General features: G+C 42.9%; 1 protein-coding gene across 1 annotated transcript; it reads left to right on the top strand.

Annotated features, from left to right (window-relative positions):
• Positions 1–53,208: 53,208 nt before the first annotated feature.
• On the top strand, positions 53,209–235,569 carry LOC124606414 (vesicular glutamate transporter 2-like). Its single transcript, XM_047138395.1, has 9 exons — positions 53,209–53,268; positions 155,463–155,723; positions 162,826–162,937; positions 167,898–168,112; positions 176,467–176,619; positions 189,045–189,177; positions 218,536–218,774; positions 227,133–227,253; positions 235,349–235,569. The coding sequence occupies exons 1-9, from the start codon at positions 53,209–53,211 to the stop codon at positions 235,567–235,569; spliced, it is 1,515 nt and encodes a 504-aa protein (XP_046994351.1).
• Positions 235,570–246,585: the final 11,016 nt, after the last annotated feature.

Genomic DNA, 246,585 nt, shown 5'->3' with positions numbered 1-246,585 from the left:
CCTTACTGACGAGAGCAAGCAGCAGACTGTTAAGGTGAGTTGGGCTGGCATTTGTCTGTCAATTATAGTAGCCGATATAATTCGTCGTGGGGATACTTGCCCCACAGGTCTTATAGCTGAAAATAAGACAGGTTTAACTTTTATCTTTTTTCACAAGTGGTCATTCATTCGAAATAATACTAAGTCAGGAAAAATTACGTATTCAAATAGTAATAGAATGAATGCAATCCAGAAAAATCAGTGACGGTAGCCAACAACAAAAATGTATGGATAAATTAAATCACTCATGTAAACCAATCACAGCAACAGACTTGTGAATGGTGGTCTTACATGCGAGCAAATAGTGGAAATAAATGGATCGCTTAATTAACATATGAAATATAACCAGTGCACATATAACTTGCACAGATGCGAACATATGCTGGCAGGTACCCTTAAACAACAATTTATTTAACTGACGCCCAATTGCGAAGTCTCGAAGTACCTCAGCGTCGCTAAACATTAAAAGCCCAGAAAAAGACAGTTTAATACCTGGCAATAGTATCCTTCATCCACAACGAAATAGAGTCCATCACTAAAAGCAGCAGAAGTAATTCCGTATTCCAGGCAGCTGCTCAGTGTTAACACTCGTGAAATGTTTAATTATCTGTTCACAGCTAAATGCTTTCTCCGAACACTGAAGCAACAACATAGAATTGTAAGCCCTGAACTGATGTCGAAAGACAATCACTAATAAATTGTTAAAGTCTGAAAGATTCGTGGCCAGTGTGCAGCCAAAAAACATTACACTTTTGCCACTTCGACGAGTAAATAGCCTCAATTACCCTTGCATAGCACAAAGCTCCCACATAAACGCCGTAATTTAAGAAATGGAACACCATTCAGATTTACAATAATTTAGACCTACGACCAGCATGTTGAAAGGATCTCACAGATCGTTCTAATTCTACTGGTTTAGTATTAAAGAATAAAAATACATGCTAAATATGCTATTGACTCACTGAGAGTACCAAAACTTGGTCAGAATAAGATTTCTTTAACGATTAACAATATTATTACGAATGAGGTTAATAAACCTGTCCCCAATTCTATAAAGGAGAAGAGAGTCGTTGAAAGTATCAATTCTAAGCTTTCTGAAAGCGACGCCATAGTAACTGAGGCGCACAAAGGGGAACAATTGTGATCGTTGCAAAAGATGTCTATATTGCCAAAATTATAAAATTCTTTGAGGACAATAATATTAAGAAAATCGATAAGGATTTAACGTCCGTAGCTCAGAAGAAATTGCTTGATCAGTCAAAAAGCTGCAGTGATATAATATTACCAAGGGAGGTACAGAGGCTAAAGGTTATGAGCCCCCTGGCACCCACACTTAGCGCACAAATAAAGGTACACAAAGAAGGCTATCCGATACGCCCGTTGGTGGATGGTAGGAGTAGACCTTTCTGTAAAGTAGCTGGAAAATACCTACGGTTTCTTAAAACTCATTGTAAATTCTATAACCAATTTTCCATTAACAATAGTTATGAACTTTTCAATAAAATTAGAAATACACCAATAACTTATGAAATGAAATTTGTTTCTCTTGATGTCGTCAACTTATACACAAATATAGGTATTGATAAAACTGTGCAGGTCATTCAGCGTAATTTGATGGAACAAAACAAGCTTTCTATGAGGGAAGTAGATGAGTTCATTGGGTCACTTACCATAATTTCGAAATTTAACTACTTTAAATTAAATGGGGACACTTATTCCCAATAAGACGGTCTCAGTATGGGAAGCCCAATATCTGAAATGCTCGCAGACATCTTTATCAATTATCTAGAAAACAGATTCTTTTCTGAAAATCCTTCGTTGGCAGACAAAATTGTATACTAATTTAGGTACATAGATGACACACTGCCGCTAATACAGAGTAACGATGATGTCATCAACACTATAGTAGCAAAATTTAGTAACTTGCATCAAACAATTAAATTTACATGTGAGACTGTACATGTATTACTTTTCTAGATCTATCAATTCGGAATGAAAATGGCAGACACACATTTGGCACCTTTCGCAAAGAGACTTCTACTGATGGCATTGTGGATTTCACTTCAAACCACCCAGTTCAACATAAAAAGTCATTTTTCAGTTTTGCTATCAATCGGATGTTCAAAATTACGTTGTCGGAAGACGAATACGATGATGAAATGGCAACAATAAGGCACATTGCAAAAGTGAATAACTATCCACATGACTTTGTAGGGGCTATATATACTATATATAAGAACATCGCTAATAAATACAAAAACGCTTTACAATAATATATCTTCTAAAGAAAACACTAAGTTTGTTAGTTTACCTTACTATGGAAAAATGAGTACAAGGATAGCAGGGTTAAATCTGACTTTGGCACAGAAATGGGTAAATTATAGTGCCACAAAAGTCTTTGGTCACCTACCAAACAGCATCAAAAGCCTGTCAGATAGCCAACTAACTTTTAAAAATAAATTAAAAGAATTTCTAGATGACAATTCCTTCTAACAATTGGCTGAATTTTTAGATATAAATTAAGCGACAAAAATAAAAAAACAACAACTTAAACATTACTGTAATGCAATATTTTGTGTAATGTAATATCTTGTACAGACATCTTCTATTAATCTGACATGTTCCACAACATTACAAAGTGTCGTATTCATGATCTATGGAACAAGTATTAATCTAATCTAATCTAATCCAATCTAATCAACTATCTTTAGAAAGTACAATGTGACAGTGTCTTTTGGAACCAAAAGTAACTTAGGATGTATTTTGCAACGCACTATAGGTGGAAAGAGAATATTTCATGCTTCTGGAGTTTATAAAGTTTATTGGTCGGACTCTAAGGCCTGTTATGTTGGCCAAAAGGAAGGAGGCTGGAAATTAGGTTTGAGGAACACGTTGCGTTGGGCAGAAAAGATACCACGGAGCAATCGAGTACGACTGTTCTTTTACATACAACGAAAACAAAAGTTGCCGAGTTTTACATCTAATGTGAGGTTTCTGCACAAATGCGAGAAGGGCTGGCGACCTCTTGCCATCACAAGAATGTCAACAGCAAGCTGATTAACGATCAGGTCGTTATAAAATTCCACTGTTCTGGGAATTGTTTGAAAACTTATTGCTAGCAAACAGTATTAGATTTGACCCAGGTGAAACGAAGTAGCTCCTGCCGTCTTGCCAACGTGTAGCAGCCATTAGCATAATACTGTACTAGTATGATGGTTATAACATTGAACCTACAGAACTTTCTCCATCGCACGTTAGTTTAGATGCATGTACATTGTTCATAACATCATTTCACTGTATTGCTTTTATTGTATTTATATTTAAAATCTGTTTGAAGTGACAGAGACCAGTACTCTCTACATCTGTAAGTCACACCAACTAACTATCTTACTGACATTTGGCGTCATCTACGAACTATTCAGTAAAAAAGAGGACCAACGTACCCGTCACGATGTTTAAATAAAGAGAAAAATAATAAAAAGATAAAAACATTTAAATCAGATCAATTCTAATAGTTGCATATAGCATGTATCTCCTTGTGTCTTGTAAACAAATTACAAAAAAAGGTTTTACCCATCTGACGTTACATATGTGTTTAAAGAATAAAAAACAACTGACTCACAAGGAGTGAACCTGGAAATTTTCTTACATTTTCTCTGTTTACTAGCAAATGTGGAAATAAGTCGGACAGCAATGTAAAGAATTTTAGTTATGTTTTATTTTATGTAATCCCCATGCAAATTTGAAGTTTTTTTACTTTCCTTTGAGTGATCTATAATACGTAGTTCATATGAAGGGCACCACACAGCCTACCTTCTTTACACAGTAGTATTCAGTGAACTGTGGCTGACGCCCGAACAACAGGGAACTGCCATGCATTGAGACTAGAAAGTTCTTTTTTCTTTATTGTCATTTTGATACCTTACAAACAAGGCAGGGCGGCAGCGGCCTATTTATGCCGCCCTTCGGCCATAGAAAAGACATACCGTACAACAGGAATACAGAAAAACAAACATACATGGAGGGCAAAAACGGGAGACAAACATAATAAAATAAACGAAGTCGTTCACTGACGCACTGCTCGGAAAAAAAACCTTCAACACTGCACACAACGGAGAATACAAAATGTCACACGTGAATGGGGGAGCTCGGACCCGGAGAAACTGATCGACTGACAGGACGATAAACACAAGCACGGCGGCGACGATCTCTGGTGCACGAAGGCGCACTGTTACACACAAAAAATCTGTGACCAGCCAGTGGGAAGAGGTGAGGGTAGGAGGGAGAAGGGGAGGGGGTTGATGCCAGTGAGAGGAGAATGGAGGGGAAGGGGAGAGGGTAAGGGGGGGTGTGGAAACCCGAGGAGTGGGGGAGGGGAGGGAGGGAGGAAGAGAAGGGAAAGAGGGTGCCCTGGAGGAATAACATAGGGGGAGGAAGGGGAGGACCAAAGTTGGTAGGAGGGGTAGATTGGGGGGGGGATGAGGGCATCATCAGGGTGGGGGAGTTGGCGGAAGCCACCTTGGGCAAGGATATGGAGTGTGGAGAGATGGAGAGTGGGCGGGATGTGGGAGAACAGGCGTGGCAGCGGATGGGGATGGGAAAGGATGGGAGAGACAAGCAGGTGAGGGGGATCAAGTTTGCAGGAGGTGTAAAGGATCTGTATCCATTCGAGGAAAAGGAGGAGGTGTGGGAACGGAATTAAGCCATAGACGATCCGCGTGGGGGAGGGGAGGCGGATTTGATAGGCGAGGCGAAGCACATAGTGTTCCAAGATTTGAAGGGATTTGTAGAAGGTAGGAAGGGCGGCGATCCAGGAGGGATGGGCATAACAGAGGAGACTAGAAAGTAGTGGTATGTAATCTAATGTGTAAGCCATATAAGTTATGCTATGCGTTGTAACTTTTTATAAGATCGCCTGACCATGTACTTCTCGTATTTTTTCGCATTGATAACGGCTAGGCACTAGCACTCTATAATTTATAAATCATATCACAGTAGCTGAGTACATCCACGTTCCTAATGGAAGGTAACCTGATACAAATGTTTTGCACGTATAGCATCTGATGGAAAGCATCTGGACACCGTTATATCACGAGGAACTGACCGCTATATGGCACACGAGGTGGACTCGCCAGAACGGAAGAAGAGGGGCAGTAGTGTATTGTCACTAGGGAAGCGGTAACAGCAGAGTGGCTCGGTCAGGGAAGTTCCAACGTGCAGTAGTCACTGGATGTCACCTAAGGAACAAGTCCATCACGACATTTCAACCCTTCCAAAGCAGCTCAAGACGACTGATAGTGATATAACATCGAAATGGGAACGTGGTTGTACAGCCACAGAGCTCATATATTGACGGATATGGTTTGTCGAGCAATGCTAATGGTGGCTGCAAAAAATCGCATCACATCAGCGGAAGGAATCACTCGTGAGTTCCAGTGCTACCACCAGTACAGCTAGAACAATGTGCGTAGCGAGTTAAAAACAATGGGTTACAATAGTCGGGCAGCTCCTCAAGAGCCACACATTTTTGTAGACAATGCTACGAAACCCTTGTGAAGGTATAAAGAGAGAAGCTGACCGATGTGGCCGAGCGGTTCTAGGCGCTACAGTCTAGAACCGCGCGACATCTACGGTCGCAGGTTCGAATCCTGCCTCGGGCATGGGTGTGTGTGATGTCCTTAGGTCAGTTAGGTTTAAGTAGTTCTACGTTCTACGGGACTGATGACCTCAGAAGTTAAGTCCCATAATGCTCAGAGCCATTTGAACCATTTTTTAAAGAGAGAAGACATTGGGCAGTGGCTGACTGGAAACGTTACCTGTCATCATATGTAGCGGCAATGCTGAAGTAACGAGGAGGTGGTATTATAATATAGTGGTGTTTTTCGTTCTTAGGGTGTTGTCCCCTCATTGAGCTCAAGAAAATGCTAAAGGCGGAAGGATATGAACGCATTTTACAGCGTTAAGTGCTGTGTACAGTAGCGGAGCAGCTCGGAGACAATGACTGCATCAGCATGACACCGCACCCTGTCATAAAGCAGAATCTATGAGGCATTGGTTTGTGGGCAGGAACAGCCCTGAAACATACTGGCCTGTCCAGCGTCATGAGCTGAACCCTGTGGAACATTGAGTATCACTTCATTCTCTGGTGCCGTCTCTTGAGGAAGATTGGTGTGCCATTGCTCCATAGACATTAACACAGCTTATTGAAAGTGTCGCCAGGAGAGCTCAGGCCGTCATGAAAGTGTATGGTGCACACATCCCACATTAATGTCCACTAATTGGTGAACGTGCTCATCTCTTGACATGCAAGAAACATCAATAAATAATAGTAAAAAAAATTAACATCGATTCCTTATATTGAGTGTATTTATGCGCTCTTCTCAACAGCCCTCTCAATATTTACATACCACATTTAAATGAAGAACATCTTTCCTTAATGACCAAATGAATAATTACTCGATTAAGAGAAAAGAATGGATCAGGGCTACATTATGCTATATTAATAAATCATCAGACGATCAATTCCAATTACAAAATGATCTAGAGAGAATTTCTGTATGGTGCGAAAAGTGGCAATTGGCACTAAACAAAGAAAAGTGCGAGGTCATCCACATGTGTACTAAAAGAAATCCGATAAATTTTGGGTATACGAGAAATCGCACAAATCTATGGCCTGTCAATTCGACTAAATACCTAGGAATTACAATTACGAGCAACTTATATTGGAAAGACCACATAGATAATATTTTGGGGAAGGCGAAACAAAGACTGCGCTTTGTTGGCAAAACACTTAGAAGATGCGACAAACCCACTAAAGAGACAGCCTACATTACACTTGTCCGCCCTCTGCAGGAATATTGCTGCGCGGTGTGGGATCCTTACCAGGTAGGATTGACGGAGGACATCGAGAAAGTGCAAAGATGGGAAGCCCGTTTCGTGTTATCGCGCAATAGGGGTGAGAGGGTCACTGATACGGTACGCGAGTTGTGGTGGCAGTCACTGAAACAAAGGCGAGGCAGGATTCGAACCTGCGACCGCAGCGGTCGCACGGCTCCAAACTGTAGCGCACTGCCACTCCGGCCGGAAGAAGTAGTATGAAAATGGTTCGATGAACCCTCTGCCAGGCACTTAAGTGTGAACTGCAGAGTAACTATGTATATGTTATTTGTTTATGTAAAGGATTTGGCGTTCTGGCACACTGGAATAAGCAGCTGTTATTACAACAAGCTATTGTACGAGTACTAATTGTGCTTGTGATCGTGATACTTGGTTAGTGTTGACAACTGACTTCTTCAACTATGGTCTGACGCCTCATATGTGATCGTGGCCGCATGCAGCTGCATTCTAATAAATTTTATTTGTATAAGGGGCGATCAGTTCCGGTTCGGAAGTCGTACAATCCGGAATCGGCATGCCAATCGGGCAATATCGCCGTAAGCACAGCTTCGTCCGACAGGAATCATCGACCCTTCAGGGCCTTGTTCGAGATACCGAAGGAGTGATAGTTGCATGAGGAGAGATCAGGACTACAGGGCGGGTGCTCCAGTGTCTTTCACTTGAGTTGGCGTAACATTTGCGATATGGGGACGTGCACTATCATGAAGCAGAAGCACTTCCTGTCGCGTACCATTCCACAAAGGTGGTTTTCGGCAGACATGCTGACTCATGCACATTCTTCATTCTCCGCTGGGTGTCTAACGGCGCTTGTCCTTCGGCAGCCGAGAAAAGAATAACAGTACGTTGGTCCTGTTTGGGCGCATTTAGTAATAACGTCGTTATAGTTCACATTTACGCATTTACCCCACGCACGTCGGAAAAACACGAATGTCACAGTGACCTTTTGCTAGCATATCACTGGTTATAAACCCGCATCGGAGTCGGGCTACGTTGCATATACGCTGCAGCAACTCGTTCAGACGGGAACTTTTTCATCGTCCCTTAGACTTTGTGAAAGTTTTGATTTATGCAAAGTGTGTGAATTTCTAAATTTTCGTAGTACAACTGTCGCCTGAGCCGCAGTAAGCGTTTAGGTGTACCTGTGATTGCTGTAGGATTACTCTAAATTGTGGAACTAGATTTCTGATACCCACCAGTGTGGCTTCGCGCAAATTATGGCTGCAATGTGGGTAAAATAACCTTTCCCGAAGCAGCTAGCAAAATCCAGTGATCGACTGGTCTGTCACTGCTGGCCAAGAAGCTCGCTCCTGCCTGCCTTCCCAGGCGACGTCGGTCACTGCCACAATCCTTTGTTTAAAACTCTCGGTCGCTGACGGCCAACAGTGGATTTCACATCATAGTAGTCCTGTGGACATAATGGAGGCTATTTGTTATGGCGGGCAGATTTTCGCGCTTGTATTGATCCTCAAGGACTCCAAAAGTGTGGTGCAGAAACTGTAGCATCTGGGATTTGATAAACAGACTAACAGATATGTCTTGGACGTCTTGGAGGCCATAATAGACGCGCACTGACGTCCACTTACTTTGGATAAAAGGGCATCATGGGATTCTCCATAATTAAATTGCTGACCGCCTCACTAAGAGGAGCGCTAGAGATCTCAACTCGGCAGTCAGTTTGAACTGTGAATGGCACGCCTTTATAATGCGGCTATCTGGCTGTCCAGAACTAAACGTCTCTTTTCGGCCATGGTTCACGTCGTTGAAGCTTCGTACGCGTAGACATCATGTGACCTCTCTCATCTGCACCAGGCTGGGACACAGGTGTTATCCCGCCCACCTACACCGATTGCAAATCATCTCTTCTGAGCACTGTGATCAGCACACAGTGGCGGTGGCGAAAAACCACATCATATTGGCGGGTACCAAGTACTCGGCAGCACAGGCGGTCCTATGTAAGAAATTGGTTGTGGCGGGATACTCCGTCCCTACAAGTGTAACTGCTTTACTTCACTAGTACAATATCTACAGTGTGAATCATCAAAAACCTGTACAGCAAACATTGCGAAAATGCAAAGTGCTGTTGATGTGCGCTTTTCACCGAACCGATTGATAGCTGGGGATTCGCATTGTTAGCCAATAAAAAGACTGTAATAATATTTAGAAAGTGTATCTTGTGTGTAAAAATATACTTCGTTATATGAACACTGCCTGCTGACATTAACAAACCAAAAGAGGGGCAAATTAGAATGTCAGTGGTGATTGCTGCAGGATTCTAGTGCGATTCGTTTACAAGATACCGTATTATGAGAAGTTCCGTCACCGACACTTTATACAATACCTGTTGTAGGACGCACTAGAGAACAATACAAGTGCATACACTTGTTATATGGATTCTGACCGGTGACGACACAGCTGACCATGACAGGTAGTGTTCAAAATGACCGCCAGCAGCTGCAATGCACTTTTCCAGCCTGGTACGGAACCACTGCTGCACACGTGCTAGTATTTCAGCGGAGAAGTGCGAGCGGGGTGCAGTAACACGCCGTTGTCTATCATCGGGTGTAGCTGGTATGCCCTTGTAGACAGCATCTTACAGCTTTCACCACAGAAAAATGTCTACAGGCCTCAGATCCGGGGCAGCCAAGATACAGGGCCTCTGCGTCCAGTCCGATATGGAAAAAATTCGTGAAGACATTCTGTGGAGTATGGGCTGAACAGCTATCTTATTGCTTCCACAGGTGCCTTATAGTCTGCAGAGGAACGTCTTCTAGCATCCGTGGAGGTTAGTGTATTGGCAGACTGCGATGGGCTGTGCGCGTTCAGTGTTCCGTCTATGAAAAACGGGCCTACGAGCTGATTGTCCCACACCACATGTTTACACTCCATACACGCAGACGTTTCACCTGACGAAGCCAACGGGGACTGTCAATAGACCTACAGTGCATGTATCGGCTATTCAGCCGGCCGTGATTGGTACATGTGGCTTCATCATTAAACAAGATACATGATACACCTGGAGTATCCTGCCTCAAAGCCCATGTACAGAAGTTAAAGCGATTCTCATAATCGTTTCCACGCAGCTCATGATAGAGAGAAATGTGATAGAGATGGAACTTATGTCGATGAGAAACGCATGGGACGCTTGCCTGATCGCTCCACTTTCTCGTGCAATTGCGCGTAAGCCAACGTGCGGATCAACTGCAGCAGCAGCAAGAACATTAATTTCCGTTTATTTTGTCGGGATTTGTTTTCTTCTGTAGCGTTGTCTATGTGTTACAATACCACTTTCAGGTGACTGCTTGCAGAAGTTGATAAATAACGGCTGAGATGGTTGACGTATATTTGCATGTCTTGCTGCATACACCTTATAAGAACGAGCTGCATTCTTCCTACACTCTCTATACACCATGAACATGTCGGCTATTTCTGCATTGGTAAATCCCATCGCCCACTCACTGCCTATTGCTTGGACTGTCACACACTAATTTACTAGCAAGTCGCATTACACTCAAGGAACACACAAGCGATCTATAAGCAAACATAACAACTCCGTACCTAGCAATAACGAAGACTGAATGGCACAGACAAGAGTCGGTGTGGAAATTTTTCAAAACACGATATTTCGTAAATGACCCCCTCTAGACTCCTGCAAGAAACACCACTGTTATTCTAATTTCCCTACTTTAGGATTGTTAGTATCAATAGGCATTGTTCCATTTTGAAAAAGAAGTATTTTTTCACAAAAAATACAGTAAGTATTATTGCAATCTGTTTATTAGCTAAAAATGCGAGCCAGCAATATTTGGGGTGTAAGCTGTAGGTGATTCACCTTGTATAAGTATTATTTGCTCGCTGTTTAAAACACGCTGGTATTTAGCTTTGATTGGCTGGTTGGTTGATTTTTTTTTTTTTTGGGGGGGGGGGGGGGGGGGGACCAAACTGCGAGCTTATCAATCTCATCGGATTAGGGAAGGATGGGCAAGGAAATCGGCCGTGCCCTTTCAAAGGAACCATCCCGTCATTTGACTGAATCGATTTAGGGACGGGTTTGGACCGTTGTCCTCCCGAATGCGAGTCTAGTGTAGCACACTAGAGAACCACTGGGCCACCTCGCTCGGTAACCAGGTTTGCCCCTCAAGTTGTGTCGATCTTGTCCTCCCATGGAACCAGCCCTGTTCGAAAACTGAGACGACTGTTTGTGTTTTTGCTTTCCATTAAGAACTTACCTTTGAAAACGACGCCGTTGTCCACCTTTCAACCTCATGTTCATGTAGATGTCATTCTCCTATGGAACCAACCCATTTCGAAATCTGGGTCATAATTTTGTGTTTTTAATTTATATTACGAACTTATCTTTGTACTTCAGGCTTTTATCATTGTTCTGTTGTGAAAATCGCACTAATATTAACGTGGCACTATTACAGCCACTGAGGGTTATATTTTACATTAAGAATTTAATGTTTGCGCGTCTAATTCTTTCTATTCTTCTACTGTGAAAATTTCAATTATGTTAACGTGACAGTTTTGTAATTACTGTTGGCTGTATGGTCTTTGCTGCCCAAAGGCAAATAAATAAAATCACAGCAGTCAAAATTAAACGTACCCTATACATAAATTAAAAGCACCCTATACATATCTTCCCAGATTTGCTATATGTGTCAACAAGAATTAATCAGCTTTAGTGATTTCACGACAACAGGGCGCTGAAATAGATTTTGTGACGATGGACTGGTCGTCGTGATCTTGTTTCACAGTGAACCCGTAAATAAGAAACGATTTACACTTCCTCATGCGTAAACCGCAAGCCACTTGTCAGCGCTTATTAGAGAGTACATTGTGCCATTGCTACACTGACGGAAATATTAAATGTTACACAATCAACACCTTGCCTGAACGCTCGTCGTCTGCTGGTCACTGGTCAAGGTAGAAAAGGCAAAGTGTTTTGCGGCGGAAAATTAGACGCCATTGTTTCAGATGTGAAAATTTTAGGAGTGATAGACTCTGGACTTCAGTTCAGGACTTAAAAGCTTTGCTGTTGTTTCGGTGTTCGGTGACAGCGCTTAGCTGCAGTTACTGTCACTGTACGTGTGGAGATCGTAACAGATGGTGCCCAGAGTAAGTGCACATGCAGCTTACTATGGCCTTAAGGGGCTTGAAAAAGGCCGAATCACTGCACTGGACATAGCAGCATCATGCTGACGGATCACTCAGACCTTGAGCTGTACTGCAATGGCTGAGAACGAGTGATGACCAGATGGGCCCAGGACAGTATCATGACAAGAAAAGTAGGCACGGGTCCTTACAGAGGAACTACAGCACACGGAGATTATAGGATCGTCCGAAGGAAATTTAACTAATAGACGAATTAAAACAGCTCTATTGCAGATGCAAGTTAAGGACTGAGTTTAGGCACGGACCTTCGGGTACAGAGTACTGGAAAGTGAGTTGAGAGGTCGGGTTGCCGCATATCTTTTACCACTGGTCGCTTACCAGAGGCAACAAAGAGCAATGTCTGGAGCCTTCACTGGCCTCCCCGGGCGGATTGCACCACCAAGTGACGTTGACAATAGACGTCAGTTCCGAATGAAACATGAAAGCTTAATCATTTCATATCCGTTATGTGATAAATATCTCCATGAAGTTAGAGAAATATCAGACGGGTGCTTCTTGCTGCAACGTCCTCCTTTTACTATTCCCTTCTTAAATCAACGAGGAACGTCTAATAAGTAATGCAATACATTTTTTTCCTGAAATCAGGTTGGTTTTATTCAGTATTCCAATACATCATCTTATTTCCCAAAATGGTTCAAATGGCTCTGAGCACTATGGGACTTAACATCTGAGGTCATCAGTCCCCTAGACTTACAATTACTTAAACCTAACAAACCTAAGGACATCACACACATCCATGCCCGAGGCAGGATTCGAATCTGCGACCATGGCGATCGAGCGTTTCCAGACTAAAGCGCCTAGAACCGCTCGGCCACAACAGCCGGCCTTATTTCCCACTCTGTTTGTTACAAAACCGCATTTCTCAACATAATCTCCGTTCATTTCGACAGCCGTACATCATCTTACTGGGAGGGCCTGTATGCCTGCATGGTACCACTCTACTGGTCGACATGGGAGCCAACGTCTTGCTGCATTAATAACCTTCCCATCATCCACGTAGTCTACTGCTTCCCGCGGAGTGCATCCTTCATTGGGCAAAAACATGAAAGTGGGGAGTTGCGAGATCTAGGCTGTAGTGAATTTGAGGAAGAACAGTCCAATGAAGTTTTGTTAGCTCGTCTCGGGCGAACAGACTTGTGTGAGGCCTTGTTCATGGAGAAGAAGTTGGTTTGCATATTTCTGGCAACAACAACGCTGAAATCGGTCTTCAGTTTCTTGAGGGTACCACTTTACCTTCAGAGTTGATCGTTACATCATGCTGGATAAGGGTACGGCTTTGACATTTCTCTTCAGAGGAGGTATGGTCTGGGGCCACTGCATGGATTGTGGTTTTGTTTCCGATTCGAACTGATGAACCAATTTTCATCTCCTGTAACGATGTTCGATAAAAAAAATTTACACGATCAGCCTCGCACCCACGCAAGAAACTCCACACAGATGGTCTTTCGTTGCTCTTCATGGTCTTTTCTTAGGCGTTGAGGAACACAGCGGGCACACAACTTTGAGAGTGTCAACACTATCGACAGAGACGTCCAGTTGGGCAGTGAGGTGTTTGGTTGTGATCCGTCCATCACCTCGAATGAGAGTATCCACACGTTCCAACATTGCAGGAGTCAGAGCTGTGTGTGGCGGCCGGCAAGCGGGAAATGGGACAAGTAGCGCGACCTTGTTGTGCTGATGACAGACGCCTCCAACGACTCACCGTGCTTTTGTTCACTACCAGGTCTCCATGAACATTCTGCAACCGCCTGTGAATATCTGCGAAGCTCTGGTTTTCTGCCAAAAGAAACTTAACGAAAGCTCCCTACTTGGAACGCACCTCTGCTACAGTCGCTATTTTGAAGCCTGCTTATAATGCCGTCACATACCGGAACTTCATAAAACTGTAGGTGCTGAAGCGGGAATATTCCACGGTGTGCCGAAACTGGCCGAGAAAATATTGTGTTGCATTACTTATTGAATGCTCCTCGTAGCTAAGGATAAGTGTTGCCTGTATGCCTTTGAACGTAGTAATCTCTCTTATCTTCTGTTTACGCTACTTGGTCGAGATGCAAGTAGCATGCAGTGGAAACGCTGTGTAAACTGTCACAAATGCTGCTTCCAGAAATTTTCTGAATAACATTTCGCGGAATAACGTCTTCTTCGCTCCAAGGATTTTCATTTAAGGTATCGGAACCCATCCGAAACACTCTTTTAACTGAACAGACCAGTGAAAATGTAGACAGGCGCCTCGAAATTGATTCGATGTCTTCCTGCAATGCAAATCGGAGGATATGGAAGACTCGAGCAGTATCCAAGAACGGTTCTCTGTGCGTGCGCTCGTTTACAGGTGCGTTACATTTTCCCAGAATTATCCCAATAAATTGAAGTCAGTCATTCCTCTTCCTTACAATAAACCCTACATGATTTTTTCATGCCATGTCGTTTGGCAACGGCACAATACATATTCAATCGCCGCGATTAAGCATCACACCATGTATTTGAACATTACTGCAAAGTTTATCCTATCTATCACCATTTAATATACATCTTCATTTGTAGCAAGCTGCCGTACAACACACTCAATAAAAATTTTGTCAAAGCCACCCTAAATCCCCATTCACTCAACCACGTCATTTTCTGCTTCTCGTCTCCAGTCGATACTTGCATGGACGTTTTTTCTAGGTCTGTTGTACATGTTAAATTTCGAAGCAAATTACAAAGATTTTTGATCGCATTGCGTAACTGTACAAGCTCTTACAATCATCGTAGATATCATTTTTAACAGCACCGCATACAAAACGTTCTATTTTTATGTAGCGTTGACAGGGTTACGACGTTCCTCGAAGCTTTGTAATTTTTCGTTATCTGTGTTTGTCTGTGTAACAGTGTCTTACTGTTGTCAGAGTTCAAGCCTTCTGGCAAAGAGGAAAGAGGGAATTTACCGTGTAATAAACAGTAAGTAAAATGAGTCATTGGAAATATTTACACAACGCTCATATCGTGCTACACGTCTTTGATTGTAACAGCGCGAGAAATTGCAGAACGCAACGGGACTTTGAAGAGCAACATTCCTGTATCTTCCTTCGCACAGACAAAACGAATTGCAATGCAAAGACGTACTGGAAGCCAAGGAAACAATAAGAACACTCTCCTGTTATTCTATCGTTACAGTTCCAACTCACTCTACAAGTACAGAATATCCCAAACTTCCAGCATCAAAAGTATACAGATCAGAAACTTCGTGCTCTGAGACTATAAAATAATGGTCGTAATGAATAGTTGTTTATTGATACAAACAACTAACGGCTTATACCAATAGTATAAGCTCGTAGGAAGTGTTCAGTTTCAAAGGATAAGTAGCACAATAAAACAGCCTGCTAGGACGCTTCTTCAGATTATATTTGGGTTTCTAACAAGTACGACATCTCTTTATGTATCTTTTAGATTCCGTGGGACCATGCGAGCCAGAGCTACTTGTTCAAGGAACGGTTCGGTACATACACTGATGGAAAAGACACCGCAATACCAAGAAGGAGTTGTGTGGCTTAAACGAAAGTTGGTAGACGTGTTTCTACATCTGAAAGATAATGTCTGTTCAGATTTCACGCCAGTCATGTAACAGTGGCGCTATAAGCATCACTATGAAGATGCAAAGCGGGATTCACGAGAAAGCACGGTCGCAAGAAGACCAGACTCCGAACGGCCACATTGCATTCCCGCGAGGGAAGACCATCGTGTGCGTAGTATGGCTCTGAAGCATCCTATTGCATCTACAGTAGCATTTTCAGCAGCAATTGGCACCACAGTGACACAACGAACTGTTATAAATCGGTTAGTTCAAGGAAGACTCCGAGCTAGACGCCCTGTAGCGTGCATTCCACTGACCCCAAACCACCGCCATTTGCGACTTCAGTGGTATCAATCTAGAGCCCAGTGGAAGGCAGGTTGGAGGTTTGTTGTATTTTCGGGTGAAAGATGGTTCTGCCTCGGAGCCAGTGATGGCCCTGTGTTGGTTAGCAGGTAGCCGGTAGGGGCCCTGCAACGAAGCTGCCTGCCTGATAGACACACTGGACCTACACCTGGAGTTACAGTGTGGTGTGCGATTTCGTATGACAGCAGGAGCAACCTCATGTTTATCCCACGCACCCTGACTTCTAATTTCTACGTCACTCTCGTGATTCAACCTGTTGCGCTACCATTCATAACAGCATTCCAGTGAGTGTTTTCCAACAGGATAACGCTCGGCCACGTACCGCTGTTGTAATCCAGCATTCTTAATAGAGTGTCGACAAGGTGCCTTGGCCTGCTCAATCATCAGTTCCGTCCCCAATCTAGCACGTATGGGACACATCGGACGACAACTTCAACGTCATCCACAAACAGCATTATCGGTCCTTGCCCTACTGGCCGAACAACTGCGACAGTCATATCCCACAAATTGACATCCGGCATCTGTACAACACAATGCATGCCCGTTTGTACGCTTGAATTCAACGTTCTGGTGGCTACACCAGTTATTAAGATAAGAGCATTTCACATTTGCAATGGATTATCTCGTGTTTACATAGCCTGTGATCTTGCAATGTTAATCACTTAAATGTGTTACCTAGACTAACGTATTCCCGAAATTTCATTACTCTTTATTAATATTTTTTTATGCTGCGATTTTATTCCGTCAGTGTAGTTTATACACTGCTGATTATAAAATTTATAAGCACAGAATTAATAAAACAGGAAAAAATATGAGAAAGTTCTGTAATAAACACTTTACAGAGGAAATTTCTGGACTTCTGGGAGGAAATCCCGTAGAGAATAGAACGAATGTGTGCCACAAGGAAATCTTTCAACTTGGATTGAATACGTGAGGTTTATCAGCGTTTCTTTTCCCAGTTGTGCTGGACGTCCACTGAAAATGAATCCTGATCGATAAAACACTCCTTTCTGTACATTGCTTAAGAAAGTATTATCCGAGTGCGTACATTCCTTCGGTCTAATATTCACTGAATAAATGTTGCAATTTCTTCTGAATGAGCCAATATTGTCAACAACAATCCGGTGATGGAATATTTCGACATAGACGTCAGAGTTAGAATTCCGAGAAGCCTAAACGGCTGCCTACACGAAATTTTCGAGCAGACTCCGCAGATTAGTGTAAGAGTCCATTTTTGGGCTATCAATATTCTTGGTGAGTGAGCAGAGTTGCCCAGAATAAAGCACCATATGAGATTATAGCGTGAAAGCAAACAAGCTTTCGCATTTCAGTACCAGAGGCAGTGGAGACCATTCTTATTGTGAAGGTGGTTCTGAGTAAGATCTCTAAAGCGATAGTTCCAAGAAAATGTTCTAACTATCCTTAGTCCTAAGAATTGAAATAGTCTATTTCAATGACTGACGAGCTCGGGAATATAAAATTTCCTTCTTACACGAGTACCATGTCAGAAACTGTAAGCATAGCACTTTGTTCTGGATAAGCATTTATCTGTTCTCTGAAAGCGACTTGTTGATATTACAAAAATGGTTCAAATGGCTCTGAGCACTATGGGACTTAACTGCTACGGTCATCAGTCCCCTAGAACTTAGAACTACTTAAACCTAACTAACCTAAGGACAGCACACAACACCCAGCCATCACGAGGCAGAGAAAATCCCTGACCCCGCCGGGAATCGAACCCGGGAACCCGGGCGTGGGAAGCGAGAACGCTACCGCACGACCACGAGATGCGGGCTGATATTACAAGCTACCTATCAATTATATTACATCCCATGTTTTACACAGTAACATTTGTGTCGTCTAAAAGAAAATGTGGCATCTCTGACGTTTGGAGGCAGATCTTACAGTGAGGTGACAAAAAGTCATGGGATACCGATATGCACATAGACAGGTGGCGGTGGTGCCGCATACACAAGCTATGAAAGGGCAGCGCATTGGCGAAGCCGTCATTCGTATTCAGATGATTCATGTGAAAATGTTTACGACCTGATTATGATGGCCGCAGGGTGGGAATTAACAGACACCGAACGAGGAATGGTTGTTAGAGCTAGACGAATGGGGTATTCCCTTTCGGAAATTGTTAGGGATTCAGTACTCCGAGATCCACAGCGTCAAGTTTGTCCCGAGAATACCACATTACAGGCATTACCTCTCGCCACGGACAACGCAGTGGCCGACAGCCCTCACTCGACGACCGAGAACAACGGCGTTTGCTTAGATTTGTCAGTGCTAACAAACAAGCAACACTGAGAGAAATAACCGCAGAAATCAACGTGGGACGTACGGAGAACGTATCCATTAGAACATAGCGGTGAAATTTGGCCTTAATGGGCTATGGCAGCACCCGACCGACGCAAGTGCCTTTGTTACCATCACGACATCCTGGCCTCGGGACCATATCGGTTGGACCCTTGACCACTGTAAAACCGTGGCGCGGTCAGGTGTGTCCTGATTTCAGTTGGCAAGAACTGTTGGTAGGGTTCGTGTGTGCCGCAGACACCTCGAAACTATGAACCCAAATTGTCGACAAGGTACTTTGCAATTTGTTAGTGGCTCCGTAATGGTGTGGGCTGTGTTTACATGGAATGGACTGGGTCCTCTGGTCCAGATGAACCAACTGAGACCATTTGTGGCCAATCGTGGACTCCATATTCCCGAACAACGATGGAATTTTTATGGATGACACTCCTCCATTCCACCAGGCCAAAATTGTTCGTGACTGGTTTGAAGAACATTCTACACAGTCCGAGCGAAAGATTTGGCCATTCAAATCATCCGACATGAATCCTTTCGAAAATTTTTGTGACATAATTGAGAGGTCAGTCCGTGCACATCGTCCTGCACCGGCACCACTTTCGCAATCATAGACGGCTATAGAGGCAGCATGGCTAAATATTTTGGTGCAGGGGATGCTTAATGACTTTTTGGCTCCTTGTCACGCAGACTGGCTACACTATGCCAGGCAAAAGGAGGTCTGTCATGATACTAGGAGGTATCCCATACTTTTGTCGTCTCAATGTACATATCTGTGTGAATTTTTTCTGGTAGGTTAAGAGTTTTACAGTCGACGAGACTGGTGATAAGCCGGAAAATCCAAATATTGGAGAATACTTTAGATTAGATTAGATTCAGTTTTCGTTCCATAGACCCAAAAACTGAGATGATTCTCGTGGGTGTGGAACATGTCAGAAAATATAGCATAAAATCATAAAACACTTGCACATAATACATACTACCTTGGCAATTTGTCAGTAGATTGTAGAAATAAGTGAATACAATGCGCTAAACTGTTATACACATGCTGAAAGAAAACCTCTTACATGTTCTGAACTGCTTATAGTGGGTCTTCTCAAAGTTTGATGACAGTTAATTAGCTTTAAACCACTTATTAATGTAAGTGAAAATATGATGAGCAGCTATTTCTAAATCCTTACCTGACTTGCTACTTAGTGCAATGTTTGTATAATCTGCAAAGAAAACTAACTTAGTTAACTTGGTATCTGGCAATGTAACAGATGAGAAGTCATTAATGAAAACAAGAAAAAGCATTGGACCACCAGTTGTGATAGCACTTATTGGCATCGGTTACCTGGGCTGTAGGTGGTTTTTGAGCAGGCGTCTGTAGCAAACTCTGACATCAAACAACGATAGATACTATGTGCTTACAGGTGATACACTTTTTAAACTCCTATCTGTCTAACGCCAGCATCTCGTCAGTTGAACATATTTCTGACCAAAAGGAATAAAGATAGTACCTTACAACCCAGTCTTTTTCCCGCCACCTTGTAGGTGTAGGGCAGAGTTTGAGGGTGTCTGTCACTAGTTTCGAGTGGTACTGCGAAATTTTTTCCCAGCAGGATAACACCAGTTGTATGGTATTGTCAGTTGTTGAGTTATATGGCGATTTTATGCTCTCCTTGTTTAGCGCTATGCATATAATTGTCTAATTAGGACCGATCTTTGTGATTAATTATGTAATTAGGATCGATATTTGCATCAGTTTACCGACCAAAATCAATAAACTACACTAACCTAAACTTCCTCTCCCGTATCTGGACAGTTTCCATGCTTTAGGGGATGCACTTGGGCTTTCCATTCGGGAGCACCTGGGTTCGAGTCCCAGGAAGAGTACTGTCAATTTTGATTTCCCATCAATTCCAAGCGCTCCTCGTGGTTTAATTGTGTCATGGGGTACACTTGGGATTTCCGCCCAGGAGAACCAGGTTTCGAGTCCCGGAAAGGGCTCTGTCATTAGTAATTTCCCCTCAGTTCCCAGGTGGGAGGTGATGTGAGATGTCAGCAGTCCTGGGATAGAGAAATTCTCACGAAAATTCGAAATTTCCGCCAAAATTCGAAATTACCACCAATAGGGTAGATTGCCAAGGAGGTTGGGTGGAGGAGGAGGGGCCTGGGGCACATTTGCAGCTGAGAGAACAGGTGGCGTCATCCAGGGGCGGGGTTGGGTGTGGTCGGGGGCAGGGATGGGTGGCGTTGGCGGGGGTGGGCAGGTGTGGGTGGGGGTTCATTAATTGATCAATTTAATTAATTCGATATCAAAAGAGTGCTCGTAACCCCACTATACTACTACTCTCAAGAGCTTTTTCCTTTCTTTCATGTGACGTTTAAGCCGAAAATATACCTTATTTGTTAAACAGTCAGGGCAGTTCCAGTTCAGGAACGTTCGACTTGGATTATCAATTTCACCTGCTGTGTTAAAGCGTTTTACAAACATTTTTGATTTTTTGTGCATTGACTTGAAAGAACATCCTGTTGATTTACATGGAGAATATTGTAACAGTAACAGAGAGTGATGATGAGCAGCTTCAGAGGCTTGGTTTAGTGATAAACCTGCAGCAGAATATGGTTTGAAATTTAATTTTGCAATGGGCCCGTTCTTGAATGTAAACCGTTGAGTTTCTTGTATACGTTACACAATGTGGACAAATCTGACCTTCTTCTGAGAAGATAATAGCTGTCTACTGCAGCAGTACAAAGTTTCCGAGGACTAACAGTATACTTTAGGACGTTTATCTCAAATTGTCCTACAACTGCCAACCTCTGAGTCATGTAAAGAGACATAATCTAATGTATAAGTTCGAAGAAGAGCACAGGAAAGGATTCTAAACGTTCAAAAATATTCTGTCATTGATTTTGGTTTTAAAAAACTATAACCAATAATGCAAAACAACCACACACAGTTGCAAGCAAAAAACGTTTTGGGGCTATGTTATTTAAAAAATCTCTAACTGATGATAAGTTCCATCTAATCTCGTATATGAGTAAAAAAACATCTCAACAAGAAAAATATGCCAATTATCAGCGTGAAGTTATAGCTATTGTTAATACCTTAAAGAAATTTTTGGTGTATTTAAAAATAATACATTTAAAAATTCTAATTCTTCATTCCAAGATTATGGATGAGAAGGATTTGTCATCAGGAATAGCAAAAGGTATTTTAATCTTTAAAGAGTATTCCTACACCATCAAAGACCGATCCCGTTTTAGAATGAAACAAGTAAATGCCTAAAGTAATTGTGCAAATGCACTATTTGTTTTTGCAGTTGATTTAATAGTTAGAACCAAGTCAGGATACCTCTAGACTAGTGTGGCAGTAGTCAAGAACACTCTCAAACAATGGCCTTATGAGAAAATTGTAATGAGATATGGAATTCTTTCCAAGTTCTGTGACGGAAGGCGGCTTTAGTGGTTCCACACACTATGCAACATGAATTCATCACACTTGTGGATGAGAAAGGACATTATGTCACTAAGCGAACAGAAGAGGAAGCAAAACAAGATTATTATACACCAGATTTGACTGACAAGGTGAAAAGAATGGTTTCCAGTTGTGTAAAATGTTTAATTGTGAATAAGGAATCAAGGAAGGTTTCCTTCATCTCTTATTCAAATAAAATGAGTCATGTAGATCATATTGGACCACTTCAATCAACTAACAAACGGTACAACGACTTTGTAAGTATTATTGATACAATTATCAAGTTTACCTGGCTGTATCTTGTACATACAAACAAACTTACACATCCATATTCTAAAGAATAATTACTTGTTTATGCAACCACTTCCTTCTGACACTGGCTGTTCGTTTCAGTTCTATGTAATTATCGCATCGATTTCTCTTCTCGATGTTCATCCTAGGCTGTTCTCTTCCTTTCTTTTCCAGCATTTTCCCTTCAAAAATGTTACTGATGAAGGTGTCGTGTCTGTGGCATGTTCAATAAAGTTTATTTTTCTCTGTTCCATTTCCTTTAATAGTCTTCTCTGTTCACTGACTTTCCATAAGTCTTTACAGATTGTTTTTTCTTTCCATACAGCTAATTCTTGTTATTCCGCCATATCCACATTTCACTAGGTTCAAGTCGATTCTTATACAAATCATCCAGAGTCTAACTCTCACTTCGATAGATCAGTACACTCCTTAAAGATGATTTTTAAAGGATTTTCTGATATCTGTGTCCGTATGTTTGCTGTTTAAAATGTTTTCCTTACTCATGAATGTCTGTTTTGCCAGTGCAACCGTTCTCTTCACTTCCATTAAACACATGCTGTCCTATGTGATTATACTACTGAGATAACAAATGGGTTTCACCTGATCAGTTCTGATGTCATCAATTTCTATATTGTTCCATAAAAACACGGGAGAACTGCTGGATATCAGTAACTTCCGGCCACGATATTTCGGCGCAGAGTCTTCTGGCCATCTTCAGGTGAATGCCACTGTAGTAGTACTGGCGAGTACGCGCTGAGCTCCGCTATTTAAAGCCTTCTGAGTTGACATTGCGCATGCGCTACACAGCGTGCGCGTTCATAACGGCTCCGTGCGCTGCGCCTCGCGCCCTCCACTGTGAAAGCCTGGCGTATCGATGTCAGGTCGATTTCCATCTTTATGCAGATAACTACGTCGACTACGACGCTTCTCTATAACAGGATTCCAAGCAGAGTTTAGCTGATAACCGCTATCTCGATTGATGAGAGTCTCGTTGTCAGACAATCGTATTTCCACAGATTCATTGATAATCGAGCTCCAAAAGTTTGATGTATGGGCCAAAATTTTTGTGTCGTTGTAATTCATGGAATGGTCTGTGGAAATACAATGTTCGGCGATTGCGGACTTGGTGGGTTGGAGAAGGCGAGTATGCCGTTGGTGTTCCACAATGCGTTCCTGCACAGTTCGTGTTGTTTGCCCTATATATGATTTGCCGCGTTAACACGGCATTTTGTAGACACCTGGTTTACGCAGGCCCAGGTCGTCTTTAACGGATCCCATCAGTGATGAAATTTTGGAAGGGGGGCGAAAGATGACTCTCACTTGATACGTTCTCAATATTCTGCCTATCTGTGAAGAAATATTCCCAATAAATGGTAGATAAACAGTCGACCTGAAGGCCTCTTCCTCTTCCGTGTTCCGTCGTTTGCGCAATGGGTTGTTTGTCTGTCTTTGGAACCAAATACAGCACTGATTCTGCGTATCAGGGAACCGACAGTTTATTAGTACGTTTTCGGAGATACGTGGTATTAGATGTCTACGCACAGGTCATATAATTCGCGTAAATAACGGGCCACTGATTTGTGTACGCAGTGATGGCGCCCGATAGCGACCCAGATGTGTTCCAAAGGATTTACATCAGGCGGATTGGGTCGCCGAGACATCAACATGAGTTCACTATAATGCTCCTCAAATCACGGTTCTGGTTTCCAGATACGGACAGCTATACTGCTGAAAGATGACATCACCATCGAGGAAGACATCAAGCACAAAGGGATGCAGGTAATTCGCAGCCATCTGCAATTACTACCAAAGTTCCCGTGCAAGCGCTGGCGAATGTCTTCCATCGCATAATACTTTTCCTACCAGCCTGCGTCCGTGGAGTTCTGCAAGTTTCGGGCCGCCGTTCACGTCGATGACGGCGTTTGTGGAGACGACCAGCGGCTTCGTGTAGCAAAAATGTAATTCTGCAGTGAACTCATAGTGCGTAGTGGGGCGATCACACTGTTGTAGAAATAGTTCAAAAGCCAAGATCGCTTAAATACTGTTTATTGGATAACCGGTTTCAACACACTAAAGGTGCCATCATCGCCTCTGAATGTAGATTAACATTTATTAACTATTTGGATACAACGATACATGAGGCAGACCAACTAATACAAAATCATTGTCACAAAAAATGAATAACAAATGCTCTTATGGTCATTCTTTTCCATAAGATATGTAAAACCGCAGCCACGGAAAGGAAATGGACAAAGAGAGGGAAGAGAAGGGGATGGGCACAGAGAGGGGACGAGGTATTTATTTCATTTAATCGTATGGCTAGGGCTCCCCGTCGGGCAGACCATTCGCCGGGTGCCGGTATTTCAATTTGACGCCATTTCGGCGACCTGCAGTCGATGAGGATGAAAGGATGATGGTGAGAACAGCACGACATCCAGTCCCTGGGTGGAGAAAATTCCCCGACCCAGCCGGGAATCGAACCCGGGCCCATAGGACTGACAATCCGTCACGCTGATCATTCAGCTACAGGGGGCGGACGGGGAGGACGTGATGGACAGAGACAGTGGGGGAAGAGGAATTGGCCTGAGAAAGGAGAGAGGAAGAGGTGAACAGAGGGGAGAAAGGAGAGTGGCAGTGAGACAGGGGAGAAAGAGATGGACAGACAGATGAGGGAGGAGGAAGTTGACAGAGAGAAGGGGGAGAATATGGGTAGAGAGGGCGGAGGGGAAGATGGATAAAGACAGAGGGAGGGAGTAGATGGACTGATAAAACTGGAATAAATACATGCATGGGCAGCGCTGAGATGTCAGCTAGTCCTAACACACAAAAGAATAAATACCATTTGTGTGGATATTCGCTTTCAGAAGCCAGACAGAGGGTCTAACAGAAAATTATGTGTACTGTGACTTGCCATTGCTCTCCTACACATTGTTTTCTCAAAAACGTTTGGAAATGCTAATAGTAAAGTCTCTGTCTGTCCATCCCTTCCCACTGCCCCCCTTCCCTCACCACGTTATCGCTGACATCCCAAAAGGAGGTTGATCGTGCTAACTCCCACAGTACTTCTTTCCAGATAGTGCGTAATACACTGATAAGTCAGTACATCATGACCTGAACCCACTGCAACGTTGGGCAGTAAATTGCCCAGTAACTGACCACATTGTATCTTTCACTTTTTTCTTTATAAATTTCACCATCGATTACTTCAGTCTGTCACGAAACTGACCACATCTAAAACACACACTGCGCGGGTGATTCACTACAGAACTAATTTACTGTGCAATGATCTTCATAACCACATAAAATTTCAACACACCCATTAGAGTCTTTACTCGTCTATGATGTCGTAATTGACTCGGTTTCATCTTTGTTTATTCCCTGTCCCTGCGCGTGATGCGGCTGTCTTTGCAAGCGTTCCGCATATTACCTGTACCAATAAAATTATGATTTAACTTGGCGGCTATTGACAAGTGATTAAACAATGTGCACAGCTGTAAAGGGTCACTAAAAGCTTCATTCCTACACAAGTGATGCATGATACGAGATCTGTTCAGAAAATTCCGGAGCTTTGTCCACAAAATTTTTCTACGCTTAGCTTTTACCTATTGTGGATGGTCTCCTTCGAAATACTCCCCTCCACAATTGATACACAGCTCCCAAAGCCATTCCCACTTCCGGAAGCAGTCTTGGTACGCCTCTCTCTGGATCGCGTGAAGCGCCTTCCGCGAATTTTCTTTTATCTCGTCTATCGTTGCAAATCTTCGTCGTTTTAACGGGGTTTTCAACTTTGGAAATTAAAAAAAAAGTTCGCAGGGGCCGAGTCTGCAGAGTACGGAGGATGACGCAGTACAGTGATTTCATTTTTTGCGCAACAGTCACGCACCAACAGGGATGAATGTGCTTTCTTTGGTCTTGGAGAACCTTTCCCGACCCATTGAGAAGATTATTGAACCTTAGTCTCAACATCATAACCGTAGACGCTCGTCTCATCGCCAGTTATGATTCTCTTAAAGATTCTCATTTGCGCAATCCAAAAGCTCTTCACAGGTTGCGAGACGAAGGTTTTTCTGGCCTTGACTCATGAGCCATGGATCGAACTAGGCGGCAACAAGATGTATTCCAAGATGCTACGTCAGGATTTCATGACGTGATCCAGCTGAAATGTTACATTCTTCTGCAATATCTCGGACAGTGAGTCTTCGATTGGCACTCACAATTTCGTGGACGTGCTCCTCTAACTCTGCCATCTCGAAATTCACAGACTGTGCGACTCAACGTTCTACTCAATACACCATTGAACAATAACCCACAGACATACAACGATGAAACGTCCGGCAGTTACACATTAAACACCTGCGTGAGCAGGGATGCCAACCGCATTTCGCTCCAATTGGCGCGAAATTACGGATGTTCCGGAATTTTTTTAAACAGACTTCGCATATTGAGCACCCACTTTCGGCCTTGATATCTCTTTCACAATTAGCCGCATACTTGTAATCCATATATCAAAACACAAAAAGTCCAATCCAACAACGACATTATCTGTCGTCGAGGTGCTCACGAAATTAGTATCGAAGTGCGTCGTGGAAATCACACCCTCTCGCATACAAAAATAGGAACAGTGTCCAGCAACTAACGTAGTACATCTCAAATGCAAACCAAGTAATGTGCACCATTCAAGTCTGCTGACACCAAATACCGTCCTATTAACTGACCTTATACAAACCAAGCCCACAAGTTAACAGAGGATCGTTGATATTAATCTGAAAAAATGAGTTTTCGTCGCTCGAGAAATATGAACAAAACACATGAGATCATTCAACTCGGAGTACGTGCAGAATATCGTTATGGCTTAAACATCAAACTAATCACACGCTTACGCCTTCAGTCTTGCGCCTTTTCAAACGTTTTCCTCTGTTGTTAAGTGTACAACAGCTACTACTATAAACTTCCACAGAAATCTAATCGCCTGCCTACAAGGGAGGAGCAATACCGCCGGTTACCGCATGGGTTTTCTCCGCTTGACTTGGCGGTTCTGGCGCCGGATGACGCAACAAGAATACAGCGCTCGAGCAGACCTGGGAACCGGAGCAGCTCTCATATGTTTGCTCTTCGTGATAATTAAACGTAGTGGCTAAACGATGTGCCTCCCTGTACGTATTGTGTCAACACCGCAAAGAACAGTCTACCCGAACCACTTCAGCAAATCTATGATGCGGCGTCGGTAACACATAGTACGGCCAGCAATCACTGGAGTTATCGGCGGTGAGTTTAAGATCAGATCACTCACCCTGGACACAGCACTGGACGTCACTGGTAAGTCGAGTCTTTGTACCGTAGGCGCCTTTGTACCCAGCAGACAGACCAGTAATGTGTCTCGAGTTATTCCAGATTGAGAAATAAATGTGGTGCACTCATTTCAAATCCTAACAGAAGAGATTTTGTCTTTCTGGGCTGCATAAAACTAATCTCCATGGTAGGGCATTAACATTTTCATCGACAGTGAACTCATGTAGCAAGCTTTCACACCATAACTGCTTCGAAATTATGGAAAACTAGAGATAATTGAATGGATAGCCAAGATCTTTTCATTAGCAGTTTATGTTTTGATATTGAGCAGAAAACAATAAAGTTCTGCTAACTATGTGTCAGTTTCCCTTTTCGTCGATGTAGTGTTTGGAAATGTCGAAATTTTTCATTTCTTTTTCCAGTTTTTATAATTTCAAATATACCCATCTACAACTGCATCAATACTCCGCAAGTCACCTGACGGTAGGTGGCGGAGGGTACTTCTGGCACCAAACTGATACCGCCTTCCCTGTTCTACTCGCGAATGGCGCGTGGGAAGAATGATTGTCGGTAAGCCTATTAGCTCTAAATTCTCGAACTGTTCATCGTGTTCATCTCGTGATATGTGTATAGGAGGAATTAATTTGTTGTCTTACTCTTCCCGGAAACTACTCTATAGAAATGTCAATAGTACACCTCTCACAGATGCACAACGCCTCTCTCTTAGCGTTTGCCACTGGAGTTCGTTGAACGTCTCTGTAACGCTCTCACGTAGACTAAGCGACCCCGTGACGAAATGCGACGCTCTTCGTTGGATGTTCTCTGTCTCTTTTGCGAGAGCTATTCGGAAAGTAAGGTCGCGAAATGGAAACCACTGTAAAAATCAAAAAAGCTTTATTTGCAACTTTTTGTTACACCTTCCAGCTACTTATCTACATAGTCGTCGTTCCGACTTAGACATCTGTCAAATCGTTGTACCAACTTTCCAATACCATCGTCACAGAAGGTAGCCGCCTGTGCTTTCCACCAATTCTCTACGCTGGTCTGTAGTTCGTTGTCTGTGCCAAAACGCTGTCTTCATTGTTGTTGTTGTTGTGGTCATCAGTCCTGAGACTGGTTTGATGCAGCTCTCCATGCTACCCTACCCTGTGCAAGCCTCTTCATCTCCCAGTACCTACCGCAACCTACATCCTTCTGCATCTGCTTAGTGTATTCATCTCTTGGTCTCCCTCTACGATTTTTACACTCCACGCTGCCCTCCAATAGTAAATTGGTGATCCCTTGATGCCTCAGATCATGTCCTACCAACCGATCCCTTCTTCTGGTCAAGTTGTGCCACAAACTTCTCTTCTCCCCAATCCTGTTCAATACTTCCTCATTAGTTATGTGATCTACCCATCTAATCTTCAGCATTCTTCTGTAGCACCACATTTCGAAAGCTTCTATTCTCTTCTTGTCCAAACTATTTATCGTCCATGTTTCACTTCCATACATGGCTACACTCCATACAAATACTTTGAGAAATGACTTCCGGACACTTAAATCTATACTCGATGTTAACAAATTTCTCTTCTTCAGAAACGCTTTCCTTCCCATTGCCAGTCTACATTTTATATCCTCTCTACTTCGACCATCATCAGTTATTTTGCTCCCCAAATAGCAAAACTCCTTTACTACTTTAAGTGTCTCATTTCCTAATCTCATTCCCTCAGCATCACCCGACTTAATTCGACTACATTCCATTATCCTCGTTTTGCTTTTGTTGATGTTCATCTAATATCCTCCTTTCAAGACACTGTCCATTCCATTCAACTGCTCTTCCAAGTTCTTTGCAGTCTCTGACTGAATTACAATGTCATCGGCGAACCTCAAAGTTTTTATTTCTTCTCCATGGATTTTAATACCTACTCCAAATTTTCCTTTTTTTCCTTTACTGCATGCTCAATATACAGATTAAATAACATCGGGGATAGGCTACAACCCTGTCTTACTCCCTTCCCAACCACTGCTTCCCTTTCATGTCCCTCGACTCTTATAACTGCCATCTGGTTTCTGTACAAATTGTAAATAGCCTTTCGCTCCCTGTATTTTACCCCTGCCACCTTTAGAATTTGAAAGAGAGTGTTCCAGTCAACATTGTGAAACGCTTTCTCTAAGTCTACAAATGCTAGAAACGTTGGTTTGCCTTTCCTTAATCTTTCTTCTAAGATAAGTCGTAAGGTCAGTATTGCCTCACGTGTTCCAGTGTTTCTACGGAATCCAAACTGATCTTCCCCGAGGTCGGCTCTACTAGTTTTTCATTCGTCTGTAAAGAATTCGTGTTAGTATTTTACAGCTGTGGCTTATTAAACTGATTGTTCGGTAATTTTCACATCTGTCAACCCCTGCTTTCTTTGGGATTGGAATTATTAAATTCTTCTTGAAGTCTGAGGGTATTTCGCCTGTTTCATACATCTTGCTCACCAGATGGTAGAGTTTTGTCAGGACTGGCTCTCCCAAGGCTGTCAGTAGTTCTAATGGAATGTTGTCTACTCCGGGGGCCTTGTTTCGACTCAGGTCTTTCAGTGCTCTGTCAAACTCTTCACGCAGTATCTTATCTCCCATTTCATATTCTTCTTGAAGTCTGAGGGTATTTCGCCTGTTTCATACATCTTGCCCACCAGATGGTAGAGTCTTGTCAGGACTGGCTCTCCCAAGGCTGTCAGTAGTTCTAATGGAATGTTGTCTACTCCGGGGGCCTTGTTTCGACTCAGGTCTTTCAGTGCTCTGTCAAACTCTTCACGCAGTATCATATCTCCCATTTCATCTTCGTCTACATCCTCTTCCATTTCCATAATATTGTCCTCAAGTACATCGCCCTTGTATAGACCCTCTATATACTCCTTCCACCTTTCTGCTTTCCCTTCTTTGCTTAGAACTGGGTTTCCATCTGAGCTCTTGATATTCATACAAGTCGTTCTCTTATCTCCAAAGGTCTCTTTTCCTGGAGGCAGTATCTATCTTACCCCTAGTGAGATAAGCCTCTACATCCTTACATTTGTCCTCTAGCCATCCCTGCTTAGCCATTTTGCACTTCCTGTCGATCTCATTTTTGAGACGTTTGTATTCCTTTTTGCCTGCTTCATTTACTGCATTTTTATATTTTCTCCTTTCATCAATTAAATTCAATATTTCTTCTGTTACCCAAGGATTTCTACTAGCCCTCATCCTTTTACCTACTTGATCCTCTGCTGCCTTCACTACTTCATCCCTCAAAGCTACCCATTCTTCTTCTACTGTATTTATTTCCCCCATTCCTGTCAATTGTTCCCTTATGCTCTCCCTGAAACTCTGTACAACCTCTGGTTCTTTCAGTTTTCCAGGTCCCATCTACTTAAATTCTCACCTTTTTGCAGTGTCTTCAGTTTTAATCTACAGGTCATAACCAATAGATTGTGGTCAGAGTCCTCATCTGCCCCTGGAAATGTCTTACAATTTAAAACCTGGTTCCTAAATCTCTGTCTTACCATTATATAATCTATGTGATACCTTTTAGTATCTCCAGGGTTCTTCCATGTATACAATACTCTTTCATGATTCTTAAACCAAGTGTTAGCTATTATTATGTTTTGCTCTGTGCAAAATTCTATCAGGCTGCTTCCTCTTTCATTTCTTAGCCCCAATCCATATTCACCTACTACGTTTCCTTCTCTCCCTTTTCCTACACTCGAATTCCAGTCACCCATGACTCTTAAATTTTCGTCTCCCTTCACTATCTGAATAATTTCTTTTATTTCATCATACATTTCTTCAATTTCTTCGTCATCTGCAGAGCTAGTTGGAATATAAACTTGTACTACTGTAGTAGGTGTGGGCTTCGTATCTATCTTGGCCACAATAATGCGTTCACTATGCTGTTTGTAGTAGCTTACCCGCATTCCTATTTTCCTATTCATTATTAAACCTACTACTGCATTACCCCTATTTGATTTGGTGTTTATAACCCTGTAGTCACCTGACCAGAAGTCTTGTTCCTCCTGCCACCGAACTTCACTAATTCCCACTATATCTAACTTTAACCTCTCCATTTCCCTTTTTAAATTTTCTAACCTACCTTCCCGATTAAGGGATCTGACATTCCACGCTCCGATCCGTGGAACGCCAGTTTTCTTTCTCCTGATAACGACATCCTCTTGAGTAGTCCCCGCCCGGAGATCCGAATGGGGGACTATTTTACCTCCGGAATATTTTACCCAAGAGGACGCCATCATCATTTAATCATACAGTAAAGCTGCATGCCCTCGGGAAAAATTACGGCTGTAGTTTCCCCTTGCTTTCAGCCATTCGCAGTACCAGCACAGCAAGGCCGTTTTGGTTATTGTTACAAGGGCAGATCAGTCAATCATCCAGACTGTTGCCCTTGCAACTACTGAAGAGGCTGCTGCCCCTCTTCAGGAACCACACGTTTGTCTGGCCTCTCAACAGATACTCCTCCATTGTGGTTGCACCTACGGTACGGCTATCTGTATCGCTGAGGCACGCAAGCCTCCCCACCAACGGCAAGGTCTATGGTTCATGGGTGGGGGGGGGGGGTTGTCTTCATAGCCAGCGGTTTATGTGAGCAAATATGAACCTGGGGGGGGGGGGGAGCCAGTTATGGGCTGTATTGTGGGTGATCAAACACTTCCCATCGAAAAGGCTGCAGGAGCATCTTCATTGCCCATGCTGAGTACAGCTGAGAATTGGCCTGTAGAACAAAACGCATGACAGTTACATTATGTGGGTTGCATAGCTTCAGGCGAAATCTTTCACCAGGCCCTCATGAGAGGGTTGGAACTTTAATAGTGGCAACTATTTATTTACAGCTCATGCAAAACAGGTACATGTTTGAAAGTTTTACTGACCTTCAAACCAGTCACCAGCATTGTGTATAACCCGTTGCCAGCGGTGTGGAAGTCATAGGATACTCTTAGCAGTGCAGCTGCATTGATAGTTCGAGCTGTGCAGTCTATTGCCCGACGAATTTGTAGCTGTTCTGAAGCGAATGCCGTTTGAAGTGTTTCCTACAGCTTAGAAATCGAGTTGAACTCACAAGGGCTTAAGTCAGGGGAGTGCAGTAGGTGGTAGAGCACTTAGCAGCCCCGTCAGTCAAACAAATCAGTAACAACTTGCACTGTAGGTGCTTGAGCATTGTCTTGCAAAATGATGGTCAGGTCCTGCAGAAAGTGTCATCACTCCTGTCTCTATACTGTTCATTTTTGGAACACAATCTACGACCAGCTTAGAGACAGAAGTGATGAAACTTTCTGCAGGACCTGACCATCATTTTGCAGGACAATGCTCAAGCACGTACAGTGCAAGTTGTTACTGATTTGTTTGACTGATGGGGCTCCTAAACAATATACCACCTACTGCACTCCCCTGACTTAAGCTCTCGTGAGATCAACTCGATTTCTAAACAGAAGGAAACACTTCCGGGCATTCGCTTCAGAACTGCTACAAATCCGTCGGGTAATAGACCGCGCCGCTCGAACTGTCAACGCAACTGGCACTGCTAAGAGTATCCTACGGCTTCCACTTCACTGGCAACGGGTTATACACAATGCTGGTGACTACTTTTAAGGTCATTAAAATTTTGAAACACGTATCCATTTTGTACGAGCTGTAAATAAATAGTTGCCACTATTAAAGTTCCAACCCTCGTACTTGGCGGGAGACTGCGTTCTAGGCATCTTTACGTTCTCCCTGTGAGCTCAAAACTAAAAAGCGCGATGTGACACGACCGACGAGCATGCTGGAGGCGCTGCCCAACGCATCTGTGCAAAGCTTCATCGGATTTTCACTGTGGTTTCCATTTCGCGATCGATCGGACCTTACTTTCCGAAAAGATCTTTTTTGAGTCCTACCTGTTAAGGGTCTCAGATTGATGATTTATCAATAATCGGTTGATCAAGCTGTCTGTAAGCCTTTCTTTCGTGGATAGTTACATTTCTTTAGGATTCTTCATACGAATCTCAGCCTGGTGTCTGCTTTTCCTACTATTTGTTTCATGCGGTCATTCTGGTTAAGGTCGCTCTGGTTATTACTCTTAGATATTTTACGGTATGTAATGATTCAAACAATATATCACCAATAATCTAGGTGTCCTGTAGTGCATTTCTTTTTCTATGTATGCGCAATGTGTTATCTTTACTGACGTTTTACGTCAACTGCCAGAGACTGTTCCATTCATCAGTCTTCTATATGTCATTTTGCAAATCGACGCTGTCTTCCGGCATTGCTAATTTCTTATAGACAACCGCATCATCTGCGAATAGTCTCAGAGAGCTTCTAACGCTTTTACTATATCATTTACATACATTTACATACACTTCATTTGGTTACTCCGGAAATAACCTTTACATTAGTACATTTTGTTCCGTTAAGAGTTTCATGTTGAGTTCTGTCTGTCCAGTCAAAAATCTGGTCTGATAGTAAGCTCGTAGTTTTTCGCTAAACGGTGTCAAATGTCTTGCTGAAGTCAAGGAACACAGCATCAACCCGAGTGCCGTTGTCCACTGCGCTGTGGATCTCACGGAGGAACAGAGAGAGATAAGTTGCGGAATCCTTTTTGATTTTTATAGAGGAGATTTACGTTCCCCTAAAACGTAACAGATTGACGTCAATATTATAGGCTTGTAATGTTATAACCGGTCGTTCCTTCAGAGAACTACGATAAACTGCTCCCACAAGGGGACACGTTCTTTCGCGTAATGTTGGTAGAATCTTACAGGTATCTCATCTGGTCCTGATGCCTTTCCACTACTAAGTGATTCTAGTTGCTGTACTATTCCGTGGTCGATGAACTCAACATTAGCCATTTCGATGTTCATACGGTTATTGGAAGAGGCACTGTTTTACGATCTTCTGCGGTGAAACTATTTCTGAAGATCGCATTTTTACTTCCTACGGGACACTTCTGAAGTATTTAAGCGTCTAAAACGATGGAGGTAATGAATTGGTTCTTGGAGGTTTGAAAGCATGACCGTAGCATCGGTAGTAAATCATTCGTGATATTCGAAATACTTCATTAACAGAATAAAAATGTGGACACATCACCAAAACCTTAATTTTTTAAAAAGTGAAACTGTAAATTATTTTCCTCTATTTTCTTCCCTTTCTCTACCACGCCGCATTTTGAGCGACAAGTGCCCTACATCTACATCTACATCTACATCTATACTCCGCGAGCCACCTTACGGTGTGTGGCGGAGGGTACTTATTGTACCACTATCTGATCCCCCCTTCCCTGTTCCATTCACGAATTGTGCGTGGAAAGAACGACTGCTTGTAAGTCTCCGTATTTGCTCTAATTTCTCGGATCTTTTCGTTGTGATCATTACGCGAGATATATGTGGGCGGTAGTAATATGTTGCCCATCTCTTCCCGGAATGTGCTCTCTCGTAATTTCGATAATAAACCTCTCCGTATTGCGTAACGCCTTTCTTGAAGTGTCCGCCACTGGAGCTTGTTCAGCATCTCCGTAACGCTCTCGCGCTGACTAAATGTCCCCATGACGAATCGCGCTGCTTTTCGCTGGATCATGTCTATCTCTTCTATTAATCCAACCTGGTAAGGGTCCCATACTGATGAGCAATACTCAAGAATCGGACGAACAAGCGTTTTGTAAGCTACTTCTTTCGTCGATGAGTCTAGTGTAGAATGTACTGCATTCTAGAAACAACACAGGACAAAAGATTAAATGAACGCAAAAGTGCGCCAGAAAAGTTCAGTGAATGATCTCAGAAGATAAAGGAAACAAGAATTACAAACAAAATACCTTTATTGACCTTCAAAGTAATCGGCGTTAGCTACAACACTCTTCTGACATCGGTTGTAAAGCCGATGGAAACCGTGAGCAAACGCTTTTTATAGACTCGCTTGACACACCGTGGTCAAGCGCTAGGTCTGCAAAAGAGCCTTTCAGGGCTAATTCAAGGCACGGATACAAAAAGAAGTCTGCCGGAGTCAAACGGGGAGAATAAGGAAGATGTTGTAGAACATTTGAACCACAATCTTTTCGAATCCGAGTCCATGTTACAAACCACCGAGTTATCTAGCTCAGTGTCTACATGGAGTGTCCCACCGCTATTGTCCAGGCAGCGCAACATTTTACCTTTTTTTCTGGTCAGCTGTGGATCGTTGAAAGATACTGAAAACTAGCCAATTGAAGCAATTAGAGAAAGCCATACATACAAGATGTTAGGAATGTAAGTGCAGATGTGATCATTGGTGCCTTGACATGTACCCACTTCAGTGTGTTAGTTGTCTAACAGTCTTCCCGCAAACACGTCATAAAATTTAACACCCCGTGATCTCTGCGTGGTCGTAACTCCACCACTGAGTGGACTACGTTTGTCTGTAAAGACTAACTGTTTTGTGTCCACGTTTCCACACTTCAACATCTGACCTGCTGCTCAGGGGAAAATAAGCATTAATGGCTTACTGTAGCCACATGAACTTGACGGTACTAACCAACCTAAAAAACATATTACTCCTTGTAGCTATAATTCTTAGTCTGCAAATGAAGTAAATACTGATGTAATGTTGTTCAGTACACTGTCCTCGGTAAGTAATAAAAATACCTGAACTCACATCCCTAACATCCTGTATTCGTGCCATGTTGTAGCATGCGAGTGTACGTTGGATTCAATAAACCGTTTCGTAGTAAAATACTGTTCTAATAGAAAAGGAAAGCAGTTTGCGAAGAGCATGCATGGAAGGCAATCTAATTTTGAATGGCATATAATACCAGTTGCAAAGTGTCACACTTTTTTGTTGGCAGTGTGTTTATACTAGAATTCATATTCGCGTGTTGAAGAAGCAGTAGAAAAATTTGTAGAAATAGAAGTTTTCTCTGATATTGTCATTTCAAAGTGATTTCAGATCGCCCGGTGCCTTATCTTGCTACCGTTCGGGTCCTTTCAAGTGCGATTTTGTGATGCGATACTTTACCAAGGTTGCGGAGACAAAGCGCTGGAATGTTACCCAGAATATTAACTTAACGCTCGTTATAAGGAATCAAGCAAGTGAGGTTGCCATTGCATTGTCTCTGCACAGACTATTTGGCGCATGTGTCAACACAAAAATCTTCTTTTATGTATTTTCTTTAGTGTTATGTTTTATTCAGTTCAGCCTCTATGTCTGTAATACTTGGTCACAGAATGTAAGGTATAATAGGTTTATCAATATGTATTAAAAAATAAAATATGTCAGAATAAAGAAGCATTAAATTATGTAATTACAGAACGAAAATATCAATGAGACCATAACAACAACAACAACAGTAATAATAATGAGTAATATATACAATAAAAATTTATTTATTCTAATAACACGGATTATGTCGATTGGTGGCTATTAGCATAACCCTCTCAGCAATTACGTAAAACGATTTGCGTTGCCCATGGGAAATCAATTTCAGTACGGCCAGATCAAGTGATCAAGCTCCTACCATATTTTCATGACCATTTCTTGAACTTTACAATACATTTTACAGTTAACAATAACACGATCAATTGTACATACAATACATCAAAATGTTTCAAATGGCTCTGAGCACTATGGGACTCAACATCTGAGGTCATCAGTCCCCTAGAACTTAGAACTACTTAAACCTAACTAACCTAATGACATCACACATATCCATGCCCGAGGCAGGATTCGAACCTGCGACCGTAGCAGTCACGCGGTTCCGGACTGAAGTGCCTAGAACCGCACAGCCACCGCGGCCGGCATACAATACATGTACGAACAGTAGTTTCTACGGATTTTTCAGTAGCTCATCGGGATATGATTACAAAAGGTTCCGTCAGACACTTCCGCAGTAGTGGTTGTTACAGCGGGTTCGAAAATAGCGTGTGTGTTCTTTTAAACTAAATCTCTTTAATTAAATCAAGTACAAATATTGTTGTGGGTAATAATTCAAAAGGCAGTGAAAAACTTACGAATGCTCCCTTTTTTTGCTGTATTGGAAATAAATATTGCATTATCGTTCGAAGTGGATTCTAACGTGTTACCGGAAAACAGAGAATGTGAGCGGTATTATTCTGGAGCAGTGCCACCTTCACGGTTACACTTACAAGGATCTGAGACGAGTTTGAAGTCAATGGAACACTGCATGTTGTGAATAAGGCAGGTAGTGGAACAAAGAGACGTTCAACTGAAAAGGAAACTATTGGTGTAGTGATTTAGCCGAATATGCAATCCTCGGAAAACGTCTGTGAGGCAATGCTCTCGTGAGACTGCGACAACGAAATCAGGATTTACAGAATTTTGCGGATCGGTGGTGGAACGTATGTACTTCGAGTTTTCCATGCTCTGAACGAGGCGAAGTGAATTTTGTGAGTGGTTCATCAACATATGTGAAAACGATGAACGTTTCCAAGATGTAATTCTTTGGTCGGATGAATGAACATAATTGCGTGTACTGGGTTAACCAAAATTCGTACGTAACTGAAGAAAATGTTAATCAACTAGAGGTACCAGTCTTCTGTGGTCTATCGTCTAGTGGGTTGATTGGGCTGTATTTATTTGAAGAGACTGTCACAGGTGGTTCACGCCGAGAAATGTTGCTCATAATAACTCCTGCTAATATTATACATGTTACATCACCGATACTAACCCATCACCAGGCGATTGTCTTTTCCGATGAGTGACCTTTTCGCTCCGACTGTTCACCTTGTCTGGTCTGATTATTCGTACCAGCAGCACACACATTTCGACTGCTCCCATATTGTTAAAGGAACAGTCCTAGCAATCGCCTAAAGTGATTTAGGGAGATCACGAAAAACCTAAATCAGGCCGGCGGGAAAGTTATGTGAATACTGCTTTTCCCGAATGCAGGCTCGGTGTACAGTCCACAAGAGATCCGTTCTAGATATATGCAGGACGACGTGAGTAAGCTAACATCTGCCGTCATTACTCCTGATAAAGGGTATCCGCAGCCGAAATATTGCAAGATCGGCAATACGAATCTAAGATCTTCACGTTGAAAATAGATTGACAGATTGATACTTTCTGAAGGATAATTATATGAGAATTACATTCAAACAACTTACGATTTTTGGAGCTTGTAGTATCCATTACCACATTAATTTCATTAAAGCGATTGTATGTGAGCTTTTCTCATTAATCACTCGTAGACGATCCAAAGCTAATATTATACATACACTCCTGGAAATGGAAAAAAGAACACATTGACACCGGTGTGTCAGACCCACCATACTTGCTCCGGACACTACGAGAGGGCTGTACAAGCAATGATCACACGCACGGCACACCGGACACACCAGGAACCGCGGTGTTGGCCGTCGAATGGCGCTAGCTGCGCAGCATTTGTGCACCGCCGCCGTCAGTGTCAGCCAGTTTGCCGTGGCATACCGAGCTCCATCGCAGTCTTTAACACTGGTAGCATGCTGCGACAGCGTGGACGTGAACCGTATGTGCAGTTGACGGACTTTGAGCGAGGGCGTATAGTGGGCATGCGGGAGGCCGGGCGGACGTACCGCCGAATTGCTCAACACGTGGGGCGTGAGGTCTCCACAGTACATCGATGTTGTCGCCAGTGGTCGGCGGAAGGTGCACGTGCCCGTCGACCTGGGACCGGACCGCAGCGACGCACGGATGCACGCCAAGACCATAGGATCCTACGCAGTGCCGTAGGGGACCGCACCGCCACTTCCCAGCAAATTAGGGACACTGTTGCTCCTGGGGTATCGGCGAGGACCATTCGCAACCGTCTCCATGAAGCTGGGCTACGGTCCCGCACACCGTTAGACCGTCTTCCGCTCACGCCCCAACATCGTGCAGCCCGCCTCCAGTGGTGTCGCGACAGGCGTGAATGGAGGGACGAATGGAGACGTGTCGTCTTCAGCGATGAGAGTCGCTTCTGCCTTGGTGCCAATGATGGTCGTATGCGTGTTTGGCGCCGTGCAGGTGAGCGCCACAATCAGGACTGCATACGACCGAGGCACACAGGGCCAACACCCGGCATCATGGTGTGGGGAGCGATCTCCTACACTGGCCGTACACCACTGGTGATCGTCGAGGGGACACTGAATAGTGCACGGTACATTCAAACCGTCATCGAACCCATCGTTCTACCATTCCTAGACCGGCAAGGGAACTTGCTGTTCCAACAGGACAATGCACGTCCGCATGTATCCCGTGCCACCCAACGTGCTCTAGAAGGTGTAAGTCAACTACCCTGGCCAGCAAGATCTCCGGATCTGTCCCCCTTTGAGCATGTTTGGGACTAGATGAAGCGTCGTCTCACGCGGTCTGCACGTCAAGCACGAACGCTGGTCCAACTGAGGCGCCAGGTGGAAATGGCATGGCAAGCCGTTCCACAGGACTACATCCAGCATCTCTACGATCGTCTCCATGGGAGAATAGCAGCCTGCATTGCTGCGAAAGGTGGATATACACTGTACTAGTGCCGACATTGTGCATGCTCTGTTGCCTGTGTCTATGTGCCTGTGGTTCTGTCAGTGTGATCATGTGATGTATCTGACCCCAGGAATGTGTCAATAAAGTTTCCCCTTCCTGGGACAATGAATTCACGGTGTTCTTATTTCAATTTCCAGGATTGTATTATATCGCCGATGCTAGTCCATCACCAGGCGTCTGTCCTTTCTCATGAGCGACGTTTTCGCACAGACTATTAATCTTGTCTGGTCTGAGTACTCATATCAGCAGGACACACATTTTGACTGCTCCCATATTCGTATATATAAGCGTACTTACAGAAAATTGGCGAGTCATTCTTGCGATGTTGACGTTCTTTCAAGAAGAATTTTTACATAAGGTCCCAACTACTTATCTGTAGTTCATGCAATTTTTACTAATATACCATGTGTTTGATCTCAAGCTTAGAACAGGAACTAAAAGTTTACAGTGGAGTTCCCCTGATATTTTCTTGACAACTAACTGCGAGAGGATACATTTAACTGTGTCCATGAAATTTTATCATTGCAGAATAACTTTCATTGTTGTAAGATACTTGCCTGCAAAACACACATATAGTGAAAAAGATACCAAACTCTACATCATAATTATTATGAACCAGCATTGAACTACTTTCTTATTTATTAGTTCCCATTTTCGTCTTCAAATCAAATTTTTCTTTCACGCCCTGCTACGGACTTCCTTGACCTATTACTATTCCGTCAAAGAAATTTCGCCAATTTAGTGCTCAGGGGACACGATGTTACCCGAGAGCTCTTTCTTCTCTCACATAACGTGACACTCAGAGAGAGATAGAGTTAGTGAGAGACATCCATTTTGTATGTATTTGAGACCTTGAGTGGGTCGTAGTGCTATATAAATTGTAAACAAGAAAAATAAGAAAAAATAGAAAGTGAAGAAGACGTATCAATCATTATTCTAAAGGCTCAAATTCATATTTTTTTAGTTCAGGACCGGTTATGTAATACCTCAGTAGAAATACCAACTGAAGCCGGCCGCGGTGGTCTCGCGGTTCTAGGCGCGCAGTCCGGAACCGCGCGACTGCTAAGTTCGCAGGTTCGAATCCTGCCTCGGGCATGGATGTGTGTGATGTCCTTAGGTTAGTTAGGTTTAAGTAGTTCTAAGTTCTAGGGGACTGATGACAATAGTGCTCAGAGCCATTTGAACCATTTGAACCAACTAAAGCCATAGTTGTGGACTTCTCACTCTAATACGTATTTCATGTGTAGCGGAAAATGCTGTTGCTGTCTCCTGCAATTATCGAGTAATGCCGAGGTTACCATAATCAGTCAGTATTCGGCAAATCTCTGTGTTATCATCCCTATTTAGGTTTCGGGTTGGTTGCCTGACTCTTGTCAGGTGATTTCTGAATCAGTGCCTCCAAAATAGTCGGGGCCAGTGTACTCCAGTATCTTTATCCAGATCTCCTAACACTTCGCCCTAATGGCAGGGCTTTAAATTTAATACAGCGTTTAAGCTGCTTAGTTTGATCTAGAACACCACTATTGTTTCCCCTCTTTCCTGTGTGTGTGAAGAACGACGATCGGTAGATCGTCGCGTAACCTCGAATTTCTCACGGCCACATCGTGAGAGCTCCATGTGGGAGGGCGTAAGACATTGGTTGACTCTTCCTAGATCGTAAGCTCTCTCAATGTTTACAGTAATTCTCTGCGTGACGCATATTGTTTCTTATATAAGGCCTGTTACTGGTTTTTCGAACATTTTCATAACTGTCGCGCGCTCACTAAATGAACATGTGACGGAAAGTGCTGCTCTCCTTTGGCTCCTTTGTGCCTCATCTATTAATCCTACTCAGTACAGGTCCTAAACAGCCGAAAAATGATGATTTTGCAAGATTCGTTTCTTGTCCAGCATTTGGTACATGTTGACGCAGGTTCTGCGCATGTGGCATTGCTTTAGAATAAAACGCCAGCACCAGTTACACTTCATATTTTATTTAAGGGACGACGACCGTCTTCGGTCTCCAAGGCCATTATCCAGTGATTATATGTCAGACGACCTGAGAGAGCACAGAACGAATCGTTACTTGTTAGACGATACCATTGTAAACACAATTGTCGAACGGCATTGTTGAGCGGCACGATGGACAAAAAACAAGTGTGACGGTTTGGGATGCCATTGTGTATAACGTGTGACCTCGCCTCCTACGTACTGGAGAACACCTGAACAGCAACAGCTATGTCAGGGAGGCTTTAGAGCCCGACGCACTGCGCCTATGCAGGCAGTTAAACATACCCTATTTCAGCAGGACAATGACCGGGCACATAAGGCAATTGAAGAAGAACGACAGGTACCAGCGTCTCCCCGGCTGCACGTTCGCCTGACTTATCATGCATGGAACATGTCTAGGATATGGTTGATGGACAACTTGTTTGTTCTGATCCTTATGATACCAATGTCTGTGCTTTGTGGAAGCGCCTGCAAACTTTGCTGCAGTGTTATAAGTTCTAAGGCTTCCAAGGTCAGTGTCATTTTGAGTAAAGTAATCTTCAGTGTTGCGCCGCATCATTGCAAAACACTAAAGCAACTGAGGTGGCAACGTTTCGACCGACTTGCTTCAGTCATCTTCAGAGCCCTCAAGAGGATCACAGCAAGTCGGAAGAAGTGTCAGCAATTTAGTTGTTTAGTATTTTACAGTGACGCCACCTAACACAAGATTACGTTATTCAAAATGTGTTTCAGTGTGCTCCCCATCAGCATATCCACGCCCTCTCTGATTCCACGTCACAACGTCTAAAGACTCTGCTAGCAGCACGTAGCGGCTTCACACCGTACTGAATTCTCACCGCCAAAGTGCATGTACACTTCTGCAATTGGAATCATTTTGTATATTGTCGTATCCCTAATCTGTGGAATAACTTTTATTGAAATCACATGACAGTTTCTTGGTGTTGCCATTTTCACAAACAGTTGTGTAGGCCTGCGTCATTTCGACACCTTACGTGTTTTGTATTGTTTTCTGTTTTCATTGCCTATTTTTTGCATATCTTTTGCCGGAAATATCTATGAGTCAAATATTACTTTTTAAAAGCAATGGTTACTTTGTGAGTATAATAACATTTAGTGAAGAATGTATGATCTTGCAGAATCAAAACAATAGGACAACAAATAATATAATGTTTAACGCTACACAAGAGAGCTAAAATCCCACGGGTCGGCATCTTCTGCCTGTAAAAAGCCTCGCAATACATCTACGTGAGTAGGAACACAGCCACACGTCAAGATCACAGTTTCCAGACAGTATATGGCTTTGTTGGTACCACAACAGCGAAACGCATTTGCCTCAGGGAGTCTTAAACAAGGTGATAAGGACGGATATACTGTAAGTCCGCTGAGTCAAAATGAGCAGCAAGAAGAATGTCTCCCCGCGGACTCTCGTAAACATCAGGTGTCGTTGACGGAACCATGCAGTACAGGTACGGAAAAACACCAAGGTAACTGAAGAAACCCGGGAGTTTTAAATCTTTGATGAAAAAATGAGAATGTTTCTCCAAAATACTGCGGGATCTTCGTAATTTACCCCTACAAAGGTTAGAATTTTTGGCTACAATAAATACCGTACTATTTTTTTAGTCTAGATTTATTATAAAAACTATATTTGTTAAGTAAATTATTTAAATTACGAATCAAAAGTGAAATGGATTCGGAGTGCTATGTAATTCTTCTGCAAACGATCCAAACAGTCCATATTAACACCTCTTGTAGTTGCTGAAATCTGAGTTGGCGCACATTGATGGGGAATATTTAACAGAAATATTTTATGTAATGGAAGTTATTCTCAATGAAAGATACAGTGCGACGATATATAGGAGCGAAGAGACGCGACAAGAAGGAGGATCTTGTAACGGATGAACGTGGAGTAGAGATAAATGGTTTACGACACTTGTTGTCCACGCCTCAAGGAATGAACAAAGGAACACACTGCTGACAATATCTGAGTAAGACATAAATCCCATGCCAGTTCAAAAATTATCATTGAGCGAAAGTGCCAGCAAAATGAAAAGATTTGTCTTACGTCGCCGGCCGGTGTGGCCGAGCGGTTCTAGGCGCTTCAGTTTGGAACCGCGCGACCGCTACGGTCGCAGATTCGAATCCTGCCTCGGGCATGGATGTGTGCGATGTACTTAGGTTAGTTAGGTTTAAGTAGTTCTATGTTCTAGGGGACTGATGACCTCAGATGTTAAGTCCCATAGTGCTCAGAGCCATTTTTTTTGTCTTACGTCGTAATCATTGTCGGATAAAAATAAGATTCGGCTATCAAATAAACGAAATAAGATTGTCAGACATCACTGCAGATTTTGCTGCTACGACACAACAGCGCAGGAATACGTGTTCTTATTTTGTGCCATTTGGGTGTGCAAAGTGCATTAAATTACTTCTTGCTCTTCGCGATGAGATGAAATGCGAGGTTTTACAGCCTCAGCATATCATTTGTTATTAAATATCGAGACACGAAGTTTTCAGTAGCCGCTAACGATACGTATCCTGGCGGCGCATTTTTCTATTATGCTTTTGGAAACAGTTGGTGGAGAAGCTGGTGGTAGTACTGCCCTGGAGACACTGATTTACAGTCACAATTTTGCAATGATTCCGAGGATGACGATCGGTGATCCGGGTGTGAAAAAGAAAGCCTTTGTGCTGTTCACTCAAAGATGGACGTAACTGCCACAATTTGTTATGTTTGCGGTAAACACTGGTCAGGTGCCTACAAATGCTTTAATGACTTGCGCAGTTTTTAAGATCAACTCCAAGATATCAGTGGACTTCCGCGTTTCTTGCTGAATTTTCAAATCTGGGGTACGGTGAAGGCCGTGTCTCTGACGAGGGACTCTTACGAGGTGCATTCAAGTTCTAAGGCCTCCGATTTTTTTTTCTCTGGACTGGAAAGAGATAGAAACATGCGCATTGTTTTAAAATGAGGCCGCTTTCATTGTCAATACGTCCCAGAGATGGCAGCACCGTACGGCAGATACAATTTTACCGCCAGCGGCGAGAATGAGAACGGTTTTAAATACTTAAAATGGCGACGTTTTCCTTACTTGAACAGCGTGCAATCATTCGTTTTCTGAATTTGCGTGGTGTGAAACCAATTGAAATTCATCGACAGTTGAAGGAGACATATGGTGATGGAGTTATGGATGTGTCGAAAGTGTGTTCGTGGGTGCGACAGTTTAATGAAGGCAGAACATCGTGTGACAACAAACCGAAACAACCTCGGGCTCGCACAAGCCGGTGTGACGACATGATCGAGAAAGTGGAGAGAATTGTTTTGGGGGATCGCCGAATGACTGTTGAACAGATCGCCTCCAGAGTTGGCATTTCTGTGGGTTCTGTGCACACAATCCTGCATGACGATCTGAAAATGCGAAATGTGTCATGCAGGTGGGTGCCACGAATGCTGACGGACGACCACACGGCTGCCCGTGTAGCATGTTGCCAAGCAATGTTGACGCGCAACGACAGCACGAATGGGACTTTCTTTTCGTCGGTTGTGACAATGGATGAGACGTGGATGCCATTTTTCAATCAAGAAGCAAAGCGCCAGGCAGCTCAATGGAAGCACACAGACTCACCGCCACCAAAAAAATTTCGGGTAACCGCCAGTGCTGAAAAAATGATAGTGCCCATGTTCTGGGACAGTGGGGGCGTAATCCTTACCCATTGCGTTCCAAAGGACACTACGGTAACAGGTGCATCCTACGAAAATGTTTTGAAGAACAAATTCCTTCCTGCACTGCAACAAAAACGTCCGGGAAGGGCTGCGCGCGTGCTGTTTCACCAAGACAACGCACTCGCACATCGAGCTAACGTTACGCAACAGTTTCTTCGTGATAACAACTTTGAAGTGATTCCTCATGCTCCCTACTCACCTGACCTGGCTCCTAGTGACTTTTGGCTTTTTCCAACAATGAAAGACACTCTCCGTGGCCGCACATTCACCAGCCGTGCTGCTATTGCCTCAGCGATTTTCCAGTGGTCAAAACAGACTCCTAAAGAAGCCTTCGCCGCTGCCATAGAATCATGGCGTCAGCGCTGTGAAAAATGTGTACGTCTGCAGGGCGATTACGTCGAGAAGTAACGCCAGTTTCATCGATTTCGGGTGAGTAGTTAATTAGAAAAAAAATCGGAGGCCTTAGAACTTGAATGCACCTCGTATAACAGCGCTTCCCGTCGGGTTTCGAATATAAAGCATTTTCGGTTGAGATATTGCAGAGACGTGATCGAAATACGACACGAATGACCGGGCTGTGGAACACACTGATCATACTAACCTGAGCACGTAGCTGTAACGTGTAAGAGGGCACCACCATCTCTCCATGCCCTACAAAATTGTAAACAGTTCTTCCCCTTGGCCTGAAAAAGAAACGTACAAACTCATTTACTTCCAATTCCTGATTGCAGCGATGTTATCCTGCAAGACGTTTCTCAGAAAAGCGGGCGGGGCTTGCAACTGTTGATGAACGCCTCCGTACGATATAACTGTGATGTTTGATTTTTTGGTCATACTTCAGCATCTTGTGCACAGCTATCGGTGCTATGTACAGTAAAGCTCAGTGATTTCCGTACACTCTGTCTCCTCTAGTGCCTTATAATGTATACTGTCCCTCATGTCTCTCCTCAGTCTTAACGCTCTTTTCTGTACAACACAGCAGAAGCACTGGTTCCGTCAGAACAAGATCCTTTCTGTCCCACTCCATCACTCTTTCGCTCTCTCGAATCACTTTCAGTAGCAAGGACCCGACTGGAATATCCTCGCTGATTACATCTCAGAACAGAATAAAAGCTCCAGCTTCAAAAGATAGTTAATGACATGTGTACTGAAGCAATGTTAATGTCTGTATTTGTTCCTGTCTGCATTCGTACCACCAGCATTAGCATTACATTTATGCACATTGTCATTATACACAAATAATTTTTAATTATATTAATTTCATTTTATTAGTAGTTATTGCGTTTAAGTTATTGTCATTTTTAAAGTAGTATTTGATGTAATAAAAATACTTTATGTATAGATCTTAATCCGATGTAAGAGAGGGCCTGAAAGCCATATTGTGATTAGGTGAAATAAGTAAGTAACATTCCAGCTTAGCTCCTACAATATAGTTGCTCTGACAGCAACACAAATTTTCGCGAAGGATCGAAACAGGGGCTAGTACTCGCAGAACTAAGACAGTTTCTGATCTATCCTGAAATTTCAATATCGCTTTTGTGTTGTTATAGATGCTGCAAATAAATTCTTTCGCATCGCAAAACACGAGCACGCACGAGTGGGCGTTGGTTTTATGGCGAAAGTTTTCTTTGCAACAAGTGTCCAACTCCTCCATCTCTAGTTTATGCCATTCTTCATTACACTTTTTTGTTGTGCAAAGAGGCTGTTACCACAGTATCCATTTCTGAACGCAATGTAAAGAGCGCCGTTTGGTGCCATCTGTCTTTATTACCCTGAAAGACATTAGGATATACAACAGAACAGATAACAAGAGGAACAAAAGCAATAAAACAGTATTAAACTCCACTACAGATAGAGAGAGAATTATTTCACAGCCCTAAGCTTGTTACCAGCACAATATAACAGAGTCTCAATCGTTATGCCAGTCAAAGATGTTTGGACCAGCTTCGTGGATTGAAAGTAGACCAACAACAGCGCCCATTGTACAGGCTTATATGCCAATTCGTATCACTTGATGACGATGATGAAATAGTGGGCAGATATTAGGAAACAGATCAAGTATCTTTTGGGGAATAAAATATTAGAGTCCTACTGGTGTGAAAGGATATCGTAGGAGAGAGAATGGAAGGTAGGATTACTGGAAAACATGGGCTGGGAGAAAAGAATGAGTGGAAGTTAGAACGGGCATAGTTCTCAACTGGTTGCAATGAATCTCCTCTTTCAAAGCAGGAGGTTTCAACTGACTGATGCAAATTCACTCTACCAAAACAACAAGAGAAGGTGAGGCAGTCAGTAAGAGTTAAATAAAAGGTCGAGAGCAGTTAGAGGAATATAATAAAGAAGGAAATAATTAAAGCAACACAGGAAATTGTAGGTACAGGCATAGTGGAGGCGAAGAAGCCGTGGATGGAGAAGGAGCTACTCGAACTTATGGAAGCAAGAAGAAAATGAAAAAAAACCTTTAGAATGCGATAGGCAGACAGTAGTTTATGTCGCTTAAAAGAGCAAACAGGTTAAATTAAAGAGCACGCGTTAAGAAATATCTCATTGTAGGAACAATTGACATGATGAACAGGAAGATTGAACGTAACTTCGAGAAGTAAATAGTATCATCTGAGAGTTATTTTCATTTGTTGTAGAAATAATGAGAATATTCACTTGTATTTGTGAACTTCAGAACCAGAACATCTAATGAAAAGTGCTACGAGAGATATATCAACATTTCATTGCAACTGTTACAAATAATTATGTAGTTTATCCAGTTACCATGTTGTTGACTAAGTACTTGAACAGCTGGAGGCCATGTAGTAAAATAATTAGAAATAAAGCTTCGCACCTTCTCCTTTAGTAACTTTTCCATGTTGCTTATTAACCTTGCCCCTGTCTATTACTCGAGTGCGGCTAAAATCAACAACCCTCGCAATTTTTACCTGGCCGAAATTCCTATTAAACAATCCTTTGCGCACATTATCGTAATCGTGATAAGCTGAGTCACGTGTCTTTATTCCACGGGACACTACGAAGAGATTTATAATTTAACCCAGTACACTGGTACGTCTTCTGTTAATCAGGAACAGTACATCACCACACCAGCTTTCTAGAACTCCCAGTGCTCATGATGAAGATTTCATCCTATCTTCATGATATGAAGAGGCTACCTTTGGGTCCGTTTTTATCATAGCAGAGTGATTTAACGACTTCAGCTAAAGAGACGGGGTGCCACTAATGTGAGATGTTACAAATAAAATCTTTGCCACGGGCGGCTAGGATTCCGTCGCTCGGGTCAGGATCGTGATTTACTGTCACGCTGTCTTAAATCTGCGTGGAATCAGCTAACAACCGAATGCACAGAAGTTGTCACAGCTTGAGTATACTACGGCGAAGATCACGCGCCGTGGCACAAAGCCCGAATTGTTTGCCAGCAACTTGAGTCTCGTCGTCGTCGCCGCCAAGTAAATGTTTTTATGTAAACAAGCAAAGCACTTGCCAGACGTAAACACGAGTTCACACAGGTTAAATCCTCACTCAGGGAACACGAAAGGATTCCTTCGGCGTACGCTAGCAAATTCTCTTGTCTTACTCGTCTTCAAATACAATTCGGTACTATCTCAATTTCCGCTAGGGAATTTTATGCAGATAAATGTTTCCCAAATGTTTTTCTGCAAACAAGCAAAGCGCCAGCCATGCGTAAATTCGAGTTCACAGAGGTTAAATCCATCCTCAGGGAACTCGAAAGGATTCCTTCGGCATACACTAGCAAATTCTCTTGTCCTACTGGTCTCTAAATACAATTCGGTACTTTCTCAATTTCCGCTAGGGAATTTTATACTGATAAAAAAACTTTGTGTTCTGCCTTACGGTACGTCTTGTCATGGGGGGAAGCCTCCTCAGACAGGTCCTCCGCATGAGCGTCTAGGGAAGTGATTCCAGTGATGGTTTCCCCGTTGCCTTCCACTGATGATGAAATGATAATGAGGACAACACAACACCCAGTCCCTCTGAGCGTGGAAAATCTCCGACCCAGCCGAGAATCGAACCCGGGCCCTTTGGCGTGACAGACCACCGCGCTCATAACTTTTTTTTTAATCTCATTTTGTTCGTTGTATCTGCTCGGGGCGGACGTCGCCAGACCCCCGTTTCAGTTCGTCGTTGATCCATTAACTCAGTTTTTTTTATTGCAGAGGGTAGCTAACCCCTCTGACCGAACACGCTGAGTTACCGTGCCGGCAATCATTCAGCTATCGGGGCGGACTTATATTGATAAATGTTTCCCAAATGTTTTTCTGCAAACAAGCAAAGCGCCAGCCATACGTAACCACGAGTTCACACAGGTTAAATCCACCCTCAGGGAACACGAAAGGATACCTTCGTTATACGCTAGCAAATGCTCTTGTCTTACTGGTCTTCAACTAAAATTCGGTAGTATCTCAATTACCGCCAGGGAATTTTGCGCTGATAAAAGTTTACTATCACTGAATCATAAAAAGCGTAGTGATTCATTGGTCACAGAATCACAGAATATTACAGGCACTAGAAACTATCCCGCACTGGCTCTGACCAAAAATCTGAGTCCTTGTCCATAACGTGAGACATGCAGGGAAGTTCAGATTGCAAGAAACCCGTATACCTGAGGGCGAATTTTCACATGGGTGAAGTTTCTAAACTCGTCTAAAAGAAAAACTCTAGGTGTATACACAGGACAAGTGGCCTGTGATTCAAAAAGTGTCATGATGATATCTCCATAGGCACAAGATTTCGTATTAGTCCTCCATTCGTATATCGGCAAGGGGACTACAAATCGGTGAGTAAATGTGAGGAAAAGGTCGAATAAGCATCGCAAAGTAACGTTCTGTGATTCGGAACGTGGACTGTCTGCGGTCTGAATGTGGTAGGGAAACTGGAAAAACTGTAAAGGGAGTTATAAAGCCTTCATCTGGATATAGTTGCGATCAGCGTAACAAAAGGGAAAGATGATATGAATTTCTAGCCCAACGAGTATAGGAAAACCAGTAAACGACCGTTTCTGTAAATAATCGAATCCGACGTATGAAATAACTTGAAAATTCCGATTACTTCACAAATGAATTAATGTGTTACAGATCTGACGTTAGGCATGTAAACGACAAAAAATTTAGAAGACGTCGTAAATTATGTTTAAAGTTTTTTAAGTCGCTAAGTGCTCCCATTATGAAACACTGGATGAGTATAGTTTACGTAATCTACGCTCAGTTTTGAGTTAAAGCTGGTTTTTTCACGTTTCTCAGTATTTATAGCGTCATGTCTCGTGAACTTTGTGTCGTACAATGATAATGTTTTTCAAGTACATTCGATGGTACGTCGGGATACAGTTTGAAACTTAATTAATAAGAAGAAATAAATTAAAATGTAGTACATGATGCCGAAGTTTTACTGCGTGAACAGCGAATATGTTGTGGGGCGGCTGGCGGAATTATTGTTGTTATTTAAATGTAGAGTGTAATGTAGAAAAGATGCATTTCCCTGCCGTTTAACCATATGTGGGGCGGCGGGTGGAATTAATTGTTATATAAATGTTCCTATTAATTATGCTGTCTTTTGCCGTTCTCAACACTGGCTCTCTAACTACAATATTGGCAACCAGAAAGTGATTAGCAAAACGTGAAGCCTGTAATTAGAATTCCTAGTGCCCACTTCATCTGAGAAATACACTTATAGCTACAGCTCTGAGGAATTAGGAGATTGTCTGGGATTAATAATCATAAACGATCGTGAATAAACGTTCGCTATATTCTGAAAGTCACAGATAAAAAAAAAAAAAAAAGAAACCACACAATCCAACTACCAGAGCAGTTCAGATTCTAATGCGCTGATGCAACTATAACTATCCAAATTAAATGTTTAAGTGAATGCTCGCCATAATTTGATGATAATGTTCATCGAACGCCACGCTAAATAATGGTAGAATGTTTGTCCCGCGACGGCACGTGAAAATACGACATACGCAAACTGAAGATATATCATTAAAGTCATCCCAGAATTAACACTTCACTCGAAAATGATTTCATGGTTACGCGTATTCCGAGTAACTTACTACGGAATCCGAGGCTGTTTATAGCAATGATACCGACGCGGCGCGACTCCCGACACAGATGGTGTGCTATTCAGCGTCTCGAAAATGATTTCATGGTTACGCGTATCCCGAGTAACTTAATACGGAATCCGAGGCTGTTTATAGCAATGATACCGACGCGACGCGACTCCCGACACAGATGGTGTGCTATTCAGCGTCTGGAGAGAACTGGGGCCTGTTCTCCTCAGCTGCGTGGCTTCTTCGTGAAGAAACCAGTCTTCGAGTAAAGCGGAGTTCGCAACATATACATGTTTTGCCTCCTATTAATTCTGGTGGTGCGTCTTCTAGAGGTGATTGGCTTCTGGTTGTTTCCACTCTGTCTTCTTCTTCAGTTACAGCCTATGCCGTAAGGAGCTGGGGCCAGCGCGTGTTGGCATTGCGCCGTATCTTCTGCCCCAGAGAGCGTATGTACCGGTTCTCGGATTGCCGCGCCTGTTCGTAGAAGCGGCGGGCAACCATACGGACGTGGTCCTTGACTTTGCGGACCTCAGCGAGGTCGTACAGTGGTCCAGATGGGAAGTCCCGCGGCAGGTGCAGCGCGAGGCGGAGAGCCCTGTTCTGCAGAGATTGTAGTTTCTTCAGGTGGTCCTCTGCCGCATTCCCCCAGACGACAGCCGCGTAATCGAAGACAGGGCGGATTAGCGCCCCGTACAACGTGACGCCCAGTCGCGGAGGAAGAGTCGACGTCGGGTTGAGCAGGGGGTAGAGCTAGAGAAGTCGACCCCTTGCTTTGTTTTCGACGCCCTTCACGTGTGGGCCCCAGGTGAGGCGGCGATCTATGGTGACCCCAAGATACTGCGCTGTCGGTCGCCAGTTGACACGACTGCCTCCAACGACGAGTGGGGGCAGAGCGGCTGGGATGACACGACGGGTTGCAATGAAAAATTGCGTCTTGGCGCCGTTGAACTGCAGTTTCCACTTGACGGCCCAATCGGCTAGGGTGTCGACAGCGTGCTGCAACCTCTGGCGAAGTGTGTCCGCGCGCATACTTCGTGAGTAGAGCGCAGTGTCGTCGGCGTACAGTGCTAGGTGCACACGAGGGACCGTCGCCGTATCAGCCGTGTAGAGCGTGTACAGGATCGGCCCCAAGACCGACCCTTGTGGCACGCCTGCTCTGATGGGACGGACTGTCGACAGGCCAGTTTCTGCACGGACGTGAAAAGTCGTCCATCGAGGAAGGTCCGTAGCAGACGGATGGGGGGTCCAGGGACCCCCATTTCGAGAAGTTTGAAGAGCAGCCCATCGTGCCAGACGCTGTCAAAAGCGCGCGAGAGATCAAGGAAGACTGCTCCGAAGTATTCGCGCCTCTCCAGGGAATCGAAGGCTTCTTCCACGAGTCGGAGAAGTTGGTGCTCCGTAGAGTGGCCCTTACGGAAGCCGAACTGGGCATCTGGGAGTAGAGCTTCGGCGATGACGTGTTGCTGTAGCCTCTTCAGGTAGATGCGCTCGAAAACTTTCGAGATGGCAGGCAGCAGACTAATTGGGTGATAGCTCTTCGGCTGCCGGAGATCTTTTCCCATCTTAGGAATAGCCACAATCTCAGCATGCTTCCACTGCAGGGGAATGTGACCGGTGCGAAAGATCTTGTTGAAAATTGCAGCCAGGTGAGTAGAGGCGTCCTCAGGCAGTTGTTTCAGCATGGCAGTGGAGACGTCGTCAGGGCCTGCAGCTCTCTTTGGATTGAGGGCCCTCAGAGCCGCCGAGACTTCTTCAGGAGTTGTGGCCTCGATGTCATCATCGCCCTCCGTTTCCAGATAGCGATGTTCTGCGTCCAGTGGATCCTCTACAGGCTTGAAGTTCTCTTCAAAAACATCGGCGAGGGCATCAGCCTTCGCGTTTGGTTCACAGACAGTTCCGGTTGCAGTTCGGAGAGGCGGCATACGCTGCGTTCGCCCTAGGAAGTGTTTCGCGGTCCTCCAGGCAGACCCGTCGTCAAGCTGAAGAGTCGCCACACGGCTAGCCCACTCTCGCGCAGCGTTCTTATATATAAAGCCGCGGTGCGGACGGCTAAGGGAACGCTTGATCAAATCGGATCTCCCGACTAGCCGCTGGGCTAGTAATGCACCACATTAAGGTATTGAATAAATCATCGCGTCCTTTGCTGATGGCCGATGAAGCTCTCAATTTAAATGTGCATTCAACACACAGGTAAGTAATCATAATAAAAGTCTGACGTGGCTAAGTAAAATATTTTGGCCGAGAGAATTAATTTAATTACACTGCACGCAGTAGATGAGCTCTGAACTTGCCCGTTGGAGATACGCTATCGCTATAATTTTATAGTTACAGCGGACTAGGCTGGCACACAATGGAAAGACTGATGTGAATTTTATACAGCATGAGTAGGCTGCTTCCCTACAATGTAGTAAGCAATAAACTTTTTTCATATAACCATTTAGTGGTAGTTGTTAGCTAGAAAAAGATAAAGATTTAAAACTAAGTATGAAGTTTGTTGGAAACCGCTAAGTGCTCTCATCCTGAAGTACTGGATGACTGTAGTCTGCGTAATTTGCTACCTTGAGCTACCCTGATTCATGTGCAGATACGCAAATTCTAATAGCTGTCTTACTGTAGTTGTTGTTGTTGTGGTCTTCAGTCCTAAATCTGGTTTGATGCAGCTCTCCATGCTACTCTATCCTGTGCAAGCTTTTTCATCTCCCAGTACCTACTGCAACCTACATCCTTCTGAATCTGCTTAGTGTATTCATCTCTTGGTCTCCCTCTACGATTTTTACCCTCCACGCTGCCCTCCAATACTAAATTGGTGATCCCTTGATGCCTCAGAACATGTCCTACGAACCGATCCCTTCTTCTGCTCAAGTAGTGCCACAAACTTCTCCCCAATCCTATTCAATACTTCCTCATTAGTTACGTGATCTACCCATCTAATCTTCAGCATACTTCTGTAGCACCACATTTCGAAAGCTTCTATTCTCTTCTTGTCCAAACTATTTATCGTCCATGTTTCACTTCCATACATGGCTACACTCCATACAAATACTTTCAGAAATGACTTCCTGACACTTAAATCTATACTCGATGTTAACAAATTTCTCTTCTTCAGAAACGCTTTCCTTGCCATTGCCAGCCTACATTTTATATCCTCTCTACTTCGACCATCATCAGTTATTTTGCTCCCCAAATAGCAAAACTCCTTTACTACTTTAAGTGTCTCATTTCCTAATCTAATTCCCTCAGCATCACCCGACTTAATTAGACTACATTCCATTATCCTTGTTTTGCTTTTGTTGATGTTCATCTTATATCCTCCTTTCAAGACACTGTCCATTCCATTCAACTGCTCTTCCAAGTCCTTTGCTGTCTCTGACAGAATTACAATGTCATCGGCGAACCTCAATGTTTTTATTTCTTCTCCATGAATTTTAATACCTACTCCGAATTTTTCTTTGTTTCCTTTACTGCTTGCTCAATATACAGATTGAATAACATCGGGGAGAGGCTAAAACCCTGTCTTACTCCCTTCCCAACCACTGCTTCCCATTCATGTCCCTCGACTCATATAACTGTCATCTGGTTTCTGTACAAATTGTAAATAGCCTTTTGCGCCCTGTATTTTACCCCTGCCACCTTTATAATTTGAAAGAGAGTATTCCAGTCAACATTGTCAAAAGCTTTCTCTAAGTCTACAAATGCTAGAAACGTAGGTTTGCCTTTCCTTAATCTTTCTTCTAAGATACGTCGTAAGGTCAGTATTGCCTCACGTGTTCCAGTGTTTCTACGGAATCCAAACTGATCTTCCCCGAAGTCGGCTTCTACCAGTTTTTCCAATCGTCTGTAAAGAATTCGTGTTAGTATTTTACAGCTGTGACTTATTAAACTGATAGTTCGGTAATTTTCACATCTGTCAACACTTGCTTTCTTTGGGATTGGAATTATTGTATTATTCTTGAAGTCTGAGGGTATTTCGTCCGTTTCATACATCTTGCCCACCAGATGGTAGAGTTTTGTGAGGACTGGCTCTCCCAAGGCCGTCAGTAGTTCCAATGGAATGTTGTCTACTCCGGGGGCCTTGTTTCGACTCAGGTCTTTCAGTGCTCTGTCAAACTCTTCACGCAGTATCGTATCTCCCATTTCATCTTCATCTACATCCTCTTCCATTTCCATAATATTGTCCTCAAGTACATCGCCCTTGTATAGACCCTCTATATACTCCTTCCACCTTTCTGCTTTCCCTTCTTTGCTTAGACTGGGTTTCCATCTGAGCTCTTGATATTCATACAAGTCGTTCTCTTATCTCCAAAGGTCTCTTTAATTTTCCTGGAGGCAGTATCTATCTTACCCCTAGTGAGATAGGCCTCTACATCCTTACATTTGTCCTCTAGCCATCCCTGCTTAGCCATTTTGCACTTCCTGTCGATCTCATTTTTGAGACGTTTGTATTCCTTTTTGCCTGCTTCATTTACTGCATTTTTATATTTTCTCCTTTCATGAATTAAATTCCATATTTCTTCTGTTACCCAAGGATTTCTACTAGCCCTCGTCCTTTTACCTACTTGATCCTCTGCTGCCTTCACTACTTCATCCCTCAAAGCTACCCATTCTTCTTCTACTGTATTTCTTTCCCCCATTCCTGTCAATTGTTCCCTTATGCTCTCCCTGAAACTCTGTACAACCTCTGGTTCTTTCAGTTTATCACAGGTCCCATCTCCTTAAATTCCCACCTTTTTGCGGTTTCTTCAGTTTTAATCTACAGGTCATAACCAATTGATTGCGGTCAGAGTCCTGCCCCTGGAAATGTCCTACAATTTAAAACCTGGTTCCTAAATCTCTGTCTTACCATTATAGAATCTATCTGATACCTTTTAGTATCTCCAGGGTTCTTACATGTATACAACCTTCTTTCATGATTCTTAAACCAAGTGTTAGCTATGATTATGTTGTGCTCTGTGCAAAATTCTACCAGGCGGCTTCCTCTTTCATTTCTTAGCCCCAATCCATATTCACCTACTATGTTTCCTTCTCTCCCTTTTCCTACACTCGAATTCCAGTCACCCATGACTATTAAATTTTCGTCTCCCTTCACAATCTGAATAATTTCTTTTATTTCATCATACATTTCTTCAATTTCTTCATCATCTGCAGACCTAGATGGCATATAAACTTGTACTACTGTAGTAGGTGTGGGCTTCGTATCTATCTTGGCCACAATAATGCGTTCACTATGCTGTTTGTAGTAGCTTACCCGCATTCCTATTTTCCTATTCATTATTAAACCTACTCCTGCATTACCCCTATTTGATTTGGTGTTTATAATCCTGTAGTCACCTGACCAGAAGTCTTGTTCCTCCTGCCACCGAACTTCACTAATTCCCACTATATCTAACTTCAACTTATCCATTTCCCTTTTTAAATTTCCTAACCTACCTGTCCGATTAAGGGATCTGACATTCCATGCTCCGATCCGTAGAACGCCAGTTTTCTTTTTCCTGATAACGACATCCTCTTGAGTAGTCCCCGCCCGGAGATCCGAATGGGGGACTATTTTACCTCCGGAATATTTTACCCAAGAGGACGCCATCATAATTTAATCATACAGTAAAGATGCATGCCCTCGGGAAAAATTACGGCTGTAGTTTCCCCTTGCTTTCAGCCATTCGCAGTACCAGCACAGCAAGGCCGTTTTGGTTATTGTTACAAGGCCAGATCAGTCAATCATCCAGACTGTTGCCCTTGCAACTACTGAAAAGGCTGCTGCCCCTCTTCAGGAACCACACGTTTGTCTGGCCTCTCAACAGATACCCCTCCGTTGTGGTTGCACCTACGGTACGGCTATCTGTATTGCTGAGGCATGCAAGCCTCCCCACCAACGGCAAGGTCCATGGTTCATAGGGGGGGCTTACTGTAGTAAACCTTCAATATAAGATTATACTCTTTAGTGAGTAGATTATGACAAAATTTTAAATTCTTATTTTCGGTTAATAGCCATATGAATAATAAAAATCAAACTTTTGTTGCCCCTGGAAGCCGTTAGATAAGCAACATGCATCTAGGATTGTGCACCATAAACCAGGAGCCATGAATCTTGTTAGCCGTTACGTAATATCGATATCAACAGCATCAGAAATAAAATAACGGGAGTACGGTTCATTATGAGTCGGAGGGTAGGCCGGAGAATGTACTTTGAACGGTTCAGTGAAAGGATTGTCGTCATCTGAATCGACAGCAGACCTACAGGAATAATAGTGGTTCACGTATGCTGCCGACGTGATAAGCAGAAGATAAAGAAATGGAAAAAGTGTATAAGGATATGGAACAGGTAATTCAGTAGGTGAATGGAGATGAGAACTTAATAATAGTGGGGGGTTGGAACGTGGTAGCAGGAGAAGGAATAGAAGAAATAGTTACGGGAGAATGTAGGCTTAATGGGAGGAATGAAAGAAGAGAAAGACTAATGAGTTCTGCAATAAATTTCGGTTAATAACAGCGAATACACTGTTCTAAAATCACAAGAGGAGGAGGTACAAATGGAAAATGCTTAGAGACACTAGATATTTCAAATGAGACAGATATTCCGAAATCATATAAATGATTGCAAGGTGTACGGAGGAGCAGTTATGGATTGTAGATCACAATTTAGTAGTGATGAAGAGCGGTCTGCAGTCTGAGAGAATCATCCGGAGAAGTGAATGTGGAAGAATTGGGAGACTGAACTGCTGAAGAATTATGAGGTCCGTTTCAAGTTATCTAAGGCTCTAGCTATCGCGACAGTGGAAACAACAATTGGCAGTTCAGTTGAAGAGGAATGGACATAACTAATGAGGGTAATTTCAGAAGTCTGTCCAGACAAATATAAGAACGAGGAAGGAAACTGCAAAGTAATCTCTAGTAATAGAAGAGATCCTTCTATCGATCGACGAAGAAGGTAGTACAAAAACGTTCAGGGAAAGACAGGAATACAACAATTTAAGTCACTTAGAAATGAAATAAACAGGAAGTACAGGAAAGCTAAAGCCAAATGACTGCAGGAAAAATATGAAGGGAATCGAAAAGGAATTAGCCCTCGTAAGGATTGGTTCAGCACAATATGTTCAATAGGACCATCAGTGAAGAGAAAATAAAGGGTGGCAACGTTGAGACTGCAATGACAGTTCCAGTGTTAAGCACAGAAGAGAGAGTGGATGGATGGAAAAAGATAGTGAAGGCCTCTGTTCGGGGGGAGAACTCGTATGATGACGTGATAGAAGAAACATGAGTCGATATAGAAGACATACGGAATTCAGTATTGGAGGCAGAGTTTAACAGAGCTTTGGAAGACTTGCAATCAAATGAGGCAAAAGGGATGGACAACATTCCTACGTAGTTTCTAAAATATTTTGGGAAGTGACAATCAAACATCAATTCTCGCTGGTCTGAAGAATCTGTGAGACAGGAGGCACACCATAGGATTTTCTGAAAAATATCCCGCAAACAGCAAGGTAAGACAAATAGCAGGAGCAACCAGTTACTTCCGGCGTTGCGCTTGATACTAGAACCAAGACGTAAGAAAAGTCAAGAAACATTTATAGAATTTTTCTGCCTAACGAAAAGTATCGATAATGTGAAATAGTGCAAAAAGCTTGAAATCTTGATAAAAATAGTAGTAAGCTATAGGGATAGACAGGTAATACATAGTGTGTACAAGAACCAAGAGGGAGCAATAATAATGGAAGTCCAAGATCGAAGTGCTCAGATTAAAAGAGTGTGAGCCAGGGATGCAGTCTTTTGCCTTTGCTGTTCAATCTATACATCTAAAAGGCATGACGAATGTGAAAGAAACGTTAAAGAGTCAGTATAAATTCAAGGCGTAAGAATATCATAAGTTTCGCTGGTGACATTTCTATTCGCAGTGAAAGTGAAGAAGAATTACAAGATCTGTTGATTAGACTGAGCAATTTAATGCGCACAGAATACGGATTGATAGAAGACCGAAGAAAGACGAAAGTAATGAAGAGCAGCGGAAATGAGATGAACAATAAACTTAACAGCAAAACTGGTGACCATGAAGTACACGATGTGAAGGTATTCCGCTACATTGGAAGTAAATTAACCCATGACGTACGAAAGAAGAAGGACGTACAAGGCAGACTAGCAGAGGCAAAGAGGGCTTTCATGACCAAAAGAAGCCTACGAGTATCGTATATAGGCCTTAATTTAAGAAAGAAATTTCTGAGGATGTCCTTGTAGGGCACATAATTTCATGTTAGTTAATCATGGACTATGGGAAAACAGAAACCGAAACGAATCGAAGCTTTGGAGATGTGGTGCTACAGAAGGATGTTTAAAATTATGTGTACTGATAAAATGAGAAGGTTCTCCGCAAAATCGACCAGGAAAAAAAAGTGGGAGACACTGAAAAAATAAAGGACAGTATGGTAGAAACATGTTTGAAGACATCAGCAAATAACACCTGCAATACTAACGATTGTTGTAGAGGTTAAAAACTACAGGGAAGACACCCAACAAATATTTAATGGCGTTTGGTGCAAGTGCTACTACTAGATGAAGAAGTTGGCACAGGAGAGGAAATAGTGGTGGGCCGCATCAAACAAGTCAGAAGACTCGAAAAATTTACTACCGGTATAACAGATATCAGAAGTGAGATGTTTAAGATGTGACAATGAGCAAGTTGATGTAGTGTATGAGGCACGGTACATGTAACGGTAGCTTCTGGCTCTCTTAACTGTCTTGAACCGCTTAAGTCATTACTTTAAGTACACAACGGATTTCCTGACCCATGTGAAATCACAGAGTACGAACTCGTATTAGATGTTTAATGACCACATTGCCGACTATGTGTTAAACAGTAATCTTCATTCCTTTTTAGCATATGACAAATATGTAAGTAAGTATGTTTGTATGTATGTATGTATGTGTGTGTGTGTGTGTGTGTGTGTGTGAGAGAGAGAGAGAGAGAGAGAGGGGGGGGGGGGAAGATGGAGAGAATGAAAGCCCATACTCTTCTAGATAGGCAGAAGAATGGACAGATAAGACAACAGCCGCACATAGATGCTCCACAGGATTTAATTCGGTGACATACACATAAATGGTGAAGGCATAGAGAAATTATAGGTAATGAACGATTTAGTAATACGCGAAATTATGTAACCCAGCGGCAAGAGCAATGTCCACAGATCACATACGAGGTGGCTGAAGGTGTAAAACAAAAACAGGCAAGCAAAATGAAAATAAGAAATTTAATACTGGGCCTTCACACGTCGCGTTAATTGTTCTTGGTTTTTATTCCAATAATCAGTTCTTTGTTTGATATAGCTTGGCAATAGGATTTTGTCCTCAATCACATATTTTTACGTCTTCGGATAGTACTTTATTTATCCATTTGCTATGAACGGAGAATAGAAAGTATACTCAACAGAAAGTATACTCTGCAGCATGTCTGGTTTTAAAAAAGTCTCTTCCGTTTTCAAATGCACAGAATAATATTTGAAAAGGGAAATTAATCTTCCAAAACAGGTAATACAAGAAGGGAAGCTTTGATGATTAAAGTCGTTGTAAGTGATTTTGATCCAGTACCAGCCAATTTCGCCGTGAAGCCACCGAGTGTTTGAGATAGATAAAATACTCGTATTTCGTCCATTGAGTTAGTAAGACTCTTCTACAAATCACGTTACAAATGTCTGCGGTTTTTCCTGTCTGCCTCTATCTTCAACACACTCCTGTGCTCTAGACGTACTGCTTCCGATAATTCTTCATCGGGGCTTCCAGCAGCAAGGTGCAACAAGCCATACTGCTGCAGTTTCACTGTATATGCTTAGACTCGTAATTCCTGGTCGTGTTATCAGCGATATTCCACGGCCTCCCCATTCAATAGGTTTATCGGGTCCCGTCTTTTTTCTTTGGCATTACCACAAGTCCAAAATTTTCCAAGAAAAGCATCCAAGAATCAGATATGAAGAGGCGAATTCGTCATGAAACAAACAACATTCCGTTGGAGATGAAGGTCGAACTCACCCACAGACTCCGTCAACGTGTGCGAAGGCAAAACGTCATCTGAGTGCTATCATATTCAAGAAATGATAACCTTCAAGATACACTATTAATTTCCACCAGTGTTCACTACATTCACGTCAAAAAATAAATAAAATTTATTTAAATCCTCAGTTTGGACGAATTTTTTATCTTCCTGTTTGACTGCCTCACGCTGTACATATGACGTGGCAAAAAAACGGACACAGAGGAAATTCGATTTTTACAATATTTTTTGCAATTACATAACAGTATTTTAAATTTATAATTTCCATTTGCAATTATCTTTCATATATTTTGTAGTGGCAATATTTTTGCAGTGTACATTCATACGTATTACGTATTACTAGCAACTTACCGCAGCAACCAGGTTACGAATTTAACGAAATTTCCTGTCTAACAGTGTAGACATTCGGATTACATAGCAATGTACACAACAATGTTAAACATTTTATTAAGTAGTACATTTCACACGTAACCAGGCGAAACCAATGTAGTAATAAAAGCATAAATTGATACAAACAGTAATTCACACGATAAACTCACTTTATAATTGACACTCATTACTTGCTGTACGAACTTTTGGAAGGTCTGATTGAACATTGAGCTCCCTGTTTTTTCTTTTTTTTTTTTTTTTTTTTTTTTTTTTTTTTTTTTTTTTTGGACACTGAACATTTGATGTTCTCGGTGCATTGGTTTTTCTTTTGTTACTTTAGACTTGCTACTTCCACAGCATGTGTCTACGATCGACATACTAATATATACACAATATGGACTAGTCTTGAAGTTAATTTGTTACACATGCGACAGAGTACGCAGTACGCACATGAGCAAATCTGTTTCAGCAGATAATGCTGATTGTTCGACCGATGAAAGATTTATTGAAAGCATAGCCGAGAAAGAAGACGTTTTGTAGCGATAGTGCGTACATTTGTCTTTTCAGTATTCGGGTCTGTCACGTTTGGTTACATGTTCATGGCTGAGAATAAACCATGTCCTAGGTGATGGCCGACGACGTTAGGTGGTTGTGCTGAAAGACCACATTCTCTGTCGCCTTCGATTCTTCGTCTTTCCGAATTAAAATCTGACCAACCTCGCTATTTCTTATACTTACAAGCTTACTTCCCATTCAGTCTTCCCAGGAGAGGCAGTTGCGTACGGGAGGAAATCGGCAATCGCAGTGATCCTAGCTTTGTACGCCTGATTTATTGGTATTAGAGCACAAATTTCGTTTTTGCTCGGAATCTTCCAAACTACAATGATGTCAAAACTTAAGGACGAAAGTAACTTTCACATAACGTGTCACTGCCAAATAACAAATCTCGATGAAACGTTGACCACACATAGAAAGAACTGATACAATACAGTAAGGAAGGTGATTGAATGAAATACCCAGTGAGACTGATACTATAGGAGCGTGGGTGGTGGAGTGTGGCAGGTGCTGGGGGTTTTATTTGACATAGTTCCAAGTTATGATTTGTTAATAAACATAGTATCATCATATTACACTTCGCGGTAAGAGCTATTTTACAAACATCAACCATAATGTAGCTCTATCACAACAGACACGGGAATGAAAGGTTCGAAATATCGTTTGCCACAATACGTACACGGGGACACATTGTGACGCTACGTGTGACTTACGTATGAAAATCCAGTGCGTCCGCCCAACTTTTTCTCGTAACTGCATTGTAAGCATCTTGTTTACCTCGCGTCTCGTAGACGTTTCCCCAGTTGGTTTCTTCTCCGTCGGTCGCGAGCTCTAACACTCGTGCAATAAACAGCGCATAATAATATGGCAAGTGGGTAGGTTTAAATGCTAAACGTAATGAGAAACTTAAAATGTTAGAGTTCCCACTAATTCTGTTTTATTTGTCCAATTGTAAAATTAGTAAAACGATTTATACAGTCAGTCTACCATTAACATTCACAAAAAGATTCCAGGACATTAATCATTAGTTACCGAGCACCGCAAAACTCACAAAATGCTTCTCACGGTCTTAGAATCCAAATGAGATCGCAAAAATCTGTTTTCCGACGCAACATTAAAAATTAATAACTTTAATTTCTTTAAGCGCTTCAAACACTAGTTCGCATGTTGCCACCTCTAAACACAACATCGCACATGTACGTCATCCGACGCAGTTTCACAACAAACTGTGCCATCTTTACATGAGATCAAATTTTATACACGGATTTATGTATTACTTCCTCGGAAACTGATCGTGGACTAGTCACCAGCAATCTTAGCAGTTTGGTGCCTGCTCTCTCAGGACGTACTTGTTTTTGTATCTAGGAATCCTGCGTACTCTGTTCGCTAGACAAACAATCAACCCGTATTAATAATTTTTATTATAACAAGACAAGTACAAATACTTAACTTTGATAGATGTGCCGTAAGCAAAGGGCGACATTTAAAATAATCATTCTTCTTCAGAACAGACAAACACAAATCTGTGCTACATAGAGATTGTTAATGAAGAGGCTACGATGCGTCCGCTAACGAAGTGGCTATCGTTGAAGCTGCTATCGAAGTGGGCTGCCACAGTCGGTCGCGGCGCTTATGTCGTCTTCACCCAGAGGCCTCTGCTATCGCGTTGTTGTTCTGGAGGGAAGTCGGTCAGCGTGCGATTGGCTGACCTCTCCTCACAGCCCCCTCCCCCTCTCCCACCCCCTTCTCAGTCGTTCCCGACTGGCGTGCCGGCGCTGACTTACAAAATCATCCTGTACTGTGAACTAAAACATACAAACAAAAATGTAATAAACATGTACAGGGATGTGGTACGTATAAACACCAAACTGACCCAAAAAATGGTTCAAATGGCTCTGAGCACTATGGGACTTAACTTCTGAGGTCATCAGTCCCCTAGAAGTTAGAACTACTTAAACCTAACTGACCTAAGGCCATAACACACATCCATGCCCGAGGCAGGATTCGAACCTGCCACCGTAGCGGTCGCGCGGTTCCAGACTGTAGCGCCTAGAACCGCTCGGCCACCCTGGCCGGCAAAATGACCCAATTTAGCCGGCATTTGCATCTGGTCTTTAATGGAGGTGCTGTCATGTCTCAGAATATGTCCTACCAACCGATCCTCTCTTCTAGTCAGGTTTGTGCCACAAATTTCTTTTCTCCCCAAGTCTATTCAGCAGTCCCTCATTAGTTACGTGGTCTACTCATCTAATCTTCAGCATTCTTCTGTAGCACCACATTTCAAAAACTTCTATTCTCTTCATATTTAAACTATTTGTCATCCATGTCTCACTTCCATGCATGACTACACTGCATGCAAATACTTGCAGAAAATACCCCCTAATACTCAAATCTATGCTCTTCGTAACAAATTTCTCTTCTTCAGGAACTCTTTCCTCGCCATTGCCAGTCTACATTTTATATCGTCTGTACTTTGACATCACCACTTATTTTGCTGGCCAATTTAGCAAAACTCATCTACTGCTTTAAGTTTCTCATTTTCTGATCTAATTCCCACAGCATCAGCTGATTTAATTCGACTACATTCCGTTGTATACATGGAAGAAGCCTGGAGATACTGGAAGGTCTCAGATAGATTATATAATGGTAAGTCAGAGATTCAGGAACCACGTTTGAAATTGTAAGACATTTCCAGGGGCAGATGTGGAATCTGACCACAATCTATTGGTTATGAACTGTAGGTTAAAACTGAAGAAACTGCAAAAAGGTGGGAATTTAAGGAGATGGGACCTGGATAAATTGATTAAACCAGAGGTTGTACAGAGCTTCAGAGAGAGCATAAGGGAACAATTGACATGAATGGGGAAAAGAAATACGATAGAGGAAGAATGGGTAGCTTTGAGAGATGAAGTAGTGAAGGCAGCAGAGGATCAAGTAGAGGATCAAATAGGTAAGAAGACGAAGGCTAGTAGAAATCCTTGGGTAACAGAAGATATACTGAATTTAATTGATGAAAGGACAAAATATAAAAATGCAATAAATGAAGCAGGCAAAAAGGAATACATCCGTCTAAAAAATGAGATCGACAGGAAGTGCAAAATGGCTAATCAGGGATGTAGAGGCTTATCTCACTAGGGGTAAGATAGATATTGCGTACAGGAAAATTAAAGATACCTTTGGAGAAAAAAGAAGCACTTGCACGAATAACAAGAGTTCAGATGGAAACCCAGTTCTAAGCAAAGAAGGGAAAGCAGAAAGGTGGAAGGAGTATATAGAGGGTCTATACAGGGGCGATGTTCTTGAGGACAATATTACAGAGATTGAACAGTATGTAGATGAAGATGAAATAGGAGATATGATAATACGTGAAGAGTTTGACAAAGCACTGAAAGACCTAAGTCGAAACAAGGCCCCTGAAGTGGACAACATTCCGTTAGAACTACTGACAGCCTTGAGAGAGCCAGGCCTAACAAAACTCTACCATCTAGTGAGCAAGATGTATGAGACAACCGAAATACCCTCAGACTTCAAGACGAATCTAATAATTCCAATCCCAATGAAAGTAGGTGTTGCAGTGTGAAATTTACCGAACTATCAGTTTAATAAGCCACGGCTGCAAAATACCAACGCGAATTCTTTACAGACGAATGGAAAAACTGGTAGAGGCCGACCTCGGGAAAGAGCAGTTTGGTTTCCGTAGAAATGTTGGAACACTGGAGGCAATACTGACCCTGCGACTTATCTTAGAAGAAAGATTAAGGAAAGGCAAACCTACGTTTCTAGCATTTGTAGACTTAGAGAAAGGTTTTGACAACGTTGACTGGAATACTCTCTTTCATATTCTGAAGGTGGCAGGGGTAAAATGCAGGGAGCGAAAGGCTATTTATAATTTGTACAGAAACCAGATGGCAGTTATAAGAGTCGAGGGGCATGAAAAGGAAGCAGTGGCTGGGAAGGGAGTGAGACAGGGTTGTAGCCTATCCTCGATGTTATTCAATCTGTATGTTGAACACGCAGTAAAGGAAACAAAAGAAAAATTCGGATATGGATTAAAATCCATGGTGAAGAAATAAAAACTTTGAGGTTCGCCGATGACATTGTAATTCTGTCAGAGACAGCATAGGACCTGGAAGAGCAGCTGAACGGAATGGACAGTGTCTTGAAAGGAGGGTATAAGATGAACATCAACAAAAGCAAAACGAGGATAATGGAATAAAGTCGAATTAAACCGGGTGATGCTGCGGGAATGAGATTAGGAAATGAGACTCTTAAAGTAGCAAAGGAGTTTTGCTGGTCGAAGCAGAGAGGATATAAAATGTAGACTGGCAATGAAAAGGTAAGCGTTTCTGAAGAAGAGAAATTTGTTAACATCGAGTATAGATTTAAGTGTCAGGAACTCGTTTCTGAAACAATTTGTATGGAGTGTAGCCATGTACGGAAGTGAAACATGGACGATAAATGGTTTGGACAAGAAGAGAATAGAAGCTTTGGAAATGTGGTGCTACAGAAGAATGCTGCAGACTAGATGGGTAGATCACATAACGAATGAAGAGGCATTGAATTAAATTGGAGAGAAGAGAAATTTGTGGCACAACTTGACTAGAAGAAGGGATCGGTTGGGAGGACATGTTCTGAGGCATCAAGGGATCACCAATTTAGTGTTGGAGGGCTGCGTGGAGGGTAATAATGGTAGAGGGCGACCAAGAGATGAATACAGTAAACAGATTCAGAAGGATGTAGGTTGCAGTGGGTACTGGAATATGAAGAAGCTTGCACAGGATAGAGTAGTATGGAGAGCTGCATCAAACGAGTCTCTGTACTGAAGACCACGTACACACACATTCCGTTATTCGTTTTGCTTTCGTTGATGTTCATCTTAATGCTTCATTCTGTTCAACTGCTCTTTCATGTCCGTGTATTGTGCTACCCTCAGGAAATTGAAGAAGCTATTTCAGCGTGGTCGTCGCTACAATTGTGCGAACGAACTTCTCCTAGTCCATGAGAACGCAAGGGCTCGCACAAGTCTGCACACGCAAGAGGGTGTGTCGACCATGTTCGAAAATGTTCCTGGGCGTATTGCGTATTAAGTTTTACCATATGAGGGTATTTACAGCACTGTTGGACATTATTGTTTGTGTAGTCCAGACATTGTGCTATTGGGAGGGATAGTGTTGCCTCCAGATATGAACATATACAATCGCCGGTCAAAGTTATTGCGATGCTGTACTCATTCCCCTTGTGCCTCTTTTCAGATTTGCGTTCGGCCCTGACTTCGTTTTCGTTTTTTGGATGTCGATGGTGCGGGATTTCAAATACTACTACGCACCCTCCGATTCAGAGTTGCAATATTAAAAGTTTTGGCTGGTTTCGTTGTCTAGGGGCTGGGATACGTACTTGCCGCATTACAGGCCAAATACTGCTGAGTCTTCAGTATACGATAAAAATACACACATGAATGGAATGGTCAAAGGTTCCTATCACTCGGAAATTGCGAATTTTATAAATGAAAGATTGCAATTAAATGAAATCTGCAGGTACTATCTTAACGGCTTTAAATGATGAGGACAGTAGTAGAAGTACTTTTGAGAATGCGGTATGTTTCTGCCAAACACTTACTGGAGTCGATGGTTCAGCAATTAAATAAAATATAAGTTGAATAACAAGGAAAAAATAGATTAGTTATGAACAACAACATAGCTCGCGAAATATTCACTTCTAACCGCACACTACGTCTTCACTGCAGAAGCCACGGAAATCACAAAAGAGCACAGGTCGGCGCTCCGAAATATTTCTATTCTCCGCGACCACGCGCAAATTGCTCCACTGTCCAAGTCTTTGCAGCGACTCTCGCGTCCTGGACCGTACCGTCCGGGCACTTCCCGTGTCCTGTGCCGTTCCGTCCAGAACTCCTCGTGTCCTGTGTCCTCTCCCGAACTCGCTTCCATCCAGTCTCCCCACTCACGAGCGCTGTGATTGGCTAGAGCGCTCGCGCCATGTCTTCAAGCCAACGCACCCACACACATATTTAAACACACACGAATTACTGGAGTTACATTTAAATAACTTGAAATTAAATAAATATTCCTTCGGCTGGACCATAAACATGCTCTAACACACATTATTAAATACATAAACAATTAAATAAACATATATCAAAAGAAAGGAAGCAGAAGTTAGGCCAGGAGCCTAATGTATCTGTGCTTTCTAAAACATAGTAAATAATCGACCAGTTTCTTCATGAATAGCATATATCGGATATTAACAAAGATATGGATGAATAAATATATTTATAAGCATACTGCTACCGTTTTTACGTGTAACTGTGGAGTACTTATGGCCTGACGCGATCGATAGTAATCGGCCACTTTGACTTCCAATAACTCATGCACTATTTAAGTTACATGCCTGTATTTCATAAAACTTAGGTTTACACTAATACACTACTGGACATTAAAATTGCTACACCACGAAGATGACGTGCTACAGAGGCGAAATTTAACCGGCAGGAAGAAGATGCTGTGATATGCAAATGATTAGCTTTTCAGAGCGTTCACACAAGGTTAGCCGGCCGAAGTGGCCGTGCGGTTAAAGGCGCTGCAGTCTGGAACCGCAAGACCGCTACGGTCGCAGGTTCGAATCCTGCCTCGGGCATGGATGTTTTTAATGTCCTTAGGTTAGTTAGGTTTAACTAGTTCTAAGTTCTAGGGGATTAATGACCTCAGCAGTTGAGTCCCATAGTGCTCAAAGCCATTTGAACCACACAAGGTTGGCGCCGGTGGCGACACCTATAACGTGCTCACATGGGGAAAGTTTCCAACCGATTTCTCATACGCAAACAGCAGTTGACCGGCGTTGCCTGGTGAAACGTTGTTGTGATGCCTCGTGTAAGGTTTCCGACTTTGATAAAGGTCGGATTGTGGCCTATCGCGATTGCGGTTTATCGTATCGCTACATTGCTGCTCGCGTTGGTCGAGATCCAATGACTGTTAGCAGAATATGGGATCGGAGATTTCAGGAGGGTAATACGGAATGCCGTACTGGATCCCAACGGCCTCGTATCACTAGCAGTCGATATGACAGGCATCTTATCCGCATGGCTGTAACGGATCGTGCAGCCACGTCTCGATCCCTGAGTCAACAGATGGGGACGTTTGCAAGACAACAACCATCTGCACGAACAATTCGACGACGTTTGCAGCAGCATGGACTATCAGCTCGAAGACCATGGCTGCGGTTACCCTTGACGCTGCATTACAGACAGGAGCACCTGCGATGGTGTACTCAACGACGAACCTGGGTGCACGAATGGCAAAACGTCATTTTTTCGGATGAATCCAGGTTCTGTCTGCAGTATCGTGATGGTCACATCCGTGTTTGGCGACATCGCGGTGAACGCACATTGGAAGCGTTATTCGTCATCGCCATACTGGCGTATCACCCAACGTGATGGTATGGGCTGCCATTGGTTACACGTCTCGGTCATCTCTTGTTCGCATTTACTGCACTTTGAACAGTGGACGTTACATTTCAGATGTGTTACGAGCCGTGGCTCTACCCTTCATTCGATCCCTCCGAAACCCTACATTTCAGCAGGATAATGCACGACCGCATGTTGCAGGTCCTGTACGGGCCTTTCTGGATACAGAAAATGTTCGACTGCTGCCCTGGCCAGCACATTCTCCAGATCTCTCACCAGTTGAAAACGTCTGGTCAATGGTGGCCGAGCAACTGGCTCGTCACAATACGTCAGTCACTACTCTTGATGAACTGTGGTATCGTGTTGAAGCTGCATGGGCAGTTGTACCTGTACACGCCATCCAAGCTCTGTTTGACTCAATGCCCAGGCGTATCAAGGCCGTTATTACGGCGAGAGGTGGTTGTTCGGGGTACTGATTTCTCAGGTTCTACGCGCCCAAATTGCGATAAAATGTAATCACATGTGAGTTCTAGTATAATATATTTTTCCAATGAATACCCGTTTATCGTCTGCATTTCTTCTTGGAGTAGCAATTTTAATGGCCAGTAGTGTATTTCCAGGGCGTCACAACTCGCCCGTTACCTCACAATGGGATGCGCATGTGGAGTAGCTCTTGGAACTAGAGGATATTCAGCGAATGACCTGGCCTGACTGCTCCCTGACTTAAATACCATCGAACACTTGTGGGTTGCGTTGGGGAAACGTGTTACATAACGTCCACCTGCACCAACGCCCATCTGGCAGTTTTCAGGCCCGCTGACAGAGGAATGGAACACGATACCGCATGAATTTCTTACCTGCCCTACGGTCAGGATAGGAACACTTTGCAGAGCATCATTGGTGTCTTCGGTGATCCCACACCCTATTGAGAACAATATCTCGGTTTTCGCGATGTCCAGGACACCATCATATTTAGCAATTATGTACAACCACTCGCTCACAGTAAGATCCGTACCTAAAGACCGGAAAATTGCTCAAGTCATACCAATACCCAAAAAGGGAAGTAGGAGTAATCCGCTGAATTACAAGCCTATATCACTAACGTCGATTTGCAGTAGGGTTTTGGAACATATACTGTATTCGAACACTCTGAAGTACCTCGATGAAAACGATTTATTGACACATAGTCAGCACGGTTTCAGCAAATATCGTTCTTGTGAAACACAACTAGCTCTTTATACTCATGATAAATAAGTGTTATCGACAGGGGATGGCAAATTGATTCCATATCTTTACACTTCCAGTAGGCTTTCGCCACCGTTGCTCACAAGCGTCATCTAACCAAACTACGGTGCCTATGGAACTTCACCTGTTGTGCGACTGGATTCGTGATTTCCTCTCAGAGAAGTCACAGTTCGTAGTAATAGACGAAAAGTCATCGAGTCAAACAGAAGTAATATCCGGCGTTCCCCAAGGAAGTGTTACAGGCCCTCTATTGTTCCTGATCTACATTAACGACATAGGAGACAATCTGAGTATCCGTCATACATTGTTTGCAGATGGTGCAGTCATTTATCGTCTTGTTAAATCGTCAGATGACCAAAACAAATTACAAAATGAATTAGATAAGATATCTGTATGGTGCGAAAAGTGGCAATTGACCCCGAATAAAGAAAAGTGTGAAGTTATTCACATGATTAGTAAAAGAAATCGGCTAACTTTCGATTATGCGAGAAGTCACACAAATCTGAAGGCTGTAAATTCAACTAAATACTTGTTGTTGTTCTGGTCTTCAGTCCTGAGACTGGTTTTATACAGCTCTCCATGCTACTCTATCCTGTGCAAAGCCGGCCGCGGTGGTCTAGTGGTTCTAGGCGCTCAGTCCGGAACCGCGCGACTGCTACGGTGGCAGGTTCGAATCCTGCCTCGGGCGTGGATGTGCGTGATGTCCTTAGGTTAGTTAGGTTTAAGTAGCTCTAAGTTCTAGGGGACTGATGACCACAGATGTTAAGTCCCATAGTGCTCAGAGCCATTTGAACCATTTTTTATCCTGTGCAAGCTTCTTCATCTCCCAGTACGTACTGCAACCTACATCCTTCTGAATCTGCTTAGTGTATTCATCTCTTGGTCTCCCTCTACGATTTTTACCCTCCACGGTGCCCTCCAATGCTAAATTTGTGATCCCTCGATGCCTCAAAACATGTCCTACCAACCGATCCCTTCTTCTAGTCAAGTTGTGCCAGAAACTTCTCTTCTCCCCAATCCTATTCAATACCTCCTCATTAGTTACGTGATCTACCCACCTTATCTTCAGCATTCTTCTGTAGCACCACATTTCGAAAGCTTCTATTCTCTTCTTGTCCAAACTAGTTATCGTCCATGTTTCACTTCCATACATGGCTACACTCCATACAAATACTTTCAGAAACGACTTTCTGACACTTAAATCTATACTCGATGTTAACAAATTTCTCTTCTTGAGAAACGCTTTCCTTGCCATTGCCAGTCTACATTTTATATCCTCTCTACTTCGACCATCATCGGTTATTTTACTCCCTAAATAGCAAAACTCCTTTACTACTTTAAGTGTCTCATTTCCTAATCTAATTCCCTCAGCATCACCCGACTTAATTAGACTACATTCCATTATACTGGTTTTGCTTTTGTTGATGTTCATCTTATATCCTCCTTTCAAGACACTGTCCATTCCGTTCAACTGCCCTTCCAAGTCCTTTACTGTCTCTGACAGAATTACAATGTCATCGGCGAACCTCAAACTTTTTACTTCTCCGAATATTTCTTTTGTGTCCTTTACTGCTTGCTCAATATACAGATTGAATAACATCGGGGAGAGGCTACAACCCTGTCTCACTCCTTTCCCAACCACTGCTTCCCTTTCATGCCCCTTGACTCTTATAACTGCCATCTGGTTTCTGTACAAATTGTAAATAGCCTTTCACTCCCTGTGTTTTACCCTTCCACCTTCAGAATTTGAAAGAGAGTATTGCAGTTAACATTGTCAAAAGCTTTCTCTAAGTCTACAAATGCTAGAAACGTAGGTTTGCCTTTTCTTAATCTTTCTTCTAAGATTACTAAATACTTAGGGATTACAATTACAAATAACCTAAATTGGAACAATCACATAGATAATATAGAGCAAACCAAAGACTGCGATTCATTGGCAGAACACTTAGAAGCTGCAACAGTTTTACTAAAGAGACTGCTTACATCACGCTTGTCCGCCCTATTCTGGAGTATTGCTGTGCGGTGTGGGATCCGCATCAGGTGTGACTGACGGATGGCATCGAATAAGTACAAAGAAGGGCAGCTCGTTTTGTATTATCGTGAATAGAGGAGATAGTGTCACAGACATGATACGTGAACTGGAGTGGCAATCATTAAAACGAAGGCGTTTCTCGTTGCGATGGGATCTTCTCATGAAATTTCAATCACCAGTTTTCTCCTTCGATTGCGAAAACATTCTGTTGGCACCCACCAACATCAGGAGGAATGATCATCACCATAAAGTGGGAGAAATCAGGGTTCGCACAGAAAAACTTAAGTGCTCGTTTCTCCCGCGTGCTGTCCGAGAGTGGAACGGTAGAGAGACAGCATGAAGGTGGTTCATTGAACCCTCTGCCAGTCACTTTATTGTGAATAGCAGAGTAATCACGTAGATGTAGGTGTAGTATTTCCGTTCGCCTCACTCGGTATTGCTTTCAGTTACCTTCTGCACTAAACAGTAGCAGTTCTTTCAACGTATGGCCCAAGTTTCATCGAGGTATGTTATTTGGCAGTCGCACAACAGGGCGAAGGTACTTCCGTCCTTGAGTTTTGCTCACCTGGATCCCCTGTTAGCTGGCGCCTTATTCCATTTTCCAAGTGCTTAGTCGCTAAAGCGAGGCGTGCGTACGCATGTGACACATTCATGCTCAGTGCGTGTCATAACCGGGGATTTCCTCACTGCCTGAGAAGGTTTCGACATACTTACTGCAGTGACGCTGTGTCTTCTGCAAATAAAGCTCGCAGAACGACTTACGAAATGCTGATTCCTTAAAATTGGACTGGATCTGCGACACAGTGTCACATGGATTTTAACAGAACATTTGCAGTCCACAACTGCATTGTTACAAACTTAAACTGCTATTCTTGCGACTTGATCACATGATGTCCTAGGCATTATAAGTACGATTTAAACATTGAGCACGATATTGGTGTTGAAGTATCTAAACCACTAGATTCTATCTTTCAATGAAGCTAGATCAATGTATATTATTTTTGGTGGGGTAGTAAGTAATTGTGGGAGCATCACATTAAAGTGTAGCTAAGTGTGTCATCCAAAGGAAAGAAAAGAGCGTAAAGAAAATTCTGAAAAGTAGATTTGTATTAAGGCAATAGGTGAATCCTCGAGAACAAACACTGACCGTGTAGGCTACGCTGGATTCTATCTCTCAATAAAGCTACAATCAGTTTATAAAATTTCTGAAGGGACAGTAAGTCAATGTGTGACAATCGCATTACAATGAAGGTAATTGTGTTATGTTCAAAATGGTTCAAATGGCTCTGAGCACTATGGGACTCAACTGCTGCGGTCGTTAGTCCCCTAGAACTTAGAACTAGTTAAACCTAAGTAACCTAAGGACATCACAAGCATCCATGCCCGAGGCAGGATTCGAACCTGCGACCGTAGCGGTCTTGCGGTTCCAGACTGCAGCGCCTTTAGCCGCACGGCCATTTCGGCCTGCCTTGTGTTATGTAAAGGAGAGAAAAGAGCAAGAAGAAAATTGTGAAAACTAGAGTTGTATTCAGACAATACTTGACGGTCGTGACTATTCAAGTTTCCACACTAAAGGGTGATTTTTTTTTTTTTTTTTTTTTGGTCATCAGTCTACTGACTGGTTTGATGCGGCCCGCCACGAATTCCTTTCCTGTGCTAACCTCTTCATCTCAGAGCAGCAATTGCTACCTACGTCCTCAATTATTTTCTTGACGTATTCTTCCTCTACAGTTTTTGCCCTCTACAGCTCCCTCTAGTACCATGGAAGTCATTCCCTCATGTCTTAGCAGATGTCCTATCATCCTGTCCCTTCTCCTTATCAGTGTTTTCCACATATTCCTTTCCTCTCCGATTCTGCATAGAACCTCCTCATTCCTTACCTTATCAGTCCACCTAATTTTCAACATTCGTCTATAGCACCACATCTCAAATGCTTCGATTCTCTTCTGTTCCGGTTTTCCCACAGTCCATGTTTCACTACCATACAATGCTGTACTCCAGACGTACATCCTCAGAAATTTCTTCCTCAAATTAAGGCCGGTATTTGATATTAGTAAACTTCTCTTGGCCAGAAATGCCTTCTTTGCCATAGCGAGTCTGCTTTTGATGTCCTCCTTGCTCCGTCCGTCATTGGTTATTTTACTACCTAGGTAACAGACTTCCTTAACTTCACTGACTTCGTGACCATCAATCCTGATGTTAAGTTTTTCGCTGTTCTCATTTCTACTACTTCTCATTACCTTCGTCTTTCTCCGATTTACTCTCAAACCATACTGTGTACTCATTAGACTGTTCATTCCGTTCAGAAGACCATTTAATTCTTCTTCACTTTCACTCAGGATAGCAATGTCATCAGCGAATCGTATCATTGATATACTTTCACCTTGTATTTTAATTCCACTCCTGAACCATTTTTTTATTTCCATCATTGCTTCCTCGATGTACAGATTGAAGAGCAGGGGCGAAAGGCTACAGCCTTGTCTTACACCCTTCTTAATACGAGCACTTCGTTCTTGATCGTCCACTCTTATTATTCACTCTTGGTTGTTGTACATATTGTATATGACCCGTCTCTCCCTATAGCTTACCCCTACTTTTTTCAGAATCTCGAACAGCTTGCACCATTTTATATTGTCGAACGCTTTTTCCAGGTCGACAAATGCTATGAAAGTGTCTTGATTTGTCTTTAGCCTTGCTTCCATTACTTGCCGTAACGTCAGAATTGCCTCTCTCGTCCCTTTACTTTTCCTAAAGCCAAACTGATCATCACCTAGCGCATTCTCAATTTTCTTTTCCATTCTTCTGTATATTACTATTGTGAGCAGCTTCGATGCATGAGCTGTTAAGCGGATTGTGCGATAATTCTCGCACTTGTCAGCTCTTGCCGTCTTCGGAATTGTGTGGATGATGCTTTTCCGAAAGTCAGATGGTATGTCGCCAGACTCATATATTCTACATACCAATGTGAATAGTCGTTTTGTTGCCACTTCCCCAAATGATTTTAGAAATTCTGATGGAATGTTATCTATCCCTTCTGCCTTATTTGACCGTAAGTCCTCCAAAGCTCTTTTAAATTCCGATTCTAATACTGGATCCCCTATCTCTTCTAAATCGACTCATGTTTCTTCTTCTATCACATCAGACAAATCTTCACCCTCATAGAGGCTTTCAATGTATTCTTTCCACCTATCTGCTCTCTCCTCTGCATTTAACAGTGGAATTCCCGTTGCACTCTTAATGTTACCACCGTTGCTTTTAATGTCACCAAAGATTGTTTTGACTCTTCTGTATGCTGAGTCTGTCATTCCGACAACCATATCTTTTTCGATGTCTTCACGTTTTTCCTGCAGCCATTTCGTTCCTCAGCGACTTGCATTTCTGTATTCCTGATTTTCCCGGAACATGTTTGTACTTCCTCCTTTCATCAATCAACTGAAGTATTTCTTCTATTACCCATGGTTTCTTCGCAGCTACCTTGTTTGTACCTATGTTTTCATTCCCAACTTCTGTGATGGCCCTTTTTAGAAATGTCCATTCCTCTTCAACTGTACTGCCTACTGCGCTATTCCTTATTGCTGCATCTATAGCGTTAGAGAACTTCAAACGTATCTCGTCATTCCTTAGTACTTCCGTATCCCACTTCTTTGCATATTGATTCTTCCTGACTAATGTCTTGAACTTCAGCCTACTCTTCATCACTACTATATTGTGATCTGAGTCTATATCTGCTCCTGAGTACGCCTTACAGTCCAGTATCTGATTTCGGAATCTCTGTCTGACCATGATGTAATCTAATTGAAATCTTCCCGTATCTCCCGGCCTTTTCCAAGTATACCTCCTCCTCTTGTGATTCTTGAACAGGGTATTCGCTATTACTAGCTGAAACTTGTTACAGAACTCAATTAGTCTTTCTCCTCTTTCATTCCTTGTCCCAAGCCCATATTCTCCTGTAACCTTTTCTTCTACTCCTTCCCCTACAACTGCATTCCAGTCGCCAATGAAATTAGATTTTCGTCCCCCTTTACATACTGCATTACCCATTCAATGTCCTCATACACTCTCTCTATCTGTTCATCTTCAGCTTGCGACGTCGGCATGTATACTTGAACTATCGTTGTCGGTGTTGGTCTGCTGTCGATTCTGATTAGAACAACCCAGTCACTGAACTGTTCACAGTAACACACCCTCTGCTCTACCTTCCTATTCATAACGAATCCTACACCTGTTATACCATTTTCTGCAGCTGTTGATATTACCCGATACTCATCTGACCAGAAATCCTTGTCTTCCTTCCACTTCACTTCACTGACCCCTACTATATCCAGATTGAGCCTTTGCATTTCCCTTTTCAGATCTTCTAGTTTCCCTACCACGTTCAAGCTTCTGACATTCCACGCCCACACTCGTAGAACGTTATCCTTTCGTTGATTATTCAATCTTTTTCTCATGGTAACCTCCCCCTTGGCAGTCCCCTCCCGGAGATCCGAATGGGGGACTATTCCGGAATCTTTTGCCAATGGAGAGATCATCATGACACTTCTTCAATTACAGGCCACATGTCCTGTGGATACACGTTACGTGTCTTTAATGCAGTGGTTTCCATTGCCTTCTGCATCCTCATGTCGTTGATCATTGCTGATTCTTCCGCCTTTAGGGGCAATTTCCCACCCCTAGGACAAGAGAGTGCCCTGAACCTCTATCCGCTCCTCCACCGTCTTTGACAAAGGCCGTTGGCAGAATGAGGCTCACTTCTTATCCCGGAAGTCTTCGGCCGCCAATGCTGATTATTTATCAAAATTTAGGCAGTGGCGGGGATCGAACCCGGGACCGAAGACGCGATGATACTACAAACTTTCAGGGATGATGTAGAGGGGTAAATGTATCAATCTGATATAAGGGACTCTGGTCCGGAAAAGACGGAGTCGAAAGTTTTAAGCGAAAATCGCTCTGATAGCCCTGCCAGTGGAATACATGTACCGGTTTGTTGCTGCTAAGACTGCGGGGCAAGTAACTTTCAGAGGTGGTAGTATGGACCAAAACAAGAAAAATACACTCCTGGAAATTCAAATAAGAACACCGTGAATTCATTGTCCCAGGAAGGGGAAACTTTATTGACACATTCCTGGGGTCAGATACATCACATGATCACACTGACAGAACCACAGGCACATAGACACAGGCAACAGAGCATGCACAATGTCGGCACTAGTACAGTGTATATCCACCCTTCGCAGCAATGCAGGCTGCTATTCTCCCATGGAGACGATCGTAGAGATGCTGGATGTAGTCCTGTGGAACGGCTTGCCATGCCATTTCCACCTGGCGCCTCAGTTGGACCAGCGTTCGTGCTGGACGTGCAGACCGCGTGAGACGACGCTTCATCCAATCCCAAACATGCTCAATGGGGGACAGATCCGGAGATCTTGCTGGCCAGGGTAGTTGACTTACACCTTCAAGAGCACGTTGGGTGGCACGGGATACATGCGGACGTGCATTGTCCTGTTGGAACAGCAAGTTCCCTTGCCGGTCTAGGAATGGTAGAACGATGGGTTCGATGACGGTTTGGATGTACCGTGCACTATTCAGTGTCCCCTCGACGATCACCAGTGGTGTACGGCCAGTGTAGGAGATCGCTCCCCACACCATGATGCCGGGTGTTGGCCCTGTGTGCCTCGGTCGTATGCAGTCCTGATTGTGGCGCTCACCTGCACGGCGCCAAACACGCATACGACCATCATTGGCACCAAGGCAGAAGCGACTCTCATCGCTGAAGACGACACGTCTCCATTCGTCCCTCCATTCACGCCTGTCGCGACACCACTGGAGGCGGGCTGCACGATGTTGGGGCGTGAGCGGAAGACGGCCTAACGGTGTGCGGGACCGTAGCCCAGCTTCATGGAGACGGTTGCGAATGGTCCTCGCCGATACCCCAGGAGCAACAGTGTCCGTAATTTGCTGGGAAGTGGCGGTGCGGTCCCCTACGGCACTGCGTAGGATCCTACCGTCTTGGCGTGTATCCGTGCGTCGCTGCGGTCCGGTCCCAGGTCGACGGGCACGTGCACCTTCCGCCGACCACTGGCGACAACGTCGATGTACTGTGGAGACCTCACGCCCCACGTGTTGAGCAATTCGGCGGTACGTCCACCCGGCCTCCCGCATGCCCACTATACGCCCTCGCTCAAAGTCCGTCAACTGCACATACGGTTCACGTCCACGCTGTCGCGGCATGCTACCAGTGTTAAAGACTGCGATGGAGCTCCGTATGCCACGGCAAACTGGCTGACACTGACGGCGGCGGTGCACAAATGCTGCGCAGCTAGCGCCATTCGACGGCCAACACCGCGGTTCCTGGTGTGTCCGCTGTGCCGTGCGTGTGATCATTGCTTATACAGCCCTCTCGCAGTGTCCGGAGCAAGTATGGTGGGTTTGACACACCGGTGTCAATGTGTTCTTTTTTCCATTTCCAGGAGTGTATGTCTAGTAAACATGGGCTTAAAATACATACCCTAAGAGCTATGAGCACTTGTTCATCTTCGCTACTTTGAAACACGTAACTTCTACTGAACAAGTGCCTACAGCTCATAAGGTACGAAGTTTAGAACCCATACTTACTGGCAATTTTTTTCTTGCTCATTCCATTCTACGTCTTCCAGATAAATGTAAACCAAACAACTTGCCGTAGAGGAGATGTGTTTCACAGTATCGAAGACAGTAGTGGGTACCCGTGGTCTAGGGGTAGCATCTTTGATTCATAATCAAAACGTCTTCGGTCCCGGGTTCGATCCCCGCCGCTGCCTAAATTTGGCGGCACGGTAGCACAGGGTGTTCGGGCAGACGGTTAGCAGCCCTCTGTAATAAAAAAACTGAGCTAATCGATCAACAACGAACTTAAACGGATGTCTTACGACGTCCGCCCCGAGCAGATGCAACGAACAAAAGCGAACAAAATGAGATTAAATAAAAAAAAAAAAAGGACCAAGGACTCTTACCTCTTAAGGTGTACATTTTAGCCGGCCGGAGTGGCCGTGCGGTTCTAGGAGCTACAGTCTGAAGCCGAGCGACCGCTACGGTCGCAGGTTCGAATCCTGCCTCGTGCATGGATGTGTGTGATGTCCTTAGGTTAGTTAGGTTTAATTAGTTCTAAGTTGTAGGCGACTGATGACCTCGGAAGTTAAGTCGCATAGTGCTCAGAGCCATTTTTTTTTTGTACATTTTAGAGCCCATTTTAACAGACTTTTTTCTTTTTTTGGTCCATACTACCTCCTTTTCAAATTTCTTACCCTACAATCTTAGCAACAACAATGTCGGTACACTGTTCTACTGTCAGAGATATCATAATGATTTGCGTTTATAACTTCCGACTCGTTTGTTTCCGGGCTAGGGTCACTTACTTCAGACGGATACACTTACCCTTCTCCACCATCCCCGAACGTTTGTATCACCATAACTGAATCACCCACTACATTTACCTGTCTCCATCATCACTAAAAATCTGTAACATTGTCACTAAATACCACGTACACTGACAGTAGTAGCCTACATACGTTCTCACAGGCTTCGATAATTTCTGTATTTAGTTTATGGATCATGTCGTTAATTTAATTGCCCTCGCTTGTAACAATTTATGCAAATTTCTGTTGCAGTGTTCTATGATGAGCTATATCTGGAAAACAGTTTTACATATATAAGATAGTGGCCGAGCGGTTCTAGGCGCTTCAGTCCGGAACCGCGCTGCTGTTACGGTCGCAGGTTAGAATCCCGCCTCGGGCACGGATGTGTGTGATGTCCTTAGGTTAGTTAGGTTTAAGAAGTTCTAAGTCTAGGGGACTGGTGACCTCAGATGTTAAGTCCCATAGTGCTTAGAGTCATTTGAACCAAATAAGATATTTCACAAATTTTGCTTCTCTCTCATTTTTTGAGAATCATAGTTAAAGAACGCCTTTAAAAATCCTTTAGTGACAAGAGACCACGAAAAGAAAAACTGTAAACCAAACTATTAAAAGGAATGCATCATAATAAAAATGCACTACTATGGTAAAGTATAAAAACTGGGTACGCTAAGCTCCCATCCAATTTCGCAAACCGAAAGTGGAGAGAGGGGCTGGTGTAATTGGCTAATACAAACCATTGAGAAATGCACGGAAGAATGATTTTCAACACATACTTATATTTTTAATGGAAATCTTTTATTATTTTTAGCACAACCGAAAATAGACAAAAATATTTAATCAATGCTGTTTCTTACATTGTAAAATGTTAATTACATCCAGAGTAATTTGTAACGTAAAGTTGACGCTTGAGTAACTCCTCAACAGTTCAGTAGTGTATATCGGTGAGAACCGAATTAATTAGGGATACAAAAAGAACAGTGATGTAACGTAGGTGCAGAAGAGACTTGAACAGCACGTTACGTCCACATGCTAACGTTTTTATTAGTCTGTTTCTCTGAAGAATACTCTACGGCACTGATTTGTTATAAGAAAATGCCCATTAACATGAGAATGTAGTTAAAATTAAAATTTATTTTTTGTTTTCATTTACAGAATGTAAAAGAGTGTGTCCTGACATTTCAGGCCAATAAACGTTCAAAGTGGTGCCTATCATTTGCTGCACACATTTGCAATCTACCGCGTAAGGAATGTCTTACACGACGCAGTACATCTGGTGTAACGTTGGCATAGGCTGCCTCAAAATGAGGATTCATATCCTCTGGAGTTGCAGGCACATCACGGTAAACGTTCTCCTTTAACGTTCTCCACGCAAAGAAATCTAAAGGTATAAGATCAGGAAAACGGGCTGGCCAATTTATGCATCCGCGACGTCCTATGAATCGCCAGTCGAACATTCGGTCAAGCGTCATTGCAGAATGTGCAGGAGCACCATGTTGGTACCACATACGTCTACGCGTTTCCAGCGGGACATTTTCTACCAATGTTGGCAGATAATTTTGTAGAACGTCGGTGTATTTTTCAGCTGTTTGGGTGCCTTAAATGAAGTGAGGACCAATGAGATGGTCGTCAATTATTCCGCACCACACTTTTACATTCTACGGTCGCTGTCGCTCTACCTGCCGAACCAAGCGAGGATTGTCCACGGACCAGTAATGCATGTTTCGTAAATTCGCTGCACCGTGGTTCGCGAAACCCGCTTCATCGGCAAACAGGTAGAACTGCAACGCATTCTCTGTTAACGCCCAGTGACAGAAATTCACTCGATTATTAAAGTCATCTCCATGTAATTGCTGATGCAGCGACACATCATACTGGTGAAATTTGTGACAATGAGGTAAGCGCATTACACTACTTTAACCCATTGCACTGCCTCTAGCGATGTCACGTGAACTCATGTGTGGATTCAAGGCAACAGCAGCTAACATAAAAACTGCACCTGCTTCTCCTGTGATGGGTTTGTTACTGACGCGTTTGCGCGTTACGACCATACCTGTTGCATAAAAATTGTTTGCAGATGTTTTCAAATGTGTGGCGCTGTCCGGGTACCTTTCTGCATACAATCTGCAGGCTGCAGCTGCATTGTGTCTACACTCGCCATAGATGAGTATCATCTCTGCTTTTTCAGAGTTAGAATAAACCATTTTCACAGTTCTTACGGCACCGAACACAGTGTTGTACTTGCGACCTTCTCACGTTCGTACTGTGCGTACTTCTGTTCTTACTTGTGTACAGCACACTATCACTGATGTCCAGTAACACAGTGTACTACAGTTATTCTGAGTACAAGGACTAATTCAGCAAGCGCTACTGAGACAGCCAAACTCGTAAACATCGTAGTCTTCGTAAACATACCCCTGCAGATCTTGTTTGTTACAACACGCGACTGAACGTCTGAGGTTTCAAGCGTCAGCTTTACGTTGCGAATTACTCCGGACGTACTTAACATTTTACAATGTAACAAACGGCATTGTTAAGTATTTGTTTCTATTTACAGTTGAGCTAAAAATAATAACAGGTCTCTATTTAAAAAAGATATATAAATATGTGTTGAAATTCATACTTCCGTGCATTTCTCAGTGGTTTGTATTAACCAATTCCACCAGCCGCTCTCCTCACTTTCAGCCTGTGGAATAGGTTATTCAGTGTTGTGGTTTGGGAGGTGTTTCCAGTGGTAATGTCATGTGACTCACTATATATATATATATATATATATATAGGGTGGTCCATTGATCGTTACCGGGCCAAATATCTCACGAAATAAGCGCCAAACGAAAAAACTACAAAGAACGAAACTTGTCTAGCTTGAAGGGGGAAACCAGATGGCGCTATGGTTGGTCCGTTAGATGGCGCTCCCGTAGATCAAACCGATATCAACTGCGTTTTTTCAAATAGGAACCCCCATTTTTTATCACATAATCGTGTAGTACGTAAAGATATATGAATGTTTTAGTTGGACCACTTTTTTCGCTTTGTGATAGATGGCACTGTAATAGTCACAAACATGTGGCTCACAATTTTAGACGAATAGTTTGTAAAGGCAGGTTTTTTTAAATTAAAATACTGAACGTAGCTACGTTTGAACATTTTATTTCGGTTGTTCCAATGTGATACATGTACCTTTGTGAACTTATTTCTGAGAACACATGCAGTTACAGCGTGATTACCTGTAAATACCACATTAATTCAATAAATGCTCAAAATGATGTCCGTCAACCTCAGTGCATTTGACAATACGTTTAACGACATTCCTCTCAACAACGAGTAGTTCGCCTTCCGTAATGTTCACACGTGCATTGACAATGCGCTGACGCATGTTGTCAGGCGTTGTCGGAGGATCACGATAGCAAATATCCTTCAGCTTTCCCCACAGAAAGAAATCCGGAAACGTCAGATCCGGTGAACGTGCGGGCCATGGTATGTCGCTTCGACGACCAATCCACCAGTCATGAAATACGCTATTCAATACCGCTTCAACCGCACGCGAGCTATGTGCCGGACATGCATCATGTTGGAAGTACATCGCCATTCTGTCATGCACTGAAACATCTTGTAGTAACATCGGTAGAACATTACGTAGGAAATCAGCATACATTGCACCGTTTAGATTGCCATCGATAAAATGGGGGCCAATTGGCCTTCCTCCCATAATGCCGCACAATACATTAACCCGCCAAGGTCGCTGATGTTCCACTTCTCGCAGCCATCGTGGATTTCCCGTTGCCCAATAGTGCATATTATGCCGGTTTACATTACCGCTGTTGGTGAATGACGCTTCGTCACTAAATAGATCGCGTGCAAAAAATCTGTCATCGTCCCGCAATTTCTCTTGTGCCCAGTGGCAGAACTGTACACGACGTTCAAAGTCGTCGCCATGTAATTCCTGGTGCATAGAAATATGGTACGGGTGCAATCGATGTTGATGTAGCATTATCAACACCGACGTTTTTGAGATTCCCGATTCTCGCACAATTTGTCTGCTACTGATGTGCGGATTAGCCGCGACAACAGCTAAAACACCTGCTTGGGCATCATCATTTGTTGCAGGTCGTGGTTGACTTTCACATGTGACTGAACGCTTCCTGTTTCCTTACATAACGTAACTATCCGGCGAACGGTCCGGACACTTGGATGATGTCGTCCAAGATACCGAGCAGCATACATAGCACACGCCCGTTGGGAATTTTGATCACAATAGCCATACATCAACACGATATCGACCTTTTCCGCAATTGGTCAACGGTCCATTTTAACACATGTAATATACTCGTATACCGTCCGCACTGGCGGGATGTTACGTGATACCACGTATTTATACGTTTGTGACTATTACAGCGCCATCTATCACAAAACGAAAAAATGGTCCAACTAAAACTTTCATATTTCTTTACGTACTACTCGAATATGTAATAAAAATGGGGGCTCCTATTAAAAAAAAAAAAAAAAACGCAGTTGATATCCGTTTGACCTATGGCAGCGCCATCTAGCAGGTCAACCATAGCGCCATCTGGTTTCCCCCTTCAAGCTAGACGAGTTTCGTTCTTTGTAGTTTTTTCGTTTGATGCTTATTTCGTGAGATATTTGTCCTGGCCACTATCAATGGACCACCCTGTTCACATATCAAAAATAGATTTGTATCATAACGGATCCGAGAGTTCCGGAATCTGTACAAAAAAATTGGAACAGAGATTAACAGAAACATCATTTCCGGCCTTTTTATTGCTCATGAAGACCACACATTGCATGTTGTACCAGCATACAGCGATACCTTCAGAGGTGGTGGTCCAGATTGCTGTACACACCGGTACCTCTAATACTCAGTAGTATGTCCTCTTGCATTGATGCATGCCTGTATTCGTCGTGGCATACTATCCACAAGTTCATCAAGACACTGTTGGTCCAGATTGTCCCACTCCTCAACTGTGATTCGGCATAGATCCCTCAGAGTGGTTGGTGGCGTAGATCCCTCAGAGTGGTTGGTGCGTCACGTCGTCCATAAGCAGCCCTTTTCAATCTATCCCAGGCATTTTCGATAGATTTCATTTCTGGAGAACGTGCTGGCCACTCTAGTCGAGCGATGTCGTTATTGTGTAGGCAGTCATTCACAAGACGTGCACGATCTGGGCGCGAATTGTCGTCCATGAAGACGAATGCCTTGCCAATATGCTGCCGATATGGTTGCACAATCGGTCGGATGGTGGCATTAACGTATCGTACAGCCGTTACGGCGCCTTCCATGACTACCAGCGGCGTAAGTCGGTCCCACGTAATGCCACCCAAAAACAGCAGGGAACCTCCACCTTGCTGCACTCGCTGGACAGTGTGTCTAAGGCTTTCATCCTGACCGGGTTGCCTCCAAACACGTCTCCGACTATTGTCTGGTTGAAGGCATATGCGACACTCATCGGTGAAGAGAACGTGATGCCAATCCTGAGTGGTCCATTCGGCATGTTGGGCCCATCTGTAACGGGCTGCATGGTGTCGTGGTTGCAAAGATGGACCTCGCCGAGGACGTCGGGAGTGAAGTTGCGCATCATGCACAGTTTGAGTGGTAACACGACATCCTCTGGCTGCACGAAAAGCATTATTCAAGATGGTGGCGTTACTGTCAGGGTTCCTCTGAACCATAAGCCGTAGATAGTGATCATCCACTGTAGTAATAGCCCTTGCGTGGCCTGAGCGAGGCATGTCATCGAAAGTTCCTGCCTCTCTGTATCTCCTGCATGTCCGAACAACATCGCTTTGGTTCACTCCGAGACGCCTGGACACTTCCCTTGTTGAGAGCCCTTCCTGGCACAAAGTAACACTGCGGGCGCGATCGAACCGCTGTATTGACCGTCTAGGCACGGTTGAACTACAGAGAACGTCCTTCCTGGTGTAATGACTGGATTGATCGGCTATTGGACCCCCTCCATCTAACGGTCGCCGCTCATGCATGGTTGTTTACATCCTTGGGCGGGTTTAGTGACATCTCTGAACAGTCAAAGGGACGGTGTCTGTGATGCAATATCCACAGTTAACATCTATCTTCAGGAGTTCTGGGAGACGGGGTGATGTAAAACTTTCTTGATGTGTGTATACATGAGAGATAAGGCATTACAGAAGTTAAAATTGGTGTGAAAAAATTAACAGCAAATGTAACTTTCGCATGATGTTTCACGGCCAAGTAACAAAGCTCGATGATACTGTGACCATACATAGAAACAACTGCTGCAGTATACTACAGAAGGTAACTGAATGAAATACACAACGTGACGAACAGAAACGACATTTCATTCAAAGACAATAATTACATTGAGATCATAGCGATTCATTATAGTCCCCTGGACATTACAAACGGCGGTACACGGGTGTTGATCACAACGAACGTCATTGTATCCTCTAAAAAGTGCTGCCAAGCTAGGCACAACGTTGGTAAGGAGTTGTTGTTGTATGGCGTTCCACCCCAACGTGGTTGACAATTCCTGAATGGTCGTTGGAGCATGTGCGGTTGTTGCGATATGTCTCCCCAACGCATCTCACGTATGTTCTGGGACACGAGCAAGCCAGTCCATCCGCCGAATATCCCCTCGTTCCAAGAACGCCTCTACTTGTGCTGTTCGATGCAGCTGCACTTCGTCATCCATAAAATGAAGTCAGGAACGAATGGACTTTTGAAAAAACGTACATGGTGAAGGAGTATAGTGTCTCAATAATACTGGCCGGTGAGTGTACCTTTTCCCAAGATTTGGACGTCATAAGCGCATCTAACATTATCCCTAACCACACCATGACTTCGGGACCATAAAAACGATCATGTTTGTTCCTGGGTACATTACATGTTCTTTCTGTGAACAGCCCAAGGTTCATCGAGCTACATCACTTGGCAATGACATATCATGCGAAAGGTTTTTTCGTTCTAAGTTTTTCACGTCAGTATGTATTACCAATACATTTTAGTTTACATATCGCGGTGACTTCAATGAAATTATTATTGACTTTGAATAAAAGTGACATTTCTGATCGTCGTATTTCTTTCAGTTGCCGTCCATCGTACTTTGTAGTAGTGCTTTCTATGCATGGCCTAACAGGGGATATAGTACGAATGGTCAGAGGTTTGTTTCATCTGTGGGAGAATGTCACAGAGATACTGAAGGAAGTGGACTCGAAGAGTCTTGAAGATAGAATTAAACCATCCCGAAAAGTTTATTAACAAGCTTTGAAGAACCAGCTTTAAATTATGACTCTAGGAACATACTTCAGCCCCAACGTATAGCTCACATAGAGATCGTGAGGATAAGATTAGAGTAATTACTTCACGGTCACAGCCAAAACAGTTGCAGGACAAAGATTTATTAAAATTCTTGTCCAAGGTTTCGGTATATACCTTCATCAGAAGTAAAATATCCTGAACAAAAACTTGGCATCGGAAACGAGAAAGAAAGAAAACATTATAGCTTAAGTAACCGTAAAATTACCAGAGTATTACAGGCACAAAACTTTTAGTCACTTACTAAAATTACATCCTGCAATGGAGATTAATAAAACAATTGCGCCAAAGGCGTCGTCAGTAGTTAAGATATCATCTCCATTTATACAACATGATTATGGACACAGGGACGATACGAACACAGTTTAGCATCAGTACTTCGCCTATGAACTATCGTGACGAGAGTGTGAAAGCCCTAGGGCAGATAGTTTCGCCGAGAGAGGGCAGTTGTGGTATGTGCCAGACACTCGCGCACATAAATCCATCGATACATACACATGCGCATCAAAATTATTAAAAGTTGTGCCAATTCAAACCTTCTGTTTTAATAAATAAAACATATCAGAACCATTCAAAAATATCTATGTAAAATAGAAAATATGAAACCAATTTACCTGTGTCCTAGTGGTCCTAGTGTCAAGCAGATGAAGCTTGCGCTATGGAACTCATCTAACGAGAGAGGGCACTAGTGTTATGCGCGAGAATCTCGCGTAACGTAAACGGTAAAATACATACTAGCGAAAACAACAAAAATGTTAAAGTAAAACGAAACCATCTGTCGTTTTGAATAAAAACATAATAGTCAATTAACCACACATACACATCGAAAATCACAAACAGCAAACATCAAAAATACGTAAAATCCCAACAAGACAGAAAAAGCGCATTTCATCGGCATCAACAGGCAAGAAAACTAGCTTCTAGTCAGCCAGACCATATTACATTAAAGTAAGGAGGGGTTTGAAACTGTCTAAAAAACGTTTACCTGTCTGTCCAATGTAATAGTTTGGGCAGTCGTAGCAAGTAATTTTGTAAACTCCGGATTTATTGCCAAGTTCTTCCCGTGCTCCAATAGTACGAATCACTCTTTGTTTCAGGCTATTATTTACGGAAAAGTCAACTCTGTAACCGTATTGTTTCTGCAGAAGTCTTCTTATCTTATATGATACGTTCCCCAAAAATGGAATAGGAATAAAGTTATTACCCTCATTCTTTTTCGCTCTGTTATCTCCTAAGGTTGAACATTTTACAGCTCTTTTTTTCCTAACAATTTGGTCAATTAATTTAGGGTCGTATCCATTGTTAGTAGCTATTTCTTTCTCATTTCCGATGCTAAGTTTTTGCTAATGAAAGTGTCTTCTTGTTCAGGGAATTTTACTTCTGATGAAGGTATATTTATATATACCGAAACCTTGGTCAAGAATTTTAATAAATCTTTATCCTGCAACTGTTTTGGCTGTCATGATTTACCGTGAAGAATTTCAACAGTTGGCGTTTCAGCCATGTTTAAAATCTTAGAATAATTACACCACGCCCAGAGGCATTCAAACTGTCATTCTTCCCGTGTTCCATACGTGGATGGAACGGTAGGAAACCCTAATAACTGGTACAGTGGGACGTACCCTCTGCCGTGCACCTCACGGTGGTTTGCTGAGTATAGATGTAGATATATCATCCTTAAGTTTTTCACACCAGTGTATATTGCCAATACATTTTAGTTTACGTAGTTAACTTTCCCAGGAGTTACTAATGCGTAATGACTCAGTTTAAAGTTCTTTAACTTAAATTGCATTTTAACTTCGCTGTATTACAAATGTGGTCAGATAACAGAACTGAATATTTAATTTCATAACAGAATGAAATAGGTACTACTTTATATAAAATAATTTCAAATTTTTAAATAGAAATTCTTCTATGAAAGTGGGGGAGCTGTCCAAAGGGAAAATTTTCTTTTGCCAATTTTAGCTTAGCTTTGACGTGTGTCGGGCATTTAATGTCGTTGGGTATTGGTTGGGTATTGGTAGCTCTTTCTGAACTAAAGTAAATCTTAATAATAAGTAATGAAGGCCATGTTTTCTTCTAGTATTGTAGTAAGTCATGTCATATCGTTGGTTGCGGATTTCTTCGGGTCTGTTACATCATCTGGCAGTTGTTACAGGAGTTCCCCAAATCTCGTCATAAATCACAAGAAGATTACGTACACACATTCAGCCTTTGCGTATGTACTTCGTTCGTTACCTTCACTTATCGGTTTAATGTGTGTTGTCAAAACACGCTTTATTCTTGTGTACTGATTCTGTTCGCACTTACATTCTGCGCTGGTCTGCCGAACTCATGAAAACTTCCTATGTGTACCATGCGCATACAGTTTCAAAGTTCAGTGGAAACTTTAATGCAAAGATGTTTGTTTGAGACGAGAAATACTTACAGAATACTAAATGGATGTCTATAAAATAAAGATACTGTTAGGAATTTTGACGATTTTAGAATAGCTAAACCATTTTCTATGCTTTCTATGAATTTTAATATGTTGTCAACCTGTTTTCTTTTGTGTAAGATGACAGAGTGGAATAAGATGAGGAGTGTCTCCACTCAATTATTATGGTCTAAAAATTGGTTTATGGTTAATCAGCCTAATGCTAAAATTTCTTGATGTTTTGAGTATATTCATTTCCGCTGTTTTTTTTTTTTTGACATTTTCTGAGTCTGTTTAGGTTACACGAACATCCTCAGACAATGTGGGGCACGTGTAACGCCGGAAATGCATATCCTCGTATTTCCATCTATTGTACTATAATTTTTTTCCTTATTTTGTTACCTGAATATATGACGTTTCTATGTCTTTGTATATTGTAATTGTTTTACTATTTGTATATATATGCATTTATGTCGATGTATAATTGGTTTGTTGTGTAAAGATTATTAGTATTTTTACGCTGGGTCTGGCCTAGGGAAACTATGCTATCGAACCATTACATCGATAGGTCGTGTGGAGAACCAAAGTGTTTAGGATCTTTGGTAGTGTTAACTCTGCCGCCTGTATGAAGTAATAATGAGGAATAAGAGTGTGTTTTCAGACAAACCGGGACTTGCAGAAGGATTTAATGCAGGATGCATGTAATTCCGCACGAACCATTCTTCGTGAGACCGTATGCTATATCGCGGTCCAAAAAGGAAGCAGTGCAACGGGAGGTAGATATGATGATCGAATGGGGAGTGATTGAAAGAGTCCATACAATAACGGTTTGGTCATTGTAGCAAAACGGGATGGTAGTGTGCGTATTGTGATTGACGCACGCACGTTGAATAGGGTCGTTCAACGTGAAACAGACAGACCAGAGAGTATGGAGGAGATTTTTTGCAACGTTTTCATGACGTTAAGTTCATTACTAGCCTCGATCTGACGGCTAGTTACTGGCAAATAGAACTCGAAGAAGAATCTAGGCCATACACCGCCTTCTTGTTCGCGGGCAGGTGTTATCAGTATAGAGTACTGCCGTTTGGACTTATTATATCTGTGTCCGTATTCATCAGGGCCCTAGATAAAGTGCTAGGACCGGCTTTGAGTTCAAGATTAACTGTATATGTTGACGACCTATTGTTGGCCAGTGCCACTTGGCATGACCATTGTGACCTGTTAGATGAAGTTTTTTAGAGCATTGCGCCATGGCGGAATGACTCTAAAGCTAAAGAAATGCGAATTTGTGAAGCAGGAACTGAAATTTTTAGGGCATGTAATTACCACTGCTGGTATTACGAAAGACCCAGAGAAACTAGAGGCAATAAGGAATTGTCCTCCACCCAAGTCTAGGAAACAGTTAAAAAGTTTTCTAGGGCTCACAGGATTTTACCGTAAGTTTGTAAAAGGACAAGTGTTTACTGATAAAAATTTGAATAACCTCTTACGCAAAAATGTTCCGTTTGTGTGGACTGACGGGTGTAAGGCCGCTTTCGAGAGATTAAAAGACGAGTTGTTAAGATCTAACATACTATTTCATCCTGATTTATCGCTACCCTTCCATCTGGGAACGGATTCGTCGAATTACTGGGTGGGAGTAGAACTGTTCCAAGAAGTTGGTAAAGGAGAGGATAAGGAACACCGGACGATAGCGTTCGCGAGTCGAACTTTATCAAAAAGTGAGCGAAACTACACGATTTCTGAGAAAGAGTGTCTCGCTATCGTGTGGGGATTCAAAAAGTTGAAGGGTTACCAATGGGACCGTAAGGCGATTATTCATACGGACCATAAGGCGCTCACTTATCTGAAAGATTGTAAACTACTTCACGAAAGACTGACTAGGTGGTCGCTGTATTTACAGCAATTTAACTATGACATTTGTTACGTAAAAGGGACCTACAATTGCGTAGCGGATGCGCTGTCGCGGTTGCCCGAGTCTAATCAAAATATATTGAAAGATGAGTCAGATGGAGTGGTCAAATTATACTATTTTAAAGAAGCTGAGGAAGGAAATTAATAATGAACATCTGTAAGAATCTACGTCGTCATCAGAAAGAGGATGGTTGTTTAAATATGGTGAAAACCCGATATGACGAAAGGAGTCCAGAAGGAGAGAAATTAAGGAAGTATTACAAGATATACGATCATATCTTGTACATGCGTAAGGATGAAGATAGTAATATTTGGCGGGTATGCTGGCCCACCAAATACGTCACGGAAATAATAGACTACTACCATTTGGCGTATGGTCACTGTGGACCAAAGAAATGTACGGAAAAGCTGAGTGAAGTAGTGCATTTTAACAACATGTTAAAACGCGTTACTGATAGAGTGAAAACTTGCGATTTATGTCAGAAGGTGAAGGTTACCAACTGTACGAGTCGTGGTCCTATGCAAAGTATAAGCCCTAACGACGCCTTTGAATTACTGTGCGTGGACTTGTACGGACCTTTGCCCAAGTCATCAGGAAACTTTGCCTACATTTTAGTAGTGCTAAAAGCTTTTTCCAAGTTCATCAAACTATACCCTATTAGGAAAGCTACAGCCAAAGCGGTCTATAGCAAGTTTGCGAACGATTATTTTGTTCATATTGGTAAGCCCAAGGCGATTCTATCAGACAATGGAGCACAATTTACTTCTAAGTTGTGGAATGAAGGCATGGAAAATAATGGGGTCGAGGTGATCCATATTTCAGCTTATTGTCCGGCTGGGAATCCCGCTGAGAGGTATATGCGCGAGCTAGGCAGACTTTGCCGGACCTATTGCCATCACAACCATAGGGCATGGGGCAAATATGTAGCAGTATTTGAGAGAATTATAACATCTTGAGACATGAATCTACGAGATTTTCTCCAGAGGAAATCCTGTTGGATGACAGAAGGAAATGTTTAGTGGAAGAGATAATCAAATTCCCTCCACGGATTGACATTCGTATTGGTGTGAAAAAAGATCGTTTGCGAGAAGTAATGAAGCTAAAAGCTGATGCTCGCATACGTCGCCATGACGCTAAAGCGCGTTTTGCTAAGTTTGCAATCGGAGACTTAGTACTTGTAAAAGCTCATGAGAAATCGAGCGATATAGACAATGAAATCTCGAAATTTAAGTTTGTTTATAATGGACCATATAAAGTCATTGGTATACCTCACACAAATGCTTATTGCTTAAAGTATCCAAGCTCTGGAAAACTATTAGGTATACGGAACATTGTAGACTTGAAATTGTACCAACCTAGGATTGATTAATACCACAGAATGGGTAATTTGTACAGTATGTAAATATAGAGTGTAAGATTTAAGGTTTGCTAGATTGCCATGCTTTTGCCTGACCAAAAGGACATTAAACAAGTTGTAATTAACAAGTAATTAAATTTTACTAAATGATTTAAGAGAGAGTGATTATTAATCAATCGAAAAATCCAAGCTGCTAGTTTGAGTTTTCAGCTGAGTCACAGTAGATTAAAGAATGTAAATATGATTTTGTAACTAGCTGTAAGATTTCATGAATTGTGTGTTTTACCAGTCATTGCCGATGTATTTAGACGCTGTTTTAAGTTTCAGGCTAGTTCATGCGTGTGATGATGGACAGTGTTGAGTTATCCACTGTGATAGTGTTAATGGACTCCTTGAGATTACCCGGGAGTGAGTTTTTCCGAAAGGATTCAGTGAAACGGACGTTCTGGAGATGCCGTTACACAGGGCGAGTGAGATCAAGCGTGCCGCACAGGCGGGCGCAACAATACTGGCGAGGTGGAGCCGCTGTCGGCTCTTGTGCCGCTGTCGGCTCTTGTGCCGCTGTCAGCATTCTTTGTACTTACGGGTATGGAAGGCGGAGTTGTTTTTCTTCCAGGACAGCTGATGTCAAAGAATTCTGCTGTCAACATTTATGTTTTTTCGATCTGCTGTATATTATTTTCTTGTTTAGCGTTAAGTGGACTCTCATGACGAGAATATTAATTATGAAAAAGTTATATAAAATGTGTATTCTATGTAATTAATTATTAATTTGCGTATTTTGATATACCCGTTTTTTATGACCATGTACTCTGATTAATTTTGTAAATAGTATTCCATTTCTTGATACTGTTAGGAATTTTGACGATTTTAGAATAGCTAAACCATTTTCTATGTTTTCTATGAATTTTAATATGTTGTCAACCTGTTTTCTTTTGTGTAAGATGACAGAGTGGAATAAGATGAGGAGTGTCTCCACTCAATTATTATGGTCTAAAAATTGGTTTATGGTTAATCAGCCTAATGCTAAAATTTCTTGATGTTTTGAGTATATCCATTTCCGCTGTTTTTTTTTTTTTTTTTACATTTTCTGAGTCTGTTTAGGTTACACGAACATCCTCAGACAATGTGGGGCACGTGTAACGCCGGAAATGCATATCCTCGTATTTCCATCTATTGTACTATAATTTTTTTCCTTATTTTGTTACCTGAATATATGACGTTTCTATGTCTTTGTATATTGTAATTGTTTTACTATTTGTATATATATGCATTTATGTCGATGTATAATTGGTTTGTTGTGTAAAGATTATTAGTATTTTTACGCTGGGTCTGGCCTAGGGAAACTATGCTATCGAACCATTACATCGATAGGTCGTGTGGAGAACCAAAGTGTTTAGGATCTTTGGTAGTGTTAACTCTGCCGCATGGAGCGCGGGCAGAGCAGAGAGAGAGTCTGGCTGGGGTGGTGCAGTGGAGAAGGTGTGTTGTGTGAAGCTCCCGCGAGTTGCCGAGATTTCAGGGTTTGGCAGCATGTAATTGCGCTAGACTTGCGATGATAGTTTCTGACATGGTGTCGCGGACGGGAAGCATTAGATGGTGCACATCAAGAGCCCGTTTCGTCTGGTGACCGTGTCGAGAAGAAGGCGCGCCAACATCCAGCTTCTGCATCAGCGACGGCCGACAATGAGTGACTGTCGCCACCTCCTCGATCGACGGCTTCAAACCTTCAATCAGCCAACAAGGAAGACTGGAAGCACGTAAAGTTTTAGAACTGTATGGCAGACCCCAGCTTTTCAAACTTTTAAAATTGTTGCATCACAAAATTACAGCAACTTAGCATGAATCTTTGTTGCTCATTGTCCCAATTGCATTGCCAAGCAGGGTCCCTTCCTTTTTCGAAATGAGCCCGAGTGTCGTTGAAATTCAAACGCCAACATCATTCGATTTCACTGCTTTAATTTCAAAGTTCAGTTAAGGTATTCATAGCTGGCTACAATACTTAGATTACACAAGCACAAATTAAGAGTGCGAGTTTTGTTACCGTATTTTAGTTACCTGTGACTGCAGCTCAGCTTGGTACGTACTAAATTTTACTATTGTTAATTGTTCAGAATCATTTAATTCAAGTTCAAAGTTAAATCTCTTATTTCTAAATATATTCAAGTAGCTTTTGAAATGATTGTTGAGGTAGTCCAAGACTAACCGTATTTTACTGAATTTCGATGTGCTTCAGAAAGAAAGCTCACTATTAACTTCAGTCACTAAATTAACTTTCTATTTTCCGGTTTTATTAATTCTTTTGCTAAATTAAGTCAGAGTGTAGCGAAATTTATTACTTCTGACAAACTTTCAGTTTTCACACTACACGTGTCAAACTTCAGTTGCCACGCTTCTAGTGCTAATTATATGTGTAATAACCTTTCTTTTTCAGTTACTATAGTAATTGTCCTTAGGACTGGCGACCGTAATTTCCCCCAAATCTCAAATATCTAATTACCGCTAGTTAATTGTTAACGTAACGGCCGCACATTTACTTTCTTTACTAACTTTACCCCTTTTCAAAATTAATTTCCACCAGTTTCATTTGCATTTTTCCTTTCGTTTAGATGTAACCCTTTCCTCCCTCTTTACCGACAAGTTGACTTCGGTGACGATTGCTTTTCCCAAATTTCCATTAAGTACACGCGGTTTAATTTTTCACTGTCATTAAGGTCGATAAGTGAGGGGGAGGTTACATGGTTCATACCATACTACCTTCTAATGGGACACAAGAAGGAGACTGGAACTGAAAACATGCTGTAATTGTAGCTCTGCAAATAGAAGGCTGTTTTAGCAAGACAATAGGACGAAAAGTCGGCGTAGCACAATCTGCAGTGCTGCATACACTGCAGCGGTTCAAGTAACCTCGTGCCAATGCAAATGTTTCGCGATCTGCAACATCGTAAAGGGAAGATCAGCTCATCCCTGCAACTGAAATTCGCGAGGAAGTAAACAGCACGCCAGCGATTCCAGTCTCTGTCTCAACAGGGGTGCTTAGCGGCCAGAAAACCTTAATTATGCAAAGAAAATAAAATGAAAAAATTGCAGTGGGCACAACAATATAAAAACTGGAACGTGCAACGGTGGTCCAAGGTGTTATTCACGAACGAATCTATGTCTGAATTACCTGGAAGCCATCGTCGAGTGTTGTTCGTCGACTTCCCAGAGAACGTATGGAGTGTCAGTGCGTGACGGTAGCGGTGAAGCAAGGTGGAAGGTCGGTTATGTTGCGGGGATGTTTTTCGGACGACAAAGGTGGTGATGTAGTGAGTATTAACGGAATATTAAAGAAGGACGGATATCACAGGATACTGATCAACAATGCCATCTGCAAGAGACTTGTTGGTCTTGGGTTTGTTCTGCAAGAAAATAATGATCTCAGCTATGCTTCTAAACTGTGCAGAGGGTTTGTGAATCGAAAAGAGAAATATGGGGCATCTCCGGCGGTAATTAAGTTGAATACCGCCCTTCGATTGTGCTATTCTGGTACCAATCGAAGCGATAGGTGTTGCAGGTTCCAGCCAGCCAGCCAGCCAGCCTGTCGGCGTGCAGCAGTCTAGCCAGCAGCCAGCAGCGGTCCCCACCACAAGCGGTCGCAGCCACCAGCGGTCACAGCCACCAGCGGTCGCAGCCAGCGGCCAGCAGTGATCCTAGCTGCCCCCACCATCCGCCAGCGGCAGCAGCAACAGCAGCGGAGGCGTCCCCACCAGCCAGCCAGCCGCCCCCCCCCCCCCCAGCGGCAGCAGAGTGGGGCTTAGGCCCCAGTCTCCTTCATCATTCTCTGTCCCTTTCTCCTCTATGTCTCTCGTCGCCCTGCCCGTCTCTCGTTTGCTCCTTGTCTAGTACTGTGTTTTTTTCCCCCTTATCATAATGTCAAGCCCCACCACCTCTTCTACAGCCACCACCACTGCCATTATATACACCTCCCCCTCCGCTGCTGCCACCACTATCACATGGTGTGCCACTTCACTCCCCCCTTAGTCCGTCCCCCCACTCCTCACTCACTCATCTCCCTCCCTATTTGTCGCCCCATCCCCAGCTCCTCCCTCCTGCGCCTCCTCTGATCCCTTCCCTCCACTCCCTCCCACTGCTCCTTCCGTTTCTGCGGCCCCCGCCAGGGTGGTCGCCCGGCGGGCTATGGCCCACGCTCCACTCTCCCCTTCACCTTCATCGTCCTCGTCATCGTCTTCACCGTCGCCTTCGCCATCGCCCTCACCATCTCCTGCGCCGACTCCAGCCCCGGGACCTGCCACTCCCCGTCACATTCCAGTTCTTCCCATCCCCCACACCTCCTCCGCCGCCGTCAAGCGCCCCAGTGGCACCCCGGCCTTCTCTCCTCCCAAAAAGGCTCTGCATCGTCCCCCTTCCCCACCCATGATGCCATGGATGTCTCCCCACCCGTCCCTGGCCCCTCCTCCTCCTCCTCTACCCCCTCCTCCTACAGCTACCTCCTCTCCCATCCTGATCCCATCCCTACCCTGCACACAGACCTCATTTCCCGCATCCCTGTCACCCGCTTTGGCCCTCATGCCTCCCTCACCCCTACTCCTTCCCCAACTCCCTCCCACCAACCCCAACCCCCGTGTTGCCTGCCGACCCTCACCGCCATGATCACTCAGTTCAGTCCGGCGATCATGGAGGAGGTGTTGGCGGAGCTTCAGGCTCATCCCCATCTGGAGGTGCGTGCGGTTCGTCGCATCCACAACGCTGCTGGCCCCACCCGCCTTATGCGGGTTTTTCCTGAGCACACCCCCTCCATAGACCGTCTCCTGAAAGAGGGTGCCCTCCTTTTTAGCCAATGTTATAAAGTTGACCTCTCCCGTTCCCCTCCTCAATCCCTCCACTGCCAAAGGTGCTTGCGGTATAATGCGCACCCAACATCTGAGTGCCGCGAGGCCCCCACCTGCCCGCACTGTAGGCAAGCCCACTTTTTACGGCAGTCCCCAATCTCCAGTACCCCCCTCCTGTAATACTTGTAACCTCCCTCATCCTACCTACTCCCAGAAGTGTAAGGCCTGACCCCCTCCTACCACTCCCGAACTCACCGTTCCTGTCCGCCCTCTGGACGCCCCCACCCTTCCCGGCAACTCCCTTCTCCCACCCCCTACCGCTGAGGACATCATCAGATTCCTCACCATCGTCCTTCAGAATGTTCATCCTTTTCAGCGCCCCCACACCCTCCAACAGATCTCCCTCGCCGCCCATTCCGTTTTCCAACGCAAAATGTACGCCACCTACTCCAACAACCAGGCCCATTTCACCTTCTCCCATCTTGACACCCTCGTTTAAATCCCTGTCATGGCGCGGCAGCACTGTATCCTTTTCAACAACATCCGCTCCCTTCCTGCCAACAAGAACCTCTTCCTGCACACCCTTGCCACCCACCGCTTGGATGCCTTCCTCCTCAATGAAACCTTCCTGTAACCCCACCACACCATCCACACTTCACCCTACCTCCTCCGCCGCTCTGATAATCCCCTCCCGATTGCGCATGGCGGAGTTGCCATTGAGCACCACCGCCAGATCCCCCTTCAGCTCCAACCTCTCCTTCCCGACCTCACCAAACACCTGATCCTTAGTCTCTTCTTCCCCAGCCTTACCGGTACCTGCGCCACCATCTATGTCCGCCCCAACGCCCCTATTCCCTTCGACTTCCTCTCCCACATCGACCGTATCTTCTCCTGCTACGTGATCGCCGCTGACCTCAACATCCATAGTTGTTCCGCTGTCCAGTTACGGTGGTGGCATCGGTTCCTCTCCTCCCTTCAAGGCGACCTCATCCCCATCCCCCAGCACACCCGTCCTGAATCCAACTCCGCTCCCGATGTTATCCTCTCCTCCCCCAACCTCCTTGGCCGCATAACGGTGGATGTCCTGGAGCCTATTAGTAGCGACCATCTCCCTGTCCTCCTCACAGTTTCAGACGGTCGTTGCCCCCGCTCCGACCCTCGTAATGACCCTCCCCCTAAGTACGTCCATGACTATTCCCGTGCCAACTGGAATGCCTACCGGGAAACCCTCTCCACCCAGGTCGATAGCCACCCTTTCACCTACCACCACCTCGATGATGTCACCCATGCCGCCTCCTTTCTCCAGCAGACCTTGTCTGAGGCCATGGAGGCCTATGTCCCTACTGTCGCCATCCGCCCCCACCGTCCTACCTTACCCCCACAGGCCATCCTCCTCCTCCGTGAATCCCGCCGTCTCTACCATGCCTTCTTCCGCACGCGTGACCCGGACACACTACGACGCCACCGGCAACTCCAGCGACACATTCGTAATTTGCTCGCAGCTAAGAAACGCCGGCGACAGACATGCACCCGTTTAAATGCTACCCTACCTATCAACTCGTCAAAGTTCTTGTCAGCCTTCCGTCGCCTTACCGGAACTAAACCCTCCCCCTACTATCCTCTTCTCCATGATGATCACCCTTTCCCTGAAACCTTAATAAGGCCAATCACTTTGCCTCCTACCTCTCCGATCTATTTTCCATCCCCGATGATCCCCAGTTCGATTACTCCCTCTTCCCAGATATCCGCGATCGAACTGACACCTCTGTCCCTCCCCTCGCTCCTGGTTTCCAGTACTTGGACAACATTGCACACATGGAACTCAATGCCCCCATCACTACACAGGATCTCATTGCTACACTCCGCACAAAATGCAACACCGCTCCTGGTCATGATCGTGTCACCTACCGTCACCTTCTTGAAGCTCCTGTCTCTTTCCTCTCCACCCTGGCCAGGCTCTACAATGTAGTCCTGTCCACCAGTTACTACCCCAACCTGTGGAAAACCTCCCGTATCCTCATGTTCCTTAAACCTGGCAAACTGCCGTCTGCTGTCTCCATCAGCATCCACCAGCATCTCCGCCAGCACCGCTTCCTTCCCGTTACCCAGTGTGGCTTTCGGCCGTCCTTCTCTTCTGACGACCTTCTCCTTCACCTCACTCATCTCCTTTCTGAACAACTTAATTCCCATTGCTCTGCAATCTTCTTCTCCCTGGACCTCGAACGTGCTTATGACCACGTATGGCATTCCGGTCTCCTCTTCAAGCTCCAAACCTTCGCCCTTCCCATTAATTACGTCCATCTGATCGGCTCCTTTCTATTCCGACGTCCTTCCTATGTCACCATCCATAACACAGATTCCTACACCTTTTTCCCCTCCGCCGGTGTGCCCCAAGGCTCCGTCCTCTCCCCCCTTCTGTACCTTTTGTACACGGCGGACATGCCGCCGCCGTCACCCCCCCCCCCCATCCACCTTCTCCAGTTTGCCGATGACATCGCCTTCCTTGCCCTTGCCCCCACCCTGCAGCGCTCCCAACACCTTCTCCAATCCCATCTTGACCGGTTCACCACTTGGTGCAACCAGTGGTTGCTCAAGGTCAATCCCTTCAAAACCCAGGCGATCATTGTAGGCAAAACCACCCCTTCCTTCCGCCTCCTTGATTTCTATCTCACCATCTGTGGCCGTCCTCTCGCCTTCACTCCCATCTTAAGTACCTTGGCGTCACCCTCGACCGTCGTCTCTCCTGGACTCCCCACCTCTGGACAATCCAAGCCAAGGCATGCTCCCGACTCAGTCTCCTCAAGCTCCTCTCCGGCCGTACATGGGGTCTGGACCCCTCCACCATCCTCCACACCTATAAATCCCTCATCCACCCTATCCTTTGTTATGCCCATCCAGCTTGGATCTCCGCCCCCCCTACCTTTTATAAATCCCTCCAAATCCTTGAACGCCATGCTCTCCGCCTCGCCTATCACATCCGTCTCCCCTCCCCCATGCGGATCCTGTACGATCTCATCCCCTTCCCCCACCTCCTCCTTTTCCTTGAAAGGATACAGATCCTGTACACCTCCTGTAAACTCGATCCTCCACACCTGCTAGTCTCCCCGATCCTCTCTCACCCCCGCCCGCTGCCGTGCCTGTATTCCCACATCCCACCCAGTCTCCATCTCTCAACCCTCCTTACACTCTCCCAAGGTGGCTTCCACCAGTTCCCCCTCCCTGATGATGTCCTCCTCCCCTCCATCTACTCCTCCTATCAACTTTGACCATGCCCCACCCCCCACTTCTGGTGTCCTTTTCTTTAGGCACCCTCCCTCCCTTCTCTTCCCTTCCCTTCTCTTTCCTTTTCCCCCGTCCCCTCCCTCCACTCCTCTTCCCCTGGGCTTCCCCACCCCCTTCCTCCCTCCCCCTATCTCCCCTGCCCGTGGCATCTCTGCTCTCCCCTCTCGCTCTCCCACTCCCCTTTCTCCTCCTCCTCTCCTGGGAGGTCCCCGGACTCGCACACGCCTAGTGAACATTCGCGCGCCGGAGATCATCGCCATCAGTGTCTCGTGTGTGTGCCTTCGTTTGTGTTTAGTGTTTGTTCGCCGTCACGCCGCCACTGTTCACGTATACCGTCGCCATCATCCATGTTTTGTGCGCCGTGTCAACTAGTGTCAGTGATGTTTTCTCGTCCAGCGTGAACGGCTCCATGTTTTTTTGTTTTTTAGTGTCTACATTGTTTTGCCCGCCGTTTTGATTGTATTCTCTGTGCCCCCTCTATGTATTACTTATTGTAAACGTCAAGGCTGAAGAGCGGCGTACTCAGCTGCTGACAGCCCGCCTTGTGTAAGGTGATAAAAATCACAATAAAGAAAAAAAGAAAAGAAATACGGGGAACTGAAAATATGATTTGGCCAGGATAGTCGCCTGACTTAAATCCTATTAAACTATTATGAGATGAACTTGACAGTAAGCTTAGGAAACTGAGGTCATCTAATGTCTAAGACCTGTGGTATCGATAGCTATGATGCCACAACGTAGGTGCGTCCTGCTAGGTTGGCACTGTGACAGACACCGACGACAGCGCACTCTAGCCAGAGCGGGAGAGCTCTACGAACTCCGCTCCAGATTCTGTCCATTTTCATCAAGAGAAGACGGCCTGGAAAAGTCGCTTCAACCTCATCTTGCTATTGAGACTATATACTACTTACGACGGGTCTAAGGCTTCGCACCTCAGTGCAAAGTTATGTATTCAGTTAATATTTTGATATAATAAAACCATTTCTAAGAGCAGTACCGAGAGATTTTCACCTTTTCCTGCTCCTACTCACTTCCTGAATTCGGCCAACCTTTCAGTTTTCAGGAGCAGACCCACGCGCCGCCTTCCATGTGGGATACAAAAAGACCTACGGTGTAATTTTCAGATATGTTGAACTGCAGTATCTGTAAAAACACTCCAGAATGTCAAGAGTTTGTGCAGCTGTTTCGAGAGCAAAGGGTGGATACTTTGAAGAGGCTAAAATATAGACGACATTTACCGAGAGAGGAAATATTTATTTTGTTGGTCTATTTCGTTTTTTGCGATGTGTTCGTATATTGATTGAAGTCTACATTTTTTATCATAGGTAATATAAAACTTTTCATAGCTAGTGTACATTACGTCTTATAAGTAATATGAATACAAAATTATCCTGAAAGTGCTGCTAAGAAACACTACATATCTAAATTCAAACGACTCAAAACAAAACATTAATGGTTAAGCACTTTAATATTCTTATAACGCTTTCCTTTGTGGAACACTGATGATGCGTTAGACTATTAGATGAAACACGTTCATTAAAAAATTAGTTGCAAATGATTAGTTATGGTTATTCTCGCCTACAAGATAAACACCATTTAACTAGCAACTCAAGAAAAATGGGTGCATAATTATAAATACAATTTGGAAGGGACTTTTTCTTTACAAAATTCGAAGTTTACAGTCGATGACATTTGGGCATTATATTTGATGGTGTAATCAATGGTAAATAATGTAATTAGGCGATGAAAAAGTGAAAATTATCGTATTTGGTAATAACTATGCAGAAAGTGAATTTGTAACTCAATAAAACGTTCTCGGTTTTCAAGCCACGTCAATTCGAATAAAATTTTATTCAAATTGACGCGGCTTGAAAAGCGAGAACGTTTTATCCATGTATGCCGTCGCGAAAGACTCCGAGGACACATAAATCTGTAACTTTCACCAAAATAAAATCGCAGCAGAACCGCTGGGAGTCAAATACAACAGCTATGGGAAGAATTGATTATACTGCATTGCTAAGCGTTACAAAAATTAACGCCAGTGACACATTAATGCCATCTAAGAAGAACTATCAAAATACCGATTTCAAACATCTTTAGAAGGATCGTTCCTTTCCTTTTGAGATAGCAAGGCGAACTTTGTTTACGTGAAAACGGCACAGAACAATTTTTAAGTTTACATCGTGTGTGGTACTGCCTACTTGTAGGTGCCGGGTTAATTTCCGAACGTCATTGATTCAGTTAAGCAATTGTATCTAAACATAGTTGTACAGAGTGAACCTGAACACCGACAAAATTTCGTCACTCAGGGATATTTTCAGAATATTTTAGTACAAAGCGATACACGGTATCAGGTGGGGCGTTAAAGAGTAATTGGATTTCGTTTGCTTTCCTAGCTCTTTTATCTTTCTACCCATATTGCACAGTGAACATGCAAATGTCGACTGTACAAACCGTGTTTCTTGCTTGAAAACAAATTTGTTTCCTTCCCACTCGGTACTTGCCGTTGACAACAGTAATTCCAAATTTACACTTCGCTCTCAATCCTGCGTTCAGTGCTGCTCGGTTCTGTCTTGGATTTGTGTCCCTCGCAGCGTTGTCGTACGGTAACGTTAATACTCAGCCATATATACAGGATTTTCTGTTCAAGAGTTGGCAATTATGCATCTCGCGTATAGATTCACTGAATGCGATGGAAGAGATACGGTGAAGTGTTCTCACAGCAGCATCAGTACATATACGCCTATGAGGAAATGGACCTTTCCATGTTTAGAAACTGCATATTTACAGACTTTATCGGTGTTGTGAAAAGGTGTTCACGCAAACAGAGATAATTAGGACAAAAAACCAAGTAAGTCACAATTCCATTATTCAAAAATGGTTCAAAAGGCTCTGAGCACTATGGGACTTCTGAGGTCATCAGTCCCCTAGAATTTAGAACTACTTAAACCTAACTAACCTAAGTACATCTCACACATCCATGCTCGAAGCAGGATTCGAACCTGCGACCGTAGCGGTCGCGTAGTTCCAGACTGTAGCGTCTAGAACCGCTCAATTCCATTATTACTTTGCAATGTGTTACCGGAGGCCCGTAGGTACCTGATACCATATTACTCACAAAATAGCTTCGAACGATATCAGAAATGTTTTTGGTAAATTATGGATCACCCCGTACTCGTACAACAGTGTTCAAAAAAATGGTTCAAATGGTTCTGTGCACTATGGGAATTAACGTCTGAGATCATCAGTCCACTAGACTTAGAACTACTTAAACCTAACTAACCTAAGTACATCACACACATCCATGCCCGAGGCAGGATTCGAACCTGCGACCGAAGCAGTAGCGCGGTTCAGGACTGAAGCACCTAGAACCGCTCGGCCACAGCGGCTGGCGTACAACCAGGATAAGAACATGAAGGTAATGTTTTTAAATACACTTCTCGAAGAGTACAGATTCGCTATCTTTCAACAAGCTGCGCCATGAGCATCAGGCAACCCTTCGCTATCACCCAAGGGATATGGGGGCCAGCCAGAGACGTAATTCTGCAGCTGGACGCTGCAGAAGTACTGACACACAGCCTGCGACGCCGCGTTGTGCCTTCATTGGTTGGCCGGATTGCTGCACGGTTTAGCACAAATAGGCGTTTTCCACAGCCGACTACACCACGGCAGCCTACCCCGAGGGGGTATATATCCTCCCAGCTCAGCCAGCGGCAGCATCCCTTCGGCGTGGAGCAGTGGACCAATACCGCATCCACGCCAGTCACCGGTAGGATGTACGCCTAAGTCACTCCAGCCTCATCGAGTATCCTGAACAGCTGGGCAGATTCGCTGATCTATGAGCTGTCAACTAGCCCCGATTGTTGTGGGCTTAGAAACTGAATCCGCCTAGATGAGGCCTGCCACTGGATTCCACCGCTTGACACACCAGCCAGTCTCCAAGGGTCCTGGGTTCGACGTGGGTTCTGCACACTTTCCCCTGGCATCGGAGCTATTCCGCCGCCTCAGTTGGCCTTACGCCAACGAGGTGACAATGCGACTTGCGTCAGCAAGGACATAGTCCACTGAAATGTCTTAGGATATCGGTGTGAGCTGAAGGGGTGTCTACCAACCTAGAGCGACCAGTGGTCCGCTGTCACTGAAGTACTGTGTGCAAACTATCAAGTACGAGGCCTGTTCAGAAAGTAAGCTCCGATTGATTGCCAAATTGAAACCACAGTGAACATCAGAAATGTTTTACTTGCAACAATTAGCTACACCTTTCAGCTACTTCTCTATGTAGTCGCCGTTCTGACTTAGACTTTTGTCATAGCGTTGTACCAACTTTTCAATAGCCTCATCATAGAAGGCAGCCGCCAGTGCTTTCCGTCAATTCTCCACGCTGGCCTACACCTCGTTGTCTGTGTCAAAATGTTGTCTTCAAAGACAGCAGTTCATGTGACCAGAGATGAAACTCAGGGGGAGACAATTGCGGACTGTATTGTGGGTAATCTAACATTTCCATTTGAAAACGATGCAGGAGCATCGTCATTGCCCCTGAAGAATGCGGCTGAGAATTGTCGTGAAGACGAAACAGCACGACAGTTATGTAATGTTAGCTGCATAGCTTCAGGCGAAATTTCTCACCAGGCCCTCGTACTTGGCGGCAGACACTATTTTCTAGACATCTTTACGCACTCACTGCGAGCTCAGAAATGAGAAGAGCGACGTGATGCTAACTGGGGTTATACTAGAGACACTACCCAACACATCTGTGCAAAGCTTTATCAGATTTTCATAGTCGTTTCCATTTCGCGACCGATCGGAGCTTACTTTCTGAACGCCCCTCGTAATAAGGAATGCTTCTGTTCAGTTATCATTCTTGAATCTGTGCCGGCCGCAGTACTTATTTTCGCTTGCTGCTGTTTTAACGTCATAATTTCTTACAGTAGGCCATTTTTAGCTTTATAGTCACAATGACTGACCATGGTTTCCGAGGGAACTTCTGCCCTCTCACACCGTAACAGCTGCACCACCAAAATGAACGTGTTCCACAGTTTTCCTGTGTGCATTTCGCGTTCTCACCTCCCACCGTATTAGGATACGTAAGCACTGCCAAACATGATCGTTTGGCTGTTCCAGGTGATGTGCTGTGGGGAGACATAATGTTGCATTGGCCTACTCACCTCCAAATCTTTGAACACAGTACAACGTTGTTGCGGCACTGAACTCTTTCCCTATGTGCACATTTTCGTGGGTGCAGTGGCCTTGACTTCATGTGTAGACGACAGTGTGAGACCTCACCGAACAGCGCAGTTGGAGGAGGTCTCAGAGCGAAAGGATACTGACTGGCGTGTACCTGTCCCCCGACCTTAAGCCCATCGAGCACGTGTGGGATTCGTTGCAGAGACGTACCGCAGCATGTCCACGTGCACCACCTGACGTCCTTCTGTTGTCTACCACTCTGGCGGAGGAATGGAACGTCCTACCACAAGAACGGCTTGCTAACTTTCTGACCAGCATAGGAGTACGTTGCAGAGCTTGCCCTACCGTCCGTGGTGATCACACACCCTATTAAGAAGCATGTCACTCCCTTTGTAAAGTCCAGAGGACCATCATCGTTTGCTGTTCATTCAATGTAATTGTTGTCTTTGGATACAAGAATCATTTCTGTTGGTGTCATTGCGTATTTATTTCAGTTCCTCTCTTCTTATTCTTATTCTTTTTCTTCTTTTTCTCCTTCTTCTTCTTCTGCCATTCTATGGTTGGGCTAGAGCCTGTTCCGAACTAACCATCTTATCTTCGGTCTTTCCTCACTTCTGTTGTTACATGTTTTATAACCCATTTCTAGTATTGGATTACCTGTTGGATTATTTGTTGCATTCGTAATTCTTTCCTTATTACTTCGTCTCTAATTCCAGTTATCGTCTGTGCTATACTGTAGCAGTTCCTTCTGTGTGTTGTCCAAGTTTCATACAGTTACGTTACTTAGCAGTGACAAATTGTGCGGAAGTTACTTTCGCTCTTAAATTTTGCCCTCCAGTGTATATGTAACGAAAAGTAACTACTGTCATGTAACTGTACGTTAGGGCATTTCTGAAATTATTGAGCCTTGGCGACTAGCGGTAGGGTGTTCTACTTGCATCGCTGATATCTATATTCGGCTGTCTTGCTATCTTTGACGGCTCCCCCCGGTGGGTTTTCCGGGTGAACGTGTGACGAGAGAGTCTCCGGTCGGCGTTCAACGACCCAAATTGTATTGAAAAAAAGCCTGCGTCCCTAACCGTGGCGCATGGGGCCTCGCCGTGCCCGCCTCCCCTGTCTTTTGTCGCGCCGGAATTACGGTGCCGATCACTGGGCGCCTTGACGTGCAAAATTGTGGCGGGGGTTCGTCGTCTCACGCTGAACAGCTTCCCAACTCGTAATTTGCAAGCTACAAGTTACGTATGACTCTTATTCAGTATTTAACTGAGTAGATTGTTGAAACTTATTGTGGCGTGGGTAGCTGCCGGAGGTGGTTCTGAACGTGGTTCCACAGTGGCTATATTAAGGAGGCTGATGTTCCTCATTTCGTTTCTCACCATCTGTGGAGTGTGTGTTTTAAATGGTTTCCATGCAAATTTTAACTTGTTTTAGGACATATGGACCGCTTTGAGACTGGTTGTGGTTGTGTACGCGCCCAGTAGCTGTAGAGTTAATGGTTTAATCATTTGGCACGGCTGGATTTGGTGTGTTAATTCAATGCTGAAAGTGCCTTAAGGCAACTGGTAATGATCTCTAAGTTTCCTGCTAATTTACTGGGAGACGGGTAATGTTAGGGTATTGCTCCATAAGAGTTTGGGAGCATGCTTATTATATATTCCAATGTGGCTGTGATTTGACCTTGTTTTCATTGCAATCTATTTGTGCTGCAGGCCGCTTGTTAAGACTGCTCGTTCCCTGGCGTCGGTGCGGTTATGGATTCTTGTCAGGGCCGCACATTGTGAGGCCGGTCGGACCATATATAAATATATACCGCCTGCTAGTGAGCCTGTGCACAAGCCGTGGGGAGTGAATGCTCTTATTGCCTGCCGGCCGTAGCGTTAGTGCTTCCAAATACTGCTGTGGGCCTTAACGCTGTTGTCTAAAGTTAAGTGCAGTTTTGGGAATCATTCTGAGTCATTATATCTGTTAGTTAAGTGAGGCCACTTTCTTAATATTAGCGTTTCTGTAAGTCATTTTACTGGCTGAGTTATTACTAGCCATTCTTATTTAATACTTACGTTCATCATATGTGTATCTTTAATGAATGTGAAATTTGTTATTTTTCCTGTGTGCCAGTTTTGCGACCTTGGTTGGCCCACTTTGCATTTTTAGTATAAGCGTGTTTCACTGGGAACCTTTATGTGGGCAGTTCAGTTTTATTAAGCTTTTAAGATGTTTGTTTTTTTAATGAAGTTGTGGTATTATGTGGCTGTGTAAGTTTGGGTTGGAAGTGTATAGTGTTACTAGTCTTTTGAGGTATGCTTAAACAAGAACAATTGTTTATGATTGATTATTTCACCGTGGCTACTATCTATGATTTTGGTTGCGGACGTAAAATATGATTCTTATTCGTGTTTATGTAATTCAATTAAAAGTGAAGATTTGTATATTGCATCAATAAGAGGGCAAATGTCCGAATTGAAGTTTATAATAAAATCCGTTTTGAGTCAAATTAAAATTGTCAAACAATCACAAGCTTGTCCATCACTAGTGATCCCGGGCTTCCTATTTCCTTTAAAAAACTGTGGTGAAATCGTAATTTTTGATTTTCTACAGAATTGAATAGTGCCACGGTTCAGTTATATTTTCATGTGATCATTTTGCTCCGTTAATACGGATTAGTTAACTTCTGTCTATTAAGAATTTCAGAATCTAGGCACAAAGTTGATCTGATATTCCGTAAGTTAGTATTGTATTCACTAGGTGACAAGATACTGGCATGCGACAATCCACTGACTGCTTCTCTTTCTTACCGTATTTTTTTAAATTTTTTTTTTATTTTTTGCTATTACAGAGCATTAAAGCTACAAAGTAAGTGGAAGAGAGACTGCTTTATTTAAGGAATTAAATATATTGTCTCTGACACATTATACATCATACCGGCAACTAGTGCAAGTGGTCAACGTGACTGCCGCTAGGAAGGAACAGCGAGGAGAAGAGTACGAAGGAGTCAGTCTGTAGATAGCTAAGAACGGGAAGTGTTTCCCGCAGTTAGTGCGCCCAGGAGTCGAGTCGACGACATCACTAGCGGTCAGCATGGGGCATGGCGCCGCTGTGTCAATACAGGCAACCAGGGTTAAGCAACTGGTCTCTTTTCTCGGGGCGAGAGGACAGCCATTCTATAGGAGATTCAAATGGCTCTGAGCACTATGGGACTCAACTGCTGAGGTCATTAGTCCCCTAGAACTTACAACTAGTTAAACCTAACTAACCTAAGGACATCACAAACATCCATGCCCGAGGCAGGATTCGAACCTGCGACCGTAGCGGTCTTGCGGTTCCAGACTGTAGCGCCTTTAACCGCACGGCCACTTCGGCCGGCATTCTATAGGAGACGCGGACAGGGGTTTTCCACATTACAAGGGGAGCACTAACAGGGTGGTTTATTGACTGAAAATCTGGAAATTTGCGGTAAGTTCCTATGAGACCAAACTGCTGAGGCCATCGGTCCCTAGGCTTACACACTACTTAATCTAACTTAAACTAATTTACGCTAAGGACAACATACACACACCCATGCCCGAGGGAGGACTTGAACCTCTGACGGGGAGGCCGCCCGATCCTTGGTAAGATGCCTTAGACCGCGCGGCTACCCCCCGCGGCTTTATTGACTGACAGCGGTATTTTCATCGGTTGGGTGATGCGACATAGTGTACAGCGAGGCCCACGAGAAAGACAGGCATTTGCGCAAATGTCACAGCACGTGACACTGCAGGTCTTACGAGTGCCAGTAGCCGTCTCCAGCGGGGAGCGAGTAACTATTTCAGACTAATTTAATAATTATTAGTTGGTCGTTTAAATGCATGCGAGCTCTCATAATACACGACAAAGTTAAGACCGTTGGCGGGTACCTTTCCATTGACACATTGATTTCCCGTGGGCCCAGCACGGACCAGAGCATTTGCGAAGTATGGTGCACAATGCGACTAGTGTCACGCCACTAGTTCGTTGCAGAACACGTATTTCTCGTGGGCCCCAGTGTACAGTCAAGAGTGCAGGCTGTGCATTCAGTGTCACTAGTTATCAGCAATAATTCACGCGGAAGATCTGTGTGCTCAGTGCAGCGTGTTCAGGTTGTTCTGTATTGACACGCGGGAGGCGCCCGGAGTGGCCGAGCTGTTCTAGGCGCTACAGTATGGAACTGCGCGACCGCTACGGTCGCAGGTTCGAATACTACCTCGGGCATGGATGTGTTAGTTAGATTTAAGTAGTTCTAAGTTCTAGGGGACTGATGACCTCAGAAGTCAAGTCCTCACAGCCATTTGAACCATTTGACACGCGGGACGTGCAGTTGTTTCTCCAAGTGAAAGATATAGTGATCTTGTGAATTTTACGCTGTGAGCGTAACTTATTTTGTATGTGCCGTACAGAAAATTATTTTATTATTACTACACTGTGAATGTCATTGTGTATGTGACATTATACAAAACGTTGTCTTCTTATTATCATGTTTTGCGGGTGATTCATTTTGTATGTGGTATTGTACAGAAAATTGTAACTGCGAAATTTACATAGGAAGTATTGTAGTGAGTTGACGGTAGCATTGTTTTGGTGAGTTGTTAGTGATGAGAGTGGAAGTAGATCTAGATTCAGTTGAGTGCCAAGGTACGTAAAACACTAATTAAGCCAGGTAGTTGTCTTCTCATTCTTTGCTTGTTCTAAGTCGTTATCTGTGGAAGATAATTGCATTTGCCATTTTGTTGTCTGTCGGCAAGGGTATATCTTGTGAACTATTGTTTTCGTTGGCCGAATTTTCCTTAGTGGAGCGAAGCATAATGCAAATTTTGTTAAATTTTGCTAAAGGAATGTTACGTTGTTATCCTCTTATTTGTAGCCCTGCCTTCGAGAACTGAAATTGGGCTGCCTATTAAGTCAAGATGTATGTTTTATGTCCAAGAACTTGTCTGTTAAATTGAGCCCACACCTGCACGACTCCAGCCCGAAACCCACGCCTCCAAAACCCTACTCTCCAAGCCAGATAGAGCTCATAAAGAAAACAGAGGATATCTAAGGAAGAGCAGCGCTTCTGGTCATGGATTCGTTCAGCAAGCACGGATGCATCTCGGAGATGCTCAACCAACTTCTTTGGCAAACGCTGTAAGAGAGGTGTTAAGCGTTAAGTTTCAAGAGCCTACATTTTTAGAAGAGGGAATCAATATATTGCTTCCTCCTACCCATATCTCGCCAATCGTCTATTAAAGTAAAGTTAGAGAGATTCGTTGTATCTTGGAGGGGTACCAGCCGTCGTTCTAACCCACGCATTATTTGCGACTGGATAGGGGGGAGTTGACAGTGGTACACAAAGTAACCTCCGCCACACATTACGTGTGTCACATGCAGATAACTGATGTATATTTAGCTTTACTGTAGCACCGTGGACCTTGCCGTTGATGGGGTGGCTTGCGTGCCTCAGCGATACAGATACCCGGTACCGGAGGCGTAACCACAACGAAAGGGTATCTGTTGAGAGGCCAGACAAACGTGTAGTTCCTGAAGAGGGGCAGCAGCCTTTTCAGTAGTTGCAGGGGCAACAGTCTGGATGATTGACTGATCTGGCCTTGTAACATCAACCACAACGACCTTGCTGTGCTGGTACTGCGAACGGCTGACAGCAACAGCATGCAGCTCTATTGTATGGTTAAATGACGATGGCAACCTCTTGGGTAAAATATTCTGGAAGTAAAATAGTCCCCGATTCGGATCTCCGGCCGGGGACTACTCAGGAGGACGTCGTTACGGAGAAACGAAACTAGTGTGGAATGTTAGAATCCTTAATCGGGCAAGTAAGCTACAAAATTTAGAAAGGGAAACAGACAAGTCGAAGTTAGATATAATGGGAAATAGTGAGGTTCGGTGGCAGCAGGAACAGAACCTCTGGTCAGTCAATACAGGGCAATAAATATAAAAACAAATAGGGGTAAGGCGGGAGTAGGTTTCCAAATCAGGAATACGGGTAAGTTACTATGAACAGCATAGTGAATGCATTATCGTAGCCAAGGTAGACACTAATGCCACACATACCGCAGTAGTAGAAGTTTATATGCCAACCAGCTCCGCAGAGAATGAACAGATTGAAGAAATATATGACGAGATAAAAGAAATTAATAAGATAGTTAAGGGAGACGAAAGTTAATGGTGATAGAGGACTGGAATTCGATGATAGGGAAAGGAAGAGAAATAAAAATAGTAGGGGAATAAGGACTGGGGGAGGGGTGGGAAAGGAATAAAAGCGGAAGCCGACTGTTAGAATTGTGCATAGAGCATATCTAATGAAAGCTAACACATGGTTTAAGAATCATGAAAGAAGGTTGTATACGTGGAAGAGACTTGGAGACACCCAGAAGGTTTCAGATTGATTATATAATGGTTATACAGAGAATTAGGAACCAGGTTTTAAATTGTAAGACATTTACAGGGGCAGATGTGGACTCTGACCACAATTTATTAGTTATGAACTGTATATCAAAAGCGAAAAAACCGAAAAAAGGTAGGAATTTAAGAAGCTAGGACCTGAATAAGTTGAAAGAACGAGAGGTTGTTAAGAGTTTCAGAGAGTGCATTAGGCAACAACGGAAAAGAATTCAGTAGAAGACTAATTGATAGTTTTTGAGAGATGAAATAGTGAAAGCAGCAGATGATCAAACAGGAAAAAGACAATGGCTACTAGAAATCTACAACTACATCTACATCTACGTGATTACTCTGCCCTTCACAATAAAGTTTCTGGCAGAGGGTTCAATGAACCACCTTCAAGCTGTCTCTCTACCGTTCCATTCTCGAAGGGCGTGCGGGAAAAACGAGCACTTAAATATTTCTCTGTGAGTCCTGATTTCTCTTACTGAATATCACAGGGGAAGTGGAATTTAATTAATGATCAGAGAAAATATAAAAAGGCAGCAGTTAATAAGAGATTGAAGGTGCAAAATGGCTAAGCAAGAATGGCTGGAGGACAAATGTAAGGCTTTAGATGCATATTTCACAAGGGGAAAGATAGATACCGCTTACGGTAAAATTAAAGAGGGTTTTCGAGAAAAGAGGTGCAGCTGTATGAATATCACGGGCTGAAATGGAAAACTAGTACGAAGCAAAGAGGGGACAGATGGAAGGTGGAAGTATACAGAGGGTCTAGAAAACAGAGGTGAACTTGAAAGCTGATTTATAGAAAGGGAAGACGACGTAGATGAAGATGAGATGGGAGATACAATACTGCGAGTAAGGTTTGATACAGTACTGAAAGACCTAAGTCGAAACAAGACCCCGAGAGTAGACGACATATTGCTAGAACTAGCAATATCCTTGGGAGAGCTAGCCACGACGAAACTATTCCATTTGATGTTTAAGACGTATGAAACAGGCGAAATACACTTCGAGAAGAATGTAATAGTCTGAATCTGAAAGAAAGCAAGTGCTGAGAGATGTGAACATTACAGAACTATCAGTAGGTTAGAAAATTTAAAAAGGTAAATGGATAGGTTAAAGTTAGATATAGTGGGAATTGGTGAAGTTCGGTGGCAGGAGGAACAAGACTTTTGGTCAGGTGATTACAGGGTTATGAATACAAAATCAAATAGGGGTAATGCAGGAGTAGGTTTAATAATGAATAAAAAAATAGGAGTGCGGGCTAGCTACTACAAACAGCATAGTGAACGCATTATAGACACAAAGCCCATGCCTACTACAATAGTACAAGTTTATATGCCAACTAGCTCTGCAGATGATGAAGAAATTGATGAAATGTGTGACGAGATTAAAGAAATTATTCACGTAGTGAAGGGGGACGAAAATTTAATAGTCATGGGTGACTGGAATTCGTCAGTAGGAAAAGGGAGAGAAGGAAACATAGTAGGTGAATATGGATTGGGGGGAAGAAATGAAAGAGGAAGCCGCCTTGTAGAATTTTGCACGGAGCATAACTTAATCATACCTAACACTTGGTTCAAGAATCATAAAAGAAGGTTGTATACCAGGAAGAATCCTGGAGATACTAAAAGGTATCAGATAGACTATATAATGGTAAGACAGAGATTTAGGAACCACGTTTGAAATTGTAAGACATTTCCAGGGGCAGATGTGGATTCTGATCACAATCTATTGGTTATGAACTGCAGATTGAAACTGAAGAAACTGCAAAAAGGTGGGAATTTAAGGAGATGGGACCTGGATAAACTGACTAAACCAGAGGTTGTACAGAGTATCAGGGAGAGCATAAGGGAACAATTGACAGGAATGGGGGAAAGAAATACAGTAGAAGTAGAATGGGTAGCTCTGAGGGATGAAGTAGTGAAGGCAGCAGAGGATCAAGTAGGTAAAAAGACGAGGGCTAATAGAAATCCTTGGGTAACAGAAGATATATTGAATTTAATTGATGAAAGGCGAAAATATAAAAATGCAGTGAATGAAGCAGGCAAAAAGGAATACAAACGTCTCAAAAATGAGATCGACAGGAAGTGCAAAATGGCTAAGCAGGGATGGCTAGGGGACACATGTAAGGATGTAGAGGCTTGGTCACTAGGGGTAAGATAGATACTGACTACAGGAAAATTAAAGAGACCTTTGGAGAGAAGAAAACTACTTGTATGAATATCAAGAGCTCAGATGGCAACCCAGTTCTAAGCAAGGAAGGGAAGGCAGAAAGGTGGAAGGAGTATATAGAGGGTTCATACAAGGGCGATGTACTTGAGGACAATATTATGGAAATGGAAGAGGATGTAGATGAAGATGAAATGGGAGATAAGATACTGCGTGAAGAGTTTGACAGAGCACTGAAAGACCTGAGTCGAAACAAGGCCCCGAGAGTAGACAACATTCCATTAGAATTACTGATGGCCTTGGGAGAGCCAGTCATGACAAAACTCTACCATCTGGTGAGCAAGATGTATGAGACAGGCGAAATACCCTCAGACTTCAAGAAGAATGTAATAATTCTAATCTCAAAGAAAGCAGGTGTTGACAGATGTGAAAATTACCGAACTATCAGTTTAATAAGTCACAGCTGCAAAATACTAACGCGAATTCTTTACAGACGAATGGAAAAACTGGTAGAAGCGGACCTCGGGGAAGATCAGTTTGGATTCCGTAGAAATGTTGGAACACGTGAGGCAATACTAACCTTACGACTTATCTTAGAAGAAAGATTAAGAAAAGGCAAACCTACGTTTCTAGCATTTGTAGACTTAGAGAAAGCTTTTGACAACGTTAACTGGAATACTCTCTTTCAAATTCTGAAGGTGGCAGGGGTCAAGTAGAAGGAGCGAAAGGCTATTTACAATTTCTACAGAAACCAGATGGCACTTATAAGAGTCGAGGGGCATGAAAGGGAAGCAGTGGTTGGGAAAGGAGTGAGACAGGGTTGTAGCCTCTCCCCGATGTTATTCAATCTGTATATTGAGCAAGCAGTAAAGGAAACAAAAGAAAAATTCGGAGTAGGTATTATAATTCATGGAGAAGAAGTAAAAACTTTGAGGTTCGCCGATGACATTGTAATTCTGTCAGAGACAGCAAAGGACTTGGAAGAGCAGTTGAACAGAATGGACAGTGTCTTGAAAGGAGGATATAAGATGAACATCAACAAAAGCAAAACGAGGATAATGGAATGTAGTCAAATTAAATCGGGTGATGCTGAGGGGATTAGATTAGGAAATGAGACACTTAAAGTAGTAAAGGAGTTTTGCTATTTAGGGAGTAAAATAACTGATGATGGTCGAAGCAGAGAGGATATAAAATGTAGACTGGCAATGGCAAGAAAATCGTTTCTCAAGAAGAGAAATTTGTTAACATCGAGTATAGATTTAAGTGTCAGGAAGTCGTTTCTGAAAGTATTTGTATGGAGTGTAGCCATGTATGGAAGTGAAACATGGACGATAACCAGTTTGGACAAGAAGAGAATAGAAACTTTCGAAATGTGGTGCTACAGAAGAATGCTGAAGATAAGGTGGGTAGATCACGTAACTAATGAGGAGGTATTGAATAGGATTGGGGAGAAGAGAAGTTTGTGGCACAACTTGACTAGAAGAAGGGATCGGTTGGTAGGACATCAAGGGATCACAAATTTAGCATTGGAGGGCAGCGAGGAGGGTAAAAATCGTAGAGGGAGACCAAGAGATCAATACACTAAGCAGATTCAGAAGGATGTAGGTTACAGTGGGTACTGGGAGATGAAGAAGCTTGCACAGGATAGAGTAGCATGGAGAGCTGCATCAAACCAGTCTCAGGACTGAAGACCACAACAACAACAACATCAGCATATTAAGTCATGGTTGCAAAAACCTAACGCTAATTATTTACAGAAGAATGGAAAGTCGGGTAGAAGCCGAACTCGGGAAAGATCATTTTGATTCCGGAGAAACGTAAGAACTCGCTGGGCAATACTGATATTACGACTTCTCTCAGAATACAGACTAAGGAAATGCAAACCTAGGTTTATAGCATTTGTTCACTTAGAAAAACCTTTTACAGTGTTGACTGGAATACTCTCATTGAAATCCTGTAGTTAGAAGGGGTAAAATACAGGGAGCGAAAGGTAAGTATAGCTTGTACAGAAAGCAGACGGCAGTTATAAGAGTCAAGGAGTATGAGAAGGAAGCAGTGGTTGGGAAGGGAGCGACACAGTGTTGTAGCCTACCTCCGATGTTATTCAATCTGTAGACTGAGCAAGCAGTAAAGGAAACCAAAGAAAAATTTGGAGTAAGAATTAAAGTTAAAGGAGAAGAAATAAAAACTTTGAAGTTTCTCGATGACATTTTAATTCTGTCAGAGGCAGCAAAGGACTTGGATTGGGAGTTGGGTTGGGTTGTTTGGTGGAGGAGACCAGACAGCGAGGTCATCGGTCTCATCGGATTAGGGAAGGACGGGGAAGGAAGTCAGCTCTGCCCTTTCAAAGGAACCATCCCGGCATTTGGAGCGATTTAGGTAAATCACGGGAAACCTAAATCAGGATGGCCGGTTGCGGGATTGAACCGTCGTCCTCCCGAATGCGAGTCCAGTGTGCTAGCCACTGCACCATCTCGCTCTGTCAAATGACTTGGAAAAGCAGTTGAACGGAATGGACAGAGTCTTGAAAGGAAGGTATAAAATGAAAATCAACAAAAGCAAAGCGATGATAATGGAATGTAGTCGAAATACATTAGATGATGCTGTGAGATTAGGGAATGAGAAACTGAAAGTAGTAGATGTGTTTTGCTATTTGGGAAGCAAAGTAACTGATGATGGTCGAAGTAGGGAGGATATGAAATGTAGACTGACAGTGGCAAGAAAAGCGTTTCTGAAGAAGAGAAATTTGTTGACATCGAAAGTATATTCGTGTGCTAGGAAGAATTTTCTGAAGTTATTTTTATCGAGTACAGCATTGCACGGAAGCGAAACGTGGACGGTAAACAGCACAGACAAGAAGATGTGTAGTCGTGTATGGAAGTGAGACATGGATGATAAATAGTTTTGATGAGAAGAGGGCAGAGGCTTTTGAAATGTGGTGCTATAGAAGAATGGTGAAGATTAGATGGGTAGAGAGTGTAATTAATGTGGGGTACTGAACAGAACCGGGGAGACAAGAAATTGGTGGCACAGTTTTTCAAAAAGAATGGGGGTTCAGTTGATACTGCACAATCTGAGACATCAAGCGATGGCCAGTTTAGTATCGGATGGAAGTGTGTGATGGAGGGATTGGAGGGAGAGGGGGTAAAAATTGTAGAGGGAGACCAAGAGATGAATACAGTAAGCAGATTCAGAAGGATGTAGTTTGCAGCAGCTGTTCGGAGATGAAGAGGCTTGCACATTAATAACGTAATTATGACTCACTCAGTTTGTTATCCCTCTTACCTTTGTTTGTATGAGCACATTTTCACAACACTGATAAAAGCTGAAAAGTTTCTATAGCATCGAAACATTCTGTTCCTCGTAGATACATTCGTACAGATACAAAAGTACTGTGATGTGGTTGACACCGCCGGCCGCTGTGGCCGAGCGATTCTAGGTGCTTCAGTCCGGAACCGCGCTGCTGCTACGGTCGCAGGTTCGAATCCTGCCTCGCGCATGGATGTGTGGTGTCCTTAGGCTAGTTAGGTTTAAGTAGTTCTAAGTCTAGGGGACTGATGACCTCAAATGTTAAGTGCCATACACAAGACGCATATCGGCCAACTCTTGATCGGAAAAACCTATATGCACCTCTGAGTATTGATTTTCACGAACAAGAAACACTGCTGGGCAAACAGATCCTAGACAGAACCGAGCAATGCTGAATGCAAGCTTGAGAGCGAAATATAAATTGGGAATTACTATTGTCAGTAACAAGGACCGTGAGTGAATAAAAAACATTTGTTTCCAAGCAAGGCCAACGGCTTATACTGTCGACATATACCTGTTCAAATTGCAGTATGCGTACAAAGATAAATGCGCCAGGACACTAAACGTAATTCATCTACTCTGCAAGGCTTCATCTGATCGCTTGTACCTAAATACTCAGAAAAATGAACAACCTCCGCAATTTTGTCGGTGTACAGGTTCACAACGATGTTTAGATACTGCTGCTTGACTAGATCTATGACGCTTGAAAATTAACCGGGCGACTACATATTCGCGGTATCACATTCTTGGTGAACTGTGCTGTGCTGTTTTCGCGAAAACGAAGTTCGCCTTGCTGTCTCGAAAGGGATAATCTTTCTAAAGATGTTTAAAATCGGTATTTCGGTAGTTCTTCGGAGATGTCATTAACTTGGCACTGGCATACATTTTTTAACGCCTAGCAAGAAAGGACAATCATTTTGCGGCCTTGCCATAGCACTTGCGCTACGATTTTATTTTGTTTTTGATGAAAGCTACAGATTTACTTTTCTGGTGAGCTATTATTGAAATCCGATAATTTTCAATTTTTAATCACTCAATTACGTTATTTACCATAGATTACACCACCTTATTTAATGCCTTAATGTCATTGACTGTACGAGTATGCTTTGAATTCTATAAAGAAAAAGAAAAATCTGCAAATCCCTTCGATACTGTACTGTTAATTCTCGTGGAGAACTGCGTCACTCACACCAGTCTTTGGACTGAAGACCATAAGCACAACATCACAACATGGAATGGACCATTTTCCTCTAGATACACAGGACAAATAAGCACTTACACAATATCTTTAATAGGTAATACTTTTCGAATTTTCTATCAGAAATTAAAATTATTAATTTTGGCTTATGAGCCAACATAAATTAATCAATTGTTTTATTCATTGCACGTATAAAGTATAGCTAATACTTCTTCGATTTCAAGTATTGTTGTAACTAAGTCTATTTTGTAGCATCAGGCAAGTTGAGTTTAATTGTTTCACGCCATCCGCAAAGTCTTAATTAATTTTATTACATACTTTATCAATACCACTGAACAATACCCATAAATGTTTATTTATTTTAATGGGATTCTCGTAGTTTACACATCAGCAGAAAGAGAAATTTTCGCAGGTCGAAGTCAATGGCTGTATCCATGTTGTAAGTGCATAGTGTTTGTATGAATAATGTGCCCGAGAGATTTTATAAAAGGAATTAGTGGTAGTGGTCGATGTTTATGACTTCAAGTTATTCTGATCATACATGTCAGTCCATGTTTTGTTCACAAAAAAGAAGATTAGACGTTTCTTTATGGAGCATGAGCATGCATCTTTAGTATTATTTTTGTATACATTTCGTTGTAGCGATATATCATTTAAATAACGTTGTGTAAGATGGTTAACAATTGACACGATATTAGTTTAAGAATGATAAAACAATAATATAGCAGTTGTTATTATAGGTCTATGTTTATTTCTCCCTTTTAAGAAATTGTGACGGAATTGTTTGCGACATAACCCCAATTTGCAATCCACTCGAGAGAGAAGCGGTTTCCTGGAAACGACTGTTGACATACATTGGCGCCATTTAATGTTTGGCGTGAGTGCGCGAATCGCTGTTACACGTAAATTTCCATTCGCTTATCACAGTTCGTGGAGGATTCCCAGCACGGAAGCTTAGTCGTCTAAGACCTCCAAAGCTTGGCGATTACGCTATGTTGACAATCCGGCTAGCACGTGGTCCCAAATGTCAGGCAAATAGAGGTTCGTGTAACAACATTTAGCGACGCAGCAGACAGCACTAAACAGGTGTTCAGAAAAAGACGACAACAGAGAGCCGTAGTACGGTGTGTGGTGGACAATAAAGATACATATCTAATGACTATAACTATTTAATAACAATTAGTTGTCTGTTATGAGCGTGACGTGCTAAAAATTGAAGTTGTGACCGAAGAGTAAGCCCGAACTGATGAAAGAACGTAGATTCGTAGCCTTCTAGGGACCAGAGCCAACGCGGGTTTCTGGGTATGGTGGTGTAACCGTGGCCGAAACGTCAGTTTTATCAGTGAGTGTACTACAAAGTATGATGTGAGATCACACCCAGAAAACTTGTAGAGCGAATTGTATAATGTCATCTGATTTTTTTCTTCGAGTACCCACTGTCATGCAACTTCACTTTTTTTTTCTGCCGATACACGCGTTTCCGTAGTAGTAAAAAATGATTTGCAGCAGCAATTTGACATTTTGTATTTAAAATAGTGATTGTTATATGCTATCAACCGATTTTAACCAGTATGTCATATTCGAGGAATTATCTTACAATGCATCAAGCCATTGCGCATGGCGATTCCATAAATGCAAGATTAGAAGTACATATACAGTGAGGTGACAAAAGTCACGGGTTAGCGATATGGACTGTATTTATTAATTAATTAATTAATTTATTTATTTGGTCATCAATCTACTGCCTGGTTTGATCCGGCCCGCCACGAATTCCTTTCCTGTGCTAACCTCTTCATCAGAGTAGCGCTTGCAACCTACGTCCTCAATTATTTGCTTGACGTATTCCAATCTCTGTCTTCCTCTACAGTTTTTGCCCTCTACAGCTCCCTCTAGTACCATGGAAGTCATTCCCTCATGTCTTAGCAGATGTCCTATCATCCTGTCCCTTCTCCTTATCAGTGTTTTCCACATATTCCTTTCCTCTCCGATTCTGCATAGAACCTCCTCATTCCTTACCTTAACAGTCCACCTAATTTTCAACATTCGTCTATAGCACCACATCTCAAATGCTTCGATTCTCTTCTGTTCCGGTTTTCCCACAGTCCACGTTTCACTACCATACAGTGCTGTACTCCAGACGTACATCCTCAGAAATTTCTTCCTCAAATTAAGGCCGGTATTTGATATTAGTAGACTTCTCTTGGCCAGAAATACCTTCTTTGCCATAGCGAATCTGCTTTTGATGTCCTCTTTGCTCCGTCCGTCATTGGTTATTTTACTGCCTAGGTAGCAGAATTCCTTAACTTCATTGACTTCGTGACCATCAATCCTGATGTTAAGTTTCTCGCTGTTCTCATTTCTACTACTTCTCATTACCTTCGTCTTTCTCCGATCTACTCTCAAACCATACTGTGTACTCATTAGACTGTTCATTCCGTTCAGCAGATCATTTAATTCTTCTTCACTTTCACTCAGGATAGCAATGTCATCAGCGAATCGTATCATTGATATCCTTTCACCTTGTATTTTAATTCCACTCCTGAACCTTTCTTTTATTTCCATCATTGCTTCCTCGATGTACAGATTGAAGAGTAGGGGCGAAAGGCTACAGCCTTGTCTTACACCGTTCTTAAAACGAGCACTTCGTTCTTGATCGTCCACTCTTATTATTCCCTCTTGGTTGTTGTACATATTGTATATGATCCGTCTCTTCCTATAGCTTACCCCTACTTTTTTTCAGAATCTCGAACAGCTTGCACCATTTTACATTGTCGAACGCCTTTTCCAGTTCGACAAATCCTATGAAAGTGTCTTGAATTTTCTTTAGCCTTGCTTCCATTATTAGCCGTAACGTCAGAATTGCCTCTCTCGTTCCTTTACTTTTCCTAAAGCCAAACTGATCGTCACCTAGCGCATTCTCAATTTTCTTTTCCATTCTTCTGTGTATTATTCTTGTGAGCAGCTTCGATGCATAAGCTGTTGACCTGATTGTGCGATAGTTCTCGCACTTGTCAGTTCTTACCGTATTTGTACGCAAGGTATAAAAGGGCAGTGCATAGGCAGAGCTGTCATTTGTAATCACGTGATTCACGTGGAAAGGTTTCCTACGTGATTATGGCCGAACGACTGAAATTAACAGACTTTGGACGCGGAGTGATAGTTGGAGCTAAATGCATGGGACATTGCAGTTTCGAAATCGTTAGGAAATTCCATATTCTGAGATCCGCTGTGTAAAGATTGTGCCAAGAGTGGCAAATGCTCGGTTTTCCTGTCACCACGGACATCGCCGTTGCCGACGGTCTTCACTTGACGACAGAAAGCAGCGGCGTTTCGGTACAGATGTCACAGAGTCGACACCGAGTGAAATAACGCAGAAATAAATGTGAGTCGTACGGCGAATGTATCCGTTAGGGCAGTGCTGCGAAATTTTGCGTTAATAGACTGTGGCAGCAGACGACCGACGCGAGTCCCTTTATTAACAGCACGACATCGCCTGCAGCGCCTCTTCTGGGCTCGTGTCCGTATTGGTTGGACTGTAGACGATTGGAAAACTGTGACCTGGTCGGATGAGTCTCGATTTCAGTTGGTAACGGTTGCTGGTATGGTCCGAGTGTGGGGCAAACCCAGCGGCTGCGTGCGGTAGCCGTGCGGTCTGGGGAGCCTAGTCACGGTTCGCGCGGCTTCCCCCGTCGGAGGTTCGAGTCCTCCCTCAGGCATGGGTGTGTGTGTCGTCCTCAGCTTAAGTTAGTTTAAATTAGATTAAGTAGTGCGTAAGCCTAGGGACCGATGATCTCAGCAGTTTGGTCCCATAGTCCTTACCACAAATTTACAAAATTTTGCAAACCCTACGAGGCCATGGAGCCAAGTTTCCAACAAGGCACTGTGCATTTCCACGGGCAGATGTGGACTCTGACCACAATTTATTGCTTACGAATTGTAGATTAAAACTGAAGAATCTGCAAAAAGATAGGAATTTAAGGAGATGGGATCTGGATAAATTAGACGAACCCAAGGTTGCAAAGAGTTTCAGACGGAGTATTAGGGAACGATTGACAAGAACAAGGGAACGGAACACAGCAGAAGAGGAACAGGTGGTTTTGAGAGATGAAATACTAAAGGCAGCAGAGGATGAAATAGGTAAAAAGATAAGGTCTAGTAGAATACAAGAGATGCTGAATTTAATTGCTGAAAGAAGGAAATATGAAAACTTTTGTAAATGAAGCTGGAAAAAGGCAATATAAACGTCTCAACAATGAAAGCGACAAGAAGTGAAAAATGGCTTAGCAGAAATGGCTAGAGGACAGATGTAAGGATGTGGAAGCAAATATCATTAGGGGTAGGATAGATGTCGCCTACAGGAAAACTAAAGAGACCTTTGGAGAAAAAAGAAGCACCTGTATGAGTATTAAGAAGTCAGATGGAAAATCAGTCCTAAGGAAAGAAGGGAAAGCAGAAAGGTGGAAGGAACACACAGAGCTTCTGTACAAGGGAGATGTACTTGAGGGCATTATCTTGGAAATGGAAGAGGACGTAGATGAAGATGAGATGGGAGATATGATACTGCGTGAAGTATTTGACAGGGCACTGAAAGACCTAAATCGAAACAAGGCTCTGCGAATAGACAACATTGCATTATAAGTATTGATTGTCTTGGAAGAGCCAGCCATGACAAAACTCTACCATCTGGTGAGCAAGATGTAAGAGACAGGTGAAATACCAATTACAAAGACAGTAGGTGCTGGCAGATGTGAAAATTACCGAACTATCAATTTAATAAGTCACGGATGCAAAATACTGACACGAATTCTTTGCAGACGAATAGAAAAATTGGTAGAAGTCGACCTCGGAGAAGATCATTTTGGACTACTGAGAGATGTAGAAATACGTGAGGCAATACTAACCCTATGACTCATCATAGAAGATAGGTTAAGAAAAGGCAAACTAACGTTTATAGCATTTGTAGACTTAGAGAAATCTTTTGACCGTGTTGACTGGAGTACTCTCTTTCAAATTCTGAAGGTGACAGGGATAAAATACAGGGAGCGAAAGGCTGTTTACACTTTGTACGGAAACCAGATGGCAGTTATAAGAGTCGAGAGGCATGAAAGGGAATCAGTTGTTGAGAAGGGAGTGAGACAGGGTTGTAGGCTACCCCAATTTTATTCGATCTGTATATTGAGCAAGCAGTAAAGGAAACAAAAGAAAAATTTGGAGTAGGAATTGAAGTCCAGGGAGGAGAAGCAAAAACTTTTAGGTTTGCCAGTGATATTGTAATTCTGTCTGAGATAGCAAAGGACTTGGAAGAGCAGTTGAACGGAATGGACAGTGTCTTGAAAGGAGGATATAAGATAAACATCAACAAAAGCAATACGAGAATAATGGAATGTACTCGAATTAAATCAGGTGATGCTAAGGGAATTAGATTAGGAAATAAGACACTTAAAGCAATAGATGGGTTTTGTTATTTGGGCAGCATAATAACTGACGGTGGTCGAAGTAGAGGGGACATAAAATGTAGACTGGTGATGGCAAGAAATGCGTTTCTGAAGAAGAGAAATTCGTTAACATCGAGTATAGATTAAAGCGTCAAGAAGTCGTTTCTGAAAGTGTTTGTATGGAGTGTAGCCATGTATGGAAGTGAACCATGAACGATAAACAGTTTGGACAAGGAGAGAACAGAAGCTATTGTAATGCTGTGATGTAGAATAATGCGGAAGATTAGGTGGATAGATCATGTAATTAATGTGGAAGTACCAAATAACACTGAGGAGAAGAGGAATTTGTGGCACAAATTGACTAGGAGAAGGGGACGGTGGTTAAACACATTCTGACGCATCATGGAATAACCAATGTAGTATTGGAGGGAAGCGTGGAGGGTAAAAATCGTAGAGCGATGAATACAGTAAGCAGATTCAGAAGGATGTAGGTTGCAGTAGTTACTCGGAGACGAAGAGGTTTGTACAAGATAGAGTAGCATGGAGAGCTGTACCAAACCAGTCTTTGGACTGAAGACCATAACAACAACAAGAAATAGTTTTTATTGATTATAGTTCTACTAGTTAAAAACCTGATTGTATATTTCTGTAAATATACAATCACAATTAAAACTTATTACTCAGTGCACATGGAAGGAAAACTTTATTCCTGTCATTTTGCCGAAAACTGACATTTCTGAGACCATGGCTGTGTAGAAAAAGTTGATTCTTGTAAAGACGCGAACAGTAACCAGGTACAGTTAATAACGCTGTTCATTTACACAAATAGCGCCGTTATTCTTTTTGAATCATCAGGTTGGCTGTTCACGTTTATATTACGTTTGTTGCTTACATTCGTTGTTGAAAAAAAGAGGCTAATAAAAATGTGATACAAATATGAACAGTCTTCTTCAGACGAACCTGTCGGTTTGAAAACAGTAATGACGCAATTGGCGTAAATGAATAGAATTATTAACAGTGGCTAGTGCTGTTTTCTTCTTCACATGAATCATCTCGTAAAAACTTACTTATTGGTATCTCGAACCAGTAAGCTTGCAGTTATGGCACTTCAAACGTTCTTAACATAGTATTTACTTTCTAGTTTGGCTCATTATTTTTGCGGTGATGCGGTGAACATATTTTTGTGGTATCGGAATACCTTCTAAAATTTTTGGGTACAAATCGGTTATGTACAAACAGAGATACATTGGAGGTTTGTTTGCGTGGCCACCACACGCAACAAGTTCATAAATATTCGTTTTATAAACTTAAACGTTTTTATCTTGGAGCAGTGCCACAGTCCAACAAAATAAAAGCATTTAAATTTATAAAACGAGGGGATACACTGTTTTATTCATTACCCTGGAAAGTCTCAGATTTGGCATTTAGAACGTTTTCCACTTCTGTTCTTCATATTTTAGTCGACATCAGTCAATATTACGTTGAACTGAAGACTCTACAGCCTAGTTCTAGGGATGAATTCCTTTTAACAATTTCCATTGTCAATAATTTTTTTCTTGGTTTGAGACCATATTGTCAATATTTAAAACTACCGACGTTTCGGTCATTGTTGCGACGGACCTTCCTCAGTGTATTTTAGATTACTGACTGGACGGCTCGATTAACCCTCTAGACGACAGACCACGCCAGTCCGATACTCTTTGTAGATCCCTCGGTTCCGTATGGATTCTCACTGGCCCAGTACACGCAGTTATGGCGGATAATTGTACCGTTAAGTTGAAAGGTCCTATCATCAGACCAAAGAATTAGATCTTGGAAACGTTGCACTTCTTCACATCTGTTGATGAACCACTCCCAAAATTCACTTAACTGTCGGGATCATCCTCGTTGAGTGTAAGGTTTAAATTTCTTAGATCGCAAAATTCTATGAATACTGCTTTTGCAGACCCCAGTTGCACGAGATCATTGCCTCATAGATTTCTTTGGGGATTACTGGATCACTGCATCGGCCCTTTCATTGTCTGTTGAACGTCTCTTCCTTCCGCAGAGTCCCTTCTTCATATCCTGCAGCGTTCCTTCGACGTCAAACTTATCTCGGATTCTTGTAATTGTTACCCTTGTTGGTGGTGGTGATGTTCCAAATCAACCCTCCTACGTCGTCGTACCTCACTGACATTCTCTGCTTTTCAGAAACAGTAACACTTTAGCATCCATTTCCGTTGATCCAACGATAACGCCATGTTTGTTTACAATCCTGAAGCAAAAAAAGCGTTATTATGTTTCTCACTGCCTTCTGAATAATTACTCGCGAAAATTGTATTTCTGTCTCCTTTAATTAAAGAGATATTCAGTCTCAGTGCATTCATTACTTTGGGACACCCTGTGTAAGTTGCGCGGACGCCGATGGTTTCTGCTCTCTTTACTAGAGATAGAAAGGTGATACCCGTTCAAAGCGTGATCACCTATGTTGCAGAATGTCCTGAAGATGGTGCGTTGTATCATCGAAATCGGTTGCAGTTAAATGAAACAATTACAAACAGCTTATAGTGTTGTCGTTGCTAGTCTAGGCTATTTTTACTGTTCTGTTTATTTCAGCCTTTATGCATCCAGTAGTTGCGTTCAGCTGCCCTAAATACAAAAATGAATCAGCTGATTGTTGATTTCTACACTGCTATCCATTAAAATTGCAGCACCATGAAAGCTGCATGTGACAAACGTCAAACTGACGTGAGATGTACTAGGTATATACTAGAGTACCGCCCAAAGCACCGACTGTCTTAACGTTTTCACTTGTAAAATGTGAAATATTTAAAAATTCGGGAATTTAATACATACTCTGGTACTTAAACTATTGCCTTATGGATGTACATGTAAGATTTCCTTGAAAATGTACAAAAGTGTAGAAGTAAAAGCAGGTGGATATTCAGTCGGTACAAAAAGTTTTCTTCCAGTACCGCCCAGAGCCACTTTAGGAAGAGTTTCAGGCTTTATTGATAAATAACATTAGACAAGTAAATAAAATAATTAAACATATTATTATATGAACAGAATTTACTACATCAACATCTACGTGATTACTCTGCTATTCATAATAAAGTGCATGGCAGAGGGTTCAATGAACCACCTTCAAGCTGTCTCTCTACCGTCCCACTCTCGAACGGCGCACGGGAAAAACGAGCACTTAAATTTTTCAAAAAAAATGGTTCAAATGACTCTGAGCCCTATGGGACTTAACATCTGTGGTCATCAGTCCCCTAGAAATTAGAACTACTTAAACCTAACTAACTTAAGGACATCACACACATCCATGCCCTAAGCAGGATTCGAACCTGCGACTGTAGCGGTCACGCGGTTCCAGACTGAAGCGCCTAGGAACCGCACGGCCACACCGGCCGGCTTAAATTTTTCTCTGCGAGCCCTGATTTCTCTTATTTTATCGCGATGATCATTGCGCCCTATGTCGGTGGATGCTAACAGAATGTTTTCGCAATCCGAGGAGAAAACTGGTGCCTGAAATTTCATGAGAAGATCCCGTCGCAACGAAAAACGCCTTTGTTTTAGCGATTGCTACTCCAATTCACATATTATGTCTGTGGTACTATCTCCCCTATTTCGCGATAATACAAAACGAGCTGCCCTTCTTTGTACTTTTTCGATGCCATCCGTCAGTCCCACCTGATGCGGACCCCACACCGCACAACAATACTCCAGAATAGCGGGGGCAAGCGTGGTGTAAGCAGTCTCTTTAGTAGACCTGTTGCACCTTCTAAGTGTTCTGCCAATGAATCACGGTCTTTGGTTTACTCTACCCACAATATTATCCATGTGATCGTTCCAGTTTAGGTTATTTGTAATTGTAATCCTTAAGTATTTACTTGAATTTACAGCCTTCAGATTTGTGTGACTTATCGAGTAATCGAAATTTAGCGGATTTCTTTTAGTACTCAAGTGAATAACTTCATACTTTTCTTTATTCAGGGTCAATTGCCACATTTCGCACCATACGGATATCTTATTTAAATCATTTTGCAATTCGTTTTGGTCATCTGATGGCTTTACAAGATGGTAAATGACAGCATCATCTGCAATTTCAAACACCATCGTTCACTTGTTGCTTGGTCACAAAAAAACAATGTACTTTCTTGGTCTACGTAACCAACATGCGTTCGCTCTTTACATTTAGTGTATTGTACCCATTCTAACTGAGTTCTGTAATAAATTTTAGCTCGTAATAGCGAATACTCTCTTCAAGAATCACAAGACGAGAAGATACACTTGAAAAAGGCCGACGATACGGAAAGAGTGCAGTTAGATTACATGGTGGTCAGACAGAGATTCCGAAATCAGATACTGTATTGTAAGGCGTACCCACGAACGGATGTAGACTCAGATCACAATGTAGTAGTGACGAAGACTAGCCTGACAGTTAAGAGAATATGTAAAGAAGTGGGATACAGAAGTACAAAGGAATGAGGAGATACACTTGAAGTTCTCTAAGGCTATAGATATAGCAATAAGGAATAGCTCAGTAGGCAGTACAGTGGAAGAAGAATGGACATCTCTAAGAAGGGCAATCGCAGAAGTTGGAAAGAAAAACGTAAGTACAAAGAAGGTAACTCTGAAGAAACCATGGGTAACAGAAGAAAATTTTCAGTTGATCAATGAATGAAGTAAGTACAAATCCAGGAATACAGAAATACAAGTCGATGAGGAATGAAATAAAAAAGAAGTGCAGGGAAGCTAAGACGAAATGGCTGCAGGAAAATTGTGAAGAAATGGAAGACGAAAAGAGTGTCGGATGGACTGACTCAGCATATAGGAAAGTAAAAACAACCTTCGGTAAAATTAAAAGCAAGGGTTGTAACATTAAGAGTGCAACAGGAATTCCCCTGTTAAATGCACAGGAGAGAACGGGAAGTCCTCTATGACGCGAAGATTTGTGTGATGTGATAGAAGAAGAAACAGGAGTCGATTTAGGAGAGAGAGGGGATCCAGTATTAGAATCATCTTTTAAGGAGCTTTGGAGGATATAAAATCAAATAACACAGAAGGAGTATATAACATTCCTTCAGAATTTCTAAAATCGTTGGGGAAAGTGGCAACAAACGACTATTCACGTTGGTGTGTAGAATGTAAGCGTCTGGTGGCATACCATCTGACTTTCGGAAAGGTATCATCTATATAATTCCGAAGACTGCAAGACCTGACAAGTGTGAGAATTATCGTACAATCAGCCTAACAGCTCACGCATCCAAGTTGCTGACAAGAATAATATACAGGAGAATGGAAAAGAAAATTGAGGATGTGTTAGATGACGATCAGTTTGGCTTTAGGAGAGCTAAAGGTACCAGAAAGGCAAGTCTGACGTGGCGGCTGATAAAGGAAGCAAGACTAAAGAAAAATCAAGACACGTTTATAAGATTTGTAGACCTGGAAAAAGCATTCTACAATGTAAAATGGTGAACGATGTTCGAATTTCTGAGATGAATAGGGGTAGGCTATACGTACAGACGGGTAATATACGATATATACAAGAGCCCAGAATGAATAATAAGAGTGGATGACCAAGAACGCAATGATCGGATTAAAAGGTGTAAGACAGTGATATGGTCTTTCGCCTCTTCTGTTCAGTCTGTACGTCGAAAAAGCAATGATGGAAATAAAAGAAAGGTTCACGAGTGGGGTTAACATTCACGATGAAAAAATATCAATGATATGAGTCGCTTATGACATTGTTATCCTGACTGAAAGTGAAGAAGAATTACATGATCTGCTGAATGGAATGAAGAACCTAATGAGTACAGAACATGAATTGAAAGTGTATCGAAGAACCATGAAAGTAATGAGAAATATCAGAAACGAGACCAGCAAAAGGCTTAACATCAGGATTGATGGTCACGAAGTAAATGAAGTTAAGGAATTCTGCTACCTTGGTAGCAAGATAACGAAGAACGTACGGAGCAAGGAGGACATCAGAAGCAGATTAGCACAGCCAAAAAGGGCATTCCTGGCCAAGAGAAAAAATCTGAGGAAAAAATTTCTGAGAATGTACATTTGGAGTACAGCATTGTGTGGTAGCGAAATAGGGACTACGAGAAAACAGGGACAGAAGGAAATCGAAGCTTTCGAAATGTGGTGCTACAGACGAATGTTGAAAATTCGCTGGTCTGGTAACGTAAGGAATGGGGAGATTCTGCACAGAATCGGAGAGGAAAGGAATATGCGGAAAACACTGACAAGGAGACGGGACAGGATAATAGGACATCTGGTAAGACATCAGGGAGTGACTTCCATGGTACTAGAGGGAGCTGTAGAGGGAAAAAACTGTAGAGTAAGACACAGATTGGAGTTCATCAAGAAAATAATTGCGAACGCATGTTACAAGTGCTGCTCTGACGTGTCGGAAGACTGATGACTCAAAAATTAAAAAAAAGTATTCTTCTTGGAACGATTAAAACTCAGATATTGTGCTCTCGTCTGTTGTTAGAATGTCCCCACCAGACACCAGCTCGTTCTGACGCTTGCTATTTGTTAGTGAGTATTGGCACTATTTGCCTGTTTGCTCCCATTAAATGCATCTGACGTATCTCTGTTGAGCGCATGATCTGACGTCAACACTCTTTCTGACTTCCTTTTTTCCGCTCTTTGTCTTTTATTCGATCACCTGACGTGCTCCTCCAGACATGAGAGACACAACTGCCTGCCTTGCTGTCATTTTCCCCGACATTACTTCATTTATTGCCATCCTCATATTCTTTTCAGTCCATTCTTCTTATTCTCAGTCATTTCACTATGAAAAATGAAGAGAACGCGTTATTACTGGTTTTCCCCTAATGTTCTAACTGGTCGGTACTGGAAGGCAACTAGCCGGCCGGTACTGTACGACGATCACGCAATAAAAACTATATCGATTGTGTATTGTTTAATTAACTGTGTCGTTAAAGTTTTACGGCTACAGTATCCTTAAACAATACAATTAAAACAACTGTAAAATAAATCCAATTACTCACCTCATAAACATGTACCACAGTCTTGAAACTAATTTCTTGCGTTCTCCTCACACACAAACAATATTAAACGCTCACTACTTACAAACAACTAAACGTAGAACAAATTGCCCGACGACTCATGAGTAGGATCATGGCAACCTTCAGCTCACCCCTTATATGTGCTGCCACCTGGCACCAGAAACGAGAACTAGCGATGGCTGGTACCAATGACGTAGCCAAAGGGGGTCCCAAGCGGCCTAGCTGCCGTGTTGTGAAATTGAAAGATATTTTGATTTTCAATCATACAACGAAAAAGAGATACGAACTATTAGCAGTCAACATGGACATAGATAGATTCAAAGTATCGATATACTGATAGCATTATTACCTGTTGCCCATCCCTACTTTAGCCAAGACCAATTGTTGTACATTGATGGCCTCACTTGAGCTCAGTAGCGTTAAAGTAAGTACACAATTCTCTTCCCTTTACAGCAGATGATGTCTTATATATTATGGCAAGAGAACAGAAAGGAAGACTTTTGCTATAGTTATCAAATATAGATCTGTGGTACTTATAGGTGCATATAAACGGATGTAACGTTCTTTACGAAAACTAGTGACAAATTTCAACAAACATATTTTAAATAATTAATTATCTAAGATATTATCTTTCATTTAAAACAAATATTTGTTTACTTGATATACCTATCTAATCTTCAAGCAGTACTCTGATTTTATATGACTATGATAGCCAGGACTACATTAAAATTTTTTAGTTACATTGCTTAACTCAGTTTATAATTTTCCTATTGCTATTATATAAAGGTAGTTGATGTACAAGATATTCACACAACGATCTTTGTGACTGAACTGTGTGTCAAATATCGCTTAATGTATCTAAAATTACACAAATTAATTATTTTCACTCATGTCCTTTTGTTTAGCATTTTTTATTCTTTTTTTGAATGCTCTGTTTTTATCTTCAAAGTGTAATGTTTATAAGTTGTGCAAGCAATGATATAACAAAATTTCTGGCTACTTTTGTAACAATACTTATCTTGATTTGAGGAATATGTATCTATTTCTCGGGCAGACATTATTTAATTTTAATGTTGCTCTACATAGTATTTCGGCAGTAGGTGTAGTTCAGCGATATTTACATTGGAAGGCTACTAGCAATAGTCATTTTGTACTACACATCTGTGCAAAAAGATGGTTCCGCTTGTGGAACAGCGATATATCATGTCTTCAAGTTTTACGACAAGAACGATGTTCTATTGTGGAATGTCTTATTCGTAATATCCTTAGAACATTGAGTCCAACTAACGCAACTCTAACGTATTTGTAAATAAAAATCATGCAAACAGCAATATATGTTGTACGCTATAGAGGAGCTAATTAACATCATAGACTATATAACTGTATGATCATGGATAATTAGTTTTTGTGGTCGCATATATAAGAAGTCTAGTCGAAATCAAGGTGTTAATTAATGTCAAGGTCATTTTATTTATGTTTTCCCTTTTGTTTTGTATATAAAGTTGGTTGCTATAGTTTGAAGTTGACTTTTAGAATAATAATTTTAAGGAATTTCTTCATCACTTAAGGAAATTGAATAATTTTAATTGAATGAAAATCACTTTAATAAAAAAATTGTGACTGAATTGAGAAACTTAGGATTCTTTGATGTAGTGAAGGAATTCTGGCTTGGTTACAATTTTTTTTGCAATAAAGTGGAGCTATATTATTATATTGCCAAATAAAGAAATATTTAATTGCGCATTTGGATGTTCCTTAGACATATGTGTTTTCATAATAATGAAAAACATGAACCTTTTTAAGCTCATATTTAGAAAATTGTTCCCCCCTTCGGCAAAATCTTGGCTTCGTCCATGCCAGTACTCTAAGATGGTCGGTACTCCAGGACTCCCCATATGCAAATGATTTAGCATTTGAGTGGACTCACACAGAGTAGGCAGGAGTAACGCCATCTACATTCTTTTATAAGAAAAGATTACGCAGCGCGCTTCTCATTCAGGAATCACATATCAAAGCCGTTCATTTATGAGAAATTCATGCCTCACATAAGAGAAAGGAACGTCTACCAGCAAGTGCCGAATTTCCATAGGGGCAGGATTGTGACCTACCGAGACGGCGTCTCATATTTCTGCGATGTTGTCAATACACCCACGACTGGTAGGTGAACAGCGAGCCGAATAGTTTCAGGAGAGCTGCAGTGAACGCCAGGCTGGAACTCAACTCTCCCATGCGACCAGCACCTGCCAGAACCCAGTGTTCACTCAGCTGTACAGGATCTTACAGCCATGTCATGTACGTCGAGTCAGGAAATGACCTAGTTTGTAGCAAGACAAGTATCCACACGGACACTGGAGGTCGTCCAGACCAGACCTGTTCACTGATCGGCTCGTGAGAGCTGGCTCACGCCCACGCCTCAGCAGTGATCAAGCGCCCGACTCACGGCGAGTTAATGGGGGGGAGGGGGAGGGGGCAGGGGGAGGGGAGGAGGAATCGGAACAAAGCAACTCGTCACAAGAAACTGCTGTCAACGAGTCTATTCTTCGGCTGCTAATACTTCTACGGGGATCTATCGCTTCAGCATGGCTAATTAATGCCTTTTGTCGCAAATTTATTTCCTATAACAGTTGCAACGAAATGAAACTTACATTTCTTCTGATTGCTGAGACGAAGAACGTGGGGTAGCTGACTACGAAATATTTGTCATGATTGATGCAGCCTTATTCTGAATGTCGTTTTCGGACGAAGTTTTAATTGACATTAAATTTGTATTTCGTAACTATTTTATTTGCACGTTAAACATAGAAAGAGATAAATATTACTCATTTTGCTTTTGACTAAATCATCAGTGTCTCGCATCATTTTCTGAGCACTGCTCATTGGAAACCAAGCTTTTAAACTGAAGTCTGTCAGCGAGTTTGTGTCGGTACATTTCTTCCCCTTCATTGCGCCAAAAAGTTTCTTGCATAAATATGTAGATCCAGACATCGACATAATCGTAGATACAAGCTTGTGAAGTCGTGGAAATTTATGTTAAAGCGCAATTTTATAGAGTTCATAAGACTTGGTTTTTTATGAAACTTACTGTACAACTACCTGTGTACACGTTGATAAGTTCTAAATGTAGTTACCTGCCTTTAACGTTGAAGTTCCTCTCCTGGCAATAATTCTTTTCATCGATCTTCAATCAGCTGCTGTCCACTTTAATCACTGCGTCATTAAGTATATACACCTGCACTTAAGACTACGGCGAAGTTAACGTATTATAATTCCTCTGAAGAAAGTGCACAGTTTGCACTCGCCCTGGGGTACATAACGACTTCTGACAGCCACATTGTATCGCGAGCGCTCACTACTCAGGGCGCGAGCGACCACGAGCTCGCACGCTCGCCTAGCCACCTAGCCACCTCCCAAACAGGCCTGGTCTACCCGTGGACCACCATGGACTGTCAGCACTGTTATTATGCTCCACGTGGAAGCAGACGGAGGTGCGGTGGCAGCTGCTAACCCAACGGTAACGTTGAACACAGATATAGCGCAACGTCTTCTTTTCAGGCATTCCGGTTCTGCGTACAGCATCACAGATGTGTCTGTGTTTGGAAACTCCGACGAGGTGAGTCACTGTCATATTGGGTCGTCGTACGGGGTATACCACTGGATACACGACACGATAAGTTCAGGTTCTCATTGCTGGTTCAAAAAATGTTCAAATGTTTATGAATTCCTAAGGGACGAAACTGCTGAGGCCATCGATCCCTAGACGCACACTACTTCAACCAAATTATGCTAAGAACGACACACACACACACACCCATGCCCGAGGGAGGACTCGAACCTCCGGCGGGCATTGCTGGTGATTTGGACAATAGCCATTACATTTCTGACATGTTACCGCGGGTGGCTACGTCCTGTCTTCGAGGAATAAGTGGTGTTACCTTTCAACAAGGCAACGCAGGCCCACACGTGACCAGTGTTGCTATGACGTACCTCAACAAAGATGCTGTTCAACTGCTCTCCTGGCTATAATGCTTTCCAAATCTCTCATGTTTACGGTCACTTCGAAAACTTTGTATAAAAAAAGAGAAATTTGATGTAATGAGCTAAAAATAGTACAACACGCATCTCATCACTGGCCTATGAAAGGATGAACCAGACATTCTGTAACACACTAAAAACTGCATGGCAAAAGCTTTGACTGGAGCACAGGCATCACACAAAGCTTTGAAAATTTAACACACTCGTCTCGTCGTCCGTATCACTAAACAGGTACTTAACTTCCAGATGCCTTCCGTGGCGCTACAATGTCTTCTTAATTTCTACACCTACATCTACATACATACTTCGCAATCCACCATACGGTGCGTGGCGGAGGGTACCTCGTACCACAACTAGTATCTTCTCTTCCTGTTCCACTCCCAAACAGAACGAGGGAAAAATGACTGCCTATATGCCTCTGTAAGAGCCCTAATCTCTCTTATCTTATCTTTGTGGTCTTTCCACGAAATATAAGTTGGCGACAGTAAAATTGTACTGCAGTCAGCCTCAAATGCTGGTTCTCTATATTTCCTCAGTAGCGATTCACGAAAAGAACGCCTCCTTTCCTCCAGAAACTCCCACGTGAGTTCCTGAAGCATTTTCGTAACACTCGCGTGATGATCAAACCTACCAGTAACAAATCTAGCAGCCCGCCTCTGAATTGCTTCTATTTCCTCCCTCAATCCGACCTGATAGGGATCCCAAACGCCCGAGCAGTACTCAAGAATAGATCGTATTTGTGTTTTATAAGCGGTCTCCTTTACATATGAACCACATCTTCCCAAAATTCTACCAATGAACCGAAGACCACTATCCGCCTTCCCCACAACTGCCATTACATGCTTGTCCCACTTCACATCGCTCTGCAATGTTACGCCCAAATATTTAATCGACGTGACTCTGTCAAGCGCTACACTACTAATGGAGTATTCAAACATTACGGGATTCTTTTTCCTATTCATCTCCATTAATTTACATTTATCTATATTTAAAGTTAGCTGTGATTCTTCACATCAATCACAGATCCTGTCCAGGTCATCTTGTAGCCTCCTACAGTCACTCAATGACGACACCTTCCCGTACACCACAGCATCATCAGCAAACAGCCGCACATTGCTAACCACCCTATCCAAAAGATCATTTATGTATATAGAAAACAACAGCGGACCTACCACACTTCCCTGGGGCACTCCAAATGATACCCTCACCTCCGATGAATACTCGCCATCGAAGACAACGTACTGGGTTCTATTACTTAAGAAGTCTTCGAGCCACTCACATATTTGAGAACCAGTCCCATATGCTCGTACCTTAGTTAGGAGCAACAGTGGGGCACCGAGTCAAACGCTTTCCGGAATTCGAGGAATATGGCATACGTCTGATACCCTTCAAAGGAAAAAATCCCTTTCCCTTTAAAGGAAAAAATCTCTCTTCGCCATCACATACGTGCTCTGCAAACCACTTTTAAGGACATGTCACAGGTTAGTTCCCATTACACCATATATTGGTGCTTCTTTCCGCTCCATTCGCATTTAGAGCCACGCGGGGTAGCCGCGCGGTCAAGGGCGCCTTGCCTCGGCTCGCGTGGCTCCCCCCTAGGGAGGTTCGAGTCCTCCCTCGGCCATGGATAAGCGAGTTGTCCTTAGCATAAGTTAGTTTAAATTAGATTAAGTAGTCTGTAAGCCTAGGGGCCGATGACCTCAGCAGTTTGGTCCCATACTGACTTACCATAAATTTCCAATTTCGCATTTAGATCGTGGGAAGGATGACTGATTAAATGGCTCTATGCACTCTGTAATTATTTCACTCATTTCTTTCATACACATGGAGTATTCCTAAATCATTCACTTAATACTGGTTCTTGAAACTTTGTAAGGAATAACAGTCATCTATTTTCAAGTGTCTGCCACCTCAGTCTACCAGCATTTCCGTGACGCTCTCCAGTGATTCACAAAAACCTGTGATCGCTCATGCCGCCCTCATTTCTATACAGTCGACGTCCGTTATTAGTCCTGTCTGATATGAGCCGCACACGCTTGTGCAATACTCTATGACGTGTTTTGCAGACAGACTTTTATGTAGACTGACTGCATTTTCCAGCATTCTATTAATGAGCTAAAATCTGCCACCTGCTTTACGTATGACTGAGCCTCTGTTATCAGTCCATAGAACATCTTTAAAACTGTTATACCCAGGTGTTTCGGCCGGCCGCGGTGGTCCAGCGGTTCTAGGCGCGCAGTCCGGAACCGCGCGACTGCTACGGTCGCAGGTTCGAATCCTGCCTCGGGCATGGATGTGTGTGATGTCCTTAGGTTAGTTAGGTTTAAGTAGTTCTACGTTCTAAGGGACTGATGACCACAGATGTTAAGTCCCATAGTGCTCAGAGTCATTTTTTGAACCAGGTGTTTCGGTGAGTTTACGGATTACAGTTTTGATTTGGTAATACTGTAGCCATAAGATACAAAGTTCTTTCGTTCTGTGAATCGTAGAATTTTACTTTTTCAGAGATTTAAATCAAGTGGCCAACGTTTGCATCGAATTGAAATCTTATCAATGTGTGCACAGGTATTTGTGCAAAATTCTTCATACAAGGCTTCATTATAAATAAGGTTATCATGTTCCCGAATTTGAGGCTACTATTAATATTAACTATCACCTTATTAATATGTAACACCAACAACACGTGTCCCAACTTCGCTGGGATATGCCTGAAGTTTCTTGTAATTCCGTTGACTCTCCATCCAAGATAACACTCTGTTTCCTCTCCACCAACAAATCTTCAGTACCGTCATAAATTTGGTTTGAAACCTCATATCACCGTTCTGCCGATAATAAATATTGCTACGATATTTAGTCAAATCTTTTTTAGAATTCTAGAAATACCATATCCATCAGATTGTCTTGATCCATGGGTTTCAGGATGTCATGTGACAAACTTGCGTCCGTTTACAACTATCCTGTGTGTTTTCGAATTGTTTTAAGTATTTACGTATTGTGTTTCTGAGAAGCAGACAAAGAACCGGCCTAACAGGCGTCATAAAATGCCTTAAATGCTGACCAGTGTCTCGGACAAACAGTCTTTCATCCTGTGCAAGACTTCGAAACGGTATTTCTCTACCTTCAGACTCTGCAGGCTAGTGCTGTCCACTTGAAGCCAAACGACCACCTCTAGGATACGCTTTACATTGATTGCCAAAGAAAAATACCGAACATGATTCAGATGAATCAGGTTGTTCACTTTTGTTAATAACCTAGACAGACGTGGAACGAATCATTTCCATTTTCGAGTGCAACAACGCTTCTTACCAGCGCCTTTATACCGAATTCCACAGCAAACAATCAGTACCAGAATGAGATTTTCACTCTGCAGCGGAGTGTGCGCTGGTATGAAACTTTCTGGCAGATTAAAACTGTGTGCCGGACCGAGACTCGAACTACGGGGCGTGAGTCGTGCTTGGGTAGCTCAGATGGTAGAGCACTTGCCCGCGAAAGGCAAAGGTCAAGAGTTCTAGTCTCGGTCCGGCACACAGTTTTAATCTGCCAGGAAGTTTCAAATCACTACCACTTTCTGCTATATTTGTCGTCTCAAAGCAGAAAATAACAGCTGGAACATCAGGTATGCGTGCTGAAGTGATGGAAGGATAATCTGTTTTTATCAGACTTTTTGAAACATGTGGTTCACTTTCGTTATCGAACCTTAAAAACCTAATAAAAGTAGAGAAAGCCTTTATATCCACAGTGAACCATTCAATCGACGTTTAAAATCACGTTTCATCTTCAGTCATGCATAAGTTCCTAGACCTAATTCGCCCAGTTTAGTCTCGGTTCCCGCAATTGAAGTTTCTCCTAGTTCGACAATTGTAATGATAATCTTCAGTTTTCCATTCGTGTCATATGTGCCAAACATTTCCATCTGTACTGTGTTGTTACTTCATTAAGTATAGTTACATGGTTTTCCGATATCTTCCTTTCTCTGTCTGTCTTTATATACATTTAGCTCCTCTTTAAATCTTATTTCAGACATTGTCGTCTCGTCAGTTGATTTTGTGCGACTGTTTGAAGATGTTGTGTTGTAGCCGCCGCGTCTTAATGCTAACGAAAAGAACGTCTATGTCTATGTCGAAATAATTGAATACTATCTCTCTTTCTCTCTCTCTCCCCCCAACCCCCCAATCTCTCTTCTCTCTCTTTCTCCCTCTCTCTCTCTCTCTGTGTGTGTGTGTGTTTGTGTGTGTGTGTGTGTGTGTGTGAGAGTGTGTGGTGTGAGCGTGTGTATGTGTATGTGTGTGCTTTGTGTAAATGGCTCTGTGTTTTAAGGGCGTTTTTATACGTTCGTGCTAACAGATTTTTTTATTTTCCTGCCGCTTTTATTCACATTCGCCTTATGAAAATTTTAGTACGGGCGCCCAAGTCCGCTGTCGTGCACCCAGAGCAATACAGTGTACAGGGTACTTCCAAAGACACGCTACAACATGAATGTGTTGCAGCACACAAGCGAATTAAGATATTCAAACCATGTTTGGTTTATGTGAGAGACAAATTCACAGAGTTTTGTTCTTGTGTGTTCAAAAAAATGCCTCTGAGCACTATGTTCCTTCAACCGTGTATTCACACTTCTCTTTGTAGTTCCATGCTGTAGGGTCTACATTGGAACTACAAAGACAAGTGTGAATACAAGGTTGAAGGAAAATAAAAGTCTTTGCCGACTAGGGAAAACAGACAAGTCAGCCGTGGCGGAACATGCACTGCAGTCGGGGGATCATGTAGTGAAATTTTAGGAAATTGAAGTTTTATATACTATGATGAACTATTATCCACGGCTATATAGAGAAGCCATGGAAATATATAAACATGGGGATAATTTTAACAGAAAAGAAGAATCTGTGAAACTCAGCGATATATGGACAGTGGTGCTACAGAATCGACGAGAAGTTTTTATCTTTGACGTACTATGATCGATAGTTATATTTTATACTTGACAAGGTTTATCTCTGCTATCACTTGAAATCCAGACCACGCCCACTTTCCAAGGTATTTAGGCCGTTCTTCGACAAGACTCAGCACAACCAGGAGCATCTCCTAAGTTGTCCAACGTGGCTTTGGACGAAACGTCAGTGATAGAAGAGTTCCATGGAGCAAGGGCATTGCGGCGCGTGCCCCCGGACTCCAACCGCGTGCTGATGTAGTCGACGCCGTAGAGCTGCTACTGCCACAGCTCTCGCGGCAGAGTAGAGACACGATGCGATATAACGTCAGTCCCCGTACATTAACGGGAGAAAAAACCTGAAAAACTTGCGAAAAGGCGTTCCTCGCGTAGTCGTTGTATCTCTATAACAATTCCGCAGCGTTTCCACTTATGCGAACTCGTATAATTGATGCTTTTTATTATTAATATTGTATTGTTAATTGCCCGGATTTGCAGTAGTTATTAATTCTTCTCTCGTTCGCATAGCACACACCACTGATTGCGAGGAAATATTTTAGTTAACAGTTTTTTCTTACGCTGTTGTCTCGTTGCTATGGAATTGTTGTGCTGGTATGCAGCGAGATCCAGAGATACTCTTTGATTCAGTCTTTGTAAGATTGTGTAGTAATACGAAAATATTTTATAGTTCACTTCTCAACTAATGACGTGAATATTTGCACTTCAATGAAATAGTCTTTCATGAGTAGTCGTTGATTTAGTCATTTATCAAACTGTTTAATGATGTAGTCCACACCGGGTATTTAACTGGTAACGAACAGTTTATTGTTATTTTGTCACTAAATACTTATAACTCCTGCACCACACGCACAGGAAATAGTTTAGTTAAGTCAGTCCGATTGAGTTATAGTTTTGTTGGCAATTACCACAACTCAGCACTTTAGTGTAATTGTTTTATCTTCATGATGTCGTGTACTTGGGTCCTACTCAAGACTAATTGCGTGTATTCTTTCGTAGAATGTTCACTTCTCCTTAAGGTCCAACTAATTTAAAGTCAAGTCCAATGTTCACTAATTCCGTTATTAGATTTCAATTAACCCGTAGTGCACGGTTAAATGAGTCTATCTGTTCCTGTCTCAGTTCATAAAATCAGTTTCTTAAGCCGTGAAGCCCGTCACGCAACAAACACTTCTAAACTCAAAAACAATCTCGTCACGATTTGCAGTCTCAATAATTCAGATCAGAACTGCTCTCGTACGTCTGCACTGGATGAGTTCTAGCAAGCGACTTCTTCTGTGGAAGAGCATTGTAGGCGCATTGAATTTCTTTGTTTCGCTTACAAATCTCTTCCACATAAAAGTTATCTCTGATGACATTACTTTGGACTTAACTTTTAATATATTAATTTCACATTTGTCACATGGATATTTGTCCATTGCTGAAATACGATGTTTCTTCTTTCTCTTTCGCTAACAAATATGCTCAGTGCTGTACAATGTAGTTGTTGACAAAACTCTTTCGTGTTAGCTCATCGGCAAAGATGTCGTAACTGCCAAGATAACTTTCCCTATTTCATGTTCTTTCTTAATTGACTTGGTGGTCGTTGGCGCGTTACAGCATACAACCCGGAAGAATTCTCGGTAACTGGGACAAACTGTTAATCGATGGTAATATCGGGATGTGTTGCGACGCCTACGAGAAAATATGAGAAAGAAATGTGGCGAGACAATTCATAGCTCTTGCGTCACACACCCGCACGTTCAACCCTGTTCGTGCGTGACTATTGGACTATAAACTGCCTCATCCTCCGTACTCTCCGAGCCTGGGCCCTGCGAACTGTTTTTTTATTTCCATAGTGAAAAAAACCAGTTGAAAGGACGAATATTTGAAAGCTTGGACGAGATAAAAGAAAATTCGCAGACGGCGGTTCGCGCGATACAGCAACAGGCGTACCAAGATAGCCTCCGGTAGTGGAAACGGTGCTGTGAGCGGTGTATCAGTTGTGGAGGAGAGTATTTCGAAGGAGACCGTGCACAGTAAGTAAAAGGTAAGCACAGAAAAATTTTGTGGACAAAGTTATGGGTACAGGAAGTGTACTGCAGGACTTACGTTAAGCGAGGTACAGAGTGCGCGGCAAATGACGCGGAGTTCGCATACAAGCGTTTCTGAGAATCTGGGTGGAAGATTTCTGTCCTTTTGCCTTGAAAGCGCTAACAAACAGCCTGAGGCGAGTCATGCGTAATGTAACGTTTACCGTGTAACAAGGTGCGTACAATGGGCACCAGGCTACCGACGCAGCCTCAGCCGGGCCGGATGACGCCGTGCGCGACAAACGGCGTCGCTCCCCCTCCTTCGCCGGCGCGGATTCCCGCGCAGATAAAAACATGAAATACGCCACAGGCTCGTACTCGTAGCCACAGATCCGCCTGGGCGCAGGACAGAGCGGCTAACAAGGTCTCCAGCTGACGAGAAACGCAAACAGCGCACCGCACTCGCGACCGACATGGCTGTAGCGGCGCCGCCGTCCAAACCGCAAGACAGCGTCGGTAAGCAGCGCACAGACACTCCCTCACTCGCTCTCACACACACACACACACACACACGCACACACACACACACACACACACACACACACACACACATATATATATATATATATATATATATATATATATCACTGTTCAGAATATTCAGAATAAGTTACTTTTGTTTATGTCTATGATCGCAGAAGTGTTTGGTCGTTAGAGTACCGGTTTCGGTCAGGGATGACCATCTTCAGATTTGTATTCAAAACATGGCCTAATATACGTATCTGAAGACGGTCACCACTGACCGAAACCGATAGTCTAAGGATCAAACAATTTTGTGATCATAGATGTAAAAAGAGAAATTTATTCTATTTTCTACATCACTGCTCTACTCGTGACTTTGTCGCAGCTTGTGATGTCTAAGTACTGTACATGCAAGTTATTATTTAAATTCTTTGCTTTATTGGCCTTTGGAGTACATACCGTACAGCGAGTGGTAATACATACTAAGTAAATCTGATGTTAAAAACAAGTTTATTTAAGTACGTACAGAGCACGTAGTAGCTGGGAGATTTAAGTTTTTCCCATCGGGCGACTTAACGGTAAAAGTGTAGGGTATTACGCAAAGATGTGCGTCAAAGTAGCATGATCTTTCGGGGTCAAATCGAGACACAAGAATGAGGTGATTCACCCACATCCACATCTCTTGCCCATTGGATCTCGGTTTGACTTCTCGATTTCGTTCTGCTTTGACACTCACATTTGATGTGATTGCCTAGATTTTCAAATCTGCATCTACATCTACATTCCAAAAGCCACCTTACCGTACGTGGCGAAGAATGCTTCTGGTATGGCTATATGATCCACTTCGCTGTTCCAGTCACACATGCTGCGTGGGAATAATGACTGTCCATGAATCTCCTTACCAGCTGCAGCACATCTCATTTTTCCATCGTGGTCAATTCGGGAGACGAATCCAGTAGGAAGTGACATATTGTTTGAGTTTTCCTGGAACGTATGCTCTTAGAATTTCAACAGTAAACATCTCTGTGATGCATAAAGTCTTTGGTAGCGACTTATGTTGGAGTTTGTTGAGAATCTCGGTAATGTTCTCAAGCTGACTAGTCGATTCTGTGACGAAACGCACCGCTCTTCGTTTGCAACTCTCTAACTCTTCTATTAATGTAACGTGGTAAGCTTCCCATTCGAGCAACACTTAATAAGGGTTTCTTAAGCCATTTCTTTCGTTACATTTTCTTCATATTCTCTCAATCGATCTCAGTCAAGCATCTGTTTTTCGTACAGTTTGTTTCATGTCGTCATTCCACTTTATGTCGCTCCAGATGTACGGTAATAGTGGTCTCCATCTTTTGTCGCCATTAGTGTAATCGAATAATAGCGGATCTCTTCGCTTATTTATGATCCTTTTATAGTTCATGATAGTAATGGGAAACAAATACAATGCATTAGACCATTGAGACAAAAGAAGCAAGCAACAGTGTAGAAACCCTTAATTGGTTCTCGAGTGATACTGCAACATTATCTTTTGGCAATAGGACTAATAAAGTCATCAGAAGATCAAAACAAACTACAAAACGATTTATAAAAGATATCTGAATGGTGCGAAAATCGGCAGTTGACCCTAAATTACAAAAAGTGTGAGGTCATCCACATGAGTACTAAAAGGAATTCGTTAAACTTCGGTTACACTATAAATCAGTCTAATCTAAAAGCCGTAAATTCAACTAAATACCTAGGTATTACAATAACGAACAACTTAAATTGGAAGGAAGACATAGAAAATGTTGTGGGGGAGGCTAACCAAACACTGTGTTTTATTGGCAGGACACTTACAAAATGTAACAGATCTACTAAGGAGACTGCCTAATTACGCTTGTCCGTTCTCTTTTAGAATACTGCTGCGCGGTGTAGGATCCTTACCAGATAGAGCTGACGGAGTACATCGAGAAAGTTCAAAGAAGGGCAGCACGTTTTGTATTATCGAGAAATATGGGAGAGAGTGTCACAGAAATGATACAGGATTTGGGCTGCTCATCATTAAATGAAAGGCGTTTTTCGTTGCGACGGAATCTTCTCACGAAATTCCAATCACCAACTTTCTCTTCCGAATGCGAAAATATTTTGTTGACACCGAACTACATAGGGAGAAACGATCACCACGATAAAATAATGGAAACCAGAGCTAGCGTGGAAAGATATAGGTGTTCGTTCTTTCCGCCCGCTATAAGAGATTGGAATATTAGAGAATTCTGAAGGTAGTTCGATGAACCCTCTGCCAGGCACTTAAATGTGATTTGCAGAGTAGCCTTGTAGGTGTAGATATAGATGTAGACGACTTGCATAAGGTATTAAATCTGATTGTCAGCCCTCGGTTTGGCACAGTTCTCCTGGTAAAGACTTTCAATTACATGTGCAGGTTACAAGCTCTAGAAAAGTTTTCGATTATACTACCAACTGTACTTCCCGGCGCGGAAGCGTAGTTGAAGTTTCAACTTATTGACTCTTTTGCACACAGTGACTTAGTGATCGCGTTTTCATAAACGTGAAAATAAAATCTGATTTTAATCATTACTGATGTCGAGTCAGAAGAACAAAGCGAGGAACCTCTAACGCACATCTTGATGACTTGGGAAGTCTCTGTAATGGAAATGCACCATCGTCACTGACGTTATGTATCATTGGTGTATGTGCAACCCGTAAACCATGCACTACCGGGGGCGGGGCAGCTGTCAGATTGTAGTACTGGCGGCTTCTCTGCCTCCTGTGTCTCGCTACTCTGCTTCACGTACGTTATATGAACTCGCTTTCATTAGGCGACGAAGTCGAATGCAAGGAAATCGGAGATACGTTAGTGCTTGTCTCGTATTTCATTTTGCTGGCCGGCGGGACTGCGATGTGAGATTTTCTTCCAACCTGTCTACAATATTTTCATCTATAGACAACTCTGACTTTCCGAAGGTCCTCACATCATAACAAAAAATTTTAGTTGGTGAAGTCCTTCACCTCTTGCATGATTTGAAAATGTGTTTAAGTGAGATCTGAAACTCTGGGTTAACTTTTTACTAACCCACAGTAGAACTGTTTAAAAACTGTCCTATCTGAACCACTATATGCCCCTGCAGAATTTGATACAGCAAGCGTATTCGACTCAGCGTGACACAAACTGACTTATAGGTTTTACTGGCTAGGAATACTTGCTTTGTATAAAACTAACAAATTTTATACACACTGACGGGAAAAAAATCACAACACCAAGAGATGATTAAAGCAGAGTATGATATTTAGAGAATACATTTGGCTAGGCAGCATACGTAAGAGATTGACATTGCAAGATCACGGATTAATCTACGCGCGAGATAAGCCATTGTAGTAAATGTGAAATTCTGGTACCTTAATAACCGATGCAACCACCAGAATGTTGAATGCAAGCATGCAGACGGGAATACATTGTGTTGTACAATTGCCAAACGTCAGTTTGTGGGAAGGAGTCCCATGCCTGTTGCATATGGTCGATCAGTACAAATACGGTTAATGTTGCTTGTGGATGACGCTGGAGTTGTCGTTCGATGGTCTCCCATATGTACTCGATTGGAGACATATCTGGTGATCGAGCAGCCCAAGGCAACATGTCGACACTATGCAGAGCAAGCTGGGTTACAACAGTGGTATGTGGGCGAGCGTTATCCTGTTGGAAAACACCCCCTGGAACACTGTTCATGAATGGCAGCACAAAATATCGAATCACCAGACTGACGTACACATTTCCAGTATGGTTCGTGGGATAACTACGAAAGTGTTCCTGGTGTCATTTGACATGACATCCCAGACAGTAACTCCAGGGGTAGGTCCAGTGTGTCTAGCACGCAGACGGGTTGGCTGCGGGCTATCAATTGGCCTCCTTCTAACCAATACACAGTCATCACTAACTCCGAGGTAGAATCGGCTTTCATACGAAAATACAACAGTCCTCCACCTTGCCCTTCGATGAGCTCTCGCTTTACATCACTGAGGTCGCATATGGCGGTGGTTTGGGGTCACTAAAATGCACGTTACAGGATATCTGGCTCGGAATTGTCCTTCAAGTGACGGATTTGTAACAATTCTTTGTGTCAGTATGGCACCAACAGCTGCTCAAATTGCTGCTGCAGATACAGTACGATGCACTATATTGTGGCTACATTTCTGCCAAGTCTTTCTGCAATATCGCAGAAGGAACATTTAGCTTCTCGTAGCCCTATTACACGACCTTGTTAAACTCAGTGACAGGTTGACAATGGTGTCTTTGAAACTTCCTGGAAGATTAAAACTGTGTGCCGAACCGAGACCCGAACTCGGGACCTTTGCCTTTCGCGGGCAAGTGCAAGTGGTAGAGCACTTGCCCGCGAAAGGCAACGGTCTCGACTTCGAGTCTCGGTCCGGCACACAGTTTTAATCTGCCAGGAAATTTCATATCAGCGCATACTCCGCTGCAGAGTGAAAATCTCATTCTGCAAACATCCCCCAGGCTGTGTCTTCGCAATATCCTTTCTTCCAGGAGTGCTAGTTCTGCAAGGTTCGCAGGAGAGCTTGTGTAAAATTTGGAAGGTAGGAGACGAGGTACTGGCAGAAGTAAAGCTGTGAGGACGGGGCGTGAGTCGTGCTGTGGTAGCTCAGATGGTAGAGCACTTGCCCGTGAAAGGCAAAAGTCGTGAGTTCGAGTCTCGCTCCGGAACACGGTTTTAATCTGCCCAGAAGTTTCATATCACCGCACTCCCCGCTGCAGAGTGAAAATCTCATTCTGGAATGGTGTCTTTGTCGCCTCAAAGTCATTCTTGACTAACATCAACTCACCACGTCCAAATGAATGGTAACTCAAGTTCATGACCGTTACAATGTGTGTTTAAATCAAGCCTGATTTGCATCCTCATAGTGGCGCTACTACGGTCAATCTCATGCGACTGGCGCGAAATTTGAATAGACATCATCCTTCAGATGTAGAAACACGTCTATCAACTTTCGCTTGTATCGCACAACTCCTTGTTGATCTTGCTATTATTTTCCGTCACTGTATATTTCAGTTCTCTCCCTGATCACTTGTTACAGTCTAATTCGTTCATTTTTCATTGGTCCTAAACTGCAATGCACCCATACTTGGATGTTATAGATGCTGATCTACGAAGTCGAACGGCTCAGTATTGCCAACATATTCTAATGCGCAACGCGTCGCAGTAGTGGAGTCTGCTTCTAAAAAGTATGTCAAAGAAAGAACCATTAAGAAAATTTCATTTCACTGAGTTCCAGATCTCTCACAAACCAGGAATGCTCCCTTAGGAACAGACAGCAGCCGTCTTGTGTAGCGTGGGACTGAAATACCTAACAATAATGTTCCTAATCGTCATTTTTATGTTTTCTGTCGTTTCGTAGTTGCTTTCATTTTAATATTTTTATCAATATCTTCTTGGATTGTGAACCGACTATGCAACTAAACAGAAGGCTTTTTGTTTCAATGACGTAGGCTCTTCCTTTGGTTTCATTTGCCAAGCAATATCAGTGGGCTGTAAAACAGATATACTACTATATCACAGTTAGTATTTTACTATTATTGTCTTATTCCTAAATAAGAAACAACTTTCTGGAGCCCAAGTTTCGTAAGATGACATTGCTGTCTCATTCTGCTTACGATTTTCTGGGAGCTTGGTATCAGATGTACGTCGCCCTAGAATTATACCTCGTTGTCCTGTGTACACCAGGGTTTTCTACTTTCAGCGTTCGCGGCACATTTCACCCCGTTTTCAAAAATACATGCTGTAAAATGTGCTCGCAAACGGCGAAAATCGGACGTCCTGGATGTTGCCAGGGTCAACGAGGTATAATTATAGGGCGACGTATGTCTGATTACAGCGTCCCACAAAATCGTAAGAAGATTCAAAGAGCAATTGGTAAAATCTTGCGCTCCAAAATTTTTCTTATTTAACGTTACGACAATAACGAACAAAACTGTAATATAACAGTATTCTGTACACACTTTTATTATATGTATGCAACACACATCTATTACAGGCCACTGAGGATCCTTCGCGAATAAAAAAAAAGCGAAACGTGTATGTCGTAAAAACAGACTTTTATTCGATTTCACAGACTGATCACACACCTAAGAAGGTATTAATAATAATAATTATAAAGTCCCTAGGCCTTGACAAATAATGAAAATTACCTAGGACTAGCCATATATTTCACAGCTTTTAATTCTCCGGAGCCCAAAGAGAGATTCCCGAAATTACATCCAGAAATCACAGCAGAAAATTCGTCACTACCAATACAAGAAGAGGGTTATTCACACATAAAGAAACTTAAAAACATCAAATCATCAGTGGAGGCCGGAACTGTAGCTGAACTCTTGAATAATTTAGATCCAAAACCAGTCAAATAAATTTCACAAATAATTCGAAACATTTAGCAAAGGGGGGTCTCCCTCTTAGCGCTCACCTGCAAAATCCTATCAGCTTGTTTCTTGAATAGAACAAAAAAGCAATTTAAACTATAATTAGCAGAATATCAAGCAGGATTCAGACCGAACAAGTCATGCCCAGAACAAATTTTTAACTTCAAAACCGTACTCAAAATGCGTATGTGTTGATTTAAAAAAGAACCTCGGCAGGCAAGCGCTCACAGTTCCAAATTTTAGAAGAGAGGGGACTAGATCCCACAACACAATAACTCATGAAACAAACACTAAGAGGCACGAAAGCAAAGTTTATGAGGGAGATCTCAGAACCCTTTCACAGTCAAACAGGTGCCAGACAAGGCGATGGACTCCCACCTGTTTTGTTCCACGTCGGTGTAGACGAACCTATTGAAGAATGGGCGAAAGTAAGTAAGAAACGTGGGTTTTGGAAGCCAATTCTACTGGGCTATCACGAGGTCAACCTCTGCATACCATACCTCGCGTTTGCAGACGACCTGGCGATACAAGAGGACGAAGAAACAGCCGTCAAACAGTTCAAAATACTAAAAGAATGTGACGAAAAGGTAAAGTTACAAATCTCATTCGAGAAAACTGAATTCTTATGTTCAAAGTCAAAAATGGCGTGCCCGAAAACAGCGTCTTGCACTTTAAAAAACTCGGAGAACTCATCGAACCGACAGGACTTGAAAAAATCTAACAACAAAATCGTCCCCAAAAGGTCAAAAAAGCATTAGTGTTAGTCCAAAGCCTCTACAACAAAAAATCTATCTCAAGAAAGGCAAAAATCGGCACTACAACACATTCACAAAACCAACAGTCCTCTACGCAAGCGAAAACACTGACACTTAACACAAAAAAAATTGAAGACATCAAGAAAGAAGGGAGAGAGATAATTAGGAAAAGTTTAGGAGCAAGGCATGCCCAAGACTGTCACAGGTTACAATCAATCAAAACAACAGATAAGTTTTCAAATATCGAAACTGACACTAAGAAAATGCGAATTACCAGAAAAGTGGTTGACAAACAGGATAATACCTTATGTTATATCACTTAGAAACTCAGCACCTGGGCTGAACGAGATTCGAAAGGACCTCAAAAACGCAAACGTTTCAGAAAGAGACAACTTCAGACATAAAGTAGACAAATGAGAAGTTAGATCAGAGCAACCAAAATAAAGTACAGACCAAAGTGGTCGGCTGACATTAACAAACCTTTCTGGAAAAAATGAAAGCCTAAGGGTGCAACAAGAAGAATCTAAGCAAGTGTTTATTTAGTTATTTGTCTGACTTCTTCTATTAACAAGAAGAATTCGCTAATAATAATAATAATAATAATAATAGTAATAACCATAATAATAAAGTTCCTAATCTCTTAAAAATTTGTCGACACCAAAGACTAGAGGATAACGAATAACGACTGGAACCTACATGTTTCATGCAAAAATTAATGAATAAATTCGACAAATACTTCGATGAAGAATAACCTGAAAAGGGGTTGACAAAATATGAAGTGTCAGTAAAGATCGAAACAAGACCTCCGGCGGGTAATACTGAAACATTGTCTAGGCGAGCGAAACGCGGGCTGTGGAAGTGAGGATAACAAACGTGGATGTCTGAGATACGTATATGAAGATTCAAATAATGTATAAAATTCAATTTCGGAAATTGTCATTCTAAGTAACATTATACTTCCATTGAACTCTATAAATGATTCTTTCTTTTTCGATAGATATTGCTCGTTTTCAAAATTTCAGTTGGTTTGGCTTTTTGTCTACTGTATGTTGGTATTGCAATGATACTGAAAATGGGACTATATATCACGTTAATGTTGTTTCAGATCTATCTTGCATTTAATGTCGTCAAATTATTGGTCATTAGCTGACTGTCAGTAACTGCTTTTTACTGAGTTACACCTTTCTAAAGTAAGATTAATGTTTTGAGCTACGCTGTTATTATGTACTCTGAAAAATTTTGCATTGATAAGCAGAAGTGACACGTTTGTATACATGTTCTGCTGCTTTCGTTCTTCCTGAGCTTGCCGGTCACGAATGATTAGATGAGAAAATCTTTTCCCAATTCCGGAACTGTTGTTTTTGTTACAGTATGTTCAAAAAATGGTTCAAATGGCTCTGAGCACTATGGGACTTAACATCTGTGGTCATCAGTCTCCTAGAACTTAGAACTACTTAAACCTAACTAACCAAAGGACATGACACACATCCATGCACGAGGCAGGATTCGAACCTGCGACCCTAGCGGTCGCACGGCTCCGGACTGAGCGCCTAGAACCGCTAGACCACCGCGGCCGGCAACAGTATGTTCCATATATCGTTTTCTGAGTCTATTAACATCTAAAGCTGTCAGTCCCCTTCTTCTGTTTGAAGTTAGGCTGGTAATCTAAGCAGTATGTACGGCAGAAGAAACGTAAATAAAAAAATGTAAGAAATGTTTTAATGTAGATAACTTGTTTTCGACTGCCAACCCTGTAAACACCCTTCTGTAGTCATACGTGTTAAATATCACACTTATTTAATATACGCTGTCTGTTTTAACTATTTGTACTCGTTGTTCAAATGAATAATGCATATCTGGGAGAGAAGTTTGGGGATGGAAGATATAGCAAGAATTGAGACATTCATCATCAAGAAAATTCTCAAGGGAAATGGAACAGGACAATACAATTTTTTCAAGTACGCAAGCTGCACGGATATTTTAACTAGAAGATTAGAATTTAACGCTGTGTCTAATACGAGGTCATTAAATACAAAGTAGCAGTACCTGCGTTATTTAGAAATAAGATGCATTACTCCTTCGCACATGTATGCACGTCCTAAGGAACAACGCATCGTACTTCTTAATAACACAGGCACTTTTATTTTGTATTTATTCGCCAATGCCAGACCTTCGACTCTCATTATAACTCCTTGCTTGATGGGAATACAGGTAATGTACAAGTGCAAGTTGTGACAGGACGGCGGTATATGGAATTTTTGGTCCGGCCGTGTTTCTTGCACAGATAGCCGCAGCGGCTGAGGCGATAGCTCGCGTAAAGCGGCAATGCCGGGTTCGAGTACCGGTCCGGCACAAATTTTCATTGACGTCATTCTAATATACAGTCGAAGGTGGCTCATATTCACAACTGCGAATACATTTCCTAAAGTCATTACAGACGGAACATTCGCAAACGCTGGAGAGAAACGTAAAAGGGCAACATACGTCTCGCATTCGCGGAACGATTGTGGAATCCACGATAAGCGGTGTAGTGAAACGACGAAAATCTCGAAACATAGAGGTCGGTCAGAATATCGTACATTATTTCCTGCTCACTGAATACTAATTGGTGGATAAAGTACGCTGTTAACACTAGCGTCAATCACTATACGGAGAGAGTAAGAAGCAAGGCAGGCTCGTACGCACTTGAATTTCTCCTATCTTGTCTTTTTAGTATTTACATGAAAGATATGAACACGGCGGTAATACTGCTTCTCAAAGAGTGTGACACACTTCATCAGCAGCGTTTCGACCACCTTGTGGACAGTATGCCAAGGACAATCCAAGCATGTCAAAATCTACAGGATTGGATAACAAATCACTGAATGTTACCAATCATATGAGTGCATTTTTGAACAGACTTTATTATCTTCTTATTTATTTTTATTTCACCTATATCTCTAACGTCGATCAGTTGTAGAATTTTGGAACACGTATTATGTTCGAGTACAATGACTTTTCTGGAGACTAGAAATCCACTCAGTAGGAATCAGCATGTGTTTCGAAAAAGACAATCGTGTGAAACCCAGTTCGCGCTATTCGTCCACGAGACTCAGAGGGCCATAGACACGGGTTCCCAAGTAGATTCCGTGTTTCTTGACGCAAGGCGTTCTATACAGTTCCCCACAGTCGTCTAATGAACAAAGTAAGAGCATATGGACTATCAGACCAATTGTGTGATTGGATTGAAAAGTTCCTAGATAACAGAACGCAGCAAGTCATTCTCAATGGAGAGAAATCTTCCGAAGTAAGAGTGATTTCAGGTGTGCCGCAGGGGAGTGTCGTAGGACCATTACTATTCGGATATAAATGACCTTGTGCATAACCTCGGAAGTTCACTGAGGCTTTTTTGCGGATGATGCTGTGGTATATCGAAAGGTTGTAACAATGGAAAATTGTACTGAAATGCAGGAGTATCTGCAACGAATTGACGCATGGTGCAGGAAATGGCAATTGGACCTCAATGTAGACAAGTGTAATGTGCTGCGAATACATAGAAAGAAAGATCCTTTATCGTTTAGCTACAATATAGCAGGTCAGCAACTGGAAGCAGTTAATTCCATAAATTATCTGGCATTATGCATTAGAAGTTATTTTAAAATGGAATGATCATATAAAGTTGATCGTCGGTAAAGCAGATGCCAGACTGAGATTCGTTGGAAGAGTCCTAAGGAAATGCAATCCGAAAACAAAGGAAGTAGGTTATAGTACACTTGTTCGCCCACTGCTTGAATATTGCTCACCACTGTGGGATCCGTACCAGATAGGTTTGATAGGGGAGATAGAGAAGATCCAACGGAGAGCAGCGCGCTTCGTTACAGGATCATTTGGTAATCGCGAAAGCGTTACGGAGATGATAGATAAACTCCAGTGGAAGACTCTGCAGGAGAGACGCTCAGTAGCTCGGTACGGGCTTTTGTTGAAGTTTCGAGAACATACCTTCACCGAGCAGTATATTGCTCCCTCCTACGTATATCTCGCGAAGAGACCATGAGGATAAAATTAGAGAGATTAGAGCCCACACAGAGGCATACCGACAATCTTTCTTTCCACGAACAATACGAGACTGGAATAGAAGGCAGATCCGATAGAGGTACTCAAAGTACCCTCCGCCACACACCGTCAGGTGGCTTGCGGAGTATGGATGTAGATGTAGATGTAGAGCTATTTTCTTAGTTCTCCTTGAATCAAAAACAATACAACTTCGTATACTTTGTATACATATAGGCGGTGCGAAACTTTGAATAGATTAGATATGATACAAGAGGCTCCCCGATATCCCCAAGTAACGTTCCTGCTTGTTTGGCGGCGAGCTCAGGCTTCTGGAAGACGCGGTACACACTGCTGGTGCTGAACCTGGTGGGGCTGGCCATCAGCTACGCGACCCGCGTCAACCTGTCCATGGCCATCGTCGACATGGTCAACAACACGGCGCTGCGCGAAATCTACTCCTCTGAAGTGGACACGGAACTGGAGAATCTGGGCATAGCCGACTGGGCTGACCGCAAGGTAAGTCCTGCGCCACCTGCGAACGCAGATATTGGCACGCGCCGCGACTCACGAGGAGAACACAGCAAGTGCCATAACGCGATTTCCCAGAAACTTCAGTCCGTGGCTTGACCTATCTGTAGATTGCAAGATGGGCATGCCATGAAACTTCCTGGCAGATTAAAACTGTGTGCCGGACCGAGACTCAAAGTCGGGACCTTTGCCTTTCGCGGGCACGACTCACGCCCCATCCTCACAGCTTCACTTCTGCCAATACCTGTCTCCTACCTTCCTGCTTGGGTAGCTCAGATGGTAGAGCACTTGCTCGCGAAAGACAAAGGTCCCGAGTTCGAGTCTCGGTCCGGCACACGGTTTTAATCTGCCTGGAAGTTTCATATCAGCACACACTCCGCTGCAGAGTGAAAATCTCTTTCTGGACATGTCATTTTGATTTTTGCATGTTAGCGGCGTGCAGTGCAGGTCAGAGAGAGAGGAAGTTACGTTACTGTTAAACAGTCTTTGGTCTTGTCGTGGCACAGTCTTTGCCTCTGTACAGTCTGATACATTCTTAGTTGAAGTATGGTAGGTGATGGACGTATTTAGAAGTTCTGAGAAAAAAGAGAGAAGAAGTTTGAGGTAAGACTGCTGCATTGCTCATCTACTTTGTAGAAATGATTCCTGGCAGCTAGTTAACTTCGTTCACTTGCTCAGAAGTGAGAGAAAGACCATCCCACTTCCCTCAATCACGCATTAAGATATCAACTGATCAAGCTGTATGACCCCCCCCCCCCCCCCCCCCCCCCCCGCCGGTAGCTGAGTGTTCAGCGCGACAGAATGCCAGAATGCCAATCCTGTCGATTCCCGGCTAGATCGGAGATTTTCTCCGCTCAGGGACTGGGTGTTGTGTTGTCCTAATCATCGTCATTTCATCCCCATCGACGAGCAAGTCGCCGAAGTGGCGTCAGATCGAAAGACTTGAACCCGGCGAACGGTCTACCCGACTGGAGGCCCGAGTCACACGACATTTATTTATCAAGCTGTCTGATTTTTATAGACGTTCTCTGTGAACGGTGTCCCCTTTTCAAATCATTGTTCACTTTGTTAAGCATACTATTATTCAGACGAATGTTAACGTGTGTGCCGGCCGTGGTGGCCGTGCGGTTCTAGGCGCTCCAGTCCGGAGCCGTGCTGCTGCTACGGTCGCAGGTTCGAATCCTGCCTCGGGCATAGGTGTATGTGATGTCCTTAGGTTAGTTAGGTTTAAGTAGTTCTAAATTCTAGGGGACTGATGACCACAGCAGTTGAGTCCCATAGTGCTCAGAGCCATTTGAACCATTTTTTGTTAACGTGTGAAGATCACGCGAAATTTTACTCTGTCCGTTGGAATACATAGTTCACTCTAATTGTTGTTTTGAATACCATTTCATAGGAATAGCTCCTCTCCCTATCACTCTGTTTAATAGAGATGGGCAAACTGAAACACGTAACTATTTCGAAACAAATGAAACTATACAATGTAATGTTTCGATACGCTGTTTTGAAACAGTGAAACAGTTTGTAATCTAATAAACCTACACATTTTATCATCTCGAATGTCTACTCTATAAGTATGTCCATATAAACACAAATCATATCGCAGAAAACATGAAACTATCACTTAGGCGTATTGGCAGTTTAGTATTTCCTGCAGCAAATGCGCTGCTTTCGTGTCGTGTGACTTTCATGCTTTTGAATTGGCTGAGGACAGCCATAGCTGAAGATAGAAGAACCACCACGAACGGAACTGGAGGTGGGAGCAAACTGCAGAAACAACGGATATGCTACTGGGATTCCCATATTCTGTTAGTATGGGTAATATACCCATCCTGCTAATTTCCATTCACACAAAGGGAATCATTGTGGATAATAGGCACAGTGACTATAGACTCACAGATAACGCCAAATAATTCGAATAAATAACAAAATATAACAGAAAAAAATTTTGTCTCTCAAGGTGTTTCGAACCGTTACTATAAATTCACCATGCTTCCCAGCCCTTCCCGTTCACCATTACACTATCAGTGATACGTCAAACAGATTGCTTGCAATTATACCTACATCATATTTATGTATATGTCTAATAACTGTCACTCTACGCCTTTTTTATTCAAAATGTTGTAGGCTTACTTGCGTTTCTTAATGTGATTACTGTACATGAACAGAGAAGCGTATGTTATAAAAAAGTGTAATTTAACTGAATGATTTTCACATATTTATTATTTTGAATGTGAATAGTATGCGTTGTTTTATTGTTTGGTTAGTGTTTATAAAGCAGATGTTACGCCATTTCGTAATAGGACAGTCAGCTAGAAACGAAGCTTTATTTTCGGATATCGTAAACTTCATGCTATTGCTTGCCAAAAAGATTTCGACACTCTTGAAAGTGTTTCATGAAGTGTTATGTTGTGTTTCAGTACCTGTGCCGAGCCCGAATCTCGTCCGACACAGAGCGGAATGAAACATCACTGTTTCGATACAATTAGTCCGTTCCAAGCACAAGTGGACTGAAACAGCCTTATTTTGAAACAACGATATAGTTTCTGTGTCTGGCTCGAGATCGAATCTGGTCCGGTTGTCCGAGACAGGAGCGAAATGAAACACCACTGTTTCGAAACAGTGAACCATAGCCGTTCCGAAACACTGAAACAGTTTCACGTATCGATACACTGTATCGAAACATAGAAACAGTGGCCAAGTCTACTGTTTAACATTAGGCAGTACCACATTGCACCATGTGGTATGAAACAGTTTGAATATAGTTTGGTAATTTTATTTAGAGATAAATCTGGCTTAGCCGCTGCCTGCTTGCTGTTTGTTATTATGCTTTCGAGAAATATGCAACAATGTTGTCAAGACTCGAGGCAAGTGGAAATTCTGATTAGGGTCAGATTATTGCTTTTACTACAGCTGCGCATTTAACATGAAGACAAGTTGTATTCAGACCAGGTACAATTCAATTCAAATTAGGTTCTGTTTAGCCAAAGGTTAACATATGAGTTTAAGGTGGTAACAGTTTCTGGATACATAGTTTTGGTAATAGGTAGTTTTTTATAGAGTGGGAGGTAAAGTTGGACTAAATTTCTTAGAAACAAATATAGTGGTGAGGTTACAACTTGACATTTTCAGATAAAACGACGGTCAAAGTTTTCGACCTACTTCTACAGAAAGTAGTGAATTGGAAGCGGTGGCGCAATGGCTAGGCTCGCGGACTGACAGTTTTACTCCCCGTGTTCGAAACACAACTATTTTTATTTTTATTTTTCATTTGTCTACCCATTTCCATAGAAGATGGAAACACGTGTGTTTTCCAATGTATACTGAATTACGTTGCCCTAATTCTTCTACTAATTTACGTCTAGTGAATGAATTAAAAAAATAAAAACAATAAATGAATAGAAGAGTTATTTGAAATTATTTTTGGTAAAATTCCTGTAGCATATCTTGATCCATAATCAGCTATATTCACCAGTTTTCGGAGAAGTGATCCATTATGCTTGGTTAGCGGCGCCATTATTGCCAATGCGTGAAATCTTCAGCGATGCTAACGACGTTTCTTTTTCGAGAGCGAGGCCAACTAGAAAGCCAGGCTACAGCGCCTACGTCACAGCAAGTGACACTGCAGGTCTTACGAGTGCCAGCAGCGGTCCCCGGCGGGAAGCGAGTAACTATTTCAGGAGAATCTAATAATTCTTGACTCCGTGTTTAAATGCATGCAAGTTCTCGATAGCACACGACAAAGATAAGACCTTTAGTCGGTACTGATTTCCCGTGGGCCTTACACGGAGCCGAGCGTTCGCGGAATATGGAGCACAAGGCGACTAGTCAGGACCATTCTTTTGTAAGGATTATTCAAAGTCAGATTGCGTTGTGTTAAAAAATATTATGTGTCAGTTTAATGATGATCAGAATAATTAAAGAGAGAACTGTCTGAGTACGTTCAGTTTTGCTCAGCTGTTTGAAAATCACATAACGGAGAAGTTTACTAGCAGTCATTCTTAATTTTTCTAAGGGGACGTTACAGTGGTATCACTTGAGCTATAGCCTTATAGGTAAGGTTGTATTGAACCGTTCTAGCAATTTGTAGCTTACACTCAGTAATGTTATTCAGCGATAGGTTGCTGGATGTTTCGGTGGTTTACTAGTCGTTCCAGGACCAGAATATCTCGTTGGCCCCACCCGACAGAGATTCATACGAGGAAATGTCACTGTGGCAAACCTGCTTTCGCACGATGCTCCTGCTGTTTGCGATTCCTATATTTAGAATCTTTCTACACTCGGTACCTCCAACATATTGCACTAAATCATCTTGAAGAATAAAATATAAGGAAAATAGGTAAACCACCGAAAGATCCAGCAAGCTATCGCTCAATAGCATTACTGAGTGTAAGCTACAAATTGCTAGAACGTTTCATATACAACCGTACCTATAAATCTATAATATCAAGTGATACCACTAAAACGTCCCCTTAGAAAAATTAAGAATGACTGTGCTAGTAAACATCTACGTTATGTGATTTTCAAACAGCTGAGCAAAACTGAACTTACTCGGACAGTTCTCTCTTTACTTATTCTGATCATCACTAAACTGACACACAATATTTTTTAGCGTAACGCAATCTTTCAATAATCCCTACAAAAGAATGACCCTAACTAACAATAACCTATACCTTTCATGAACCACTTACCTCACAAAATACTTCGTTACTCGAACTACACCGAGCGAGGTGGCGCAGTGGTTAGCACACTGGACTCGCATTCGGGAGGACGACGGTTCAATCCCGTCTCCGGCCATCCTGATTTAGGTTTTCCGTGATTTCCCTAAATCGCTTCAGGAAAATGCCGGGATGGTTCCTTTGAAAGGGCACGGCCGATTTCCTTCCCCATCCTTCCCTTACACGAGCTTGCGCTCCGTCTCTAATGACCTCGTTGTCGACGGGACGTTAAACACTAATATCCTCCTCCTCCTCCTTGAACTACTGCAATACAGCGAGCGCCAATACTGCTAGCTAAATAAAAGATTCTAACTACCGAAGGCACTAACTACTGATAGGCATAGTTAGCAAATGAAAGATTTTGATAGAGAACAAACAATTTATTTACCTTAATAATGTTCATATATCAATTCATGACATCCATCTTTACAAATTTCCTTTTTCTGGCGGACACACGTCCAGATCGTCCGCTTATAGTAACCTCTCAAAACTCTTGGCATCTCTCTCTCCACATCTACCACTGCCAGCGGCTCACGTCCAACTGCATAACACTACACAAGCGAATATTCCAACAATGAGTCCAATCAGCTACAGACTGCGCACACCACAGTCAGTGATTTTCATACAGAGCGCTACGTGGCGTTACCAACATAAAAACCTAAACAGCCTACTTACACCACCATTCCAGGCAGGCTTCCGCAATAATCGTAGCTGCTGCGAGCAAGTACTGGCTTTGACATCATACATAGAAGCTGTCATTTAAAGAGGACTGAAAACATCAGTGGCATTCGTAGACTTAACAGCTGCCTACGATACTGTTTGGCTGGATGGACCTCTTGCTGAAACTAAAGAAAGTGATCCTATGCCTTCGGCTCACAACTCCGCTAAAGAACATGCTCACCAATCGCAACTTTAAAGTGATAAGTGGCATGGACGTCAGTAGCTCTTTTAAGATGAAGAATGGACTACCTCAAGGATCAGTCCTAGCACAACTACTATTCAACCTCTACACCAGCGATATGCCTTACACAGTGAGCACAAAATTCGGATACGCTGACGACCTGGCCATAGCAGTGCAAAGGAAATCTCTCGAACAAGGGGCAAGACTTTAACTGATGACGTTGAAGTTCTTACCAAATGTTACAGAAGATGGCGTCTGCACACAAATCCTTCTAAGACAGAAGTCGGCGCTTTTCGCCTTAACAGTAAAGGCGGCAATGAAAGGCTGACCGTGTTATTTGACCAACAGAGGGTGAAACACAACTTCCATCCCAAATATTTCGGCGTTACACTGGACAGGACCATATCCTACAAACAACACCTTAAAAATGTTGGTCAGAAGCTCAAAACATGGAATAATACTACTAGGAAATTATTGGCGGGTAGTTCTTGGGATGCAGATGCATCAACTCTACGAACTGCAGCAACATCAATAGTCTACACAACTGCAGAATACTGTGCTCCTGACTGGCAGAGAAGTCACCATACCAACATGGTAGACGTGCAACTCCGCGATACCGTGAGTATTACCACTGGGACATTAAAATCTACCCCAATACCATGGCTCTCGTCATCGACAACATAGCACCGCCAAAACTAAGACGCCAAAAAACATCTATTAAAGAATGGGTAAAAATAATACAAATAGATGACGCAAAATGCCTACCTATTCAAGAGGTCATTAGAAATTTACCAAATCACACATTGAAGTCACGAAACCCGATATGGAATAACAGCTACATAAGAGGAGAGGATAGCTTCAACCTTACAGACGCTTGGAAAAAGGAATGGGAGAACACAGTCAGTAATTGTCACGTTATAACTGACCCCTCAAAAGCACGAAAATGGTTCGACTCTGCTAGGAAAGACTGGGTTAAGCTCAACCATATCCGAAGGAACCACACTAGATGCAAGGCCACGCTCTGTAAATGAGGATTCGTAGATAATTCAAGCAGTGACTGTGGAGCACCTGAACAAACCCTGGATCACATCACAACGATTTAACAGCGCCAAAACGATCAGTTGTTTCTGCTCTAAACTGAATGTGCCGGGGATCAGGTGACTTTCATTCGGTTGCTCACTCAAAAGAATAAATCAGTAGTTCTACTGGCGAGTAAAACTCCAGCCGAATGTGTCAATTTTCATTTTACAACAACCGACTAATTCAGTTGTTTTCGTTTTGTTGTTACCCTCACTAACCACAGGCGCAAAAGCTTAAAGATGACGATGATTGTGTAGAGTTTCTTACAATATCTGTATACGAACACTTGTGTATCCAGTCGTAGCTGGCTGTGTGTCGTCTGATGTCCTGGCCATCTAGTGACTATTCTGCTAAAGCGCAAACTGCTACAGTTCGCCGCCTCGTGTTCCAGGACGGGCATTTCATCTGGGACAGACAGGAGCAAGGAGAGCTGCTGGCTGCCTACTACTATGGTTACGCGGCGGGCCACATCCCCGGGGGCGTGATGGCCGACCGTTTCGGAGGTAAAATCGTCTTCGGGCTCGGTATCTTCATCTCGTCCATCCTCACAATCCTGACTCCTGCGTCAGCATGGGCTGGCTATTACGTCCTTTTCGCCAACAGGATCGGACAGGGATTTATTCTGGTACGTATTTTCCACTCCTACTGCCAGTTTCCTTACGCATTAGGTATGGTGCATGCTTGATAATATTTACACTAATGAAAGCATAGCTTCTATACAAAGGCACAAAAACCTTGGACATTAGGAACAATTACAAAATGGTCGACAAACACTGAACGCATCGGCCAACATTGGTGTAGAAATATTAAACTGTTTCGTTTAAAATAAAAAATTGGTGACCTTTATACAAAAAAAGGGATTAATTGAAAGAATAAAATTTTCGAACAATCCTTCATTTATTTTCCACAATCCTTATTTTTTATTTGCTTAAAGTTCACTGCTATATTTCACGATTTGGTATTTATTTATATATAAAGGGACTGTATGTCATTTTTGTTTCTCTTAACTTCTAGGGCGGCGTTATACCAGCGATACAGACAGTTATATGTCGATGGGCCCCTGACCACGAGAGAAGCAAGTTTTCCGTTATCTATGTTGGTGAGTTTCAAATTACGGAAATATCAGAGATTCGTCTTTTCCACAAACAGTATTTCTCACATGCGCTTTTTAGTCGTAGGTTAATTACCCAACTCAACAAATCATTATAATATTGTGAACAGGTAACTGAGAGCTGGCTGTCGCCGTAATTTGGTCACTGATGATTCTTTGGAACTACGAGGTGCAGACATCTGAGCTACTTTTCGCTATCCCGAAATTTCCAATAGGGTTACTCGATAAAAACTTCCTTTGCTGCGTCCCACATTCTTCTCCCATTATTTTGGCCGGCTGTGATGCATGTTATTCCAGACATGTCTTTATGCGAACTTTAACTAGCAACCAGTAAATTCACCTTTTTTTTCTTCGGACCATGTCTTGCCAAACTTTTCGTTTTCTCGAAATGCTGGTGTGTTCTGAGTTGTTCATAAGAGCACATTTATTTGTGTTTCATTTGTGATACCAAATTATTGGGTATATTGTTCAACATCAGAAAACAAGAGCTCTTCGTGTTTTTTCCAGATATTAGGTATAAATGTGTCTTACTATATTCCGACTCTTTTCGTCTTATGCATCCATAGACAATTGGTGCCTGTTACCTTATGCACATAGAAGCATTCTCTCTTGTCGGTCTATGGTCGCCCTGAGACCTTCCTTTCTTTCTTTGGCTTCTAACTTCTCGTTCAGACCCGTTCCTATTCAGTTCTGGTTGAATGACTGCATAATAGTGTCTGAGCTTGCATGAAACGGTACGGATCGCCATTGTAAACACCTCTAGTCAGCTAGTGTAGAACATCCAGGTTGCTGATCATAGTTGCAGAGGCTTCTTTGAAAGAAATTTTTGTTTATATTGATTTTCTTAGATACTCGAACATTTTTCGCGTTTAATTTTTCTACGATGTAAATTTAGCTCTATGAGCACTTTGTTGATGTTTGTTATAAGCCACATTTTCGGAGTGGAAATTAGAGGTTCGGTAAGGCCTCTGTGGGTATTAAGTTCATTGATATGTTTTGTGACTGTCACCACATGATGAGAAATATGTACACGACCTTCAACAGAAGCTACGCAGTCAGATGTCTGTTCTACGCTCATACAATCCATTCTGACTCCATTTTTCACTCCTCCCTTGAATTCCAAGAGGTTCGGCAGTAAAGGCAAGAGCCAGTCTCCTTGCTTGATCTCAAAGGCTTCTTAAATCTCTTTTCTATATTTAAGTCTGAATGTGATCTCAGTCAATTTTTGTTGGATAATCGCTGTTATCTTGTTGTTAAGTTCATTTTTTTCGCGATTTGGAATAATGTCATAAACTTCTGTTAGTGGGACATCCACAGGTGTTATATAAATTGTTCATAACTGAAAGTTCCGTTGCAGCTCTACAAGATATTTATTACTGAAGTCATACACAAACCGTTTCGGGGTCTCAGCTCAATCTTCAAGTAGAACTGTAAATTAAAAATGAAGCCAAATGTCTGACCAGTAAGACCCATGAAAAACCTACCAGTATTACAAAAGCAAATAAGATAAAAAATACATAGAGGAAAAATCAACACATCTAAAACCAGTACGAGGTGTACATGACCAAGTTAAGTTAACGGCAGCACATCTTCCGTGCATGGCTGATCAGTGGGAGTGTGGAAAAGTGACCACGTTAAAACCATCTCTCAAATGTGATTGATGTAAATCAATCATATGCTGCAAGCACAGTCGAAGGCCTAGAGTCTAAATAAACGCAAACAGAGCCGGATTATGGACTATAAGGGAAGTCAAGAGCTATAATGTAAGGCTAAAACTGGTCCAAAGATTACGCAAGGCTAACAGATGCCAAGATTGTACAGCGCCGTCATTGATGGTAGCACGCAAATTGACATAACTGTAATAAACGAGAAAACTATTCACTTAGCCATAACTAAACAACTAAACGACTGGGAAATGATGCGGCCGCAAAGTCTGCCACATACCAATTACTCGCAGGAAGCAGCAAAGTGTCCCCCACAACAGTGGATCGAAAACTGAGTAACGTGGTTACAAGCTGCACTGAAGTAAGCACGGCTTGAGGAAGGCCCCACCCAATTGAAGGAGAAGTTAAGATAAAGTTCAAAGTGACGAAAATAGTAATGAGCAGCTGAAAATAATCAATCAACCAACACAAAAATTTTCACGGATCACATGTAATGTCAAACCAGCGCTCTACGCAAGACGGATATAGAAGTCAAATACAGTAAACTCTCGCTAACACGGCCCTCAGTAGTCCGGCCTCTCGGTAATCCGGCACACTTCAAGCATATAGTCGTTCAACCTGAAATGACACCAACAATAATGAAATTTCGTCTGCAACCATGTTGTTAATTAATTATAATGTTCAACATTCCTGTACACTTAGAAATTGTGGCTTTCCTTGCGGATCATTATCGTGGATTCTAAAGGGAAAGCGGAAACTCGAAAATAGATATAAACTGAGATGAGGTTTCTCGCAGAAAATCATTGTTGCCCGTAACAGTGTTGGACGGGCAACTATTTATGACCAGACTTCAGCAGAAAAGTGGTTATCATAAGCTCACAGTGAAATTGCTATGAAACTGATGAAGAAGAGGACATAGGAGGAGAGAACATGAGGATATCTCAAACTGCTGGTGCTGAAGCTGGAGACGTCTTCGTGGAATTCATTATGCAACAATCAGAAACATGGCTGCACCTATGAAATGCTGGTAAGGCCGTTGTGTGATCAAGCATACTACCGTAGCGTATCATCATGGTGACAACCAAAACTTCGGGACATGTTTAACAGTGAATTTCGAGTGATACTAACATGCGTGTACACACTCAAGGACTAAGTTTTCTGTAAAAATGAATATATCTTTTGATTTGATAAAGCACAATCCCTACGTACACTACTGGCCATTAAAATATGTACACCAAGAAGAAATGCAGATGATAAACGGTTATTCATTGAACAAATATATTATACTAGAACTGACATGTAACTACATTTTCACGCAATTTGGGTGCATACACCCTGAGAAATCAGTATCCAGAACAACCACCTCTGCCCGTAATAACGGCCTTGATACGCCTGGGCATTGAGTCAAACAGAGCTTGGATGGCGTTTACAGGTACAGCTGCCCATGCAGCTTCAACACGATACCACAGTTCATCAAGAGTGGTGACTGGCGTATTGTGACGAGCCAGTTGCTCGGCCACCATTGACCAGACGTTTTCAATTGGTGAGAGATCTGGAGAATGTGCTGGCCAGGGCAGCAGTCGAACATTTTCTGCATCCAGAAAGGCCCATACAGGACCTGCACCATGCGGTCGTGCATTATCCTGCTGAAATGTAGGGTTTCGCAGGGATCGAATGAAGGGTAGAGCCACGGGTCGTAACACATCTGAAACGTAACGTCCACTGTTCAAAGTGTCGTCAATGCGAACAAGAGATGACCGAGACGTGTAACCAATGGCACCCCTTACCATCACGCCAGGTGATACGCCAGTATGGCGATGACGAATACACGCTTCCAATGTGTGAAGACCGCGATGTCGCCAAACACGGATGCGACCATCATGAGGCTGTAAACAGAACCTGGATTCATCCGAAAAAATGTCGTTTAGCCATTCGTGCACCCTGTTTCGTCGTTGAGTACACCATCGCAGGCGCTCCTGTCTGTGATGCAGCGTCAAGGGTAACCGCAGCCATGGTCTCCGAGCTGATAGTCCATGCTGCTGCAAACGTCATCGAACTTTTCGTTCAGATGGTTGTTGTCTTGCAAACGTCCCCGACTCAGGGATCGAGACGTGGCTGCACGATCCGTTACAGCCATGCGGATAAGATGCCTGTCATCTCGACTGCTAGTGATACGAGGCCGTTGGGATCCAGCACGGCGTTCCGTATTACCCTCCTGAACCCACCGATTCCGTATTCTGCTAACAGTCATTGGATCTCGACCAACGCGAGCAGCAACGTCGCGATACGATAAACCGCAATCGCGATAGCCTACAATCCGACCTTTATCAAACTCGGAAACGTGATGGTACGCATTTCTCCTCCTTACACGAGGCATCACAACAACGTTTCACCAGGCAACGCCGGTCAACTGCTGTTTGTGTATGGGAAATCGGTTGGAAACTTTCCTCATGTCAGCACGTTGTAGGTGTCGCCACCGGCGCCAACCTTGTGTGAATGCTCTGAAAAGCTAATCATTTGCATATCACAGCATCTTCTTCCTGTCTGTTAAATTTCGCGTCTGCAGCACGTCATCTTCATGGTGTAGCAATTTTAATGGCCAGTAGTGTAGAATAGTTGTTTCGATAAACAGAGTCACAGGGTTTTACGCCTTCAGTATAATTAACTGTGACGCGTGTCGTGCGGCAGGCGTGTTCGGAGGGACGCTGATATCGATGGCGCTGACGGGCGCGCTGTGCGTGACGTCTGTGGGCTGGCCGCTGGCCTTCTACTTCTTCGGCGGCGTCGGCCTGCTGTGGTGCCTGCCCTGGTGCTTCTACGTCGCGGACTCCCCGGCCCAGCACAGGCACATCGACCCGGCGGAGCGCTACTTCATAGAGGCCAACATACAGTCCAGCGCCAAGGTACCGTTACACTCGAGGCTAAATAAGGCATATTTCGGGTTCGGTGCCTCAATCTGTGAAAACGGAACCCATATAAAACCGATTTGTCGTCCGTCTGTCGGCCTGTCCGACTGTTAAGAACCCTTTTTCTCAGGAACGAGTAGACTATCAAGTTCAAATTTATGTCATATATTAAGCTCTATGGTTCCTTGACAGTGCAAACATTTTAAGCTTCTAAGCCAATTCATTCAAAAGATTCTGTGACTCATGCCTAGAATCATGCAATTTGGCAAGGAGAAAGGTTTCACAGTAATAGCAAAGAAAAACATCCGACATTGTATCACACAAAAAAATCTTCTTTTATCGTTTGTTGCCGGCCAATGTGGCCGAGCAGTTCTAGGCGCTTCAGTCTGGAACCACGCGACAGCTACGTCGCAGGTTCGAATCTTGCCTCGGGCATGGATGTGTGTGAAGTTAGTTCGGTTTAAGTAGTTCTAAGTTGTAGGGGACTGATGACCTCAGATGTTAAGTCCCATATTGCTGAGTGCCATTTTTGTCATTTGTTATCCGACTTCAAATCAAACTTGAAATTTAAACATTCTCGAGACTCTTGGGATCCCCGGGGCCGATATCTTGCCAGTATCGACGTCTATAACTGGCAAAAATTGTCAGTATCCTCGATTCCTGGAACGTATAAAGTGTCTATACTGTTTACATTGTCAAGTTTGTACGGATCTAAAAAAATGTGTGTGAGTTCTTAGGGGACCAAACTGCAGAGGTCATCGGTCCCTAGGCTTACACACTACTGAAACTAACTTAAAATAACCTATGCTAAGAACAACACACACACCTATGCCCAAGGGAGGACTCGAACCTCCGGCGGGAGGGGCCGCGCAGTCAGTGACATGGCGATCACTCCGTGCGGCTGTAGGGAACTCTCAGAGCGCGAGTGCTACTCGCATCTCGCCAAATTTTATAGATACGGTTACCACTCAACGCTGTTTTCATCAGATTTTCGCTAGGTTACAACAGCAGTGAGGGGATGTAGCCACACTGCAATTCATTTGTAATTGCCACATATTTCAAAAAGCTCTACAATATTTGCTGTAGGATAAGGTGCCGATGATAACGCAAATGCGGTGGTAATTCCTTTATTACTTGTATGCTTCACAAATGATACAACATTCGACAACACATTTCAAATAGCGGCGATCACATATTCTCCCCGGGCTCACTCGGGTCATTGTAGTGATTTTTGTGTATTCTTAGTCATTATGTTATCGTATGTTTTGTTTTGGTGATGTTTTGTAAAGCTTCCATGAGGACTTAGAGAGTTCTGCTGCAGAGTGGCCAAATACCTGAAAGAGAAAAATAATTTAGGTTTTACAGTACCTGGGCGAAGGAAAAGCCTGTAGCGTGCATAAAAAAAAACATAAACAGATGAAACGGCTTTTATTAAATAATATTCTTTGTACGTGAAAAAGTCTGTTCTGCTGAAGAGAGAAATATAGCTTGATACTTAGAAAGAGAAACAACTGCAGGGGAAAAGTTAAACGGTCCTGCCTGTAGGGTTCTAAATACTATTTTATCAGTTTGCGTGTATATATTTATCCTAGCAAATGCGAGTAAGTGTTCATTTTTTTAAATATTTGGATATTTTTCTCTTGTTTCATTTAGCACTGTTTACCACAAAAACTTTGTTAAGAACATCAGTTATAAATTCTGCTTCGGCCATTTATAAACTTTGTCATTGCTAGCGCATTAATTATTACACCAGCTGAGCAAAAATATCCGAATACCTTTCAGCGGATGTTCATATGAAGAGTTTCCGCCTTCATGACGCTTTGAACACTGCTGGGCACTTTCGATGCGGTGTCTGAATGTCTCTGAAGGAATGGCATCCTATTTTCCTCAATATCCAAAACCAGAGAACGTAATGATGTTGGACGCTTGGGTCTGAAACGAAGTTAGCGTTTTACCTCATACCAAGACGATTCATTGCATTCAGGCTGAAAAAAAAGCACTCTGTCTTCATGCCACAAGTGGCCCATCGGGACCATCCAACCGCCGTGTCTTCCTTAGTTGAGGATGCAGATAGAAGGGGCGCGTGGTCAGCACACCGCTCTCCCAGTGGTTATGATGGTATTCTGTAACCGGAGCTCCTCAATTGGCATCACGAGGCTGAGTGCGCCCCAAAAAATGGCAACAGCGCATGACGGCCCAGATGGTCACCCAATTCAAGCTGGAAGCAGGGACCTTACTGTCCACAACACTTTGCCTCACAGATGCTACTTCACGACAGGGCGCATCGTCAACCTGATACAAACAGCCACCGTCTCCGAACTGTTACTCTAGTGGACGCGGTACAAAATGCTGTAAAATGTGTCTATACCCTTCCGTATTTAGCGTTTTGTCAAGCCTAATAATGGGGCTACTCACTAGCCACGTAAACCGCACACCCTCTACCTCACCCCTCCCCCACCACCGTATTTCCTGTTGGCACTGCACATGACAGGTGACATTTTCCACACATTCGCCAAACCTAAACCCTTCCTTCAGATTGTCTTAGAGTATGCCGTGATTCATGATTTCTAATCATTAATTCAGTCATCCACTGTTCAATGCAGTCGCTCTTCACACCACTTAAAGCGGCGATTAGCACTGACGACAGAAATGTCTGGCTAATGAAAACCTCCTGGAACATTGTACCCCACTCTTTTTAACTACACTGAAGAGCCAAAGAAACTTGTATACCTGCCTAACATCGTTTAGGGCCCCGCGAGCACGCAGAAGTGCCGCAACACGATGTGACGTGGACTCGACTAATGTCTGAAGTAGTGCTGGAGGGAACTGACACCACGAAGCCTGCAAGGCTGTCCATAAATCCATGAGAGTACGAGGGGGTGACGATCTCTTCTGAACAGGGCGTTGCAAGGCATCCCAGATATGATCAATAATGTTCATGTCTGGGGGGGGGGGGGGGGTTGGTGGCCAGCGGATGTGTTTGAAGTCAGAAGACTGTTCCTGAAGCCATTCCGTAGCAATTCTGAACGTGTGGGGTGTCGCATTGTCCTGCTGAAATTGCCCATTACAGAGCCTCCACCTACTTGTCAGTCCCCTGCTGATATGCAGGGTCCAAATATTCATGACGTTGTCTCCATACCAGTATAAGTCCATCCTTTCGATACAATTTGAAACGAGACTTGTACGACCAGGCAACATGTTTCCAGTCATCAACAACCCAGCGACGGACCCAGGTGAGGCGTAGAACGTTATGTCGTGCAGTCATCAAAGGTACACGAGTGGGCCTTCGGCTCCGAAAAACCCTATCGATGATATTTCGTTGAATGGATAGCACGCTGACACTTGTTGATGGCCCAGCATTGAAGTCTGCAGCAATATGCGGAAAGGCTGCACTTTTGTCGCATTGAACGTGTCTCTTCAGTCTTCGTTGGTCTCGTTTTTGCAGGATCTTTTTCCGCCCGCAGCGATGTCGGAGATTTGATGTTTTACCGGATTCCTGATATTCGCGGCACACTCGTGAAATGGTCGAAGTGGAAAATCTCCACTTCATCGCTACATCGGAGACGCTGTGTCCCATCGCTCCAACGCCGACTACAACACCACGTTCAAACTCACTTAAATCTTGATAACCTGTCATTGTAGCAGCAGTAACCGATCTAACGACTGCGCAGGCACTTGTTGTTTTGTATAGGCGTTGCTGACCGCAGCGCCGTATCCTGCCTGTTTACATACACTCCTGGAAATTGAAATAAGAACACCGTGAATTCATTGTCCCAGGAAGGGGAAACTTTATTGACACATTCCTGGGGTCAGATACATCACATGATCACACTGACAGAACCACAGGCACATAGACACAGGCAACAGAGCATGCACAATGTCGGCACTAGTACAGTGTATATCCACCTTTCGCAGCAATGCAGGCTGCTATTCTCCCATGGAGACGATCGTAGAGATGCTGGATGTAGTCCTGTGGAACGGCTTGCCATGCCATTTCCACCTGGCGCCTCAGTTGGACCAGCGTTCGTGCTGGACGTGCTGACCGCGTGAGACGACGCTTCATCCAGTCCCAAACATGCTCAATGGGGGACAGATCCGGAGATCTTGCTGGCCAGGGTAGTTGACTTACACCTTCTAGAGCACGTTGGGTGGCACGGGATACATGCGGACGTGCATTGTCCTGTTGGAACAGCAAGTTCCCTTGCCGGTCTAGGAATGGTAGAACGATGGGTTCGATGACGGTTTGGATGTACCGTGCACTATTCAGTGTCCCCTCGACGATCACCAGTGGTGTACGGCCAATGTAGGAGACCGCTCCCCACACCATGATGCCGGGTGTTGGCTCTGTGTGCCTCGGTCGTATGCAGTCCTGATTGTGGCGCTCACCTGCACGGCGCCAAACACGCATACGACCATCATTGGCACCAAGGCAGAAGCGACTCTCATCGCTGAAGACGACACGTCTCCATTCGTCCCTCCATTCACGCCTGTCGCGACACCACTGGAGGCGAGCTGCACGATGTTGGGGCGTGAGCGGAAGACGGCCTAACGGTGTGCGGGACCGTAGCCCAGCTTCATGGAGACGGTTGCGAATGGTCCTCGCCGATACCCCAGGAGCAACAGTGTCCCTAATTTGCTGGGAAGTGGCGGTGCGGTCCCCTACGGCACTGCGTAGGATCCTACGGTCTTGGCGTGCATCCGTGCGTCGCTGCGGTCCGGTCCCAGGTCGACGGGCACGTGCACCTTCCGCCGACCACTGGCGACAACATCGATGTACTGTGGAGACCTCACGCCCCACGTGTTGAGCAATTCGGCGGTACGTCCACCCGGCCTCCCGCATGCCCACTATACGCCCTCGCTCAAAGTCCGTCAACTGCACATATGGTTCACGTCCACGCTGTCGCGGCATGCTACCAGTGTTAAAGACTGCGATGGAGCTCCGTATGCCACGGCAAACTGGCTGACACTGACGGCGGCGGTGCACAAATGCTGCGCAGCTAGCGCCATTCGACGGCCAACACCGCGGTTCCTGGTGTGTCCGCTGTGCCGTGCGTGTGATCATTGCTTGTACAGCCCTCTCGCAGTGTCCGGAGCAAGTATGGTGGGTCTGACACACCGGTGTCAATGTGTTCTTTTTTCCATTTCCAGGAGTGTATCTCTGCATTTGAATACGCATTGCTATACCAGTTTCTGTGGCGCTACAGTGTACCTACTCACAGCCATTTTGTTAAGTGGGTTGCTGGTAGCACTTTGCAGGTCATGGGTGATTTCTTCCGCTGGTTTCGTGCGATGGCTCACAACGCCCCTCCGCTGTGCTCGACGTTCCCTGTTCATATGTCTGCCTAGGCTTGGTTTACCTATGGTTGTTTATTCGTGTTTCCACTTAATAATTACATCACTAACCGTGGACTCGGGCGGCTTTAGAAAGGCTGAAATGCACGTGATGGATTAGTTAGTCAGGTGACATCCAATGACTAGTCCACTTTCGAAGTTCGAAGCCATTGAGCTCTCCTGGCAGAACTATTGTGACAGCCCAATACTCCCCGCCTCCTTTTATGGTGATGGTTCCGCCTCTTGTGACATCTAGTGGTCAATGTCACGATACATAGGAGTGTCCGGATACTTCATCAGCTAATGTAAATTCCGACTGTATGTACCACGGATAGTATGTCATAACCTAACGTTCATTGTTCGGAACTTGGCTAAGCACAGTGACGTTGTTTTTGCCGTTGCGTCTCGCGTGAACACACCTCCATCTGATGTGATGTCACATTCCGTTCGTTTTCGCTGACCTGAAGACAGACAGACGAAAGAGTGAGAGCGGTCTTGCCTTTGTTCTACAGGCGAATGTCGGCATCTGTCATGTCACGCTGTGGCCGAGCGGTTCTAGGCACCTCAGTCTGGAACCGCACTGCTGCTACTGCCTCTGGCATGGATGTGTGTGATGTCCTTAGTTTAGTTAGGTTTAAGTAGTTCTAAGTCTATGGGACTGATGACCTCAGATGTTAAGTCCCATAGTGCTTAGAGCCATTATTATGTCATGTCACATTACTTCCACGGCTGTGATTGTTTATTTAAAGAATGCAGTGGGAATGACTGTGACTGCACAGTGGAGTGAGCACTATTTCGAGACGTCCTGCTGTGCTATAAAGGTACGACCTATGCTCGCAGCTCACAGCCTCATTGCATTGGTAAGAGCAGTGCCCACGGAAGGGAACTCTCTGGATTCGAGGCCCGAATCTTGCACATAGTTTTAATCTATCAGGAAGTTTCAGTTCTGCTTAGTGTTTGCTTCTTGGCTTGTCTTGTCCTAGGATTATTATCTGACATCTAAATGCTCATGGTCTGTATATCAAGCTCCAAAAATGAACAATATAATTCAGTAAATAAACTTTAATTGTGATCACGCCAAGACCAGCTATAAGGATTGTTTGTTATGAGAAACTCATTGACAAAGCAAGAACAGTTTCAGTGGACTTTCGCCTCTAACAAAAGAGACCACTGTCAATAAACTGCTTTATCTACCTTGTGTAAAGAATATAAAGTAAAAAATAAATCGGAGAGACAGAAAGTGCATAACCAAAATTTTCTTCGTAGTACTGTCATAGCTAATCTCTTCTGAACCCAATCGAGCAAAAGAAGGGAATACTTGTAAAGAGAAACATACAATGTACTCAGGCGAGTCTATGTCACACTGTTCCCTTTTGCAAGACGTGTTTAACTATAAAAGCACTAGGGAACTCTTAGGACACAGACATATTTACCTCAGTGAAACGTATCAGAGAGAGATTTCGCTTCGACTTTACTGAAAGGAAATCTATCACGGCGTACGAAATAATTTTATTTATCGCTTTCACTGTACGACGCAAACATTGTTTCCAGCAGGTATTACATCTTCCAAGACGCTCATTCCACCACTTTTATGACTTTGTTGACAATGCGGTTGAAGTACTGAGGCTTACCTGGCTTGACAGTTAGCAGATATGAATATCATAGAGCCAAATGTTCTCGAAATAGGAAATGAAATCGGGTTCCTCTAATGGAAACGAAATGTTTCCTTTGCCACAAATACAAGAATCCTATTGTCCGCCATTCAGGTTTTATTTCGCCGGAGGAGTCAAAGTTACTTGGGTGTCAAAGATGACATTTCATTGTGTTAGGTGAGGGTGTGTACCAGTTAGGTAGCGTGCACCTAACCACAGTGTTAGGTTTCCTGTGTAACATCCAGCCATCACAAGCAGAAACTTCCTGGCAGATTAAAACTGTGTGCCCGACCGAGACTCGAACTCGTGACCTTTGCCTTTCGCGGGCAAGTGCTCTACCATCTGAGCTACCGAAGCACGACTCACGCCCGGTCCTCACAGCTTTACTTCTGCCAGTATCTCGTCTCCTACCTTCCAAACTTTACAGAAGCTCTACTGCAAGCGAAAGGGAAAGGTCCCGAGTTCGAGTCTCGGTCGGGCACACAGTTTTAATCTGCCAGGAAGTTTCATATCAGCGCACACTCCGCTGCAGAGTGAAAATCTCATTCTGGAAACATCACAAGCAGATTTTCTGGTTACGTAATACGTTAACATAAACTCGCACAGAGTCTTGCCTATACAGCACTTATTGAACGGTGGTCTCTTTGTATCCCTCTGATATAAACACGGATTGTTTTTAGGTGCACGATAGTCGAATCCAGCTGCGCGGTACTTTGGAGTATGCCGAACAGGTTCGCAAACAATCGGGTGACAATGCGCACTTCACCCAGGAAGCTGCAAGCTGATAAGTTCCATAACGGATCTCAAACCTGTCGTAACAAATATAGGAATAGTCCCAGTTGCAATATATATATAAAGACTACAACCAAATCCAAAGTGAAGTAATCAACACAATACTATAATGACGCGCAAGGGAGTGCTTCATGTAAATAAGCGAACTGCCTTCCAGTTACGTAGTGCGCTCATGTAAAACGGTCATAACCAAAGGGTTTACCCAGCTGAGCTGCGTTTTCTGGTTGTCTCAGCTGCTTTGCAGCCCAATAACTTTACGCTCTGCCCTCTGTCGAGGCGACTAACCACTAACCGATTCCACCTCCGTAACGCTGCCTGCTGTTGGAATATCGTCATCACGCCTTTACGGATGTACGATAGTCTCCTCATGAAATACAGTACACAGAGTCTGAGAATTATTGTTCCAAATTAACACTTTTTTATACTCACTAACTACAACTATCGTGACAACACATTCTCGTATGATAAATGACGATGAGGTCTTTTGCCATATTTACTGAGCCAGGATCTTAAACTAAGCAATCTACCAGTTGTCTTATAGCATTATCTAAACTGTATACCTTTTTACTGATGCAGAAAAAACTGCCGATTCCCTGGAAGAGCATCTTGACGTCTCCAGTGCTGTGGGCCTTCGCTGCACTCTTTGTCACCTTGGACTGGACGTATTACCTCCTGATCACGTCGCTGCCACAATACGTCGCCAACGTCCTGCACTTCAACATAGAAAGTGTAAGTAGAGGACTCAGAGATGCCGTTGGTGCGTTCTTCCAAGGATAGCAGTGAAGTGTAAATATTCCCATTTCAAATAGGAAGCACTGCTGTAGCATCTACAAGCTATAAGCGACAATTAGAAAATTTTAAATTTACCGTTGGTCTACTGACGATGAGGAAAATCATTTGCTAATACTGATACACAGCAATTCTTCAACTTCCGTTATACATCAGGACAGTGGGAAATTCAGGGGTGATGTTCTATGTCACCAAAAATTATTTTTGGTAGTCCTAGATGAAATTTTCAAATTCTAAACCTGTGGAAATGTAGCAGCAATATGTGTTAGTGGATCGTACCTGAATTATTGTCCTTTCTGACTAAATTGTGCTGTTTCTCTCCAGAGCAGATAAACGAGTAGAACAACTTAATAGAGTTAGCTTAAAAACATAACTATCAATTAATAACGACGAAGCAAAAAATCGCAATAAACACAAAGAAGGAAAAACAACAGAAATTGTCTATCAAGTTACAGAACTTGAAGAAGAGTTTATTTATTTATTATTTATTTATTTTTAATTTTTAAATTGCACGACTTGATAAAATGTAAAATCACATTGAGTGTTTTTGTAAAATACATAGAATTCTCAAAACTAAGCTTGCGATGTGACTGAAACAGAATTTACAATATGTGCGTGTTATCGACCGTGACGTGTGCCAGTAGCATATAGGGTTTTTATATAAAAGCCGCTCAAAAACCGATGGATGCCTACTGTACGTTGGAGAGCTACATGTTGGGTATTTCTAGCGGAGACCGGTAAACTTACAAATGGATCAGGGAAAAACTGGCGTGGATATTGACCAATGAATTTCTTCACCGGGTTCCTACAATGGGACGAAGACCTAATGGGAAGCGGGAGAATGACACTGGCAAACATGCAGGAGTAATGGCGATTCATATAACCCATGTTCCGGAAGCAGAGTTGGGTCCTCAGTTACTTCCTCCTTTTTCTCAAAATGATTAAATATTCCCCTTTTGTTCTTAGATTTTATTTCCGTACTGTATATACAGTAAGTTGCTTGCGAGTACCTGGCCAAAACCTTCTTTCAGTGCGTTACCTTTTTATAACCCACTCTCTTCACTTCTACATCTACACTTCTCAAGCCAACATTTGGTGTCTGGCGAGTGTACTTTGTCGCCATATGTATCTCCTACCTGTTTCTCATCATAATCAACAATAGTAGCATCAAATTTTAGCACCCTTTATACAAACACTGGTACATGTAAATCTCCCCTTCAAGCAACATCCACAAGCTTTACACCTGTCTTGAATATTTTCTCCCTCTTCTTGCCGCATCAGGTTTAAATAAGTGCTGAAGTCTTCGGCGACTTTCTCCATAGTCATGATGTGTTCTTATTCATACCTGACTCGTCAGGAGGACGGAGGTCTTATCGTAAGATGTCTTATCGGGAAACATCTTTCGATATTCACCTGGTTCCACCGTTTACAAATTTCATTGTCTCTCTATTTGCTCCTTCAGCTCGATTTTGTCATCAGTTCGTTTCGTTTGATTCAGCTAACGAACCAACTTTCACTGGGGTGAAAAACTTTCGCATGGAATTTCACTTCCAAATAACGTAGCTCGATCAAACTTGGACCATACAAAGAAAGAACTGCTCAGTACAGTAATACTCAGAGAAATGCGAAATGAAACGAATAGAAAGACACTTTTATTCAAAGACAATAATTAGACGCAAGTCACTGCGATTTGTGATGGTGTGTGATCACCACGGACAGCAATGCTTGCCCTCCGAAGTGCTTCCTTGCTAGCCACAAGGTTGGTAAGGAATTTTTGTGGTGGGGTGTTTCACTCTATCACCAGAGCGGTTAACAACTGCTGCATCGTCGCTGATGCACGCCTTCTCCCACAACGCATCCCCCATGTGCTCGCTGAATTTTATGTCAGTGAAACAGGCTCGTCAGTCCATTCGCTGAACATCCTCTCGTTCCAAGAGATCCTCCATATGTGCTGTTCGATACTGCAGCGCTGTATCATTCATAAAAATGAATTCAGGCCGAATTTACTCCTGAAAATATGCACATGGGAAAGAAGTACAGTGTCAGTGATGACTGGTGACTGTACGATGTTGAAAGATTTGGGGTCGGTACGCCCATGAAACTTAATGACTCCACACACCATAACGATCATGTTCGAGGGTGGCCTTGGTGCATTACATGTTCTCACGTCTCACCGGGGATCAGTACACAGACTGGAGCTGTTCTCATCCTAGAACAGCACGAGACCCCACTCGTCACAATGCACTTGACATCATCGGAAACAGTACCGCGGACGTGTCGTCTCGATGGAACACAAAATACTGGTCATCGGTCAATGAGACTACCCGCATGCAGTCGCCGTGGAGCGTGAGGTTGCCTGCCTTGCAGTCCTGTTAAGTGTGGTCGCAGCTGCACCGACTGTTTCACGTGGTTCCCCTTTTGCCCGTTGCACAACGTAACGGTCATATGCTGCAGCCGTTGACCAAGTCAACTATTTGCTGTACTTCGGACAGCAGCACCTGTGGTTTGGAACGCCCCACGCATGTGAAAAAAGCTATGTGCAATACGAAACTCGTTACAGTTCGTCCTTCTTCCGGTTTCCCGATTAATTATTTCCGTATTTAAGTAGCATATCAAGAACAGTCCTACCCCAGACAACGATCTTATATCGAGTCATGTCCACGCCTCTGGGGAATCTCTCTCTGTCCACACTCCACGAGTACTTTGCGTGTGGCACACTCAACGTCTGGATGTAACTTGATACCCCACCCACTACTCTCGGGTAATTGTGTGACATAAAAATTAAGATCGCCCATTCATTTTGCTGTCTCTAGCCTGGGTAATGATCAATGTGAAGGTCACCCTCCCCCCATCGATCTAGGTCAATAGGATGCCTTAAAGAAAGCGGTAAATCCAGCCCCCATCTCCCCATTGAGAATAGACCAATAGGATGATTTAAAACTGGTGAGTTCCACCCCCCGCCCCCCCCCCCCCCACTTTTTTGTAGACCAATTACATGAATGTTATCGACGAGAAATATCAACACAATTTATGATGTAACACACTGTGGTACAATTCTTCAGGCCCTCTCGGCGATTTTTTGACATATTGAAAAATCGGGACCTCTGTCGCATGTTCACGTTGTTCTCGCACGGTATTTCGACAGCGTAACTCGCTGTCTTCTTCAGATGCTACCCAAAAATGGTCCTTGGGTGGATCTAGTCCAGTATTTATGCCTGAATGGTGTGATCCTGGCGAAAAGAGGAACTAGCTCTCCCTTTCGGCATTATCGGCATCTCGGCAGGAAACTGAGACAGAATCCTCTCTTTCCTTTGTCGAATCTTATCCAGCTGCTTGATGTTGCGGTCATCTCCTCCCTGTAGAGTCTCCTGATATTATTCTTCAAGTGGGTTCCCTCATCACCCCCCCTCACAGCGAGTTATGCCGTCGAAATATCGTGAGAGAACGACTCGCAGATCTGGCAGAGATCCCGATTATTCAACATGCCAAAAAAAATGAAGAATTAAATCAGGAGATCATAGTATGAAGGCTTTCACGACCGGATGACATATCTTCTGGCAAACCTTCCGGGATGTAAGGTCGTGGTCCATGAAACTCTTCAGCTCCTAACGTTTCGTCCAGAGCTGCGCTGGACATCTTCAGCGGGGTGTTTCTCCTCCGGTGAGTCTTGCCGACAAGACTCACCGGAGGAGAAACAACCCTCTGAAGATGTCCAGCGCAGCTCTGGACGAAACGTTAGGAGCTGAAGAGTTTCATGGACCACGACCTTATATCCCGGAAGGTTTACCAGAAGATAAATCAGGAGACTCTACAGGGAGGATATGTGGCGCAACATCGAGAATCTGGATAAGCTTCTTCAAAAGAATGAGAGGATGCTGATTTCTCTCAGCTTCCTGCTGAGATAATGAGAGGGGGACGTCTTGTTGAAAAATAGCAACACACGAGGACGTAGGATGTTCGTGCCATTCCGTTTTGCTGTCAGGGTACCCTCAGACACTATCAGCCGTGATCTGAAGTCGTACCCATTGGAACCCCACACCATAATGCCAGGAGTAACTTCGCTGTGCCTAGAACACTGGAAGAATAGGATCTCTCCCCTGGCTGCTGGCACACTCCCGTGCGACGGTCGTCCCTGATAACGCAGAATCGCGGGTCGTCGCTAAACAGAGTGCGGTTCCATTCATCAACAGTCCCGGTCATGGTACAACTCCATACGCAATCGTTTGTGTTGTGGTGTTGACGGCAGCCTACACAAGGGACGACAATTCCATAGTCTTGCTGCTGCTGGTCTCCGACCGTTGATCTAGGGTGACACGAAACATTACAGGAAGTCCATTACTCGTCCTTGAGTGAAATGCGGAGATACGAAGGAGTTACAAAGTTCCTGGTGCACGATTCGGCGATACTCCCCTGTTGTGATCAGACGTGATCGACCTTCGCCTTGACGGAGAGTAGAACTGCCTTGATGCTTCTATACAGCCGAACATTGGGCGATTGTCGCTTTTCAGCGGCCTGCTAATCTGGATATTGCACGATTCGATAATCTGGCCGAATGGGAACCCATAATGAAGCCCGTTTGAAAGTGACAGATGCCGATAAAGCTGCCTCACGTGCGTACGCGGCTTCTCCGTGACCTTCACAGTGATCACTCAACATCTGATGCTATTCACACCTCTTATACAAACTACAAGGCATGGTAACAACAATAAACAAGAAGCCAGTAATGGGCTCTGGTGGCCGTTCTACCTTTTACAGTGGTCTGCAGCTCTAATCATTTACATACACAACTATTGGCTGTACGTGAAGTTAGATTGATATCTGACCGCGGGCCGGAGTGGCCGTGCGGTTCTAGGCGCTACAGTCTGGAGCCGAGTGACCGCTACGGTCGAAGGTTCGAATCCTACATCGGGCATGGATGTGTGTGATGTCCTTAAGTTAGTTAGGTTTAATTAGTTCTATGTTCTAGGCGCCTGATGACCTCAGAAGTTAAGTCGCATAGTGCTCAGAGCCATTTGAACCATTTGATATCTGACCATGTCTTCACTTTTTTGTCAGACAGTGTAATTTTCACACTACTTCAAAGATGAGTGAATAGATATTAGCGCCATCGATGAAAATTGAACAAATCTTCAATAATCCCAATCAGATCCTTTACTGAATTTGTACCTGATTAGCCCCTCTTTTAACCATAATATACTGTCGATCTTTAGAACATAAAACCGTGCCCAGTAGTAGCAATTTACAAACGTGTTCCATAAGGGTAGCATAAGTGATTCACAAAACTACCGCCCAATATGCTAGACTTAGATTTCTTATAGAATCTTAGAACATATTCTGAGCTCAAACTTACTGAGCTCCCTCGAACAGAATGACCCTCCCCACGCCAGTCAGCATGGGTTCCAGTAAACATTGGTCATGTGAAACCCAACTTTCACATTTCTTACATGACACCCTAAAAGCCATTGATCAAGGCAGTAAGGTAGACGCAGTATTTCTTGACGTCCTCAAAGTATTTGACTAAGTATCACATCTGCAGTTATTATCGTATTGTCGTACGGAGTACTACGCATAATTGGTGACTATATTGGGGATGTTGTGGTAGGGAGGACTTAGCTTCTCATCTTGGATGGAGCTTCATCGACAGATGTAGAAGTAACTTCAGGTTTGCCTCAGAGAAGTGAGTTTGGACCCGTGCTACTTATGTCATACATTAATGACTTTGCAAACGATATTTACAGATGATGTGATTTAGATGATGCGGTCATTTATGATAAAATATTGCCTGTACCCGTGGTTTATGGATAGCATCATTGATTATTAATAAAAACGTCCTGAGACCCTTATTCTAACTCAGCCCCTGATAAAGTTTTGAATAAAAATCACCAGCAATGACAATCGAGGACTTCTGGCATAAATCGCCACCCTCGTTCTGCCAACGGTCTTGTCAAAGAAGGCAGAGAAGCGCACAGAAGTTCAGGGACTCTGTTGCCCTTGGGGAAGGAAAAGGCCCTTCAAAGGCGGAAAAATCAACAGTGATCAATGGCATGAGGATGCAGAAGGCAAAGAAACTACAGTATTAAAGACACAGAAAGTGTATGACAGAATGTGTCGTGATGATCTCTCCACTGGCAAAAGATTCGGGATTTAGTCCTCCACTCGGACCTCCGGGAGGGGGCTGCCAAGGGGGAGATGACCAAGAGAGAAATGTGGAATAATTAACGAAAGGGTAACATTCTACGAGTCGGAGGGCGGAATTACAGAAGTTTTGAACGTGGTAAGGAAGGTATAAAAACTGAGAATGTCAGGGCTAATGTGGGCCACTAAAGTGAAATAGAACGGAGGTAAAAAGGTTCAAATGTGTGTGAAATCGTATGGGACTTAGCTGCTAAGGTTATCAGTTCCTAAGCTTACATACTACTTAACCTAAATTACCTTAAGGACAAACACACACACCCATGCCCGAGGGAGGACTCAAACCTCCGCCGGGACCAGCCGCACAGTCCATGACTGCAGCGCCTTAGACCGCTCGGCTAATGCCGCACGGCGGAACGGAGGTAAGGCTTCCTGTTGAAACGAATGTAGGATCGTATCAACAGCAGCATAATAGAGTATAAGGGGAGTAGGATTCCTTATGAATAGGAAGGTAGGACAGACCGTGAATTACTGCGAAGGTTAAGTGATAAAGTAATTCTTGTAATAACTGATACCAAACCAACGCCGACTACAGCACTTAAGGGTATTTGAGTGCGGTTGTAGGAGAAGGAAAAGAAGAAAGATTTAAGGGAGAATATGGTCACTACTTCATCCCTCAGAGCTACCCATTCTTCTTCTACTGTATTTCTTTCCCCCATTCCTGTCAATTGGCAAGGGTAAAATACAGGGAGCGAAAGGCTATTTACAATTTGTACAGAAACCAGATGGCAGTTATAAGAGTCGAGGGGCATGAAAGGGAAGCAGTGGTTGGGAATGTAGTGAGACAGGGTGTAGCCTCTCCCCGATGTTATTCAATCTGTATATTGAGCAAGCAGTAAAGGAAACAAAAAAAAAATCGGAGTAGGTATTAAAATTCATGGAGAAGAAGTAAAAACTTAGAGGTTCGCCGATGACATTGTAATTCTGTCAGAGACAGCAAAGGACTTGGAAGAGCAGTTGAACGGAATGGACAGTGTCTTGAAAGGAGGATATAAGATGAACATCAACAAAAGCAAAACGAGGATAATGGAATGTAGTCAAATTAAATTGGGTGATGCTGAGGGAATTAGATTAGGAAATGAGACACTTAAAGTAGTAAAGGAGTTTTGCTACTTAGGGAGTAAAATAACTGATGATGGTCGAAGTAGAGAGGATATAAAATGTAGACTGGCAATGGCAAGGAAATCGTTTCTGAAGAAGAGAAATTTGTTAACATCGAGTATAGATTTAAGTGTCAGGAAGTCGTTTCTGAAAGTATTTGTATGGAGTGTAGCCATGTATGGAAGTGAAACATGGACGATAACTAGTTTGGACAAGAAGAGAATAGAAGCTTTAGAAATGTGGTGCTACAGAAGAATGCTGAAGATAAGGTGGGTAGTTCACGTAACTAATGAGGAGGTATTGAATAGGATTGGGGAGAAGAGAAGTTTGTGGCACAACTTGACTAGAAGAAGGGATCGGTTGGTAGGACACGTTTTGAGGCATCAAGGAATCACAAATTTAGCATTGGAGGGCAGCGTGGAGGGTAAAAATCGTAGAGGGAGACTAAGAGATGAATACACTAAGCAGATTCAGAAGGATGTAGGTTGCAGCAGGTACTGGGAGATGAAGAAGCTTGCACAGGATAGAGTAGCATGGAGAGCTGCATCAAACCAGTCTCAAGACTGAAGACGACAACAACGACATAGTAGGAATGAGAAAGGCGAAAGACTAACTGAGTTTTTGCAACACATTTCAGCTAGTAATTGAGAATACTCTGTTCAAGAATCACAAGCAGAGGAGGTACACCTGGAATAGGCACAGACACATGAGAAGATACGAGCTGGATTACATCACGCTCAGATAGAGATTCAAAAATCTGAGACTAGGTTGTGGGGCATACCCAGGAGCACTAGACTCAGATCAGAATTTACTAATGTTGAAGCATATTTTCAAGTTTAAGACAATCGTTCGGAAGAATCAGTGTGGAAGGAAGTGGGATACTGAAGTACGGAGGAATGATGAGCCATGTTTGAAGTTTGCTGAAGGTGTGGATGCTGTGATGAGGAACGGTAGGCAGTTCGGTTGAAAATGAGAGGACAGCCCTCAAAAGAGCATTTAAAGATGTTAGACAAACACACAATCTATGTGAAATGTAGCTGCAGAGAAACTTTGGGTGACAGAAGCAATCAATTGATCGATAAAAGAAGGAAGTGCAAAAATGTTCAGAGAAAGATTTGATACAAAGTGTGTGTGTGTGATTGCAAACGAGAGCGTGTATGGGTTGAAAGAGAACATAAAATGGAGGAATTATTTGATGGCGAAGTAGCATAAACTGGAGTCGATATAGAAAGGGTAGAGGATCCCGTATTAGAATTTATACGACCTTTAGAGGACTTGAGATCAAATAAGGCAGAAGGGACAGATAACATTCCATCGAAATTTATAAAATCATTGTGGGAAGTGGCAACCCGTAAAAAGTACTGCTATCTTTGACGTTGTAAAGTAACAAAATCGTACCCCTTACTTGTTGCTGGCTTCTGTAACTTTCGACGCCTAGAACACCTTTTCTTTCTGGAGCACTGTCTTGATGTATAATGCCAGCAATGCCCCAGTGCTAGTGGCCACGCGCCGCTTGCTGCGTGCAGCAGAGCCGTTGTTGTGCTTCAGCGCAGAGCGATCTCACGCAACCGCGACGAGAACAAATTCAGATGAAGAATTCGATAAAAGATAATTAAATATTGAAAGTTTTATGTCGCTTTGTAGAAGAAAAGTGTTTCAGTAATTGAGTTACTTCGTGGAAAGGCGCGCAGGATTAAGTATGAGATTTATGGTTGGAACAGTATCGTGTTTGTGAATCACTAAATGTCGTGGAGGAACATATTGACAATAGAACGGAAAGGAAAAGGCTTGCATAATGAGTGACTGCCTGTTTAATTAGCGTGTAAAATCAACGTATCAATGGTTACTTCAGTGTGAATTTGAAACGAGCTTAAATATTATCATGAGACTTGATGAGATTAGACATTGTTATGGAATTGTGTTATGTGGTGAAGGGGCAATAAAACAAGGTAATTACATACATAAGCGGACCGACAAATGATACCTTCAGTGCAGTTACAAGACAGGCTCGAATTCCTACGGGAATCGGCGTAATGTTGTGAGTAATGAGAATAACGGGCAAGGGGCACTGCGTGTGGATAAGTTGAGGTTTTGGTTCTCACGCGAGGCGTGCTAAGGTAATCCATGCAGTTGTGATGAGCACTGTGTCCCGACGCCGGCACGGTAGCTCAGTGTTCGGTCAGTAGGATAGCTGCCCTATGTAATAAAAAAAAAATTTAAAAAAATAAGTTAATGTATCAACGATGATCTTCAACAAATGTCATAGGACGTCCGCCCCGAACAAATACAACGATCAATTACGAACAAATGAGAGTAACAGAAAAAAGTGGTCAGAGCATCTGCCTCATGAGAGGGATTCCCACATTCGAATCTCAACCCCGTCTAAATTTTCAACTTTCCCCATCGATTTCACTCAATGCCCGCTCACAGCCAACGCCTGTAGTTCCTTTGTGCCTTAAAGTATCGTTATCTGAAAGTGATATTTTCTATTTTTCAACTGAATAACTTTAATATTTAAAAGTATCAATGATTAAACTCATTGTCAGGTTTATTTCTTAACGAAGCATGTTCTCTACGTAAAACTCCATTACTCGCTTCAGATAGTCGGATAGTTCCAAAAATTAATCTGAAAATAAAGTGGAAAGACATTAACAGAGCATTAGAAACCAAGCGACTGTCGAGATGGTATGTAGAATTTATGAGACTGGCGATATTCCATCAGACTTTCGGAAAAATATCATCCATACAAATACAAAGATTGCAAGGGTAGATAAGTGCCAGGACTATTGCTCAGTTAGTTTAACAGCTCGTGCGTCCAAGCTCTGACAACAATAATACATAGAAGAATGGAAAAGAAAATTGAGTACCTCTTAGATGACCATTAGATTGGTTTTAGGACAGGTAAAGACACCAGAGACAGTTCTGACTTTGCGCTTCACCTTGGAAGCAAGACCGATGTAAAATCAAAATCAATTTGTCGATCTGGAAAAAACGTTCGACCATATAAAATGGTGCAAGATTATCGAAATTCTGAGAAAATAGAAGTAAGCTACGGGGAAAGACGAGTTAATACACAATATGTACAAGAGACAAGAGGGAACAAAAGATTGAGAAAGGATTACAGAGGGGTAAAGCAAAGATGCAGTCTTTCACCTGTACCGTTCAATCTCTACATCGAAGAAGCAATCACGGAAATAAAAGGTTCAAGAGTGGGATAAAAATTCAGGACGAAAGGATATCAATGATAAAATTTTCTGATGACATTGCTATCATCAGTGAAGATGAAGAAGAATTACAGGATCTGTTCAATGAAAAGGACAATCTGAGTATAGAATATGTACTGACAAAGGGACCTCACCTCTTCGTCCTTACCGATTTCTTCCAAATTTATGCTATATGCATGGCTTGGCCAAAAATGAAAGCAACAGAGTAGAAGCTCCAGATGGCCAAGCGTTTATAAAAAATATCATTTTCGGAACGGCTCGGACGAGACATGAGCCACTTACTTTACGTGATTTGCAAACAGAAATTACGGAATGGTAATGCGCCCGTCATGTGGTTAAATTCAAATGCGGAGACTTTTTCTTCTTTTGTTATCAATTTTTACGTCAGTTATACCACAAACAAACCGAAATAATGTTCAGTACACTGGAGTTAATAAAAGTTTCATAAAAGGCATTAAGAGGAAAGGCAAAGTAAAATCTGGAATTACAAATAAAATTCCAAGAAAGGATTGTACTTGCAGCGTCAATGAGGGCTTTGAAAAGAACATTTGAACAACAGATTGTAATTAAAGCGTACAGGACTTCGTATTCCGTTGGTTTTATTTTCACCTTGGAGGACACTGCATCAAAATACAGTACATCAGCAGCTATGCTCCCCCATATTTGGAGAAATAATGCATCATGCGTGGTTTGCTACCACATTATGTGATAAGAGAGAACCTTTTACGAATGTAAACTACGTTTGTTTTTCTATGGGAACTTTAAAACAACGGCGTAAAGGTAAAAATGCGGCGTTTGTAACGTGTGTAAGACGCTGAGAAAATTATTGCTTCCCCCATTTTCATGTCGATTATCACGCCAGCACATGTAAACGATCAATGGGGGTATTTAATTTCACATACGAAAACCTCGTGTATGCTTTACAGTCTCTTGTTGGAGTTATTTGCAATGCCAAATTTTTCTTTGCCTTTTGTTTTCGTACCTTTCGTGTAAATAATAATAACAAAGTATACTGAGAATTTTTTCGATTTATTTGCAATGTAAATAACAGAAAATTGTAAATAAAAAGAATCCCGCTTAGGGATTCAATCTCACGAACTTCGGATTCTATCTTTCCGCTGCGCTAACCGCTGCCTGGATCCGATATTAATATAAATATTTCACGTCACCCGACACTCGGCAAAAAATGCTATTTTTTTGTTAACGCTTGGCCATCTGGAACCCCTGCTCCTGTCAATTTCATTTCAGCCCTTGCTCTGCATATACAATAAATTTGGACGAAATCGGGGATGACTAGTAGGAGCGGTTGCAAATGACAATAGCAAGAAAACATCAAAACTGGTGATCACGAAGTAGACGAAGTTAAGAAATTATGCTACCTAGGAAGCGAAATAATCCATGTCGGACGAAGCAAGTAGGGCATAAAAAGCCGACTAGCACACGCATGGCGTACATTCCTGGCCAAAAGAAGTCTACTATTATCAAACACAGGCCTTAATTTGTGGTAGAAGCTTCTGAAAATGTTCGTTTGGAGCACAAGTTTGTACGGCAGTGAATGATGAACAGTGGAGAAGCTGGAAAAGAACTGTCGTGGAAGACCGTTCACGAGTTACAAAACTTTACGTCCTAGGCGGCTCACGCTGTGTTCTGTAAAACACAAACGAAAAAGAGAGTCGCATTTTGCAAGGAAGACACTATTGTATTTTATGCAAAAGAGTAAACTCTGTTGTTAACAGAAATAGTTTTTGTTTTTACCTACGTACTGGTACAAGAACGGGGATGAAACAGAGATAAGTTTAGTCACGTATATCGAGAACTAAAATCAATGTTTTTGACATCTCTTTGCAGAATGGGCTGCTGTCCGCCATTCCACAAATAGCCGCGGTGGTAGGGAGCCTGCTCTTCGGCTGGCTCGGCGACCCGTGGTTCCGGAAGGGCTACATATCCAAGCTCAACGGGTTCCGCCTCATAAACGGACTGAGTAAGTGCTGCTGACGCTCCTGCTTTGCAGTATGTTGCTCCATACTAAAAACTTAACGTCGATGTCGCCATTATTTAATTCTTCTTCTGCTGTTACTGAGCGCTAATCCCGTCTGCTATGAGGTCCGCTGTGTTCAAGACTTGGTACATTTATTTTTACCAACTTTGCGGTCGCACGCCCTTTCTGTCACCGCAGCCGTCATTTGCCCGAGGGGAGAGGGGAAATTGGATGGGCGACTTGTCTGTGAGCTGTGTAAACTTTGTTCGGTGTGTGATCGCATTTTGCCGGCCGTTGTAGCAGAGCGGTTCTAGGCGTTTCAGTCCGGAACCGCGCTGCTGCTACGGTCGCAGGGCACCGGGCATGGATGTATGTGACGTCATTATGTTAGTTAGGTTTCAGTAGTTCTAAGTCTAGGGGACTGATGACCTCACATGTTAAGTCCCATAGTGCTCAGAGCCATTTGCTTTTTTGTGAACGCGTTTTAAATGTTTGTGTATCGTATTTTCTGAGACGGTACTTAGGGCCAACCCAGCATTTACTTAAACGAGCGTGAGAAACCGCCTCAAAACCATACTCAGACTGATCGAAGTACCATCCACAACTGATAATCTGCTACGCAGATTCTATGCAGGTCTGGCTCGCCTTCCTATCTCGAAGGCCAGCGCACTGCACGTTACGCTATACGAGCTATTGTCGAACTTATGTAATAATTGAAAAATGTTAAACGTTGAAGAGTTCCTATAGTCACTAACTGCAGAGGGAACACATGAAAAAGATATGCTGCAAAAGTCGTACAAGTAAAATCTACATCTTGTGGAATACCAATGTCAGATAAAGGAAAAAGATCCATATGTCCAGTTTATTTGTATAGGTCACTGCTATCTATATACCGGAGCATGGGTTTAATTATTATGCAAAAGGAATCTAAATATAAATTTATAAGTTTCTAGCTCTTTTCTGTTGCGGCAATGATTTTTACAGAAAAACATCCAAATTTCGAAAATAGTTAAAGTTATTGAACTGCACAGCTGCAAAATACTAACACGAGTTCTTTACAGACGAATGGAAAAACTAGTAGAAGCCTACCTCGGGGAAGATCAGTTTGGATTCCGTAGGAATACTGGAACACGTGAGGCAATACTGACCTTAAGACTTATCTTAGAAGAAAGATTAAGGAAAGGCAAACCTACGTTTCTAGCATCTGTAGACTTAGAGAAAGTTTTTGACAATGTTGACTGGAATACTCTGTTTCAAATTCTAAAGGTGGCAGGGGTAAAATACAGGGAGCGAAAGGCTATTTACAATTTGTACAGAAACCAGATGGCAGTTATAAGAGTCGAGGGACATGAAAGGGAAGCAGTGGTTGGGAAGGGAGTAAGACAGGGTTGTAGCCTCTGCCCGATGTTATTCAATCTGTATATTGAGCAAACAGTAAAGGAAACAAAAGAAAAGTTCGGAGAAGGTATTAAAATCCATGGAGAACAAATAAAAACTTTGAGGTTCGCCTATGACATTGTAATTCTGTCAGAGACAGCAAAGGACTTGGAAGAGCAGTTGAACGGAATGGGTGGTGTCTTGAAGGGAGGATATAAGATGAACATCAACAAAAGCAAAACGAGAATAATGGAATGTAGTCGAATTAAGTCGGGTGATGTTGAGGGTATTAGATTAGGAAATGAGACACTTAAAGTAGTAAAGGAGTTTTGCTATTTGGGGAGCAAAATAACTGATGATGGTCGAAGTAGAGAGGATATAAAATGTAGACTGGCAATGGCAAGGAAAGCGTTTCTGAAGAAGAGAAATTTGTTAACATCGAGTATAGATTTAAGTGTCAGGAAGTCATTTCTGAAAGTATTTTTATGGAGTGTAGCCATGTACGGAAGTGAAACATGGACGGTAAATAGTTTGGACAAGAAGAGAATAGAAGCTTTAGAAATGTGGTGCTACAGAAGACTGCTGAAGATTAGATGGGTAGATCACATAACTAATGAGAAGGTACTGAATAGGATTGGGGAGAAGAGAAGTTTGTGGCACAACTTGACCAGAAGAAGGGATCGGTTGGAAGGACATGTTCTGAGGCATCAAGGGATCACCAATTTAGTATTGGAGGGCAGCGTGGAGGGTAAAAATCGTAGGGGGAGACCAAGAGATGAATACACTAAGCAGATTCAGAAGGATGTAGGCTGCAGTAGGTACTGGGAGATGAAGAAGCATGCACAGGATAGAGTAGCATGGAGAGCTGCATCAAACCAGTCTCAGAACTGAAGACCACAACAACAACATCCAACACATATTGATTTTGTATTACTCCTGACGTGCTAGAAACGTTTCAGGTTATTTACTTCATTTTAAAGTATTGTGCAATATTTATGACGTCAGAGCTAGTTACAGCGGACTAGGCTGGCACACAATGGAAAGACTGATGTGAATTTTATAAGGCGTGAGTATACTGCTTCCCTACAAAGTCGTTGTGGCAATAAACTTCTAGAAGGTGAGCGGTAAAATAAAAATGTTATGTCGCTTTCGGGTGTGACATTGTAAAGCAAAATCGCTCATTCGTTACGCTCTCTAAGTAGACGGAAGACAGAAAGTGTAGTCTGTGAGGTGTATGTAAGTATATTTATATGGTAATTAGATTATGCCTTCCAGGACACCCGGAAAACAATCAGTCATGTACAGTGTTGCCGGTTGGTAACGAAAATACGGTATTACTAAGTGTATTAACAAAGGTAAGGATGACTGAAAGAGTTTTAGATGAATAGATATCTCATAATTGATGACGAATGTTTAACAGAAACAAATTTCACTTTGAATATGCTCCAAGGTGACGTAAAAACCCTTTAATTTTCTTTCAAATAGGGTCACCAACACTACCACGGTGTTCACTAACAGCGTTGCTGAGTAGGAGAAAGTATCGTTGCTGATTAATTGAAACGAATCGCAGAAGGACTTGAAATTAACTAGTTGGTATGGTTAATGAGAGCCCTCTTTAGACGCAGGTAATTGTCATAAAGAAGACGAAAAATCAAAAGTACACGAAAAACAGCTTTGGAGGTTAAATTTCGGAGCCCCTCAGGCACTTTAAATATCCAAGTGTAATCGGTGCGATAGCAAATGGAATGAACAAGCACATCATGTCCGGGAAGGCGAATGTAACATATATGTTTGTTATGATGATTATGTTTAAGTGCAGTGAAAACTTCATGCAAATCACTGCAACATACTGACCAACACTCCAACATTTGGGATTCTTATAACGCATGTGTCATCATGAAGGAATACAGAGATACGCTGCTAAGATCGTGGTAGATCGTACGAAGAAAGAGTTATAGAGATAAAAAGGAAACTGAAGTGCAAATCGTTGGAAGGAAGTCGGTGTTGTTCTTGCAAATCCTATTGGGTAAATGTGGAGTACCAATATTTGATATAAATGACGCAATAATGCTACTGCCTCGTACACAATTTGACAGAAAGCGTGCGAACACCATTATGTAAAGCGAAATTGACCACCAGATGTCAGGTGAGGCGGACCCACCAGTGTGGCAGGAGGTGGGGAATACTGTGTTGTCAGTAGGGGGGCAGGAACAACAGAATGGGTCGGTCAGCAGAGCTCAGTGACGTCGAACGTGGGTTAATCATCGGATGTCGTTTATCAGACACAACCTTTGTAAAGCTGCCCAAATCGACAGATGGTGATGTGATTGTGACGTGGAAACGCGAAGGAACAACAGCTAAGGACAGAGCAGACAAATCGCATGTAGTGACGCACGGGGACCATCGAGCATGGCGGAGAGTGGTTGTAATGACTCGCCTAAAATCAACGGAAGCAATCATTCTTGAGTTTCAAACATGTTCCCAGTAATCCATCTAGTACAGTGATTGTGCGTAGGGACATGAAAAGAGTGGGGACAATGGTCGAGCAGATCCTCATAAACCACACATTTTTGTAACCAATAATAAGTGACGCCTGAGGTGGCGTAAAGAGCGACGCTACTGGACATTGGACGACTGGAAACGATTGATTTGGAGTGACGAAGTACGTTATAGCCTGTGGCAGTCCTATGGAAGAGTCTGGGTCTGGCTTGTTACTGGAGAACGTTACCTCTATCTCGAGCAGTGCCAAGAATGAAAACAAGAGTACTCTGATTCTGTATTACTTTTCATATGTAATACCTGTTTCAGCAATTCTTTAGCAATCTTGTCAAACACCAAGCTACTCTTAAGTAGGCCTGTCAGGTCTAATTTTATTTTACTCAGATTGTTAATTTAATTTCAGTTTTTATATGGATACTGTTTTTCGCGTTTAGTGATAATGTTTTTCCTACTTCGCTTCGTTCATATTTACGAGTATTTCCGGGTTTGATTCCCGGCTGGGGACTGAGTTTTGTGTGCCCATCATCATTTTCATCATCATTGACTCGCAAGTCGCCGATGTGGCGTCACCTAAAAAGGACTTGCAATACGGCGGCCGAACTCCCCCGGAAGGGGCCTCCCGGCCAACAATGCCATACGACCATTTCCATTTCCATTGTTCAACTCGTTAAATTTTTAATTGCATTACTATCACCCCATTGTCAAAGATGACATTTACTGTTTGTTGGTTCATCAGTCTAATGAGTAACATTTTTCCGATATTATTTACAAATATTGTAACTTCTTTGTCGACAGTAGTCCAAGTCTGATAATGCTCTTGTAGGCTGAAAACCGGTTAACTGAGTACCTTATTCCTGTAGAACACACACAGTGTTCTGCTTTTTTATTATTATTATGCCTGTCTGCTAAGAAGCGACGGAAGAAACAGTTAATAGTAGAATTAAGTTGCATGGTGAGGCATAAGGTCATTTTCCCTCGCTACATGCGACAATGTAACAGGACAAAGAGTGTTTACTATTGTCCGAATATTAATATGAAACAGGAAATTCAGCAGCCGTGTAACTGTGATGGCTGGTATGACTGCTAAAATCAGTTTCATGCGGGATCAGCATATATCAACAATAGAAACACACACTCGCTCACGATTTGAGAATGCTTGTACAGTGAAACCGCTGATTGAGTATGAAAAGCGAATTATACAGAGCGTCTAAGAACGAAACTTATAATTTCCATGATGTTACAGACGGATAGGGAACGAAACTGGTTTGCCTTGTGTGAGAAGCCATCGCAGCACACGTCTAGAATGGCTATCAAGAATCCATTGAAAAGTCTTAAAAGAGAGTAATAAATGCTCATGTTAAACATTGCATTTATGTCCATTTAAATACAAGAGTAGTCACTATGTTGATTGGGCAAATCTGAATTTTGTTGTAAGATGAATCTGTGCGCTTGTACAACTGAGAACCATAAGCAGAGTGGAGCATAAGTGGGTTACAAAAGTAACTGAATACATATTAATAGACTGAAATACATTAAACATAACAGGAGCAATCAAACGTTTCCTTTTGAAGCGTTATTGCAGCATATCTACAACCCAGAACGACTACGATGCTGGTATATAATCACCGACATCTAGGCAATGGGATAGTTTGGCCTTCAAATCTTGATTGACCCTTACAGTATCGAAAAGTCTACGGGAGCACGTGAAGGTGATGGTGGGATTATTGACCTGTGTCATACATTGTGTTTACCAGAATAGCCTGAAAAGTTTACGGATTCGGCAAACATTCACTTCACAAGTTAGTCCTCGTGGTTGTCCTGTGATTCGCGCGTAACCGTGTACTTACGAGAATCAAGACTCAATTTAACCTCATGCTGAGAAATGTCCTGTAGCCCTTCAAAGAAAATAACCTTGTACTTCCAGATACTTCTGAAACATCTGTTTATTTAAGATACTCTTATAACCACATTTTGTAGACTGTTTATAGCAGAATAAAGGGCCCATAGTAGTGAGTAGATAGGTAGCCTAAAATTACGATCTTTTCTGGATATGAAATGTGTTTAGCATATCATTTTAATACTAATCATTGTGTTGAACTCAGTCACTTTTACTTTTCAATGTATCACTAAGATTCGTATCTACCGTTGCTAGTCGTGTTCTTGATTTTTTAAGACTGGTTTGATGCATCTCTCCATGCTGGTTTATCATTTGCAAACATTCCTCTTCCTAAAACTTTGAACATAACTGCTAAGGTTCAGTGACCGTGTCAGAATTATATTAGAACAAATAAGCCCTCGGTCACAAATATTAAGTCAAAATTGACCAGGTTTCGACGCTACTATGAGCGTCGTCTTCAAAATTAGAGTAACTGTTCTAAAACATATTAGGTATATAATACATTAATAAAATTAAAGATTGTACTGACTGGAAAAAGATGCAGTACTTACAAGTCACATATTAAAAAAGATCTAAGCCGGCTTAGATCTTTTTTAATATGTGACTTGTAAGTACTGCATCTTTTTCCAGTCAGTACAATCTTTAATTTTATTAATGTATTATATACCTAATATGTTTTAGAACAGTTACTCTAATTTTGAAGACGACGCTCATAGTAGCGTCGAAACCTGGTCAATTTTGACTTAATATTTGTGACCGAGGGCTTATTTGTTCTAATATAATTCCTCTTCCTCTCTGGATAACTACTTCAACCTCAGTCCACTTGAACCTGCTTGTAGTAGTCAAACGTTAGTGACCGCCTAGAAGTTTTATCCTTTAACTTCCCTCCACAAACTCACTCTTCCTTGATGCTTCAGGATGTGCTCTATCAATCGAACCCTTCTTTTAAATAAGTTGTGCTATTAATTTCTTTTCTTCTCGATTCGATTTTGTACTTCTTCATTGTACTAAATGGTTCAAATGGATCTAAGCACTATGGGACTTAACATCTGAGGTCATCAGTCCCCTAGACTTAGAACTACTTAAACCTAACTAACCTAAGGACATCATACACACCCATCCCCGAGGCAGCATTCGAACCTGCGACCGTAGCAGTAGCTCGGTTCCGGACTGAAGCGCCTACAACCGCTCGGCCACAGCGGCCGGCTTCATTATACTCTTGGGCATTCAACGCACGACGAATATGAGCTGTCAGCCAAAAATGTTCCTCCAAAATTTTGTGTGATGCGTTGCCCTAGCTCCAGAATTATGATTTTATGACCAGTGACTACCGAAAAGTGCGCCGCAACGGACTGGACAATACTCACAAACAGTTACTCCACAGGGAAATGAGGCAGCTGGAATTTTACTTCGCGCTAAGCTCTTGGAATGTACGGGGCTGTAGTATTATACAGCTCCTAATTAAAATTATCTTCAGATGTGAAATCTTTTTCGACTATAGCAAACGAGACAAGGATTCTTAAACGAATGCTGTAAATATGAGAACATGCTCTGGTAAACAGTATCTCGTTAAGAATTTTCGGTATGTACTACCACAGTTCACATGTTTGAGTTGTATCTCCAAGTTAATTTTGATTTTGATCAACATACATCAGGTAAACGTGTTGCCGAAGGCACTGAAATAAATTGTCTGGGGGGCAATGTAACGTGGTAAACAACTATTGCCACGTGTTTCTGCTGACCTCACTCGTTATCACCAAGGAACAAATAGGATCATCCAGAAACGCGCTCCAAGGTCACTGCGATATTTCAGTATACGAGACCTGTTTTGGGATTTTCATAGAGAAGAAAATAGCTCTATGGCCTTGTAGTTTTATTGCAAGACAAATATGAACTGCCACGTTGTCCGAGCAAAGTCTTCGCAGTGATACCTTCGTCACGGAACCGAGGCACTTTTGCAGATTCACGCAGCTAAATTTTCCGTGCTGTGGTTTCGCTTATCTCACGACAACGCCGCTAACTCGTGCTGACTCGGCGCTTACTCAGCGGTTATATATGTTACGCTTCATGCAGACAGGGTACACTCGTATGCCCAGGAGGGAAAATGTAAGGGAGGAGGCTAGCGGACGAGCAAAGCGGTTAGAGGCGGCTCGAACAAACATAAGAAAATGGTAGCGGGTTTACTTTACAAGTATAGCCATGTGAAACGTACAGTTTGGTTGCAAGCAGTAATTTCGCCGTTAAGATGTTAACAGATCTTTAGAGTAATTGCAGACACAACTGCACATTACAAATAGTACAGGCCGTCTCTGTTTCGCTTTCACTGGCAGCGTCAGTCCGTTCACTGTTATATTCGCTTGCGGAATCAGTATTGCTTCCATAACTATAACTATCACTATTCGAATCTGTACCAATTCCCACATTTATAATCATCTCCAGTGCTTCGTCCAGTAAAAGTTCTCTTACTTAAGGAGCTCACAGCTTTTTTCCAATCTTGTTGTGGAAGCAATTTGTTCATCTATAAATTTTAATAACGTGTCCATTCTGAATGTCTCACTGCGTTCAGAAACGCCGTAGTTGACTCTTGCCCATATCAGCTCTGTAGTATTCAATTCTGGGCGCCATGTAGGTAGTCGTAACAGTGTGCGCTCATTTATGTCTATCTTATAAGTGATGTTGCCTGGTTTGTTCATTTTCATCAACGAATACAAATGGGATCTGAGCGAGTCTTTGTGGAAAGGGATTCCCTTTCCTGTTAACCATGGCATCATGGTAAGGGGCGTTGTCTATAATGAAGATAGTATTGGATAGTAGATTAGGTATATAAACCTCTCTCTGAGGCACTTCTCATAATTTGGGAAATCTACTCAATTTTGGCAATCCCCCATTTTCTGGCCAGATTTAAACCATAAGTAGGCCTTCGGTACAAAACCGTCGCCCCCGCCAGCACGGATGACGATAATTCTGCTTCCTTTCGAAACAGGTTTCAGCAGACCCTGTAGTGAACTGTTACTCCATCCGTATGACGCTGTGTGAGAAGTGAGAACGTATATTGGAGCTTACGGGTGCTCTATGCCGAGGTTATTAGCGCAGAAGGTATGACTCAACCACATAGACAATTGGGTGACACTGACATCTGTACTGTGGGATACTTTTTAAGGAAGCAATTCGTTTTTCCCTAAGCAATTCATTTACCCTGATACTACTTTGTTCCAGGAGAAGTTTTTGGTTATCCGCCTCTCTTAGATTGCGAAGAATTTTACGAGACGTATTTATAGCTCCTTAAAAATTTATTAAACTCTGTAAATTTTAATGAATTTCCTGCATATTGAGTCTTTTTTTTATCTGTAAAGTAGAAATTATTCACCGCGTGGCAACGACTTGCTCATCAAAATTGTCTAAACTGGCCTTTCAAGATCTTCTGGGTTTTACCCATATGGGATGTTAAAAATGCCGAGGATTCGCCTGCCAGGACTCTTTTCAATTCTGTCTTGATTTGCTGAACGGAAATAAAGGACACACCAGTTGCTTTGGCCACACGTTTCAATGTGGAGCACCTAACACAGCTTCTTTCTCACAAGGGAACCTCCCCATTGCACCCTTCTCAGATTTAGTTATAAGTTGGCACAGTGGATAGGCCTTGATAAACTGAACACAGATCAATTGAGAAAACAGGAAGAAGTTGTGTGGAACTGCGAAAAAATAAGCAAAATATACAAACTCAGTAGTCCATGGTCCACATAGGCAGCATCATGGAGAAGGTGAGCGCAGGAGCGCCGTGGTCCCGTGGTAGCGTGAGTAGCTGCAGAAGGAGAGCTCCTTGGTTCAAGTCTTCCCTCGAGTGAAAATTTTACTTTCTTTATTTTTGCATAGTTATTATCTGTCCGTTCGTTCATTGACGGCTCTGTTCACTGTAATAAGTTTAGTGTCTGTGTTTTGCGACCGCATCGCAAAACCGCGCGATTATTAGACGAAAGGACGTGCCTCTCCAATGGGAACCGAAAACATTTGATCGCAAGGTCATAGGTCAACCGATTCATCCACAGGAAAACACATCTGATATATTCTATACGACACTGGTGACGGCATGTGCGTCACATGACAGGAATATGTTTTCGACCCACCTAACTTGTACACTTGGCGAATGGGTAAAAAGATTCTTCTACCTTGCCCGATTTAGGTTTTCTTGTGGATGTGATAATCACTCCCAAAAAAGTGATGAAAACATAAGTTTGTCACATAAACTGAAAATAAAAAATTAAACTTTTCACTCTATGGACGATTTGAACCAAGGACTTCTCATTTCGCAGCTGCTCACGTTACCACGAGACCACGGCGCTCCTGCGTTCCTAGTGCCCTTGATGTTGTTTATCTTCCCATGAACTACTCAGTTTGTACATTTTGCTTATTTTTTTCACAGTTCCACACAACTTCTTCCTGTTTTCTCAATTGATCTGTGTTCAGTTTTTCAAAGCCTATCCACTGTGCCAACTTATAACTAAATCTGAGGGGGGTGCGATGGGGAGGTTCCCTTGTCAGTAATGTGACAGACATTTGCAGCTACATCACGTGTTTGTCTAAAAAGAAATTTGCCCTTTAACTTGCTTCATTTTGTGGTATCTTCAACTTCGAGTGGGTCTGTAGTAGAGGAGCGCTCCGCTCTGCCTAACAGGAAGGCAACATGTCCGACACTGGTGATCGACTGTACGGGGGCTACTGTGCATCGTGTTTACATCTATTTGCATGAACTGTACCTCGTGTTTACTTTACTATGAAGCTTTTGTTCATTCTCAAAACATGTTCGAATCATTCTTGTCCACATACATTAATTTTGGCCTCTACAGAATAGATGTCTAGTCGTTTTCTGGTATTCCCATTTTTGTACGGTATCTGTTAGGTCATCAATTGATTGCAAGTAGGAATAATATATAATTTCACATAATTTTGTTTTTATTCTTATATTTGCCGAATCAGTGCTTCAGATGACCATTCTTTTATGATTTCTTCACACGTTTCCTGTAGGAGATTCGTCTTAGCTTCCTGCACTTCATATTTATTTCATTCCTAAGTGAGATATTTTTTTATTCCTGTATTTCCCCGAAATTTTTTGTACTAGTATTCTTTCGATGATCAGATGACGTATTTCCTCTGTTACCCAGACTTCTTCAACTTCTTCACAGTTACATTCCTCGTACATGTGTTAACCTGTCCAACGTCTGTGATTGCATTCATTAGTGATGTCCACTGCTCTTCGACTAAACTGCTTACTGTAGTATTCATTATTTACATATCTTCATCCTTAGAGGACAGCAAGCGAGTCTCGCCGTTCCTCAGTAATTTAGTATCCCACATCTTACCCCACTGATTCGTCCGAAGGACTCTCTTAAACTTAGTTCTTATCCACCATTACTAAACTGTGACCTAACCCTATATCCGCTCCTCCAAACGCAATTCAAATATCTGATTTCGGAATCTCTGTCTGACCATGGCGTAATCCTGCTGATATCATTCGTGTCTCCATCCATGCCTTTTGCAAGTATATGTGTCATTATTAAAACTGTGATGGTCACCAACAGAAAACAGATTTGGCCTGCTGTCTGATAAGATATCTAACTAATACTACGTTTAAGATATTTGACTTGTAGGCCTTAGCATGTTTTTCTCAATGGAGAGACGTCTACAGACGTTAAAGTAACCTCTGGCGTGCCACAGGGGAGTGTTATGGGACCATTGCTTTTCACAATATATATAAATGACCTGGTAGATAGTGTCGGAAGTTCCATGCGGCTTTTCGCGGATAATGCTGTAGTATAGAGAGCGGTTGCAGCATTAGAAAATTGCAGCGAAATGCAGGAAGATCTGCAGCGGATAGGCACTTGGTGCAAGGAGTGGCAACTGACCCTTAACATAGACAAATCTAATGTATTGCGAATACATAGAAAGAAGGATCCTTTATTGTATGATTATATGATAGCGGAACAAACACTGGTAGCACTTACTTCTGTAAAATATCTGGGAGTATGCTTGCGGAACGATTTGAAGTGGAATGATCATATAAAATTAATTGTTGGTAAGGCGGGTACCTGGTTGAGATTCACTGGGAGAGTCCTTAGAAAATGTAGTCCATCAACGAAGGAGGTGGCTTACAAAACGTTCGACCTATACTTGAGTATTGATAATCAGTGTGCGATCCGTACCAGATCGGGTTGACGGAGGAGATAGAGAAGATCCCGATCATGCACTACTCCTGTGTGATGAATTATTTTGTTGTTATTCTAGTTGGTTTTGCTTCTTTCTCGCTTTTTTGGTTGAACATCGTCACAGGGGATGAAACATGGGTTCATTACTTCGAACCGGAAACAAAACGGCAATCCATGGAGTGGCGCCACACCACCTCTCCTCCATAGAAAACGATCAAAGCCGCACCCTCAGCAAGTAAACTCATGACGACGATCTTCTGGAAGTCTGAAGAGGTTAATCTAATTTATATCCTCCCTGATGGTGCAACTATCAATTCTGAAGTCTGTGCTACCTTCAGCAAAATGAAGAAAAGGCTTCAGCTTATTCGCCCCACAAAAATGCAAACGAAACGCAAGAGCTCACACAGGTCTGCGCACCCGAGAGGAGCTCGCAGATCTTCACTGGACTGTTCTTCCTCGTCCACCCTACAGAACGGATCTCGCACTTTCCGACTTCCATCTGTTTGGCCAAATGCAGGATGCTCTCCATGGGGAGAAGTACGGGAGGTTATTGATGCAGTAAGACGTTGGCTCCAACAGTACCAGTAAGGTGGTACAATGCGGGCATACAGACCCTCCCAGCAAGATGGCGTAAGGTCATCACATTGGACTGAGACTATGTTGAAAAACAGGAGTTTGTAGGCAAAAGAGTAGTGAATAATATTGTGTATTGGAATCCTGAAGCAAACAACTTGCTTTCAGAGAAAAGTATCGCATTAATTATTGAAGGCGCCTCGACATTGTTAGAGGGTGTCTAATGAAGATATCTAAAATTCACTAATATTATTAGATTTTACTCGAGACATTTGAGTCTCATCTTTATCTACGATAATGATGGAAGCTGAAAAAATGAATTAAAAAGTGTTCTACCTTCAGGACTTGACCCCAAGACTTCTGGTTTACCATACAGGTATGCTAGCCATTACAACACCATACCGATATCGGTAACATAGCTGCACTTCTAGTCCAATGCCCCCCCCCCTAACATAAGCTTCAATTCACATCTTCAGCTTATTTTCCCCTTCTGAAGATGTGATTTGAAGTTTGTATCGGGGAAGGGGGGGGGGGGCATCGAACTAGAAGTGCAGCTATGTTACCTATTGCGCTGTGGTGGTGTAATGGCTAGCATACCTGCATGGTAAACAAGAACACCCGGTTTGAAGTCCTGGGGATGGCACAAAATTTGATTCATTTCTTCAGCTTCCATCATTATCGTAAATCTCACTTGTTTATGATGCCATAGAGGAAATGTCACTTTGAACGACGATCATTCCTCGCCTCCGAAAATGTGTTTCTGGCAAAATCTTCTTGAGACGGCTGTCTAAATATATTTAGTGGGACACTGTTTCCCTGCTTCAGTTTTTCAACACTAATGATGAATCTGTAGGCGTATTAATGAATGCGTTGATGAATGCATATTAAGTTAGGAAAAACTTCCAAGAATTACTTTCGAAAGACGCTGCTATGTCATCGAAACGCATCTGGAAGAATCGTTGGTTGCAATACTTAATCTTCGCACTCGACATGCAGTTTGTGTCATATAATTTAAAGCCTCAGAGTTTCAAAGCGTAGTTACTCCGCTACGAGGAAGGCTTTTCTGCCATGAGAAGTGTGATTAACGCTTCAGTGACGTGTTCACTTTGAAAAAGTTTATCGCGGAGAAGGGGTCGAAATTGCCTACAGCAGAGTAGGCCTAAGAGTTGGTGGCTCTGCAAACAGATGTCAGTGCATTGTTTGACATTTGACCAGTAGTCAACCTTAGGATTATTTTTGCCATAAATCCAAATCTTAATTGCAAAAATGTTTTCTGTACGCCGTGACCGCGATTCCACGTTATAGATCCCCTTCAGCACTCTAGTTTAGCTGGTTCTCGATGAGGACGGAGGAAACGGCGTTCCTTGTCCAGTAGGATACTGTCCAGTACTGTGTAACTCAAGTTAATGGTAGGTGACCCCTATAGTTTACAAATATATGTAAGAGTTACCTTAAGAGATAATCAAAACTCAGCTAATTTCAGATAAGGTCCACGAGTCCTCTTTTTCAAAGGAATCATGCCAATATTTACCTTCAGCTATTTAGAGAAACAACAGAGAAATTAAATAAGGCTGACAGAATGAGGGTTTGAGTCCTAATCATCCAGAATGCAAATTCCGAGTCTTAATTACTATTGTACCCGGTGCCGTAAATCGTCAGTGACATTATCGACGTCCTTCAAAAAATAAGTGAAATATATACTGCAACTATTTTCATATTCTCAGTTTCGTTAAAATGTACGGAGCCACCCATGGTATACGGGTAGCTCCATTGACTAATAGTGAAAACATCTTGAGTCCCTGTTTTCAAATTCAGCTATGCCTTAGATTTTGAATAAAAATAACCACCAATGGTGACCCTCGTTCTACCAACGGCCTCATCAGAAAGGGCGGAGGAGTGGACATAGTTTCAGTTGCCCGTGGAGGGGGGACTAACTCTGAAAGGCGGAAGAATCAGCAATAAACTGCATGAGCATGCAGAAGGCAACAGAGATCCCTGAATTAAAAGAGAAATAAAGTGTGTCCGTACACGGAATGTGTACCCAAACACATGGTATGTTATTGAAATAGTACCATGCTGACTTTTCGATTGGCGAAAGACCCCGAATTGGTCCTCTGTTCTGATCTCAGGGAGGAGACTCCCAAGGGGAAGTAACAACGAGAAAAATATTGAATAACCAACGAAAGGGTAACATTCTATTAGTCAGACCGCGGAATGTCACAAGTTTGAATGTGGTAGAATAACTACAAAACGTGAAAAGGGAAATGGAAAGGCTCAATCTGGATACAGTAGGGGGTCGCTAAAATTAAGTAGAAAGATTGTAAAAATTTCTCTTCCAATGAGCAGTAGCAAAAATGATATAAAGGGAGTAGATTTCGTCGCGAATAGGAAGGTTGGGCAGAGAGTACCTAAGTGTGAACAGTTCTGTGACAGAGCTGCTCTCATCAGGTTCAACAGCAAATCAACGTCAACAGTAATAAGTTTAGGTCGGTTGGTTGGTTGTTTCGGGGAAGGAGACCAGACAGCAAGGTCATCGGTCTCATCGGATTAGGGAAGGACGGGGAAGGAAGTCGGCCGTGCCCTTTGAAAGGAACCATCCCGGCATTTGCCTGGAGCGATTTAGGGAAATCACGGAAAACCTAAATCAGGATGGCTGGACGCGGGATTGAACCGTCGTCCTCCCGAATGCGAGTCCAGTGTCTAACCACTGCGCCACCTCGCTCGGTAATAAGTTCAGGCAAAGTGCCGTTGTCATAAGCAGAAATGAAGATACAGAGAAAGTACGTGATGATATTAAGCGGGCATTTCAGTATATAAAGAGAGATGATAATTTAATAATCGTGGGGAATTTGTAACACTCCAGTTTATTCTACTGACTTATCCCGCTCGATCGGGATCTGATAGCAGCCCAAATAGATATTAATTACTGTGACCGTGTACCTAATGGGGCTGGCAATCGGATTGGGCTGCTACGGAGTTGTTACATTCCATTTTGTCCTTCTCAAATGCTGTAATAATGATATGCCGGGTGCCAAGAAGAACAACAACACAGCTTCAATAATCAACAACCTATATTTATCACCAAAAACACAAAGTAAGGAGACAGCCACTGCCTTCGTCGTACAAAATTAATAACGGCTAATCTCAGCACAGGCCTCTTTGTTATTCATTATCGTCACACGCAAATTTTAATCACTGTATCCAACACTGCAATCCAACACTGCAATCCAAATAATGCCGGCGCGGTAGACGCGAAAATACAAATACCGGCACTGAAATATCACTGAATCACACTAGTAATTGTACTTGTTCACTTTCCCGTATATTTCTAACACAAAAGGAGTTAAACCGCGGCGATGGCCACCCCCTTTGTCGGTACGGCCTTGCCTTCCAGCAACAGACCTCCACCCGGCTCGGCCCGCAGCGCGTACCACTCTCTACTGTCTCAACACTCGCTCTCGCTCTCGCAACCCGACACACACTATCGATTGTCTGTCCTGTCGACCTGTGCTGTCGCAAACTTATAGTAAGGGCCTACGGACCCCTTACAAATTGGAACGAGGTAGTAGATGCAGGAAGAGTAGACGCAGAATATGGGATTGGTAGTAGAAAAGACAGAGAAGAAAGCCTAGCCGAGTTCTGGAGGAAATATGAATTAGCAACACCGAATACATTGTTCCAGAATCACAAGAAGAGAAATTACACTTTCAATCAGCCTGGAGACACGAGAAGATTCCGGTTGTATTACCTCATACTCAGACAGAGATTCTAAAATCAGATATTGCATTGTAAGGCGTACTCAGGAGCACATACAGACTCAGATCACAATTTAGTAATGATGAAGAATAGACTGAATTACGGGAATTGTCCGTAAAAATCAGTGTGGAACAAAGTGGGATACTCAGGAACCGATAAATCATGAGGAGAGTTTGAAGGTCTCTAAGATTGTAGAAGTTTCAGTAACGGATACCATGGTACATAAACCAGTTGAAGACGAATAGACATGCATAACAAAGTCAATCACAGAAGTAGGACAAACAAAGGTACATGGAAGGTAACTAATAATAATTTCGCGTGGCTTAATCGCCAGATAAGGTGTAACCTTTCAATTGGGCGCCTCTTCGACGACTTGGGTGTCCCTAATCTGAAAGCATCTGGCTGTAGCCAGCCTCGTGTTTCATTCTACTTTTTACTCAGCACACTTAATCCATCGATAAGATAGGTCTAATTAATCAAGGCCGGCCGAAGTGGCCGTGCGGTTAAAGGCGCTGCAGTCTGGAACCGCAAGACCGCTACGGTCGCAGGTTCGAATCCTGCCTCGGGCATGGATGTTTGTGATGTCCTTAGGTTAGTTAGGTTTAACTAGTTCTAAGTTCTAGGGGACTAATGACCTCAGCAGTTGAGTCCCATAGTGCTCAGAGCCATTTGAACCATTTAATTAATCAATAAATTCCGACGTATATGCAAAAGAGAGGTATTATTCGTGAGAGTGGGTGATGATTGTATAAGATTTCCTTTTAATTTCCCCTAATTCAAAAGCGTACCCTGAATTCATCTTGGTAGTTAGTGGAGAGTAAAAGCATGGCCCTTACAGTTTCTACTCATCTTGGTAGAGTGCGTTGAGCGTCTTTGACAAAATTAGCCACGCACGGGGAAGAATACACTTGCGTGATAAAATGGAAACGCCGTGTGGCTAGGGCCTCCCGTCGGGTAGACCGTTCGCCTGGTGCAAGTCTTACGAGTTGACACCACTTCGGTGACTTGCGTGTCGATGGGGATGAAATGATGATGATAAGGAAAACACAACACCCAGTCCTGAACAGAGAAAATCTCCGACCCAGCCGGGAATCGAACCCGGGCCGCTAGGCATGACATTCCGTCGTGCTGACCACTCAGCTACCAAGGGCAGTGAACTCGCCCTGTCCTCGCCAGTTGACGAATATTAATACAGAGGTTTCACCGAACGACATATTACCCACGCAGCCGGCCTCGGTGGTCTAGCGGTTCTAGGCGCTCAGTCCGGAACCGCGAGACTGCTACGGTCGCAGGTTCGAATCCTGCCTCGAGCATGGATGTGTGTGATGTCCTTAGGTTAGTTAGGTTTAAGTAGTTCTAGGGGACTGATGACCGCAGATGTTAAGTCCCAAAGTGCTCAGAGCCATTACCCACGCAAATGGCGTGTTCCGTGCGATAACAACGCAATATGGTGCAATAACCACTGGGTGCCTCCACAGGCAAGCCCTTTGTGCAGTGCCGACGGGTCGCTAACACCCTGAGCGTAAACATCGAGAAGACAATGTTATGGAAAGTTTTAGGAGGAACGCCGTGTGATAGGCTGGATCTCGGAATCTTTGGGAACGGCAATGTACCATAGGATGGCATTGCAAGTTGCCAGAAAGAGCATTTCAGATAAGTCAGCCTCCGGAAGCTTTCAAAAGAACCGACGCCGAACCTTCCAGCACAATGGTGGGCTCTCACCGATAAGGAACAGGAAAGTAAAGTATCAGAGACTTCCTTGCTGGGAGCCATAGTAAACAATTTTTCAACAGTAGCCATAGTCGTCGAGAGCCGCAGAGAGTGGTCTACATCACGCGAAGAGAAGGCAATTCATGAGCCGACAGGCCGCGCCATAGTGGCGTCTGGCGACACGTACAACCTTACCGCGCCTTGTCTTCCGCAAACGATGTTAAGTGTCGCAGCCACGGCATACGAGATTAGTACGGGATAATAGGCGCGCTGGTTCACATTGGTCAATCAGTCACTGTGTAGCGACCTTTCGGCCATGATTTTACTCTTTGGGGTTCTACTTCACTTTACTCACTAACCTTCCGATGCAGTCACCATCAATTCAATTCCTCTATTATCAGTCAGTTAACACGATTTCTTGTTCGTTTGGTCTATTTTATGAGAACTTTTCGGGTTCCGTCCCTCTGAAGATGCACAATTATATGAATGTGCACTCATTCTCACGTGACGAGTATTTAATCATTTTTCAGTGCAGTCATTGAATTCATAAACAATAATGTACGTAATTTGTAACCCTTGTTTAGTTACAGTGGTTACTCAGTGCATGTCAGTAGTAAAGCAGATTGACTAGGACCATACACTAGTAAAGCCTTGCAAATCTATCCCAGTTACTCAATAGGGGAAAGAAGACCTGCAGTTTAACTTGGAATTTGAACCACGTATCGTTCCTGGAGACGCTCACATCGTAGAAAGGTGAATGATAGATTAAAGGCAGCCTGAAAATTTCCTTGGTTTGACTTATGTGCTTCCATGCACGTGTTTTACCACTAGCCCATCAGGCACTACTTGACAGATAACTGCTAAGAAACGGTGGATAACAGAAGATACACTTCAATTGAACAACAAAAGAAGGAGATATAAAAATGTTCAGGGAAAGTCAGAAATGCAGTAATATAAGTCAGTTAGTAATGAAATAACTGGAAAGTGCAGAAGAGCAAAGGCGAAATGGCTGCAAGAAAACTACGAACAAATTGAAAAGGAACTGATTGTCGCAAGGACTGATTCAGGATACAAATCAAAACAGTTTTCGGCGACATAAAAAAAAATAGCATAAACATTGAGAGAGGAACAGGAGTTCCACTTTTAAATGCAGAGCCGAGATTAGATCGGAGAAAAGAGTGCATTGAATTCCTCCCACGATGAGGAGGAACTTTCTAATGGCATGTTAAAATAAAAAATTCAGGTCGGTATCTACATCTACATCTACATCTATACTCCGCGAGCCACCTTACGGTGTGTGGCGGAGGGTACTTATTGTACCACTATCTGATCCCCCCTTCCCTGTTCCATTCACGAATTGTGCATGGGAAGAACGACTGCTTGTAAGTCTCCGTATTTGCTCTAATTTCTCGGATCTTTTCGTTGTGATCATTACGCGAGATATATGTGGGCGGTAGTAATATGTTGCCCATCTCTTCCCGGAATGTGCTCTCTCGTAATTTCGATAATAAACCTCTCCGTATTGCGTAACGCCTTTCTTGAAGTGTCCGCCACTGGAGCTTGTTCAGCATTTCCGTAACGCTCTCGCGCTGACTAAATGTCCCCATGACGAATCGCGCTGCTTTTCGCTGGATCATGTCTATCTCTTCTATTAATCCAACCTGGTAAGGGTCCCATACTGATGAGCAATACTCAAGAATCGGACGAACAAGCGTTTTGTAAGCTACTTCTTTCGTCGATGAGTCACATTTTCTTAGAATTCTTCCTATGAATCTCAACCTGGCGCCTGCTTTTCCCACTATTTGTTTTATGTGATCATTCCACTTCAGATCGCTCCGGATAGTAACTCCTAAGTATTTTACGGTCGTTACCGCTTCCAATGATTTACCACCTATGGCATAATCGTACTGGAATGGATTTCTGCCCCTATGTATGCGCATTATATTACATTTATCTACGTTTAGGGAAAGCTGCCAGCTGTCGCACCATGCATTAATCCTCTGCAGGTCCTCCTGGAGTACGTACGAGTCTTCTGATGTAGCTACTTTCTTGTAGACAATCGTGTCATCTGCAAATAGCCTCACGGAGCTACCGATGTTGTCAACTAAGTCATTTATGTATATTGTAAACAATAAAGGTCCTATCACGCTTCCCTGCGGTACTGCCGAAATTACCTCTACATCTGCAGATTTTGAACCGTTAAGAATGACATGTTGTGTTCTTTCTTCTAGGAAATCCTGAATCCAATCACAAACCTGGTCCGATATTCCGTAAGCTCGTATTTTTTTCACTAAACGTAAGTGCGGAACCGTATCAAATGCCTTCCTGAAGTCCAGGAATACGGCATCAATCTGCTCGCCAGTGTCTACGGCACTGTGAATTTCTTGGGCAAATAGGGCGAGCTGAGTTTCACATGATCTCTGTTTGCGGAATCCATGTTGGTTATGATGAAGGAGATTTGTATCATCTAAGAACGTCATAATACGAGAACACAAAACATGTTCCATTATTCTACAACAGATTGACGTAAGCGAAATAGGCCTATAATTATTCGCATCTGATTTATGACCCTTCTTGAAAATGGGAACGACCTGCGCTTTCTTCCAGTCGCTAGGTACTTTACGTTCTTCCAGCGATCTACGATAAATTGCTGATAGAAAGGGGGCAAGTTCTTTAGCATAATCACTGTAGAATCTTAAGGGTATCTCGTCTGGTCCGGATCCTTTTCCGCTACTAAGTGATAGCAGTTGTTTTTCAATTCCGATATCGTTTATTTCAATATTTTCCATTTTGGCGTCCGTGCGACGGCTGAAGTCAGGGACCGTGTTACGATTTTCCGCAGTGAAACAGTTTCGGAACACTGAATTCAGTATTTCTGCCTTTCTTCGGTCGTCCTCTGTTTCGGTGCCATCGTGGTCAACGAGTGACTGAATAGGGGATTTAGATCCGCTTACCGATTTTACATATGACCAAAACTTTTTAGGGTTCTTGTTTAGATTGTTTGCCAATGTTTTATGTTCGAATTCGTTGAATGCTTCTCTCATTGCTCTCTTTACGCTCTTTTTCGCTTCGTTCAGCTTTTCCTTATCAGCTATGATTCGACTACTCTTAAACCTATGATGAAGCTTTCTTTGTTTCCGTAGTACCTTTCGTACATGATTGTTATACCACGGTGGATCTTTCCCCTCGCTTTGGACCTTAGTCGGTACGAACTTATCTAAGGCGTACTGGACGATGTTTCTGAATTTTTTCCATTTTTGTTCCTCTGAAGACAGAGGGCACCTTGTATTTGAATTTAGCAGAGCTTTGGAGGATTTGAGATTAAATAAAACAGAAGGGATAGACAATATTCCTATAGAAATCTAAGATCGGTGGGATTGTGCCTACTAAAGTTTATGTGGAGAATCTATGAGACTGACTACATAAAATGTCGTGTACTAGGGCCTCCCGTCGGGTTGACCGTTCGCCGGGTGCTAGTCTTTCGATATGGCGCCACTTCGGCGACTTACGCGTCGATGGGGATGAAATGATGATGATTAGGACAACACAACACCCAGTCCCTGAGCGGAGAAAATCTGCGACCCAGTCGGGAATCGAACTCGGGCCCTAGACTGGATACATGACATCAGACTATAGAAAAAATACTGTCCATTCGTCCACACAATCCTGTAGGGAATAGCGGCAGATAAGTGCAAGAATTATCGCACATCCAGCTTAACGTGTCAGCTAACAGCTAACACGAATAAAGTACAGAAGAATGGAGAAGAAAACTAAGCTAGTAGATGTCGATCAGTTTGGCTTTCGGAAAGATACCAGAGAGGCAGACATGACAGGTTTTGGATTGATAATGGAAGACTTCAGAAAAATTAAGCCATGTTCATTGGAAGTGACTACGTTGAAAGCGCATTCGACAATGTACTGAATGTAAAAAAGGTGCAAGATGTTTGAAACTTTAAGAAAAATAGGAATAAGGTATAGGGAAAGACGAAAAGTACACAATACGTACAAGAACGAAAGCGGAATAATGTGAACGGAAGGCCAAGAACGAAATGCCCGGCTTAAAAAGGAAATTATAAGAAATGGAATACCAAGAAAGAAGTGCCCACGTTAAAAAGGGTGTAAGACATGAATGCAGTCTCTTGCCCCTACTATTCAATATATACTGTTCAGATCGTGCACTGCAAAATTTTTGTTATTAGTAGCGTTAGTGTTGTGACGTGCCGTTAGGCGCCCGTATGTAGGTGGAACTCGGACGCCAAGGACCAAGGACATATGGCGTGAACGGCACACATTAGTGTTACCTGCTTCTCTGCCTGTGGAAGAGAGGTGCTTTTGACTCAACTATTTTGATGCTCTGTGAAGTTCCACCTCACTCTGCTCATGACATCTGTTACTCCGTGACAAATTTGGAGAAAACCGCATCGCTGACCAATCGTTGCAACTATGTGCCCACCAAAATCACCGGGTTTGAACCTGTTTGATTTTTAGCTGTGATCACCCGAACGACAGTTTTATCAACGGGACGCTTAAAACACATTGGAGGTTGAAGATGAGCATAGCGAAAAAAAAAATGGATCTGAGCACTATGGGACTTAACTTCTGAAGTCATCAGTCCCCTAGAACATAGAACTATTTAAACCCAACTAACCCTTGGACATCACACACATCCATGCCCGAGGCAGGATTCGAACCTGCGACCGTAGCGGTCGCGCGGTTCCAGACTGCAGTGCCTAGAACCGCTCGGCCACCCCGGCCGGCTAAGCATAGCGAGGGAACATCCCACCTGAGATGTTTCGAGCAGCAGCCGAGCAATCTCTAATGGGGTTCCAGATTTTCGTGGATGCAGATGATCGTCACATTCAACAAGTTTTATAACCTGCAACCTAAATAACATTGAACCTAAACATGGTACGCAATTCAAAAGTTGACCCTACCATGTGAGAATTAAAACGTCTTTTTTTCAATGGTTTATTTGTTATTTCTCTTCCGCACTTCCTTACAAATATTTCCACAACGTCCCTTTGTCGTACGATCACTCGTTTTACTTGGGGGCCTCTCAAGTAGGGAAGGTTTAGTTATAACAGCCCTGAACTTCAGGCTGCCAAACTCTGTGTCCGACACCGAGCGAGATGGCGCAGTGGTTAGCACACTGGACTCGCATTCTGGAGGACGACGGTTGAAACCCGCTTCCGGCCATCCGGATTTAGGTTTTCCGTGATTCACTTAAATCGTTTCAGGCAAATATCGGGCTGGTTCCTGTGAAAGGGCACGGCCGATTTCTCTCTCCATCCTTCCATAATCCGAACTTGCATTCCGTCTCTAATGACTTCGTTGCCGACGGGACGTTCAACACTTCTCTCCTCCTCCTCCCCTTATGTCTGAACACTGCCACTAACAACAATAATAATAATAATAACAATAATACCTAGGCGCTACAGCAGCATGTTGTGCTGTCATTTCGGTCGTGTAACTGTTGTGAAGCGAGTAATTAGTCAATTTATGGTCAATTGCGTGAACTAGGAGAAGTCATTTTCACGGGATATTCAAGTATAAGTGAGGCGCATGTTCAGTTTTACTCTTATAGTTGCATGGTACGTAGTTGAAAGTACTTCTATAGTGACGGACTCTGTGTGGAAGATACACTTATTTTACAAGCTCCAACCTCCACCACATTGTCTTATGCATTAACTCTAGTATTTGAAAAAATATTATTATCGGTAATTTACGTAATCAGTGTTACAGTGTTACGAACTATTGATAATATTAATGATCTCTTAAAAATGAATAACTTCGTTTTGTGACGGAAACACAATCGAATCCTTTTGTTTTTAACCCTTGGAAAGTTTCTTTTTACTCCGAGGTTTGGAACCACTGATGTACGTGATCGTTCAGTGAGATTGCGTCTAGATCTTCCGTTGTTTTTCTTTTTCCGTTGGAAGTTTTTAATTTGCAGTATTTCCAGTCCTGATCAGATACAAGAAAACCAGACTGAAATTTCGTCCACTCTCGTTTTCTCAGCTAGATTATCCTTAAATACTGTGAAAATTACTGATTCACTGTTCTGCTGGAAATACACTGCTGACCACTAAAATTGCTAAAACACCAGGAAGGATAGAAAATAACGAAATTTTATTTACTGTGCTTATAAAGACTAGTTGAAGATTACATGACTAAATAAGTTGGTGATTTGGGAGTACACTGGGTGAGGAGTTAGAGCACAGACCTACCCCCTCTAGCAGCAACAGTGGCTCCAAACTCACTGGACATACTCGAATTTAACTTGGATGACAGAAACGGGTACGTCGTTCCATGCAGCTTCAGTCCTAAGCCAGAGTTCATCAACGACAGTGGCGGACAGTCTCTCAATAACGTATGACCAGATTTTTTCAGTGGGTGAGGTATCTGCAGAGTATGCTAGCTGGGCAACAGTCGAACACTGTCTGTATCAAGGTAGGTCAGGACGGCACGAACAACATGTGGCCTTGTGCTGTCTTGTAGAAAAATAGCGTCACTTGCACCTTAGTGATAGGGCACGGTCACTGGTCTCAACAAATTAGAAATTCAACGTTTAGTGTCAAAGTTACTAAACCGAGATGTCTGTGTTGTTTACCCAAAGGCAGGTCATATAATCTCGCCAGGTACTGGGCTCGTATTACATCTACATCAACATGAATACGCAGCAAGCACTCGACGGTGTGTGGCGGAGGGTACTTCTCGAACCGTTAACTGATGCCCCCTTCCCTGTTCCATTCACGAGTGGCGCATGGCAAGAATGATTGTCAGTAAGCCCCTGCATTAGCTCTAATTTCTCGAATTTTCTCGTCGTCGTCATTTCACGAGATATCTGAGAGAGGAAGTACTCTCTGCTCCCTTGCAGCATCTGCTACTGAAGTTTGTTTAGCATCTCTGTAACGCTCTCTCGCCGATTACACCATCTCTATCGCTTCTATCATTCTTTCCTGGTAAGTGTCCCAGATCGATCAACAATACTCAAGAATCGGTCGAACAAGCGCCTTGTAAGCCACTTCTTCCTATGAGTCTCAGTGCGGCAACTGCTTTCCTACTATTTGTTTTATGTGGTCGTTCCACTCAACGCCGCTCTGGATAGTTACTCCTAGATATTTTTCGGTACACACCGTTTCCAGCAGTTTCTCATCAATAGTGTAGCTGTACAGTAATGGCTTTCTTTTTCTATGTATGCGCAACATGTTACATTCATCCACGACCAGCGTCAACTGCCGGAGACTGTAGGTCATTTCGCAAATCTATTCCGTTTTCTGGCGTTGCTACTTTCTTACAGACAAACGCGTCACCTGGGAACAGTCTTAAACAGCTTCCGACGCTTTCTGATAGATCATTTATAAACACTGTAAACAGTTCCCTGGGGTACTCTAGAAATTAATTTTACATCTGTCCTTTTTTCGGTTAGAGCGACTTGCTGAGTTCTGTGTGAAGCCACTCGTAAATCTGGCCCGATATTCGGTAACCTCGTACTTTTTTTCACTACACAACAGTGCGAAACAGTGTCAAACGCCTTGCTCCAGTCAAGGAACAAATCTACTTGTGTGCCTTTCTCTACAGCGCTGTAGATCTAATGCGGGAACAGAGCAAGCTGAGTTTCGCAGGATCTCTGTTCGCGGATTCCATGTTGATTTTTATGGAAGAGATTTTCGTTCCATGAAAACGTCATAACAAATACACATAAAACATGTTCCATAATTATACAACAGACTGACGTCAACGACATAGGCCTATAACAAAGGCGAATACAAACCATGAACGTTCGCTGTTGTTGGAGATTCCACACACGCACGCGTCTACAGGGAGGATTAGTTTCATTGAAATACTTATAAACGAAGATAAAAGATTACCTTTTTCCTGAGGACCTTTCTCTCCATAAACTCCTCTTAAAAATCATCCTTTATCTTTAATTCTTAATTAGACATTAGGGAATATCTCAAATAAAATTCGTTCTCTGTGCGGCACGTCCGTTAACCAAGCTTCTCAATGTACCATGACACAACACTCTCAAAAACTCTCTCCTCTCTCTCCCTCTCTCTCCCTCTCTCCATCTTACTCATTCGCTCGCCAGAGCTCCATTCAATAATACATCTGGTATCTAAAGAATACGTCTCACTTATGTGTTCAGGTGTCAAAGATGCTTATAATGATGACAAACATACCAAAACACATCGATATTTTTAGTTATATATACGCCTTTCAAACTTTCGCTACTTCAGCCAGTGTAGAAGGAAAACTATCGCATGGGCACCTCACAAGGTCCCGGTTTCGATTCCCAGCCGGGTAGGGGATTTTCTCTTCCCGGGGACTCGGTGTTTCTGTTGTCCTCATCATTTCATCATCATTCGTGAAAGTGGCTAGATTGGACTGTGTAAGGATTGGGGCTTTGTAAGGATGTTGATAATCGCACTGTTGAGCGCCCCAGAAACCAAACATCATCACCATCATCATCATCATCATTATCATCATCATCGTATGGGCACCAGACTTTATAGGAAAGGTGTTCAGACTGTGTGCTTCAAGGTTTACGTTGTTTGTAGTGCTTTAGGCGCCGGTACTAATACGGTGACCTAGGGTAGAAACACAACTATCAGTGTGCATTAGAGTTGCAGACAGACAGTCTGGATTAGCTTTTTAAGCTCTATCCAAACAACAGAAATAGTGCCTCTGCTCTTTGCGAAATCGGAGATGTCCTCTTTGCACATGGGGTTTGAAGAATATGATTTGGAAATTCAAATTAACTGCCGATCAGAGAACCACTCCTGCAAGAGGCCGACGGCCAATTTCGCCACAAAATTGTTGAAGAAGTTACTGTTGCCGTGGTTTGGAATGCTGGACGCAATGCACGATCTTCAAGCAGCGCACGAGCTGTGTCACGATCGTTGATCGTTCCATGCACCACCCTTGGCATGTCCAGAGCTTTTCAGGGCTGTCGTAGATGCATATGGTTGTCACAATGAGCAAAGTTTGTAAACTGGAACGTATACACGGTACGCAATTAACAAATCTTACCCTCTCATGTGGAAATTAAAGTGTGTTTCTTTCAATAGTTTATTCATTATTTTTCTTCCGCTCGTCTTTACAAATGTTACCACAAAGTTTCGTTGTCCTACGATCTCTCGTTTTTCATGGGGGCCCTCTCACGTAGCGAAAGTTTAATGATAAGCAGGCCGTTCCTCTTAATGTTTAGATTATGACAGCTCTTTTTGATGCTGAATAACAAGTGCACTCTTTTTGTTCTACTGCTCTTTGTTTATTTCAAACTAGTTTTCAGATTATTGAGCCATTTTCAGGAAATAAATGAGTATCGTCTGGAAGAGACACTAGTTCTTAGGTAACCAAACATTATAAGCAGAGATATAATATTTCATATCAGCGCACACTCCGCTGCAGAGTGAAAATCTCATTCTAGAGATATAATCCACTTACATAGAGTACTGTGCATGAACTTGTTTCTGAACACTGAAATTACCCTTCATACAATGGACACTGTTAAGCACAATAAATAATTAAACTACACAATATTACGGGTTATGTGGTTATAATGCGAAGTTTGCGAGATAATTTATGTTGTGCAACAAACATGTTATTTAACTTTGTAAATTATACTTTAGGCAATCGACAATGTTATAAAAATAATTAAAATACACAGTGTTACAGTATTACGGGTTGTACTGTTATGGTGCCATAGTTTGTGAGCTCGTGACATTGGTTGAGAACTGTCTAGCTGAGCACTAGTAACTTATACAGTGCAACAAACATGTTTCACATTGTAACATTTTATGCAATGGATAACGCTAAACACAGTACACGGTTAGAATACAGATTATTACAGTATCACAGTTTATATTTTGAATTATGTATGGGAGGTTCTAAATGTTCAATTACAGCTATACGCATCTGCACTTTTAAGTTTCACATGCTGCAATCAACCAGCCCCATACCCACAGTCAGCCACAATGGCACACAGCCCTACACAAAATTGAAACACATTAGAATTTACTATTCCTTACCTTGCCTTCCCCACAAACTTTAGCACTATAAATTGTAACACTGTAATAATGTGAATTTGAACATTGTACTGTGTTTAATATTATCCATTGCATAAAACGTAATTTACAAAGTAAAACATGTTTGTTGCACAATATTAGTTACAGTTAGACAGCTCTCAACCAATGTCACGACCTTACGAACTATGGTATCATAACAGTATAGCCTGTAATGCTGTAAGATTGTGTATTTTTATTATTGTGTATAATATTGTCCATTGCCTAAAGTATAATTTATAATGTTAAAAAACATGTTTGTTTCACAACATAAATAGAGAGTATTCAGTTTGACAGTTTTTCAGCCAATTCCAAGAACTAACAAATTTCAGCATTATAACCATTTAACGTGTAATATTGTGTAGTATAATTATTTATCGTGCTTAAAATCGATCATTGGATTAATTGTAATTTCAACGCTAAGGAACATGTTTGATGCACAACACTCCAAAGCAAGTGGATTGTATCTTCGCTTATAATATTTGGTTACCTAAGAAATACTGCCCCTTCCCGACGCTAGTCAGTTGTTTCCTAAGATGGCGCAATAAGCTGGAGACTTGTTTGAAATACACAGAAATAAGTAGAGCAAGAACAGTGCACTCGTTATTCAACCTTAAATATTGAATTGTTCTACTAAGATGTAACGAGAGAATCTATAAATAAGATTATGCCAGAATTTAAAAAAATTTTAATACAGTCAGTAATTATAGGATATATTGAAAATAAAATTTTTGTTGGCCCTGGAAGCCGTTGGATAGGCGAGCTTCAACCCTATATGAGCACCATGCACTGGCTTATCCATTCAGGAATAGATACATGTCACTCATAGCCTACAGTCAAATCGGTTAAAACAATTACTAGACAATATGTGTTTTAGAAAGAACGATATTTTTTTCGTACTGGAGACGCGTGTGATTGCTTGTTTTGGAAATAATTTATTGTCCAAAACAATCACTACAATTTCAATATAAAATTTTCGGTTTCGGCCGTTACCGGCCATCCTCAGGTCATGAAACGGAAGCCATGATTCACTTCCACCACGGCAGAAACCACATCGTGGTTTTTGTACTGGTGGGCCGGCTGTTGTGGGCGAGCGGTTCTAGGCGCTTTAGTCTGGAACCGCGCGACCGCTACGGTCGCAGATTCGAATCCTGCCTTGGGCATGGACGTGTGTGATGTCCTTAGGTTAGTTAGGTTTAAGTAATTCTAAGTTCTAGGGGACTGATGACCTCAGATGTTAAGTTCCATAGTGCTCAGACCCATTTGAAACATTTTTGTGCAGACACTCTGGTGCCGGCCGCTACGCTGATCGTGGTGACTCTCGTGGACGACACAGCCGTGGTCGTGACTATGCTGGCCATCAGCGGCTTCTGCCTGTCCACCTACTGCGCGGGGCCCTACATGAACATGCAGACGACCACGCCCAACTACTCGGGCACCGTGACGGGCATCGTCAACAGCATCGCCAACCTGACGGGCATCGCAGTCCCTTACGTTGTCGGAGCCTTCACGAATGCCGATGTACGTAACTTGAAGTGTCATTGCTTCCGAGCGATTTGGCTGCCCCGATACAGAGCGGGCCTGTCTTCTACCGGATACAAGGCTAATGGCTTGATGATACGTACGTCGAAAACAGGCAGCCCTCAGCATCACATAAGGAATTAGAAAAATGACTTGATATCTGTCGCAGTAAGTGCCGCTCAGACGTTAGAGATTCCACTACCGCCAGTCCTGCGTTTATTGCTGCCGTTTAGCTGATTTTGACATAATTTCAACTGAAGGCGAGTGGCTGATGTCAGAATGTAAATAAAAGTACAAGTAATTGTTTTGCATTAATCTGTTACCGACTTCATTGCATTGGCGTTGTAGGTTGTGTGCGATCTAAAAGGAAGTAGTGATAGCTAAGCCCTAAGCCTTTGAGCTACGCTACAAGTATGAAGTTTATGCCCCAGAAACACACACACACACACTTGCACAATACATTTCATCTGAAAAAGGGCTTGATACAGCTACCGTTTAAATATTGAACAATTCATCAAAAAAGTGATCGAGAGATGAATAAGTGTCTTCCTTCTGCTTATAGCGTCCATCACTGCTAATGACGTTGTTTCCTCGTTTTTTTGTCATTGACTGCGAACACAAAAGAGTAATTAACCCATCAAAATAACCACATAACTCATGAGTATAATTTCCACCTAAGATCACAATATGTGCGGGATAGTTCTCCAACGCATTCAGTAGGCAGCGATCGTTGAAACACCACTCGTCGATCTGTCTTGCCTGCATCTGTAACCTGATAGTATGCAAAAAGGAACTACCTATTAGTAATGTTTTGCTCCTGCCGTTCAATATGTGGTATCTGATACATCAGAATATTCACAGGCCACGAATCGAATTCTGAAGTTACAACAAGATGGCGACAGTATCAGGCATAAGTGCTCAAATTTCTTGTGCTCACATTAAAAGTGTTAAGGCTGCATGATGACGATGATGACGATATTTGGTGTAAAATCTCGTGTGGCATTCATGGCTAGGGCGTCGCACGAGGTGGCTTTAGCCGACCGTCGGAAAGTATGTTCTTTGTGCGCTCACATTGGCTCCTTCCCTTGATGATAAGTGAGAGCTGTGTCTTATGTGCGCATATTTGTGGTGAATGAGTGTAACGTTGCAAGACCAAGAACTAACTGCTCGAATTAAAAAAGGTGTAAGAAAGGGATGCAGTACTGTTGAATCTATACATCGAAGAAGCAATGACAGAAACAAAAGAAAGGTTGAAGAGTGAGGTTAAAGTTCAAGGTGGAAATTAACAGTAAGATTCGCTCATGACACTGCCACTCCCAGTGAATGTGTAGAAGATTACAGGATCTGTTGGATGACTTGAAATGTCTCCTGATTACAGAATACTGATTGAAAGTAAACCGGAAATAAGATAAAGGTAGTGAGATGTACTAGAAAAGTGGAATAGCGAGAAACTTAGCATCAGAAATGGTGATCTCGAAATAGACGAAATTAAGGAATTCAGCTACCTTGGAAGCAAAATTATGCGTTACGGGTAAGCAATGAACGCAAGAAACGTAGCCTAGCACAAGTAAAGAGGGCATTCCTGGCCAAGAGTAGTCTACTGATATGAAACATAGGTCTTAATTTGAGGAAGAAATTTCTGAGAATGCACATTTGAAGCACAGCATTGTATGGTAGTAAACCATGGATGGTGGGAAAACCGTGACAAAAGAGAATCGAAACTTTTGAGATGTGCTGATGCAGAAGAATGTTAAAACTTAGGTGGACTGGTAAGATATAGAATGATGAGGTAAGAAACATACAGAAAACAATGAAACGTAGAAGGGACACGATGATAGAATTTGTGTTAAGACATCAGGGAGTAACCTCTATGGTACTATAAGGAGCTGTAGACAAAGAGGGGAGAACCACGAAGTGTTCTGACATTGTGTGGCAAAATGCTTTCTCTCCTGTCTTCATGCCTGTCTGCACATCGACCATCACATGCTTTGCCACAGAGACATCCTCTCAACGAAAAATAAATTAACATTCTCTTCCGGTACACGGTTAGTTCTCTCTGTTACCCATAACAGCAGTAAATATTTCATACAGACTTTGGGCTCATTTAAAAATCCCTTGCACATCACCAGACATAAAACCCATAAGGTGCCTGCTGTAGACGCAGCCGTGCAGCATGTCTGACCGCTCTCTAATCATTTCACATCAGTGCTACTTCCTTCATTTCAGGGCCAGTGATCCATTCATTTTATTTCAAGAAAGTAAAGAGAAAGATTAGGATTTACGTTCGCTCAACGACGAGGACCATATGATCGGATTGGAGAAGAACGGGGAAGGAAACAGGCCGTGTCCTTTCAATGGAACCATCCCAGCTTTCGTCTTATGAGATTTAATGAAATAATGGAAAGCGTAAATACGGATGGTCGGACAAAAATTTGAACCGCCGCCTTCCCAAATACGATTGCAGCGTCTTAACAGTGGGACACATGGCTCAGTTCATTTTCTTTTACTGAATATAATTCACACTGCATAGACTGCCCAACAGAATCTGAAGCACTCAGAAGGGGAGGAGGAAAAGAAAAAAAACTTCACACATTGATAGCACATGTGATGTTACTTCAGTGATTACAAAACTGAGTCAAATTTAGCAGCACGAGTCAATACGACGTTGCACACTGTCTGTCCTGTATGCAGGCACTGTTCGTTTGGGAAGGGTATCATAAGCCGGCCGTGGTGGTCTAGCGGTTCTAGGCGCTCAGTTCGGAACCGCGGGTATGCTACGGTCGCAGGTTCGAATCCTGCCTCGGGCATGGATGTGTGTGATGTCCTTAGGTTAGTTAGGTTTAACTAGTTCTAAGTTCTAGGGGACTGATGACCACAGATGTTAAGTCCCATAGTGCTGAGAGCCATTTGAAGGGTATCATAAAATCGTTGCATCTCCCCTGAAGCACGTTGTCCCACAGTTGTTGTAACTGCCTGTCACATCCTGGAAACTAACACTGGAAGTGAGTTGACGTCCGAGCTGGTTCTGCGCCTGCTTTATCGGAGACAGGTCTGCGGATCTTGCCGGCCACTCGAGTTCCTCAGCATTATGCAGACAGTCCATAGACACACATTCCATGAGTGGACCGGTACAGTCCTGTTGAAAACAGGAACCACGGTACTGTAGTATGAGAGGTAACACCTGAGGACATAGCATGACCTTGACGCACTGTTGTGCCGTCTGAGCTCCCTCAATCGCTACCAGCCATAAAAATTAAATGATCGTATGGCATTGTTGGCCGGGAGGCCCCATGCGGGGGAGTTTGGCTGCCGTATTGTAAGTCCTTTTTAGTTGACGCCACTTTGGCGACTTGCGGGTCAGTGATGATGAAGGACACTCAACATCCAGTCCCCTGCCGGGAATGGAACCGGGCCCCCTGCGTGATAGGCGGAAAGCTGCCGTAGCGGCTATGGAGGCGGACGCTACCAGCCATGATCTGAGGTCACACGCAATAGATCCCTGCACTATGACTCCAGGAGCAAAACCACTGTGTCTCTCCGAAGTACTGGAAGAATGGGAGCTCTCCACAAGTTGCCATCATACTCCGTAGTAGCGCAAAACCGCGACGCTTTGCTCAACACAATGCGAAACCATTATTCAACAGTCCATGCGCCCCAGGCACAGCACCACTATATATCAGACCTTCGTTTTGTGATGTTAACGGCAACCTGTGTATGGGAGGGTAATTCCCTAGCTTGACTGCTGCTAGTGTCCGACCAATAGTGTGGGATCACACAGAATGGTGCACTGAGTCCGTTACTCTTCCTCGGATGACAAGCATAGATAAGAAGTGCCGATGTTCTCGCTGCACAATAGGTCAATATTACCCTGCTGCGATCAGACGTTGTCGACCGGTAACTTGATGCCGAGTACTGCAGCCCTAAAGTTGCCATGCAGTGCAACATCGGGCCACTATAATATTCGAACGCCACACAAATTTGTATATGACATCATTCGCCCAGCAGGCCAAATGAAGACCCACAGTTCCGCCCCTTTCAGACTGTTAGGAGCTGATAACACTGTACGCGGCATCTCCTTTTCGTTCGCAGTGCACACTCAACATCCGACGCTGTTGAAACCCAGTACGAGGCGTGGTAACACCACCAAATAAGAACAACAGCAATGACTAATGCAGTCTGATGGCAGTTCTACCTGTAACACAAAACTGCAGCTCTGCGTGTACAAAGTTACACTGACGTCTGCCAATGTCTTCTGGCTGCTTCAGTTTTTCCGTCAAGCAATATTTACATAGGGACTCCCTCCGAATAGTCGTCATGCGCATTTTCTCCGGTGTTTCGGCAGATGTTTGTAATTTTTTTTTTCAATATGTTTTTGTTGTTGTGGTCTTCAGTCCTGAGACTGGTTTGATGCAGCTCTCCATGCTACTCTATCCTGTGCAAGGTTCTTCATCTCCCAGTACTTACTGCAACCTACATCCTTCTGAATCTGCTTAATGTATTCATCTCTTGGTCTCCCTATATGATTTTTACCCTCCACGCTGCCCTCCAATGCTAAATTTGTGATCCCTTGATGCCTCAGAACATGCCCTACCAATATGTAGCTGGAGTCATCCCAAATAAATACTGCTTATCAGCTCCACCATACGACGCCCAGTGTCGATACAAAGTGTCAGTTGTTACCACATTGCAACAAAATTATTTTAAAAGCGGAATTTTACGTTTCCGTTCGATAGAAGTTCTAAACTCCGTCCCAACAGGCATTAAAGGCCCAACGAAACCGTCAGACCTCCATGCCATCCTCACCCTATAGGCGTCATTAGATCGGATATGGAGGAGCACGTGTTCAACACCCCGTACTCCCCGCTGTTGTCAGCTCCTCCGTCCAGTAGCTCCTCAGTTTGCCTCACAAGGGCTGAGTGCACCCCGCTTGCCAACAGAGATCGATAGACCGAATGGTGACCCATACAAGTGCTATCCGCGACCTAGCAGTTAACTTCGATTACCTGACAGGAACCGGTGTTACCACTGTGGCATGGCCGTTGCCTTTCCACGCTTTATTTGTTCATGAGATCCAGAAAATATTAGACACAGGCTCCCAGGTAGATGCTATTTTCCTTGACTTCCGGAAGGCGTTCGACACAGTTCCGCACGTCCCCTGATAAACAAAGTAAGAGCCTACGTAATATCAGACAAGCTGTGTGGCTGGATTGAAGAGTTTTTAGCAGACAGAACACAGCATGTTGTTATCAATGGAGAGACATCTACAGACGTTAAAGTAACCTCTGGCGTGCCACAGGAGAGTGTTATGGGACCATTGCTTTTCACAATATATATAAATGACCTATTAGATAGTGTCGGAAGTTCCATGCGGCTTCTCGCGGATGACGCTGTAGTATACAGAGAAGTTCCAGCATTAGAAAATTGTAGCGAAATGCAGGAAGATCTGCAGCGGATAGGCACTTGGTGCAGGGAGTGGCAACCGACCCTTAACATAGACAAATGTAATGTATTGCGAATACATAGAAAGAAGGATCCTTTATTGTATGATTATATGATAGCGGAACAAACACTGGTAGCAGTTACTTCTGTAAAATATCTGCGAGTATGCGTGCGGAACGATTTGAAGTGGAATGATCATATAAAATTAATTGTTGGTAAGGCGGGTACCAGGTTGAGATTCATCTGGAGAGTCCTTAGAAAATGTAGTCCATCAACAAAGGAGGTGGCTTACAAAACACTCGTTCGACCTATACTTGAGTATTGCTCATCAGTGTGGGATCCGTACCAGATCGGGTTGACGGAGGTGATAGAGAAGATCCAAAGAAGAGCGGCGCGTTTCGTCACAGGGTTAATTGGTAAGCGTGATAGCGTTACGGAGATGTTTAAGAAACTCAAGTGGCAGACTCTGCAAGAGAGGCGCTCTGCATCGCGGTGTAGCTTGCTCGCCAGGTCTCGAGAGGGTGCGTTTCTGGATGAGGTATCGAATATATTGCTTCCCCCTACTTATACCTCCCGAGGAGATCACGAATGTAAAATTAGAGAGATTCGAGCGCGCACGAAGGCTTTCAGACAGTCGTTCTTCCCGCGAACCATACGCGACTGGAACAGAAAAGGGAGGTAATGACAGTGGCACGTAAAGTGCCCTCCGCCACACACCGTTGGGTGGCTTGCGGAGTATAAATGTAGATGTAGATTTAGATGTAGATAGAGCATCCCAAATTAGCCAGTTACGATATTCCTTTTATTGCTACGGTATTAACAGGTGCAATAAAACACCATGATTAAACAATACTCCAGCAGCGAATACGTTACTGTGCTGTATGGCAGTAGCAGGCATCGGGCGTCAGGGTGGTATTCGGCTCGATGCTGGACAACCCATCATCGTTGTGTTTTAATGTTCCTTTTCATGTACATACGAATATACCAATTGACCGATTTGGGAATACTCTATCGAATGGACACGTAAAACCCTGCTTTAAAAATTGTTTTTCTTGAAAAGGTAAACAAATCCAAACTTTCCTCTACGCTAGGCATCACATGAAAGTGGTGAGTTCTTTGGGCTTCTACACACTGCAAAAATCAAATTCTAAGTATCTGTTGAATTACGGGAGAAAATGAGGCCTCATGATTCTTATGAGGGACATGTGGTATATTCATTGACGTGGAATCAGAATCCACGTCCCTCCACCGACTAAATTCTCCCAGGTCATCACATGTCCCATGGGACAAATTGTGTTAGTTAGTTGCATGGTCCATAGATTGTTTGAACGATTCTTTTATTGAATGACGGCCGCTGTGGCCGGCGGTTCTAGGCGCTTCAGTCCGGAACTGCGCTGCTGCTACGGTCGCAGGTTCGAATCCTGCCTCGGGCATGGATGTGTGTGTTGTCCTTAGGTTAGTTAGGTTCAAGTAATTCTAAGTCTAGGGGACTGATGGCCTCAGATGTTAAGTCCCATAGTGCTTACAGCCATTTGAACCTTTTTTTTGTATTGAATGATGTGGAACGAGTCAGTTCACAGGATAGTGTACATGATTGGTGTTAACATTGATGGCCACATTATTTTTAGTCCTGGCTGCGATTTTTTTCAGTGTAAATTCATCAGTGGAGTAGAATTGTCCACAAGTAATGGTTTTAAATCATATTTAAAACTTGCTTCTCTACCTGTCAGGCATTTTGTGTTATTGGTCAAATGATAAAACATTTTGGTTGCTACGTAGTGAACTCCTTTCTGACTACTGACAGATTTAACAATAAGTAAAAAAAAATTTTTCTCCCTCTAATGTTTTGGGTATGTACATTACTGTTCTTCTCAAGTTATGATGGATTATTTATGACGAATTTTATTAGCGAATATATGTATTGGGACGGCTCAGCTGAAATGCCTACCTCCTTGAACACGCCTCTAGGTGAACAGCAAGTGCTATTCTTACTTTTTTTATTGTTTGAGAAGCTTAGTAATATCCTTCTTTCAGTTAAATTTTTCGTGAATATTTACACCAAAAGATCTGGAGCATTCTACCTATTTACTGACTGCTGCTCATGTATGAAATCAGTTTTTGGTATGACTTTACTTGTTGCTCAGAAGTGGATATAGTGTTTTTTTCTTTTCCCAAATTTATGGACAGCCCATTTTCAGAGATCACTTGATAATTCTTTGGAAAATGTCTTTTAACAACTATTATGTTGATTTCTCTCATATGGAATTTATTATAACACTAGTATCACCTCCAAAAATACCAATTTTTCTTGTTGAATCTTAGGTGGAAGGTCATTCAGGAATAGCAGTGGACCCAAAATTGGACCCTATGGGACTCTTTCTGTGATTGTTTTTTTCCTGAGCCACTAGAAGTTTCTACCTGTACGACATCGTCTGCATTATTCAGCACAACTCTTTGCATTCTGTTTGTTAAGTGATTCAGATTAGATGTGTGTAAAGCCATCAGTTCCATAAAATGTGAGAGTTTTTCTAAGAGAGTATCATGTCTACTCAATTAAACGCCTTGCAAGAATCACCAAAAATACCATCTGGTGATGTGCTGTTATATAAAGCTTGAACTGTTTGATGAGTGAACGTATAAATAGCATTCTGAGGCGAGAAACATTATTGACAATGAAAACTTGATACAGGGCTGGAGACGTCTTCAGATGCCCTAAAGGTTAAAGGATTTCTTCAGGAAAAGAAGAAAATCCGTATTCGAGTTCTGATACGGTTCAAATTTTCGTTGTTTTGCAGATTCAGTAGTTCTGACTAGTCAGCGGCCCTTTCAGTAAAGCTAATCCATAGGGTACTCTTAGGTCTTGCTCAACGAGATGTGATGCTGCACGGTGGGGTAACTCCTGTGCTTGTATGTCTACAGAGGACGCGATCAGGATGGGACGCGGTGTTCTACATGTCAGCAGGCCTGGCCGTGGCGGGCTACACCATTTACGCCACGTGCACCAGAGCTGAGGAGCAGCCATGGAACACGCCCCCTCCAGGTAAGATCTCCAGGGAACTCGCCTTCTGCAGGCGCCATATTCCAAGTTGTTCTCCATACTCTTCAAGATACACACTAGTTCGTCTGGCAGCTAGAACAGTCCACCACAAACACAGGGTGTTTCACACTTTTTGGGTCAAATTGAAGAAGGTGATACCGGATCCACAACCGATTATATTGAGATAAACATAGTTATTGTGTTATAGACATAAACAGTGTTCATCACTTAACAACAATGTAGCTCATAGAAATTATTAAAAAGTGGTGACCATCAGTCTCAATGAAATGCAACGGCGCGTGGAGTTCTGCCACACTCTCTCAAAGATCCCTGTTGTTTGTTATACGAGGAGAGAGGCAGCTCTGACCCTAACAAGCAGGTCTCCATCCGATTCTACGGAGGTTTCATACACCAAAGGATGCATACTGCTAGGTGGTCGGCCATGACCTGACACAATCTCCTCAAAGTCTGGTGATATATGGAGATCGTGCTGACTGTGGGACAGGACTTCCTCTTCCAATACTATGACGAGGATCCGTGTTATTTAGGTGCTCATGGACATTAACATCGAAGTGTGTTGGTGCACCATTGTCTTGAACCCATATTATTTCACAAACAACAGGGGAACAGTCTCGGAGGCCGGCCGCGGTGGTCTAGCGGTTCTAGGCGCTCAGTCAGGAACCGCGCGACTGCTACGGTCGCAGGTTCGAATCCTGCCTCGGGCATGGATGTGTGTGATGTCCTTAGGTTAGTTAGGTTTAGGTAGTTCTAAGTTCTAGGGGACTGATGACCACAGATGTTAAGTCCCATAGTGCTCAGAGCCATTTTTTTGGAACAGTCTCCAGGAACTGTGTCAGCACATCTCGCAGCTACATTTGGTAACATGGGCCAGTCAGATGGAGAGGCAGCAAATAAGGTCCTAGAAGGCGATCTTGGAAAGTGCCTACTCATATGTTGACAGAGAATCATTGTTAGTGGCCACCAATGTGGGTGTTGCAGCTGTTGTAAACACTATCACGGGTAAGTGGGGCCTCTTCTGCGAACAATACAAACTGTACTAATTTTGGCAATAAAGCACTGCTGCAGAAAATCCATTGACAAAAGTTACTGCAGGGCTGAAAATCCTTTAGTCCTGTTGTTTGCACACGTTTATTATGATAGGGATGTAATAACTGTTCCACCAGTACTCTTCGCATTGTGTCCTTGGAAGTGTACATTTCACAGGCATAATGACGGATGCATAGTGCTAGGTGGTCGACCACGATCCAACACCATCTCCTCAAGGTCTGGCGTTAGGACACATCTTTGACAGGAAGCTTTGCCGGCTGTCTGTGGCATGAATGACCCCGTCTCTCGTAATCTTGTCTTCACATAGATAAACTTCTTCCGGTTGTCATACATCCAACCTTTGTATCTGCACAGAGTGTGTACTAATGTATGGAAACTTAGCTTACCACTTAGCATTCAAATGGACAAAACATCTGAACTGTCTTATCAAGCTCAGGGTGTCAAACAGACATTCTAAATAAATATGACACTGGCACTGTAAGTCAGCTAATATCAGGTGCGAATCATAACAAAAATCATTAGAAATGCTTTTGTCAAGTACCTAGAATGCATGAATTAATAAAAATGAAAGTTTGGGGTTTATTCTAGTTCAAATGGTTCAAATGGCTCTGAGGACTATGAGACTTAACATCTGAGGTCATCAGTCCCCTAGACTTAGAACTACTTAAACCTAACTAACTTAAGGACGTCACACACATCCATGCCCGAGGCAGGATTCGAACCTGCGACCGTAGCAGCAGCGCGGTTTCCGACTGAAGCGCCTAGAACCGCTCGGCCTTAACGGCCGGCGTTTATTCTAGAAAGAACAAACAGCTATTCCCTTTTTTTTTAATTCTGCATATAATTTATCAACTGTTGCTTTCAGGGGTCAAGTAATAAACAACAATCATGTTCAATTACTTTTGACACTCAGTAACAAAATATTTAAGTCTTCGACACATTGAAATGAAGATTATTGAAGCCGTTATCTCTACACATGAACATTTTTTGTCACAGGAAAGAATGATTATGAAAAATCTTCATCAGCTCATTTAAATCTTCCTTGTCGTAGCTGGACAATGTACTGAGTTGGTGGAGAATAAATTTACTTTTTGAGCCAATGAAAAAAAACTCTCATGTACTCAGTGTGAGGGTAGGTTAGTATCCTAGCTTTTGATATTCTAGGTACTACAGTCTGGAACCGCGCGACCGCTACGGTCGCAGGTTCGAATCTTGCCTCGCGCATGGATGTGTATGATGTCCTTGGGTTAGTTTGGTTTAAGTAGTTCCAAGTTCTAGGGGACTGATGACCTCAGAAGTTAAGTCCCATAGTGCTCAGAGCCATTTGAACCATTTTTTTTTTGATATTCAATGGTCAAATTGTGCACAAGTCGGAGTCAGCAAATTCTAGACTCAACATTTACTTTGGCCTAATATGCAATGGTACTTTACCAAGCGGCGTCTGCAACGGTGTTTTCTCTGTGCTGGATCTGAAACGCTAATTCCCTACTTTGGCCTTGACTGAATTCACTCAGTCGCAACTTTCCTGCATTCTGTAGAACTTTAATCTTGCCCTAATCGAAATAATGGCTATTGCACTATCGATATTGTCCACAAAAAATTCCAAAGGAATAATTAACTACCGCTTTGCTGAATGAGATTTTCACTCGGCAGCGGATTGTGCGCTGATATGAAACTTCCTGGCAGATTAGAACTGTGTGCCCGACCGAGACTCGAACTCGGGACCTTTGCCTTTCGCGGGCAAGTGCTCTACAATCTGAGCTACCGAAGCACAACTCAGGCGCGGTACTCACAGCTTTACTTCTGCCAGTATCTCGTCTCCTATCTTCCAAACTTTACAGACGCTCTCCTGCGAACCTTGTAGAACTAGCACTCCTGAAAGAAAGGATACTGCGGAGACATGGCTTAGCCACAGCCTAGGGGATGTTTCCAGAATGAGATTCTCCGCTGCAGAGTGAAAATGTCATTCTGGAAACACCCCCCAGGCTGTGGCTAAGCCATGTCTCCGCAGTATCCTTTCTTTCAGGAGTGCTAGTTCTGCAAGGTTCGCAGGAGAGCTTCTGTAAAGTTTGGAAGGTAGGAGACGAGATACTGGCAGAAGTAAAGCTTTGAGTACCGCGCCTGAGTTGTGCTTCGGTAGCTCAGATGGTAGAGCACTTGCCCGCGAAAGGCAAAGGTCCCGAGTTCGAGTCTCGGCCGGGCACACAGTTTTAATCTGCCAGGAAGTTTCATACCGGTTTGCTGTCAGTCGCCACAATATGTGAAACATATCATCCTCACTTCGCAGAAAGCAAACTCTCAATACCTTCGCTTATTTCCACACACTTGTGCAGTCTGCTGCGAGACGAGAGAGAGAGAGATTTTAAGTCTCACAATGCTTTTATGTAATGGGGATCTCACCACCGTGTCGTGTCTGCGTCACCAAGTATTGCTTCAGTCAATCACCGTCTCGCTAGAGATGAATATATTTTTATTTTTCTTGCTGCGTCGCAGCCTAGCCCTTTTAATGACATGCAGCCACTTATCCTCGGTCCCAGCCTTATTTAGTTAAAATGAATAAGGCACTGTTCTGGCCTTACCCATTTCTGCACTGAAATGGGAGTTTTACGATATCATTAACCACCTGCTCGGTTCGTCTCCAAAATGCGTTTCACTTCAACTTGTTTGTTCCATGCCACTGTCCATATTGATAGAGATTGTTTTGTTAGCTTTTGGTACATGAGATTAACTGCAATTGCCTTTTGTTGATGTAAAATGAGGTTCACTCCAAAAGAAACGCACACTATTTTTTTTAAATCCATGTTTTGTTCTACATGTTTGAAAGTTTTACAGTGTGTAGATGCATCCTTTAGGAACAATATTTTCGTTTCTCCACATAATTTCCATCCCTCTCAACTGCCTTACACCATCTTGGAACTAACGCCTGTATACCCTCACGGTAAAATTCTTTACCAAAATGTCAGAGCCACAGTTTGGCAGCGTGCGCAAGGGAGTCATCATCTTCAAATCTTGTTCCATGAAGAGAGTCTTTCAGTTTCCCAAAGAGATGATAGTCACATGGAGCCAGGTCAGGACTGTAAGACGGGTGTTTCAGTGTTGTCCATCCGAGTTTTGTGATCGCTTCCATGGTTTTTCGACTAACATGTGGCCATGCATTGTTGTGCAGCAGAAAAACATCCTGCTTTTGCCAATGTGGTAGAACATGGACTCAGTCGAGCTTGAAGTTTCTTCAGTGTCGCCACATATGTATCAGAATTTTTGGTGGTTCCACTTAACATGATATCCACAAGCAAGAGTCCTTCGGAATCGAAAAACACCGTAGCCATAACTTTTATAGCAGAAGGTGTGGTTTTGAATTTTTTTTTCCTTGGGTGAATTTGCATGATGCCACTCCATTGATTGCCTCTTCGTCTCTGGTGAAAAATGATGGAGCCATGTTTCATCACATGTCACAATTCTTCCAAGAAATTCATCTCCACCATTCTCGTACTGTTCCAAAAGTTCACTGCATGCCGTTTTTCTTGTTTCTTTGTGAGCCACTGTCAGCATCCTGAGAAACAAACTGGCACAAACCCTTTTTAACACTAACACTTTCAGTGTTCTGCAAACACTTCCTTCCTCTATCCCAACGTAGCGTGACAATTTGTTCACTGTGATGCGTGTGTCAGCAGTCACCAATTTGTTAACTCTCTGCACATTGTCTGGAGTGTATGCAGTACGAGGCCTGCCTCTGCGAGGACAGTCCTCAATATTGACGTGCCCGCTTTCATCACATAACCTGCTTGCCCACCGACTAACTGTACTGTGATCGACAGCAGCATCTCCATACACCTTTTTCAACTTCTTGTGGATGTTTCCCACTGTCTCGTTTTCACAGCACAAGAATTCTATTGCAGCACGTTGCTTCTGACGAACGTCAAGTGTAGCAGTCATCTTGAAGACATGCTGCGACGGCGCCACTCAGGGGAACAGGTTGAACTAAGTTTGAAAACATGCAGGAAGGATGTATTTCACACAGTAAAACTTTCACACATGCAGAATGAAAACTGTATTTTTACAAAAATAGTATACATTTCTTTTGGAGTGACCCTCATATAATTATTATTTTCTGAGGATCTCATACTGTATCGTTCTGTCGTTATCGATCTAGCTCATGTAAGGTCCGTAAAATGTGGATGCCTTATACAGTTAGGATAACGCCTCATTGGGAAGCGTTCCGTGTATATTCGCGCTGTTTTACGGGTACTACATCCTGCCACACCACACATTAAATGATTGTATGGCTACTCTCGTGACGAGTAATGTTCCATCTTTGACTTCGCATCATGCGTTGAGCACAGTTACACACCTCACCATGGACAGATCACAAGCTGCCTGATGCAATGGACATGTGACACCAATGATAATGGTGTGCGTTTGGAACAGGTTAATGCACTGATGCAATGCATGCATTTGTCACAAGACGACGTGCTAGGAGCTGGGATATGTACAGTATGTTTGTTTCCAGTGTGCAACACCTGGGATACTTGCGAGAGAGAGCCACAACTGCATGAGCCGTTGCAATACATGCACTGAGATTTGAGGTCATCGCTTTAAACAGTTACTATGAACCAAGGTGTTGTTCCGTGGTGTACATTGTGTATGTCCATAACACGATAACTATCGATTTTCGACCATTAGTTACCTGTCTCAATATAATCGGTTGTGGGCCCACTATCACCTGTTTCAATTTGACCCAAAAGGTTTCAGACAACCTATATATCCACATCGAGGTCTGTATTGATGAGTGAAATCATTGTGGCTGCCAGATACCAGTAGACTGAACACGGCTGAGCGTCACTGCGGGCATGTGATACAGTAAGAAAATTATGTAAACAGAGTGGATATGAATGGGAAATCATTCCAAGGGAGATACGGGTCGCAAACTGGAAAAATACGTGCTGACACAAGAGACCTTGACAAAAGGGCAGATTGTAATGATCTGGCGCCTGAAAACGAGCATTTTCCAAACCGCGAAGCTGGTCGTTGGTTCGTGTGCTTCTGTGTTGAGCACATATAGAAAGTAGTTCAAGGACGGTGAAATCACGAGCATTCGACAGGCTGTAAGATAGCCACACCTCATCACAAAAATTGGGGGTCGGACGCATACCAACTCGATAAAACAGGATGGGCGGCGATCTGTGGAATATTTGACGCCAAAGTACAATGAGTTTTCAGACATAAGTGGTTCGGAGAACACCGTTCAGTTCACATTGATGAACAGGAGGCTTCGTAGAAGACGAGTGCAACGTATTGCGATGTTGGCCCAACGGCCTCATCGATTACTATTGCAGTGAGTACAGGATCATCGAGATTGGATCATGGATCAATGGAATCACGTTTCTTGTTACATCAGGTCGATACACCGTCATCCAGGAGTATGGCTGCTCGAATAATGTTCCGCGCCACGGACGCGAGCCATTAGTAGCTTTACGTTATGTCGGACATTCACTCGGGCTTCCGTAGGACCTGTGGAAGTAATCGAATGCACTGTAACAGCTGTGGAGTTCGTGAAAGGGACTGTGGACCACCTGCATTCCTTCAGGCTTCATGTTTTCTCTGACGGCGACATCATCTTCCAGCAGAGTAACTGTATGTGTGACAAATTCAGAATCGTAGTACAGTCTTTTTCAAGAGCATGCCAGTGCTCACGTTGATGTCTTGTCCACAAAATTCACATGATCTGAACCCTCCTGAAAACATGTGAGGATTTAGAACCGTCCACATATATCACGGAATATTTGTCACACATTGAATCATACGGTTGAAAGTGAAACACAGGTGTTAAGTCGTAGTTTTTTTTAACGTGTAAAGTCATTACTTTGGCAAGTTAAGTTATACAGGGTGTTACAAAAAGGTACGGCCAAACTTTCAGGAAACATTCCTCACACACAAAGAAAGAAAATATGTTATGTGGACATGTGTCCGGAAACGCTTACTTTCCATGTTACAGCTCATTTTATTACTTCTCCTCAAATCACATTAATCATGGAATGGAAACACACAACAACAGAACGTACCAGCGTGACTTCAAACACTTTGTTACAGGAAATGTTCAAAATGTCCTCCGTTAGCGAGGATACATACATCCACCCTCCGTCGCATGGAATCCCTGATGCGCTGATGCAGCCCTGGAGAATGGCGTATTGTATCACAGCCGTCCACAATACGAGCACGAAGAATCTCTACAGTACATTTGGTACCGGGGTTGCGTAGACAAGAGCTTTCAAATGCCCCCATAAATGAAAGTCAAGAGGGTTGAGGTCAGGAGAGCGTGGAGGCCATGGAATTGGTCCGCCTCTACCAATCCATCGGTCACTGAATCTGTTGTTGAGCACTTCGACTGAAATGTGCAGGAGCTCCATCGTGTATGAACCACATGTTGTGTCGTACTTGTAAAGGCACATGTTCTAGCAGCACAGGTAGAGTATCCCGTATGAAATCATGATAACGTGCTCCATTGAGCGTAGGTGGAAGAACATGGGGCCCAATCAAGATATCACCAACAATCCCTGCCCAAATGTTCACAGAACGTTCACACAAGCACCGAAGTCAACATTACCTTCCTTCAATTGGGCCAACTGGCGGTGAATCGAGGAAGTACAGTACATACTGACGAAACTAAAATGAGCTCTAACATGGAAATTAAGCGTTTCCGGACACATGTCCACATAACATCTTTTCTTTATTTGTGTGTGAGAAATGTCTCCTGAAAGTTTGGCCGTACCTTTTTGTAACACCCTGTATATTCAGTGCATCGTGTAAAAGAATTCTGTGAAGTATTTGTAAAGGCTTCGTCAAAAAAAATTCACAGTGAATGCATTGCACAACAAGAATATCAAAAAACAAATGATAAATGACTCTCTTGATATTTTCTCTTGCACTTTATTGCTTTAGCAAGCATGCTTCGTGCATTACTTTTCTTTCTAGTCTTACGAATCTTCTTTCTTTTTACTTAATTCACGTGTTTACGTCGTTTTTCTTGTTTCAGATGAGCAACCCAAAGAAAACTGCGAAAGAGGAATCGACAACATGATCTTCGATGGTGATCAGAGATCTCCGAGCTCTTCTATTAAAGCCAACCATCACACTGTAGAAAATACCACGACGTCTTCTATTACAACGAACCAGCACACTGAAGACAGTACCACATCCTCTCCTATTAAAGCCAACCAGCACGCTGTAGACAGTACGTCTGTACCTGTTGTTTAGAGCAAGTACAAAGGACCGCTAACCCGTATCGGGATGAACGATCTGAACTGATGTTCAGAGAATGGAAGTATTTAGATGCTCGTGTACATATGAAATACTCATTTACTCGAGTTTAAATTATGTTCAAGTCTCCATACAGTCGCATACATCAGTTTTTGTAGTTTCTTCAAGACACGTATCTGGTGCGTGTAAATTTAGTAACGTTTACAGTTTAGCGTTATACGTAGTGTAAGCGTCTTATTTCCAAGTTTTCTCATGTACGTTCATGGAGTGTAGCTGCCATTTTCCATATCAGTTTCGTAGACATTCCAGAGGTCTTTCTAATGTAGATACGAAGCTATGTTAGAAATATGGCCCACATTGCAGCAGCCTAGATTATAGCCTCTGGCCCTAAATCTGTCAGTATTATTTACACTAGTTGTTATATTTCGCTATTGCCAACATATTCGCGCAAGATATTTAGCAGCTTCGATTAATAGCGGGAACAGCCAATCAATTACAGGAACAGTTCCGGCAATTGATTGGCTGTTTACTTTAAGATCGAAGCTTTCCCGCGGTTGCTCTTAACAGCCATTTCAAAGATTATGATATTCAGCTGCAATGTTGAAATTAAAAATTTATCCTTTATTTCACCGCCACAGTCGCATATTTATTTTTATGAGGCACATTTTCGATCAATGTTTTATCATCTTCAGAGCTGTGTAGTTCCGTAAGCAAAGCTTCGTATAGCTATGGAGCTACACATCAGACTCCACTGTTCTGAAACTGATCAAATAGTGATAGAAAATAGTAGTCAGAAAAATAAATGTCCAACTGATTCAGGGAAATAAAGGATAAAATTTAAAGCTGTTACGTTTAGTGACACTGTGTATCTTATAACGGCAGTTAACAACTTATTCAGAATGACCTGCACCAGAGCCTATTTGATTACTGTCACGAATTTCATTTGTAACTATCCATGACATACCTCATCTTCTCAGCATAAAATAATTTAAAAGAAGCATAAACAATATCTGCAAAACTGTATTACTGACCTTCTGTGTGTGATGGAATTCAAAGCATCACTCTTTGCCCGCTCTGGTAGCAAGCATTACAACTACAATATCACATGAAAGTAACAGTATAAGCGTAAGTAAACTAACGTATAACACGCCAACATAAGTAAAGTGTGATATATACTTATCATAACAACAATGTAAAGACGATCTCCAGTGCATTTGTCCCATCTGTGTTTATTGTGTTCAATGTGTGAAGTGTATGTAGTGAAATATGATGATTGTATGTCAATCGTTGTGGTATATTTATTCTGTTACGAATGACCCTTGTATACAGTGAGTGAAATTTTTGTACATAATTTATATCAATAAATAAAAAAATTAAAAATTGAACTACCTATGAACAGTTCATCCCTCTTCTTTCTCTCTTCTTCTAATTTTTGCCGTAGTTATAGTAGTTTCAGGTAGAATGTATTTAACATTCTACGCTACACATTCCGTCAGAATTTTTCATATTCTGCCAAGGTTCTTCTTTACGAGTGTTGCTCCTACTATGACTACGTCAACCAGTCTCTATTTCTTTAGAAAATAGCCATCAACACGTCTCTACGACTAAATGTTGCACTACGACCGCTAAAAAGAAGCAAAGACTGGACGAGGTGATGCTGTGGACTCAGGTTTTCTAAGAGCTGATTTCGAATTCCTTTCTGACTGCCGTGATTTTAGTTTCACATGTTTCCCCTAAATCAATCGAGCAGGTTTCTTTTTTCCAAAAAGGTTACTGCCGATTTCCTAAATCATTTACTTAAGAAGAAACAGCGTTTCTGTCTTACAAAATTCTGGAACTTGTAGAGGAACCATGTCAGGAAACACACCGTTTCGATTCTATTATGGTTTTATCGAACTTCTGCTTGAGGAACTGAATTTGGCGTGATACAGTACAATTATTAAATAATAATTCGAAAGAAAACATAATGAAACATCAGGTTATCAATTAAGCAGATTTTTTTTTGTATCAACACTTAGACATTGCATGTTTACACTATTCCAAAACAAAAAAGAACCCAGCATATTCTACGTACAGAACAGTACTGATGCGGGTCGATGTGGCGACCACCAAACGTTGTCACAGACACGGTGCCCACGAAGCATTTTCTGTTACACATTCTCCATCCCACCTGGTGTCTCTTCAGTTCGTGGTGCAGCGACCATAACTCGTGCCAGCGGATCTTCATCTCTCTCTACATGAGTCTCACAAATTAAACTTTGGGTAAGGTCAGCGTTTCTTGGCAAAGGTTCCTATTGAGAATATTGCGTACTCACCCCCTCTAAAATTCCTGTAAGTTTGTAGCGGGAATTTCCGAACATCCTGCATACAAAAGGCGACAATATCGCGCACACGAGATATCAAAGGGCAGTGCATTGACGGAGCCGTCGTTTGTACTCAAGTGATCCATGTGAAAAGGTTTCCGACGTGATTATGGCAGCACGAAGAGAATTAACGGACTTTGAACGCGAAAGGGTAGCTGGAGCCAGACCCACGAGACATTCAGTTTCGGAATTCGTTAGGGAATCCAATACTCCGCGATCCACTGTGTCAAGAGTGTGCCGAGAATATCAAATTTCAGATATTCCCCTCACCATGGACAACGCAGTGGTCGACAACCTTCGCTTAAAGACCAAGAGCAGCGGGGTTTGCGTGCAGTTGTCAGTGCTAACGGATAAGTAACACTGCCTGAAATAACCACAGAAATCAATGTGGGACTTACGACGAGCGTGTCTGGTAGCATAGTGCGGATAAATTTGGCGTTAATGGGTTATGGGCTCGTGAACATGTCGCTTGCTACCTAGACGACTGGAAAAACGTGACCTGGTCTGATGAGTCCAGATTTCAGCTGGTAAGAGCTGATGGTAGGGTTTGAGTGAGGCACAGACACCACGAAGGCAAGGACCCAAGTTGTCAACAAGACACTGTCCAAGCTGATGGTAGTTTCGTAATGGTGTGGGCTCTGTTCACAACGAATGGACTGGGTTCTTCGAATATTCGGCTACTTCGAGACCATTTGCAGCCATTCATGGAGGTCACGTTCGTAAGGAACGATATAATTTTTATGGATGACAAGCGTCATGTCACTAAGCCACAATTGTTCGCGATTGGTTCGAAGAACATCCTGGACAATTCTTACGAGTGGTTTGGCCACCCAGATCGCGCGACATGAATTTCATCGAACATTTAAGGGACATACTCGAGAGGTCAATTTATGCATTAAATCATGCAACGGCAACACTTTAGCAATTACGGACAGCTATAGAGGCAGCAAGGGTAAATATTTCTGAAGGGGACATCCAGAGTCTTGATGAGTCCATGTCACGTCCAGTTGCTGTCTTATGCCAGGCAAAAGGAGGTCCGACACAATATTAGGAGGTATCCCATGACTTTTGTCACCTCAATGTGTAGCACTGTGTACCATTTGCTAGTCGTAAGCGAAACATGCAGTATGAATTACTAACTGATCTGGAATACATATCTTAAGAGAGAGTTTTTTATTCAGGTTGAACAAAACCATTACTCGCAGCCCTTGAACATCAAGGCTTACTGAAGAATATATACGTCAATTCTACAGCTTTCACCAGACTTCATCAGAAATGAAAGACGAGTCAGAAAAATCACCAAAACTGTTCTCGCCAGCCAACACACTGAAGCGAAAAAAGCATAAATCAAAAATTAAGCTACCAACCTGTAAATGAGATTTTATATTTACAGCAGCCGAAGACAACGGCTGAATGGCGCAGAGAAAGAAATTAACAGAAGAGGCCTGAAATTGGTTTGTTAAACTAAAAAGTTTTTCAGCTTAAGCTTTAATGTGTCTATAAATAAGAGTTTGCAGGATTTCAAAAAAAAATTAATGGTGGCCCTCAACTACGCACCCTCAGACTCAGAGTTGAAATATTTAAAGTTTTGGCTGGTTTCGTTGTCTAGGGGCTGAGATACGTAGTTGCCGCATTACATGCAAAATACTGCTGGGTCTACAGTATACAATATGAATACACACATGAATCGAATGGTCGAAGGTTCCTATCACTCGGCAATTGCGAATTTTGAATGTAACATATAAATTTATATATGAAAGATTGCAATTAATTAAAATCTGCAGGTACTATTTTAACGACTTTAAATGATGAGTACGATAGTAGAAGTACCTTTAAAAATGTCATTTATTACCGTAAAACACTTACTGGTGTCAATGGTCCAGCAATTAAATAAAATATAAGTTGAATGACAGGGAAACAATAGATTCCTACATAGCTCGCGAGATATTCACTTCTAAATGCATATTACATCTTCACTGCAGAAGCCACGGAAATCTCACAAGTGCACAAGTCAGCACTATGAAATATTTCTATCTCCCGCGACCACGCGCAAACTGCTGAACACTATCCAAGTATTTCCTGCGACCGTCCGTCGCGCCTTCGCGTCTAGCACTCCCCCACTTCCATCCAGACTCTCAACTGACTTCGGCAGTCGCCTACCATAGTAACGAGCGCTGTGATTCGCTAGAGGGCTCCCGCCATGTCTCCGAGGCAACACACACTCACAAACATATTGAAACCCATACTAAATACTGGATTTACATTTAAATAACTTCAAATTAAATAAATATTCCTATGGCTGGACCATAAACACGCTCTAACACACATCATGAAATACATAAACAAATCAAATAAACATATATCAAAGGAATAGAAACAAAAGTAGGCCAGTAGCCTAATGTCTCTGTGCTTTCTAAAACCCAGTATATATTTGACCAATTTCTTCATGAATAGTATATGTCGGATATAAACAATGACATAGACGAATAAATATATTTATAAGCATGCTACTACCGTTTTTTCGTGTAATTGTGGAGTACTTATGGCCTGAGACGATCAATAGTAGTCGGCCACTTTGACCTCCAATAACTCATGTACTATTCAAGTTACATGCCTGTAATTCATACCAATTTAGGTTTACACTAATAGCTTTTTAAAGACACGTCGATCGACAAAATCGGATGAACCATTTAGATTTTGGAAATTCGTTGCTGCGTGTTACTTGTATTATTTACAGTCAGATACTAAAGTTTAAACTAATAAAGATATTGAAAATCTGATTACATCATCACAATGGTCGTGCAAATAATGTCAACGTACATGTTTCTTTTTGAGGTATCATGATTCCTCTGGCTATTATTAATATCTACGTGTACTGTGAAATGTCTGCCATTATGTTTTCACAAAGTCCAGCCCTCCTGGCATACAAATCTGCTTCATCGACACAATGCACAGTCCTCGACACAGCATCAACATGGAATTCCCAAGCACGCGGTCGGACTGGACCACACGCTGGGGCTACCCCTCTCGCTCCGGCTCATGTTCGGCACCACGCGGTTGCAGACGATCCCCGGCTAGCGGAGCGGCCCGTGCTGTCACGCCAACTCCGAGCTTAGAATATTTTCAGGGCGCCACAACTCGCCCATTACCTCACAAGCTTACAATCAGTATAATATTGTTACCAGTTTTCACTTTTAAAACGAAAACCATTCGAGAGATGACAACTGCTCAGCTAACAGTAGAGAGTTACATGCAGGCAGAGTTGAGGAGGAGAAAGAAGGAAAGAAGAAACCGATTAAGTTAACTGAAGTTAAAAATCTTCTGGGTTATTAGGCCGCGTCGTATTTCCTTTAAAATAATCGACATTTCGACCCCTCTGCTGGGATCTTCCTCAGGATCTTCCTGTGTCCACTACTGCTAGAACAGCAGCTATAGCAGTAGTGGATACCGGAACATCTTGAGGAAGATCCCAGCATAGGGGTCGAAACGTCGATTATTTTAGAGGAAATATGATGCGGCCAAATAACCCAGAAGATTTTACTTCAGTGGCAACGGCCACAAAAGCCTGCAGACTTACAAGAAACCGATGGATCGGGATACGCACTGGAGAGGTAAATGTAACTGTTACCGCAGTGAGTATCAACAGAGATGAATTGGTTATGGAGCTACGCGTATAGGTAGACGAAAAGTTTCTTTGAGGGATTATAAAAGACAAGGACAGACCAAGTAATGGAAGGTAGGTAAATGACGTTACAAAAGTTGCAAAAGCACCATGGAAAGAGACGCCAGCTGTGGATATCAACCGCTTGCCGCTTTTCCTGCTGCCGCTGAAGACGATGAAAAGATGACATTCCGTCTCTAATGACTTTGACGTCTACGAGAGGGTTTGTTGTCCTTTCTTGTCATTAGCTCTGTAATAGTGGATTGACGAGTCTTGAACAGACACGGCGAGGTTTCAAAAGAACCACACAGAGTTTCTCATTTGGTTATTTGTCACATAGGATCGCAGTTAAGCACACTGAAGAAGCGGCTCAGGTAGTGGAAAATAACTGAAGGAATTCTTTTTTCTCGCAGAACCTGAGTATGCAGAAAAACATTGATTTCTAATTCGCATAACTGAACACACGTAGAAGAACTGTTATGGACGCAGATGATTGAATTTGCAGTATTAGCTGCTATCCCTCTGAATCCTCGGATAACCTGAGATTGCATATCACTTATTCTGTTATGTATTGGATAACTATTTTAAGGCTTATTAAAAAGGAATTTTTATAAAATAACAGAAAAAACTTGTTTCCATAAAAAGATTTTCATTTTTCTCGTATAATGTAAAAATCGACCCCCCCGCCCCATTATACCGATTCCCGCGTCCCCCAATGACCCATGGACTTATCGAGGTCAGGTGATCTGCTGTGTCTCAGCGATACAGATAGCCATGTCTCCGCAATATCCTTTCTTCCAGGAGTGCTAGTCTTGCAGGATTCACAGGAGAGCTTCTGTGAAGTTTGGAAGGCACGGGATGAGGTACAGGCGGAAGTAAGACTGTGAGGACTGGTCGTGAGTCACGCTTGAGCAACTCAGTCGGTAGAGCACTTGGCAGTGAAAGGCAAAAGTGCAGTTCGAGTCTCGCTCCGGTTCACTGTTTTAATCTGCTTTCATGTTTTAGCCATACCTTAGGTGCTACCACAATGGAGGGACAGGCAAACGTGAAGAGGGGCAGCAACCTTTTCGGTAGTTTCGCGGACAAAAGTCTAGATGATTCACTGACCTGGCCTTGTAACACGGCCTTGCTGTGCTGGTACTGCGAACGGCTGAAAACAAGGGGAAACTGCAACCGTAACTTTTCTCGAGGACCTGCAGCTCTATATGGTAACATGACGATGGCATCCTCTTGTGTAAAATATTCCGGAGGTAAAATAGTTCCCCATTCGGATTATGGAGACGGGTGGGGGGATTGGAGGGTGGGGGGGGACTACTCGGGATGATGTCGACATCATGCAGGTTAGAAAATTTGAAAAGGAAAATAGAATAGCTGAAGTTAGATACAGTGGGAATTAGTGAAGTTCGGTGGAAGGATGAACAGGACTTTTGGTCAGGCGAGTACAGGGTTATGAACATAAAATCCAACAGGGGATATGGAGGGGTAGATCTAATAGTGAATGAGAAAACAGGAATGCGTTTAAGGTACCATAACAGCACTGAACGCTCTTTCTTAGCTCACATAGACACGAAGCCAACACCAACCGCAGTGTACAAGTTTATACGGCGATTAGGTCATCATATGATGAAGAGACTGAATCAAGAAATAGGGCTGTATGCATGGATCAAACCTGGAGACATCGGAAGGTTTCAGGTTGATTATATAATAGTCAGGCAGATATTAAACTGTAAGACATTTCGAAGTGCAGATGTAGACTCTGAGCATAATTTATTTGTTATGAACTGTAGGCTAAAACTGAAGAAAAAGGTAGGAAACTAAGCAGATGTGACGTGGGTAAGGTGAAAGAATGGGAGCTTGTTGAGAGTTACGAGGGCAGTTCAATAAGTAATGCAACACTTTTTTTTCTCCGCCAATTTAGGTTGAAAAAATCGGAAATTTCTTGTGAAATATTTTCAAACATATCCGCTTCGCCTCGTATAGTTTCATTGACTTCCGACAAGTGGCAGCGCTGTACGGAGCTGTTAAAATGGCGTCTGTAACGGATGTGCGTTGCAAACAACGGGCAATGATCGAGTTTCTTTTGGCGGAAAACCAGGGCATCTCAGATATTCATAGGCAGTGGACAAAAGCACGGTGAGTCGTTGGGCAAAGCGTGTGTCATCATCGCCGCAAGGTCAAGCAAGACTGTCTGATCTCCCGCGTGCGGGCCGGCCGTGCACAGCTGTGACCCCTGCAATGGCGGAGCGTGCGAACACACTCGTTCGAGATGATCGATGGATCACCATCAAACAACTCAGTGCTCAACTTGACATCTCTGTTGGTAGTGCTGTCACAATTGTTCACCAGTCGGGATATTCAAAGGTTTGTTCCCGCTGGGTCCCTCGTTGTCTAACCGAACACCATAAAGAGCAAAGGAGAACCATCTGTGCGGAATTTCTTGCTCGTCATGTGGCTGAGGGTGACAATTTCTTGTCAAAGATTGTTACAGGCGATGAAACATGGGTTCATCACTTCGAACCTGAAACAAAACGGCAATCAATGGAGTGGCGCCACACCCACTCCCCTACCAAGAAAAAGTTTAAAGCCATACCCTCAGCCGGTAAAGTCATGGTTACAGTCTTCTGGGACGCTGAAGGGGTTATTCTGTTCGATGTCCTTCCCCATGGTCAAACGATCAACTCTGGGTGTATTGTGCTACTCTTCAGAAATTGAAGAAACGACTTCAGCGTGTTCGTAGGCACAAAAATCTGAACGAACTTCTCCTTCTTCATGACAACGCAAGACCTCACACAAGTCTTCGCACCCGAGAGGAGCTCACAAAACTTCAGTGGACTGTTCTTCCTCATGCACCCTACAGCCCCGATCTCGCACCGTCGGATTTCCATATGTTTGGCCTAATGAAGGACGCAATCCGTGGGAGGCACTACGCGGATGATGAAGAAGTTATTGATGCAGTACGACGTTGGCTCCGACGTCGACCAGTGGAATGGTACCGTGCAGGCATACAGGCCCTCATTTCAAGGTGGCGTAAGGCCGTAGCATTGAATGGAGATTACGTTGAAAAATAGTGTTGTGTAGCTAAAAGATTGGGGAATAACCTGGTGTATTTCAATGCTGAATAAAACAACCCCTGTTTCAGAAAAAAAATGTGTTGCATTACTTATTGAACTGCCCTCGTAGAAAAGGAACATTAAGCAACGACTGACTCAAACAGGGGAAAGCAGTACTGTAGAAGAGGCATGGGTAGTTTTTGGAGATGAAATAGTTAAAGCAGTAGAGGATAAAAAAGGTAATCAGACAAGGTGTAGTGGAAATCCTTGGATATCATAGAAGATGTTCGACTTACTTGATGAAAGGAGCAAAATAATAATGTGGTAGGGAACGCGATGGGTCGAAGTCAGTTTATTGGGAGGATTTCAGAAAAGTGTGATTTATCTGTAAAGGTGGCCACAGAAAGGATGACAGTGCGACCTATTCTTGAGTCGTGCTTGAGTGTTTGGGATCTGCACCAGGCCATTGAAGCACTTCAGAGGCGGGCTGCTAGATTTGTTCAAATGGTTCAAATCACTCTGAGCACTATGTGACTTAACTTCTGACGTCATCAGTCCCCTAGAACTTAGAACTACTTAAACCTAACTAACCTAAGGACATCACACACATCCAAGCCCGAGGCAGGATTCGATCCTGCGACCGTAGCGGTCTTGCGGTTCCAGACTGTAGTGCCTAGAACCGCTCGGCCATCCCGGCCGGCCTAGATTTGTTACCAGTTGGCTCCAATAACAAGCAACTGCAAAGCAGATGCTTTGGGAACGCAAATGGGAAAATGTGGAGGGAAGTAAGCGTTCTTTTCGAGGAACATCATTCAGAAAATTTAGAGAATCGGTGTTTGAAGGTGACTACAGAACGATCCTACAGCCGCCAAGGTACATTTCACGTAGGGACCACGAAGACAAGATACGAGAAATCAGAGTTCTTATGGAGGCACGTAGACATTCATTTTTTCCTCGTTCTGTCTGCGAACGGAACGGGAAAGAAAACGACCAGTAGTCGCACAGGGAACCCTTCGTCACACACCGTATGGTGGTTTGCGCAGTAAGGATGTAGATGTAGATATAGAGTAGTATGGAGAGCTGCAGCAAACCAGTCTTTGAACTGAAGACCACAATAACATCAACAACAGTAACAATACAAAAATGTTGATTATGCTCTGACTTACCGATTTACCAAGAACAAGCGCCATTTAGGAAAACGTGGATAACATCTTACTGAACTGTACTGTTTTGCCTGTTGGATTTATAGCTATCGAGAGCTTTTGAGTAACTCATTCAGTGTTCCGTGGGACGTAGGTATCTGGCATATAGAAAGTTTCTTACAAACCTAGTGTATTTAGGTTCTGAGTGCTTCCAGTGTATATGCCATACCATGTAACATTGGCCCTAAAAGCCAGCAACACGAAGAGAAAACATACTTCAGTTTATGTAGGTAATACAGAATTTGGTTGAGCTGCAGCAGTATCGAGCTTCGGTGAACTTTCGGTAGCACAGCTAACATCCATATTAAGCATAAGCTTTTATCAAGGAAATTTCTCAATTTATCTCCAAGGATAGCCATCATAGGCTCTCCAACTTGTTTTTTCGGTGCAGCTTCAAAGTATAAATAAAATCGCCTGTTCTTTTCGTGCAAGAGGTATCACACTAAGAAAGTTACTTCGTGCAAGACAGCAAGGTGAAGGGCAAGTTTACAGTAATATACATATAATCACGCACCAAGAAATACAACAATACACAGGATCACAATGAAGTTTTTAACAGACTATAGGCTCCAGAACGTCGATTCTAATTGTGAACTTCTGTATCATCCTACGGTCTGTGTGTCGGTCAGTAGTATCATACATACTAATTTTTACATAATCGAAGTAATGGTACTGCTATATGATTATGTGGCAACATTGATTCAGAAAAAATTTGTGAATTTGTACTTTTATTAATA

The sequence above is a fragment of the Schistocerca americana genome, chromosome 3, assembly GCF_021461395.2.
Source record: "Schistocerca americana isolate TAMUIC-IGC-003095 chromosome 3, iqSchAmer2.1, whole genome shotgun sequence".
Classification (NCBI taxonomy): domain Eukaryota; kingdom Metazoa; phylum Arthropoda; class Insecta; order Orthoptera; family Acrididae; genus Schistocerca; species Schistocerca americana.
The sequence above is the reverse complement of the archived record's forward strand: the minus strand, read 5'-3'. Positions and strand labels throughout refer to the sequence as shown.

Bases quoted from the DNA above. Each gene is read 5' to 3' on its own strand.
- LOC124606414 (XM_047138395.1), top strand. From the start codon at position 53,209: ATGCTTCCACTGCAGGGGAATGTGACCGGTGCGAAAGATCTTGTTGAA. The intron at 168,113-176,466 runs GTACCGTTACAC...TTACTGATGCAG, and splicing joins ACATACAGTCCAGCGCCAAG to AAAAAACTGCCGATTCCCTG. The intron at 218,775-227,132 runs GTACGTAACTTG...GTATGTCTACAG, and splicing joins GAGCCTTCACGAATGCCGAT to AGGACGCGATCAGGATGGGA.